At 44.1% G+C, this 288,358-nt stretch overlaps 2 protein-coding genes, 1 long non-coding RNA gene, 1 other non-coding gene and 1 pseudogene across 13 annotated transcripts; 2 read left to right on the top strand and 3 right to left on the bottom strand.

Moving 5' to 3' along the window:
* The first annotated feature begins 125,842 nt into the window (after positions 1 to 125,842).
* Positions 125,843 to 128,133, top strand: LOC112909304 (heterogeneous nuclear ribonucleoprotein A1-like; annotated as a pseudogene).
* Positions 128,134 to 156,205: 28,072 nt separating this feature from the next.
* Positions 156,206 to 197,025, bottom strand: OTULIN (OTU deubiquitinase with linear linkage specificity). 8 transcript variants are annotated; one of them, XM_072752743.1, is made up of 7 exons: positions 196,799 to 197,017; positions 189,137 to 189,213; positions 185,052 to 185,149; positions 181,096 to 181,239; positions 165,033 to 165,158; positions 161,945 to 162,214; positions 156,206 to 159,705 (listed from the first exon to the last, which is right to left on the bottom strand). In XM_072752743.1, exons 1-7 carry the CDS (start codon positions 196,948 to 196,950, stop codon positions 159,511 to 159,513), a joined length of 1,062 nt encoding a protein of 353 aa, XP_072608844.1. In that variant the 5' UTR covers positions 196,951 to 197,017; the 3' UTR covers positions 156,206 to 159,510. The 8 variants fall into 8 exon arrangements, with proteins under 8 accessions (XP_072608844.1, XP_072608845.1, XP_072608842.1 ...); XM_072752744.1 differs by having other exon boundaries at positions 185,052 to 185,146; XM_072752741.1 differs by lacking the exons at positions 156,206 to 159,705; positions 161,945 to 162,214; positions 165,033 to 165,158 and adding an exon at positions 167,784 to 169,833 and having other exon boundaries at positions 181,079 to 181,239; positions 196,799 to 197,025.
* A 158-nt stretch (positions 197,026 to 197,183) lies between these two features.
* LOC140598255 (uncharacterized) lies at positions 197,184 to 266,623 on the top strand. 2 transcript variants are annotated; one of them, XR_012000492.1, is made up of 4 exons: positions 197,186 to 197,748; positions 262,315 to 262,380; positions 263,901 to 264,691; positions 265,088 to 266,623. It is a non-coding gene; the product is annotated as an uncharacterized lncRNA (long non-coding RNA). The 2 variants fall into 2 exon arrangements; XR_012000491.1 differs by having other exon boundaries at positions 197,184 to 197,748; positions 262,315 to 264,691.
* Positions 233,571 to 233,674, bottom strand: LOC112909315 (U6 spliceosomal RNA). The gene has a single exon (XR_003233101.1). It is a non-coding gene; the product is annotated as a U6 spliceosomal RNA (small nuclear RNA).
* On the bottom strand, positions 239,699 to 270,788 carry OTULINL (OTU deubiquitinase with linear linkage specificity like). Of its 2 annotated transcripts, XM_072752736.1 has the most exons (9): positions 270,618 to 270,771; positions 270,017 to 270,222; positions 252,309 to 252,468; positions 252,188 to 252,219; positions 251,996 to 252,087; positions 251,087 to 251,236; positions 248,759 to 248,887; positions 247,588 to 247,857; positions 239,699 to 245,901 (listed from the first exon to the last, which is right to left on the bottom strand). In XM_072752736.1, exons 2-9 carry the CDS (start codon positions 270,039 to 270,041, stop codon positions 245,728 to 245,730), a joined length of 1,032 nt encoding a protein of 343 aa, XP_072608837.1. In that variant the 5' UTR covers positions 270,042 to 270,222; positions 270,618 to 270,771; the 3' UTR covers positions 239,699 to 245,727. The 2 variants fall into 2 exon arrangements, with proteins under 2 accessions (XP_072608837.1, XP_072608836.1); XM_072752735.1 differs by lacking the exon at positions 270,017 to 270,222 and having other exon boundaries at positions 270,618 to 270,788.
* Positions 270,789 to 288,358: the final 17,570 nt, after the last annotated feature.

Genomic DNA, 288,358 nt, shown 5'->3' with positions numbered 1-288,358 from the left:
TTCATCAATTACACTGTTGCTAGGTTCTAACTCCCATGTATGAGTGGGTAGCAGACATCGACCTCCCAGACACACACACTCCTGAGAGTTGAGCTTAAGGCGTGTATCTCCCACATCCTCTGAGCAGGTACACTTCGCTAACAGGCCTAGGCTCGATGCGTGACAGAAGTGTTTTGAGAGGTAAGCGGAATGTGCCGGCCCACAAGACTAGTGTCTCCAAGTTCAATCCAGCGATGTCTGAGTAATTCCTGTCAGACTGGTGCTACCTACTAAGTTCCAAACGTGAGAGGCTGGCTGAACCCCTTGTCCAAAGGCAAATTCCTTGTGAGATTTGAGTTCACAGTCAGTCATTCACGGTTCCACACTGCCTGCAGAATGAGTTTCGAACATCTTCACCAGGGACATTTGTGGTTGAGGCTTGTCAGACGCAAGTGGAAAAAGGCAGGCCTGGAGTGTGTCTCCAGGTGAAGTAGAGCGGTGTTCCTGCTGCCTCCTAACATAGAGTACTGCTACCTTCTCACGACCCTAGGAACACAGCTATTTGAACGCTGGCTTCCAATCTGCTTCCTTGTGAGAGCTGAGCTGAGGGGAGGACCCTCCTGCATCCTGACTGCCTGGAGACGTAGGTTCTAACATCCGTATGTTAGGTGCTGGAAGAAGTTGGTGTGAAAAACATGTGGAAGCGACAGGCCTGTCCTCACGTGTATTGAGTTGAATACATCGATTTTTAATGGTATTCTTCAGTTAGAGTGTCGCCAGGTGTAACTCCCATGTTTCAGTGGAAAGCAGACATCTGCCTGCCAGGGATACGCACGTCAGAGAGGTGAGCTTACGGCCTGTATGTCCCACATCCTGACTGCCTGTACGGTCCGCTTCCACAGCATTTCCTTCTACGCGTGGCAGTTGCGGAAGGAGAACCAAGCGTCTACCTTGTCAGTGTCGTGCCTAGGGGACAGCTGCCTCCAAGGCCTCCAGTGGATTGAGTTTGTTGCTTGTACCTCCCACATGCTGACCCCTTGAACGCTTCGCTTCCAAAGTACTTCATTCGATACGAGACGCAAGTTTGGTGAGAGGCAAGTGTCTCTTAGCTGAACCCAGTGACTTCTGAGGAATTCCTCCCTCAGATGGGAACTACATACTAACTTCCAATGCTGAGTACCACGTTGAATGCTGTCTCTCTGAGGAACTTCGTTCTGCGAGATGAGCTGAGCGGTCCTGCACTGCCTGCAGATGGAGTTACGAACATCCTCCCAAGACATGTTGTCAGAAGCTCATGGGACGCAAGGGGTAAGCTGCAGGCTTCAATGGTTGTGTCTCCAGGTGCAGTAGAGCGGTATTCACGGAACGACCTGACTCACAATGCTGCTACGTTCTCACGGCCATAAGAACGCAGCTAGTAGAAAGCTGGCTTCGATGCCTGCTTCCTTTTGAGAGCTGACCTGAGGGCAGGACCCCCTCGCATCCTGCCTGCCTGTAGATATAGCGGCTGACATCCTTATGTGAGGTGCTGGGAAAGGTTGTGAGAAAGGAAGATTGTGAAATCGGCTGGCCTCTACTCTCCTGTCCTGAGTTGAATGCAGCGATGTACGACGGCCTTCGTCAATTACAGTGTGGCTAGGTTCTAACTCCCATGTATGAGTGGGTAGCAGACATCGTCCTCCCAGACATACACACTCCTGAGCGTTGAGCTTATGGCCTGTACCTCCCACATCCTGTGTGCAGGTACACTTCGCTGCTAACAGGCCTAGGCTTGATGCGTGACAGAAGTGTTGTGAGAGGTAAGTGGAAGGTGCCGGCCCACAAGACTAGTGTGTCCAAGCTCAATCCAGCGATGTCCGAGTAATTCCTGTCAGACTGGTGCTACCTACTAAGTTCCAAACGTGAGAAGCTAGCTGATCGCCTTGTGCAAAGGCAACTTCCTTGTGAGATTTGAGCTCACACTCAGTCATTCACGGTTCCACACTGCCTGCAGAATGAGTTTCGAACATCTTCACCAGAGACATTTGTGGCTTGAGGCTTGTGAGACGCAAGTGGAATATGGCAGGCCTGGAGTGTGTCTCCAGGTGCAGTAGAGCGGTGTTCCTGCAGCCTCCTAACATAGAGAACTGCTACTTTCTCGCGGCCCTAAGAACGCAGCTACTTGAACGCTGGCTTCCAAGTATGCTTCGTTGTGAGAGCTGAGCTGAGGTGAGGACCCTCCTGCATCCTGACTGCCTGGAGACGTAGGTCCTAACATCCTTAGGTGCTGGAAGAAGTTGGTGTGAAAAGCATGTGTAAGCGACAGGCCTGTCCTCACGTGTTTGAGTTGGATACAGTGATATCTAACAGCCTTCTTCAATTAGAGTGTCGCCAGGTTGTAACTTCCATGTTTCAGTGGGAAGCAGACATCTGCCTGCCAGGGATACGCACATCTGAGAGGTGAGCTTATGGCCTGTATGTCCCACATCCTGACTGCCTGTACGGTCCGATTCCGCAGCATTTCCTTCTGTGGGTTAGGGTTAGGTTTCAGAATAGGGTTAAGGTTATTTTTAGCGTTAGGGTGGGGGTTGGGGTTGGGGTTGGAGATAGGGTTCCTTTAGGGTTAGGGATAGGGTTAGGGTTAGGGTTCGGGTTAGGGTTCGGTTTGGGTTTCAGGTTCGGGTTCGGGTTAGTGTTGGGTTTAGGGTTCGGGTTCGGATTAGGGTTAGGGTTAGGGTAGGGTTAGGGTTCGGTTAATGGTTCGGGTAGGGGTTGGGGTTGAGTTTGGGTTTGGGGTGAGGGTTAGGGTTAGGGTTAGGGTACGGATAAGGGTTATGGTCGGGTTAGGTTTAGGGTTGGGGTTGGGGTTGGGGTTAGGTTTCGAGTTAGGGTTAGGGTTAGGGTTATGGTTAGGTTTCGGGTTAGAATTATGTTCAGGTTAGGGTTCGGGTTTGGGTTAGGGTTCGGGTTAGAGTTAGGGTTCGGTTTAGTTTCGCTTTAGGGTTCGGGTTCCGGTTCAGGTTAGGGTTAGGATTAGTGATAGGGTTGCGGTTCGGGTTAGGGTTAGGGTTAGGGTTAGGGTTAGGATTAGGGTTAGGGTTAGGGATAGGGTTAGTTCGGGTTAGGGTTAGGATTAGGGTTAGGGTTAGGGTTCGGGTTCGGGTAGGGTTAGGCTTAGGGTTAGTTTTAGGGTTAGGTTTAGGGTTCGGGTTCGGGTTAGGGTTAGGGTTTGGGTTCGGGTTCGGGTTAGGGTTAGGGTTCGGGTCTTGTTAGGGTTAGGGTTAGGATTAGGGTTCGTGTTGGTGTTCAGTTTAGGGTTAGGTTTAGGGTTAGGGTTACGGTTCGGGTTCGGGTTAGGTTTAGTGTTAGGATTCAGGTTAGGGTTAGGTTTAGGGTTTGGGTTAGGGTTAGAGTTAGAGTTAGGTTTTGGCTTTGGTTAGGCTTAAGATTAGTGTTCGTGTTAGGGTTAGGGTTAGGTTTAGGGTTCGGCTTAGGGTTCGGGTTCGGGTAGGTTTAGGGTTAGGGTTCTGTTTAGGGTTCGTCTTAGGGTTCGGGTTAGGGTTTGGGTTAGGTTTCGTTTTAGGTCTCAGGTAAGGGTTCGGGTTCGGGTTAGTGTTTGGGTTAGACTTCCGGTTGGTTTTCGGGTTCGGGTTTGGGTTAGGGTTGGTGTTGGGGTTAGGTTTCGGTATAGGGTTAAGGTTAGGTTTAGGGTTAGGGTTAGGGTTCAGGTTAGGGTGGGGGTTGGGGTTGGGGTTGGGGTTAGGGTTAGGGTTAGGGTCAGGGTAAGGGTTAGTGTTAGATTTGGGGTTGGGGTTAGGGTTAGGGTTAGGTTTGGGGTTGGGGTTGGGGTTGGGGTTTGGATTGGGTTAGTGTTGGGTTTAGGGTTAGGGATAGGGTTAGGGTTCGGGTTAGGTTTCGGTTTAGGTTTAGGAGTGGGGTCAGGGTTAGTGTTCAGGTTAGGGTTAGGGTTCAGGTTCTTGTTAGGGTTAGGGTGAGCGTTCGGGTTAGGGTTTGGGTGAGGGTTCGGGATAAGGTTACCTTAGGGTTAGAGTTCGGGTTAGGGTTAGGGTTAGGGTTAGGGTCCGGTTAGTGTTCGGTTTAGGGTTAGGGTTAGGATTAGTGTTAGCGTTCGGTTTCGGGTTCGGGTTCGGGTTAGGTTTAGGGTTAGGGTTAGTGTTCGGGTAGGGTTAGGGTTAGGTTTAGGATTCTGGTTAGGGTAGGGTTGGTGTTAGGGTTAGGGTTAGGGTTCTTGTTCGGGTTAGGGATTAGCGTTACGGTTAGGGTTAGGGTTAGGATTTGGGTTAGGGTTAGGGTTAGGGGTTCGGGTTCGGGTTCGAGTTAGGTTTTGGGTTATGGTTAGGGTTAGGTTTAGGGTTCGGGTTAGGTTTAGGTTTAGGGTTCGGGTTAGAGTTAGGGTTAGGGTTCGGTTGAGAGTTAGGGTTGGTTTATGTTGATGGTTAGGGTAAGGGTTCAGGTGAGGGTTAGGGTTCGGGTTCCTGTTAGGGTTAGGGTTAGGGGTAGGGTTAGGGTTAGGGTAAGGTTAGGTTTTGGGTTAGTGTTCGGGTTAAGGTTAGGGTTAGGGTTAGGGTTAGCGTTAGGGTTGGGTTTAGGGTTCGGGTTGGGTTTCGGGTTCGGGTTCGGGTTAGGGTTAGTTTTGGATTTAGGGTTCGGGTTCGGTTTCGGGTTAGGGTTAGGGTTTGGGTTCGGTTTAGGGTTCGGGTTGGGTTTGGTGTTAGGGTTCTATTTAGGGTTTGGGTTGGGGTTGGGGTTTGGGTTGAGGTTGGGGTTAGGGTTTGGGTTAGGGTTAGGGTTAGGGTACGGGGTAGGGTCAGGGTCGGGGTAGGGTTAGGTTTGGTGTTGGGGTTGGGGTTGGGGTTTGGATTCAAGTTAGTGTTAGGTTTAGGGTTAGTGTTAGGGTTAGGGTTAGGGTTAGCGGTTCGGGTTCGGGTTAGGGTTCGGGTTCGGGGTAGGGTTAGAGTTAGGTATAGGTTTCGGGTTAGGGTTAGGGTTAGGTTTAGGGTTAGGTTTAGGGCTCGAGTTTTAGTTATGGTTCGGGTTCAGGGTAGGGTTAGGATTAGGGTTTGGGTTAGGGTTAGTGTTAGAGTTCGGTTTAGGGTTCGAGTTAGGTTTAGGGTTAGGGTTCGGTTTAGGGGTCGTGTTAGGGTTCGGGTTAGGTTATTGTTAAAGTTCGGGATAGTGTTAGGGTTATGTTTCGGGTTAGGGTTAGGGTTAGCATTAGGGTTAGGTTTGGGGTTGGGGTTAGTGTTGGGTTTAGGGATAGGGTTAACTTTGGGTTTGTGGTTAGGGTTAGGGTTAGGGTTAGGGTAAGGGTTAGTGTTTGGGTTAGGGTTCGGGTTCGGATTAGGGTTAGGGTTCGGGTTAGAGTTAGGGTTAGGACTAGGGTTCGGGTTCGTGTTTGGGTTAGGGTTAGGGTTAGGGTTCAGGTTAGGGTTCGGGTTAGGGTTAGTGTTGGGTTAGGGTTCGGGTTCGGATAAGGGTTAGGGTTAGGGGTAGGGTTAGGGTTCGGTTTATGGTTCGTGTTGGGGTTAGGGTTAGGATTGGGTTTGGGGTTAGGGTTAGGTTTAGGGTTAGGGTTAGGGTTAGGGTCGGGTTAGTGTTCGGATTAGGGTTAGGGATAGGGTTAAGGTTCCGGTTCGGGTTAGGGTTAGGGTTAGGTTTCGGATTAGGGTTAGGGTTAGGGTTCTGGTTAGGGTTAGCGTTCGGGTTAGGGTTAGTGTTAGTGTTCGGGTTAGGGTTAGGGGTTAGTGTCAGGGTTAGGTTTAGGGTTAGGTTGTGGGTTAGGGTTAGGTTTAGGGGTACGGGTTTGGGTTCGGCTTATGGTTTGATTTAGGGTTAGGGTTAGGGTTAGGATTACGGTTCGTGTTGGGGTTCAGTATAAGGTTAGGTTTAGGGTTAGGGTTAGGGTTCGGGTTAGGGTAAGGGTTCGGGTTCGGGTTAGGTTTAGGGTAGGATTCGGGTTAGGTTTAGGTTTAGGGTTAGGGTTAGGGTTAGGGTTCGGGTTATGGTTAGGGTTAGGATTAGTGTTCGTGTTAATGTAAGGGTTAGGGTTCAGCTAAGGGTTCGGGTTAGGGTTGGGGTTAGGGTTCGGTTTAGGGTTCGTGTTAGGGTACGGGTTAGGGTTTGGGTTAGGTTTCGTTTTAGGTCTCAGGTAAGGGTTAGGGTTCGGTTAGTATCGGGGTTAAGCTTCCGGTTGGGTTTCAGGTTCGGGTTCGGGTTAGGGTTGGTGTTGGGGATAGGTTTCGGATTAGGGTTAAGGTTAGGTTTAGGGTTAGGGTTAGGGTTCAGGTTAGGGTGGGAGTTGGGGTTGGGGTTGGGGTTTTGGTTAGGTTTAGGGTTAGGGTTAGGGTAAGGGTAGTGTTAGATTTGGTGTTCGGGTCAGGGTTAGGGTTAGGTTTGGGTTTGGGGGTTGGGGATAGGGTTAGTGTTCGGTTTGGGGTTAGGGATAGGGTTAGAGTTAGGGTTAGGTTTCGGTTTAGGGTTAGGTGTGGGGTCAGGGTTAGGGTTCGTTTTAGGGTTAGGGTTCTGGTTCGGGTTAGTGTTAGGGTTAGGGTTCGGGTTAGGCTGAGGGTTCGGGTTCAGGTTAGCTTAGGGTTAGAGTTTGGGTTAGGGATAGGGTTAGGGTTAGTGTCTGGTTAGTGTTCGGTTTAGGGTTGTGTTATGTTTAAGGTTAGGTTTCGGTTTCGGGTTCGGCTTCGGTTTAGGTTTAGGGTTAGGGTTCGGGTAGGGTTAGGGTTAGGTTTAGGATTCTGGTTAGGGGGATCCCTGGGTGGCGCAGTGGTTTAGCGCCTGCCTTTGGCCCAGGGCGTGATCCTGGAGACCCAGGATCGAATCCCATGTCGAGCTCCCTGCATGGAGCCTGCTTCTCCCTCTGCCTATGTCTCTGCCTCTCTCTCTCTCTCTCTCTCTGTGTGACTATCATGAATAAATAAAATCTTTAAAAAAAAAAAAAAGGATTCTGGTTAGGGTTAGGGTTTGTGTTAGGGTTAGGGTTAGGGTTCGTGTTAGGGTTAGGTATTAGCGTTAGGGTTAAGGTTAGTGTTAGGGTTTTGGTTAGTTTTAGGGTTAGGGTTAGGGTTAGGGTTAGGATTAGGGTTCGGGTTAGGTTTAGGCTTAGGGTTCGTGTTAGGGTTAGTGTTAGCGTAGGATTTTGGTTAGGTTTAGGGTTAGGGTTAAGGGTTCGGGGTCGAGTTTGATTTAGGGTTCGTGTTAGGGTTAGGGTTACGTTTAGGGTTCAGGTGAGGTTTAGGCTTAGGGTTCATGTTAGGGTTAGTGTTAGGGTTCAGTTTAGGGTTAGGGTTAGGTTTAGGTTGAGGGGTAGGTTTAGGGTTCGGTTTAGGATTAGGGTTCGGGTTCGTGTTAGGGTTAGGGTTAGGGGTAGGGTTGGATTTAGGGTAATGTTAGGTTTCATATTAGGGTTCCAGTTAAGGTTAAGGTTAGGGTTAGGGTTAGGGTTAGGGTTTGGGTTAGGTTGGATTTAGGGTTTGGGTTGGGTTTCGGGTTCGGGTTCGGGTTAGTTTTGGGTTTAGGGTTCGGGTTCGGGTTAGGGTTACGGTTCGGTTTAGTGTTCGGGTTGGGGATGGGGATAGGGTTTGGTTTAGGGTTCGGGTTGGGGTTGGGTTTGGGGTTTTGGTTAGGGTTTGGGTTAGGGTTAGGGTTAGCGTACGGGGTAGGGTTAGGGTTAGGTTTGGGGTTGGAGTTGGGGTTGGGTTTAGGGTTCGAGTTTGGGTTAGGTTTAGGGTTAGGGTTAGGGTTAGGGGTTCGGGTTCGGGTTAGGTTTCGGGTTAGGGTTAGGGTTAGAATTAGGAATGGGTTTAGGGTTAGGATTAGTGTTCGGGTTTGGTTAGGGTTAGGTTTAGGGTTCGGTTTTCGGTTAGGGTTCGGGTTTGGGGTAGGGTTAGGATTAGGGTTGGGGTTAGGTGTTGTGTTAGGGTTAGGGTTAGCGTTAGGGATAGGTTTCGGGTTATGGTTATGGTTACGGTTAAGGTTCGTTTTAGGGTTAGTGTTAGGTTTCGGTTTAGGGTTCGGGTTCGGGTTAGGGTTAGGGTTCGGGTTAGGGTTCGGGTTGGGGTGGAGTTAGGTTTTGGTTTAGGGTTTGGGTTGGGGTTGGGGTTGGTGTTGGGGTTAGGGTTTGGTTAGGGTTAGGGTTAGGGTTCGGAGTAGGGTTAGGGTTGGGGTAGGGTTAGGTTTGGGGTTGGTGTTGGAGTTGGGGTTAGGGTTCGAGTTAGGGTTAGGTTTAGGTTTAGGGTTAGGGGAGGGTTAACGGTTCGGGTTCGGGTTCGGGTTAGGGTTCGGGTTAAGGTTAGGGTTAGATTTAGGAATAGGTTTCGGGTTAGGGTTAGGGTTAGATTTAGGAATAGGTTTCGGGTTAGGGTTAGGTTTAGGGTTCGGGTTTTGGTTAGGGTTCGGGTTCGGGGTAGGGTTAGGATTACGGTTCGGGTTAGGGTTAGTGTTAGGGTTCGGTTTAGGGCTCGTGTTAGGGTTCGGGTTAAGGTTCGGGTTAGGGTTATTGTTCGGGTTCGGGATAGGGTTAGGGTTCGGGTTAGGGCTCGGGTTAGGGCTCGGGTAAGTGTTCGGGTTCGGTTTAGTGTTGGGGTTAGCTTTCGGGTTGGGGTTTGGATTCGGGTTACAGTTGGGTTAGGGTTAGGTTTGGGGTTGGGGTTGGGGTTGGGGTTAGGGTTAGTTTTAGGGTTGGGTTTGTGGTTAGGGTTAGGGTTAGGGTTAGTGTTAGGGTTAGGGTGAGGGTTCGGATTAGGGTTAGGGTTCGGGTTGGAGTTAGGGTTAGGATTAGGGTTCGGGTTCGGGTTCGGGTTTGGGTTACGGTTAGGCTTAGGGTTAGGGTTCGGGTTTCGTTTCAGGTTAGGGTAATTGTTAGGTTTTAGTTTAGGGTTAGGGTTAGGGTTAGGTTTTGGTTTAGGTTTAGGGTTAGGGTTCGGGTTCGGGTTAGGGTTAGTGTTAGGGTTCGGGTTAGGGTTAGGGTTAGGGTTCGGGTTATAGTTAGCGTTCGGGTTAAGGATAGGGTTAGGGGAGGGTTTGGGTTCGGGTTAGGTTTCGGGTTAGGGTTTGGTTTAGTGTTCCGGTTGGGGTTGGTGTTTGGGTTCGGGTTAGGTTTAGGGTTTGGGTTAGGGTCAGGTTCCTGTTAGGGTTAGGGTTTGGTTTAGGGTTAGGGTTAGTGTTCTGGTTCGGTTTAGGGTTAGTGTTGCTTTTGGGGTTGTGGTTGTGGTTGTGGTTTGGGTTAGGGTTAGGATTAGGGTTGGGGTTCGGCTTAGGGTTAGGGTTAGTGTTAGGGGTGGGGTTGGGGTTTTGGTTGGGGTTAGGGTTAGGGTTGAGTTTGGGGTTAGGGTTAGGGTTATGTTTAGTGTAGGGTTAGGGGTAGGTTTAGTGGTTAGGGTTCGGGTTAGTTTTAGGGTCAGGGTTAGGGTTAGGATTAGGGTTGGGTTCGGGTTTGGGTTTGGGTTTGGGTTTAGGGTTCGAATTAAGGTTAGGGTTCAGGTTAGGGTTCGGGTTCAGGTTAGGATTCGGGTTAGGGTTAGGGTTCAGGTTAGGGTTCGGGTTAGGTTTAGGGTTAGTGTTAGTGTTAGGGTTCGGGTTAGGTTGAGGGTTCGGGTCAGGTTAGCTTAGGGTTAGATTTCATGTTAGGGTTAGGGTTAGGGTTAGGGTTAGTTTTAGGTTTTGGTTTAGGGTTAGGGTTAGGGATAGGGTTAGGGTTAGGTTGAGGTAGGGTTAGGGTTCGGGTTCGTGTTAGGGTTAGGGTTGTGGGTAGTGTTCAGGTTAGCGTTAGGGTTAGGGATAGGTTAGGGTTAGGTTTCGGATTAGGGTTCGAGTTTGGTTTAGGGTTAGGGTTAGGGTTAGTGTTGGGGTTAGGGTTTGGGTTGGGTTTCGGGTTCGGGTTCGGGTTAGGGTTAGTGTTGGGTTTAGGGTTCAGGTTCGGATTAGGGTTAGGTTTAGGGTAGGATTAGGATTCGGTTTATGGTTCGGGTTGGTGTTGGGGTGGGGTTGGGGTTGGGGTTAAGTTTAAGGTTAGGGTTTTGGTACGGGTTAGTGTTAGGTTCGGGGTAGGTTTAGGGTTGGGGTTAGGGTTGGTGTTAGGGTTCGAGTTAGGGTTAGGGTTAGGGTTAGGTTTCGGGTTAGGATTATGTTCGGGTTAGGGTAGGGTTCGGTTTAGGGTTAGGGTTAGGGTTAGGGGTTAGGGTTAGGGTTAGGTTTTGGGTTAGGGTTAGGGGTTTGGGTTAGGGTTTTGGTTAGGGTTAGGTGTTAGGGTTAGGGTTAGGGTTTTGGTTAGGGTTAGGGTTCGGGTTAGGGTTAGTGTTAGGGTTCGGGTTAGGGTTAGGGTTAGGATTCGTGTTAGGGTTAGGGTTAGGGTTGGGTTGAGGGTTAGGCTTAGGGTTAGGGTTAGCGTTAGGGGTTAGGGCTAGGGTTAGGGTTGGGGGTTCAGGTTCGGGTTAGGGTTAGTGTTGGGATTAGGGTTCGGGTTCGGGTTAGGATTAGGGTTAGGGTTCGGTTTAGGGTTGGGGTTGGGGTTGGGGTTGGGGTTGGGTTTGGTGTTAGTCTTTGTGTTAGGGTTAGGGACGGGTTAGGGTTAGGGTTGGGGTAGGGTTAGGTTTGGGGTTGGCGTTGGGGTTGGGGTTAGGGTTCGAGTTAGGGTTAAGTTTAGGGTTAGGGTTAGGGATCGGGTTACGGTTAGGGTTAGGGTTCGGGTTCGGGTTAGGGTTAGGGTTCGTGTTAGGGTTAGGGTACGGTTTAGGGTTAGGGTACTGGTTAGGGTTCGGGTTAGGGTTAGGGTTTGGGGTAGGTTTAGGGTTAGGGTAAGTTTAGGTTTCAGGTTAGGGTTTGGGTTATGGTTAGGGATAGGGTTAGCGTTGGGTTTGTGGTTAGGGTTAAGGTTAGAGTTAGGGTTAAGGTTAGTGTTAGTGTTAGGGTTAGTGTTCGGATTAGGGTTAGGTTTCGGTTAGAGTTAGGGTTAGGATTAGGGTTCGGGTTCGGGTTTGTGTTAGGGTTACGATTCGGGTTAGGTTTCGGGTTCGGGTTCGTGTTAGGGTTAGGGTTAGGGTTAGGGTTTTCGGTAAGGGTTAGGGTTAGGTTTTGGTTTAGGGTAAGGGTTAGGGTTCGGGTTTGGGTTAGGGTTAGTGTTAGGGTTCGGGTTAAGGGTAGGGTTAGGGTTTGGGTTATAGTTAGGGTTAGGGTCATGGGTAGGGTTAGGCTTAGGGTTAGGGTTAGGGTTTGGGTTAGAGTTCGGTATTGGGTTCGGGTTAGGGTACGGTTTCAGTTTCGAGGAAGGGTTTGGGATAGGTTTCGGGTTTGGGTTCGGGTTTGGAATAGGATTATGGTTCGGGTTAGGGTTCGGGTTCAGGTTCGCGTTAGGTTTCGGGTTAGGGTTTGGTTCATGTTCGGGTTGGGGTTGGGGTTCGGTTTCGGGTTAGGTTTAGGGTTTGGTTTAGGGTTAGGGTTAGTGTTCTGGTTCGGTTTAGGGTTAGTGTTGCTGTTCGGTTGTGGTTGTGGTTGGGGTTTGGGTTAGGGTTAGGGTTATGGTTGGGGTTCGGCTTAGGGTTAGGGTTAGGGTTAGGGTTGGGTTTGGGGTTGGGGTTTGGGTTGGGGTTAGTGTTAGTGTTCGGTTTGGGGTTAGGGTTAGGGTTATGGTTAGGGTTCGGGTTAGTTTTAGGGTCAGGGTTAGGGTTAGTTTTAGGGTTTGGTTTGGTTGGGATAGGGTTGGGTTTAGGGTTCGGGTTCGGGTTAGGGTTCAGTTTAGGGTTCGGGTTCGGGTTAGGATTCGGGAAGGGTTAGGGTTAGGGTTCGGGTTAGGGTTCGGGTTAGGTTTAAGGTTAGCATTAGGGTTAGGGTTTGGGTTAGGTTGAGGGTTCGGGTTCAGGTTAGCTTAGGGGTAGAGTTCGGGTTATGGTTAGGTTTAGGTTTAGGGTTAGGGTTCGGGTTAGGGTTAGGGTTAGGGTTCGTGTTAGGGTTAGGGTTAGGTGTAGGGTTCGGGTTAGCGTTAGGGTTAGGGTTAGGGTAGGGTTAGGTTTCGGATTAGGGTTCGGGTTCGATTTAGGGTTAGGGTTAGGGTTAGGGTTGGGGTTAGGGTTCGGGTTGGGTTTCCTGTTCGGGTTTGGGTTAGGGTTAGTGTTGGATTTAGGGTTTGGGTTCGGATTAGGGTAAGGGTTAGGGTAGGGTTAGGGTTCGGTTTATGGTTCGGGTTGGGGTTGCGGTTGGGGTTGGGCTTAGGGTTAAGTTTAGGGTTAGGGTTAGGGTTTTGGTACGGGTTAAGGTTAGGTTCGGGGTAGGTTTAGGGTTGGGGTTTGGGTTGCTGTTGGTGTTGGGTTTAGGGTTCGAGTTAGGGTTAGGGTTAGGGTTAGGTTTAGGTTTCGGGTTAGGATTATGTTCGGGTTAGGGGTCGGGTTCGGTTTAGGGTTCGGGTTAGTGTTAGGCTTCGGGTTAGGGGTGGCTTTAGGGTTCGGGTTATGGTTCAGGTTAGGGTTAGGGTTAGGGATAGGGTTAGGGTTCATGTTAGGGTTAGGATTAGGGTTAGGGTTAGGGTTAGGGTTAGGATTCGGGTTCCAGTTAGGGTTAGGGCTAGGGTTCGGTTTAGGATTAGGGTTAGTGTTAGGGTTTGTGTTGGGGTTAGGCTTCCGGTTGGGTTTCAGGTTCGGGTTCGGGTTAGGGTTGGTGTTGGGGTTAGGTTTCGGAATAGGGTTAAGGTTAGGTTTAGGGTTAGGGTTAGGGTTCAGGGTAGGGTGGGGGTTGGGGTTGGGGTTGGGGTTGGGGTTAGGGTTAGGATTAGGTGTAGGGTAATGGTTAGTGTTAGATTTGGGGTTGGGGTTAGGGTTAGGTTTAGGTTTGGGGTTGGGGTTGGGTTTGGGGTTAGGAACAGGGTTAGGGTTGGGTTTGGGGTTAGGAGTGGGTTCAGGGTTAGGGTTCGGGTTAGGGTTACGGTTCGGGTATGGGTTAGGGTTAGGGTTAGGGTTCGGGTTAGGGTGAGGGTGAGGGTTCAGGTTAGCTTAGGGTTAGAGTTCGGGTTAGGGTTAGGGTTAGGTTTAGGTTCGGGTTAGTGTTCGGTTTAGGTTTAGGGCTAGGTTTAGGGTTAGGGTTCGGTTTCGGGTTCGGGTTAGGTTTAGGGTTAGGGTTAGGGTTAGGGTTAGGGTAAGGTTAGGTTTCGGGTTCGGGTTCGGGTTAAGGTTAGGGTTAGGGTTAGGTTTAGGCTTAGGGTTAGGGTTGGGTTTAGGGTTCGGGTTTGGTTGCGGGTTCAGGTTCGGGTTAAGGTTAGTGTTGGGTTTAGGGTTCGGGTTCGGGTTAGGATTAGGATTCGGGTTTGGTTTAGGGTTCGGGTTGGGGTTGGGGTTGGGGTGGTGTTAGGGTTTGTGTTAGGGTTAGGGTACGGGGTAGGGTTAGGGTCGGGGTAGGGTTAGGTTGGGGTTGGGTTTGGGGTTGGTGTTAGGGTTCGAGTTAGGGTTAGGTTTAGTGTTAGGGTTAGGGTTTGGGTTACGGTTAGGGTTAGGGTTAGGGTTCGGGTTACGCTTAGGTTTAGGGTTCGGGTTAGGGTTAGGGTTAGAGTTACGAATAGGTTTCGGGTTAGGGTTAGGGTTAGGTTTAGGGTTAGCTTTAGGGTTCGGGTTTCGGTTAGGGTTCGTGTTCGCGGTAGGGTTAGGATTGGGGTTCGGGTTAGGTTTCGGGTTAGGGTTAGGGTTAGCGTTAGTTTTAGGTTTCGGGTTATGGTTAGGGTTAGGGTTAAGGTTTGTGTTAGGTTTAGGGTTAGGGTTCTGATTAGGGTTCGGGTTCCGGTTAGGGTTAGGGTTTGGGTTCGGATTAGGGTTCGTGTTAGGCTTCAGGTTAAGGTTTGGGTTAGGGTTATTGTCAGGGTTCGGGATAGGGTTAGGTTTCGGGTTAGGGTTAGAGCTCGGGTAAGTGTTAGGGTTCGGTTTAGTGCTGGAGTTAGTTTTCTAGTTGGGGTTCGGTTTCGGTTTAGGGTTAGGTTTAGGGTAGGGTTAGGTTTCTGGTTGGGGTTGGGGTTTGGGTTAGGGATAGGTTTAGGGTTTGGTTTGTGGTTGGGGTTATGTTTAGGGTTAGGGTTCGGGTTAGTGTTAGGGTTAGGGTTTGGGTTCAGATTAGGGTTAGGGTTCGGGTTAGGTTGAGGGTTCGGGTGCAGGTTAGCTTAGGGTTAGAGTTCGGGTTAGGGTTAGGTTTAGGGTTTGGGTTAGGGTTAGTGTTAGGTTTCGGGTTAGGGTTAAGTTTAGGGTTCGGGTTATGTATAGGGTTAGGGTTAGGTTGAGGTTTAGGTTTAGGCTTCAGGTTAGGGTTAGGTTTCGGGTTCGTGTTTGGGTTTGGGTTGGGGTAGGGTTCGGGTTAGTGTTAGGGTTAGGGTTAGAATTGGGTTAGTTTTCAGATTAGGGTTCGTGTTCAGTTTATGGTTAGGGTTAGGGTTAGGATTGGGGTTAGGGTTTGGGTTGGGTTTCGGTTTCGGGTGCGGGTTAGGGTTAGTGTTGGGGTTAGGGTTAGGGTTAGGGTTAGGGTTAGGGTTCGTTTTAGGGTTAGGGTTAGGTTTCGGGTCGCGTTAGGTTTACGGTTAGGATTAGGGTTCATGTTGGGGTTCAGTTTAGGGTTAGGTTTAGGGTTAGGATTAGGGTTTGGGTTAGAGTTAGGGTTCAGGTTCGGGTTAGGTTTAGGGTTAGGATTTGGGTTAGGGTTAGGGGTAGGGTTAGGGGTAGGGTTAGGGTTAGAGTTAGGTTTCGGGTAAGGGTTAGGGTTTGGATTAGTGTTCGTGTTAGGGTTAGGGTTAGGGTTCGGCTTAGGGTTCGGGTTCAGGTTAGAGTTAGGGTTCGGTTTAGGGTTCGTGTTAGGGTTCGGGTTAGGGTTTGTGTTAAGTTTCGTCTCAGTAAGGGTTAGGGTTCAGGATAGTGTTGGGGTTAGGCTTCTGGATGGCTTCGGGTTCGGGTTCGTGTTAGGGTTGGTGTTGGGGTTAGGTTTTGGATTAGGGTTAAGGTTAGGTTGAGGGTTAGGGTTAGGGTTCAGGTTAGGGTGAGGGTTGGGTTTGGGGTGAGGTTGGGGTTAGGGTTAGGGTTAGGGTAAGGGTTAGTGTCAGATTTGGGGTGGGGTTAGGGTTAGGGGTAGGTTTGGGTTTGGGGTTGTGGTTGGGGTTGGGTATTGGTTTAGGGTTGAGTTTGGGGTTAGGGACAGGGTTAGCGTTAGGTTTCGGTTTAGGGTTAGGAGTGGGGTCAGGGTTAGGGCTTGGGTTAGGGTTCGGGTTCGGGTTCGGGTTAGGTTTAGGGTTAGGGTTCGTTTTAGGGTGAGGTTTCAGGTTCAGGTTAGCTTATTGTTAGAGTTCGGTTTATGATTAGGGTTAGGGTTCGGGTTAGGGTTAGGGTTAGTGTTACGTTTCGGTTAGAGTTAGGGTTCGGGTTAGGGTTAGCAGCCAGGTTAGGGTTAGAGTTCGTGTTAGGGTTAGGGTTCCGTTTAGGGTTAGGGTTAGGGTTGGGTTTGGGTTTGCGGATGGGTTTAGGTTTAGGTTTCGGTTTAGTGTTAGGGTTCCGTTTAGGGGTTCGGGTTCGGGTTAGGATTCGGGATAGGGTTAGGGTTAGGGTTCGTGTTAGGGTTCGGGGTAGGGTTAGGGTTAGTGTTAGCGTTCGGGTTAGGGTTAGGGTTAGGGTTCAGGTTAGGGTTTGGGTTCGGGATCGGGTTAGGGTTAGGGTTAGTATTAGGGTTCGCAGCTACTTTAACGCTGGCTTCCAAGTATGCTTCCTTGTGAGAGCTGAGCTGAGGGGAGGACCCTCCTGCATCCTGACTGCCTGGAGACGTAGGTCATAACATCCTTATGTTAGGTGCTGGAAAATGTTGGTGTGAAAAGCATGTGGAAGTGACAGGCCTGTCCTCACATGTATCTGAGTTGAACACAGCGATTTCTAATGGTCTTCAATTAGAGTGCCGCCAGGTGTAACTCCCATGTTTCAGTGGGAAGCAGACATCTGCGTGCCAGGGATACGCACGTCTGAGTGGGGAGCTTATCGCCTGTATGTCCCACACCCTGATTGCCTGTACGGTCCGCTTCCACAGCATTTCCTTCTATGCGTGGCAGTTGCTGAGGGAGAACCAAGCTTCTACCTTGTCAGTGTCGAGTCTCGTGGACAGCTGTCGTGAAGGCCTCCAGTGGATTCAGCTTGTTGCTTGTACATCCCACATGCTGACTTCCTGTACGCTTCACTTCCAAAGTACTTAATTCGATACGAGACGCAAGTTTGGTGAGAGGCAAGTGTCTCTTAGCTGAATCCAGTGACTTCTGAGGAATTCCTCCCTCCGATGGGAGCTACATACAAATTTCCAAAGCTGAGTACCACGCTGAATGCTGTCTCTCTGAGGTACTTCCTTTTGCGAGATGAACTGACCCGCAGTCCTGCACTGCCTGCAGATGGAGTTACGAACATCCTCCCAAGACATGTTTGCCAGAAGCTCATGGGACGCAAGGGGTAAGCTGCAGGCTTCAATGGTTGTGTCTCCAGGTGCAGTAGAGCGGTATTCACGGAATGACCTGACTCACAATGCTGCTACGTTCTCACGGCCATAAGAACGCAGCTAGTAGAAAGGTGGCTTCGACACCTGCTTCCTTTTGAGAGCTGAACTGAGGGCAGGACCCCTCGCATCCTGCCTGCCCGTAGATATAGCGGCTGACATCCTTATGTGAGGTGCTGGGAAAGGTTGTGAGAAAGGAAGATTGTGAAATCGGCTGGCCTCTATTCTCCTGTCCTGAGTTGAATGCAGCGATGCACCACGGCCTTCGTCAATTACAGTGTGGCTAGGTTCTCACTCCCATGTATTAGTGGGTAGCAGACATTGGCCGCCCAGACACACACACTCCTGAGAGTTGAGCTTACGGCCTGTATCTCCACACTTAGCTGCTAACAGGCCTAGGCTCGATGCATGACAGAAGTGTTGTGAGAGGAAAGCGGAAGGTGCCGGCCCGCAAGACTAGTGTCTCCAAGCTCAATCCAGTGATGTCTGAGTAATTCCTGTCAGACTGGTGCTACCTACTAAGTACCAAACGTGAGAAGCTGGCTGAACGCCTTGTCCAAAGACAACTTCCTTGTGAGATTTGAGCTCACACTCACTTCACGGTTCCACACTGCCTGCAGAATGAGTTTCGAACATCTTCACCAGGGACATTTGTGGCTTGAGGCTTGTGAGACGCAAGTGGAATAAGGCAGGTCTGGAGTGTATCTCCAGGTGCGGTAGAGCGGTGTCCCTGCAGCCTTCTAACATAGAGTACTGCTACCTTCTCGCGGCTCTAAGAAGGCAACTACTTGAACACTAGCTTCCAATCTGCTTCCTTGTGAGAGCTGAGCTGAGGGGAGGACCCTCCTGCATCCTGACTACCTAGAGACGTAGGTCCTAACATCCTTATGTTAGGTGCTGGAAAATGTTGGTGTGAAAAGCATGTGGAAGCGACTGGCCTGTCCTCACTTGTATTGAGTTGAATACATCGATTTTTAATGGTCTTCTTCAGGTAGAGTGTCGCCAGGATGTAACTCCCATGTTTCAGTGGGAAGCAGACATCTGCCTGCCAGGGATACGCACATCTGAGAGGTGGGCTTATGACCTGTATGTCCCACATCCTGACTGCCTGTACGGTCCGATTCCGCAGTATTTCCTTCTATGCGTGGCAGTTGCGGAGGGAGAACCAAGCTTCTACCTTGTCAGTGTTGAGCTTCGCGGACATCTGCCGCCAAGGCCTCCAGTGGATTGAGCTTGTTGCGTGTACATCCCACATGCTGACTTCCTGTACGCTTCACTTCCAAAGTACTTGATTCGATACGAGACGCAAGTTTGGTGAGAGGCAAGTGTCTCTTAGCTGAATCCTGTGACTTCTGAGGAATTCCTCCCTCAGATGGGAGCTCCATACTAACTTCCAAAGCTGAGTACCACGTTGAATGCCGTCTCTCTGAGGAACTTCCTTCTGCGAGATGAGCTGACCCGCGGTCCTGCACTGCCTGCAGATGGAGTTACGAACATCCTCCCAAGACATGTTTGCCAGAAGCTCATGGGACGCAAGGGGTAAGCTGCATGCTTCAGTGGTTGTGTCTCCAGGTGCAGTAGAGCGGTATTCACGGAACGACCTGACTCACAATGCTGCTACATTCTCACAGCCATAAGAACGCAGCTAGTAGTAAGCTGGCTTCGACGCCTGCTTCCTTTTGAGACCTGAACTGCGGGCAGAACACCCTCGCATCCTGCCTGCCCGTAGATTTGGCTGGTGACATCCTTATGTGAGGTGCTGGGGGAGGTTGTGAGAAAGGCAAGGTTGTGGACACGACTGTATTATGTTCACGTGTCCTGAGTTGAATGCAGCGATGCACCACGGCCTTCGTCAATTACAGTGTGGCTAGGTTCTCACTCCCATGTATGAGTGGGTAGCAGACATCGACCTCCCAGACATACACACTCCTGAGAGTTGAGCTTATGGCCTGTACCTCCCACATCCTGTGTGCAGGTACACTTCTCTGATCTCAATACAGACAATGCAAACGTCCTTGTTCAATGAGAGTGTAGCTAGGTCCTAGCTCCCATCAAAGTGTCTAGCAGACATCTGCCTGCAAAGCATACACACTTCTGAGAGTTGAGCTTATGGACTGTCCCTCCCACATCCTGCCTGCAGGTACACCGCTCTCCTATCAGGCCTAGCCCCGATGCGTGCCTGAAGTGTTGTGAGAGGTAAGCGGAAGGTGCTGGCCCACAAGACTAGTGTCTCCAAGCTCAATCCAGCAATGTCCGAGTAATTCCTGTCAGACTGGTGCTGGTGCTACCTACTAAGTTCCCAACGTGAGAAGCTGGCTGATCGCCTTGTCCAAAGGCAACTTCCTTGTGAGATTTGAGCTCACACTCAGTCCCTCACGATTCCACACTGCCTGCAGAATGAGTATTGAACATCTACACCAGAGAGATTTGTGGCTTGAGGCTTTTGAGACGCAAGTGGAATAAGGCAGGCCTGGAGTGTGTCTCCAGGTGCAGTAGAGCGGTGTTCCTGCAGCCTCGTAACATAGAGTACTGCTACCTTCTAGCGGCCCTAAGAACGCAGCTACTTGAACGCTGGCTTCCAAGTCTGCTTCCTTCTGAGCGCTGAGCTGAGGGGATGACCCTCCTGGATCCTGACTGCCTGGAGACGTAGGTCCTAACATCCTTATGTTAGGTGCTGGAAGAGGTTGGTGTGAAAAGCATGTGGAAGCGACAGGCCTGTCCTCACGTGTATCGAGTTGGATATAGCGATTTCTAATGGTCTTCTTCAGTTAGAGTGTCGCCAGGATGTAACTCCCATGTTTCAGTGGGAAGCAGACATCTGCCTGCCAGGGATACGCGCGTCTGAGAGGTGAGCTTATGGCCTGTGTGTCTGACATCCTGACTGCCTGTACGGTCCGATTCCGCAGGATTTCCTTCTATGGGTTAGGGTTAGGTTTCGGAATCGGGTTAAGGATAGGTTTAGGGTTAGGGTTCAGGTTAGGGTGGGGATTGGGGTTGGGGTTGGAGTTAGGGTTCCTTTAGGGTTAGGGTTAGGGATAGGGTTAGGGTTCGGGTTAGGGTTAGGATTATGGTTAGGGTTAGGGTCGGGTTAGTGTTCGGATTAGGGTTAGGGTTAGGGTTAGTGTTAGGGTTCGGGTTCGGGTTAGGTTTAGGGTTAGGGTTCGGATTAGGGTTAGGGTTAGGATTCTGGTTAGGGTTAGGGTTCGCGTCTTGTTAGGGTAGGATTAGGGTTCGTGTTGGGGTTCAGTTAAGGTTAGGTTTAGGGTTAGAGTTAGGGTTCGGGTTTGGGTTCAGGTTAGGTTTAGGGTTAGCATTCGGGTTAGGGTTAGGGTTAAGGTTAGGGTTAGGCTTAGTTTTCGGGTTATGGTTAGGGTTAGGATTAGTGTTCCTGTTACGCTTTGGGTTAGGGTTCGGCTTAGGGTTCGGGTTTGGGATAGGGTTAGGGTTAGGGTTCGGTTTAGGGTTCGTGTTAGGGTTTGGGTTAGGTTTCGTTTTAGGTCTCAGGTAAGGGTTAGGGTTCAGGTCAATGTTGGGGTTAGGCTTCCGGTTGGGTTTCGGGTTCACGTTAGGGTTAGGGTTGGTGCTGGGGTTAGGTTTCGGAATAGGGTTAAGGTTAGGTTTAGGGTTAGGGTTAGGGTTCAGGTTAGGGTCGGGGTTGGGGTTGGGGTTGGAGTTAGGGTTAGGGTTAGGGTAAGGGTTAGTGTTAGATTTGGTGTTGGGGTTAGGCTTAGGGTTAGGTTTGGGGTTGGGGTTGGGGATAGAGTTAGGTTTGGGTTTGGGGTTAGGGATAGGGTTTTTGGGTTAGGGTTAGGTTTCCGTTGAGGGTTACAAGTGGGGTCAGGGTTAGGGTTCGGGTTAGGGTTAGGGTTCGGGTTCGGGTTTCGGTTAGGTTTCGGGTTAGGGTTTGGTTTAGTGTTCGGGTTGGGGTTGGGGTTCGGGTTCGTGTTAGGTTTAGGGTTCGGGTTAGGGTCGGGTTCGGGTTAGGGTTAGGGTTTGGTTTAGGTTTAGGGTTAGTGTTCTCGTTCGGTTTAGGGTTAGTGTTGCTGTTGGGGTTGGGGTTTGGTAGGGGTTTGGGTTAGGGTTAGGGTTAGGGTTGGTGTTCGGCTTAGGGTTAGGGTTAGGGTTGGGTTTGGGGTTGGGGTTTGGGTTGGGGTTAGGGTTAGAGTTGGGTTTGGGGTTAGGTTTAGGTTTAGGGTTAGGTTTAGTGTTAAGGGTAGGTTTAGTGGTTCGTGTTTGGGTTAGTTTTAGGGTCAGGGTTTGGGTTAGGGTTAGGGTTGGGTTGGGGTTTGGGGTTGGGGTTGGGTTTAGGGTTCGGGTATGGGTTATGGTTCAGTTTAGGGTTCGGGTTGGTGTTAGGATTCGGGATAGGGTTAGGGTTAGGGTTCGGGTTAGGTTTAGGGTTAAAGTTAGTGTTAGTGTTAGGGTTCGGGTTAGGAGAGGGTTTGGGTTCAGGTTAGCTTAGGGTTAGAGTTCGGGTTAGGGTTAGGTTTAGGGTTCGGGTTAGAATTAGGGTTTTTGTTCGGTTTCGGGTTGGGGTAAGGGTTAGGGTTCGGGTTAGGGATAGGTTTAGGGTTAGGGTTAGGTTGAGATTTAGGGTTAGGGTTTGGGTTAGGATTATGGTTCGAGTTCGTGTTAGGGTTCGGGTTAGGCGTAGGGATCGGGTTAGCGTTAGGGTTAGGGTTAGGGTAGGGTTAGGTTTCGGATTAGGGTTCAGGTTAGATTTAGGTTTAGGGTTAGGTTTAGGGTTGGGGTTAGGGTTCGGTTTGGGTTGAGGGTTCGGGTTCAGGTTAGCTTAGGGTTAGAGTTTGGGTTAGGGTCAGGTTTCGGGTTTGGTTTAGGGTTAGGGTTAGTGTTACGTTTCAGGTTAGGGTTAGAGTTAGGGTTGGGTTAGGGATAGGGTTAGGGTTAGGTTGAGGTTTAGGGTTAGTGTTCTGGTTAGTGTTAGGGTTCGGGTTCGTTTAGGGTTAGGGTTAGGAGTAGGGTTTGGGTTAGCGTTAGGGTTAGTGTTAGGGTAGGGTTAGGTATCGGATTAGGGTTCGGGTTCGGTTTAGGGTTAGGATTAGGATTAGGGTTGCAGTTAGGTTTAGGGTTGGGGTTCGAGTTTGCTTTCGGGTTAGGGTTAGTGTTGGTTTTAGGGTTTGGGTTCGGATTAGGATTCGAGTTAGGGTTAGGGTTAGGGTTCGGGTTAGGGTTCGGGTTAGGTTTAGGGTTAGGGTTAGGGTTAGGGTTAGGGTTCCGGTTAGGTTGAGGGTTCGGGTTCAGGTTAGCTTAGGGTTAGAGTTCGGGTTAGGGTTAGGTTTAGGGTTCGGTTTAGGGTTAGGGTTAGTGTTAGGTTTCGGGTTAGGGTTAGGGTTAGGGTTCGGGTTAGCGATAGGGTTAGGGTTAGGTTGAGGTTAGGGTCAGCATTCAGGTTAGGGTGAGTGTTCGGGTTCGTGTTAGGGTTCGGGTTAGGGGTAGGGTTTGGGTTAATGTTAGGTTTAGTGTTAGGGTAGGGTTAGGTTTCGGATTAGGTTTCGGGTTCGGTTTAGGGTTAGGGTTCGGGTTAGAGTTGGGTTTAGGGTTCAGGTTGGGTTTCGGGTTCGGGTTCGGGTTAAGGTTAGTGTTGGGTTTAGGGTTCGGTCGGATTATGTTTCGGGTTACGGTAGGGTTAGGGTTTGGTTAATGGTTCGAGTTGGGGTTGGGGTTGGGCTTGGGCTTGGGTTTGGGGTTAGGGTTAGGGTTAGGGATAGGGTACGGTTTAGGGTTAGGGTCGGGTAGGTTTAGGGCTGGGGTTGCGGTTGGGTTTGGGTTTGGGGTTAGGGTTAGGGTTAGGGTTAGGGTTCGGTTTCTGGTTAGGATTATGTTCAGGTTAGGGTTCAGTTTAGGGTTTGCTTTAGGATTAGGGTTTCTGTTCAGTTTAGGGTTTGGGTTAGGGGTAGGGTTAGGGTTCGGTTTAGGGTTAGGATTAGGGTTATGGATAGGGTCAGGTTAGTGTTCAGATTAGATTTAGGGTTAGGGTTCGGGTTCCGATTAGGGTTATGGTTAGTGTTCTAGTTAGTGTTAGGATTCAGGTTAGGGTTAGTTTTAGGGTTCAAGTTAGCGTTAGGGTTAGGGTTCGTGTTGGGGTTCAGTTTAGGGTTAGGTTTAGGGTTAGGGTTAGGATTAGGGTTAGGGTTCGGGTTAGGGTTAGGGTTCGGGTTCTGGTTAGGTTTAGGGTTAGGATTCGGGTTAGGGTTAGGGTTAAGTTTAGGGTTAGGGTTAGGTTTCAGGTTATGGTTAGGGCTAGGATTAGTGTTACTGTTACGGTTTCAGTTAGGATTCGGCTTAGGGTTCGGGTTCGGGTTAGGGTTAGGGTTTGGTTCAGGGTTCGTGTTAGGTTTCGGGTTAGCATTTGGGTTTGGTTTCGTTTTGGGTCTCAGTAAGGGTTAGGGTTAGGGTTAGGGTTGGGGTACTGGTTAGGGTTGGGTCGGGGTAGGTTTAGGGGCAGGGTTGGGGTTGGGTTATGGTTGGGGTTGGCGTTAGGGTTCTAGTTAGGGTTAGGGTTAGGGTTAGGTTTCGGGTTAGGATTATGTTCGGGTTAGGGTTCGGGTTAGGTTCAGGGTTCGGGGTCAGGTTCGCTTTAGGGTTCGGGTTACGGTTCAGGTTAGGGTTAGGGTTAGGATTAGGGTTAGGGTTGGGGTTAGGGTTAGGGTTAGGGTTAGGGCTCGGATTAGGGTTAGGGTTAGGGTTCTGTTTAGGTTTAGTGTTTAGGTTTAGGGTTAGGGTTAGGTTGTGGGTTAGGGTTAGGGTTAGGGGTTCGGGTTCGGGTTCGGGTTCGCGGTAGTGTTTGGGTTAGGTTTAGGGTTAGGGTTAGTGTTCGTGTTAGGGTTAGGGTTAGGGTTCGGGTCGTGTTAGGGTTAGGGTTAGGATTAGGGTTCGTGTTGGGGTTCAGTTTAGGGTTAGGTTTAGGGTTAGGGTTAAGGTTCGGGTTCGGGTTAGGGTTAGGGTTAGGTTTAGGGTTCGGGTTAGGGTTAGGGTTAGGATAAGGGTTAGAGTTAGGTTTCGGGTTATGGTTATGGTTAGGATTAGTGTTCATGTTAAGGATAGGGTTAGGGTTTGGCTTAGGGTTCGGGATCAGGTTAGGGTTAGGGTTAGGGTTCGGTTTAGGGTTCATGTTAAGGTTTGCATTTGGGTTTGTGTTAGGTTTCGTTTTAGGTCTTCGTAAGAGTTATGGTTCAGGACAGTGTTGGGGTTAGGCTTCCAGTTGAGTTTCGGGTTCGGGTTCGGGTTAGGGTTTGTGTTGGGGTTAGGTTTCAGATTAGGGTTAAGGTTAGGTTGAGGGTTAGGGTTAGGTTTCAGGTTAGGGTGGGGGTTGGGTTTGGGGTTGAGGTTGGGGTAAGGGTTAGGGGTAGGGTAAGGGTTAGTGTTAGATTTGGGGTTGGGTTAGGGTTAGGGTTAGGTTTGGGGTTGTGGTTGTGGTTGGGGTTGGGTATAAGTTTAGGGTTGGGATTGGGGTTAGGGACAGGGTTAGGGTTAGGGTTTGGTTTCAGTTTAGGGTTAGGAATGGGGTCAGGGTTAGGGTTTGGGTTAGGGTTCGGGTTGGGGTTCAGATTAGGTTTAGGGTTAGGGTTCGCAGCTACTTTAACGCTGGCTTCCAAGTATGCTTCCTTGTGAGAGCTGAGCTGAGGGGAGGACCCTCCTGCATCCTGACTGCCTGGAGACGTAGGTCATAACATCCTTATGTTAGGTGTTGGAAGAGGTTGGTGTGAAAAGCATGTGGAAGCGACAGGCCTGTCCTCACGTGTATCTGAGTTGAACACAGCGATTTCTAATGGTCTTCAATTAGAATGTCGCCAGGTGTAACTCCCATGTTTCAGTGGGAAGCAAACATCTGCCTGCCAGGGATACGCACGTCTGAGAGGGGAGCTTATAACCTGTATGTCCCACATCCTGACTGCCTGTACGGTCTGCTTCCACAGCATTTCCTTCTATGCGTGGCAGTTGCGGAGTGAGAACCAAGTGTCTACCTTGTCAGTGTCTCGCCTAGCGGACAGCTGCCTCCAAGGCCTCCAGTGGATTAAGCTTGTTGCTTGTACATCCCACATCCTGACCCCTTGTTCACTTCGCTTCCAAAGTACTTCAATCGATACGAGACGCAAGTTTTGTGAGAGGCAGAGTCTTAGCTGAATCAAGCGACTTCTGAGGAATTCCTCCCTCAGATGGGAGCTACATCCTAACTTCAAAAGCTGAGTATTTGTGGCTTGAGGCTTGTGAGACGAAAGTGGAATAAGGCAGGCCTGGAGTGTGTCTCCAGGTTCAGTAGAGCGGTGTTCCTGCAGCCTTCTAACATAGAGTACTGCTAGCTTCTCGCGGCCCTAAGAACGCAGCTACTTTAACGCTGGCTTCCAAGTCTGCTTCCTTGTCAGAGCTGAGCTGAGGGGATGACCCTCCTGGATCCTGACTGCCTGGAGACGTAGGTCCTAACATCCTTATGTTAGGTGCTGGAAGAGGTTGGTGTGAAATGCATGTGGAAGCAACACGCCTCTTCTCACGGTTGTCTGTGTTGAATACAGCGATACCTAATGGCCTTCTTCAATTAGAGTGTCGCCATTTTGTAACTCCCATGTTTCAGTGGGAAGCAGACATCTACCCGCCAGGGATATGCACGTCTGAGAGGTGAACTTATGGCCTGTATGTCCCACATCCTGACTGCCTGTACGGTCTGCTTCCACAGCATTTCCTTCTATGCGTGGCAGTTGCGGAGTGAGAACCAAGCGTCTACCTTGTCAGGGTCGCGCCTAACGGACAGCTACCTCAAGGGCCTCCAGTGGATTGAGCTTATTGCTTGTACATCCCACATGCTGACTTCCTTGACGCTTCACTTCCAAACGACTACATTCGATACGAGACGCAAGTTTGGTGAGAGGCAAGTGTCTCTTAGCTGAATCCAGTGACTTCTGAGGAATTCCTCCCTCAGATGGGAGCTACATACAAACTTCCAAAGCTGAGTACCACGTTGAATGCTGTCTCTCTAAGGACTTCCTTCTGCGAGATGAGCTGACCCGTGGTCCTGCACTGCCTGCAGATGGAATTACGAACATCCTCCCAAGACATGTTTGTCAGAAGCTCATGGGACGCAAGGAGTAAGCTGCAGGCTTCAATGGTTGTGTCTCCAGGTGCAGTAGAGCGGTATTCACGGAACGACCTTACTCACAATGCTGCTACGTTCTCATGGCCATAAGAACGCAGCTAGTAGAAAGGTAGCTTCGACACCTGCTTCCTTTTGAGACCTGAACTGCGGGCAGGACCCCCTCGCATCCTGCCTGCCTGTAGATATAGCGGCTGACATCCTTATGTGAGGTGCTGGGAAAGGTTGTGAGAAAGGAAGATTGTGAAATCAGCTGGCCTCTACTCTCCTGTCCTGAGTTGAATGCAGCGATGTACGACGGCCTTCGTCAATTACAGTGTGGCTAGGTTCTCACTCCCATGTATGAGTGGGTAGCAGACATCGGCCGCCCAGACACACACACTCCTGAGAGTTGAGCTTATGGCCTGTACCTCCCACATTCTGTGTGCAGGTACACTTAGCTGTTAACAGGCCTAGGCTCGATGCATGACAGAAGTGTTGTGAGAGGTAAGCAGAAGGTGCCGGCCCACAAGACTAGTGTCTCCAAGCTCAATCCAGCGATGTGCGAGTAATTCCTGTCAGACTGGTGCTACCTACAAAGTTCCAAACGTGAGAAGCTGGCTGAACGCCTTGTCCAAAGGCAACTTCTTTGTGAGATTTGAGCTCACACTCAGTCCCTCACAGTTCCACACTGCCTGCAGAATGAGTATTGAACATCTTCACCAGAGACATTTGTGGCTTGAAGCTTTTGTGACGCAAGTGGAATGCGTCTAAACCTAAACCTAAACCTAACCCTAATCCTAAACCTTACCGTAACCATAACACTAACCCTAAACCTAACCCTAACACTAACCCTAACCCGTACCCTAACCCGTACCCTAACCCTAAACCTAAACCGTAAAATAACCCTAACCCTAACCCATACCCTAACCCTAACCCTAACCCTAACCCGTAACCTAACCCTAACCCGTGCCCTAACACTAACCCGTAACCTAACCCTAACCCGTCCCCTAAAACGTACCCTAAACCGTACCCAGCGCTAACCCTAACCGTAACCTAACACTAACCGTGACCCTAACCCTAACCCGTACACTCACCCTAACCCTAACCAGTACCTTAACCCTAACCTTATTCTTAACCCGTACTGTAACCCTAAACCTAACCTTAACCCGTACCCTTACCCTAACAGTAACCCTAACCCATACCCTAACCCTAAACCTAACCCGTACCCTGAACCTAACCCTAACCCCGTTGCTAACCTGTACCCTAACACTACCCCTAACACTCACCCTAACCCTAACCCGTACAGTATCCTTCAACCGTACCCTAACACTAACCCTTAATGTAACCCTAACCCGTACCCTAACCCTAACCCTATCCAGTACCCTAACCCTAACTTTAACCTTAACCAGTACCGTAACCCTGAACCTAACCTTAACCCGTACCCATACCATAACCGTAACCCTAACCCGTACCCTAACCCTAAACCTAACCCGTACCCTAAACCTAACCCTAACCCTAACCCTATTGCTAACCCGTACCCTAACACTAACCCTAACACTAACCCTAACCCATACCCTAACCCGTACCCTTCCTGTAACCCTACCCATACCCTACCCCTAAACCTAACCCTAAACCTAACCCTAACTTTAACCCTAACCCGTACCCAAATCCTAACCCTAACCCTATCCCTAACCCCTACCTTAACCCTAAACCTAACCCTAACCAGTACCCTAACCCTAACCCTAACCCGTTCCTAACCCTTACCCTAACCCTAACCCTAACCATTACCCAAACCCTAACCCTGACCCTAAACTGTACCCTAACCCTAACCCTAACACTAACCCGTTCCCTAAACCTAACCCTCAACTTAACCAGTATCCTAACCCTAACCCGCACCCTAACGCGTAACCTCACCCTAACCCTATACCATACCCTAACCCTAAACCTTACTCGTAACCTAACCCTAACCCTGATGCTAACCCATACCCTAACCCTAACCCTATCCTAACACTAAGCAGTACCCTAACCCTAACCCTAACCCTAACCAGTACCCTCACCCTAACCCTAACCCTAATCCTAACCCGTACCCTAATCCTAACCCTAACCCTAATCCATGCTCTAACCCTAAACCTATCCCTAACCAGTACCCTAAAACTAACCCTAACCCGTTCCCTAACCCTAACCCTAACCCTAACCCTATCCCGTCCCGTAACCCTAACCCTAACCCTTACCCGTTCCCGTACCCTAAGCCTAACCCATACCCTACCCCTTACCCTATCCCGTACCCTAACTCTAACCCTAACCCTAAACCGTACCCTAACCCTAAACATAACCTCTATCCTAACCCTATCCCAACCCTAAACCTAACCCTACACTGTACCCTAACCCTAACCCTACCCCTAACCACCACCCTAACACTAACCCTAACCCAAACCCTCACCCGTAACATAACACTAACCCTAACACTAACCAGTACCTTAACCCTAACCCGTACCCTAACCCGTACCCTAACCCGTAACCTAACCCGTACCCAGCCCTAATCCTAACCCGTAACCGAACCCTAACTTTAACCCTAACGTGAACCTTAACCCGCACACTCACCCTAACCCTAACCCATACCCTAACACTAACCCGTACGCTAACACTAACCATTACTCTAACCCTAAACCGTACCCTAACCCTAACCTTCAACAGTACCCTAACCCTAACCCTAACCTTAACCCTAACCAGTACCCTAACCCACACCCTAACCCTAACCCGTACCATTACCCTAAACCGAACCCTCACCCTAACCAAAACCCGTACCCTAAACCTAACCCTAACCCTAACCCTATGCCTAACCCTTACCCTAACCCTTACTCTACCACTAACCCTAACCCTAACCCTAACCCTTAACCTAAACGTATCCGTAACCCTAACCTGAAACCTAACCTGTTCCCTAACCCTATCCCTAAGCAAAACCAGTACCCTAATCCTAACCCTAAACCATAACCTAACCCTAACCCGTCCCCTAAACCTAAACTTAACACTAACCCATACCGTAACCCAAACCTAACCTAAACAGTACCCTAACCCTAACCCTACGCCTAACCCATACCCTAACCCTAACCCTAACCCTAACCCGTATCCTAACCCTAACCCTAACCCTAACCTGTACCCTAACCCTAACCCTAACAATAACCCTAACCAGGACCCTAACCCTAACCCTAAACTTAATCCTAACCCATACCCTAACCCTAACCCTTTCTCTAACACTAACCCGTACCCTACCCTACCCTAACCAGTATCCTAAACCTAACCCTAAACTTAACCCTAACCCGTACCATAACCTTAACCCTAACCCTAACCCTAACCCATATCCTAACCAAAACCTTAACCCGTAACCTAAACCGATCCCTAACCCTAACAGTAACCCTAACCTGTAGCCTAACCCCAACCTAACCCTAACCCTAACCCTAACCAGTACCCTAACCCAACCCTAAACCTAATTCTATCCCGTACCCTAACTCTAACCCTAACCCGTAACCTATCCCTAACCCTAACCCGTCCCGAACCCTAACCCTAACCCTAACCCAACCCTAACCCTAACAACCTTAACCCGTACCCTAACCCGTACCCTAAGAGTAACCCTTACCCATACCCTAACCCTAGCCCTAACCCTCACCCTAAACCTATCCTTAACCATAACACGTACCCTAAACCTAACCCTAACCCTGACCCTAAACCCTACTGTAACCCTAACCAATACCCTAACCCTAACCAGTACACTAACCCTAACACTAACCGTAACCCTAACTCTAACCTGTACCCTAACCCTAACCCTTACCAGTAACCTAAACCTTCCCTAAACCTAACATGTACCGTAACCCATACCCTAACCCTAACTCTAACCCGTAACCTAACAGGAACCGTAATCCTAACCCGCACCCTAAACCTAACCCTAAACCTAACCCTAACACGTACCCAAAACCTAACCATAACCAGTACCCTAACCCTAACCCGTACCCTAACCCTAACCAGTACCCTAACCCTAATCTTAACCCTTACCCGTACCCTAAACCTAACCCTAAGCCTAACCCTAACCTGTAACCTTACCCTAACCCTAATCCTAACCTGTACCCTAACCCTAACCCGTACCCTAACCCGTACCCTAAACCTATCGCTAACCCGTACCCTAACCCTAACCCGTACCCTAACCCTAACCCTTATTTTAACCCTAACCCGTACCCTAAACCTAACCCTAACCAGTACCCTAACACTAACCTGAACCCTAACCCGTACCCTAACCTAACCCTAAGCCTAACCCTAACCCGTAACCTTACCCTAACCCTAACCCTAACCTGTACCCTAACCCTAACCCTAACCCGTACCCTAAACCTAACCCAAACCCTAAGCCTATCGCTAACCCGTACCCTAACCTTAACCCTAACACTAACCCTAACCTGTACCTTAACCCGTACCCTAAGAGTAACCCTTACCTGTACCCTAACCCTAGCCCTAACCCTAACCTAAACCTAAACTTAACCCTAACCCGTAACCTAAAACTAACCCTAACCCTACCCCTAAACCCTACTGTAACCCTAACCAGCACCCTAACCCTAACCAGTACCCTAACCCTAACACTAACCGTAACCCTAAGCCGTACACTAACCCTAAACCTAACCCATACCCTAAAACGTACCCTAAACCTAACCCTAATCCTAACCCTAACCCTAAACTAAACCAGTACCCTAACCCTAACCCTAAACCTAACCCTAAACCGTACCCTACCCCTAACCCTAAGCCTAACCCTAACCAGTACCCTAACCGTAACCCTAACATTAATCCTAACCCGTACCCTAACACTAACCGTAACCCTAACCCGTATCCTAACCCTGACCCTAACCCTATCCAGTACCCTTACCCTAACCCTAACCCATACAGTAACATGTACCCTAACCCTAACCCTAACCCGTAACCTAGCGCTAACCCTAAACCGAACCCTAACCAGTACCGTAACCCGTTCCCTAACCCTAACCCTAACCCGTAACCTAAACCTAACCCTAACCCTAACCTGTACCCTAACCCTAACCCTAACCCGTACCCTAACCCTAACCCTAACCCTAAACCGTACCCTAACCCTAACCCGAACCATAACCCTAACCCCTAACCTAACCCTAACCCTAACACTAACCCGGTCCCTAACCCTATCCAGTACCCTAACCCGTACCCAGCCCTAACCCTAACCCATAACCTAACCCTAACCCTAAGACTAATCCTAACCCGTACACTCACCCTAACCCTAACCCGTACCCTAACCCTAACACTAAGTAGTACCCTAACCCTAACCCTAACATTACCCTAACCAGACCCTAACCCTAACCCTAACCCTAACCCGTACCCTAAACCTAACCCTTACTCTAACCTTAACCCGTAACCTAACCCTAACCCTTAATCTAACCCTAACCCGTACCCTAACCCTAAACCTAACCTGTACCCTAACCCTAACCCTAACATTAACCCTAACCAGACCCTAACCCTAACATTAACCCTAACCAGACCCTTACCCTAACGCTAACCCTAACCCTTACCCTAATCCTAACCCATAACCTAACACTAACCCTAACCCTAACCCTAACCGTACCCTTACACTAACCCTAAACCTAACCTGTACCCTAACCCTAACCCTAACCCGTACCCTAAACCTAATCCGTAACTTAACCCTAACGCTAACCCTAACCCTAATCAGTACCCTAACCCAACCCTAATCCTAACCCTAACCCGAACCCTAACCTGTATCCCTTCCCTTACACTAACACTAACCAGTACCCTCACACTAACCCTAAATCTAAACCTAACCTGTACCCTAACCCTAACCCTCACCGGTAACCCTAACCTTAACCTTAACCTATAACCTAACCTTTACCATAACACTAACCCTAACCCAAACCATAACCTTAACCCTATCCCTAACCTGGACCCTATCCCTAAACCGTACCCTAAACCTAACCCTAACTGTACCCTAAGCCATACACTAACCCCTACCCTAACCCGTACCCTAACCCGTACCCTAAACGTAACCCTAAACCTAACACTAAACCTAACCCGTACCTAACCCTAACCCTAAACCAAACCAGTACCCTAACCCTAACCCTAACCCTAACCCTAACCCTACATCGTCCCCTAACCCTAAACCTAACCCTAACCCTATCCCTAACACCTAACCTAACCCTAACGCTAAGCCGTACCCTATCCCTAACCCTAAACCAAACCCTAACCCGTACCATAACCCTAACACTAACCCTAACCAGTATCCTAACCCTCACCCTACCCCTAACCCTAACCCTAACCCGTTTCCAAACCTAACCCTAAACCTAAACCTACCTTAACCTGTACCCTAACCCTAACCCAAAGCCTAACCCTAACCAGAACACTTACCCTAACCCTAACTCTAATCCTGACCCGTACCCTAACCCTAACCCTAACCCTAACCCGTACACTAACCCTAACCCTAACCCTAACCAGTGCCCTAAACCTAACCCTAACACGTACTGTAACACTTAACCTAACCCTAAACCTAACCCGTAACCTAACCCTAAGCCTAACCCTAACCCTACACAGTACTGTAACCCGTACCTTAATCCTAACCATAACCCGTAACCAAACCCTAACCCTAACCCTTACCCGTACCCTAACCCTAACCCTAACTCTAACCCTAACATGTACCCTAACCCTTACCCGTACGCTAACCCTTACGCAGCCTTAACCCTAACCTGAAACCTAAACTTAACCCTATCCCTAACCCTAACCCTAATCCATAACTTAAACCTAACCCTAACCCTAACCTAAACCCTACCCGAACCCTACACCTAACCCTAACCAGTACCCTAACCCTAATCCTAACCCGTTCCCTAACCCTAACCATAACCCTAAACCTAACCCTTAACCTAACCCTAACCCTAACCCGTAACCTAACCCGTACCCTAACCCTAACCAGTACCCTAACCCTAACCCTAAACCTAACCAGTGCCCTAACCCTAACCCTAATCCTAAACCGTATCCTAACCCTAACCCTAAACCTAAACCTTACCTGTACACTAACCCTAAACCTAAACCTAACCAGTACCCTAACCTTAACCCTAATCCTAACCAGTACCCAACCCTAACCCTAATCCTAACCGGTACTCTAACCCTAACCAGTAACCTAACCCTAACCCTAACCCGTACCGTAACCCGTACCCTACTCCTAAACCTAGGTCGTCACCAAACCCTAACCCTAACCTGTACCGTAACCCGTACCCTAACCCTAAGTCTAACCCATAACTTACCCTACCCTAACTCTAACCTGTACCCTAACCCTAACCCTTACCCTACTGCTAACTCGTACCCTAACCCTAACCCTAACCAGTATCCTAACCCTAACACTAAACCTACCCCATACCCTAACCCGTACCCTAACCCTAACACGTACCCTAACCCTAACCCATCCCCTAACCCTAACCCTTACTCAAACCCGAAACCGTACCCTAACCCTAAACCTAAACTTAACCCTAACCCGTACCCTAACCCTTACCCTAACCCTAACCCGTACCCTAATCCTAACCCGTACCCGTACCCTAAACCTAACACTAACCCTAACCATATGCCTAACCCGTACCCTAACCCTAACTCTAACACTAACCCTAACCCTAACCTTAACCCGTACCCTAACCTGTAAACTAAACCTAACACTAACCCTAACCCTAAACCAACCCGTACCCTAAACCTAACCCTAAACCAAACGAGTACCCTAATCCTAACCCTAATCCTAACCCTAAACAGTACGCAAACCCAAACCCGTACCCTAACCCTAACCCTAATGCTAACCCATACCCTAACCCTAAACCTAACCCTAACCAGTGTCCAAACCCTAACCCTAACCCTAACCCGTATCCTAACCCTAACCCTAAACCTAACACTAACCCATATCCTAACCCTAACACTAAACCTCAACCTAAACCTAACCCTAACCAGTAGCCTAACCCTAACCCTAACCAGTACCCTAACCCTAACCTTAACCCTACTCCTAACCCGTACCCTAACCCTAACCGTAAAACTAATCCATACCCTAACCCTAACCCTAACCAGTACCCTAACCCTAACCTGAACCCTAACCCATACCCTTACACTAACCCTAACCCATTCCCTAACCCGTACCACAACCCTAACCCAACCCATTCCCTAACCCATAACTTAAACCTAATCCTAACCCATACCCTAACCCGTACCCTATCCCTAACACTAACCATAACCCGTATCCTAACCCGTACCCTAACCCTAACCGCAACCCTAACCCTAACACGTACCCACACCTAACTCTAACCCTAACCCTCACCCTAACTCTAACCCTAACCCTAACCTAAACCTAATCCTAACCATAACCCTCACCCTAACCCTAACCCTAACCCTAACTCTAACCCTAACCCTAACTCTAACTCTAACCCTAACCTTACCCTAACCCTAATCCTAACCTTAACCATAACACTAACCCATACCATAAACCTAAACCTAACCCTAACCCGAAACCTAACCCATAACCTAACCCTAATCCTAACCCAAACCAGTACCCTAACCCTAATCCTAACCCTAACTCTAAACCTAACCAGTAACCTAACTCTAACCCTAACCCTAAAGCGTACCCTAACCCTAACCGTAACCCTAAACTTCACCCTACCTGTATCCGTATCGTAACCCTAAACCTAACCTGTACCCGTACCTTAACACTAAACCTTACCCGTAACTTAACCCAAACCTTAACTCTACGCCTAACCCATACCATAACCCGTACCCTAACCCTAACACTAACCCAAACTAGTACCCTAACCCTAAACCTAACCCTATCCCTCACCCATACCCTAACCCGTAACCGAAACCTAACCAGTACCCTAACCCTAACCCGTACCCTAACCCTAACCATAACCCGTACACTAAACCTAACCCTAACACTAAACCTATTGCTAACCCGTACCCTACCCCTAACACTAACACTAACCCTAACCCGTACCCTAACCCGTTCCCTAACCATTACTTTACCCGTACCCTAACGCTATCCCTAACCCTAACCCTAACCCTAACCCTTACCGTAACGCTAACCCTAACCCTTACCCGTACCCTAACCCTAACCCTAATCCGTACGCTATCCATAAACCGTACCGTAACCCTAACCCTAACCCTAACCCTAACCCTAACCCTAAGCCGTACTGTAACCCTAACCCTAACCTTAACCCTAACCCGTACCCTAACCTTAACCCTAACACTTTCCCTAAACCTAACCTGAACCCTAACCCGTACCCTCACAAGTACCCTAACCTGTACCCTAACACGTACCATAAACTTAACCCTAATCCTAACACTTACCCTAATCCTAACCCTAACCATCACCCTAACCCTAATGCGTACCCTAACCCTACCCCTAACCCTAACCCGTGCCCTAACCCTAACCCTAACCCGTGCCCTAAGCCAAACATCAACGCTAACCCTAAACCATACCCTAACCCGTACCCTAAACCTAACACTAATCCTAACCCTAAACCTAACCCGTAACCTAACCCTAACCCTAAACCAAACCAGAACCCTAACCCTAACCCTAACCTTCAACCTAACCCGAACCTTAACCCTTACCCTAACACATACCAAAACCCTAAAGCTAATCTTAACCCTTTCCCTAATCCTAACCCTAATCCTCAACCTAACCCTAACCTGTACCCTAACCCTACCCCTAACCCTAACCCGTACCCTAAACCTAACACTAACCCTATCCCTAACCCGTAATCTACACCTCACCCTAACCCATACCCTAACCCTAACCCTAACCCTAACCCGTAATCTACCCCTAACCCTAACCCGTACCCTAACCCTAACCCTAACCCTAAACCTAACCCTAACCTGTACCCTAACCCTAACCCTAACCGTAACCCTAACCAGTACCCTAACATTAACCCTAATCCTATCCCGTACCCTAACTCTCACCCTAACCCTAACTCGTACCCTAACCCTAACCCTAACCCTAACCGGTAACTTAACCCTAACCCTAAACTTATCCAGTTCCCTAACCCTAACCCTAACCCGTACCGTAACCCGTACCTACCCCAACCCTAACCCATACCCTATCCATATCCCTAACCCTAAACTGTACCCTAAACCTAACCCGTACCCTACTCCTAACCTAACCCTAACCCGTAACCTAACCCTAACCCGAACTCTAACCCTAACCCGTACCATAACCCTAACCCTAACCCATAATCTAAACCTAACCCTAACCTTAACCCGTACCCTAAACCTAACCCTAACACTAACCCCTACACTTACCCTAACTATAAACCTAACCAGTACCCTAACACTAACCGTAAACCTAACCCTAACCCGTACCCTAACCCTAACCCTAACCGGTAACCTTACCGTAACCCTAGACCTAACCCATACCCTAACCGTAACCATAACCCGTACCCTAAGCCGAAACATAACCCTAACCCTAATCCTAAACCGAACCCTCACTGTAAAAGTAACCCGTACCGTAAACCTAACCCTTACCCTAACCCTAACCCTAACCTGTACCCTAACCCTAACCCTAACCCTAACCAGTACCCTAACTCAAACCCTAACCCTAATCATAACTCGTACCCTAACCCTAACCTTAACCCTAAACCTAACCCATATCCTAGCCCTAACCCTAACCCTAACCAGTACCCTAACCCTAACACTATCCCGTACCGTAACCCGTACCCTTACCCTAACCCTAACCCATAACCTAACCCTAACCCAAACACTAACTCGTACACTACACCTAACCCTAACCCTTACCCGTACCCTAACCCTAACCCGTACCCTAACCCTAACCCTAAACCTAACCCTAACCCATACCCTAACCCTAACCCGTACCCTAACCCTAACCCAAAACCTAACCCGTACCCTAACCCGTACGCTAAACCTAACCCGTAACCTAACCCTAACCCTAACACGCACCCTAACCCTAACCCGTACCCAAACCCTTACCCTAACACGTACCCTAACCGTAACACTAACCCTTAACCGAACCCTAACCCTAAACTTAACACTAACCCTAAACCTAAACCTTACCATAACCCTACCCCTACCCCTAAACCGTACCCTAATCCTAACCCTAACACTAGCTCTAACCCGTCCCCTAACCCTAAACCTAAGCCGTACCCTAACTCGTACCCTCACCCTAACCCTAAGCTGTACCCTTACCCGTAACCAAACCCTTACCCTAACACAAACCCTAACACTAACCGGTACCCTAACCCTAACCCTAACCTGTACCCTAACCCTAACCCTAACCTGTACACTAAACCTAACCCTATCCCTAACCCTATTGCTAACCCGTACCCTAACCTTAACCCTAACACTAACCCTAACCCTAATCCGTACCCTAACCCATAACCTAACCGTAACACTAACCCGTACCCTAAGGATAAACCTAACCCTAACCCGAACCCTAACCCGTACCCTAAACCCAACCTGAACCCTAACCCGTACCCTAAACCCAACCCTAATCCTATCCCTAACCCCTACCCTAACCCTAACCCTAACCTGAAACATTAACCTAACCCTAACCCTAACCATAACCCAACCCGTACCCTAACCGTAACGTGTACCCTTACCCTAAACCTACCCCTAATTCGTACCCTAACCCTAACCCTATCCCGTACCCTAAGCCATACACTAACCCTAACCCTAACCCCTACACTAACCCGTACCCTAAACCTAACCCTAAACCTAACCCTAACCCTAACCCGATCCCTTACCCTAACCCTAACCCTCACCCGTACCCTAACCTAACCCTAACCCGTACACTAAACCTAACCCTAACCCTACTGCGAACCCGTACCTTAACCCTAACCCTAACACTAACCCTAACCCGTACCCTAACCCATACCCTAACCGTAACCCTAACCTGTACCCTATTGCTAAACCTAACCCTAATCCTAACCCTAAGCTTAACCCTAACCCGTACCCTAATCCTAACCATAAACCTAACCCTAACCCCTACCCTAACCTTAAACCTAACCCTAACCCTAAGCAGTACCCTATCCCTAACCCTAACCCTAACTCAAACCCGTACCCTAACCCTAACCCTAACGCGTAACCTTACCCTAACCCTAACCCTAATCCGTACCCTAACCCTAACCCTAATCCGTAGCCTAAGCCGTACACTAACCCTAACCCTAACCCGTACCCTAACCCGTACCCTAAACCTAAACCTAAACCTAACTCGTACCCTAACCCTAACCCGTACCCTCACCGTAACCCTAATCCAAACCCTCAACTGTACCCTAACCCTAAACATAACCCTAACCAGTACCCTAACCCGAACACTAACCCTAACCCGAACCCTTACCCGTACCCTATAGCTAACACTAACCCGTACCCTAACCGTAACTGTAACCCTATACCTAAACCGTACCCTCACCCTAACACTTTGCCGTACCCTAACCCTAACCTGTACCCTAATCCTAACCCTTACACTAACCCTAACCCGTACCCTAAACCTAACCCTAACCAGTAACCTAAACCTAACCCTAACACTATCCCGTACCCTAACCCTAAACTGTAACCTAACCCTAAGTCTAAACCTAACCCTAACCCGTACCCTAACCCTAACCCGTACCATAACCCGTACCCTAACCCTAACCCAGCCCTAACCCTAACCTGTAACCTAACCCTAACCCTAACCCTAACCCTAACCACTACACTCACACTAACCATTAATCTAACCCTAACTCGTACCCTAACCCTACCCTAACCAGTACCCTAACCCTAACCCTAACCTTAACCCTAACCCGTACCGTAACCTAACCCTAACCATAACACTAACACTAACCCTGACCCTGACCCTAACCCGTACCCTTACCCTAACCATAACTCTAAACTGTACCCTAACCCTCACCCTACCCCGTACCCTAAACCTAAACCTAACCCTAAACCTATTGCTAACCCGTACAGTAACCCCAAAGCTAACACTAACCCTATCCTGTACCCTAACCCATAACCTAACTGTAACCCTACCCGTACCCTAACCCTAACCCTAAACCGTACCCTCACCCGTAACCTAACCCTAACCCTAAACTGTACGCTAACCCTAAACCTAACCCGTACCCAAACCCTAACCCTAACGCTAACCCGTACCCTCACCCTAACCCTATCCTGAACACTAACCCTAACCCGTCCCCAGCCCTAACCCTAACCTGTACCCTAACCCGTACCCTAAACCTAACCCTAACACTAACCCGTACCCTAACCCTAACCCTAACCCTAACCCTATCCTGTACCCTTACACTAACATTAACCCGTACCCTAACCCGAACCCTTACACGTACCTAACCCTAACCCTAACCCGTACCCGTACCCTAACACTAACCCTACCCTAACCTGTACCATAAGCCTAACCCTAACTCTAACCCTAACCAGTACCCTTACCCTAAACCTAACCCTATCCCGTACCCTAACCCTAACCCTCACCCTAAACCTAACGCGTACCCAAACCCTAACCCTAACCCTAACGAGTACCCTAAACCTAACCCTAACCCTAACCTTAACCCTACCCCATACCCTACCCTAACCCTAAGCCGTAACCTAACCCTAACCCTAACCCTCACCCGTACCTTAAACCTAACCCTAACCCGTAACCTAACCCTAACCCTCACCATAACCCATACACTAACCCTAACCCTAACACTAACCCTAAACCTAACCCCTACCCTAAACCGTACCCTAACCCTAACCGGTACCTTAACCCTCACATTAACCCGTAACCTAACCCTAACTCTAACCCGTACCCTAACCCTAACCCGAACCCTAACCCTAAACAGTACCCTAACCCTAAACCTAACCCTAACCCGTACCCTAAATCTAACCCTAACACTAACCCTATTCCTAACCCATACCCTAACCCTAAACCTAACCCTAACCCTAACCCTAACCCTAACCCTAACCCTAACCCGTACTCTAACCCTAACGCTAAACCTAATTCATAACCTAACCCTAATCCGTATCCTAACCCGTACCCTAACACGTACCCAGCCCTAACCCTACCCCGTAACCTAACCCTAACCCTAACCCCACTGCTAACCCGTACACTCACCCTAAACCCAAACCGTACCCTAACCCTAACCCGTACCCTAACCCTAACCCTTACTCTCACCCTACCCATACCCTGAACCTAACCCTAACCAGTACCCTAACCCTAACCCTAACCTTAACCCTAATCCGTAACCAAAACCTAACCCTAACCCAAACCCGACCCTTGCCCTAACCCTAACCCTAACCCATACTCTAACCCTAACCCTAACCCGTACACTAAACCTAAACATAACCCTAACCCCTTTCCTAATCTGTACCCTTATCCTAATCCTAACACTAACCCTAACCTGTACCCTAACCCGTCCCCTAACCGTAACCCTAAACAGTAACCTAACGCTAACCCTAACCCTAACAAAACCCTAACATTAACCCTAAACTGTACCCTAAACCTAACCCTAACGGTAACCCTAACCCCTACCCAAACCCTAACCCTAACCGTAACCAGTACGCTAACCCTAACCCTAACCTTAAACCTAACCATAACCTGTACCCTAACCCTAACCCTAACACGTAACCTTACCCTACACCTAAACCAAACCAGTATCCTAACCCTAAACCTAAACCTAACCCAAACCCGTACCCTAACCCTAACCCTAACTCTAACCCTAACCCTAACCCTAACCCGTAACCTAACCCCAACCCTAACCCGGACCCTAACGCTAACCCAAACCCTAACCCTAACCCGTCCCCTAACCCTAACCCTAAAACTAACCAGTACCCTAACCCAAACCATAACCCTAACCCGTACCCTATGAGTAACCCTTACCCACCCCCTAACCCTGCCTAAACCCTAACCCTAAACCTAACGTAACCCTAAACCGTACACTAAACCTAAACCTAACCCTAACCCTAAATCCTACTCTAAACCTAAACCTAAACATAACCAGTACCCTAACCCTAACCCTAACAATAACCCTTATCTAAGCCTAACCCTAACCCGTATGTTTACCCTAACCCTAACCCTCACCCGTACCCTACCCGAACCCTAACCCGTATCTGAAGCCATACACTAACCCTATCCCTAACCCTAACCATCAACCTAACCTTAACCCTAAACTGTACCCTAAACCTAACCCTAACCCTAAGCCTAAACCCTACTCTAACCATAACCCTAACCAGTACCCTAACCCTAAACCTAACCCTAACCCGTACCCTAACCCTAACCCGGACACTTATCCTAACTCTAACCCTAACCCTAACCAATACACTAACCCATACCCTAATCCTAACCATAATTCTAACCCTAAACCTAACCCGTACCCTAACCCTGACCCTAAACCAAACCAGTATCCTAACCCTAACCCTAACCCTAACCTTAAACCATACCCTAACCCTAAGCCTAACCCTAACCAGTACCCTAACCGTAACCCTAACCCTAATCCTAACCCGTAACTTAAACCTAACCCTAATCCTAACCTGTACCCTAACCCTTACCCTAACCATAACCCGTACCCTAACAATAACCCGAACCCTAACCCTAACCCTAACCCTAAACCTAACCGGTACCCTAACTCTAACCCTAACCCTAAACCGTACCCTAACCCTAAACCTAACCCTAAACCGTACCCTAACCCGAAACCTAACCCTAACCCTAATCCGTAACTTAACCCTAACCCTAAACCGTACCCTAACCCTAACCCTAACCCTTACACTAACCCGTACCCTAACCCTAACCCTAAACCAAACCAGTACCCTAACTCTAACCATAACCCTAAACCGTACCCTAACCCTAAACCTAACCCTAAACTGTACCCTAACCCGAAACCTAACCCTAATCCTAACCCTAACCCTAATCTGTAACTTAACCCTAACCCTAAACCGTACCCTAATACCCTAACCCTAACCCTAACCCTTACACTAACCCGTACCCTAACCCTAAATGTAACCCTAACCAGTACCCTAACCCTAACCCTAACCCTAACCTGTATGGGAACACATACCCTAACCCTAACTCTAACCCGTAACCTAGACCTAAACCTAACCCTAACCCTAAACCCTACTGTAACCCTAAACCTAACCTTAACGAATACCCTAAACCTAACCCTAACCCTAAACCATACCATTACCCTAACCCTAACCCTTACATGTACCCTACCCTAACCATAACCTGTACCCTAAGCCGTACACTAACCCAAACCCTAACCCGTACCCTAACCCCTAACCTACACCTAACCCTAATCCTAATCCTAAACCTAACCCGTACCCTAACCCTAACCCTAAACCAAACCAGTACCCTAACCCTAACCCTATACCATACTCTATCCCTAACCCTAACCCTAACCCGTAACCTAACCCTAAACCTAACCCTTACCCTTACCCTAACCCTAACCATAACCCTAACCCGTACCCTAACCCGTACACTAAACCTAACCAGTACCCTAACCCTAAACCTAACCGTAACCCGTAGCCTCAACCTAACCCTAAACTTAACCCTAACCTGTATCCTAACCCTAACCCTAAACTTAACCCTGAACTGTACACTAAACCTAACCCTAACCCTAACCAGTACCCTAACCCTAACCCAAACACTAACCCATAACCTAACACTACCCCTAACCCTAACCAGTACCCTTCCCCTAACCCTAACCCTAACCCGTACCCTCCCCTAACCCTAACCCGTACCCTAAGCCGTACACTAATCCTAAACCTAACCCATACACTAACCCGTATCCTAAACCTAACCCTAATCCTAACCCTAAACCTAACCCGTACCCTAACCCTAACCCTAAACCAAACCAGTACCCTTACCCTAACCCTAACCCTAACCCTAAACCGTACCCTAACCCTAACCCTAGCCAAACCCTAACCAGTACCCTAACCGTAACCCTAACCCTAAACCTTACCCTACCCCTAACCAGTACCCTTACCCTAACCCTAACCCTAACACAACGCCTAAACCGTACCCTAGCCCTAACCGGTAACCTAACCCTAACCCTAACCCTAAGCCGTACCCTAACCCTAACCCTAATCCTAACCCATAACCTAACCCTTACCGTAATGCTAACCGTAAGCCTTACCCGTACCCTAACACTAACTCTAACCCTAACCCATACCCGTACCCTAATCATAACCCTAAACCTCACCCTTACGCTAACCCGTGCCCTATCCCTAAACCGTACCCTAAACTTAACCCTAACACGTATCCCAAGCCTTACACTAAACCTAACCCTAACCCGTACCCTAACCCGTACCCTAAACCAAACCCTAACCCTAACTCTAAACCTAACCCGTACCTAACCCTAACCCTACACCAAACCAGTACCCTAACTCTAATCCTACCCTAAACCGTACCCTAACCCTAACCCTAACCCTAAACTTCACCCCAACCCAAAACCTAACCCTAACCCTAACACTAACACTAACCCTAACACTAACCCGTACCCTAACCATAACACTAACCCTAACCAGTACCTAACCCTACCCTCACCCTAACCCGTACCATAATCCTAACCCTAACCATAACCCGTATCCAAAACCTAACCCTAACCTTAAACCTAACCGTTAACTCTACCCTAACCCTAACGCAGAGCCTAACCCTTAACAGAGCCCTATCCCTAACCCTAACCCTAACCCTAATCCTAACCCGTTCCCCAACCCTAACCGTAATCCTAACCCTAACGCGTACCCTAAACTTAATCCTAACACTAACCATTACCGTAACCCGTACAGTAAAACGTACCCAAATTCTAAACCTAACCCGTTACCTAACCCTAACCCATACCCTAACCCTAACCCTAACACTAACCCTAACCCTAACCCGTACCCTAACCCTAACCCTAACCCGTACCCTAACCCTAACTCTAACCCGTACCCTAACCCTAACCCTAACACGTACCCTAACCCTAACCCTAACCCTAAACTTAACCCGTACCCTCACCCTAAACCTAAACCTAACACTAACCCTAACCCGTACCCTAACCCGTATGCTAACCGTATCCCTAACCCGTACCCTAATCCTAACCCTAACCCTAACCCTAACCCATACCAGTACCCTAAACCTAACACTAAACCTTACCCTACCCCTAACCCGTACCCTATACCTAACCGTAACCGTAACCCTAACCCTAATCCTAACCTGTTCCCCAACCCCAACCCTAATCCTAACCCTAACTCGTACTCTAAACTTAACCCTAACCCTAACCATTACCATAACCCGTACAGTAACACGTACCCTAATCCTAACCCTAACCCATTACCTAACCCTAACCCTAACCCTAACCCTAACCCTAACCTGTACTGTAACCCGTACCCTAACCCTAACCCTAACCCTAACCCGTAACTTAACCCTAACCCTAACCCTAACCCGTACCCTAACCCTAAACCTAACACTAACCCTAACCCTAACCCGTACCCTAAACTTAAACCTAACCGTAAACCTAACCCGTACCCTCACCCTAAACCTAAACCTAACACTAACCCTAACCCGTACCCTAACCCGTACCCTAACCATAACCCTAAACCGTACCCTAATCCTAACCCTAACCCTAATCCTAATCTGTACCAGTACCCTAAACCTAACACTAAATCTTACCCTACCCCTAACCCGTACCCTAACCCTAACCCTAAACCTAAAACTACGCCTAAACCGTAACCTAACCCTAACCGGTACCCTAACCCTAACCCTAACCCTAAGCCGTACCCTAACCCTAACCCTAACACTAACCCTAACCCTAACCAGTACCCTAACCCTAACCCTAACCCTAACCCTATCCCTAACCTGTACCGTAACCCGTACCCTAACCCTAACCCTAACCCGTAACCTAACCCTAACCCGTACCCTAACCCTAACCCTAACACTAACCCTAACCCTAACCAGTACCCTAACCCTAACCCTAACCCGTATCCTAACCCTAAACCTAACCGTAAACCTAACACTTACCCTCACCCTAAACCTAACCCTAACCCTAACCCTACCCTAACTCTAAACCTAACCCGTACCCTAACCCTCACCCTAACCCTAACCCTAACACTTACTCCTACATTACCCTAACCCTCACCCTAACCAGTACCTAAACCTAACCGTAACCGTAACCCTAGCCCTAACCCGAAACATAAACCTAACCCTAAACCGAGCCCTAACCCTAACCATAACCTGTAACCTAACCCTAACCCTAACAATAACCCGTAACCTAACCGTAACCCTAAACCTAACCCTAACACGTACCCTAACACTAACCCTAACCCTTACCCTAACCAGTACCCTAACCCTAAACCTAACCCTAACATTAACTCGTACCCTAACCCGAAACCTAACCCTAAGCCGAAAAATAAAGCTAACCATAAACCGAACACTAACCTGTACCCTAAACCCAACCCTAAACCGTACCAAAGCCCTAACCCTAACCCGTAACCTAAACCTGACACTAACCCATAGCCTAACCCTAACCCTAACACTATCTCTAACCCGTACCCTAACCCTAACCCTAACCTAACCAGTACCCTAACCCTAACCCGAACCCTAACCCGTATCCTAACCCTAACCCTAACCCAAACGCATATCCTAACCCTAACCCTAAACCTAAACATAACTCTAACCTGTACCCTAACTAGAAAACTAACCCTAACCCTAACCAGTACCCTAACCCTTACCTAACCCTAATACTAACCCTAATCCGTACCCTAACCCTAACACTAACCCTAACTAGTATCCTAAAACTACCCCTAACCCGTATCGTAACCTGTACCCTAAACCTAACCCTAACCCTAATCCATACCCTAAACCTAACCCTAACCCGTACCCTCACCCTTACCCTAAGCCATTCCCTAAACCTAACCCGAACCCTAACCCTAACCCTTACACTAACCCTAACACATACCCTAACCCTAAACCTAACCAGTACCCAAACCATATCCCTAACCCTAACCCGTACCCTAACCCTAACACTAACACTAACCCTAACCAGTAACCTAACCATAACCCATACCCTAAGCGTACCCTCAACCTAACACGTACCCTACCGTACCCTAACCTCTACCCAGCCCTAACCATAACCCATAACCTAATCCTAACCCTAACCCGTACACTAAACCAAACCCTAAACCATACCCTAACCCTAACCCGTGCCCTAACCCTAAACCTAACCCGTAACCTAACCCTAACCCTAAGATTAACCAGTACCTTAACCTGTGCCCTAACCCTAAACCTAACCCGTAACCTAACCCTAACCCTAAGTTTAACCGTACCGTAACCCGTACCCTAACCCTATCCCTAACATGTAACCTAACCCTAACCCTCACCCTAACCCGACCATAACCCTAACCCTAACCCTAACCCTCACCCTTAACTTAACCCTAACCCTCACCCTAACCCGTACGCTAACCCGTACCATAACCCTAACGCTAACCCTAACCTTAACCCTAACCCGTACCCTAAACCTAACCCTAGCCCTAACCCTAATCCTAACCCGTAAACTAACGCTAACCCTAACCGTACCCTAACCCTAACCCTAAACGTAACCCTAATCCGTACCCTAACACTGACCCTAACCAGTACCTAACCCTAACCCGTATCCTAACCCTAACCCTAACCCTAACCCTAACCCGTATCCTAAACCTAACCCTAAACTTAAACCTAACACTAAACTGTACCCTAACCCTAACCCTAACCTTAAACAGTGCCCTAACCAGAACCCTAACCCTAATACTAACCCATTCCCTAACCCTAACCCTAACCCTAATCCGTACCCTAATCCTAAACCTAAACCTAACCCGTACCCTAACCCTAACCCTAACCCGTACCGAAACCCGTTCCCTATGCCTAACCCTAAACCGTAACCTAAAACAAACCCTAACCCTAACCCTTACCCTAACCCTAACTCTAACCCTAAACCTAACCCGTACCCTCACCCTTTCCCTAATCTGTACACTAACCCTAACCCGTACCCTAACCCTAACCCTTACATTAACCCTAACACGTACCCTAACCCTAACCCTAACCTTACCCTAACCCTAACCCTAACCCCACCCGTACCCTAACACTAAACCTAAACCGGACCCTAACCCGTACCCTAACCCTAATCCGAAACTTAACCCTAACGCTAACCCTAACCCTAATCAGTACCCTAAACCGTATCCTAACCCATACCCTAACTCTAACACTAACCCATACCATAAACCTAACCCGAACGCTAACCCGTGCCGTAACCTCACCCCTAACCCTAACCCTATACCTAACCCTAACCTGTACCCGTACCCTAACCCTAACACTAAACCTAACCCTACCCCTAACCCGTACCCTAACCCTAAACCTCACCCTAAACAGTACCCTAACCCTAACCCTAACCCTAAACCTAACCCGTAAGCTAACCCTAACCCTATCCCGTACCCTAACCCTTACCCCAACCTATAACCTAACCCTAACCCTAATGCTAACCTGTACCGTAACCCTAAACCTAACCCTAACCCTAAACCTTACCCTAACCCTAAACCTAACCCTATCCAGTACCCTAACCCTAACACTAACTCTAACCCTAACTCGTACTCTAACCCTAAACCTTACCCTAACCCTAAACGTAAACCTAACCATTAGCGGAACACTAACCCGTACCCTAACCCTAACCCTAAACCCAACCCGAACCCGTACCCTAACCCTAACCCTTACACTAGCCCTAACCCGTAGCCTAACCCTAACCCTAACCCTAACCCGTACCCTAACCCTAACCCGTACCCTCACCCTACCCGTACCCTCACCCATACCCTAACCCGTACACTCACCCTAACCCGTACCCGTACCCTTACCCTAACCTGTGCCCTAACCCTAAACCTTAATCTAACCCCTACCCATACCATAACCCTAACCCTAACCAGTACCATGACCCTAACCCTAACCTTAACCCTAACCCGACCCTAACCCTAACCCTAAACCTAACCTGTAACCTTACACTAACCCTAACCTAACCCGTTCCCTAACCCTAAACCTAACCCGTACCCTAACCCTAATCCGTAACTTAACCTTAACTCTAACGCTAGCCCTAAACAGTACCCTAACCCGTACCCTAACACATACCCTAAGCCTAACCAAGCCCCGTACCATAACCCTAACCCTAACTCTAACCCGTACCGTACAATAACCCTAAGCCTAACACTAAACCTAACCCTAATCTGCAACCTAACCCTAACCCTAACTCTAACCCTAAACAGTACCATAACCCTAAACCTAACCCTAACCATAACCCGTACCCTAACCCTAACACTAAACGTAACCCTACCCCTAACCTGTACCCTAACCCTAACCCTCACCCTAACCCGTACCCTAACCCTAACCCTAAACCTAACCCGTTCCCTAACCCTAACCCTAACCCTAGCACGTACACTAACCCTAACCCTAACCTGTACCGTAACCCTAAACCTAAACCTAACCCTCTACAGTACCCTAACCCTAACGTTAAACCCAACCATAACCCGTACCCTACCCCTAACCCTAACCCTAACGCATACCCTAACTCTAACCGTAACCTTACCCTGTACCCTAACGCTAACCCTAATCCTAAACCTAACCCGTACAGTACTCTAACCCTAACGCGTAACCTAACCCTAACCCTAACCGGTAACCTAAACCGAACACAAACCCTAACCCTAACCCTAACCCTTACTATAACCCTAACCCTAACACTAACCCTAAACCCTACCCTAAACTAACCCTAACCCTAATCAGTACCCTAACCCTAAACCTAACCCGTACCCTAACCCAACCCCTAAACCTTAACAGTATCCAAAGTCTAACCCTAACCCTAAACCTAAACCTAACCCTAAACTCTACCCTAACCCTAATCCTAACCCTAACCATAACCAGTAACCTAACCCTAACCTTAACCCTAATCCCAACTCTAATCCGTATCCTAAACCTAACCCTAACCCTAACCAATACCCTAACCCTAACCCGTACCGTAACCTGTACCCTAACCCTAACCCTAACCCGTAACTTAAACCTATCCCTAACCTTTACCAGTACCGTAACCCACCCTAACCCTAAACCAAACCCGCAACCTAACCCTAACCCTAACCCGTACCCGTACACTAACCCTAATCCTAACCTTAACCCTCATCCTCACCTGTACCCTAACCCTAACCCTAACCCTAACCAGAGCCCTAACTCGTACCCTAACCCTAACCCTAAGCAGTACCCTTAACCTAACCCTAACCCTAAACCTAACCTGTAAATTCACCCTTACCCTAAGACGTACCCTAACCCTAACCCGTAACCAAACCCTAAACCTTACACTAACTCTAACCCGTACCCTAACAATAACCCTAACCAGTACCCTAACCATAACCATAACTCTATACCGTACCCTTACCCTAATGCTAACCCTAACCCTACGCCGTAACCTAACCCTAAACCTAACCCTATCCCTTACCCATACCCTAACCCTAACCCGTACCCTAACCCGTACTCTAACCCGTTCCCAGCCATAACCCTAACCCGTAACCTAACCCTTACCCTAACCCTACTGCTAACCCGTACACTCACCCTAACCCTAACGCGTACCCTAACCCAAACCTGTACAACAAACCTAATCCTTCCTCTAACCCTAAACCGTACCCTAACTTTAACCCTAACCCTAACCAGTACCCGAACCCTAACCCTAAACCTTACCCTAACCCTAAACCTAACTCGTACACTAACCCTCACCCTTAGCCGTACACTAAACCTAACCCTAACCCTATTGCTAACCCGTTCCCTACCCCTAACCCTAACACTAACCCTAACCCGTACCCTAACGCTAACACTAACCCTAACTCTAACCCTAACCTTAACCGTAACTCGTACCCTAAACTTCACGCTAACACTAACCCTAACTCCTACCCTAACCCTAACCCTAACCCTAACCCTAACCCTAACCAGTACCCTAACCCTAACCCGAACCCGAACCCGTAACCTAACCCTAACCCTAACGTGTATCCTTAGCCTTACCCTAAACCAAACCAGTACCCTAAACCCTAACCCTTACCCTAAATCGTACCCTAACCCTAACCCTAAACATATCCCGTAACCTAACCCTAATCCTAACCCGTACCTTAACACTAACCCTAACCCAAACCCATACCCTATCCCTAAGCCTAAACCTAACCAGTACCCTAACCCTAACCCTAACCCGTACCCTCACCCTAACCCTAACTCTAACCGTATGCTAACCCTAACCCTAAACTTAATCCTAACCCTAAACTGTACCCTAACCCTAACCCTAAACCTATCCCGTACCCTAACCCTAACCCTAACCCTAATCCTAACCCGTACCCTAAATCTAACCCTAACCCTTACCCGTACCCTACCCTTAACTCGAAACACTACCCTAAAACTAACCCTAACCTGTACTGTAACCCGTACTCTAACCCTAAACCTAACCATTAACCTAACCCTAACCCAAACCCTAACCAGTACCATAACCCGTACCCTACCCGTAACCCTAAACCGTAACCCTACCCTAACCCTAACCCGTACCCTAACCCGTACCCTAACCCTAACCCTAACTCTAACCCTCACCCGTACTCTAACCCTAACCCTATCCAGTACCCTAACCTTTACCCTAACCCGTACCCTAACCCTAACCCTAACCCTAACCCTAACCCGTACCCTAACACTAACCCTACCCTAACCTGTACACTAACCCTAACCGTACACCTAACCCTAACCAGTGCCCTAACCTTAACCCTAACCCTAACCCGTTCCCTAACCCTAACCCTAACCCTAACCCTAATGCGTACCCTAACCCTAACCCTACCAGTACCTTAACCCTAACCCTAAGCCTAACCCTAACCGTACCCTACCCTAACCCTAACCCGTAATCTAACCCTAACCCTAACTCTAACCATAACCCATACCCTAACCCTAACCGTAACCCACAACCTAAACCTAACCCTAACCCTAACCCGTACCCGAACCCTAACCCTAACACTAACCCTCACCCTAACTCGTACCCTCACCCATACCATAACCCTCACCCTAACCGGTAAAATAACCCTAACGCGAACCCGTACCCTAACTGTAAGTCTAACCCTAACCCTAACCCTAACCCTAACCCGTAACCTAACCCTAACCCTGACGCTAACCCATACCCTAACCCTAACCCTATCCAGAAACCTAAACCTAACCCGTACCCTAACCCTAACCCTAACACTAACCCTAACCCTAACTCATACTCTAAACCTAAAACTAAACCTAACCCTAAACCTAAATCTAACCATAACCGTAACACTAACCCTACCCCTAACCCTAACACTAAACCTAACCCTAACCCTTACCCTCAACCGTACCCTAACCCTAAACCTAAACGTAAAATACCCCTAACCCTAACCCATACCCTAATCCTCACCCTAACCCTAACCCGTATCCTAACCCTAACCAGTACCCTTACCCCAAACCTAACCCTAACATGTACCCTAAACCTAAGCCTAACCCTAACACGTACCCTAACAATAAACCGTAACCTAACCCTAACCCTAACATGAACCCGTACCCTAACTCTAACCCGTCCCCTAACACTTACCCTAACCCGTACCCAGCGCTAACCCTTAACCGTAACCTAACACTAACCCTAACCCATACACTCACCCTAACCCTAACCCGTACACAAACCCTAACCCGTACCCTAACCCTAACCCTTAATGTAACCCTAACCCGTACCCCAACCCGTACCCTAACCAGTACCCTAACCCTACCCCTAACCTTAACCTTAACCCGTACCGTAACCCTAACCCTAACCTTAACCCGTACCCTTACCCTAACTGTAACCCTAACCAGTACCCTAACCCTAAACCTAACCCGTACCCTAAACCTAACCCCAACCCTAACCGTATTGCTAACCCGTACCCTAACACTAACCCTAACACTAACCCTCACCCGTTCCCTAACCCGTACCCTATCTGTAACCCTACCCGTACCCTCACCCTTAACCTAACCCTAAACCTAACCCTAAACTTAACCCTAACACGTACCCTAATCCTAATCCTAAACCTAACCCTAACCCCTACCCTAACCCTAAACCTAACTCTAACCAGTACCCTAACCCTAACCCTATCTCTAAACCTAACCCGTATCCTCACCCTAACCCTTACCCGTACCCTTACCCTAACCCTAATACTAAGACGTACCCTAAACCAAACCCTAACCCGTACCCTAAGCCGTACACTAACCATAACCTAACCCGTGCCCTTACCCGTACCCTAAATCTAACCCTAACCCTATCCCTAAAACTAACCTGTACCCTAACCCTACCCTAAACCAAACCAGTACCCAAACCCGAACCCTAACCCTAACCCTAAACCGTACCCTAAACCTAAACATAACCCTAACCCTAACCCGTAACCTAACCCTTACCATGACCAGTACCCTAACCTTAACCCTACCCCTAATGCTAACCCCTACCCTAACCCGTTCCCTGACCCTAAACCTAACCCAAACCCTAACCATTACCCTAACCCTAACCCTAATCTGTACCCTAACCCTAACCCTAACCCATTCCTAACCCTAACCCTAACCCTAACCCTAACCATTACCCTAACCCTAAACCTAACCCTAACCCGTACCCTAACCCATACCCTGACCCTAACCCTAACCCTAACCCTAACCATTACCCTAACCCTAAACCTAACCCTAACCCTAATCTGTACCCTAACCTAACCCTAACCCTAACCAGTACCCTAAACCTAACCCTCAACTTAACCAGTACCCTAACCCTAACTCGCACCCTAACCCGTAACCTAACCCTAACCCTGACGCTAACCCATACCGAAACACTAACCCTAACCCTAACCCTAAGCAGTACCCTAACCCTCACCCTAACCCTAACCAGTACCCTCACACTAACCCTAACCCTAATCCTAACCCGTACCCTAACCCTAACCCTAATCGGTACCCTAACCCTAAACCGATCCCGAAACAGTACACTAAAACTAACCCTAAACCGTACCGTAACCCGTACCGTAACCCTTACCCTAAACCGTAACCTAATCCAAACACTAACCCGTAACCGTCCCTTAACCCTAACCCTAACCCAAACCGTTTCCTGTACCCTAACCCTTACCCTTACCCTCACTAGTACCCTAACCCTAAGCCTATCCTGAAACCGTACCCTAACCCGTACCCTAACCCTAACCCTAACCCTAACCAGTACCCTAACCCTATCCCTAAAGCTAAACATAACCCGTAACCTCACCCTTACCTGAAGCCGTACCCTTACCCTAAACCGTAACCTAACCCTAACCCTTACACTAACCTTAACCCGTACCCTAACCCTAACCCTAACCAGTACCCTAACCCTAACCCTAACCCTAACCCGTACCCTAACCCTAACCCTAAACCTAACCCGTACCCTAACCCTAACCCGTACCCTAACCTGTACCCTAACCCATACCCAGGCCTAACAATAACCCATAAACTAACCCTAACCCTAAACCTAACCCTCACTCGTTCATTCACCCTAACCCTAACCCGTACCCTAACCCTAACCCGTAACATAACCCTAACCCTTACTCTAACCTTAACCCATACCCTGATCTAACCCTAATCCTAACCAGTACACTAAACCTAACCCTAACCCGTACCGTAACCCGTACACTAACCCTAAACCTAACCCGTAACCTAACCCTAAATGTAACTCTAACCAGTACCCTAACCCTAACCATAACCCTAACCGGTACCCTAATCCTCACCCTAACCCTAACCCTAAACCTAACCCGTACCCTAAACCTAACCCTAAACCTAACCCATACCCTAACCCTAACCCGTACCCTAAACCTAAACCTAAACCTAACCCGTACACTAACCCTAAACTGTACCCTAACCCGTACCCTCCCGTGCCATAACACTAAACCTTACTCTAACCCTAACCTGTACCCTAAACCTAACCCTAAACCTAACCAGTACCCTTAACCTAACCCTACCCCATACCGTAACCTGTACCCTAATCCTAACCCTTACCCGTAACGTAACCCTAAACCTAAACCTATCCAATACCGTAACCCATACCCTAACCCTAACCTTAAACCGTAACCTAACCATAACCCTAACCCTATCCCGTACACTAACCCAAACCCTAACCCTCACCCATACCCTAACCCTAACCTTAATCCTAACCGTAACCTGTACCCTAACCTTAAACCCAATGCGTACCCTTACCCCAACCCTAACTCTATTCCGTACACTAACCCTAACCCTAACCCGTACCCTAAGACGTACACTAACCCTAACCCTAAAACGTACCCAAACCCTCACCCTTACCCTAATCCTAACCCTAAACCTAACCCTAACCCCTACCCTAACCATAACCCTAACCCTAACACTATCCCTAAACCTAACCCGTAACCTAACACTAACCCTAACCCGTACCCTAACCAGTACCCTAATGCTAACCCTAACCCTAATCCTAACCCTAACCATAAACCTAACCCTAACCCATATCCTAACCCTCACCCTATCCCTAACCCTAACCCTAACCCGTACCCTAACCCGTACCCTAACCCTAACCCTCCCTAATCCTAACCCATACCCTAACCCTATCCCTAACCCTAATCCGTACCCTAACCCTAACTCTAACCCTAACCAGTACCCTAAACCTAACCCTTACCCTTTCCGTAACCCGTACCCTAACCCAACCATAACCCATAACCTAACCTTAACCCTAACCCTAACCAGTACTGTAACCAGTGCCTTTACCCTAACCCTAACCGTCACCTTACCATAACCTTAAACCTAACCCGTTACCTAACCCTAAACCTAATTCTAACCCTATCCCGTACCGTACCCCGTACCCTATTCCTAACCCTAACCCGTTCCCTAACCCTAACCCTAACACTATCCAGTACCCTAACCCTAACCCTAACCCGTACCCGTACCCTAACCCTAACCCTAACCCTAACCCATATCATAACCCTAAACCTAACCCTAAACCTAACCCTAAAGTGTACCCTAATCCTAACCCTAACCCGTACCCGAACCCTATCCCTAAACCTCACCCTAACCAGGACCCTAATCCTAACCCTATACCTAACCCGTACCCTCACCCTAACCCTAACCCGTACCCTAACCCGTAACCTAAACCTAACCCTAAACTGTACCCTAACCCTAACCCTAACCCGTACTCTAACCCTAACCCTAACCCTTACCAGTACCCTAACCCTAACCCTAACCCTAAACCTAACCCGTACCCTCAGCCTTACCCTCAGCGGTACCTTAACCCTAACCCGTACCCTAACCCTAACCCTAACCCTAATCCGAATCCTAACCCTAACCCTAACCCTAAGCAGTACTCTAACCCTAACCCTAACCGGTAACCTAACCCAAACCTAACCCTAACGACTTCCGTAACCCATACCCTAACCCTAACCCTAAACCGTACCCTAAACCTAACCCTAACACTAACACTAACACTAACCTTAACCCTAACCCTAAACCTAACCCTAACCCTAACCAGTACCCTAGCCCTAAACTTAACCCGTACCCGTACCCTTACCCGTACCCTAAACCTTACCCTAACCAGTACCCTAACCCTAACCCTAACCCTAACCCTAAACCTAACCCTCACCCGTACCCTAACCCTAACCCGTACCCTAACCATAACCCTAACCCGGACCGTAACTCTAACTCTAACCCTAACCCTAACTTTAACTCTAACCCGCAAGCTAAACATAATGCTAACCCTAACCCTAACCCTAACCCTAACCAGTACCCTAACCCTAACCCTAACCCGTACCCTAAACCTAACCCTAACATGTACTCTTACGCTAACCCTAACCCACACCCGTACCCTAACCCTAACCCGTACCCTAAGCCGTACACTAACCCTAACCCGAAACCTAAACCATTCCCTAACCCTAACCCTAAACCAAACCAGTACCCTAACCATAACCATAACCCTAAACCGTACCCAACCATGAAACTAACCCTAATCCTAACCCTAGCCCGTAACCTAAACCTAACCCTAACCCGTACCCTAACCCTAACCCGTACCCTAACCCGTACCCTAACCCTAACCCTAACTAGTACTGTAAGCCTAATCCTCACCCTAACCCGTACCCTAATCCTAACCCTAACACAAAACCGTACCCTAACCCTAAACCTAACCCTAATCCGTACCCTAACCCATACCCTAACCCTAACCCTAACCCGTACTCTAACCCTAACCCTAACCCAATCCCGTACGCTAACCCTATCCTTAACCTGTACCCTTACCATAACCCTAAACCTTACCCTAACCCTAAACCTTACCCGTACCCTAAGCCATCCACTAACCCTAACACTAACCCTAAACCTAACCCGTACCCTAACCCAAACGCTAATCCAAAACAGTACCCTAACCCTAACGTTAACCCTAACCCTAGCTGTACCATAACCCTCACCCTCACCCTAACCCTAAACCGTAACCTAACCCTGACCCTAACCCGTACCCTAAACCTAACCCTAACCCTAAGCCTCACCCGTACCCTAACACTAACCCTAACCCTAACTCTAAACCTAACCGTACCCTCACACTTACCCTTAGCCGTACCCTAACCCTACCCCGTACCCTAACCCTAAAACTTACACTAGCCCTAACCCGTACCCTACCCTATCCCTATCCAGTACCCTAACCCTAACCCTAACCCTACCCGTACAGTAACCCTAAACCTAAACCTAACCCTAACCCATAACCTAACCCTAACTCTAACCCTAACCTGTACCCTAACCCTAACCCGTGCTGAAACCCTTACCCTAACCCATACCTAGCACTAACCCTACCCCGTAATATAACCCTAACCCTAACGCTACTCCTAACCCGTTCACTCACCCTAAACCTAACCCGTAACCTAACCCTATCCCTAACCAGTACCCTAATCCTAACCCTAAACTTAACCCTAACCCGTACCCTAACCCTTAACCTAACCGTAACCCGTACCCTAACCCTAACCCATACACTAAACCTAACCCTATCCCTAACCCTATTGCTAAACCGTACCTTAACCCTAACCCTAACACTAACCCTTACACGTACCCTAACCCGTAACCTAACCGTAACCCTAACCCATACCCTAATGCTAACCCTAACCCTAACCCTAACCCTCACCTTAACCCTAACCCATTCCCTAAACAAAACCATAACCCTAACCCTAACACCTAACCTTAAACTAAACCTAACCCTAACCAGTACCCTAACCCTAAACCAACCCTAACCCTCACCCGTACCCTAACCCTAACCCTAACCCTAACACTAAATCTAACCCGTACCCTCACCCCTACCCTAAGCCGTACCCGAACCCTAACCTGTACCCTAAAGCTAACCCTTACACTAACCCTAACCCGTACCCTAACCCTAACCCTAACCAGTACCCTAAACCTAACCCTAAACCTAACCCTAACCCGTACCCTAACTCTAAACCTAACCCTAACCCTAACCGGTAACTTAACATAACCATAACCCTAAAATGTACCCTAACCCTAACCGGTACCCTAAAATGTACCCTAACCCGTACCCAGCCCTAAACCTACCCCATAATCTAACCCTAACCCTAACCCTACTGCTAACACGTACACTCACCCTAAACGTAACCCATACCCTAACCCTAACCCGTTCCCTAACCCTAAACCTAACCTGTACACTAACCCTAACCCTAACCTTAACCCTACCCCGTACCTTAACCCTAAACCTAACCCTAACCCGTAGCCTTACCCTAACCCTAACCCTAACCCATACCCTACCCAAACCCTAACCCTAACCCGTACCCTAACACTCCTAACCCTAACCCTAAACTTAAACCTAACACTAACTCTACCCTAACACTAACACTAACCCTAACCCGTACCCGTACCCTAACCCTAACCCGTACCCTAACCCGTACCCTATCCCTAACACTAACGCATACCCTAAACCAAACCCTTACCAGTACCCTAACCCTAACCCTATCCCGTTCCCTAAACGTAACCCTGAGCCGTACCCTAACGCTAAACCTAATCCTAAACCTAACCCTAACATTTACCCTAACCCGTACCCTAAATGTAACCCTAACACTAATCCTAACCCCTACCCTAACGCTAACCCTTACCCTAACCAGTACCCTAACCGTAAAACTAACCCTAACACTAACCCGTACCCTAATACTAAACCTAACCAGTTCCGTAACCCTAACCCATACCTTAACCTGTACCCTAACCCTAACCCTAACCCATAACCTAACCCTAACGCTAAACCGTACCCTAACCCTAAGCCTAACCCTAACCCTAACCCTAACCCGTTTCCTAACCCTAACCCTAACCCTATACCTAAACATAACCTGTACCCTAACCCTAACCCTAACACTAACCCTAACCAGTCCCCTAACCGTAACCGTAAAGTTAATCCTATCCCGAACCCTAACCCTAAACTTAGCCCTAATCCGGACCCTAACCCTAACCCTAACCCTAACACATACCTTACCCTAACCCTAACCCGTAACCTAACCGTAACCCTAACCAGTAACCTAACCCATACCCTAACCCTAACCCCACCCTGAACGTAATCTAACCCTAAACCATACCCTAACCCTAACCCTAAACCGTAACCTAACCCTATACATAAACCTATCCCGTACCCTAACACTAACCCTAACACTAACCTAACCCCTACCGTAACCCTAACCCTAACCCTAACTAGTACCCTAACACTAACCCTAACCCTAACCCGTACGCTAACCCTAACCCTAAAACATACCCTAAGCCGTACAATAACGCTAAACCTAAGCCGTACACTACCCCGTTCCCTAAACCTTACCCTAACCCTAACTCTAAACCTAACCCGTACCCTAACCCTAACCCTAAACCAAACCAGTACCCTAACCCTAACCCTAACCCGTACGCTAACCCTAACCCTAAAACATACCCTAAGCCGTACAATAACGCTAAACCTAAGCCATACACTACCCCGTTCCCTAAACCTTACCCTAACCCTAACCTAATCCTAACCCTAACCAGTACCCTAACCCTAACCCTAACACTAACCCTAACCTGTACCCTAACCATAACCCTGACCCTAACCAGTACCCTAACCCTAACCCTAACTCATAACCTAACCCTAACCCTAAACCGTACCCTAACCCTATACCTATCCCTAACCCTAAACCTAACCTGTAACCTAACCCTAACGCTAAACCGTACCCTAACCCTAACCCTAACCCTTACCCAAACCCTAACCCTAACTCTAACCCTAAACCTAACCTTAACCCTAACCAAATTGTACCCTAAACCTAACCCTAAACCGTACCCTAACCCTTACACTAAACCTAACCCTAACCCTTACCCTAATCTGTACCCTAAACCTAACCCTAACCATAACCCTAAACCGTACCTTAACGTTAACCCTAACCCTAACCCATACCTAACCCTAAACTTTAACCTAACCCTTCCCTGTACCCTAACCCTAACACTAACCCTAACCAGTACCCTAAACCTAACCCTAACCCGTACCCTAACCCTAAACAGTACCCTAACCCTAACCCTATACTTAACACTATCCCGTAACCTAACCATAACCATGACCTAAACCTAACCCCTAACATTACCTTAAACCTACCCCTATTCGGATCCCTAACCCTAACCCTAACCCGTATCCTAAACCTACCCTAACCCTAACCATATTGCTAACCTGTACCCTATACCTAAACCTAACACTAACCCTAACCCATACCCTAACCCGTACCCTAACCGTAACCCTAACCCATACCCTAACACTAACCCTAACCTTACACCTAACCTCTAACCTCAACCTAACCCTAACCCTAACCCTAACCCCTAACCTAACTCAAACCCTAACCCTAACCTGTACCCTAAACCTAACCCTAACCCTAACCCTTACCCTAACCCGAACCCTAACCCTAACCCTTAAACTAACCCTTACCCTAACCCGTACACTAACCCTTACCCTAACCCTAACCCGTACCATAACCCAAACCTAACCCTAACCAGTACCCTAACCCTAACCCTAACCCGTACCCTAACCCTAACCATAACCCATATCCTAACCCTAACCCTAACCCGTACCCTAACCCTAAACCTAACCCTAACCCTAAAACTAAACAGTACCCTAACCATAACCCTAATCCTAACCCATACCCAACCCTAACCCTAAACATAACCAGTACCCTAACCCTAAACAGTACCGTAACCCGTACCCTAATCCTAACCCTAAGCCATAACCCAACACTAACCCTAAACCTTACCGTAACCCGTACCCTAACCCTAACTCTAACCCATACCCTGACCCATACCCTAACCCTAACCCTTACTTTAACACTTATCTGACCCTAACCCTAACCCTAACAAGTACCCTAACCCTAACCCTAACCTTAACCCTAACCCGTACCCTAACCCGTACCCTAACCCTAAACGTAACCTATAACCTTGCCCTAACCCGTACCCTAACCCGACCCTAACCCTAACCCTTCCAGTACCCTAAACCTAACCCTAACCCTATTGCTAACCCGTACCCTAACCCTAACCCTAACACTAACCCTAAAACGTACCCTAACACGTACCCTAACCGTAACCCTTACCAGTACCCTAACCCTAACCCTAACATTAACTCTAACCCATACCCTAAACCTAACCCTAAACCATACCCTAACCCGTACCCTAACCCGTACCCTAAACTTAACCCTAACCCTAACCCTAAACCTAAGCCGTACCCTAACCCTAACTCTAAACCAAACCAGTACCCTAACCCTAACCCTATACTAACCCTAAAACGTACCCTAACCCTAACCCGTACCCTAACCCTAACCCTAACCCGTATCCTAAGCCTAACCTTAAAACTAAACCTAACACTACACTGTACCCTAAACCTAACCCTCACCCTAACCCTAACCAGTACCATAACCCTAACCCTAACCTAACCTGTAACCTAACACTAACCCTAAACCCAGCCCGTACCCTAACCCAAACCCGTACCCTAACCCGAACCGAGACCTAACCTTAACCCGTAACCGAACCCTAACCCTAACCCGTACACTCACCCTAACCCTTACTCAAATGCTAAACCTTAATCCTTACCTTATCCCTAACCCGTACCCTCACCCGTACCCTAACCCTAACCCGTACCCTAACCCTAACCCTAACCCGTACCCTAAACCTAACCCTAACCCTAACCATATGCCTAAACTGTACCCTAACCCTAACTCTAACACTCACCGTAACCCTAACCCGTACTCTAAACCGAAACCTAAACCTAACACTAACTCTAACCCTAAACCAACCCGTACCCTAAACGTAACCCTAAACCAAACCAGTACACTAACCCTAACCCTAATCCTTACACTAAACCGTACGCTAACCCTAACCCGTACCCTAACCCTAACTCTAACCCTAACCCGTATCCTAACCCTAACCCTAAAACTAACACTAACCCATATCCTAGCACTAACCCTAACCCTAACCCTAACCAGTACCCTAACCCTAACCCATACCCTATCCGGTACCCTAACCCATACCCTAACCATAACCCTAAAACGTACCCTAACCCTAACACTAACCCTAAACTTAACCCATAACCTCACCTTTACTTGAAGCTGTAACCTAACCCTAATCCGTACCCTAACCCTAACCCTATCCCGTACTCTAAGCTGTACACTAACCCTAACCCTAACCCGTACCCTAACCCTTACCCTAAACCTAACCCGTACCCTAATCCTAACCCTAAACGAAACCAGTACCCTAAACCTAACCCTAACCCTAAACCGTAACCTAAACCTAACCCTAACCCTAACCCTAACCCTAACCCGTAACCTAACCCTAACCCCAACCCGTACCCTAACCCTAACCCTGACCCTACCCCGTACCCTAACCCTAACCCTAACACATACCCTACCCTAACCCGTTACCTAACCCTAACCCTAACCGGTAGCCTAACCCTAAACCTTACACTACCCTAACCCGTACCCTAACCCTAACCCTAACCCGTACCCTAACCCTAACACTAACCAATACCCTAACCCTAACCCTAACCCTAAACTTAAACCTAACCCGAACCCTAAACCATATCCTAACCCGTACCCTAACCCGTACCCTAAACCTAACACTAACTCTAACCCTATGCCTAACCCATACCCTAACCCTAACACTAACACTAACCCTAAACCTAACCAGTACCCTAACCCGTAACCTAAACCTAACACTAACCCTAATCCTAAACCGAACCCGTACACTAACCCTAACCCTAAACCAAACCAGTCCCCTAACCCTAACCCTAATCCTAACCCTTAAAAGTACCCTAACCCTAACCCGTACCGTAACCCTAACCCTAACTCTAACCCATACCCTAACCCTAAACCTAACCTTAACCCTAAACCTTAAACCTAACCATACCCTATACCTAACCCTAAACCTAACCCTAACCCATACCCAGCCCTAAACCTAACCTTAAAAGTACCCTAACCCTAACCCTAAACGTAACCCGTACCCTAACCCTAACCCTAACCCTAACCTGTACCCTAACCCTAACCCCAACCCTAAGCTTAACCAGTACCCTAACCCTAACCCTAACCCTAATCATAACCCGGACGTTAACCCTAACCCTAACCCTAATTCGTACCCTCACCCTAACCCTAACCCTAACCGGTACCCTAACCCTAACCCTAAACCTAACCCTAACCCATACCCTAACCATAACCCTAACCCGTTCCCTAACCCGTACACTAACCCTAAACCTAACCCGCTCCCTAACCCGTACCTTAAACCTACCATAACCCATACCCTAACCCGTACCCTAACACTAACCCTAAACATAACCTGTATCCTTACCCGTTCCGTAACCCTCACTGTAACCCTAACCCGTACCCTAAACCTAACAGGAACCATAACCCTAACCATAACCTGTACCCTAACCCTAACACTAACCCTAACCAGTACCCTAACCCTAACCATAACCCGTAACATAACCCTAACCGAACCCTAACCCTAACCCCTTCCAAACCCTAACCCTAACCCTAAACCTAACCCTAACCTGTATCCTAACCCTAATCCTAAGCCTAACCCAGACCAGTAACCTAACCGTAAACCTAACACTAATCCTAACCTGTACCCTAACCCTAACCCTAAACCTAACCCGTAATATTACCTTAACCCTAACCCTAACCAGTACCCAAAACCTAACCCTAACCCGTACAGTAACACGTACCCTAACCCTAACCCTAACCTGTAACCTAACCCTAACTCTAACCCTAACCCTAACCTGGAACATAACCCGTACCCTAACTCTAAACCTAACCCGTAACCTAACCCTAACCCTAACCCTAACTCGTACCCTAACCCTCACCCTAACACGAACCTTAAACCTTACCCTAACCCTAAACCTAACCCGTATCCTCACCCTCACCCTAAGCCGTACACTAACCCTAACCCGTACCCTCACCCTAACCCTAACCCGTACCCTATCCCTAACCTGTACCCTAATCCTCACCCTTACTCTAACCCTAACCCGACCCTAACCCTTTCCCTAACCAGTGCCGTATCCGAAACCCTAACCCTAATCCTAAACTGTACCCTAACCCTACCCTAACCCTAACCCGTAACTTAACCCAAATCCTATCCCTAAACAGTACCCTAACTCTAACCTAACACTAACCCTTACCCCTACCAAACCCTAACCCTAACCCGTACCCTTACCCTAAGCCTTTCCGTATCCCGTACCCTAATCCTAACCCTAACCCATACTCTAAACCGTACAATAACCTTAACCCTAACCCCTACCCTAACCCGTACCCAAACCCAACACTAACCCTAACCCTAAACATAACCCTTACCCTAATCCTAACCCTAAACCAAACCAGTACCCTAAGCCTAACCCTAACCGTAACCTAAACCTAACTCTTACCCTAACCCGTACCCAAAACCTAACCCTAACCCTAACCCATACCTAACACTAATCCTAACCCACACCCTAAACCTAACCCTAAACCTAACGCTAACCCTAACCCGTAACCTAAACCTAACGCTAAACCTAACCAGTACCCTAACCCTAACCCTAACCCGTACCCTAACCCTAACCCTAACCCGTACCCTTACCAAACCCTAACCCTAACCCGTACCCTAACCCTAACCAATACCCTGAGCCGTACACTAACCCTAAACCTAAGCCGTACCCTAATCCATAACCTAACCCTAACCCTAACCCTAACCCTAACCGTAACCCTGACCCTAAACCTAACCAGTACCCTAACCCTAACCCTAATCCTAACCCTCATCCGTACCGTAACCCTAACCCTAACCCTAACCCTAACCCTAACCCTAACACGTACCGTAACCAATACCCTAACCCTAAACCTAACCCGTAACCTAACCCTAACCATAACCTTAACCAGTACCGTAACCCATACGCTAAACCTAACCCTAACCCGTAACCTCACCCTAACCCTAACCCGTACCCTAATCCTAACTCTAACCCTTAACCCTCAGCCTCACCCGTACCCTAACCTTAACCATAAACTTGTTAAAGTACCCAACCCTAAACCTAACCCGTACCCTAACCCGTATCCTTACCCTAAACCTAACCCGTACCTTAACCCTAACCCTAACACTAAACCTAACCCGTACCCTCACCTTTACCCTGAGTGTACCCTACACCTAACCCGTACCCAAACCCTAAACAATGCACTAACTCTAAACCGTACCCTAACCCTAAACCTAACCAGTACCCTAACCCTAACCGTAACCCTAACCCTAACCCGTAACCTAACCCTAACCCTAACCCATACCCTAACCCTAACCCGTACCCTAACCTGTACCCTAACGCTAACCCTAAACCTAACCTGTACCCTACCCTTACCGTAACCCTAACCCGTATCCTAACCCTTACCCTAACCCTAAACCAAACCAGTACCCTAACCCTAACCCGTACCCTAACCCTAACCCGTACCCTAACCCTAAACCTAACCCTAAACCGTAACCTAACCCTAACCCTAACCATAATCCTAACCCTAACCCGTACCTAACCCTAACCCTAACCCGTACCCTAACCCTAACCCTAACCCTAACCCGTACACTGACCCTAACCCTAACCTTAAACCTTACCATTTCCCAAACCCTAACCCTAACCCGTAACCTAACCCTAAACCTGAACCTAACCCGTATCCTAACCCTAACCCTAAATCTAAACCTAACCCTAAACTGTACCCTAACCCTAACCCTAACCCGTACCCTAACCCTTACCCTCACCCTAACCGGTACCCTAACCCTAACCCGTACCCTAACCCTAACCCTAAACCTAACCCATACACTCAACCTAACCCTAACCCTAACCCTATTGCTAACCAGAACCCTAACCCTAACCCTAACACTAACCCTAAACCGTACCCTAACACATACCCTAACGCTAACCCTTACACGTACCTAACCCTAACCCTAGCCCGTACCCTAACACTCACCCTACCCGAACCTGTACCCTAACACTTACCCTAACCCTAACCAGTACCCTAACCCTAACCCTAAACCTAACCCATCCTTAAACCTAACCTTAACCCTAACCAGTACCCTAACCCTAACCTGATCCGTACCCTAACCCTAACCCTAATCCTAATGCTTATCCTAACCCTAACCCTAACCCTAACCCTAACCTGAACACTAACAATAACCCTAACCCTAACCCTCAACCGTACCCTAACCCTAACCGAACACTAACCAGTACCCTAAATCTAACCCTAACCCTAACCGTACCCAAACCTGTACCCTATCCCTAACCCTAACCTGTACCGTAACCCTATCCCTAAGCCTTACCCTACCCCTAACACTAACCCGTACCCTAACCCTAACCCTTACACTAAACCTAACCTGTACCCTAATCCTAACCCTAATCAGTATGCTAACCCTAAACCTAACCCTAACCCTAACCCTTAATCTAACCCTAACCCGTACCCTAAACCTAACCCTGACCCGTACCCAATCCCTAAACCTAACCCGTACCCTAAACCTAAACCTAACCCTAAACCTATTGCTAAACCGTACCCTAACCCGTACCCTTACCCGTACCCTAACCAATACCCTAAATGTAACCCTATCCCGTAACCTAACCCTAAACCTAACGCTAACCCTAACCCTAACCTTAACCCTAACCCGCTCCCTAAATCTAACCCTATACCTAACCCTAACCCTAACCCCTACTCTAACCCTAACCCTAACAATAACCAGTACCCTAACCCTAAACCTAAACCTAACTCTTACCCGTAGCCAAACCCTAACCCTATCCTGTACCCTAACCCTAACCCGTACCCAGCCCTAACCCTAACCCTAAACCATACCCTAACCTGGACCCTAACCCTAACCCTAACCCTAACCCTAACCCTAACCCTAACCCAAACCCTAACCCTAAGCCTAAACCTAACCCTAACCATAAGCCGTACACTAACCCTAACCCTAACCCTAACCCTAACCCTAACCCTAAACATAACCAAACCCGTACCCTAACACTAACCCTAAACCAAACCAGTACACTAACCCTATACTTAACCCTATCCCTAACCCTAAACCGTACCATAAACCTAACCCTAACCCTAACCCATAACCTAAACCTAACCCTAACCCTAAGCCGTACACTAACCCTAACACTAACCCTAACCCTAACCCTAAACATAACCGAACCCATACCCTAACACTAACCCTAAACCAAACCAGTACACTAACCCTATACATAACCCTATCCCTAACCCTAAACCGTACCATAAACCTAACCCTAACCCTAACCCATAACCTAAACCTAACCCTAAACCATACTCTAACCCTAACCCTAACACTAACCCTAACCCGTACCATAACCCTAACCCTAACCTTAACCAGTACCCTAATCCTAACCCTAACCCTAACACAAACCCGTACCCTAACCCTAACCCTAACGCGTATCCTAACCCTAACCCTAACCCTAACCCTAACCCTAATCCTAACCAGGACCCTAACCCTAACCCTAACCCTAATCCTAACCCTAATCTATACCGTCACCCTAACACTAACCCTTACCAGTACGCGAACCCTAACCCTAACCAGTAGCGTAACCCGTACCCTAACCCTAACCCTAACGCGTATCCTAACCCTAATCCTAACCCTAAACCTAACCCTAACCTGTACCCTAACCCTAATCCTAACCAGTACCCTAACCGTAACCCTAACCCTAATCCTAACCCTAATCCGTACAATCACCCTAACACTAACCCTTACCAGTACCCTAACCCTAACACTAACCCATACCGTAACCCATACCCTAACCATATCCCTAACCCGTAACCTATCCCTAAACATAACCCTAACCCGAACTCTAACCCTAACACGAACCCTCACCCGTAACTTAACCCTAACCCTTACCCTAACCCTAACCCATACCCTAACCCGTGCCCTAACCCGTACCCTAAACCGTACCCTAAACCTAACCCTAACCCTCGCACTCACCCTTTCCCTAAGCCGTACCATAACGCTAAACCGTACCCTAACCCTAACCCTTACACTAACCCTAAACCATACCCTAACCCTAACACTAACAAGTACCCTAACCATAACCCTACCCGTACCCTAACCCTAACCCCTACCCTAACCCTAACCAGTACCCTAACCCGTACCCTAACCCTAACCCTAACCTTAACGCGTAACCTTCCCCTAAACCTAAACCAAACCAGTACCATAACCCTAACCCTAAACCGTACCCTAAACCTAACCATTACCCTAAACCTAACCCATACACTAACCCTAACCGTAACCAGTACCCTAACCCTAACCCGTACCTTAACCCGTATCCTATCCCTAAACCTAACCCTAACCCGTATCGTAACCCTAACCCTAACCCTAAACCTAACCTGCACCCTAATCCTAACCCTAACCTTAACCAGTACCCTAACCGTAATCCTAACCCTAATTCTAACCCGTACCCTAACCGTAACCCTAACCCTAATCCGTACACTAACCCTAACCCTCACCCTAACCAGTACCCTAACCCTACCTCTAACCCTGACCCGTACCAAAACCCGTACCCTAACCCTAACTCTAAACCGTAACCTAAAACAAACCCTAAACCTAACCCGTTCCCTAACCCTAACCCTAAACCTAACCCGTATCCTAACCCTTACCCTAAGCCGTACCCTAACCCTAACACGTACCCTAACCCTTACACTAACCCTCACCCGTATCCTAACCCTAACCCTAACCAATACCCTAACCCTAACCCTAACCCTAACCCTAACCCTCACCCTAACCCTAACCCTAATCCTAACCCGTACCCTAACCGTAACCGTAACCCTAATCCGTACACTAACCCTCACCCTCACCCTAACCAGTACCCTAACCCTACTCCTAACCCTAACCCGTACCGAAACCCATACCCTAACCCTAACTCTGAACCATAACCTAAAACAAACCCTAAACCTAACCTGTTCCCTAACCCTAACCCTAAACCTAACCCGTACCCTAACCCTTACCCTAAGCCGTACCCTAACCCTAACCCGTACCCTAACCCTAACCCTTACACTAACCCTCAACCATACCCTAACCCTAACCCTAACCAATACCCTAACCCTAACCCTAACCCTAACCCGTACCGTAACCTTAACCCTAACCCTCACCCTAACCTTAACCCTAACCTTAACCCTAACCCATACCCTAACCCTAACCATAACCCGTACCCAGCCCTAACCCTAACCCAAAAGCTAACCCTAAGCCTCACACTACCCCTAAACAGTACACTCACCCTAACCATGACCTGTACCCTAACCCTAACACGTACCCTAACCCTAACCCTTACTCTAACCCTTACCCATACCCTAACCCTAACCCTAACCAGTACCCTAATCCTAACCCTAACCTTAACCCTAACCCGTACCCTAACCCTAACCCTAACCCTAACCCATACCCTTACCCTAACCCTCACCCTACACGTAACCTAACTCTAACCCTAACCCGTACACTAAACCTAACCCTAGCCCTAACTCTATGCTAACCCGTACCCTAACCCTAACCCTAGCACTAACCCTAACCCGTACCCCAACCGTAACCCTACCCATACCCTAACGCTAACCCTGCCCTTCACCCTAACCCTAAACTTAACCCTAACCCGTACCCTAACCCATACCCTAATGCGTACCCTTACCCTAAACGTAAAGCAAACCAGTACCTAACCCTAACCCTAACCCTAACCCTAAACCGTACCCTAACCCTAACCATAACACTAACCCTAACCTGTACCCTAACCCGTAACCTAACCCTAACCCTAACGCTTACCCTACCCTAAACATAAACCAAACCAGTACCTAACCTAACCCTAACCCTAAACCTAACACATACCCTCACCCTTAACCTAAGCTGTACCCTAACCGTAACCTGTACCCTAACCCTCACCCTTCCACTAACCCTAACCCGTACACTAACCCTAATCCTAACCAGTCCCCTAACCCTAACCCTAACCCGTACCTAAACACTAACCCTAACCCTAACCCTAACCTGTAACCTTACACTAAAACTAACCCTAACCCTTTCCCAGCCCTAACCCTAACCCATACCCTAACCCTAACCCTAACCCTACCCGTACCCTAACCCTAACACTAACCTGTAAACTGAACCTAACCCAAACCCTAACCCGTACCCCAACCCTGTCCCTACACCTAACACTGACCCATACCCTAACCGTAACGCGGACCCTCACCAGTGCCCTAAACCTCACCCTAACCCTAACCCTAACCAATACCCTATCCCTATGCCTCACCCTTACCTGTACCCTAAACCTAACCTGTACCCTAACCCTAAACCTATCCCTAACCCTAACCCTAACCCTAACCCTAACATGTACCCTAAACCTAACCCTAACCCTTACCAGTACCCTAACCCTACCTAACCCTAACCCTAACCCGTACCCTAATCCTAACCCTAACCCTAACCCTAACCCGTACCCTAATCCTAACCCTAACACTAACCCTAACCTGTACCAGTACCCAAACCCTAACACTAAACCTTACCCTAACTCTAACACTAACCCGTACCCCAACCCTAACCCTAAACCTAACACTACACCTAACCCGTACCCTAACCCAAACCCTAACCCTAAACCTAACCTGTACCGTAACCCTAACACTAAGCCTAACCCTAAACCTAAACCTAACCCTAACCTGTACCCTAACCCTAGCCCTAACTCTAACCCTAACAAGTACCCTAATGTTAACCTAACCCTAACAATAACCCGTATCCTAACCCTAACACTAAACCTAATCCTACCCCTAACCCATACCCTAACCTTCACCCTAACCAGTACCCTAACCCTAACCCTAACCTGTACCCTAAACCTAACCGTAACACTAACCCTAACCCTAACTCGTACTCTGACCCTAAACCTAACCCTAACCCTAAAACTAAACCTAACCATAACCCGAACACTAACCCGTACCCTAACCCTAACCTTAAACCTAACCCGAACCCGTACCCTAACCCGTACCCGTACCCAGCCCTAAACCTAACCCTAACCCGGGCCCTAAACCGTACCCTAAACCTAACACTAACCCGTAATTTAACCCTAACCCTAACCCTAGCCCGTAACTTAACACTAACCCTAACATGTACCCTAACACTAAACATAACCCGTACCCTAACCCGTACCCTAACACTAACCCTAACCTGTACCCTAACCCTAAACCTAACCCTCTCCTGTACCCTCACCCTAAACCTAACCCTAACCCCTACCCTAACCTGTACCCTCACCAACCCAAACCCTAACCCTAACGTGTACCCTAACCCTAACCCTAATCCTAATGAGTATCCTAACCCTAACCCTTACCCTAACCTGAACCCTACCCTTACCCTAACCTGTAACCTAACCCTATCCCTAACCCTAACCCGTATCCTAACCCTAACCCATACCCTAACCCTAACCCTAACACTAACCCTAATCCCTACCCTAACAATAAACCTAATCCTAAGCAGTACCCTAACCCTACCGCTAAACCAAACCAGTACCCTAAACCTTACCCTTACCTAAGCCGTACCATAAACCTAACCCTAAACCTACCCCATACCCTCACCCTTAACCTAAGCTGCACCCTAACCCTAACCTGTACCCTAACCCTAACCCTTCCACTAACCCTAACCCGTACCCTAACCCTAATCCTAACCAGTACCCTAACCCTAACCCTAACCCGTACCCTTACACTAAAACTAACCCTAACCCGTTCCCAGCCTTAACCCTAACCCGTACCCTAACCCTAACCCTAACCCTACCCGTACCCTAACCCTAACACTAACCTGTATCCTAAACCAAACACTAATCCTAACCAGTACCCTAACACTAACCCTAACTCTCACCCTAACCCGTACCCTAAACCTAACCCTAACCAGTACCCTAAACCTAACCCTAAGCCTAACCCGTACCCTAACCCTAACCCGAACCTGTAAACTAAACCTAACGCAAACCCTAACCCATACCCCAACCCTGACCCTAAACCTAACATTGACCCATACCCTAACCCTAACGCTGACCCTCACCAGTACCCTAAACCTCACCCTAACCCTAACCCTAACCAATACCCTATCCCTATCCCTCACCCTTAACTGAACCCTAAACCTAACCCGTACCCTAACCCTAAACCTATCCCTAACCCTAACCCTAACCCTAACCCAAACCCTAACATGTACCCTAAAACTAACCCTAACCCATACCAGTACCCTAACCCTAACCCTAACCCTAAAACTATGCCTAACCCGTACCCTAACCCAAACCCTAACCCTAAACCTAACCCATACCATAACCCTAACCCTAAGCCTAATCCTAAACCTAAACCTAACCCTAACCCTAACCCTAACCCTAACCCTAACCCTAACCCTAACCTGTACCCTAACCCTATCCCTAACTCTAACCCTAACCAGTACCCTAACCCTAAACCTAACCCTAACACTAACCCGTATCCTAAACCTAACACTAAACCTAATCCTACCCCTAACCCATACCCTAACCTTCACCCTAACCTGTAACCTAACCCTAACCCTAACCCGTACCCTAACCCTAAACGTAACACTAACCCCAACCCTAACTCGTACTCTGACCCTAAACCTAACCTTAACCCTAAAACTAAACCTAACCAAACCCGAACGCTAACCCGTACCCAAACCCTAACCCTAAACCTAACCCTAACCCGTACCCTAACCCTAACACTAACCCTAATCCCTACCCTAACAATAAACCTAATCCTAAGCAGTACCCTAACCCTACTGCTAAACCAAACCAGTACCCTAACCGTTACCCTTACCTAAGCCGTACCATAAACCTAACCCTAAACCTAAACCTAACCCGTAACCTAACCCTAACCCTAACCCGTACCCTCAACCTAAGCCTAACCCTAACCCTAACCTGTACCCTAACCCTAACCCTAACCCATACCCTAAGACTAACCCTAACCCTTACCAGTATCCTAACAATAACCCTAACCCTAATCCTAACCCTAACCTGTACCCTAACCCTATCCCTAACTCTAACCCTAACCAGTACCCTAACCCTAAACCTAACCCTAACACTAACCCGTATCCTAACCCTAACACTAAACCTAATCCTACCCCTAACCCGTACCCTAACCTTCACCCTAACCAGTAACCTAACCCTAACCCTAACCCGTACCCTAACCCTAAACGTAACACTAACCCCAACCCTAACTCGTACTCTGACCCTAAACCTAACCCTAACCCTAAAACTAAACCTAACCAAACCCGAACGCTAACCCGTACCCAAACCCTAACCCTAAACCTAACCCTAACCCGTACCTTAACCCTAACCCTAACACTAACCCTAATCCCTACCCTAACAATAAACCTAATCCTAAGCAGTACCCTAACCTTACCGCGAAACCAAACCAGTACCCTAACCATTACCCTTACCTAAGCCGTACCATAAACCTAACCCTAAACCTAAACCTAACCTGTAACCTAACCCTAACCCTAACCCGTACCCTCAACCTAACCCTAACCCTAACCCTAACCTGTACCCTAACCCTAACCCGTACCCTAACACTAACCCTAACCCTAACCAGTATCCTAACACTAACCCTAACCCTAATCCTAACCCTAACCTCTACCCTAACCCTAATGCTAATCTAAACCTAACCAGTACCCTAACCTTTACCCTAACCCGTACCGTAACCCATACCCTAACCCTAACCCTAACACGTAACCTAACCATAACTTTAACCAGTACCGTAACCCTTACCCTAACCCATAACCTAACCCTAACCCTAAACCTAAATCGTACCCTAACCCTAACCGTAACCCTAACCCTCACCCTCACCCGTGCCCTAAACCTAACCTAAATCGTAACCCTAACCCGTAACCTAACCCTAAGCCTAACCCGTACCCTAACACTAACCCGTACCCTAACCCATACCCTAACCCGTACCCAGCGCTAACCCTAACACATAACCTAACCCTAACCCTAAACCTACCGCTAACCCGCATACTCACCCTAACTCTTACCAGTACCCTAACCCTAACCCGTACCCTAAACCTAACCCTTACTTAACGCTTAACCATACCCTCACCCTAACCCTAAACAGTACCCTAACCCTAACCCTAACCTTAACCGTAACCCGTGCCCTAACCCTAACCCTAACCCGTACCCTTACCTTAACCCTAACGCTAACTCGTACACTAACCCTAACCCTAACCCGTACACTAAACCGAACCCTAAACCTAACCCTATTGCTAACCCGTACCCTAAACCTAACGCTAACACTAACCCTAACCCGTACTCTAATCCTAACTCTAACCCTAATCCTAACCCGTACCGTAACCCTAACCCTAATCCTAACCCTATCCTGTACCCTAACGCTAACCCTAACCATAACCCTAACTAGTACTCTAATCCTAACCCTAACCCTAACCCGAACCCGTACCATAACCCTAAAACTAACGCGTACCCTTACCCTAACTCTAAACCAAACCAGTACCCTAACCCTAACCCTAACCCTAACCGGTACCCTAACCCGATACCTAACCAGTAGCGTAACCCTAACCCTAACCCTAACCCATACCCTCAGCCTAACCCTAACTCTAACCTTAATCATAACCCGTACCCTAACCTTAACCCTAAACCTAACCTTGAACCCTAACGCTAACCCTAACCCGAACCCTAACCCGTACCCTAACCCTAACCATAATCAGTACCCTACCCTATCCCTAATGCTAACCAGTACCCTAAACCTAACCCTAACCCGTACCATAACCCGAACCCTAACCCTAAACCTAAACCGTAACCTAACCCTAACCCTAACCCTAACCAGTACCGTAACCCTAACCCTAACCCGTACCCTAACCGGTACCCTAACCTTAACCCTAAACCTAAACCGTATCCTAAAATAAACCCTAAACCTCACCCTCACCCGTACCCTAACCCTAACCAAACCCGAACACTAACCCTAACACTAAACCTAACACGTACCATAACCCTATCCCGTACCCTAACCCATACCCTACTGCATACCCAGCCCTAACCCTAACCCGTAACCTACCCTAACCCTAACCCTACCCCTAACCCGTACACTCACCCTAACGCTAACCCGTACCCTAACCCTAACCCCAACTCTAACCCTAACCCTTACTCTAAACCTAACCAGTACCCTAACCCTAACCCTAACCCTAACCCTAACCCTAACCTTAACCCTAACCATACCCTAACCATAACCCTAACCCTAACCCTAACCCTAAACCGTACCCTTACCCTAAACCTAACCCTAACCCGTACCCTTACCCTAACCCTAACCAGTACACTAAACCTACCCCTAACCCTATTGCTAACCCATTCCCTAACCCTAACTCTAACACCAAACCTAACCCGTACCATACCCGTACCATAACCATAACCCTAACCCGTACCCTAACACTAAACCTAACCCTAATCCTATCCCTAACCTTAACCTTAAACCGTACCCTAAACCTAACCCTAACCCTGACCCCTACCCTAAATCTAACCCTCACCCTAACCAGTACCCTAAACCTAAGCCTAACCCTAACCCGAACACTAACCCTAACCCTTGCTCTAACTCTAACCCTAACGCGTACCCTTACCCTATCCCTAACCCTAATCCGTACCCTAACCCTAACCCTATCCCGTACCCTAAGTCGTACACTAAACCTAACCCTAACCCGTACCCTAACCCGTTCCCTAAACTAACCCTAAACTTAACCCGTACCCTATCCCTAACCCTATAAGAAATCAGTACGCTAACACTTACCCTCACCCTAACCCTAAACTGTTTCTTAACCCTAACCCTAACCCTAACCCTAACACAATCCCTAAACCTAACCCGAACCATAACCCTAACACTAACCCTAAATAGTACCCTAACCCTAAACCTAACCCGTACCCTAACCCTAACCCTAACCCTAACCCTCACCCGTAACCTCACCCTAACCCTAACCCTAAGCCCTACCCTAACCCTAACCTGTACCCTAACCCGTACCCTAACCCATACCCAGCCCTAACCCTAACCCGTAACCTATCCCTAACCCTAACCCTACTACTAAACCGTACACTCACCCTAACCCTAACCCGTACACTAACCCTAAGCCGTACACTAACCCTAACCCTAACCAATACCCTAACCCTAAACCTAACCTTAACCCTAACCCGAACCTTAACCCTAGCCCTAACCCTAACCCGTACCCTTATCCTAACCTTATTCCTAACCTGTACCCTTACCCTAAACCTAACCCGTACACTAAACCTAACCATAACCTTAACCCTATTGCTAACCCGTACTCTAACCCTAACCCGAACACTAACCCTAACCCATACCCTAACCCGTACCCTAAACCTAACCCTAACCCTAACCCTAACACCTACCCTAACCCTAACCCTAACCCTAACCCTAAACAGTTCCCTCACCCTAAACCTAAACCTAACCCTAACCCGTACCCTAACCCTAATCCTAACGCGTACCCTTACCCTAACCCTTAACCAAACCAGTACCCTAACCCTAACCCTAAACCTAACCTGTACCCTAACCCTAACCCTAAACCTAACCCGTAAACTATCCTTAACACTAACCCGTCCCTAACCCTAACCCTACCCTAACCCTACCCCTACCCCTACCCCTACCCCTACCCGTAACCCTAACCCGTACCCTAACCTCTACCCTAACCCTAACCAGTACCCTAATGCTAACCCTAACCCTAACCCATACCCAAACCCTAAACCTAAACCTAACCCGTATCCTAACCCTAAACCTAACCCTAACCCTAACCCTAACCCTCACCCGTAACCTCACCCTAACCCTAACCAAAGCCCTACCCTAACCCTAACCTGTACCCTAACCCGTACCCTAACCCATACCCAGCCCTAACCCTAACCCGTAACCTATCCCTAACCCTGACCTTACTGCTAAACCGTACACTCACCCTAACCCTAACCCGTACACTAACCTAACCCGTATTCTAACCCTAAACCGTACACTAACCCTAACCCTAACCAATACCTTAACCCTAAACCTAACCTTAACCCTAACCCGTACCTTAACCCTTACCCTAACCCATACCCTTATCCTAACCCTATGCCTAACCTGTACCCTTACCCTAAACCTAACCCGTACACTAAACCTAACCATAACCTTAACCCTATTGCTAACCCGTACCCTAACCCTAACCCGAACACTAACCCTAACCGGTACCCTAACCCGTACCCTAAACCTAACCCTAACCCTAACCCTAACACCTACCCTAACCCTAACCCTAACCCTAAACTGTTCCCTCACCCTAAACCTAAACCTAACCCTAACCCGTACCCTTACCCTAACACTAAACGAAACGAGTACCCTAACCCTAACCCTAAACAGTACCCTAACCCTAACCCAAAACCTAACCTGTAACCTATCCTTAACCCTAACCCGTCCCTAACCCTAACCCTAACCCTAACCTTACCCCTAACCCTAAGCCTAACCCATACCCTAACCTGTACCCTAACCCTAACCAGTACCCTAATGCTAACCCTAACCCTAACCCATACCCTAACCCTAAACCTAACCCTAACCCGTATCCTAACCATAAACCTAACCCTAACCCTAACCCTAACCTGTACCGTAACGCTAACCCTAACCCTAACACTAATCCTAACCCATAACCTAACCCTAAACCTAACCCTAATCCGTACCCTAAACCTAACCCTAACCAGTACCCTAAACCTAACCCTAACCCATACCGTAAACCGTACCCTAACCCTAACCCTAACCCTAAACCTAACCCGTACCCTCACCTAACCCTAAGCCGTACCCTAACCCTAACCCTAACCCGTACCCTAAACCTAACACTTACTAACCCTAACCTGGACCCTAACCCTAACCCTAACCCTAACCAGTACCCTAACCCTAACCCTAAACCTAACCCGTATCCTAACCCTAACCCTAACACTAACCCATACCCTAACCCTAACCTGTACTCTCACCCGTACCCTAACCCGTACCCAGCCCTAACCCTAACCCATAACCTAACCGTAACCCTAACACTAACCCTAACCCGTACACTCAGCCTAACCGTAACCCGTACCCTAACCCTAACCCTTAATCTAACCCTTACCCGTACCCTAACCCTAACCCTAACCAGTACCCTGACCCTAACCCTAACCTTAACCCTAACCCGACACTAACCCTAACACTAACCCTAACCCGTACCCTTACCCTAACCCTAAACCTAACCTGTACCCTAACCCTAACCCTAACCCGTACCCTAACCCTAATCCGTAATAACTTAACCCTAACGCTAACCCTAACCCTAATCAGTACCCTAACCCTAACCCGTACCCTCAACCTAACCCTAACCCGAAACCTAACCTGTATCCTAACCCTTACACTAACCCTAACCAGTACCCTAACACTAACCCTAAATCTAAACCTAACCTGTAACCTAAACCTAACCCTAACCCGTATCCTAACCATAACCCTAAACTATAACCTAACCTTTACCATAACGCTAACCCTAACCCTAACCCGAACCCTAAACCTAACCCTAACCCGTAGCCAACCCTAAACCGTACCCTAAACCTAACCTAAACCGTACCCTAAGTGGTACACTAAACCTAACCCTAACTCGTACCCTTAGCCGTACCCTAAACCTAACCCTAACACTAAACCTAACACATACCTAACCCTTACCCTATACCAAACCAGTACCCTAACCCTAACCCTAAACCTCACTCTAACCATACAACGTACCCTAACCCTAACCCGTAACCTAACCCTAACGCTAACCCGTACCCAAAACTTAACCCTAAACCTAACCCTTACACGTACCCTAACCCTAACACTAACACTAACCAGTACCCTAACCCTAACCCTAACCCTAACCCTAACCTGTATCCAAACACTAACCCTAAACCTAAACCTAACCTGTACCCTAACCCTAACCCTAAGCCTAACCCTAACCAGAACCCTACCCTATCCCTAACCCTAATCCTAATCCTTGCCCATACCCTAACCCTAACACTAAACCTAACCGGTACCCTAACCCTAACCCTAACCCTAACCAGTACCCTAACCCTAACCCTAACACGTACAGTAACACTTAACCTAACCCTAACCCGTAACCTAACCCTAAGCCTAACCCTAACCCTGCAGTGTACCGTATCCCGTACCCTAACCCTAACCCTAACCCGTAACCAAACCCTAACCCTAAACCTAATCAGTACCCTAACCCTAACCCTATCCTTAAAACTACCCGGTACCCTAACCCGTTCCGCAACCCTAAACTGTACACTAAACCTAACCCCAAACCGTACCCTAAGCCGTACACTAAACCTAACCCTAACCCATACCCTAACCCGTACCCTAAACCTAACCCTAACACTAAACCTAACCCGTACCTAACCCTAAACCTAAACCAATCCAGTACCCTAACCCTAACCCTAACCCATACACTCACCCTAACCCTAACGTGTACCCTAAACCTAACTTATACCCTAACCCTTACCCTAACTCTAAACCTAACCCGTACCCTAGCCCTAACCCTAACGAGTACCCTAACCCAAAATAACCTTAATCCTAACCCGTACCCTAACCCTAACCCTAACCTTCATCCTAACCCGTACTCTTACCCTAACCCCTACCCTAACCCGTAACCTAACCTTAACCCTAACCCGTACCCTAAACCTAACCCTAACCCTAACCCTATTGCTAACCCATACCCTAAACCTAACCCTAACCCGTACCCTAACCCGTACCCTAACAGTAACCCTAACCCGTACCCTAACTCTAACGCGTACCCTAACCCTAAACCTAACCCTAACCCTAACCCGTAACCTAACCCTAACCCTAACCCTACCCGCAACCTAACCCTAACACTAACCTGTAACCTAATCCTAACCCTAACCCGTACCCTAACCCTAACCCTAAACCTAACCCTAACCCTAACCACTACCCTAACCCTAAACCTAATCCTAACCTGCTCCCTAACCCTAATCCTAACCCTAACCCGAAACCTAACCCTAAACCTACCTGTAAACTAAACCTAACCCTAACCGTAACCCGTACCCTAAACCTAACCCTAAACCTAACCATAACCCATACCCTAACCCTATCCCTAACCCATAACCTAACCCTAACCCTAACCCGTACCCTAAACCTAACCTGTACCCTAACCCGTACCCTAACCTGACACCTGCCCTATCCCTAAGCCGTAAACGAACCCTAACCCTAACCCTAAGCCTAACCCGTACACTCACCCTAACTCTAACCCATTCACGAACCCTAACCCCCACCGTAACCCTAACCCTAACTTTTACTCTAACCCTAAACCGTACACTAACCCTAATCCTTACCAGTACCCTAACCCTAACACTAAGCTTAAACCTAACCCGTACCCTATCCCTAACCTTAACCCTAACCCTAACCTGTACCCTTACCCTAACCCTAACCCTAACCCGTACACTAACCCTAACCCTAACCCGAACCCTAAACTTAACCATAAACCCCACCGGAGTCCTAACCGGTACCCTAACCCAAATTCTAAACCTAACCCTAACCCTAACCCATACCCTAACTCTAACCCTTACTCTAAACCTAAACCGTACTCTAACCCTAACCCTAACCATTACCCTAACCAAACCATAACCTTAACCCTAACCCGTAACCTAACCCTAAACCTAACCATCACACTAACCCGTACCCTTACACTAACCCTAAACCTAAACCGTACTCTAACCCTAACCCTGACCCGTACATTTAACATAACACTAACCCGAACCCTATTGCTAACCCGTACTCTAACCCTAACCCTAACACTAACCCTAACCCATACCCTAAATTGTACCCTAACCATAACCCTAACCTGTACCCTAACGCTAAACCTAACCCTAACCCTAACCTTAACCCTAACCCGTACCCTAACCCTAACCCTAACCCCTACCCTAACCCTAACCCTAACCAGTACCCTAACCCTAACCCTAACCCATACCCTAAGCCGTACACTAACCCTAACCCTAACCCTAACCCTAATCCGTACCGTAAACCTAACCCTAAAACTATCCCTAACCCTAACCCTAACCCTAACCCTAAACCAAACCAGTACCTAATCCTAACCCTAACCCTAAACCGTACACTAACCCTAACCCTAACCCTAACCCGTAACCTAACCCTAACCCTAACCCGTGCCCTAACCATAACCCTAACCCGTACCCTAAACCTAACCCTAACAGACCAGTACCTAATCCTAACCCTAACCCTAACCCTAAACCATACCCTAACCCGTACCCTAACCCGTACCCTAACCCTAACCCGTAACCTAACCCTAACCCTAACCTGTAACCTAAACCTAACCCGTACCCTAACCCTAACCCTAACCTTGACCTGTACACTAACCCTAAACCTAAATCTAATCAGTACCCTAGCCCTAACCCTAACCCTAACCCTAACCCGCATCCAAACCCTAACCCTAACCCTAAACCTAACCCTAACCTGTACCCTAACCCTACACTAAGCCTAACCCTAACCAGAACCCTAACCCTAACCATAACCCTAATCCAAACCAGTAACCTAACCCTTACCCTAAACCGTAACCTAACCCTAACACTAACCCTAACCCTAGACTGTAACATAACCCGTACCCTACCCTAAACTTAACCCGTAACCTTACCCTAACCCTAACCCTAACCTTAACCCTAACCCGTACCCTAAACCTAACCTGAACCCTAACCCTAACCCCAACCCACACCCTAACCCTAACCCTCACCAGTACCCTAAACCTAACCCTAAACCTAACCTGTACCCTAACCCTAAACCTAACCCGTACCCTTACCCTTACTCTAACCGACAACCGTACCCTAACCCTAACCTGTACCCTAAGCTTTACACTAACCCTAACCCTAACCCATACCCTAACCTGTACACTAACCCTAACCCTAACCCGTACCCTAACTCGTACACTAACCCTAACCCGTACCCGTACCCTAACCCGTACCCTAAACCCAACCCTAACCCTAACCCTAAACCTAACCCGTACCCTAACCCTAACGCTAAACCAAACCAGGACCCTAACCCTAACCCTAACCCTAAACCTTACCCTAAACCAAACCCTAACCCTAACTTGTAACCTAACCCTAACCCAACCCGTTCCTGAACCGTAACCCTAAACCTAACCCTAACCTTAAGCTGTACCCTAACCCTACCCTAACCAGTACCCTAACCCTAACCCTATCCCGTAACCTTACCCTAACCCTAACCCTAACCCTAAAATGTATCCTAACCCTAACCCTAACCCTAACCCAAACCTAACCAGTAGCCTAACCCTAATCCTTACCCTAAGCACTACCCTAACACTAACACTAATCCTAACCCGTACCCTAAACCTAACCCTAACCCTAACCGGTACCCTAACCCTAATCAGTGCCCTAACCCTAACCCTAAACTGTACCGTAACTCTTACCCTAACCCTAACCCTAAGGCGTAAAATAACCCTAACCCTACCAGTACTGTAAGCCGTACCCTAACACTAACTCTAAGCCGTAACCTTACCCTAACTCTAACCCTAACCTGTACCCTATACATAACCCTAACCCTAACCCTAACCTGTACGCTAACCCTAATCCTAACCCTAAGCAGTACCCTAACCCTAACCCAATCTTAACCCTAACCCATACCCTAAACCTAACCCTAAACCTAATACTAATCCGTAACCTTACCCTAAACCGTACCCTAACCCTAACCCTAACCCTAACCTGTAACCTTACACTAACCCTAACCCGTACCCTAACCCATACCCTAACCGTAACCCTAACCCGTACTCTAAAGCTAACCCTAAACCTAACCCTAACCCTGTATCCTAATGCTAACCCTACCCCTAACCCTAACCTTAACCCTAACCCGTACCCTAAACCTTACCCTAACCCTAACCCCTACACTAAACCTAACCAGTACCCTAACCCTATCCCTAAACCTTACCCGTACGCTAACCCTAACCCTAACGCATACCCTTACCCTAAACCTAAACCAAACCAGTACCCTAACCCTAACACTAACCCTAACCCTAACCCTAACCCTAAACCGTACCCTAACCCTAACCCCTAACCCTAACCCTAACCCTAACCCATAACCTAACACTAACCCTAAACCGTACTTAACCCTAACCCAAACCCTAACCCTAACCCTAAGCCTAACCCTATCCAGTATCCTAACCCTAACCCTAAACCTATCCCTAACCCGTACCCTAACCCTAACCTTAAACCTAACTATTATCCTAACCTTAACCCTAACCCTAAACCTAATCCGTACACTAACCCTAACCCGAACACTAATCCGTACCCTAACCCTAACCCCAGCCCTAACCAGTACCCTAAACCTAACCCTAACCCATACCGTAACCCGTACCCTAAACCTAACCCAAACCCGTAACCGAACCCTAACCAGTACCGTAACCCGTACCCTTACCCTAACACGAACCTTAACCCGTACCCTAACCCTCACCCTACCGCTAAACCTCACTAGTACCCTAACCCTAAACCTAACCCTAACCCTAACTGTACCCGTACCCTAACCCGTACCCTAACCCTAAACCTAACCTGTACCCTAACCCTAACCCTTACCCTACTGCTATCCCGTACCCTCACCATTACCCGAAGCCGTATCCAAACTGTTACCCATACCCTAACCCTAACCCTAACCAGTACCTTACCCTAACACTTACCCTAACCCGAACCCTAACCCTAACCCTAAACCTAACCCTAACCCATACCCTAACCCTAACACTAAACCTAACCCATACCCGAACCCTAATCCGTACCCTAAACCGTAATCTAACCTGTACCCAGCCCTAACCCTAGCCCGTAACCTTATCCTAACCGTAACCCTACTGCTAACCCGTACACTCACCCTAAACCTAACCCGTACCCTAACCCTAACCCTAACCCTAACCCTAACCAGTATCCTAAACCTAACCCTAACCTAAACCTAACCCTAACCGTAATCCTAACCCTAATTCGTACCCTAACCCTAACCCTAAACCTAACCAGGACTCTAACCCTAACCCTAAGGCAACCCGTACCCTAACCTGTACCCAGCCCTAACCCTAACCCATAACCTATCCCTAAACTTAACCCTACTGCTACACATACACTCACCCTAAACCTAACCGGTACTCTAAACCTAACCCATACCCTTACCCTAACCCTTACTCTAACCCTAACCCATACCCTAACCCTGACTCTAACCCTAAACCCTACCCGTACCCTAACACTAACCCTAAACCGTAAGCTAACCCATACCCTACCCTCAACCGTAACTGAACCCTAACACTAACCCTAACACTAAACCTAATCCGTACCCTAAACCCTCCCCTAACCCGAACCCTAACCCTAACCCTAACCCATACCCTAACCCGTACCCTTAACCTAACACTAACTCTAAAACGAACCGTAACCCGTACCCTAACCCTAACCCTAATCCGTACACTAACCCATACCCTAACCCGTACTGTAACCTGTACCCTAACCCTAACTCTAACCCATACACTAACCCGTACCCTAAACGTACCCTAACCCGTACCCTAACCCGTACCCTAACCCTAAGCCGTACCCTAACCCTAAGCCGTACCCTAATCCTAACCCTAACCCGTACCCTAACCCTTACCCTAATGCTACCCCTAACCCTTAACGGTACCCTAAACCTAACCCTAAACCTAACACTAACCCTAACCCATAACCTAACACTAAACCTAACACTAACCCAAACCCTAACCCGTAACCCATCCCTAAACCGTACGCTAACACTAACCCTAACCCTATCCCTACGCCGTACCCTAACCCTAACCCTAACCCATACCATAACACTAACCCAACCCTATACCTTTCCCTAACACAAACCCTAAACCCTACCATACACTAACCAGTACCCTAAACCATACCCTAACCCGTACCATAAACCTAACCCTAAACCTAACCCATACCCTAACCCTAACCCGTACAATCCCTAGCCCTTACTCTAACCCTAACCCGTACCCTATCCTTAACCCTAACCAGTACCCTAACCCTAGCCTAACCTTATCCCTAACCCGTACCCTAACCCTAACCTAATCCTAACCCTAACCCGACCATTACCCTAACCCTAACACTAACCGAACCCGTACCCTAAACCTAACCCTAACCCGTACACTAAACCTAAACCTAACCCTAACCCTATTGCTAAACCGTACCCTAACCCTTAACCTAACACTTACCCTAACCGGTACCCTAATCCGTACCCTAACCGTAACCCTAACCCGTACCCTAACGCTAACCCTAACACTAACCGTAACCTTATCCCTAACCCGTACACTAAACCTAACCCTAAACCTAACCCTAACCCCGACCCTAACCCTAACACTAACCCTACCAGTACCCTAACCCTAACCCTAACCCGGACCCTAACCCTAACCCATACCCTAACCCTAACCCTAATGCGTACCCTAACCCTAACCCTAAACCAAACCAGTACCATAAGCCTAACCCTAACCCTAACCTGTACCCTAACCCTAACCCTAACGCGTACCCTAACCCTAACCCTAAACCAAACCAGTACCATAAGCCTAACCCTAACCCTAACCCTAAACCTAACCCTAACCCTAAACCTAACCCTAACCTGTAACCTAACCCTAACCCTAACCCTAACCCTAACCCTAACACGTACCTAACCCTAACCCTAACCCTTACCCTAACCCATATCCTAAACCTAACCCTAAACCTATCCAGTACCCTTAACCTAACCCTAACTCTAACCCGTACTCTAACCCTAACCCTAACCCTAACCCGTATCCTAACCCTAACCCTATCCTAAAACCTAACCCTAACCTGTACCCTAACCCTAACACTAACACTAACCAGTACCCTAACCCTAACCCGAACCCTAATCCTAACCCGTACCCAAAACTTAACCGAACCCTATTCCGTACCCTAACCCTAAACCTATTCCTTTTTTTTTTTTAAGATACCAATATTTATTTATTTATTTATTTTTTAATTTTTTTTTTAATTTTTATTTATTTATGATAGTCAAAGACAGAGAGAGAGAGGCAGAGACACAGGCAGAGGGAGAAGCAGGCTCCATGCACCGGGAGCCCGATGTGGGACTCGATCCCGGGTCTCCAGGATCGCGCCCTGGGCCAAAGGCAGGCGCCAAACTGCTGCGCCACCCAGGGATCCCCCTAAACCTATTCCTAACCAGTACCCTAAAACTAACCCTAACCCGTACTGTAACCCGTGCCCTAACCCGTACCGCAACCCTAACCCTAACTCTAAACCTAACCCGTACCTTAATCCTAACCCGTACCCTAACCTGTACCCTAACCCTAACCCTAACACGTACCTAACCCTAACCCTAACCCTAACCCATTTCCTAACACTAACCCTACCCTAACCTGTACCCTAACCCTAACCCTAACTCTAACCAGTACCATAAACCTAACCCTAACCCTAACCCTGACCCTAACCCTAACCCTGACCCTAACCCTAACCCTAACCCTTACCCTAACCCTAACCCATAACCTTAACCTAACCCTAACAGTATCCTTACCCTAACCCTACCCCGTACCCTAAACCTAACCTTCACCCTAACCCGTACCCTAACCCTAACCCGAACCCTAACCCTAACCCTTACTCTAACCCTAACCCGTACCCTAACCCTAACCAGTACACTAACCCTAACCTTAACCCTATCCCGTAACCTAACCCTAAACCTAACCCTAACCCTAACCCGTACCCTTACCCTAACCCAAACCCTAAGCTGTACCCTAATCCTAACAGTAACCCTAACCCGTACAATAAACCTAACCCTAGCCCTAACCCTATTGCTTACCCGTACCGTAACCCTAACCCTAACACTAACCCTAACCCGTCCCTAACCCATACCCTAAACATAACCCTAACCCATACCCTAACGATAAACCTAACCCTAACCCTAACCTGAACCTTAAGCCTAACACGAACCCTAAACCTAAAGCTAACCCTAACCCTAACCCCTACCCTAATCCTAACCCTAACCCTCACACTAACCCTAACCCGTACACTAACCTGTACCCTAACCCTAATGCGTACCCTAACCCTAACCCTCACCTTAACCAGTACCTTAACCCTAACCCTAACCAGTACCCTAACCCTAAACCGTAACCTAATGCATAAACTCACCCTAACCCTAAACCGTACCCTAACCCTAAACCTAACTTGTAACCTAACCCTAACCCTGACGCTAACCCTTACCCTAACCCTAACCCAATCCCAAACCCTAACCGTTACCTGTACCCTAACCCTAACCCTAAGCCTAACCCTAACCTGTAGCCTAACACTAACCCTACCCTAACCTGCACCCTAACCCTAACCCAACCCCTAACCCTAACCAGTACCCTAACCCTACCCTAACCCTAACCCATACCCTAACCCTACCCCTAACGCGTACCCTAAACCTAACCCTAACCTTAACCAGTACCTTAACCCTAACCCTAACCCTAACCCTAACCCGTGCCCTACCCTAACCCTAACCCATAACCTAACCCTAACACTAACCCTAACCCTAAACCTAAACCTAACCATAACCCGAACACTAACCCGTACCCTAACCCTAACGCTAAACCTTACCATATCCCGTACCCAAACCCTAACCTGTACCCAGCCCTAACCCTAACCCTAACCTGTACCTTAACCCGAATCCTAACCCTAACCCTAACCTTAACCCGTACCCTAACCCTAACCCTAACTCGTACCCTAACCCTAACACGTACCTAACCCTAACCCTAACCCGTACCCTAACACTAACCCTACCCTATCCTGTACCCTATCCCTAACCCTAACCCTAACCGTAACCAGTACCCTAACCCTAACCCTCACCTTAACCCTAACCCGTTGGGATCCCTGGGTGGCGCAGCGGTTTGGCGCCTGCCTTTGGCCCAGGGCGCGATCCTGGAGACCCGGGATCGAATCCCACGTCAGGCTCCCGGTGCATGGAGCCTGCTTCTCCCTCTGCCTGTGTCTCTGCCTCTCTCTCTCTCTGTGTGTGTGACTATCATAAATAAATAAAAAAATTTAAAAAAAATTCTTAACCCTAACCCGTGCCCTACCACATACCTTAACCTTAAACCTAACCCGTACCCTAAACCTAATCTAACCCTAACCCGTACACTAAACCTAACCCTAACCCTAACCCTAAGCCATACAAACCCTAACTCTAACGTGTAACCTAAAACTTACCGTAACGCTAACCCTAACCCTTACCCGTACCCTAACCAGTACCCTAACCAGTACCCTAACGCATACCTTAACCCATACCATAAACCTAATCCTAATCCTAACCCCTACCCTAATCCTAACCCTAAACCTCACCCTAACTCTAACCGGTACACTAACCCTAGCCTTAACCCTGAACCTAACCCATACCCTTACCCTAAAACTAAACCAAACCAGTACCCTAACCCCAATCCTATTCCTAACCCTACACCGTATCCTAAACCTAACCCTAACTCTAACCCTAACCCGTAGCCTAACACTAACCCTACCCTAACCTGTACCCTAACCCTAACCCAACCCTTAACCCTAACCAGTACCCTAACCCTACCCTAACCCTAACACGTACCCTAACCCTAACCCTAACGCGTACCCTAAACCTAACCCTAACCTTAACCAGTACCTTAACCCTAACCCTAACCCTAACCCGTGCCCTACCCTAACCCTAACCCGTAACCTAACCCTAACCCTAACCCATAACCAGACCCTAACACTAACCCTAACCGTAAACCTAAACCTAACCATAACCCGAACACTAACCCGTACCCTAACCCTAACGCTAAACCTTACCATATCCCATACCCAAACCCTAACCCGTACCCAGCCCTAACCCTAACCCTAACCTGTACCTTAACCCGTATCCTAACCCTAACCCTAACCTTAACCCGTACCCTAACCCTAATCCTAACTCGTACCCTAACCCTAACACGTACCTAACCCTAACCCTAACCCGTACCCTAACACTAACCCTACCCTAACATGTACCCTAACCCTAACCCAAACCCTTACCCTAACCAGTACCCTAACCCTACCCTAACCCTAACCCTAACGGGTACCCTAAACCTAACCCTAACCTTAACCAGTACCTTAACCCTAACCCTAACCCTAACCCTAACCGTGCCCTATCCTAACCCTAACCCGTAACCTAACCCTAACCCTAACCCATAACCTAACCCTAACACTAACCCTAACCCTACACCTAAACCTAACCATAACCCGAACACTAACCTGTACCCTAACCCTAACGCTAAACCTTACCATATCCCGTATCCAAACCCTAACCCGTACCCAGCCCTAACCCTAACCCTAACCTGTACCTTAACCCATATCCTAACTCTAACCCTAATCTGAACCCGTACCCTAACCCTAACCCTAACTTGTACCCTAACCCTAACACGTACTTAACCCTAACCCTAACCCTAACCTGTACCCTAACACTAACCCTACCCTATTCTGTACCCTATCCCTAACCCTAACCCTAACCAGTACCCTAACCCTAACCCTCACCTTAACCCTAACCCGTGCCCTACCACATACCTTAACCTTAAACCTAACCCGTACCCTAAACCTAATCTAACCCTAACCCGTACACTAAACCTAACCCTAACCCTAACCCTAAGCCATACAAACCCTAACCCTAACGTGAACCCTAAAACTTACAGTAACGCTAACCCTAACCCTTACCCGTACCCTAACCAGTACCCTAACTAGTACCCTAACGCATACCTTAACCCGTACCATAAACCTAATCCTAATCCTAACCCCTACCCTAATCCTAACCCTAAACCTCACCCTAACCCTAACCCTAACCTTAACCCTAACCCGTACCCTAACCCTAACCCTAACCCCTACGCTAACACTAACCCTAATCCTAACCCGTACCCTAACCCTAACCCTAACCCTAACCTAACCCTAACCCGTACGCTAACCCTAACCCTAACCCGTACCCTAACCCTAACCCTTACCCTAAACCTAACCATAACCCTAACCCTATTGCTAACCCGTACCCTAACCCTAACCGTACTCTTAACCCTAAGCCGTACCTTAAACCTAACCCTAACCCTAACCCTAACCCCTACACTAAACCTAACACTAACCCTAAACAGTACCAGAACCCTAACCTGTACCCTATACCTAACCCTAACCCTTACACTTACTCTAACCCTAACCCTAACCTGTACCCTACCCTAATCCTAACCCGTATCTTAAGACGTACACTAACCCTAACCCTAACCTTTTCCCTAACCCGTCCCCTAACCCTAACCCTAACATTAACCCTAAACCTAACCCGTACCCTAACCCTAACGCTAAACCAAACCAGTACCCTAACCCTAACACTAACCCGTACCATAACCCTAAATGTAATGCTAAATCTAACTCTAACCCATAAATTAACCCTAACTCTAACCCGTACCCTAACACTAACCCTAACCCGTACCCTAACCCTAAACCTAACCTTAACCCGTATCCTAACCCTAACCCTAATCTTAACCCTAACCTGTACCCTAACAATAACAAGTACCCTAACCCTAAACCTCACCCTAACCCGTAACCTAACCCTAACCCGTACCGTAACCCGTACCCTAACCCTAACCCGTACCCTAACCCGTACCCAACCCTAACCCTAACCCGTAACCAAACCCTAACCCTAACCCTAACCCTAACCCTAACCCGTACACTCACACTATCCCTAACCCGTACCCTAACACCTACCCGTCCCCTAACCGTTACAATTACTCTATCCCTAAACTGTACGCAAATCCGACCCCTAACCAGTACCCTAACCCTAACCCTAAACTTAACCTTAACCCGTAACCTAACCCTAACCCAACCCCCTACCCTAAAACTAACCCTAACCCTAAATCTATCCTTAACCCTAACCCGTACCTTAAACCTAACCCTAACCCTAACCCTAAACCCTACTCTAACCCTAACCCTAACCTTAACCAGTACCCTACCATAACCCTAACCCTAACCCGTATCCTATCCATAACCCTAACCCGTACCTTTATCCTAACCCTAACCCTAACCTATACCCTACCCAAACCCTAACCCGTACCCTAAGACTTACACTAACCCTAACCCTATCCCATACCCTAACCAGTACCCTAAACCTAACCATAATCCTAACCCTAAACCTAACACGTACACTAACCCTAACCCTAAACCAAACCAGTACCCTAACACCAACCCAAACCCTAACCTTAAACCTTACCCTAACCCTAACCCTAAGCCTAACCCTAACCAGTACCCTAACCGTAACTCTAACCCTAATCCTAACCCGTACCCTAACCCTAACCCTAACCCTAACACGTACCCTAACACTGACCCTAACCCTCTCGTGTACCCTAAAGCTAACCCTAACTCGTACAGTAACACGTACCCTAACGCTAACCCTATCCCGTAACCTAGCCCTAACCCTCACCCTAACCCTAATCTGTACCGTAACCCGTTCCCTAACCCTAACCCTAACCCGGATTGTAACCTCACCCTATTCCTAAACCTATGCTTACCCCTTACCCTAAATCTAACCCGTACCCTAACAATAACCCGACCCCTAACCCTAACCCTAACCCTAAACCTAACCCGTACACTAACCCTAACCCTAAACCAGACCAGTTCCCTAAACCTAAACCATACCCTAACCCTAAACCTAACCCTAATCTGAGCCCTAACCCTAACCCATAACTTAACCCTAAACCTATCCCGTACCCTAACCCTAACCCTAACCCTAACCCTAACCCTAACCGTACCCTTACCCTAAACCTAACCCTAATCAGTACCCTAACCCTAACCCTAACCCTAACCCTAACCCTAACCCGTAACCTAACCCTAAACCTAACCCTAACTCTAACCCTAACCGTACCCTTACCCTAAACCTAACCCTAACCAGTACCCTAACCCTAACCCTAAACCTAACCTGTACCCTAAAACTAACCCTAACCCTAACCAGTACCCTCACCCTAATCCTAACCCGAACCATAAACCGTACCCTAACCCTAACCCTAACCCCTAACCTAAACCTAACCCTAACCCCTAACCTAAACCTAACCCTAACCCTAACCTTTACCGTAACCCGTACCCTAACCCTAACTCTAACCCGTAACCTAACCCGTACCATAACCCTTACCCGTACCCTAACCCTAACCCTAAATCTATACCTAATGCGTACCCTAACCCTAAACCTAACCAGTACCCTAACCCTAATCCTACCCCTAACCCGTACCATAACCCTAACCCGTACCCTAACCCTAACCCTAACCAGTACCCTAACCCTAACCTTAACCCTATCCCGTACCCTAAACCTAACCCTAAGCCTAACCCTAACCCGTAACCTTCCCTAACCCTAACCCTAACCTGTACCCTAACCCTAAACCTAACACTAACCCTAACCCTATCGCTAACCCGTACCCTAACCCTAACCCTAACACTAACCCTTATCCGTACCCTAACCCGTACCCTAAGAGTAACCCTTACTCGTACCCTAACCCTAGGCCTAACCCTAACCCTAAAACTAACCTTAACCCTAACACGTACCCTAAACCTAACCCTAACCCTAACCCTAAACCCTACTGTACCCCTAAACAGTACCCTAACCCTAACCAGTACCCTTACCCTAACCCTAACCCTAACCCGTACTCTACCCGAATCCTAACCCGTTCCCTAAGCCGTACACTAACCCAAACCCTAACCAGTACTCTAACCCGTACCCTAAACCTAAACCTAATCCTAACCCTAACCCTAACCAGTACCCTAACCCTAACCCTAACTTATACAGTAACACGTTACCTAACCCTAACCCGTACCTAACCCGAACCCTAACGCTAACCCTACACTGTACCGTAACCCGTACCCTATCGCTAAATCTAACCCTAACCCTAACCCTTACCCGTACCCTAACCTTAACCCTATCCCTAACCCTAACCTAATCCGTTATCCAAACCTAACCCTGACCCTAACCCATACCCTAAACCTAACCCTAACCCTAATGCTAACCCCTACCCTAACCCTAACCCTAAACCATAACCTCACCCTAACCGTAACCCTAACCCGTAACCTAACCCTAACCCCTATCCTAACCCGTACCCGAACCCGTAGCCCGCCCTAACCCTAACCCTAATCCTAACCCTAACCCTAAACCGTACACTCACCCTAAACCTAACCCGTACCCTAACCCTAACCTTAACACTAACCCTAACCCTTACTCTAACCCTAAACCGTACCCTAACCCTAACCCTAACCAGTACCCTAACCGAACCCTAACCTTAACCCTAACCCGTACCCTAACCCTAACCGTAACCCTAACCCTAACCCATACCCTAACAGTAACCCTAACCCGTAAACTTACCCTAAACGTAACCCTAACCCGTACCCTAAACCTAACCCTAACCCTTACCTAAGCCGTACACTAACCCTAAACCTAACCCGTACCCTAACCCGTACTCTAAACCTAACCCTAACCCTAAACCTAAACCGTACCCTAACCCTAACCCTAAACCAAACCAGTACCCTAACCGTAACCCTAACCCTAACCCTAAACCGTACCCTCACCCTAACCCTAACCCTATACCTAATCCTACTCCTATCCCTAACCCTAACACGTAACCTAACCCTAACCCTAACCCTAAACAGTACCCAAAGCCTAACCTAAACCTAACCCTAACCCGTACCCTAAACCTAACCATCACCCTGAACCTAACCCGTACACTAAACCTAACCCTTACACTAACCCTATTGCTAACCCGTATCCTAACCCTAAACCTAACACTAACCCTAACCCGTACCCTAACCGTAACCCTAACCCGTACCCTAACGCTAACCCTAACCCTAACCCTAACCCTAACCTTAACCCTAACCCGTTCCCTAAACCTAACCCTTACCCTAACCCTAACCCTAACCCCTATCCTAAACCTAACCCTAACCCTAACCTTAACCCAAAACCTAACCCGTACACTAACCCTGACCCTAATTCGTACCCTTACACTAACCCTAATCCTAATCTGTACCCTAACCCTAACCCAAACCCGTACCCTAAGCCGAACACTAACCCTAACCCTAACCTGTACCCTAATCCGTACTCTAAATCTAACCCTAAACCTAACCCTAAACCTAACCCGTACCCTAACCCTAACACGAAAACAAACCAATACCCTAACATTAAGTCTAACCCTAACCCTGAACCGTACCCTACCCACCCCGAACCCTAACCCATAACCTAACCCTAACCTTAACCCGTACCCTAACACTAACCCTAACCCGTACCCTAATAAGCCTAACACTAACCATTACCCTAACCCTAACCCTCAACCTAAGTCGTACCCTAACCCTAAACCTAACCTTAACCCGTATCCTAACCGTAACCCTAAACCTAACACTAAACTGTACCCTAACACTAACCCTCACCTGTACCGTAACCCGTACCCTAACCCTAACTCTAACCCATAACCTAAGCCTCACCCTAACCCTAACCCGTAACCTAACCCTAACCCTAACCCTAACCCGTATCCTAATCCTAACCTTAACCCTAAACCTAAACCTAAGCTGTACCCTAACCCTAACCCTAACCCTAACCAGTACCCTAACCCTAAACCTAACCAGTACCCTAAAACTAACCCTAACCCTAACCAGTACCCTAACCCTAATCCTAACCCGTACTGTAACCCATACCCTAACCCTAACCCTAACCCGTAACCTAAACCTAACCCTAACCCTAACCTGTACCGTAACCCGTACCCTAACCCTAACTCTAACACGTAACCTGACAGGAACCGTAATCCTAACCCGTACCCTAAACCAAACCCTAACCCTAACCCTAACCCCTACCCAAACCCTAACCCTAACCAGTACCCTAACGTAACCCTACCCCTAACCCTTACCCTAACCCTAACCCGCACCCTAACGCTAACCCTTATTTTAACCCTATCCCGTACCCTAACGCTAACCCTAACCCGTACCCTACCCTAATCCTAACCCGTACCCTACGCCGTACACTAAACGTAACCCTAACCCGTACCCTAACCCGTACCCTAAACCTAACCCTAACATTAACCCTAAACCTAACCCGTATCCTAACCCTACCCCTAAACCAACCAGTACCCTAAGCCTAACCCTAACCCTAACCCTATCCCGTACCCTAACCCTAACCCTAAACCTAACCCTAACCCGTAACTTAACCCTGACCTTAACCCGTACCCTAAACCTAAACCTATCCCTAACCAGAACCCTAACCCGTACCCTAACCCTAACAGTACGCCTAACCCGTACCCTAACCCTTACCCTAAGCCTAACCGGTACCCTAAACCTAACCCCAACCCTAAACCTTTCCCTAAACCTAACCCTTAACCTAACCCTAACCCTAAACTGTACCTTAACCCTCACCCTCACCCGTACCCTAAACCTAACTGTAACCCTAAACCTACGCCTAACCCATACCCTAACCCTAAACCTAACCCTAACCCGTAACCTAACCATAATCAGTACCCTAAACCTAACCCGTACCCTAACCCTAACCATAACCCTAACGCCAACCCATACCCTAACCCTAACCCTAAACCAAAACCTAACCGTACCCTAACCCTAATCCGTGACATAACCCTAACCTAACCCTAACCCTAACCCGTACCATAACCCTAAACCTAACTCTAACCCGTACCGTAACTCTAACCCTAACCCCAACCCTAAACCTAACCCTAACCTGTTCCCTAACCCTAACCTAAACCTAACCCTAACCCGTACCCTAACCCTAACACTAAACCTAACCCTAACCTTAACCCATACCCTAACCCTAACCCTCACCCTAACGAGTACCCTAACTCTAACCCTAACCTGTACCCTAACCCAAACCCTAACCCTAATCCGTAACCTAACCCTAACCCTAACCCGTACGCTAACCCTAATTCTAACCCGTAACCTAACATTAACCCTAACGCTAACCCGTACCGTACCCCTAACCATAACCCTAACCCTAACCCGTACCCTACCCCTAAACCTAACCCTAACCAGTACCCTAACCCTAACACTAACCCTAAAACTAACTCGTACTCCAACACTAAGCCTAACCCTATCCCTAAACCAAAACCTAACCATAACCCTAACCCTAACCTGTACCCTAACCCTAAACCTAACCCTAACCCTCTCCAGTACCCTCACCATAACCCTAACCCTAAAACCAACCCTTACCCGTACCCTAACCCTAACCCTAACGCATACCCTAACCCTAACCCTAACTCGTATCCTAACCTAACCCTAACCCTAACCCTAAACCTAACCAGTACCCTCCCTAACCCTAACCCTAACCCATAGCCTAAAACTATCCCTAACCCTAACCAGTATTCTAACCCTAACCCTAAACCTAAACCTAACCCTAACCTCTACCCTAACCCTAACCCTAACCCTACCCAGTACCCTAAACCTAACCCTAACCCTAATCCTAACACTAATCCGTACCCTAACCCTAACACTAACCAGTACCCTAAACCGTATCCTAACCCGTACCGTGACCCGTACCCTAACCCTAACCCTAACCCGTACACTAACCAGTACCCTGACCCGTACCCTAACCCGTACCCTAACCCTAAGCCATACCCTAACCCTAACCCGTACCCTAACCCTTACCCTAACGCTACCCCAACCCTTACCCGTACCCTAACCCTAACACTAACACTAACACTAACACTAACCCAAAACCGTACCATAACCCTAAACCTAACACTAACCCAAACCCTAACCCGTAACCCATCCCTAAATCGTACCCTAACCCTAACCCTAACCCTAAGCCGTAATCTAACCCTAACCCTAACCCTAACCCGTACCCTAACCCTAATCCCAACAATACCCTTTCACTAAGAACAACCCTAAAACCTAAACCGTACCCTAACCAATACCCTAAACTATACCCTAACCCGTACTATAAACCTACCCCTATACCTAACCCGTACCCTAATCCTAACCCGTACCGTAACCCGTACCCTAAACCTAACCCTAACCCTATCCCTAAAACTAACCCTCACCCTAACCCTACCCTAAACCAGACCACTATCCTAACCCGAACCCTATTCCTAACCCTAAACCGTACCCTAAACCTAACCCTTACCCTAACCCGTAACCTAACCCTAACCATAACCCTAACCCGTACCCTAACGCGTACCCTGACCCTAACCCTAACCCTACCCGTAACCTAACCCTAACCATAACCAGTACCCTAACCCTAACCCTAACCCGTACCCTAACGCGTACCCTGACCCTAACCCTAACCCTAAACCTAACCATTACCCTAACCCTAACCCTAACCCTTACCTGTACCCTAACCGTAACCCTAACCCTAACCCTAACCCTAACCCGTATACTAAACCTAACCCTAAACCTAACTCGTACCCTCACCCTAACCTGTACCCTAAACCGTACCTTAACCAATTCCCAGGCCTAACATTACCCGTAACCTAACCCTAACCCTAACCCTAACCCTCACTCGTACATTCACCCGAACCCTAAACCGTACCCTAACCCTAACCGGTAACCTAACCCTAACCCTTACTCTAATCCTAACCCATACCCTGACCCTAACCCTAAACCTAACCAGTACACTAAACCTAACCCTAACCCATACCGTAACCCGTACACTAACCCTAACCATAACCCCTAACCTAACCCTAAACCTAACTCTAACCAGAACCCTATCCCTATCCCTAACCCTAACCCGTACCCTAATCCTCACCCTAACCCTAACCCTAACCCGTACCCTAAACCTAACCCTAAACCTAACCCGTACACTAACCCTAACCCGTACCCTAACCCGTACCCTAACCCGTAACCTAACCTTAAACCTTAGTCTAACCCTAACCCGTACCCAAAACCTAACCCTAAACCTAACCAGTACCCTAAACCTAACCCTATCCCCTAACGTAACCCGTACCCTAACCCTAACCCTAACCCGTAACCTAACCCAAAACCTAAACCTAGCCAATACCGTAACTCATACCCTAACCCTAACCCTAAACCGTAACCTAACCCTAATCCTAACCCTATCCTGACCCTAACCCTAACCCTAACCCTCAGCGGTACCCTAACCCTAACCCTTACCCTAACCCTAACCAGTACCCTAACCTTAAACCCAACGCATACCCTTACCCCAACCCTAACCCTATTCCGTACGCTAACCCTAACCCTAACTCGTACCCTAAGCCGTACACTAAACCTAACCCTAACCCGTACCCAAACGCTCACCCTCACCCTAATCCTAAACCTAACCCTAACCCTAACCCCTATGCTAACCATAAACCTATCCCTAACCCTAACCCTAAACCTAACCCGAAACCTAACTCTAACCCGTACCCTATCCAGTACCCTAATGCTAACCCTAACCCTAACCCTAAACCTAAACCTAACCCTAACCCTAACCCTAACCCGTATCCTAACCCTAACCCTATCCCTAAACCTAAACCTAATCTGTACCCTAACGCTAACCCTAACCCTAACCCTAACCAGTACCCTTTCCCTAACCCTTACCCTAATCCTAAGCCATAACCTAACCCTATCCCTAACCCTAATCCGTACATTAACCCTAACTCTATCCCTAACCAGTACCCTAAACCTAACCCTTACCCGTTCCTAACCCGTACCCTAACCCAACCCTAACACCTAACGTAACCCTAACCCTAACCCTAACCAGTACCGTAACCAGTACCCTAACCCTAACCCTAAACCTATCCCGTAAACCTACCCTAACCCTAAGCTTAACCAAAACCCGTACTCTAACCCTGACCCTAACACTAACCAGTACCCTAACCCTAACCCGTACCCTAACCCTAACCCTAAACCTAACCCGTATCCTAACCCTAACACTAACCCTATCCCGTACCCTCCCTCGTACCCTAACCCATACCCAGCCCTAACCCTGACCGGTAACCTAACTGTAACCATAACCCTACCTCTAACCCGTACACTCACCCTAACTCTAACCTGTACCCTAACCCTAACCCGTACCCTAACCCTAACCCTTACTCTAACCCTAACCCGTACCCTAAGCTTAACCCTAACAGTACTGTAAACCTAACCCTAAACTTAACCCTAACCCTGACCCTAACCCTAACCCTAACCCTAATTCTAACCCGTACCCTTCCCCTAACACTAACCCTAAACCTAACCCGTACCCTAACACTAACACTAACCCGTACACTAAACCTAACCCTAACCCTAACCCTATTGCTAACCCGTACCCTAACCCTAACCCTAACAATAACCCTAGCCCGTACCCTAACCTCCAAACTAAACGTAACCCTTACCTGTACCCCAACGCTAACCCTACCCCTAACCCTACCACTAACCTTAACCCTAACCCGTACCCTAACCCTAACTGTAACCCTAACCCCTACCCTAACCCTAACCAGTACCCTAACCCTAACCCGTACCGTAACCCTAACCCTAACACGTACCATTACCCTAAATCTAAACCAAACCAGTACCCTAACCCTAACCCTAACCCTAAACCTAAACCATACCCTAACCCTAACCCTAACCCTAACCCTAACCCTAAACCGTAACCTAACCCGAAACCTAACCCATACCCTAACTCTAACGCTAACCCGTACCCTAACCCGTACCCTAACCCTAACCCTAACCGGTACCCTAAACCTAACCCGTACCCTAAGCCGTACCCTAACCCTAACCCTAAATTTAACCCATATCCTAACACTAACCCTAACACTAAACCTAACCCTAGCCTGTACCCTAACCCTAACCCTAACCCTAACCCTAACCAGTCCCCTAACCGTAACCCTAACCCTAATCCTAACCTGTACCCTAACCCTAACCCTAATCCGTATCCTAACCCTAACCCTAACCAGTACCCTAACCGTAACCCTAACCCGTAACCTAACCCAAACCTAACCCTAACGACTTCCGTAACCCTTACCCTAACCCTAACCCTAAACCGTACCCTAACCCTAACCCTAAACCTAAACCCAACCCGTATCCTCAGCCTTACCGTAAGCCGTAGCCTAACCCTAACCCGTACCCTAACCCTAACCCTAAACAGTACCCTTCCCTAAACATAACCCTAACCCGTACCCTAACCCTAACCCTAACCATAACCCTAACCCGTCCCCTAACCCTAACCAGTACCCTTCCATAAACCTAACCCTAACCCTAAACCTAACCCGAACTCTAACCCTAACCCTAACCCATAAACCAATCCTAACCATAGCCCTAAACCTATTGGTAATCTGAATCCTAACCCTAACCCGTACCCTAACCCGTACCCTAACCCTAAACCTAACCCTCACCCTAACCCGTACACTAAACCTAAACCTAAACCTAACCCGTACCCTAATCCTAACCCGTACCCTAACCCGTACCTAGTCCTAACCCTAACCAGTAACCTAACCCTAACCCTAACCCTATCCCTAACCTGTACACTCACCCTAAACCTAACCCTAACCTTAACCCTAACCCTTACTCGTACCCTAAACCTAACCCTAAACCGTAACCTCACCCTAACCCTAATCCTAACCCGTACCCAAACCCTACCCTAACACGTACCTAAACCTAACCCTAACCCTAACCCGTACCCTAACACTAAACCTACCCTAACCTGTACCCTCACCCTAACCCTAAGCCTTACCCTAACTCGTACCCTAACCCTAACCCTAACCCGTACCCTAATCCTAACACATACCCTAACCCTAACCCTAACGCGTCCCCTAAACCTAACCCTAACCCTAACCAGTACAATAACACTAACCCTAAACCTATCCTTAAACCGTACCCTAACCCTAACACTAACCCGTACCCTTACCCTAACCCTAACCCTAACCCATACCCTTACACCAACCCATACCCTAAGCCGTACACTAACTCTAAACCTTAGCCGTACCCTAACCCGTACAATAACAGAACCCTAACCCTAACCCTAAACCTAACCCTTACCCTAACCCTATCCCTAAACCAAACCAGTACCCTAACCCTAACCGTAACCCATGACCTAACCCTAAACCTGATGCTAACCCATACCCTAACCCTAACCCTAAGCAGTACCCTAACCCTAACCCTAACCCTAACCAGTACCCTCAACCTAACCCTAACCCTAATCCTAATCCTAACCCTAACCCTAATCATAACCCGTACACTAACCCTAAACCTAACCCTAATCCGTACCCTAAACCTAACCCTAACCCTAACCACTCCCCTAAATCTAACCCTAACCCGTACCGTAACCTGTACGCTAACCCTAAGCCTAACCCTTAACCTAACCCTAAACCTAACCCGAAACCTAACCGTAACCCTTACCCATACCCTAACGCTAACCCTAACCCTAACCCTAACCTTAACCCTAACCCGTACCCTTACCCTTACCCGAACCCTCACCCGTAACCTAACCCTAACCCTAACCCTAACCAGTACCCTAAACCTAACCCTAACCCGTACCCTAAACCATACCCTAACCCTAATCCTAACCAGTACCCTCACGCTAAACCTAACCCTAAATCTAACCCATACCCTCACCCTTACCCTAAGCCGTACCAAAACCCTAACCCGTACCCTAACAATAACCCTTACACTAACCCTAATCCTAACGATTACCCGAAAAATAATCATCACCCTAACCCGTACCCTAAGCCTAACCCTAACCCTAACACTAACCTGTTCCCTAACCTTAACCCTAAACCTAACCGTACCCTAACCCCTACCCGTATACAAATCCAATAGAAAATACTCGAAACGAATCGAAAATACTAGAATGGAATAGAAAATCCTGAAATCGAATCGAAAATACTCGAATCAAATAAAAAAACTTGATTCGAATCGAAAATACTTGAATGGAATAGAAAAACCTCAAATCCATTCCAAAATACTCGAATCGAATCGAAAATACCCAAATCCAATAGAAAATACTCGAAACGAATCGAAAATACTCGAATCAAATCAAAAATCCTCAAATCGAATCGAAAATACTCAAATCCATTCCAAAATACTCGAGTCGAATAGAAAGTACCTGAAATCAATAGAATCGAATTGGAAATAATTGAATCGAATCGAAAATACTCGAAACGAATCGAACATACGCGAATGGAATAGAAAAACCTCAAATCGAATTGAAAATACTCGAATCAAATCAAAAGAACTTGATTCGAATCGAAAATAGTCAAATGGAATAGAAAATCCTCAAATCGAATAAAAAATACTCGAATCCATTCCAAAATACTCGAATCGAATCGAAAATACTCGAATCAAATAAAAAAAACTTGATTCGAATCGAAAATACTCGAATGGAATAGAAAATCCTCGAATCCGTTCCAAAATACTCGAATCGAATCGAAAATACTCGAATGGAATAGAAAATCCTCAAATCGAATCGAAAATACTTGATCAAATCAAAAAAACTTGATTCGAATCGAAAATACTCGAATGGAATAGAAAATCCTCAAATCCATTCCAAAATACTCGAATCGAATCGAAAATACCCAAATCCAATAGAAAATACTCGAAACAAATCGAAAATACTCGAATGGAATAGAAAATTCTCAAATCGAATCGAAAATACTCGAATCAAATCAAAAAAACTTGATTCGAATCGAAAATACTCGAATGGAATAGAAAATCCTCAAATCCATTCCAAAATACTCGAATCGAATCAAAAATACCCAAATCCAATAGAAAATACTCGAAACGAATAAAAAATACTCGAATGGAATAGGAAAACCTCAAATCGAATCGAAAATACTCGAATCAAATAAAAAAAACTTGATTCGAATTGAAAATACTCGAATGGAATAGAAAATCCTCAAATCCATTCCTAAATACTAGAATCGAATCGAAAATACTCGAATCGAATAGAAAATACTCGAAATGAATCGAAAATACTCGAATCAAATCAAAAATCCTCAAATCGAATCGAAAATACTCGAATCCATTCCAAAATATTCGAATCGAATAGAAAGTACCTGAAATCATAGAATCGAATTGAAAATACTTGAATCGAATTGAAAATACTCGAATCAAATAAAAAAAACTTGATTCGAATCGAAAATACTCGAATGGAATAGAAAATCCTCAAATCGAATCGAAATTACTCGAATCCATTCCAAAATACTCGAATCGAATCGAAAAAAACCTAAATCCAATAGAAAACACTCGAAAGGAATCTAAAATACTCGAATGGAATAGAAAATCCTCAAATCGAATCGAAAATACTCGAATCCATTCCAAAATACTCGAATCGAATCGAAAATACCCAAATCCAATAGAAAATACTTGAAATGAATCGAAAATACTCGAATCAAATCAAAAAAACTTGATAAGAATCGAAAATACTCGAATGGAATAGAAAATCCTCAAATCCATTCCAAAATACTAGAATCAAATCGAAAATATTCCAATCGAATAGAAAATCCTGAAATCAAATAGAAAATAATCTAATCAAGTAAAAAAACCTTGATTCGAATTGAAAATACTTGAACGGAATAGAAAATCCTCAAATCGAATCGAAAATACACGACTGGAATAGAAAATCCTCAAATTCATTCCAAAATATTCGAATCGAATCGAAAATACTCGAATCGAATAGAAAATCCTCAAATCAAATAGAAAATAATCGAATCAAATAAAAAAAACTTGATTCGAATCGAAAATACACGAATTGAATAGAAAATCCTCAAATCCATTCCAAAATACTCGAATCAAATCGAAAAAAACCCAAATCCAATAGAAAATACTCGAAACAAATGGAAAATACTCGAATGGAATAGAAAATCCTCATTGAATCGAAAATACTCGAATCCATTCCAAAATACTCGAATCGAATCGAAAATACCCAAATCCAATAGAAAATACTCGAAACGAATCTAAAATACTCGAATGGAATAGGAAAACCTCAAATCGAATCGAAAATACTCGAATCAAATCAAAACTTGATTCGAATCGAAAATACTCGAATGGAATAAAAATTCCTCAAATCGAAACGAAAATACTCGAATCAAATCAAAAAAACTTGATTCGAATCGAAAATACTCGAATGGAATAGAAAATCCTCAAATCCATTCCAAAATACTCGAATCGAATCGAAAATACCCAAATCCAATAGAAAATACTCGAATCAAATCAAAAATCCTCAAATCGAATCGAAAATACTCAAATCCATTCCAAAATACTCGAATCGAATAGAAAGTACCTGAAATCAATAGAATCGAATTGGAAATAATTGAATCGAATCGAAAATACTCGAAACAAATCGAAAATACGCGAATGGAAGAGATAAACCTCAAATCGAATCGAAAATACTCGAATCAAATCAAAAGAACTTGATTCAAATCGAAAATACTCAAATGGAATAGAAAATCCTCAAATCGAATCGAAAATACTCGAATCAAATAAAAAAAAACTTGATTCGAATCGAAAATACTCGAATGGAATAGAAAATCCTCAAATCCATTCCAAAACACTCAAATCGAATCGAAAATACCCAAATCCAATAGAAAATACTCGAAACGAATCAAAAATACTCGAATGGAATAGGAAAACCTCAAATCGAATCGAAAATACTCGAATCAAATCGAAAATACTCGAATCGAATCGAAAATAATCGAAAATACTCAAATCGAATCGAAAATGCTCAAATCACATCGAATTGAATATAATGGAATCGAATCGAAGATACTCGAATCGAATCAAATCAAAAATACTCAAATCAAATCGACAATACTCGATTCGAATCAAGAGTAATCGAATCGAATTGAAAATGTTCGAATCAAATCGAAAATACTCTAATCAAATCGAAAATACTCGAATCGAATCGAAAATGCTCAAATCGAATCGAAAAAACTCAAATCGAATCGAAAATACTCGAATCGAATCGAAAATAATCAAGTAGAAAAAAATCAAGTCGAAATGAAAATAATCGAATCAAATCAAATCGAATCCAAAATACTCGAATCGAAATGAAAATACTCTAATCGAATCGAAAATACTAGAATCGAATAGAAAATAATCGAATTGAATAGAAAATAATGGAATCGAATCGACTCGAATGGAACATACTCGAATCAAATAAAAAATACTCGAATCGAATCAAGAATAATAGAATTGACTCGAAAATGCTCGAATCAAATCAAAAATAGTCGAATCAAATCAAAAATACTTGAATCGAAAATGCTCGAATCGAATCGAAAATACACGAATCATATCAAAAATAATCGAATCGAATCGAAAATACTCGAATCGAAAATACTCGAATTGAAACGAAAATACTCGAATTGAATCGACAAGACTAGAATCAAATGGAGAATAATCTAATCTAATCGCAAATCCTTGAATCGAATCGCAAATACTCGAATCGAATCAAAAATAAACGAATCTAATCGAATCGAAAAGAAAACAATCGAAAATACTCGAATCAAATTGAAAAACTTGAATAGAATTGAAACTACACAAATCGAATGGAAAATAATCGAATCGAATCGAAGATAATCAAGTCGATAAGGAAATACTTGAATCGAATCGAAAATGCTCGAATCAAATAAAAAATGATCGAGTCCAATCGAAAATAATTGAACAAATCAAAACAAATCAAAAATAATCTAATCGAATCGAAAATAATCGAATCGAATTGAAAATACTGAAAATCGAATTGAAAATGCTTGAATCAAATCGAAAATACACGATTGAATTGAATCAAATCTAAAATAATCGAAACTGGGATCCCTGGGTGGCGCAGCAGTTTAGCGCCTGCCTTTGGCCCAGGGCACGATCCTGGAGACCCAGGATCGAATCCCACATCAGGCTCCCAGTGCATGGAGCCTGCTTCTCCCTCTGCCTGTGTCTCTGCCTCTCTCTCTCTCTCTCTCTGTGCGACTATCATAAATAAAAAAAAACGTTAAAATAATCGAAACTAATCGAATCAAAAATACTCGAATTGAAAAAAAATAATCGGGATCCCTGGGTGGTGCAGCGGTTTGGCGCCTTCCTTTGGCCCAGGGCGTGATCCTGGAGACCCGGGATCGAGTCCTATGTCGGGCTCCCGGTGCATGGAGCCTGTTTCTCCCTCTGCCTGTGTCTCTGCCTCTCTCTCTCTCTCTCTCTGTGTGACTATCATAAATAAATAAAAATTAAAAAAAAATAATCGAATCCAATCATTAATGAACAAATCGAATGGTTTCGAATTGAAAATAATTGAATCGAATCCAAAATATTCGAATTGAATTGAATAAAAAATAATCGAATAAAATCGAAAATACACGATCAAATTGAATCAAATCGAAAACACTTGAATCAAATCGAGAATAACCGAATCGAATCTAAAATGCTCGAATTGATCGAAAATACTCGAATCGTATCAAAAAATCGAATCAACTCGAATCGAATCGAATTGTTAATACTCGAATCAAACGGAATTAATTCAAAAATAATCGAATCGAATTGAAAATACTCGAATCGAACCTAAAATACTCGAATCGAATCGTAAATCATCGCATCGAATGGAATCGAATCGAAAATATTCGAATCGAATAGAATCGATTAGAAAATACTCGAATAAAGTGGAAAATACTCGAATCAAATAGAGAATAATCGAATCGAATAGAAAATGCTCGAATCGAATCGAAAATACTAGAATCGAATCAAAAATACTTGAATCAACTCGAATCAAATCGAAAATACTCGAATCGAATCGAAAATATTCAAAACAAATCGAAAATATTTGAATCGAATCGAAAAAACACGAATCGAATCCAAAATACTCGAATCGAATCGACAATATTCTAATCGAATCGAGAATAATTGAATCGAATCGAAAATACTCGAATCGAATGGAAAATGGTAGAATAGAATCGAAAATACTCGAATCGAATCGAATCGAATCGAAAATAATCGAATCGAATCAAATTGAATCAAAAATATTAGAATCGAATCAAAAGTACTCAAATCGAACCGAAAATACACAAATCGAATCGAAAATAATCGAATAGAAAAAAATCAAGTCGAATTGAAAATAATCGAATCGAATCAAATCGAATGGAAAATACTTGAATTGAATTGAAAATGCTCAAATCGAATCGAAAATACTCGAATCGTATCGAAAATAATCCAATCTACTCGAATCAAATAGAAAACACTCGAATTGAATAGAAAATAATCGAATCAAAACAAAAATACTCAAATCGAAAATACTCGAATCGAAACAAAAATAATTGAATCAAATCAAAAATACTCGAATCGAATCGAAAATACTCTAATCGAATCGAAAATGGTAGAATAGAATTGAAAATAATCGAATCAAATCGAATATAATAGAATCTAATCGAATCAAAGATACTCGTATCAAATCGAATCAAAAATACTCAAATCAAATCGACAATACTCGATTCGAATCAAGAATAATCGAATCGAATCGAAAATGCTCGAATCAAATTGAAAATATTCTAATCGAATCGAAAATACTCGAATCGAATCGGGAATACTCGAATCGAATCAAAAATGCTCAAATCGAATCGAAAATACTCGAATCGTATCGAAAATAATCGAATCTACTCGAATCGAATTGAAAATACTCGAATCAAATCAAAAATAATCGAAACAAAACGAAAATATCGGATCGAAAATACTCGAATCGAAAATACTCGAATCGAATCGAAAATACTCGAATCAAATCGAAAAGAATCGCATCGAATTGAATTGAATCAAACATACTGGAATTGAATCTAAAATACTCAAATCGAAATGAAAATACACAAATCGAATTGAAAATACTTGAATTGAATTGAAAATTCTCAAATCGAATCGTAAATAATCTAATCGAATGGAAAATAATCTAATCAAATCGAAAACAATCAAGTCAAATTTAAAATAAAGGAATCTAATCGAAAATACTCGAATCGAATCGAAAATACTCGAATCAAATCGAGAATAATCGAATCAAATCGAAAATACTTGAATCGAATCGAAAATAATTGAAACGAATCGAAAATAATCGAGTCGAATTGAAAATGATCGAATCGAATTGAAAGTACTCGAATCGAATCGAAAATATTCGAATCGAGTCGAAAATAATCGAATCAAATAGAAAATAATCGAATGGAATCGAAAAAATCGAATTGAATCGAAAATACTATTATCGAATCGAAAAAATCAAATCAAATGGAAAATTCTCGAATCGAATCGAAAATACTTGAATCGAATCGAAAATATTCTAATCAAATCAAAAGTACTCGAATCGAATATACTCGAATTGAATCGACAATACTAGAATCGAATGGAGAATAATCAAATCGAATCGAAAATCTTCGAATCAAATCGAAAATACTCGAATCAAATCGAAAATAAACGAACCGAATCGAATCAAAAAGAAAATAATTGAAAATACTCGAATCGAATCGAAAAAACTTGAATTGAATTGAAACTAAACGAATCAAATGGAAATTTATCAAATTGAATCGAAAATAATCAGGTCGAATAGAAAATACTCGAATTAAATAAAAAATACGCGAATCGAATCGAAAATAATCGAATCGAATCGAAAATAATCGAGTCGAATAGAATATAATCGATTCGAATCGAATCGAAAATACTTGAATCGAATCGAAAATACTCTAATCAAATCGAAAATACATGAATCATATCGAAAATAATCGAATCGATTCGAATCGAATCGAAAATACTCAAATTGAAAATACTCAAATCGAAATGAAAATACTCGAATCAAATAAAAAATACTCGAAACAAATTGAAAGAATCGAATCGAATCAAATTGAACATACTCAAATCGAATCGAAAATACTCGAATCGAATCGAAAATACACGAATCGTATCGAAAATAATCGAATCAATTCAAATCAAATCGAAAGTACTCAAATCGAATCAAAAATACTCGAATCGAATCAACAATACTAGAATCGAATGGAGAATAATCGAATCAAATTGAAAATCCTCGAATCGAATCGCAAATACTCAAATCAAATTGAAAATAAACGAATCGAATCGAATCGAAAAGAAAATAATTGAAAATACTCGAATCGAATTGAAATAACACGAATCGAATGGAAAATAATCAAATCGAATCGAAAATAATCAGGTCAAATAGAAAATACTCGAATCGAATCGAAAATGCTCGAATCAAATAAAAAATGATCGAGTCGAATCGAAAATAATCGAATCAAATCAAAATGAATCGAAAATAATCAAATCAAATCGAATCAAAAATACTCGAATTGAATCGAAAATACTTGAATCCCATCGAAAATGGTCGAATAGAATCGAAAATACTAGAATCGAATCGAATTGAATCGAATTAAATCGACCAAAAAGAATTGAATCGAATCGATTCGAATTGAATCGATTAGAAAAGAATTGCTTCGAATCGAATACAATAGAATTGAATGGAAAAGAATCGAATCGAATCGAATCAAATAGAAAAAATTGAATCGAATCGAACAGAAAAGAATTGAATCAAATCGAATAGAAAAGAATCGAATCAAATTGAAGACAAAAGAATCGTATCAAATCGAATAGAAAAGAATCGAATCGAATAGATAGGAAAGAATCGAATTGAATAGAAGAATAGGAATGAATTGAATCAAATTGAATAGAATAGAAAAGAAACGAATCGAATTGAATCAAGTCAAAAAGAATAGTATCGAATCGAATCGAATCAAATAGAAAAGAATCAAATCAAAACGAATCGAATAGGATAGAATAGAAAAGAATCAAATCAAATTGACTCGAATAGAAAAGAATCGAATTGAATCGAATAGAATAGAATAGAAAAGAATTGAATCGAAATAAATCAAATCAAATCAACTCGAATAGAATAAAATAGAAAAGAATTGAATCGTATAGAATCGAATAGAGTAGAAAACAATCGAAATGAATCGAATAAAATAGAATAGAAAAGAATCGAATCGAATCGAATGGAATAGAAAAGAATTAAATCAAATTGAATTGAATCGAATCGAATAGAAAAAATTGAATTGAATTGAATCAAATAGAAAAGAATCTAATCGAATAGAAAAGAATCTAATCGAAATGAATCGAATAGAAAAGAATCGAATAGAATTCAAAAAAATCGAATCGAATCGAATAGAAAAGATTCGAACTGAATCGAATCAAATCAAATGGAATAGAAAAGAATAGAATTGAATCGAATTGAATTGAATCGATTAGAACAGAAAAGAGTCGAATCAAATAGCAAAGAATGGAATCGAATCGAAATGAATAGAAGAGAAAAGAATCGAAACGATTCGAATTGAATCGAATCGAATCGAATAGAAAAGAATCGAATCGAATCGAATACAAAAGAATCAAATAGAATCGAACCGACTATAAAAGACTCGAATCGAATAGAATAGAAAAGGATTGAATCGAATCGAATAGAAAAGATTCGAACTGAAGCGAATTGAATCGAATGGAATAGAAGGAAAAAAATCTAATCAAATTGAATTGCATCGATTAGAATAGAAAAGAGTTGAATCAAATAGCAAAGAATGGAATAGAATCGAAATGAATAGAAGAGAAAAGAATTGAAACGATTCGAATTGAATTGAATCGAACCGAACAGAAAAGAATCGAATCGAATCGAATCGAATGGAATAGAAAAGAATCAAATCGAATCGAAAGGAATAGAAAAGAATCGAAACAAATCGAATAGAAAAGAATAGAATAGAATAGAACTGAAAAGAATCAAAATGAATCACATTGAATTGAATCGAATAGAATAGAAAAGAATCGAATCGAATCGAATCAAATTGACTAGAAAGGAATCAAATCGAATCGAACCAAATCAAATGAGGAAGAATCGAATCGAATTCAATAGAATACAATAGAAAAGACGGGAATAGAATCGAATAGAAAAGAATCGAATCGAATTGAATTGAGTCGAATCGAATAGAAAAGAATCGAATTGAATCGAATTAATAGAATAGAAAACAATCAAAAAAAAGAAAACAATCAAATTGTACGATTTGAATCGAATCGAATGAATAGAAAATAATCAAATCAAATAGAATAGCAAAGAATCAAATCGCATCGAATCGAATAGAAAAGAATCTTTTTTAATCGAATCGAATAGAAAAGAATCAAATCGAATCGAATAGAAAAGAATCAAATCGAATAGAAAAGAACAGAATCGAATAGAAGAATAAGAAAGAATCGAATCAAATAGAATAGAATAGAAAAGAATCGAATTGAATTGAATCAAGTCGAACAGAAAAGAATCGAATCGAATAGAATAGAAAAGAATCGAATCGAATTGAATCGAATAGAAAAGAATCGAATCGAATAGGATAGAATAGAAAAGAATTGAATCGAATCGAATAGAAAAGAATCGAATCGAATAGAATAGAATAGAATAAAAAAGAATAGAATAGAATAGAAAAGAATTGAATCGAAATAAATCAAATAGAATAGAATAGAATAGACTCTAATCGAATCGAATAGAATCAAATAGAAGAGAATCGAATCGTATAGAATCGAATAGAGTAGAAAACAATCGAATCGAATTGAATCAAATAGAATAGAAAAGAATCGAATCTAATTGAATCGAATCGAACAGAAAAGAATCGAATCGAATCGATTTGAATTGAATAGAAAAGAATCGAGTCGAATCGAATAGAATAGAAAAGAATTGAATCGAATCGAATTGAATAAAATTGAAAAGGAAAGAATTGAATCGAATAGAATAGAATAGAAAATAATCGAACCAAATCGAATTGAAATGAATCTAATAGAATAGAAAAGAATCAAATTGAATCGAATCGAATAGAATAGAAAAGATTCGAATCGAATCGAATAGAAAAGAAATGAATCGAGAAGAGTAGAATAGAATAGAAAAGAATCGAAATGAATTGAATCGAATCGAATAGAGAAGAATCTAATAGAATAGAATAGAAAACATTAGAATTGATTCGAATCAAATTGAATGCAATAGAAAAGAATCCAATCGAATAGAGTAGAATAGAATAGCAAAGATTCGAAACGAATCAAATAGAATAGAATAGAATAGAAAAGAATTGAATGTAATTGAATCAAATCAAATCGAATAGAAAAGAATCGAATCGAATAGAAACGAGTCGAATCGAATAGAAAAGAATCGAATAAAATCGAATAGAATAAAAAATAATTGAATCGAATCGAATTGAATCGAATCGAATCGAATAGAAAAAATTGAATCGAATCGAATCAAATAGGAAAGAATCTAATCGAATAGAAAAGAATCTAATTGAAACGAATCGAATAGAAAAGAATCGAATAGAATACAAAAGAATCGAATCGAATTGAACCGAATATAAAAGAATCGAATCGAATAGAGTAGAATAGAATAGAAAAGAATCAAATCGAATAGAATAGATTCGAACTGAGTTGAATCAAATTGAATTGAATAGAAAAGAATAGAATTGAATCGAATTGAATTGAATCGATTAGAAAAGAATCGATTCGAATCGAATAGAATACAAAAGAATCAAATCGAATCGAATCAAATATAAAAGAATCGAATAGAATAGAAAAGGATCGGATCGAATCAAATCGAATAGAAAAGATTCAAACTGAAGCGTATCGAATCGAATGGAATAGAAAAGAATAGAATCGAATCAAATTGAAACGAATCGATTAGAATAGAAAAGAATCGAATCGAATCGAATAGCAAAGAATGGAATTGAATCGAAAAGAATAGAAAAGAATCAAAACGAATCGAATTCAATCAAATCGAATCGAACAGAAAAGAATCAAATCGAATCAAATGGAATAGAAAAGAATCAAATCGAATCGAAAGGAATAGGAAAGAATTGAATCAAATCGAATAGAATAGAATAGAACTGAAAAGAATCTAAATCAATCACATTGAATCGAATCGAATAGAATAGAAAAGAATCAAATATAATCGAATTGAACTGAATAAAAAAGAATCAAATCGAATCGAAAAGAATAGAATAGAAAAGACTGGAATCGAATAGAATAGAATAGAATAGAATAGAATAGCAAAGAATCAAATCGAATCAAATCGAATTGAATTGACTAGAAAGGAATCGAATCGAATTGAATTGAATCAAATGAGGAAGAATCGAATACAATACAATACAATACAATACAGTACAATACAATAGAAAAGACAGGAATCGAATCGAATCGAATAGAAAAGAATCGAATCGAATCAAATCGAATTAATAGAATAGAAAAGAATCGAATCCTATCGATTTGAATCGAATCGAATAGCAAAGAATCGCATTGAATCGAATAGAAAAGAATCAAAACGAACCGAATCGAATCGAATAGAAAAGAATCTAATCAAATCGATTGAATAGAAAAGACTTGAATCAAATCGAATAGAATAAAATAGAAAAGAATAGAATAGAATAGAATAGAAAACAATTGAATCGAATCGAATCGAATCAATAGAATAGAAAAGAATCGAATTGAATTGAATCGAATTGAATCAAATAGAAAAGAATTGAATTGAGTCGATTCGATTCGAATCAATTAGAAAAGAATCGAATCGAATAGAATAGGATGGAAAAGAATCAAATCGAATTGAATAGAATAGAAAAGAATCGAATCGAATCGAATCTAATAGAATAGAAAAGAATCAAATGGAATCGAACAGAAAAGAATCGAATCGAATCGAATAGAAAAGAATCGAATCGAATCGAATTGAATAGAAAAGAATCGAATCGAATAGAAGAATAGGAAAGAATCGAATCGAATCGTTTCGAATAGAATAGAATAGAATAGAATAGAAAAGAATCGAATCGAATTGAATTGAGTCGAATAGAAAAGAATCGAATCGAATCAAATCGAATAGGAAAGAATCGAATAGGATAGAATAGAAAAGAATCAAATCGAATCAAATTGGATAGGATAGAATAGAAAAGAATCAAATTGAATCGAATAGAAAAGAAAAGAATTGAATTGAATTGAATTGAATTGAATAGAAAAGAATCGAATCGAAATAAATCAAATAGAATAGAATAGAAAAGACTCAAATGGAATCGAATAGAATAAAATAGAAAAGAATCAAATTGAATCGAATAGAGTAGAAAACAATCGAATTGAATCGAATCAAACAGAATAGAAAAGAATCAAATCGAATTGAATCAAATTGAATCGAATAGAAAAGAATTGAATAGAATCGAATAGAATAAAATAGAAAAGAATCGAATCGAATCAAATAGAAAAGAATCGAATCGAATTGAATCGAGTCGAATCAAATAGAAAAGAATCGAATTGAATAGAATAGAAAAGAATTGAATCGAATCGAATCAAATTGAATCGAATCGAATCGAAAAGAAAAGAATCAAATCGAATAGAAAATAATCTAATCGTAATGAGTCGAATAGAAAAGAATTGAATCGAATAGAATACAAAAGAATTGAATCAAATCGAACCAAATAGAAAAGAATCGAATCAAATAGAGTAGAATAGAATAGAAAAGAATCTAATCGAATCGAATAGAAAAGATTCAAACTGAATCGAATCGAATCAAATGGAATAGAAAAGAATAAAATTGAATTGAATTGAATTGAATAGAAAAGAATTGAATCGAATAGAAAAGAATCGAATCGAATCGAATTGATTCAACTAGAAGAGAAAAGAATTGAAATGAATCGAATTGAATCAAATTGAATAGAAAAAAATCGAATCAAATCAAATGGAATAGAAAAGAATCGAATCGAAAGGAATAGAAAAGAATCGAATCAAATCGAATAGAAAAGAATCGAATAAAATAGAATAGAATTGAAAAGAATCGAAATGAATCACATTGAATTGAATCGAATAGAATAGAAAAGAATCAAATGGAAAAGAATAGAATAGAAGAATAGAATAGAATAGAAGAATAGAATAGAATAGAATAGAATAGAATAGAATAGAATAGAATAGAATAGAAAGACTGGAATCGAATCGAATAGAATAGAATAGAATAGCAAAGAATCAAATCAAATCAAATTGAATCGAATAGAAAAGAATTGAATCAAATCTAATTGAATAGAAAAGAATTGAATTGAATCAACTCGACTAGAAAAGAATAGATCAAATTGAATCGAATCATATGGAAAAGAATCGAATTGAATTGAATACAATAGAATACAATAGAAAAGACGGGAATCAAATTGAATCGAATCGAATTAATAGAATAGAAAAGAATCAAATCATATCAATTTAATCGAATCGAATAGAAAATAGTTGAATCGAATCGAATAGCAAAGAATTGAATCGCATCGAATCGAATCGAAAAGAATCAAATCGAATAGAATAGAATAGATACGAATAGAAAAGAATCGAATCGCACCCAAAAGAATATGCACCCAAAAGCATAAGATACCTAGGAATAAACCTAACCAAAGAGGTAAAGGATCTATACCCTAAAAACTACAGAACACTTCTGAAAGAAATTGAGGAAGGCACAAAAGATGGAAAAATATTCCATGCTCATGAATTGGCAGAATTAATATTGTGAAAATGCCAATGTTACCCAAGGCAATGTACATGTTTAATGCAAAATACCATGTAATTTCTTCAGAGAGTTAGAACAAATTATTTTAAGATTTGTGTGGAATCAGAAAAGACTCTGAATAGCCAGGGGAATTTTAAAAAAGAAAACCATGGCTGGGGGCCTCACAATACCAGATTTCAGGTTGTACTACAAAGCTGGGGTCATCAAGACTGTGTGGTACTGGCACAAAAACAGACACATAGATCAATGGAACAGAATAGAGAATCCATAAGTGACACCTCAACTTGATGGTCAACTAATATTCGATAAAGGAGGAAAGACTATCCACTGGAAGAAAGACAGTCTCTTCAATAAATCATGCTGGGAAAATTGGACATCCACATGCAGAAGAATGAAACTAGACCACTGTCTTACACCAGACACAAAAATAAACTCAAAATGGATGAAAGACCTAAATGTGAGACAAGATTCCATCAAAATCCTAGAGGAGAGCACAGGCAACACCCTTTTTGAACTCGGCCACAGTAACTTCTTGCAAGATACATCCACGAAGGCAAAAGAAACAAAAGCAAAAATGAACTATTGGGACTTCATCCAGATAAGAAGCTTTTGCACAGCAAAGGATACAGTCAACAAAACTAAAAGACAACCTACAGAGTGGGAGAAGATATTTGCAAATGACCTATCAGATAAAGGGCTAGTTTCCAAGATCTGTAAAGAACTTATTAAACTCAACACCAAAGAAACAATCCAATCATGAAATGGGCAAAAGACATGAACAGAAATCTCACAGAGGAAGACATAGACATGGCCAACATGCACATGAGAAAATGCTCCGCATCACTTGCCATCAGGAAAATACAAATCCAAACCACAATGAGATACCACCTCACACCAATGAGAATGGGGAACATTAACAAGGCAGGAAACAACAAATGTTGGAGAGGATGCAGAGAAAAGGGAACCCTCCTGCACTGTTGGTAGGAATGTGAAATGGTGCAGCCACTCTGGAAAACTGTGTGGAGGTTCCTCAAAGAGTTAAAAATAGACCTGCCCTACGACCCAGCAATTGCACTGTTGGGGATTTACTCCAAAGATACAGATGCAATGAAACGCCGAGACACCTGCACCCTGATGTTTCTAGCAGCAATGTCCACAATAGCCAAACTGTGGAAAAAGTCTCAGTGTCCATCGAAAGATGAATGGATAAAGAAGATGTGGTTTATGTATACAATGGAATATTCCTCAGCCATTAGAAACGACAAATACCCACCATTTGCTTCAACATGGATGGAACTGGAGGGTATTATGCTGAGTGAAATGAGTCAATCGGAGAAGGACAAACAGTGTATGTTCTCATTCATTTGGGGAATATAAATAATAGTGAAAGGGAATAAAAGGGAAGGGAGAAGAAATGTGTGGGAAATATCAGAGAGGGAGACAGAACGTAAAGACTCCTAACTCTGGGCAACGAACTAGGGGTGGTGGAAGGGGAGAAGGTGAATGGGTTATGGGCACTCAGAGGGGCACTTGATGGGATGACCACTGGGTGTATTCTGTTTGTTGGCAAATTGAACACCAAAAAAAATTTTATTATTAAAAAACACTCCATCTGCAGGCAGTGTGGAACTGGGAGGGACCGCATGTGAGCTCAACTTGCAGAAGGATGTTCCCCAGAGAGACCGCTTTCAACTACATTCTCAGGTATGGAAGTTAGTATGTAGCTCCAATCTACGGGAGGAAGGAATTCCTCAGAAGTCGCTGGACTGAGCTAAGAGACACTTGCCTCTCACAAAACTTGTGTTCTGCATCGAACGAAATCCTGTGGAAGTGAACCATACGGGCAGTCAGGATGTGGGAGCTACTGGCCAAAAAGTCAACTCTCAGAAGTGTGTATACCTTGGAGGCTGATGTCCGCTAGAAACTCATTTACAAGGGTTAGAACCTAGCACCACTCTAATTGAACAAAGCCATTGGCAATCGTTGCATTGAACGCAGATACACGTGAATACAGGCCTGACACTTCCACATGCTTTTCACACAACCTCTTCCAGCATGTTACATAAGGATGTTAGCAGCTATGTCTACAAACAGGATGCGGGAGGGTCCTGCCCTGAGCTCAGCACTCACGAGGAAGCATGCCTAGAAGCCAGCTTTCATCTGGCTGTGTTCGTATTGTAGTGAGAAGAGAGCGGCAATCTAAGTAGGGGGTTCCATGAATACCGCACTACTGCACCTGGAGACACACCTTCCAAGCCTGCAATTTTCCACTTGCATCGCACAAGCTTCTGACAAACATCTCTAGTGAGGATGTTCGAAACTTCATCTGCAAGCAGTGTGGAACTGTGAGGGACTGTGTGTGAGCTCACCTCTCAGAAGGAAGTTCCCTTGGAAACTGCGTTCCACTCGCTTCTCATGTATGGAAGTTAGTATGTAGCGCCAATTATGAGAGGAATTCCTCAGAAATCGCTGGATTGAGCTTAGAGACAGTAGTCTTGTGGGTCTTCACCTTCCACTCACCTCACACTACTTCTGTCATGCATCGAACCTAGGCCTCTTAGGAGCGAAGACATGCATTCAGGATGTGGCAGGTACAGGCTATAAGCTCAACTCTCAGAAGTGTGTTTGCCTTGGGGGCAGATGTCTGCTCGCCACTCATTTATGGGAGTTAGAACCTAGCTACACTCTAATTGAACAAGGCTGTTGGAAATCCTTGTATTGGACTCAGATACACGTGAGTATAGGCCTGACACTTCTACATGCTTTTCACACAACCTCTTCCAGCCCCTCACTTAAGGATGATAGGAGATACGTCTACAGGCAGTCAGGATGCAGGATGGTCCTGCCCTGAGCTCAGATCTCACCAGGAAGCATCCCTAGAAGCCAGCTTTCAACTAGCTGCTTTCTTTGACTGTGGTGTCCTTCTAACCTAACATACACTTGGTCACTCCAGTCCCCAACTGGGCCTCAGCTGGCCCTGGTGCCTCTGGTACTTAGCTTGGCCTTACCTGGACTGGGTGACTGTTCCCACCTGGGCCTCAACTGGTCTTATGACATTTGTCCCCACCTGGGCCTCACCCAGACCAGGTGACTCTGTTCCACCTGAGCCTTACCTGGACCTGGTAACTCTGGTCCTCACCTGCACCTCACCTGGACCTGGTGACTCTTGTACCCACCTGGGCATCATCAGGATATGGTTACTCTGTTTCCCAAGTGAGACTCTGGAACATTTAACTTTGGTCCTCACCTGGGCCTCACCTGGACCTGGTGACTCTGGTTCCCACATGAGCCTCACCTGGACCTGGTGTCTCTGCTGTTCTTCTAGCCTCACCTGTACCTGGTGACTCCAGTCCCCCCCACCCCGGGCCTCACCTGGATTTGGTGATTCTGGTCCTCAGCTTGGTTTCACCTGGACCTGGTGACTGTGGTCCCCACCTTGGCCTCACCTGGACCTGCTGACTCTGGTTCCCACCTGGGCCTCACCTGTACCTGGTGATCTGGTTCTCACATGGACCACACCTACACCTGGTGACCACGTTGTCCTTCTAGACTCACCTTTCACTGGTAACTCTGGTCTCCACCTGGGCCTCACCTGGGCCTGGTGAATCTGGTCCCCACTTGGTCCTCAAGTGGACCTGGTGACTCTGGTCCTGAGGTGGGCATCATTGGGACATGGTTATTCTGTTCCCCATCTGGGACTCACCTCGACCTGGTGATTCTGGTCTGCACCTGAGACTCACCTGGATCTGGTGACTGTGGTCCCCATCTGGGCCTCACTTGGACCTGGTGACTCTGATACTCATCTGGGCCTCACCTGGCCCTGTTGACTCTGGTCCTCAACTGGGCATAATTGGGACCTGGTTACTGTGTTCCACAACTGGGCCTCACCTGAACCAGGTGACTCTGGTCCTCCTCTGGGTCTTACCCTGACCTGGTGATTGTAAACCCCACTTTGACCTGATTTGGACCTGCTGACTCTGGTTGCCACCTGTGCCTCACCTCGAACTGTTGACTCTGGTTCCTTCAAGGGCCTCCCCTGTACCTGGTGATTCTGGTCCCCACCTGGGCCTCACCTGGATGTGGTGACTGTTGTCACCACCTGGGACTCACCTGGACCTGGTTACTGTGTTCCACATCTGGGCCTCACATAGACCTGGTGACCATGGTCCCCAGCTGGCCTCACACGGACCTGTTGCCTCTGGTCCCCATCTGGGCCTCATCTGGACCTGGTAACTCTGGTCCTCACCTGGGCCTCATCTGGACCTGGTGACTCTGGTCCCCACCTGGGCCTCACCTGGATCTGGTGACTCTGGTCCCCACGTGGACCTCTCCTGGACCTGGTGACTCTCTTTCCAACATGGACCTCATCTGGATCTGGTGACTCTGGTCCTCAGTTTGGCCTCACCTGGACCTGGTGACTCTTGTCCCCACTTTGACCTAACTCAGACCTGGTGAATCTCGTCCCCACCTAGGCCTCACCCAGACCTGGTGACTCTTGTCCCCAGCTATGCCTCAACTCAACCTGATGAATCTGGTCCTCATGTGGGCCTCACATGGACCTGGGACTCAGCTGGATATAGTGGCTCTGGTTCCCACATGAGGCTCACCTGATACTGGTGACTGTGGTCTCCTTCTATGCCTCATTGGGATCTGGTGATTCTGATCCCCATCTGGGCCTCCCATGGCCCTAGTGACTCCGGTCCTCACCTAGGCATCATTGGGATCTGGATACTCTATTCCACACCTGGGCCTCACTTTGACCAGGGACCTCTGGTCCCACTATGGGCCTCACCTTTAACTGGTGACTCTGGTCCCCACCTGGGCTTCACTTAGACCTGGTGATCTGGTCCTTACCTGGTCCTCACCCGGACCTGGTGACTCTGGTCATCACCTGGGTCTCACCTGGGCTTGGTGAATCTTGTCCCCACCTGGGCCTCACCTGGATCTGGTGGCTCTCGTTCCCATATGGGGCTCTCCTGGACCTGGTTCCTGTGGTCTCTTTCTTGGCCTCACCTGGAACTCGTGACTCTGATCCATATTTGGGCCTCACCTGGACCTGGTGACTCTGGTCTCCCTCTGGACCTCACCCTGACCTGGTGACTGTGGTCCCACCTGGGCCTCACCTGGATCAGGGGACTGGTTCCCACATGGACCTCACCTGGACCTGGTGAATCTGGTCCTCACATGGGCAACATGGGACCTGGTTACTCAGTTCCACATCGGGGCCTCACCTGGACCTAGTGACTCTAGTCCCCCTCTGGGCCTCACCCTGACGTGGTGACTCTGGTCCCCACCTGGATGTCAACTGGACCGGGTGACTCTGGTCCCCCTCTGGGCCTCACCCGGAGCTGGGGACTCTAGGCCTCACCTGGGCCTCAACTGGACCTGGTGAATCTACTCCTCACTTGGGCCTCGTCTGGACCTTGTGACTCTGGTCCCACCTGAGCATCATTGGGACGTGGTTACTCTGTTCCCCACCTGGGACTCACCTGGACCTGATAACTTTGATCCACACTTTGCCTCACCTCACCTGGCCCTGATGACTGGGCCCCACCTGAGCCTCAATCTGGACCTGGTGACTGTGGTCCCCACCTGGGTCTCACCTGGTCCTGGTGAGGACCAGGACCAGTTACAGGTGAGGCCCAAGTGGGCCCAGTCACCTGGACCTGGTGACTCTCGTTCCCACATGAACCACACCTGGACCTGGTGACTGTGGTGTCCTTTTAGCCTCACATTTACCTGGTGACTCTGGTCTCCACCAGGGCCTCACCTGGATCTGGTGACTCTGGCCTGCAGGTTGGCCTCACCTGGACCTGCTGAGTGTGGTTGCCACCTGGGCCTCACCCGTACCTGGAGACTCAGGTCCCCACGTGGGCCTCACTTGGCCCTGGTGAATTTGGTCCTTACCTGGTCCTCACCCAGACCTGGTGACTCTGGTCACCACCTGGGCCTTGCCTGGACCTGGTGAATCCGGTCCCCATCTGGGCCTCACCCAGTCCTGGTGACTTTGGTCTCCACCTGGGCCTCACCTGGACCTGATTGCTGTGGACTCCTTCTTGGCATCACCTGGAACTGGTGACTCTGATCCTATCTGGGCCTCACCCAGACCTGGTGACTCTGGTCCTCACCTGGGCATCATTGGGACCTGGTTACTCTGTTCCACACCTGAGCCTCACCTGGACATGATGACTCTGGAACCCCTCTGGGCCTCACCCTGACCTGGTGACTCTGGTCCCCATCTGGATGTCACCTGGACCAGGTGATTCTGGTACCCCTCTGGGCCTCAACCAGACCTGGTGACTCTGGTCCTCAACTGGGCCTCACCTGGACCTAGTGAATATGCTCCCCACCTGGGCCTCATCTGGACCTGATGACTCTGGTCCCTACCTGGGCATCATCGGGACATGGTTACTCTATTCCCCACTGGGACTCACCTGGACCTCGTAACTCTGGTCCTCACTTTGACCTCTTCTGTACCTGGTGACTCTGGCCCCACCTGGGCCTCACCTGGAACTGGTGACTGTGGTTCCCACTGGGACCTCACCTGGACCTCATGTCTCTGGTCCCCACCTGGGCCTCACCTGGACCTGGTGTCTCTGGTACCCACCTGGGTAGCATCAGGACATGGTTACACTGTTCCCTAACAGGGACCCACCTGGATCTGTTAACTCTGGTCTTTACCTGGGCCACACCTGGACATGGTGACACTGGTTCCCACCTGGGTCTCACCTGGACCTGGTGAATCTGGGCCCACTTGGGGATCACCTGTAACTGGTGACTCTTGTTCCCACATGGACCTCATGTGGACCTGGTGGCTGTAGTGTTTCTAGCTTCTCATGTACCTGGTAACTCTTGGTTGCCACCTGGTGAGTGTAGTTGCCACCTGTGCCTCACCTGGACCTGGTGATTCTGGTCCCAACCAGAGCCTCACCCATACCTGGTGACTTAGGTCCCCACGTGGGCCTCACTTGGACCTGGTGAATCTGGTCCTTACCTGGTCCTCACCCGGACCTGGTGACTCTGGTCACTATCTGTGCCTCACCTGGCCCCGGTGACTCTGGTCCCCACCTGGACCTGGTGACTGTGGTCCCCACCTGGGACTCATCCGGACCTGGTGAATCTGTTTCCCACCTGGGCTCACCTAGACCTGGTGACTCTGGTCCCCACATGGGCCTCACCTGGATCTGGTGGCTCTAGTTCCCACATCAGGTTCACCTGGACATGGTGACTGTGGTCTCCTTCTTGGCCTCACCTGAACAAGGTGACTCTGATCACCATCTGGGCCACACCTTGAATTGGTCACTCTGGTCCTCACCTGGGTGTTATTGGGACCTGGTTAATCTCACCTCATCTGGAACAGGGGATTCTGGTCCACTTCTGGGCCACTCCTTGACCTGGTGACTCTGGTCCCCTCCTGGGCCTCACCTGGACCGGGTGACTCTGGTTTGCACAGGGACCTCACCTGGAGCTGTTACCTATGGTGTCCTTCTGGACTCACCTGGACATGGTGACTCTAGTCCCCATCTGGGCCTCACCTGGCCCTGGTGACACTGGTCCTCAGCTTGGCCTCACCTGGACCTGCTGAGTGTGGTTGCCACCTGGGTCTCACCCGGACCTGGGGCCTCTGGTCCCCACTGGGGCCTCACCCAGACCTGGTCAATCTGGTCCTTACCTGTTCCTTACCCAGACCTGGTGACTCTGGTCACCACTTGGGCCTCACCTGGTCTTGGTGAATCTGGTCCCCACCTGGGCTTCACCTGGACCTGGTGACTGTGGTACCCACCTAGGCCTCAAATGGACCTGGTGGCTCTGGTTCCCACATGGGGCTCACCTGGACTTGGGTCCTGTGGTCTCCTTCTACACCTCACCTGGACCTGGTGACTCTGATCCTCATCTGGGCCTCACCTGTACTTGGTGACTCTGGTCCCCTCTTGTGCCTCAGCTGGACCTGTTGACTCTGGTCCTCAGTTTTGGCTCACCTGGACCTGGAGACTGTGTCCCCACCTGGGCCTCACCCAGACCTTGTGACTTTGGTCCCCACCTGGGCCTTACCTGGAGTTGGTGAATCTGGTCCCCACCTGGGATTCACCTGGACCTGGTGAATCTGGTTGCCACCTCGGCCTCACCTGAACCTGGTGCCTCTGGGCTCCACCTGGGCCTCAACCTGGACCTGGTCTTTTTGGTCCCCACCTGAGCCTCATCTGGTCCTAGTGGCTCTGGGTCCCATATGGGGCTCACCTGTACCTGGTGACTGTGGTCCACACGTGTTCCTCATCCAGACCTGGTGACTGGTATGTGAGGAGTCTGCTCCAGATTCCCCCTCTCCCTCCACCCCTCCCCACTGCACCCTCTCTCAAGTAAATCTTCTGAAAATTCACATCAAGACATGTGAGCATCTTTATCCCCTCTTCAGAGGTGCCTTCATATGTGTAATGACCATTTTAATGCCTTTCATGGACCCACTGTGGGTCCCATCAGAAACCCCTTTTCTTTGATATTATTGAAGTACAGTCAACACACAATATTACAGTAGTTTCAGGGCTACGACTTAGTGATTTGACAATTCTGTGCATACTCAGGTCTTCCCACGAGAAGTGTCATCACCATCTGTCCCCATACAAAGTTGTCACAATAGTACTGACTCTATTTTTTTTTAATTTATTTATGATAGTCACACAGAGAGAGAGAGAGAGGCAGAGACATAGGCAGAGGGAGAAGCAGGCTCCATGCACCGGGAGTCCGATGTGGGATTCGATCCCGGGTCTCCAGGATCACGCCCTGGGCCAAAGGCAGGCGCCAAACCGCTGCACCACCCAGGGATCCCAGTACTGACTCTATTGCCTAGGCTGCACTTTCTAAATATCTGTGACTTATTTATTTGAGAACCAGATGCTTATAGCTCTTAATGTTCTTTTTTTTTTAATGTTTATTTATTTATGATAGTCACACAGGGAAAGAGAGAAGCAGGCTCCATGCACTGGGAGCCCGACGTGGGATTTGATCCCAGGTCTCCAGGATCACACCCTGGGCCAAAGGCAGGTGCCAAACCACTGCGCCACCCAGGGATCCCGCTCTTAATATTCTTCATCTATTTTGCCCATCTCCCACCAGTGTCCCCTATAGATATCAGTCACCATGATCCATCACAGTAACAAGAGAAAGGACATGGGGCAGCCCGGGGGTGCTCAGCAGTTTAGCGCCTGTCTTTGGCCCAGGGCATGATCCTGGATTCCTAGGATTGAGTACCACATCGGGTTCCCTACATGGAGCCTGCTTCTCCCTCTGTCTCTGACTGTGTCTCTGCCTCTCTCTCTCTCTCTATCTCTCTGTTTCTCTCTCTCTCTCGGTCGCTCGCTCTTGCTCTCTGTCTCTCATGGGTAAATAAATAAAATCTTAAAAACAAAAACAAGAGAAAGTACAAAGGCATACGATCCTCTCAAGAGTTGCAGAAAAAGCATTTGACAAAATACAACATAAAAAGCATAGCGGGTTTTTTAATTTTTAATTTTTTTGGCATAGTGGGTTTTGAGGAAATGTATATCAACAGAATAAAGGCCATGTAGGAAGGCCCGCAGCTGACATCATCCTCAAGGGTGAAAACTTGAAATCGTCTCCCCGAAGAGCAGGAACAAGCCAAGGAAGTCCCCTCTCAGCACTAGAAGTCCTATCGTAGTCAACAGACAGGAAACAGAAAAGGTTCCACACCTGTAAGGGGGACGTCAAACTGTCCCTATTTGCTGAAGATGTGGCATTAGAAACAGGAAACCCGAGAGACTCCACCAAAAACTGTTAAAACTAATGAGTGAATTCAGTAAAGTTGTGGGACACAAAATGAACAGAGATCAGTAGCCTTGCTTTGTTCTGACAATGAGCACTCAGAAAGGAAATTAAGGACATGACTCCCTTATCAGGAGCATCCAAAAGAACAAAATAATTAGACTGAACCAAGGGAGTGCAAGACTTGTACACTGAAAATTACAAGACTTTGGGAGGACATCCTGGGCTCGTGGGGTCGGAGCCTTCATCTTGTTAAAATGTACACAGTTCCGGGGATCCCTGGGTGGTGCAGCGGTTTGGCGCCTGCCTTTGGCCCAGGGCGCGATCCTGGAGACCCCGGATCGAATCCCACATCAGGCTCCCGGTGCATGGAGCCTGCTTCTCCCTCCGCCTTATCATAAATAAATAAAAAATTAAAAAAAAATGTACACAGTTCCAGAAGCCACCCGCAGTTCCAATGTCATTCCTATCAAAATCATGGTGGCCGATTTTAGAAATAGAAAAAGCTCCTGTAACATTCGTCCGCCCCCACAAATGACCCTGGACAGCAAATCAGTATAGGAGAAGCACGACAGGAGGGGGAGGGGCAAGATGGCGGCAGAGTAGGGTCCCCAAGTCACCTGTCCTCAACAAATTACCTAGAAAACCATCCAATCATCCTGAAAATCTACAAATTCGGCCCGAGATTTAAAGAGAGACCAGCTGGAACGCTCCAGTGAGAAGAGTTCGCGCCTTTATCAAGGTAGGAAGACGGGGAAAAAGAAATAAAGAAACAAAAGGCCTCCAAGGGGGAGGGGCCCCGCGAGGAGCCGGGCTGAGGCCGGGGCGAGTGTCCCCAGGACAGGAGAGCCCCGCCCGGAGGAGCAGGAGCTGCACCAACCTTCCCCGCGGAAAGGGGCCCGCAGGGAGGTGGAGCAGGACCCAGGAGGGCGGGGATGCCCTCGGGCTCCCGGGGACACTAACAGAGGAACTGCGCCCCGGGAGATGCGCCCCGAGCTCCCTAAGGGCTGCAGCGCTCGGCGGGACCCGGAGCAGCTCGGAGGGGCTCGGGCGGCGGCTCCGCGGAGGGGGCTGCGCGGCTCCGGGAGCAGCTCGGCGGCGGCGGCGGCTCGGGCGGAGGAAGAAGCTCCGCGGAGGGGGCGGCGCGGCTCCGGGAACAGCTCGGAGGGGCTCGGGAGGCGGCTCCGCGAAGGGGGATACGGGGCGGGAGCCCGAATCCAACAGCGCAAGCTCTGGAGCACAGGGCGCCGGGACACAGCCCAGGATCCGGCCTCCCCCAGGGACAGGCAGAGGCCGGGAGGGCCGAGGACAGCGAGGACGCTCCTGCCTGGAACTGAGCAGATCAGCGGCCCGCCCCGGAGCCCCCAGGCCCTGCAGATGGAGAGCCCCGGAGCTACTGCGGGAGCTGACTCCAGGGTCCCAGAGCTGCCTCCGCCACTGTGGCTTCCTCCCGGGGCCTCACGGGGTGAACAACCCCCACTGAGCCCTGCACCAGGCAGGGGCAGAGCAGCTCCCCCAAGTGCTAACACCTGAGAATCAGCACAGCAGGCCCCTCCCCCAGAAGACCAGCGACACGGACCAGTTCCAAGGGAAGTCAAGGGACTTAAAGTAGGGGTGGTGGAAGGGGAGGAGGGCAGGTGGTGGGGCTGAATGGGTGATCGGCACTGAGGGGGGCACTGACAGGATGAGCACTGGGTGTAATTCTGTATGTTGGGAAATTGAACACCAATAAAAAATAAATTTATTATTAAAAATAAATAAATAAATAAATAATTCACTGAATTGAACTTGGAGACACAAGGGTCCTGGGCCTGAAACTTTCACTTCCTTCTCACACAACTGATATTAGGCATTGAACATAAGGATGTTGGAAGCTAAGTCAACAGAAAATAGGCTGCGGGAGGGACATCCCATTAGCTCAACTCTCAGAAGTAGGTATGCCTTGAATCCAGCTGACGCCTAGACTGGATATTATGGGAGTTAGAGGTTAACTCCATACTCCAGTTGTTGTTTCCATTCAAAAGCTGTATTGCACTCAGAATGACAAACCTTCCAGGCTTCCAGCTTGCCACTTGTCTCTCAACCTTCTCCTGAAATACATCAAAAGAGGATTTTGATACTAAACCCCAGCTTTCTGCCCCTGGACACCGCCGAGTAAGCATCGTTAAAGTCTCCCCTCCCACCACTGTCATGTCTAAGTCAGAGTCTCCCAAAGAGCCCGAGCAGCTGCGGAAGCTCTTCATCGGAGGTTTGAGCTTCGAAACAACTGATGAGAGTCTGAGGAGCCATTTTGAGCATGGGGGACGCTTACGGACTGTGTGGTAATGAGAGACCCCAACACCAAGCGCTCCAGAGGCTTTGTGTTCATCACGTATGCCAGCGTGGCGGAGGTGGACGTGGCCATGAACGCTTGGCCGCACAAGGTGGATGGAAGAGTTGTGGAACCAAAGAGGGCTGTCTCCTGAGAAGACTCTCAAAGACCTGGTGCCCACTTAACTGTGAAAAAGATTTTTGTTGGTGACATTAAAGAAGACACTGAAGAACATCATCTAAGAGATTATTTTGAACAGTATGGGAAAATTGAAGTGATTGAGATCATGACTGACCAAGGCAGTGGCAAAAAGAGGGGTTTTGCTTTTGTGACCTTTGACGACCACGACTCTGCAGACAAGATTGTCATTCAAAAATACCCTACTGTGAATGGCCACAACTGTGAAGTAAGGAAAGCCCTATCGAAGCAAGAGATGGCTAGTGCTTCGTCCAGCCAAAGAGGCCAAAGTGGTTCTGGAAACTTTGGTGGTGGTTGTGGAGGTGGTTTTGGTGGGAATGACAACTTTGGTCATGGAGGGAACTTCAGTGGTCGAGGTGGCTTCGGTGGCAGTCGAGGTGGTGGTGGATACAGTGGCAGTGGGGATGGCTATAACAGATTTGGTAATGACGGAAGCAACTTTGGAGGTGGTGGAAGCTATAACGATTTTGGCAATTACAACAATCAATCCTCAAATTTTGGACCCATGAAAGGAGGAAATTTTGGAGGCAGAAGCTCTGGCCCCTATGGTGGTAGAGGCCAATACTTTTCCAAACCACAAAACCAAGGTGGCTATGGCAGTTCCAGCAGCAGCAGCAGCTATGGCAGTGGCAGAAGGTTTTAAATGCTGCCAGGAAACAAAGCTTAGCAGGAGAGGAGAGCCAGAGAAGTGACAGGGAGCTACAGGTTACAACAGATTTGTGAACTCAGCCAAGCACAGTGGTGGCAGGGCCTACCTGCTACAAAGAAGACATGTTTTAGACAATACTCATGTGTATGGGCAAAAAACTTGAGGACTGTATTTGTGACTAATTGTATAACAGGTTATTTTAGTTTCTGTTCTGTGGAAAGTCTAAAGCATTCCAACAAAGGGTTTTAATGTAGATTTTTTTTTTTGCACCCATGCTGTTGATTGCTAAATGTAATAGTCTGATCATGACGCTGAATAAATGTGTCTTTTTTTAAATGTGCTGTGTAAAGTTAGTCTACTCTGAAGCCATCTTGGTAAACTACCCCAACAGTGTGAAGTTAGAATTCCTTCAGGGTGATGCCAGGTTCCATTCGAAATTTATTTGCAACCTGCTTGGGCACAGAAGCCATTGTCTCCATAAACCTTGGTGTGGTTGAACTGACAGTTAATGTGTTGTGACCTGGAGTTCACCGTTAAAAGGGTCACCCAAGCAAAGTCCTGGAGTTTATTTGGTTATTATGATTGTTGGCACATCCTATGCAATATATCTAAATTGAATTATGGTATCAGATAAAATTATAGATGGGATTAAAGCTTGTGTATCGTCCATTATCATGTTTAGTCAATAAGCGATTTAATATTCTCTTGAAAAAAAAAAAAAAAAGAAACTAAACCCCAGGAACCTAGGAACTGTGAGGGACAGCACCTGTGCACAACTCTAAGAAGTAAGTATGCCTTGAAGCCAGCTTTCAACTAGCCTCTCATTTATGGGAATTAGAACCTAACTCCATTCTAATTGATGAAGTTACTGGGAAATCGCTGTATTGTGTTTTGATACAAAAGACTTCGGGGTTTGCAAATTCGACTTGCCTCTCACACTTCTGTCAGGCATTGAACAACAGGATGTTAAAAGTTAGGTCTACTGGCAATTAGGATGCAGAAGGTACAGGCCACAAGCTCAACTCTTAGAGGTAAGTACGCCTTGAAGCCAGCTTCCAAATAGACTAGCTTCTCTGGGATTTAGTGGCTAACTCCACTCTACTGTAGGATTTTCCTTGGTATAAGTTGTATTGATCTCAGATACAAGCCTTACAGGTCAGCAGCTTCCCACTTGCCTCTCTTGCTGCTTCTGACAACCATATAAAATGTGGATCTGCAGGCAGTGTGTATCTGTGAGGGACAGCACCTGGGCTCAACTGTCAGAAGTAAGTATGCCTTGAAACCAGATTTCAGCTAGCCTCTCATTTATGGTAGTTAGAACCTAACTCCATTCTGATTGGTGGAGTTACTAGGAAATTGCTGTATTCTATTCAGATACAAAAGACTTCAGGGCCTGCAAATTTATTTGCCTCTCACAACTTCTGTCAGGCATTGAAAAAAACGATGTTAGAAGCTAAGTCTGCAGGCAATGAAGATGTGAAAGGGATAGGCCATAAGCTCAACTCTCAGAAGTAAGTATGCCTTAAGCCAGCTTTCAAGTAGTCTCTCTCCTATAAGAATTACTAAGCAGCTCTTCTCTAGGTGAGAGGTTTCAATGGAAAGCACTGTATTGAAGTAGGAAAAACAAGCCTTCATTTTCTACAATTTGCCAAGTGCTTCTCACACAACTTCTGGCAAGCAAGTAACATAACGGAATTTGAAGCTAAGTACACATGAAGTGTGGAACCGAGAGGGATGGGTGCTTTGCTCAACACTCAGAAATAAGTATGTCTTGAATCCAGCTTTCAACTAGCTTCCTTAAAAATGGAGATAGAGCCTAGCAACATTCTAGGTTAGGAGGTTCCATGCAAAGTGCTCCACTGTATGCAGAGACACAAGCCATCCAGGCCTGCAACTTGCTGCTTGCCTCTCACGCAACTTATGAAAATCATCTATAATGAGGATGTTGGACACTAAATACACAGGTAGGGTGGAACTGCGAGGGATAGCACGTGTGCTCAAGTCTCAGAAGTAAGTAGGCCTTCAAGCCAGCTTACAATTAGACTAGCTCCTGTGGCAGTTAGTGGCTGACTTTATTGTGGGGTAAGATTTACCGAGGCAAAAGTTATATTGAACTTGGAGACACAAGCCTTCCATGCCTGTAGATTGCCACTTCCCTCACATGCAACTACAAGCAACTATAATGAGGAAGTTAAAAACTAAATCCATAGGCAGTGTGGAATTGCAAGGGACAGCACATGTGCTCAACTGTCAGAAGGAAGTATTCCTTGAAGCAGGTTTTCCAATAGACTCTCATTCCTGGCAGTTAGAATCCAGCTCCATACTAAGTGAGGATGTTCCTAGGGAATCGCTATATTGAACATGGAGACACCAGATATCTGGTCCTGAAACTTTTACTTGCCTCTCAGACAGCTTCTGTCAGGCATTGAATATTAAGGAGTTAGAAGCTAAGTGTACAGGCAATCAGGATGCAGGAGATACCGGTAATAAGCTCAACTCTCAGCAGTCAGTACACTTCGAAGCCAGCTAGACACGCTCCTATGGGAGTTAGTGGCTAACTTCATTTTGTGGTAGGATTTACCTAGGCAAAAGCTGTATTGAACTCAGAGACACAAGCCTTCCAGGCCTGTTGCTTGTCATCTGAGTCTCATGCTGCTTCTGACAAGCATCTAAAATGAGGATGTGGAAACTAAATTATGAGGCAGTGTGGAAATGTTAGGGACATGACCTGTGCTCAATTCTCAGAAGTAAGTATGACTTGAAGCCAGATTTCAGCTAGCCTCTCATTGATGGAAGTTAGGTTCTAGCTCCAATTAAATTGTGCATGTTACTAGGAAATTGTTGTATTAAACTCAGATACACAAGTCTTCTAGGCCTGCAACTTCCACATGCTTCTCACACATCTGCTAGCTTCTAACATAAGCTAACATAGCTTCTAACATAAGGATGTTAGTAGCCAGGTCTACATGCAGTCAGAATGCGGGAGGGTCCTGCCATTAGCTCAACTCTCAGAAGTACGCATTGAAACCAGCTTTCAAGTAACCTCTCTCCTATAAGAATTACCAAGCATCTCTTCTCTAGGTGAGAAATTTCTATGGAAAGCCCTGTATTAAAGTAGGGAAAAAAAAAAAGCCTTCGCTTTCTACAACTTGCCACTTGCCTCTCACACAACTTCTGACAGACATGTAACATAAGGGAGTTTGAAGCTAAGTACACATGCAGTGTGGAATCACCATGAGGAATAGGCACTTTGCTCAACACTTAGAAATAATTACGACTTGAAGCCAGCTTTCAGCTATCTTCCTTCAAATAGAGTTAGACCCTAGCACCATTCTAGGTGAGACAGTTCCATGCAAAGTGCTGTTCTGTACTCAGAGACACAAGCATTCCAGGCCAGCAGCTTGCCACTTGCATCTCACACAGCTTCTGACGACTCTAAAATGAGGATGTTAGAAACTAAATTCACAGGCAGTGTAGAACTGAGAGGGACAGCACCTATGCTCAAATCTCAGAAGTAACTATGCTTTGAAGTCACCTTTCAAGTAGCCTCTCATTGATGGGAGTTAGAATCTAGCTCCATTCTAGGTGAGGATGTTCCAAGGAAATCACTATATTGAACATGGTGACACAGGCATCTGGGCCTGCAACGTTCACTTGTCTCTCATACAACTTCTGTCAGGCATTGAACATAAGGACGTTAGAAGCTAAGTGTACAGGCAATCAGGATGTGGGAGGTACAAGCCATAATCCGAACTCTCAGAAGTGTTTATGCCTTGAAGCCAGCTTGCAAATAGATTCACTACTATGGGAGTTAGTGGCTAACTTCATTGTGCGGTAGGATTTACCAAGGCAAAACTGTATTGAACTCAGAGACACAAGCTTTCCATGCCTCCAGTTTACCATTTGCCTCACATGAAGCTTCTGAGAAGCATCTAACACGAGGTTGTTAGAAACTAAATCCACAGCAGTGTGGAACTGCAAGGCACAACATGTGTGCTAAACCCTCTGAAGTAAATATATCTTGTAGCCAGCATACTTGTTTTTTTTTTTAAAATAATTTGTAGGTTTTTTAAAATTTTTATTTATTTATGATAGTCACACACACAGAGAGAGAGAGAGAGAGGCAGAGACATAGGCAGAGGGAGAAGCAGGCTCCATGCACCGGGAGCCCGACGTGGGATTCAATCCCGGGTCTCCAGGATCACGCCCTGGGCCAAAGGCAGGTGCTAAACTGCTGCGCCACCCAGGGATCCCTAGCCAGCATACTTGTATACTTGCTCCTTTGGGAAATACAATCAAACACCACTCTACTGTAGGAATTTCAATTGCAAAACGTATATTGAACTCGGAGACACAAGCCATCTTTGCCCCAGCTTGTCACTTGACTCACACACAGCTTCTGACAAGCATCTAACATGAAGATCTTAGAAACTAAATCCATAGGCAGTGTGGAACTCCGAGGGACAGCACGTGTGCTTGACACTTAGAAGTAAGTATGCCTTCAAACCAGTTTTCAATTGGCCTCTCATTTATGGCAGTTAGAATCTAGCTCCGGGGCAGCCCGAGTGGCTCAGTGGTTTGGTGCCGCCTTCAGCCCAGGCGTGATCCTGTAGACTCAGGATCGAATCCCACATCAGGCTCCCTGTATGGGGCCTGCTTCTCCCTCTGCCTGTGTCTCTGTCTCTCTCTCTCTCTCTCTCTGTCTCTCATGAGTAAATAAATAAAAATCTAAAAAAAAAAAGAATCTAGCTCTGTTCTAGGTGAGGTTGTTCCTAGGAAATCACTTTATTGAACATGGAGAAATCAGACATCTGGGCCTACAACGTATATTTGCCTCGCACACAACTTCTGTCAGGCATCAAACTTAAGGATGTTAGAAGCTAAGTGTACAGGCAATCATGATGGGGAGATACGGGTTTTAAGCAGAACTCTCACAAGTAAGTGTGCCATGAATCCAGGTTACAGTTCGATTCCTATAATGGGAGTAAGTGGCTCACTTCCTTGCGTGATAGGATTTACCAAGGCAAAAGCTGTATAAAACTTGGAGACACAAGCCTTCTATGCCTGCAGCTTGTCACTTGCCTCACATGCAGCTTCTGACAAGCATCTAACATGAGGATGTTAAAAACTAAATTCACAAGCAGTGGGGAACTGTGAGGGAAGCAACGTGTTCTCAGCTCTCAGAAATAAGGGTGCCTTGAAGCCAGTTTCTAACTAAGCTCTCATTTATGGCAGTTAGAATCTATCTCCATTCTAAGAGAGGAAATTCCTAGGAAATTGTTGTATTGAACATGGAGACACCAGACATCTGGGCTGCAAGATTCACTTGCCTCTCACACAACTTTTGTCTGGCATTGAACATGATGATGTTAGAAGCTAAGTGTACAGGCAATCAGGATGCAGGAGGTACAGGCCATAAGCCAAACTCTCAGAAGTAAGTATGCCTTGAGGCCAGCTTACAACTTGACTAGCTCCTATGGGAGTTGGTGGCTAACTCTGCTCTACTGTAGGATTTCCTGCAAAAGTTGTATTGATCTTGGAGACACCATCCTTTCAGGCCAGAAGCTTCCACTTGCCTCTCTCACTGCTTCTGAGAAGCATGTAAAATGTGGATGTTGGAAAATAAATCCTCAGGCAGTGTGGATCTATGAGGGACAGCACCTGGGCTTAGCACTTAGTAGTAAGTATGCCTTGAAGCCAGCTTTCAGCTAGCCTCTCATTGATTGGAGTTAGAATCTAGCTCCATTCTAGGTGAGGATGTTCCTAGGAAATCGCTGTATTGAACATGGAGACACCAGACATCTGGGCCTTCAACATTCACTTGCCTCTCACACAGCTTCTGCCAGGCATCGAACATAAGGATGTTAGAGCTAAGTGTACAGGCAATCAGGATGGGGGAGGTAGAGGTCATTAGCTCAACTCAGAAGTAAGTATGTCTTGCAGCCAGTTTACAACTAGATTCGCTCCTATGAGAGTTAGTGGCTAACTTCATTGTGCAGTAGGATTTACCTAGACAAAAGTGCACTGAACTCGGAGACACAAGCCATCCATGTCAGCAGCTTGCCAAGTGCCTCACAGGCAGCTTCTGACAAGCATCTAACATGGGGATATTAGATACTAAATCCGCAGGCAGTGTGGAACTGCAAGGGACAGCACATGTGCTCAACTCTCAGAAGTAAGTATGCCTTGAAGCCAGTTTTCAACTAGTCTATCATTAATGGCAGTTAGAATCTAGTTCCATTCTGAGTGAGGATGTTCCTAGGAAATCGCTGTATTGAATATGGAGACACCAGACATCTGGGTCTGAAAGCTTCGCTTGCCTCTCACACAGCTTTTGTCAGGCATCGAACATAAGAAAGTTAGAAGCTAAGTGTACAGGCAATCAGGATGGGGGAGGTAGAGGTCATTAGCTAAACCTTCAGAAGTAAGTATGTCTTGCAGCCAGCTAACAACTAGACTCACTCCTATGGGAGTTAGTGGCTAATTACATTGTGTGGTAGGATTTACACAGGCAAAACCTATATTGAACTCAGAGACACAAGCCTTCCAGGCCTGCAGCTTACCATTTGCCTCACATGCTGCTTCAGTCAAGCATCTAAAATGATGATATTGGAAAGTAAATCTTCAGGTAATTGGATATGTGAGAGACAGCACCTAGGCTCAACTCTCAGAAGGTAAGTGTGCCTTAAAGCCAGATTTCAGCTAGCCTCTCATTTATGGCAGTTAGAATGTAGCTTCATTCTAATTGAGCATGTTAGTATGAAATCCCTGTATTGATTCGGATACACCAGACATCTGGACCTGCAACTTCCATATGTTTTTCACACAACTTCTTCCAGCATCTAACATAAGGATGTTGGAAGCTAAGTTAACAGGCAGTCAGGATGTGGGAGGGTCCTGCAATAAGCTTGAATCTCAGAAGTAGTATGTCTTGGAGCCAGCTTCAATGAGCGTCATTCTGATTGCAGTTAGAAGTTAGCACTTTCTAAGTGGGTAGGTTCCATTAAAGCGCTGTACTGCACTCGGAGACACAAGCCTTCCAAGCCTGCAATTTGCCGCTTAGCTCTCTTGCAGCTTCTGACAATCATCTAAGATAGGATGTCAGAAAATATATCGATAGGCAGTGTGAAAGTGCCAAGAACAGCACCTGTGTTCAACTCTCTGAAATAAGTATTCTTATAGCCAGCTCACGAGTATACTTGCTCCTTTGGGAGTTATAAGCAAACACCATTCTACTGTAGGAATTTCCATTATGAAATGTGTATTGAAATCAGAGACACAAGCCTTCCATGTCTACAGCTTGCCACTTGCCTTACATGCAGCATGAGGATGTTAGAAGCTGAATCAACAGGCAGTATGGAACTGTGAGGGATAGCACGAGTTCTCAACTCTCAGAAGTAAGTATGCCTTGAAGCCAGTTTTCATCTAGCCTCTCATTTATGGCAGTTAGAATTTTGCTCCATTCTAGGGAGGATGTTCCTAGGAAGTCGCTGTAATGAAGATGGAGACACCAGACATCTGAGCCTGAAACTATCACTTGCCTCTCACACAACTTCTGTCAGTCATCGAACAGAAGGATGTTAGAAGCTTGCTGTACAGGCAATCAGGATGGGGAGATACAGCTCAAATCTCAAAACTAAGTATGCCTTGAAGCCAGCTTACAACTAGACCCCATCGCATTGAAGTTGGAGGCTAACTACATTGTGCGGTAGGATTTACCGAGGCAAAAGCTGTATTGAACTCGGAGACAAAAGCTTTCCATGCCTGTAGCTTGCCACTTGCCACACATGCAGCCTCTGACAAGCATCTAATTGAGGATGTTGGGAACTAAATCCCTAAGCAGAGTGGAACTGCAAGGGATAGCACGTTTGCTCAACTCTCAGATTTAAGTATGCCTTGAAGCCAGTTTTCATTCAGCTTCTCATTTATGGAAGTTAGAAGCTAGCTTCATTCTAATTGAGCATGTCACTAGGAAATCACTATATTGAACTCGGATACACAAGACTTCTGGATTGCAACTTCCACATGCTTCACACAACTTCTGCCAGCTTCTAACATAAGGATGTTAGAAGTTAAATCTACAGGCATTCAGGATGCGGGACGGTCCTGCGATGAGCTGAACTCTCAGAAGTATGCCAGGTTTCAAGTAACCTCTCTCTTATAAGAATTAACAATTATTTGGGGAATATAAAAAATAGTGAAAGGGAATAAAGGGGAAAGGAGAAAAAATGAGTGGGAAATATCAGAAAGGGAGACAGAACATGAGAGACTCCCAACTCTGGGAAACGAACTAGGGGTGGTAGAAAGGGACGTGGGTGGGGGGTGGGGGTGACTGGGTGACGGGCACTGAGGGGGGCACTTGAAGGGATGAGCCCTGGGTGTTATTCTATATGTTGGCAAATTGAACACCAATAAAAAATAAATTTATAAAAAGAAAGAAAGAAAGATGAATCAATAAAGAAGATGTGGTATATGTATACAATGGGATATTACTCAGCCATTAGAAATGACAAATACCCACCATTTGTTTTGACGTGGATGGACCTGGAGGATATTATGCTGAGTGAAATAAGTCAATGGGAGAAGGACAACATTATATGGTCTCATTCATTTGGGGAATATAAAAATTAGTGAAAGGGAATAAAGGGGAAAGGAGAGAAAATGAGTGGGAAATATCAGTGAGGGTGACAAAACATGAGAGACACCTAACTCTGGGAAATGAACAAGGAGTAGTGGAAGGGGAAGTGGGCGGGGGGTTGGGTTGACTGGTTGATGGGCACTGAGGGAGGCACTTGGTGGGATGAGCACTGGGTGTTATGCTATATGTTGGCAAATTGAACTCTAATAAAAAAAATTTTTTAATGTAGTCTGTATACTACATCCATGTGAATAAAGAGATAAGGATATATTAATGAAGCTTTTCTTAACAGGCCACAGATAAAATTTCTGTTTTCTGAGTGTTTCATAATTTATAAGATAGCAAAGCAGAACTTGGAAAGAATTCTTCCGAGCATTACAATTTTAGAAATGTGGAAAGAAAATGCATGCCATGGTAGTAATTTCAGCTTGGTAAATTAGTAGTAATTTTCTTAAGTTAATGCTGACATTCGTTTTAGAAACATTACATATTTTATCATATACTTCCTAAAATTGCACAAGGACATTTCTGTATTTATGAATGCATGTTTTTAAAATATAACTTATACAAAAAATAGCTTGAAAATATGTGGGAGAATCTGTATGCTACATGTGATACATATTTAACCTGTGAACTAGACATAAATTCTGCTGTAAGGTTTTAAGTTCTCTTATATTTTCATTACCTTTCCAACTACAAAAGTCCTCTTTTATTCATTTTGTACATTTCCTAATGGGTTATTTTCTTTTTACACTTTCAGGATAAAATTTCATTTTTCCAATGTTTTATTATGTTTTTATCATTCATAAATTTTGACCATTGTCTTTCTGTTACTCGCTGTGTCTTCAGAAAGTGTTTGAATTTTCCTTGATCTATGGTCTTCTTCTTAGTTACCATATTTGTTTCATTACATACTCCCATTCATTCAGATTGGGTGATTTCCATAAGATTAGTTAGAAGAGGTTTATTTACCCTCCTTTCTGCGTGGGTTTGATCCATACCCGATTCTCAGATCAGTAACTGAAAGCCAGGTTGAGTTATGCAAGTCTTCGGAAATGTCTGCATTGTTTGTCTAAATTCCATCTACTGCAGGTATGTGGCTCTTAGATCATTTTATTCTCTCTCCAGCATTTGAAAAATTTCATCAACAAGAGAACCTAATTATTCAGGGTAAATTTCTAGTAACACCTTTCTTCCTCCTCTGTTCCTGCAAATAAAGTTTTAATGTATGGGCATTGCATTTCTAAAATTGAGTGGAAATATGTCAATGATTTGTCACTATGGTAAGTGAAAAAATGCCCTTACCTGTGGATGTGTATACCTGAATCCTCAAAGCCTTTGAATATGTTGCCTTGCATGGTTTAGGAAACTTTGTGGATGGGATTAAGCATATGGACCTTAAGAATGTGAGATTATTCTGAATTATCCATGTGGACTCCACGTAATCACTAATTCCTTAAAAGTAGAAAATATTTTGGGGCTAGAGAAATATGACACGAGAAGGAAACAAATTGCCTTTGCTGGTGTTGAAGATGGAGGAAGAGGCCCTTTACACAACAAATACAGCAAATCGTAAGAGGCTGGATACAGTTGACAGCTGAAAATGACACAGGGACCCAGTGCTATAGCTTCAAAAACTGAATTCCACCAGCAATCCAAAGAAGCAGGAAATTGGTCCTGCTTTTAAGCTTCCAGAAAAGGAATATAGACTTAAAATCTTTATTTTAGATCAGTGAGATTTCTACTAGACATCAGACTTGAAGAAGTCTAAGAATACATTTGTGTTGTATGATTTTGTGCTTTGTTACAGCAAAAATAGAAAACTAATACAGTATCCTCAACCTTCCTGTCTCCTCCTCCTACCTTCTTGTTAATTTGTTTTTTGGGAGCAAATTACTATGAATACAGAGAAAGAAAGAGACAGAGAGACTATTACACCCCATATTACCTCCCAAGAAATACACACACATGAATGTGAAATAAATAAAGTTAGTTTTATAAGTATAAACTCTGAACAAGCAAGGGCCAAGGGACATGCTAGGTGGTTAGCAAAAAATGGAGATCATCCTATCAGTGTTGTGTCTTAGGGGAAAAACTCATATCTTATAAGTTTCCCAGAGGATTACACTTGTAAAGAGCCGTATTGGGTCTTACTTCCTAGTCAAAACTCTAAGTTTAAAACAAGCCATTAGACATTACTGCATTCCTCTTTGTATTCAAGAAAAATACATTCAGTCCTTCAAGGTAGTGATATTAATTAATTTAGTATAGAATTGGTAAGATTAAAAACTAAATACTGAACTTAAATTCGAGGCAAAGAATTGGTTATACACTGTTTTCAGTGAGATAATATTGAACAGCTTCTCTCTTTTAATAGTTATTGACCAATACAGAGGTTTTGTAATTAAGCATCACTTGAGTAGTTTCAACATTTGGTTCTATCTAATACCTAAATATTCTTGGGATCCCTGGGTGGCGCAGTGGTTTAGCGCCTCCTTTGCCTCAGGGCGTGATCCTGGAGACCCAGGATCGAATCCCACGTCGGGCTCCCGGTGCATGGAGCCTGCTTCTCCCTCTGCCCATGTCTCTGCCTCTCTCTCTCTCTCTGTGTGACTATCATAAATAAATAAAAATTTGAAAAAAAAAATTCTTAATACCTAAATATTCTTGTATTAATAATTCTTTTATATTACATATGTTTAACCTTACATTTAATTTTCTTTATTTTATGGTGAGATGGTGTTAGTGGGAATAGTGGAGGCCAGAACTCCAAAAATCTGCTCTTCCATAAATGCTATGAGAACATGGCAAAAACTGTCAAAGATTGACATTTTCAGAACTCTTGAAATTAACCAAATGTTTGCAACAATCTCAAAAGTGTTTATTCAATAAAAACCATTCACTCTTGTTAAAAACAGTGAACTTTGTAGTACTTAAACATGTTTCATTTCCTTTCCCCTCTCCACAAATCTGGAATAATTTGAAAACCAATAGCTTCACAATCATGGTGACCAACTGTGGCCTAGCAGTCTCTGGAGGGAATAGAAGGAATATGGAGCTCACTAGAAGTATTCTTCTGAGAGAATTGTGATTATTTGACTTTTCTGACAGTTGCTTGGAAATTTATCCTGAGTCAGACTTTACTTAGTACAAATAGCCTTTCTTGCCTGTCTGACCATTGAAGGTATGACAGAACATGCACACCGAATTATTTAGAAAATCTGGGAGAACTATCAGTTCCAGGCATTTAAGTTAATATCTGTACAATCATATGCTGACCAATAAGCTGAGAAGAGACTCAGCTTATTTTCCACATGCAAATAAGTAGGTAAATACATACATACACACACACATACATACATATATACACAATCTTTACAGAATTAGTTTAGAAAAGTCACTAAAATCTAAAAACAGAAAGCAGCAGAGCAACCAGTATCATGACCAAAAAACCCTAAGGAGAGAAAAAGAATCTGATTTTCAGAGCTGCTAAATTATATTAATTAAAGTGTCCAGTTTTCAACAAAAACCTATGAAACATGCAATACAACATGAAAGTGTGGATCATACATGAGCAAAACAAAACCAAACAAAACCCGTAAATGGAAACTGTCTATATAAAGGAGTACAGATGTTAGACTTACTAAAAAAAAAAAAAAAAAAAAAAAAAAAAAAAAAAAAAGACTTTAAATTGAATATCTTAAATGTGTTAAAGGAAATAAAGGAAACACTATGTACCCATTTTCTAGGGATGCCAGTAACAAAATACCACCACTTGGGTTGCATGAAGAATGTACATTTATTTTTTAATTTTATTTAAATTCAATTAATTAACACATAAATTATTATTTGTTTCAGAGGTAGAGATGAGTTAGTCATCAGTCTTATATAATACCCCATCATGTGCCCTCCTTAATGCCCATCACCCAGTTACTCCATCCCTCTACTGCTGCCCCTCCAGCAAACCTCAGTTTGTTTCCTATGAATAAGGGTCTCTTATGGTTTGTCTCCTCTGATTTCATCTTATTTTTTTTCTTCTCTTCCCCTATGATCCTCTGTTTTGTTTCTTAAATTCCACATATGAGTGAGGTCATATGATAATTGTCTTTATCTGATTGATTGATTTCCCTTAGCATAATATCCCGTAGTTCCATCCACGTTGTTACAAATGTCAATATTTCATTTTTTTGAAGACTGAGTAGCCTTCAAACTGTATTATCTATACTGTATATTCTTTATCCAACCATCTGTCAATGGACATCTGGGCTCTTACCATAGTTTGGCTATTATTAACATTGCTGTTATATAAACATTGGGGTGTAGGTGCCTTTCAGATCACTAAGTCCATATCTTTGGGGAAAATCTCCAGTAGCGCAACTACTGGGTGGTGGGGTAGCTCTATTTTCAACTTTCTGAGGAACTTCCATACTATTTTCCAGAGTGGCTGCACCAGCTTGGATTCCCACCAACAGGATAAGAAGGCTCTCCTTTCCCCAACATCTGTCATTTTCTGACTTGTTAATTTTAGCCATTCTGACTGTTATGAGGTGGTATCTCATTGTGGTTTTGAATTGTATTTTCCTGATGCTAAGTGATGTGGAGCATTTTTTCATGTGTCTGTTGGCCATTTACAACATAAATTTATTTTCTCGCAGTCTGAAGGCTGAATTTCCAAGTACCAGTAGGGTTGGCTTCAGATGATACCTTTCTCCTCAGCTTGAAGACAGCACTTTCTTATCATGTCCTTACCTGGCCTTTCTCTGGAGAGAGTTAGGGGAAGGGGAATGGGAAGGGGAAGGTGGCCTCTGGTATTTCTCACTTTTTTATAAGGGTATCAATCCTATCACTTTAGGATCCCATCCTTATGATGTCATTTGACCTTAACCTCCTCCTTAAAGGTCCTGTCTCCAAATAAAATCACATTGGGAGTTAGGGTTTCAACATATAAATTTTGAGATAAAATATTTCAGTGTATAACATTATATGTAGTGAACTAAAAGAACATGTGAGGATAACATCTCACTGAATCGACTATATTTTATTAATATAAATTATGAGACCAAAATTAAAATTCAAGGCTTGAAAATGATAGTGATTGATGAAAACCTCACTGGAATTAATATAAGGGCAAATCTGAGCTCACAAGAGAAAAAAATACTGAATTTTAAAAGAGGTCAGTTTTGAGGTCATCCAACCTGAAAAGCGGGAAAAAAAGTGATGAAAAATAAACGAACCCTAGAAACCTGTAGGAAACTATCAAGCACACCAACATCCACATAAGGAATCATAGGAGGAGAAGAGAGAGGCATAGATTTAGTATTTTAAAAAGTGGCCTAAAATTTACCAAATTTGATGATCAACATTAATCTACAGAGCCAAGAATTTCAATAACACCAATTTTGATAAGCACAAAGAAATTCATACCTCAGCATATCAAAATAAATCTGTTGACATATAAAGGAAAAAAGATTAAAAACAACCAGAGAGATGATTTATCATATTTGTTCTGAATTGAATTGTGTGTGCCCAAATCAAATTCTTCTGTTGAAGCCCTAATTCTTACTATGACTGATTTTAGAAATAAGTCCTTTAAGAAGGTAATTCAGGTTAAATGAGGTATAAGGGTAGAACTCTAACATAAGAGGACTGATGTCATTGTAATCAGAGGAAGAGACACTGGAATTCATAATTACAGAAGAAAGATCAGTGAGAACCAAAGGAGAATGCCTCCAAATGCAAGTGAGGGAGAAGAACTTCAGGAGAAATCCATCCTGCTGACACCTCAATCTTGAACTCTTAGCTTCCAGAATTATGAAAAATCTTTCTGTTCTCTCAGCCACATGATCTGTGGTATTTTGCTACAGCAGCCCTAATAAGATAACAGGACATAGAATTCTTAATATGACAAACAGCTGAATTTTCATCAGAAACCATGGATGTCAGAAATCGGTGAGGATACCTCAACAAAGGAGGTATAAAGATGGTAAATAAGCATATGAAGACATGCTCAATGCCACTGGCCATTGGGGAGTAGTAAATTAAGTATGAGATAACATTATATTCTGTTAGAATAGCTGATTTTATTTAAAAAACAAAAACTTGACAACGTCAAATGCTGGTGAGGATGTAGAGAAGGAAGACTTTTCTTTGCTGGCAGAAATTGAAAACACTACAGCAAATTTGGAAGGCCACTTGACAGTTCCTTATGAAGCTAAGTATAGGCTTACCAGATGCTCCAGCAATCACTTTGATGGATATCTATCCTACACATTGGAAAACTTATGCTCATACAAAAATCTGCATGCAAATTCTGATAGAAGTTTTTTTCATGATCTCCAAAACTAGAAGAAATTACACTGTCTTTCATAAGTGAACAAGTAAAAATATGGTGGTAAATCCATACAATGATATCCTATTGAACAATAAAAAGAACTAGCTGCCAAGCCATGTAAAAACATGTATGAATGAATCTTAAATTCTTATGGCTACATCATGAAGGCCAATATAAAAAGGCCATATGTGGCCTGAGGCTTGTAGATGATCTTCTTCAAAAGGTTAAACTATAGAGATTGTAAAATAGTTCAGTGGTTATCTGGAGTTTGCATGTTATGGGAAAAATGTTAACCAGAGAAAGGATGAGGGACATTTTATGGTTATAAAACTGTCCCGTGTGATAGTTTAGTGGTAGCACATGACTCTTGACAATACATTTGACATAGAGGTTTATAGCACAAAGTGTTCACATATCAATATATATGTATATTTAAATATATTTATAAATATGTTATATATGTAGGAGGTTAAGGATTATAGGATGCAATGCAGAATATATACTGTAAATGAACAATAAAGTAAAAGAACAGCATATTATGAGATGAGGGGTGTCAATTTTCTCACTGTTGGATGGGGAAGTTATAGATCAACAAGAAAAGAAAAAGGCAGGATTAGATTACCAAATTAGGATTATAGGTGGAGACATTAGTATAAAGTTGTTTAGCTTACTATTGACACATATGGTTACATATAGAAATATTTGCAGATATGTGCATATACACAGGTCAGTATACCCACGTGTCCTTGCTCTGTCAGCTGAGAGGACCTATAAGCAACAATAATACCTCAGTAGCAACAGACATATCTAGTTCCTAAACGTTGGTTCTAATACTATTCTCTGATCAAAAGAACATAGACTCCTTAATAAAATGGTGGAGGCTAGTATTAAACCGGAAACATAGATGAGCCTTGAAGTATTTTGTGGTGTCAAAAAGTAAACACACACACACACACACACACACACACACACACACACGCACACGCACACGCACACACACCCAGTATGTCAACAAGAACCAACACGAAGTATTTTCAGTGGTCCAAACTGGAACAATTTGAGTAACAAAGATGTATCATCAGATTATAACTCAAAGTATAAAATATTTATAAGTCTACAGTGATATAAATAAATGATTAAATATGTAAATAAGACAAAGAGATGGACAAATCTTAAGGGTAGAATAATACCAAATATGCAGGTTCTCTGTAGGTGACATGGAGATTTTGTAACTCTGCTCAGTCCTTAATTGTGAACTGTGCATAGTGATTTCTTTTATAATTTGTGGCAGTATCCAAAAGTACATTATAGTGCCATGATTAAGTGTGACATACACAATATATAAAACAGAAACCTAATAAAAATGTGTTCCAGGACTCTACTAGCACAAGTTATACTGATTCACTGTTTTTGTTTAATATCAACTTATTGCTTTCAGCCATTGTACACGGGGGGACATTCCAATAACCTAAAATTGGTAGGAATTCTTTATTTTTAGAGAAGAAAAGAGGTACTCTACCAGAAGATAGAGTACCATTTACCGAGAACACTTTAAACTAGAATGAAGATGGAGCAAAGATTGAAAATCTACAATATGTTTCATTAAAAGAAGAACAACTTTTCATTACAATGAGCAACTTCCAAGAATATTTGTATTATCTTCTATGGTAAAATGACAAGCACAGTCTTCAAAATAATCCCTAAGGCACAGTGAGAAAAGGAACATGAAAGTAAAATTAAATAACCTGCTAATTTGGTATTGCTTTTATAAATGGCTTTATAGTCTTTACTTTTAATTAAAATACCAGGCTATGTACAGCTCAGAGCTAATCTCAAATTCTCTTTTTTAAATGTTAAAGTACAGAATATGCTTATTCCCCACAGTCGTTTTAATGACAAACACTTATGATTTCCTGCCATCAGGGTGAAGCAGCATTCTATTCTTGCCAGCATACTGTGAATTATTTGTGTTTTCTGCAGGCTCAGGGCAAAGAAAAGGGTTTCATAAAAGCGCTTAATAAAGTTTTAGGTACACGAATACAGCATGGCTTGAAAGGCCAGAAAACATGAGCTAAGACACATGTGTGGTATTGAGTCTTTCTCCTATGTCTTCAAGCATGGTACAAATAGACACCATTCCACTCCAAGTCACTTCTATAAGTTTCTGGCAAATGTTTGAATAGAAAGTAAAAGGTATATATGTGAATACTGGGTAACAGATTTGAAAAAGTTCATCCAATCTATATGTTGTCTTTGAAAAAAAAATTTTTATTTATTTGAGAGGGAGCGAGCATGAGCAAGGGGAGGGGCAAAGGGAGAAGAAGTAAACTCCCAGCTGGGCAAGGGGCCTGATATGGAGCTTTACCCCAGGCCCCCCTACCCCCTCTGAACTCAGTCCCAGGACCCAGGGACCATGACCTGAGCTGAAGGCAGACATTTAACTGACTGAACCACCCAGGCGCTCTTCCATTGTGTACATCTTTTAAAACATACATCCCTGAAGGGTGCCCAATTAGCTCAGTTGGTTAAACACCTGCCTTTGGCTCAGGTCCAGATTCTGGGGTGCTGGGATGGAGCCTGGCAGGGAGGGGCAAGGGAATCAAGCTCTCTGTTGGGCGGGGAGCCTGCTTCCTCTCCCCACTGCTCATGCTTTCTCTTTCCCTCGCTCTCTCTCTCTCTCAAATACATAAATAACATATTTAAAATATACACCCCTGAGAAGTTTAGGACAGCACAGGATATTCTAGGCAAAATTCACATGGGGAGGGATGGATTTTTCAATAATACCTAACATTCTAATCATATTAGAATAATTGATTCCTGATAATTTTCAGCCACAGAAATTTCATCATAGAATGATTTGCTAATTAGCTAATTGCTAGATATCTAATGTGCCAAACAGTGGGCCAGACATTGAGACTACAAATGAGAGTAATGGTGTATTTAAGATACCATATTACAAACATATTGCTTACTTTAAAGAATTTATTTATTTTAGAAAGACAGAGAGAGAGAGAGAGAGAGAGAGAGCAGAGGGAGGGGCAGAGGCTGAAGGAGAGAGAGAATCCAAGCCGACCCCTCACTGAGCAGGGCTCGATCTCACAACCCTGAGATCATGACCTAAGCTGAAATCAAGACTTGGGGCCTAACCAACTGAACCCCCATGCCAACTCTTAAGTATACTTTAAAAACCAAATAATTATGTAGTGAGAAAAATAGTTAAATTTCATCCTTTTTTCTTCCCATAAACAAGTAAAATATCATATGCTTCCCATAGGGTACATGGCTTCCACATGAACTAGTTTTTCAGAGAAATGGCTAGCCATTTCTTAGCCTGACAGCACCTTACTTTAGTCTCTTTCACAATTTGGGAAATGCAATGTACAGTCTATTCTTAACTTTTAATCAAAGTAAAATAGGTTTGTTTGCATTTTTATTTATAAATGAAAGGGTTTTTAAAAAATTCTTTAATTTTAATTTGGAATAATGTTTGAAACAATGAAGAAACACAAAATTTAAATAACAGATCCAATCTAGTCAGTGCAGCATGCTGTGTTAAGCATTTTTATATGATTCTCAACATCTTTCTGAAGTATTTTTTTTGAAGTATTATATTTAAGGCTAAATGGCTAGTAATTGGTTAATCCAGAAGTGAAATCAGAGCATTGCTCTCATTTAGGGGAAAAAAAAAAAACAGCAAAAAAATGATTTCTACAAATCTGGAAATTTTACTTTTGCTACAAAGTAGAGTCTCTTGGAAAGATATTTTTTATAAATATTCAAAACTAAATCAGTGACTTATCTGAAAGATGTAAGAGGAGAGTATTTGGAATATTTACTTATTTATTTGTAATTTTAATTTTTTAAAAGATTTTATTTATTTATTCATTCATGAGAGACAACTGAGAGAGAAGCAGAGGGAGAAGCAGGGCCCCTGCCAGGAGCCTGATGCAGGACTCGATCCCCAAACCTGGATCGTGACCTGAGCTGAAGGCAGATGCTCAACCACTAAGCCACCCAGGTGCCCTGTAATTTTAATTTTTTAAAAAGATTTTATTTATTTATTTATTTGAGAGACAGAGAGAGAGCACAAGTGAGGAGGGTGGCAGAGAGAGAGATTGGGAGGGAGAAGAAGACTCCTCACTGAGCAGGGAACCCAATGTGGGCTTCAGTTCCAGGACCCCAGGATCAAGAGCTGAGCTGAAGGCAGATACTTAACAGACTGAACCACCCAGATGTTCCTGGAATATTTATTGATTGTTATTGTTCCTGAACAACTATTTAAAAGGATATAGCTGAAACTAAGAAAGCATTGTTGCTATTTTAGACTTAAGATCTTAGGGTGTTAGATACAATTACAGAATGAAAATGGATTTTTTTAACCATCCGATTTAGGGCATGATGGCAAAAGAAAAAGTTCAGTGGAGCTAGGGATTTAGAGTGAAAACACCTTACCTCTTACCCTCATGGGAAACACTCTGGAATTTGAATGCAAGGTGTCACATTATAGTTCTAGAATCTACATTTTTCTTTTTTTTTTTTTTTTTATAAGTATCTTTTTTAATTTTTTTTTTTAATTTTTATTTATTTATGATAGTCACAGAGAGAGAGACAGAGGCAGAGACACAGGCAAAGGGAGAAGCAGGCTCCATGCACCGGGAGCCTGATGTGGGATTCGATCCCAGGTCTCCAGGATCGCGCCCTGGGCCAAAGGCAAGCGCCAAACCACTGCGCCACCCAGGGATCCCCTAGAATCTACATTTTTCTAGCCTCAAATGGTTTGGCATCTTGAGGGTTACTATTGCCTGTGTAGATTATGTTGCCGCTGTGTCTCAAAACTGCTAATGTATTATTAAAGAATACATTATACATTAGAATATACATTATACATTATACATTAGAATGTCACGGCTATAAGGTTTAGTAGACAGAAGACTGAAACTAGACCATTCTAAAACAGGAGACACAAAGATTATGTTGCCGCTGTGTCTCAAAACTGCTAATGTATTATTAAAGAATACATTATACATTAGAATATACATTATACATTAGAATTAAAGAATGTCACGGCTATAAGGTTTAGTAGACAGAAGACTGAAACTAGACCATTCTAAAACAGGAGACACAAAGATAAACTCAAAATGGACGAAAGATCTAAATGTGAGAAAAAATTCCATCAAAATCCTAGAGGAGAACACAGGCAACACCCTTTTTGAACTAGGCAACAGCAACATCTTGCAAGGTACATCCATGAAGGCAAGAGAAAGAAACAAAAGCAAAAATGAACTATTGGGACTTCATCAAGATAAGAAGCTTTTGCACAGCAAAAGAAACAGTCAACAAAACTAAAAGACAACCTACAGAATGGGAGAAGGTATTTGCAAATGACCTATCAGATAAAGGGCTAGTATCCAAGATCTAGAAAGAACTTGTGAAACTCAACAGCAGAGAAACAAACAATCCAATCATGAAATGGGCAAAACACATGAACAGAAAACTCACAGAGGAAGACAGAGACATGGCCAACAAGCACATGAATCAATGCATCACTGGCCATCAGGGAAATACAAATCCAAACCACAATGAGATACCACCTCACACCAGTGAGAATGGGGAACATTAACAAGGCAGGAAACCACAAATGTTGGAGAGGATATGGAGAAAGGGGGACCCTCTTGCACTGTTGGTGCGAATGTGAACTGGTGCAGCCACTCTGGAAAACTGTGTGGAGGTTCCTCAAAGAGTTAAAAATAGACCTGCCCTACGACCCAGCAATTGCACTGTTGGGGATTTACCCCACAGATTCAGATGCAATGAAACGCCGGGACACCTGCACCCCGATGTTTCTAGCAGCAATGTCCACAATAGCCAAACTGTGGAAGGAGCCTTGGTGTCCATCGAAAGATGAATGGATAAAGAAGATGTGGTCTATGTATACAATGGAATATTACTCAGCCATTAGAAATGATAAATACCTACCATTTGCTTCGACCTGGATGGAACTGGAGGGTATTATGCTGAGTGAAGTAAGTCAATCGGAGAAGGACAAACATTATAGGGTCTCATTCATTTGGGGAATATAAAAAATAGTGAAAGGGAATAAAGGGGAAAGGAGAAATAATAAGTGGGAAATATCAGAAAAGGAGACAGAACATGAAAGACTCCTAACTCTGGGAAACGAATTGGAGGTGACGGAAGAGGAGTGGGCGGGGGGTGGGGGTGACTGGGTGATGGGTACTGAGGTGGGCACTTGACAGATGAGGTCTGGGTGTTATTCTATATGCTGACAAATTGAACACCAATAAAAAATAAATTTATTTTTAAAAATAATAAAAAATAAAAGGCAGAGAGAAAAAAAGAAAGCGAGGTGGGCAGGGGGTGGCGGTGACTGGGTGATGGGCACTGAGGGGGGGCAGTTGATGGGATGAGCACTGGGTGTTATTCTATATGTTGGCAAATTGAACACCAATTAAAAAAAAAAACTAATGAGAATGAAGATACAACTGTTCAAAATCTTTGGGATACAGCAAAGCAGTCCTGAGGGGGAAATACATCACAGTACAAGCATCCATCCAAAAACGGGAAAGAACTCAAATACAAAAACTAATGTTACACATAAAGGAGCTGGAGAAAAAACAGCAAATAGATCCTATACCCAGCAGAAGAAGAGAATTAATAAAGATTCAAGCAGAAATCAATGAAATAGATATCAGAAGAACTGTGGAACAGATTAACAGAACCAGGAGTTGGTTCTTTGAAAGAATTAATAAGATAGATAAACCATTAGCCAGCCTTTATTAAAAAGAAGAGAGAAAAGAGTCTAATAAAATCATGAATGATAAAGGAGAGATCACCACCAATACCAAGGAAATACAAACGATTTTAAAAAAACATATTATGAGCAGCTATACGCCACTAAATTAGGCAATCTAGAAGAAATGGACGCATTCCTGGAAAACCATAAACTACCAAAACTGAAACACCAAGAAATAGAAAACCTGAACAGGCCAATAAGCAGGGAGGAAATTGAAGCAGTCAAAAACACTTCCCAAGACACAAAAGCCCAGGGCCAGATGGCTTCCCAGGGGAATTCTATCAAACGTTTAAAGAAGAAATCATACCTATCCTACTAAAGCTGTTTGGAAAGATAGAAAGAGATGGAGTACTTCCAAATTCGTTCTATGAGGCCAACACATCACCTTAATTCCAAAACCAGACAAAGACCCACCAAAAAGGTGAATTACAGACCAATATCCCTGATGAACATGGATGCAAAAATTCTCAACAAGATACTAGCCAATAGGATCCAACAACACATTAAGAAAAGTATTCACCATGACCAAGTAGGATTTATCCCCGGGACACAAGGCTGGTTCAACACTCGTAAAACCATCAATGTGATTCATCATATCAGCAAGAGAAAAACCAAGAACCATATGATCCTCTCATTAGATGCAGAGAAAGCATTTGACAAAATACAGCATCCATTCCTGATCAAAACACTTCAGAGTGTTGGGATAGAGGGAACTTTCCTCGACATCTTAAAAGCCACCTACGAAAAGCCCACAGCAAATATCATTCTCAATGGGGAAGCACTGGGAGCATTTCCCCTAAGATCAGGAACAGACAGGGATGTCCACTCTCACCACTGCTATTCAACATAGTACTGGAGTCCTAGCCTTAGCAATCAGACAACAAAAAGACATTAAAGGCATTCAAATTGGCAAAGAAGAATTCAAACTCTCCCTCTTCACCGATGACATGATACTCTACATAGAAAACCCAAAAGCCTCCACCCCAAGATTGCTAGAACTCATACAGCAATTTGGCAGCATGGCAGGATACAAAACCAATGCCCAGAAATCAGTGGCATTTCTATACACTCACAATGAGACTGAAGAAAGAGAAATTAAGGAGTCAATCCCATTTACAATTGCACCCAAAAGCATAAGATACCTAGGAATAAACCTAACCAAAGAGGTAAAGGATCTTATACCCTAAAAACTATAGAACGCTTCTGAAAGAAATTGAGCAAGACACAAAGGGATGGAAAAATCTTCCATGCTCATGGATTGGGAGAATTAATATTGTGAAAACATCAATGCTACCCAGGGTAATGTACACATTCAATGCAGTCCCTATCAAAATACCATGGACTTTCTTCAGAGAGTTGGAACAAATCATCTTAAGGTTTGTGTGGAATCAGAAAAGACCCCGAATAGCCATGGCAATATTAAAAAAGAAAACCACAGCTGGTAGCATCACAATGCCAGATTTCAGGTTGTACTACAAAGCTGTGGTCATCAAGACAGCGTGGTACTGGCACAAAAACAGACACATAGATCAATGGAACAGATTAGACAACCCAGAAATGGGCCCTCAACTCTATTGTCAACTAATATTCAACAAAGCAGGAAAGACTATCCACTGGAAAAAGGACAGGCCTTCAATAAATGGTGCTGGGAAAGTTGGACATCCACATGCAGAGGAATGAAACTAGACCATTCTCTTACACCAGACACAAAGACAAACTCAAAATGGATGAAAGATCTAAATGTGAGACAAGATTCCATCAAAATCCTAGAGGAGAACACAGGCAAAGGCCTTTTTGAACTTGGCCACAGTAACTTCTTGCAAGATACATCCATGAAGGAGAGGGAAACAAAAGAAAAAATGAATTATTGGGATTTCATCAAGATAAAAAGCTTCTGCACAGCAAAAGAAACAGTCAAGAAAACTAAAAGACAACTTACAGAATGGTAGAAGATATTTGCAAATGATCTATCAGATAAACGACTAGCTTCCAAGATCTATAAAGAACTTATTAAACTTAACAACAAAGAAACAAATAGTCCAATCATGAAATGGGCAAAAGACATGAACAGGAATCTCACAGAGGAAGACATACACATGGCCAGAAGCACATGAGAAAATGCTCCGCATCAGTAGCCATCAAGGAAATACAAATCAAAACCACAATGAGATACCACCTCACACCAGTGAGAATGGGGAACATAACAAGACAGGAAACCAGAAGTTTTGGAGAGGATGTGGAGAAAGGGGAACCCTCTTGCACTGTTGGTGGGAATGTGAACTGGTACAACCACTCTGGAAATATGTGTGGAGGTTCCTCAAAGCGTTTAAAAGATCTGCCCTATGCCCCAGCAACTGCACTACTGGGGATTTACCCCAAAGATACCAATGCAGTGAGAGACCAGGACACCTGCATCCCGATGTTCACAGCAGCCATGTCCACAGTAGCCAAACTGTGGAGGGAGCCTCAGTGTCCACTGACAATTGAATGGATAAAGAACATGTGGTCTATATATACAATGGAATATTACTCAGCCTTCTAAAGGATGAATACCCACCATGTGCTCTAATGGATGGAACTGGAGGGTATTATGCTGAGTGAAGTAAGTCAATCTGAGAAGGACAAACATTATATGGTCTCATTCATTTGGGGAATATAAAAAATAGTGAAAGGGAATTAAGGGGAAAGGAGAGAAAATGAGTGGGAAATATCAGAAAGGGAGACAGAACATGAGAGACTCCTAACTCTGTGAAACAAACTAGGGGTGGTGGAAGTGGAGGTGGGCGGGCGGTGGGGGTGACTGGGTGACGGGCACTGAGGGCGGCACTTGATGGGATGAGCACTGGGTGTTATTCTGTAGTTTGGCAAATTGAACACCAATAAAAAATAAATTTATATACTAAAAAAAAAAGAGAATGACAAACATATGGTTTCACTCATATGGGGAATATAAGAAATAGAGAAAGGGATTATAGGGGAAAAGAAGGGAAATGAGTAGGAAAAATTAGCGACTATGACAAAACATGAGAGACTCCTAACTCTGGGAAATGAAGAAGGGGCAGTGGAAGGGGAGGTAGGTGGGGGGATGGGGTGACTGGGTGATGCGTACTGGGGGGGGGGGCACTTGACGGGATGAGCACTGGGTGTCATAGTATGTGTTGGCAAATTGAACTTCAATAATAAAAATATTTTTTAAAAAACCACTAGGTGTGGTGCCCAAAGGAAATTCACTGTGCTTAACTCTCAGAAATGAGCATTCTTTGAATGCAGCTTTCAACTAGCCTTCCACATAAGGGAGTTAGAATCTTTCTCAACAGTAGGTGTGGAACTGCAAGGGACAGACCATATATTTAACTGTGAGAAACAAGTTTTCCCTTGAATGCAGCTTTCAACCAGCCTCCCTCATATGTGAGTTAGAACCTATCTCAAGAGAATGTGTGGAAGTGCATGGGATACCCTATATATTTTGAACTGAGATGCAAGTGTTCCTTGAATGCAGATTTCAAGCAGCCTCCATCATATGTGAGTTAGAACCTATGTCAACAGTATGTGTGGAAGCTCATTGGCAATGCACTGAACTGTGAGAAACAAGCATTCCTTGAATGCAACATTCAATTAGCCTGCCACGTAAGGGAGTTAGAACCTATCTCAGCCGTAGTAGTGGAGATACAAATGAATATGCAGTATACTTAAGTCTGAGACACAAGCTCTCCTTGAATGCAGCTTTCAACTGCCTTCTCACCTAAGGGAGGTAGACCTTATCTCAACAGAAGATGTGAAAATTCAATGGAAATGTGAAATTCCTCGCTCTGTGCAACAAGTGCTGCTTGAACATGAGAAAATGCTCTGCATCACTTGCCATCAGGGAAATACAAATCAAAACCACAATGAGATACCACCTCACACTAGTGAGAATGGGGAACATTAACAAGGCAGGAAACCACAAATGTTGGAGAGGATGGGGAGAAAAGGGAACCCTCTTACACTGTTGGTGGGAATGTGAACTGGTGCAGCCACTCTGGAAAACTGTGTGGAGGTTCCTCAAAGAGTTAAAAATAGATCTGCCCTACGACCCAGCAATTGCACTGTTGGGGATTTACCCCAAAGATTCAGATGCAATGAAACGCCAGGACACCTGCACCCCGATGTTTCTAGCAGGAATGTCCACAATAGCCAAACTGTGGAAGGAGCCTCGGTGTCCATCGAAAGATGAATGGATAAAGATGTGGTCTATGTATACAATGGAATATTACTCAGCCATTGGAAACGACAAATACCCACCATTTGCTTCAACGTGGATGAAACTGGAGGGTATTATGCTGAGTGAAGTAAGTCAATCGGAGAAGGACAAACATTATAGGGTCTCATTCATTTGGGGGAATATAAATAATAGTGAAAGGGAATATAAGGGAAGGGAGAAGAAATGTGTGGGAAATATCAGAAAGGGAGACAGAACATAAAGACTCCTAACTCTGGGAAATGAACTAGGGGTGGTGGAAAGGGAGGAAGGCGGGGGGTGGGGGCGAGTGGGTGATGGGCACTGAGGGGGACACTTGACGGGATGAGCACTGGGTGTTATTCTGTATGTAGGTAAAGTGAACACCAATAAAAAAGTAATTTATTAAGAAGTAAAAAAAAAAAAAAAAAACAAGTGCTGCTTGAATGCAGGTTTCTACTAGCCTCTCACTTTAGGGTGCTGGGCTCTATCTACACAGTACATGTGGAGGTGCAATGGAAATGAGATATACTTAACTCTGAGAAATAAGTGGTGCTTGATTGCGGGTTTCAACTAGCTCTTCACATTCGGGTGTTAGGTCCTCTCTACATAGTACATGTGGAGGTGTACTGGAAATCAATATACTAAACTCTGAGAAACAAGCGGTGTTGAATCCACCTTTCAAGTCACTTCACACATAAGTGGGTGAGAACCTATCTGAAAAGTTGGTATGGGGGTGCAATCTAAATGCGATATATTGTACTCTAAGATGCAAGCGTTCTTTGAATGCATCTTTCACCTAGCATTTCACATAAGGCCTAGAACCTATCTCAACAGTAGGTGTAAAGGTGCAAGGGATATGCCATATATTTAAATGTGAGAAACAAGCTTTCCTTGAATGCAGCAGTCAACTAGCTTCCCACATAAGGAGTTACAACCTACCTCAACAGAATTATTGGAGGCCCAGTGGAAATGTAATATAGTTAATACTCAGAAACAACCATTCCTTGAATGCAACTTACAAATAGACTGTCACACAATGGAGTTAGAACCTGTCTCAACAGAAAGTGTGGAGGCCCAATGGAAATGCAATGTACTTAAGTATGAGAAACAAGCATTGTTGATGGCAGCCTTCCAATAGTCTCTGATTTAAGGAAGTTAGAACATCTCTCAAAAGTATGTATGGACGCACACTGGAAATGCACTGTACTTCACTGTGAGAAACAAGCATTCCTTGATTTCAGCTTTCAACAAGCCTCTCAAATAAGGGAGTTAAAACCTACCTCAAAAGTAGGTTGTGAGGTGCAATGGATATGCTTATACCTCACTCTGAGAAACAAGGTATTCCTGAATGCACTTTTCAACTAGCCTTTCACACAAGGCAGTTAGAACATCACTCAAAGTAGGTATGGAGGCACATAGGATATGCATTGTACTTTGCTGTGAGAGACAAGCTTTGGGGAATGTAGCTTTCAACAAACCTGTCACATAAGTGAGGTAGAACCTATCTCAACAGAATGTGTGGAGGCACAGTGGAAATGCGATATACTTAGAACTGAGACACAAGTGTTCCTTGATGCACCTTTCAACTAGCATCTCACAGAAGGGCCTAGAACCTACCTCAACAATAGTTATGGAGGTGCAAGGACATGCTCTGTACTTAACTGTAAGAAATCAGCTTTCCTTGAATGCAGAGCTTTCAACGAGCTTCCCACATAAGAGTTAGAACATCTCTGAAAAGTACGTAGGGAGGCTCATTGGAAATGTGACTGTCCTGATGAATGGAAAAAGATGTGGTCTATATATACAATGGAATGTATCAGCCATCAGAAAGAATGAATATCCACTATTTGCTTTGACATGGTTGAAACTGGAGGGTATTATGCAGAGTGAAGTAAGTCAACTGGAGAAGGACAATTATCAATGTTTTCACTCATACAGGGAATATAAGAAATAATGAAAGGGATTATGCACTGTACTTAACTGTGAAAAACAAGCATTCCTTGAATGCAGCTTTCAACTAGCCTCTCACATAGGCCGTTAGAACCTATCTCAAAAGTCAGTGTGGAGTTGCAATGGAAATGCAATATACTTAACTCTGTGAAACAGATTTTTACCCACTTATAACACAGGCCAGGAGGTCTGTCTGGCATCTGTTTTGTCTTTTTGTTGTTGTTGTTGAAGTAGGCTTCACACCTAGCACTGAGCCCAAGGTAGGCATCAACCTGGGTCTAGATCAAGAGTCTGACACTTTACCACCTGAGCCCCCCCACCCCCCGCCCCATGAGCCATGTTGTTTTAAATGACATTTTTACTCTCAAATCAGTTCCTTCTTCCATTCACTTCTTCAGTTCCTTCGGCCATTTTTGTAAGTTACTTGATACTGTGCCCTACCTTCTGCTGAACATGGGGATTCTATGCCTTTCACACACATTTCAGATGCGCTTCATACACACAGAGAACCTCCTTTTCATTGTGTTCTAAGTAGTCACAGGCTTTTTTTTTTTTCTTTTTTTTTTTTTAGTCACAGGCTTTTTAAATACATACATATATATATATATATATATATATATATATATATATATATATATTTTATTGGAGCTCGATTTGCCTACATATAGTGTAATACCTAGTGCTCATCCCGTCAAATGCCCCCCTCAGTGCCCATCACCCAGTCACCCAATCCCCCTGCCCACCTCCCCTTCCACTACCCCTCATTCGTTTCCCAGAGTTAGGAGTCTCTCATGGTTTGTCAAAGACATTTATTTCTATGTATGCCTATAAGTAAGACTCCTTAGAGGTTTACATTTCTGAAAATACTTTGGGTCTTCCAAGTGGGAGTACTTCCAAAGTAATGCTTACTAAGAGAGAAAAAGAAAATAATCAAATGTTATTTTAACACCAAAAAGAAGAGACAGCTGGGAAGTCTATTTGAGTCTGATGCATATGCAGCACTAGTATGAGAGTTAGAGCAGCAAAGGCAGGAGACAGAGCACCTAAAGGCCATTCTCAGGGAGACCTTCAGGAAGCAGACCATGGATACAGAGGTGAGACAGCACCTTGGTGCGAGGGGTAGAGCAGGAGGGAAAACACAGCCTCTTAAATAAAAAAGCACATAAAAATCCACAAAGGATGTTTCCTCTGACAGAGGTGTTAAGACTCATGCGGACTGAAGTTTTTACTTGGTAACCCTACACCCAGAAGGAACTAAATAATGAAAGGATACAAAGACAATGTCTGAAAACTTAGCATCATACCTTACTTAACTCAATAACAAACATCTAATACAAGTGTCAATGGCTCTACCAGGAAAGTAGAGTCAATCCTCTTCAGTGCATCGAAGACATTTTAGGATATGCCATATTCTAAAGACAAGGAACTGCAAACACTTAGATCAAATCCCACTTAGGTTAGGATCACAAGTGAGAAACAACATCCTGGCCTCTAGTCGCCCACTGTGATCATCACTGGTCCCAACGTGAGTGCCAGAAGGAGCTAAGCAAGTGAGGGGAGGAGGCAGGAGAGGTCCTGAAGAAGCAGTGTTCATTCCAGGGATTCCAGGGAACTCCGCATAGGGAAAGTCGTTCAGATTTAAATGTGCCTTAAATAAGCACAAAGGCATAAGTCATGCCTGCTTAGGATAGAGATCATCTTTCTGCCAAGATTATAGAGTCCAAAAATCTCTGAGCTCTGGCAATAAGCTCTGGGAATTAAAGTAAACACACTGTAGTTACCACTGCTTTCTCTTCTTCTAGAACCTTATATCACTTCAGAGACCCCTTCTCTAAATAGATATCCTGCATCCACTTCAGTCTCAATGCAATTTCTATTCTGGTGCTGCCACCCGACCAGCCCATGACCAGGAATGATTCATAGAATCAAGATTCTAGGCAACTGACGTTGCATGTCTCAACAAAGAAACGTTATTCTTTAAAGTCGGCCAATCTTTTCTATTTCCCGAAGTCCTGTTTCTTTGAAAGCTTTGCCTCTCCGATGCTGTGATCCCACTAAGCCTGAGTGACAGTCTGAGAGCAGAGTCTAAGAAAGCCTGGGGTCAGAAAGCCACTTAAACGCATACTTTCAAACTTCTATCATTGTGGTGGTAAAGGCCACAATTTCTGCACACTCGAACAATACCACAGGCAGGAACAAGAAAAAAGTATGCATGTAAACAATTAAGTTGCCCAGAAGTCCAGTTCAAGTTCACAAAGATCAGAACATTTTCAAAATGCAAAGACAGATGGTCATGACTATTCTTCAATTCAATAATAGGTATGGACCATCAAACTCAGTGTACACCCTGGAGGACAGAGACTCCCATGCCTTGTGCTGAAACGTTTTAAGTGTGCTTTGGAAAATGCATAAGAATAAACAGTAAGCATTTCCTATTATTGTACAGTTGCAAATACTAAAATGAAGCCTCAAAGCCAATAAGAAGTCATTATTATTAATTTGGCTTCTCAGTACCTCCTTATTCGAAGCACCATTACATTTCACAGTGAAAAACAAAGCCTCTTCAACACATTCACACACGTTCGGAGCAGAACTTGATTCAAACACTCTGAAGAATAAACACCTCCCAAAATGTGGTGAATATTACTGATGAGGTAATGGGAAAATACTAATGTAACAGTCTGCATAGTTTTGTGTGTCCTCTGAATTTTCTCAAAAAAAAATTTTATTTTTAAGTATAAAGCAAAACTTACATTTTCAAAAAAAGGTTTGCCACTCCCCAAAAACATTTAATAGCTTATTAACCATACTATTGAGCCAAGTAGAGGTTTTAATTATTATAAAATAAAGCTTGGGTCCCTCAGGGTGTACTACCTTCACAAATGTTGATACAGCACTAGAGTGCTGTCTGGTCCCTGAAAACAATGGACACAGCCCACACCCCCTGTGGATAACTCAGCCCTAACCACGTGCAACCAGACCTCTGGGCAGCAATCATTCACCACCAGGAACACCCCCCTCCCTCAGACTGCCTGAACCAAATCACAGGCAGATGCCACTCAGCCACACTTGCGTACTTAGGTTTAGTACATGTTTCTGCTTCATCTTACTGATGAAAAATCTCAGACACTTTGCTGTGTTACTCATCCTCTGGCAGGAACATGAATTTGGCAGTGGAAGCACCCTCAAAACCATCCCATGAAAAGGGCACAGGAAGACTGAGATCCAGCTCACCACCTCCTGAACTCAGAGCAGTGCCTTAAGTCACCCAGCCTTGGCTTCCTCCTCTAAAAGACCAGGTGGATCTCAGCACTGTTCTGACTATAAAGCGGGCACGTCTATGAAATGGAAAATCACTAGGAGCCCAATGCTATAACTCAACTACGAGCAGTGCTCACCTGGCTGACAGTGCACCACCTGCAGGAAGCACCAGGGACTCAGGCACCTGTCACATTCTCAGTCAGGAATTCCGGTGCCATCACATGCCTCCTGTAGCTTTCTCTAGCCTTCAAATAACTCCTTTTTGGACCCAGTTTTTAATTTTCTATGAGACAATCTGCTTAGAATAACTTTAATTAACAGGTAAATCCACACCATCACTCAACAAGACTGTCAGAGGATGTTATGAGTGTGCCATTAACAGACTGCATCCCAGAGTTATGCCACGTAAGCTGAATTGCATAGGAAGGGCACTGAAGAGACCCATTACCACCAAAACAAAAAACTCTATCTTAATAAAAAACTGAGAGCCAGTTTACAATTAAAGAGAATTTGATTTTAAGATATAAAGAACAGATTCCTCTCCAAAATAAGTCTCCTCTGATACAAAAGATTTGCTTTATGGAGAAGATGTACCTTGTACCTTCCAAAAGAAGTGCTCTGAAGGCCCCCACTGAAAGTTATTGCATTAAAGATGAGGGAAAACACTTGGTTAACTCTTATTATCAAAAGTTGTCTTCAGAACAGCCCAGTCCAGCTTGGCTCATAGGGCCCAAGAGTTCCCATGGGTCATTGTAAGAGACCTGGAGTCCCAAGGCCTGAGCCAAGGAGTTGGCTGTGCACCTTGGCCACGTTGCCAGGCTGTCCAGGCACACATCTCACAGACTCGTCTCCTCGCACACTCTCACAGGGATGTTGTAGTGCCGATCATCTTCAGCAATCAACGTCACCACAGGCCAGTCCATGGGCGGATCAGTGGGGTAGACCGTGATGAATTCTTCAGTGCTGTACTTGGACAGCCGGTACACCTGAATGGTATGGCGCACAGCATACGCAAGAAGGAACATTTCAACCTGGGGAAAAGAGCAAACAGGTATGCAGAGGTGCTCCAGGCAGGGCACAGCACAGCTATGCTGCAACCTCTCTTTCACCTCATGGGCCCAGTCCCCAGACTTTTCTAGTGGCTGCTACAAATAAGCAGATCATCCAAAATATACTGTCTGATAAGGGACTTGTATCCAGAATACATAAAGAACTTTTATAACGATTTTTAAAAAAATGACCAGTTTAAAAATTGGGCAAAGGATCTAAATACAACAGACATTAATCCAAAAAAGATATGCAAATGGACAATAAGCACATGAAAAGTCATCAGAGGAACACAAGCCAAAACTACAATGAGATTCCCCTTCAGACCCACCAGAACAGCAGTTATAATCAAACAGATAATAAATGAAGCATAACTACTTAACAGGCACCAAGTTTTATTTTGGGGTGATGAAAATATTTTGGAACTTAGTAAATGTACTAAGAACCAATGAGTCATATACTTTAAAATGGTTAATTTTATGTTATGTGAACTTCAATTAAAGAAAAAAAGAAGTACATTACAGGTATATACCCACGAGAAATGAAAACATGTGCCCACACAAAAAAACCTGTACATAAATGTTCATAATAGAATTACTCACAATAGCTAAAAAAGCAGAAAGACCCCAAATGTCCATCAACCAATGATTGAATGTGGTATGTCTATATGATGGAATATTGTTTGTGACATGTCTTACAATATGAATGAGTCTTGAAAACACTATGCTGAGTGAAAGATGCGAGTCATAAAAGACCACATATTATATGATTCCACTTCTAGGAAATGCCCAAAATAGGCAAATCTACCGAAACAGAAAAGCAGACTAGTGGCTGCCTGGGGCTAGGGGAGGGGAAATTAGTACTAACGAGTACAGGGTATCCTTTAGTGGTGATAAAATAGTCTAAAATTAGACTACAGTGATGACCACAAAACTCTATAAACACCCTAAAAACCACTAAATTGCACACTTCAAAAGGATAAACTTTATGGCATGTAAATTGTATCTCAATACAGTTGTTATGTTTTCAAAAATGGACTCACCATTACAGTACACTTTGTGAGGACTCCAAAAGAACTAACTTCGGTCTAATATGCAAACCATGCTGCAGCATGCTTTGTACTGAAGGGAGGTGCTGAGGTTCGGGAGGCGTAAGGAACCTACATTCTGAGTTCAGGTTAAGCAGTCACTTTCAATTCTGCCTGGCCCAGCAGTGACCATCAGCCTTGGCCCTTTGCTACACACCAGGAAAAGGCAAGGAGGAGAGTCAGCTGCCTAAGTACAAAGGTGGCACTTTGGATGGATAACCTTAAATGCTACTTTAGTAGCTGGCTATTCCACTAAAAAAAGACTTTATAAACTTTTTAAGATAATATAATGAGGACACTAAAGATAGACAATTGTGTGGTAAGTCATGGGACAGTACTGCATTGGGTCTCTACGTAGAACTCTAAACTTAGCATATCTGTAAAAGATCCAAGAGCAGGCTGGTCTCTACTGGGTAAGGTGACCCTATTTCTATTTTTAAAGGACGCTATCTAATATGCCTACGGCTGCCAAGATTAAATAATAAAACTCTTTGCTTCATCTATTTGTAAACTGCCAGGCACAAGGGTACTGATCCCATCCAGTATCCCACAAAAGCAAGGCCAGGCTGAAATTAATCTGGTGGTTACAAAACAGCCCCATAATTCTTTTGCACTCCTCACTTGAAAAGCTGGATGGAATGCTTTTCAATGTTCTCCATTGAGTTTGGGATGGATTTAGTGACTTGTTCTTAATAAATAGACTGGTGTAAACAACAGTGTATAACAGTGTATAACTTCCAAGACGAGATCATCAAACACACTGTGGCTTCCTCCTTGCTCTATTCTTGGATCACTTCATATGTTGAGAGAAGTCAGCCATCATGTCCCAAGACCACTCAAGCAACACTATGGAAGGGCCCACATGTCAAGAAACTAAAACCCTCCTTCTAAGTACCGATCAGGCCTCTGCCAACAACCAGGTAGTTGCACCATGTGGGAAGTGGACCCTCCAGCCCAGTTGGGCCCACAGATAACTGTAGCCCTGAACAACACAGGACTGCAGCCATCCTTGAGACCCTAAGCAGAACCACACAACTAAGCTGCTCCAGAATTTTTGGCCTACAGAAGCTGTGAAATAATGTTTGATGATTAAAGCTGCTGTTTTGGAATAATACAAATCCAAAAGCACAACTCACCTGTTCAAGGCCTCCAGTGTGTCCCACCTGGTTTAGATGGTTCCTCAGCAGCTGTCCAGGATCATTCGATGTGTCCCGAGCAAACAGAAGCACAGAGAAAAATGGTACTTCCTTTCCGTTCTCTTTATCATCATATAGTTCAATGGCTCTGTTTAGCATTAGAAATTTTACAGCTTCGTAGAGGCTATATTCTTCTTCCTCATTCATGAACAGTTCATCACAAGCTACCTGCCTTGCTTCAGCAGTTCGCATCTCTGCCAAGCCTGCCCACTACAACAAGAAAGTTACATAACAATGAAATGTTTGCTCTAAAACCTGGTATACTTCCATACTATGAACACAAAATTATTTTCAAAAATAGGAGGCCATGGGTCACATGCCAATCCTCACAACATTCAAGTTTCTAGCTCAAACAATGGTACACTCTACAGACCACACAATTCCCTTATTTCCCATTAATTTAAAACAAAAGTACAATGCACTGAGAAGTAGTGATACCATGGAATGGTATGGAATGGAATGTTCAAGTCCCCTAACCTCCTAGACAATGAAACTGAACCAGTCACTCAGAAATACTTAATGGAGGAGCAAATATGGTGTGTATGTGTGAAACTGTGAGGGGTAGCTAAAATTATACCTTCCCTTCAGGGGCTAATGGGAGCACTTACCACCCAGAAACACCAAGCCAACTTGCAAAAATGAAGATGGGCAAGGAAGATTGTGAGGTCGCTTGAATGTTACTTTACTAAACCCACCCCTCTAACTTCCTTAAAATACACATGGAGTTTCAAATGAATACATCTACTCAGGAAATTTTTACTGACTTCCAATTAAGAATAAAGCAGAGCACTAGGTATTCAACTAACATGGACAAACTCTCTAAGTGAATGAGAAAACTCTAAAATATATGCGCTTTTTAGTTAAAGTGAATGAGGACAAGAGATTCCAAAGTGAACTAGTCCTTATGAATAAACCAGTAACAACTGTTGCTTTCAAAAACCATTAAAATTCTAAATTCAATAGTAAATTTTAATGGTAATGACTGTACCAAAGGATTCTCTTCAATATGTACTTGAAGCATCTCTTATTTTCCAGAAGTAGACCTAGCTGACAATCAAGAGCATGGCTCTAGAGTCAGGAGAGTCAGGATGGAATGAAAGCCTTGCTACCAAGCAGGTGGTGACTTTTTGCTGGGCATTAAAGGACTTCCAGATTTTAGTTTCCTCATCTTTAAAATGGGGATAACAGGGATCCCTGGGTGGCGCAGCGGTTTGGCGCCTGCCTTTGGCCCAGGGCGCGATCCTGGAGACCCGGGATCGAATCCCACATCGGGCTCCCGGTGCATGGAGCCTGCTTCTCCCTCTGCCTGTGTCTCTGCCTCTCTCTCTCTCTCTGTGACTATCATAAATAAATAAAAATTAAAAAAAAAATTTAAAAAATAAAAAATAAAAAAAAATAAAATGGGGATAACAGGAACAACACCTTGGTAGTTATGAGAATTAAACTACACATGAAACATTTAGGACATAGCCTGGCACACAGAAAGTACTAGTAATGCTGGCTCAGATTATTAAGGAATAATTTTAATGTTATTATAAATTGGAAACACTTAAACATTCATCAAAATGAGGATCTGGTTACAGTATACACACTTAATACAGCAAAAATTGCAATTTTACAATACCTTAAAAAGGATGAAAAGGAAATTGTCACCAGTGGCTGAGCTGAAGAGCCTTCCCATTCACTCATGTAGCCAGAGTCCTACTCTCAGCCCTCACCTAACCTAGATCCTGGGGTCCCTGGCCCCCACAAACCTTGTGCTCCACGCCAAGTGACAACAAGAACAGAATCTCTATTTCCTTCTCTTGTCACAATCTCTCAATCCCTAAACTTCCTTTGACAGTGTACTTTTGATGAAACACTTCTTACATTTGTAAATAAAAAGTAGGTTCCAGGAGGTCAAGGCCTTCAGTTCATTCACTAAACAATGTATTTACCAAATGCCTATTATGTGTCAGGCTTGGTGCTGGATACTGGGTGAAAAGGAATGAGCAAGACAGACTCTCGTAGAGCTGAAAGTCTAACTGGCTGGTAGATCATACTGGAGGAAACAGAGCAACACCAGGGGAAAGTGCTAAAGGACTCCTGAAAGCCATCTGACACCTCCTTACCAGCCTCCCCTGACATCTACAAAGCCTGGAGCAATCAGCAGGCCCTGAACTCAGGGTTCCTGGTGAGAACTTCAAACTCTTCCAAGGCAAGCAACCTAGTGGTCTATGTGGGGCAGTATCTAGGCAGGACCTCCAAAACCCATGGAATACTCCAGAAAGGTATACATTATAATAACCAAATCACTGGGAATCAGCCAACCAAGTTCTCCCTATGATTGTTTCAGAGAAACCCTCATGACAGTCTTCAAAAGAAAAGTTACTGGGGTGCCTGAGTGGCACACTCGGTTAAGCATCTGACTCTTGGTTTCAGCTCCAGTCACGAATCTCAGGATCATGAGATAGGGCCTACCCATTTTGGGCTCTATGCTCAATGAGGGAGTCTGCTTGGGATTCATTCATTCTCTCTCTCTCTCTCTCTCTCTCCCCCCCCCCCACCCCCTACACTTCTCACTCTCGTGCACGCTTTCTTCTCTCTCCCAAATAAATAAATAAATCTTCAAAAAAAAAGATAAGTTACTAAATCTACTCACTGGACAATAATTCAGATGAAAACAAGTCTAATAGGGACAGTTTTTAGAAACTTAAAACACAAACATAATTGCAAAGAACTTAATAAATACACATCCATATCATTGCTACTACTCTAGGAAATAGAAACTACAGATTATCCCTGAAACTTGTCAATATGACATGGAACGAAGATCACGTTTAAGGTTTCCTTTTAAGAAAGATAAACATTTCAGTGAACATAATAAATGATGTTGCTATTTTTCCACTTTACCAAAGACTTAACAGGAAGAGTTTGTGTTCATTTAAATTAAATTGTCTAAATACCAGCCATAGGCATGTGGTCTGCTGGGGCAATCAGGAGAGAGTGTTTTACACTTATCATAGGAAAAACACTACAGATTCCAAACCTTCTTCCTTAGTAATGTGAGAGAGTCCTTTATTTTATCAACCAGGTCCTCGTTCTTCCCCTTAAATTTCAGTCCAAGTTTCCACTGCTTAATCCAGTTGTATTTGCTTATGAGTTTTTCTGGTAACTGGATTATCAAGAAAGAGAGAGAAAGAGGTGTCAACATTTCAAGAAATCCATCACAGGATCCTGTAGAAACCACAAAGCCTACAATACAAAACCTACCTTTGTTTCCAGAATTGATTCCCGCACATTTGTCCACTGGAGGGAAATGGATGGTGGTTCTGGCTGAGATACAAAGGCACAATCTACCTTGCTCAGCAATGACCACACCCAGAAAATTCTACAGCACTTCGTGAGGGGACCTCAAGGCAGTGTTCACACCGTGTCTTCACAAACCACCTAGGTAGCTCCTGGATCACTGACAGCCTCCCTGCCACTCCCTAATGCCCAACCCGGAAAGGCACTTTGGCCATGCAAGATGGTCCAGGATAAAGTAAAAACCTGACTCTTTCCTGATGAGAAAAATAAAGCCTAATTTCCAATATTACCACATATCCTCAAAAGCTTTAATATTCACAAAAACAATGTGTATCTAGTTTAACTTCCTAATCAATGTTGTAAGATAAAAAAAATCAAAAAGCAATGGAGAAGCAGCAGCAGAGGTCAACAGCTACAGTGGCCCAGCTCATTAAAGAGGTGACAGCTGCTGAGCTACACTTTGCCAGTTCCTTTTATTCCTGGAATGTGTTTTATTTTGTTTTCCCCTAATCATCCACAGACTCTGGAGTCTGCAAGGCAAGCTGGAACACAACATGATGGATGACAGCATGGGAATTCCAACACTCCCGACAGTCTTGGATGTGTCAGGAGAAAATTCTTCATTAGGCCAGGCTCACACATGTCACTTCACTGCTATAAAAACCAGAAAGGAAAAGAAAGTCCACCAAGTCAAAAGATATTAAAGAATTAGTTCCCACAGCATCCTATGTTGAACTCAAGCTTGTTTAACAGTCATAAATAGTTTTAAATGAGGCCACATGTTCATTTCCCTGGGAATCTAAGACTCTAAAGACCCTTTCAATCACACATGGTGATTCCAGTTTTACCTTCTCAAACTACAACCATCATATGAAACAGGTGGTTTCATTTCTGCAAAAAACAAACCACACAGGGATGTAAAATCCTCCTCAGGTGAATTACCACGAGGACCATGATCCACAATCACGCACTAAGCAGAGGAGGAGCTGTGTTCTCCCCATCTTATTGCGACGACCCCACCAAGGGCGGCCTAGCTCCATGCCCACTGCTCAGCATTTTGGCAACATGTGGGTAGTTTGGCTACAAACTTTCAATTCAGGTTCTCACATTGTTCACCAGAACCTAAAATACCCTCAAGTGACAATCAGCTGAAATCACAGCTGGACACAAGGAAGTACACAACACAGGAAACACGGGAACTTAAGCTACAGGGTAGAGAGAAGCCTGGAAGACCATCTGAGCCTCCCGCGACATGGTGCACATCCCTGGGCAGCAGTCACAATACAAACTCGGTCCCTCGGAAGACCCCGAAGTCTAACTACAAACGGGCAAACCTTTAGATAAAAGCCCGTTTCCTCATTCCTTCTATGTGCTGGGCAAACCGGGGCTAGCATAATGACCTAGCTCAGGTTTGCAGGCCTCTCAGGAGACGTGCAGATCCTGGAAAAAGTGCAAAAAATGAGGTGTAAAGAAGCAACAAGGAGGAAAGATGAATTCATGTGAAATGATTTCTTCAGAAGAAAAAATAGATCTAACTTTAAACCCAATTGTTTTTCCAGAGTGGCTGCACCAGTTCACATTCCCGCCAACAGTGTAAGAGGGTTCCCTTTTCTCCGCATCCTCTCCAACATTTGTGGTTTCCTGTCTTGTTAATTTTCCCTATTCTCACTGCTGTGAGGTGGTATCTCATTCTGGTTTTGATTTGTATTTCCCTGATGGCAAGTGATGCAGAGCATTTTCTCATGTGCATGTTGGCCATGTCCATGTCTTCCTCTATGAGATTTCTGTTCATGTCTTTTGCCCATTTCATGATTGGATTGTTTGTTTCTTTGGTGTGGAGTTTAATAAGTTCTTTATAGATTTTGGAAACTAGCCCTTTATCTGATATGTCATTTGCAAATATCTTCTCCCATTCTGTAGGTTGTCTTTTAGTTTTGTTGACTGTATCCTTTGCTGTGCAAAAGCTTCTTATCTTGATGATGTCCCAATAGTTCATTTTTGCTTTTGTTTCTTTTGCCTTGGTGGACGTATCTTGCAAGAAGTTACTGTGGCTAAGTTCAAAAAGGGTGTTGCCTGTGTTCTCCTCTAGGATTTTGATGGAATCTTGTCTCACATTTAGATCTTTCATCCATTTTGAGTTTATCTTTGTGTATGGTGCAAGGGAGTGGTCTAGTTTCATTCTTCTGCATGTGGATGTCCAATTTTCCCAAACCATTTATTGAAGAGACTGTCTTTCTTCCAGTGGATAGTCTTTCCTCCTTTATCAAATATTAGTTGACCATAAAGTTGAGGGTCCACTTCTGGGTTCTCTATTCTGTTCCATTGATCTCTGTGTCTGTTTTTGTGCCAGTACCACACTGTCTTGATGACCACAGCTTTGTAGTACAAACTGAAATCTGGCATTGTGATGCCCCCAGCTATGGTTTTCTTTTTTAAAATTCCCCTAGCTATTTGGGGTCTTTTCCGATTCCACACAAATCTTAAAATAATTTGTTCTAACTCTCTGAAGAAAGTCCATGGTATTTTGATAGGGATCACATTAAACGTGTAAATTGCCCTGGGTAACATTGACATTTTCAGAATATTAATTCTGCCAATCCATGAGCATGGAAGATTTTTCCAACTCTGTGTCTTCCTCAATATCTTTCAGAAGTGTTCTGTAGTTTTTAGGGTATAGATCCTTTACCTCTTTGGTTAGGTTTATTCCTAGGTATCTTATGCTTTTGGGTGCAATTGTAAATGGGATTGACTCCTTAATTTCTCTTTCTTCAGTCTCATTGTGAGTGTATAGAAATGCCACTGATTTCTGGGCATTGATTTTGTATCCTGCCACGCTGCCAAATTGCTGTATGAGTTCTAGCAATCTTGGAGTGGAGGCTTTCGGGTTTTCTATGTAGAGTATCATGTCATCGGTGAAGAGGGAGAGTTTGACTTCTTCTTTGCCAATTTGAATGTCTTTTTGTTGTCTGATTGCTGAGGCGAAGACTTCCAGTACTATGTTGAATAGCAGTGGTGAGAGTGGACATCCCTGTCTTGTTCCTGATCTTAGGGGAAATGCTCCCAGTGCTTCCCCACTGAGAATGATATTTGCTGTGGGCTTTTCATAGATGGCTTTTAAGATGTTGAGGAAAGTTCCCTCTATCCCAACACTCTGAAGGGTTTTGATCAGGAATGGATGCTGTATTTTGTCAAATGCTTTCTCTGCATCTAATGAGAGGATCATATGGTTCTTGGTTTTTCTCTTGCTGATATGATGAATCACATTGATTGTTTTACGAGTGTTGAACCAGCCTTGTGTCCCGGGGATAAATCCTACTTGGTCATGGTGAATACTTTTCTTAATGTGTTGTTGGATCCTATTGGCTAGTATCTTGTTGAGAATTTTTGCATCCATGTTCATCAGAGATATTGGTCTGTAATTCTCCTTTATGGTGGGGTCTTTGTCTGGTTTTGGAATTAAGGTGATGCTGGCCTCATAGAACGAATTTGGAAGTACTCCATCTCTTTCTATGTTTCCAAACAGCTTTAGTAGAATAGGTATGGTTTCTTCTTTAAACATTTGATAGAATTCCCCTGGGAAGCCATCTGGCCCTGGATTCTTGTGTCTTGGGAGGTTTCTGATGACTGCTTCAATTTCCTCCCTGCTTTTTGGCCTGTTCAGGTTTTCTATTTCTTCCTGTTCCAGTTTTGGTAGTTTGTGGCTTTCCAGGAATGCGTCCATTTCTTCTAGATTTCCTAATTTATTGGCGTATGGCTGCTCATAATATGTTTTTAAAATCGTTTGTATTTCCTTGGTGTTGGTAGTGATCTCTCCTTTCTCATTCATGATTTTATTAATTTGAGTCTTCTCTCTCTTCTTTTTAATAAGGCTGGCTAATGGTTTATGTATCTTATTAATTCTTTCAAAGAACCAACTCCTGGTTCTGTTGATCTGTTCCACAGTTCTTCTGGTCTCGATTTCATTGAGTTCTGCTTGAATCTTAATTAACTCTCTTCTTCTGCTGGGTGTAGCATCTATTTGCTGTTTTTTCCCTAGCTCCTTTATGTGTAACGTTAGCTTTTGTATTTGAGTTCTTTCCAGTTTTTGAATGGATGCTTGTATTGTAATGTATTTCCCCCTCAGGGCTGCTTTTGCTGCATCCCAAAGATTTTGAATGGTTGTATCTTCATTCTCATTAGTTTCCATGAATCTTTTTAATTCTTCCTTAATTTCCTGGTTGACCCTTTCATCTTTTAGCAGGATGGTCCTTAACCTCCACGTGTTTGAGGTCCTTCCAAACTTCTTGTTGTGATTTAGTTCTAATTTCAAGGCATTATGGTCTGAGAATATGCAGGGGACGATCCCAATCTTTTGGTATCGGTTCAGACCCGATCTGTGACCCAGTATGTGGTCTATTCTGGAGAAAGTTCCATGTGCACTTGAGAAGAATGTGTATTCAGCTGAGTTTGGATGTAAAGTTATGTAGATATCTGTGAAATCCATCTGGTCCAGTGTATCATTTAATGCTCTCGTTTCCTTGGAGATGTTGTGCTCAGAAGACCTATCGAGGGTAGAAAGAGCTAGATTGAAGTCACCAAGTATAAGTGTATTATTATCTAAGTATTTCTTCACTTTGGTTATTAATTGATATATTTGCAGCTCGCACCTTCGGGGCATATATATTGAGGATTGTTAAGTCCTCTTGTTGGATAGATCCTTTGAGTATGATATAGTGTCCCTCTTCATCTCTCACTACAGTCTTCGGGGTAAATTTTAGTTTATCAGATATAAGGATGGCTACCCCTGCTTTCTTTTGAGGACCATTTGAATGGTAAATGGTTCTCCAACCTTTTATTTTCAGGTTGTAGGTGTCCTTCTGTCTAAAATGAATCTGTTGTAGACAGCAAATATATGGGTCCTGCTTTTTTTATCCAAGTGTGAAACCCTGTGCCTTTTGATGGGGTCATTAAGCCTGCTCACGTTCAGAGTTACTATTGAAAGATATGAGTTTAGGGTCATCATGATATCTATTCAGTCCTCGTTTTTGTGGATTGCTCCACTGAACTTCTTCTTAAAGGGGAATTTTAAGAGTCCCCCTTAAAATTTCTTGCAGAGCTGGTTTGGAGGTCACATATTCTTTCAGTTCCTGCCTGTCTTGGAAACTCTTTACCTCTCCTTCCATTCTGAATGAGAGCCTTGCTGGATAAAGTATTCTTGGTTGCATGTTCTTCTCCTTTAGGACCCTGAATATATCCTGCCAGCCCTTTCTGGCCTGCCAGGTCTCTGCGGAGAGGTCTGCTGTTACCCTAATACTCCTCCCCATAAAAGTCTGGGATTTCTTGTCTCTTGCTGCTTTAAGGATCTTCTCCTTATCTTTGGAATTTGCAAGCTTCAATATTAAATGTCGAGGTGTTGAACGGTTTTTATTGATTTGGGGGGGGGGAATCTATCTCCTGGATCTGAATGCCTGTTTCCCTTCCCAGATTAGGAAAGTTTTTTGCTAGGATTTGTTCAAATACATATTCTGAACCTCTGTCCCTTTCGGCGCCCTCGGGAACCCCAATTAAACGTAGGTTTTTCTTCCTCAGGCTGTCATTTATTTCCCTTAATCTATCCTCATGGTCTTTTGTCTCTTTTTTCCTCATTTTCCCTCTTTCCTATCAACTTGTCTTCTATGTCACTCACTTGTTCTTCCACCTCGTTAACCCTTGTCGTTAGGACTTCTAGTTTGGATTGCATCTCATTCAACTGATTTTTAATTTCTGCCTGATTAGATCTAAATTCTGCAGTCATGAAGTCTCTTGAGTCCTTTATGCTTTTTTATAGAGCCACCAGTAGCTTTATAATAGTGCTTCTGAATTGGCTTTCTGACATTGAATTGTAATCAAATTTTGTAACTGTGTGGGTGAGAGGACTGTTTCTGATTCTTTCTTTTGAGGCGAGGTTTTCCTTCTAGTCATTTTGCTCAGTGCAGAGTGGCCAAAAACAAGTTGTATTGGGAAAAGGAGAAAAAGAGAGGAGAGAAAGAAGGAAAGAAAAGAGAAAAAGAAAAAAGAAAAAAGGAAAATAAAAAGAAAAAAAAGAGAAGAAAAAGAAAAAGAGAAAGAGAAAGAAAAAGAAAGAAAGGAAAAAAAGGATGCGGGAAGGAAACAAATCAAAAAGCAAAAAAAAAAAAAAAAGAAAAGAAAAGAAAAGAAAAGAAAAGAAAGAAAAGAAAAAACCACGGGGGAGTATCTTCTGATTCTGTATACTTTAAGTCCCTTGACTTCCCCTGGAACTTGTCCGTCTAGCTGGTCTTCTGGGGGAGGGGCCTGTTTTGCGATTTTCAGGTGTTAGCACTTGGGGGAGCTGCTCTGCCCCCTGCCTGGTGCAGGACTCAGTGGGGGTTGTGTACCCCGTGAGGCCCCAGGAGGAACAACCACAGTGGCAGTGGCCAGCTCTGGAGGCCTGGATTCAGCTCCCGCAGTAACTACAGAGCTCTCCGTCTGCAGGGCCTGGATGCTCCGGTGGGGGGCTGCTGATCTGCTCAGTTTGGGGCAGGAGCGTCCTTGCTGTCCTGGGCCCTCCTAGCCTTTGCCTGTCTGGGTGGAGGTCGGATCCTGAGCTGTGTCCCTGCGCCCTGTGCTCGTGGGCCTGCGCTGTTGGATTCGCACTCCTGGCCGTGCAGCCCTCTCTGTGGAGCCGCTGCTCGACTCCCTCCGAGCTGCTCCGGGGTCAAGCTGTGGGCACGCTGCAGCCCTTTAGGGAGCTCGGCGCAGTCTCCCGGGAGCGAGCGCAGTTGTCTGTTACTGTCCCAGGGAGCCTGAGGGCATCCCTGCCCTCCTGGGGTCTTGCTCTAACTCCCTGCGAGCCCCTTTCTGTCCGGGAAGATTGGTGCAGCTCCTCCTTCTCCGGGAAGGTGCTTTCCTGTCCTGCAGGCACTCACCCCAGCCTTAGCCCGGCTCCTCGTGGGGCCCCTCCCCCTTGGAGGCCTTTTGTTTCTTTATTTCTTTTTTCCCCCCCGTCTTCCTACCTTGATAGAAGTGTGAACTCTTCTCACTGTAGCATTCCAGCTGTTCTCTCTTTAAATCTCAGGCCGAATTCCTACATTTTCAGGATGATTTGAAGGTTATCTAGGTAATTTGGTGGGGGACAGGTGACCCTACTCTTCCGCCATATTGCCCCTCCCTCTCCACGAAGTAACAAGATTTAAACAAGAAACCATGATTGGAAGTACTTCGAAATAAGGTAGGTAATTAGCTTAGATGGAATTTCACTTGAGCCCGTACTGTAAAAGTACCTGTTTTTTTCTAGCAAGTGTCTAAAGTTCTTGACATCACCACCATGACTAAAAGGATTGTGGGATAACAAACATGAGTTCCCACAAATAACTCATAAAAAAGAGCTTCCACATTCTGTCACAGGTCCCACCTGTTCACAGACAGTCTAAAACTTAGTGAACTTGGAAACCAAAGGATCTCTGCCTGAAAGACACCTCGAAGAGGCCAAGGAGCTGCTCCCAAGTTTAAGAACAGTTGGACCAAGCCAGGGTCAGGGTCAGATGATCGACTCCAGTCAAATACAAAGACTGGGATCTGGAGACAGGGAACCCAAACAGGGCAGGACGAGAGGGGCAGCAGGGCAAAGCTCAACCTCCCAGGGTGAAAATGAGGCAAGGCTTGAGGAGATGAGTGTGGGCACAAACGGGTCTCTCCCAGCGAGCTCAGTTAAGGGGAAGGTCTCTCAGCCTCGCTCTCCTCTTTCCCTTTAATGTTCTGAAACCAACTATGTTCTGAGAAAGAGGGAAAGTGGCAAAATGCTACAGAGAACATATTTCAACCTGCAAACAGAAGCAGATCAGCCAGTTGAAGGGTGCCTGTCCCTTGGTGACAAAATACGGCTTCTCAGGGCTTGCCCAATATCTCGATGAGGTCAGAGATGCTCAGCAGTGCACGGCTTATAGGCCACAGGCTGACACTGGTTCTGAGTCTCAGCACAAGCTTAGGTGTCCTGGCACCTCTTTGACCCTGAACTGTGTGGGTTAGCCAAGAGCCCACACAGTTCAGGAGGCCCTAAAAATGCAAAACTACATTCCCTTCACAGCTTACCTGCTGACAGCTGCTTCTTTGTGTCTCCAGGAGTGGTCAGTGCTCCCACAATTCTAAAAGCCCCATGGACACACAATAACCACAGTTCCTTGGCCGTGAACCAACCCAGACTGTCACAGTCACCGGGCACAGGGTGTGGTCGGAAGAGGCCCCAGGCATTTCAGAAAGATCAAGCATCAGGGTAAATGGAGACAGATCCAACACTGGCTCTGCTCCAAGTGTTTACAATGGCATGCCTATGCCACCTTTAACACAAAAAAATTTAGACTAAGCTCTAATGGCAAGCAGGATTTTACTTAATATAACAGGATACACCTTATTCTGATATATCAGGAAGATGAGTAAGAAAGGACTTTCATATTACAATTACTGTATGACTGTCTTGTTCTGTAGCAATAAAGTATCACTTGATGTGTTTGTCTTGAGCAAGTATGTTACCAAATAGGTATTTTATAGTAAACAAGTTACTAACTAGAATAAATACCAGTAGTACTCGGAGACAGAGAGACCCCACTCTCGAGGAGAGTTGGTCCCATACCGCTCCAGCATCAGGCACACTGCCAGCCTCTGTAAATCACTCCATCCCTCCACCTGCACACCTGGTTCTGCCCCAATGTCTTCCAGTCACACTGTGCCACCACTTGCTCATTTGAAAGACTCTTGTCAGAGTGGACTTTCTGAGGGAAGACCAGTGGAAGGACCAACTGAGAACAGGAGTGGAATGACCTGCACTGGTTGTGTTCTTTGAGGACAGGTGAAATGCCATATAGCTCATCTCTAGCTTGGCTTTGTCCAGGCAAATACCCCAGCTCCTTTAACAGTTCCTGGACAACATGAATCATCTTCGTCACACTCCAATCTGTACCAAGGATACAGGCACAAGGCGACAACCCTCAAGACGGGATCTAAGCAGCTCAGTTCAATATGGGACTGTCACTGCCTGTGGTGTAGGAGGGTTCAAGACAACGCTTCACTCCCACTGCCAATCACATATCATGTGGGCTCTGACTGAGCTTGCAATCAATTAATCCTGATGATCTTTAGAAGCTGCCAATTAATCCTGATGACCTTTGGAAGCTGCCAATCAATTAATCCTGACAAATTGTGGAAGCTGCCATAAAGGTAGAACTCCCACAGCGTGCACTCTTGGGTTTTCTTAGTGTTTGTGTTTTTTTATTTGGGGGGGGGGAGGGGTTAAAATATTTTTAAATTATTTTTTTATTGGAGTGGAATTTGCTAACATATAGCATATCACCCACCTCATCCCATCAAGTGCCCCCCCTCAGTGCCCATCACCCAGTCACCCCCACCCCCCACCCACCTCCCCTTCCACTATTCCTTGTTCGTTTCCTAGAGTTAGGTGTCTCTCATGTTCTGTCTCCCTCTTTGATATTTCCCACTCATTTTCTCTCCTTTCCCCATTATTCCCTTTCACTAATTTTTATATTCCCCAAAGGAATAAGACCATATAATGTCTGTCCTTCTCTGATTGACTTATTTCACTCAGCATAATACCCTCCAGTTCCATCCACATCGAAGCAAATGGTGGGTATTTGTCGTTTCTAATGGCTGAGTAATATTCCATTGTATACATAAACCACAGCTTCTTTATCCATTCATCTTTCGATCGACACCGAGGCTCCTTCCACAGTTTGACTATTGTGGACACTGCTGCTATAAACACTGGGGTGCAGGTGTCTTGGTCTTTCACTGCATCTGTATCTCTGGGGTAAATCCCCAGCAGTGCAATTGCTGGGTCGTAGGGCAGATCTATTTTTAACTCTTTGAGGAACCTCCACACAGTTTTCCAGAGTGGCTGCACCAGTTCACATTCCCGCCAACAGTGCAAGAGGGTTCCCCTTTCTCCACATCCTCTCCAACATTTGTAGTTTCCTGCCTTGTTAATGCTCCCTATTCTCACTGGTGTGAGGTGGTTATCTCATTGTGGTTTTGATTTGTATTTCCCTGATGGCACGTGATGCGGAGCATTTTCTCATGTGCATGTTGGCCATGTCTATGTCTTCCCCTGTGAGATTTCTGTTCATGTCTTTTGCCCATTTCATGACTGGATTGTTTGTTTCTTTGCTATTGAGTTTAGTAAGTTCTTTATAGATCGTGGATACTAGCCCTTTATTTGAATGTCATTTGCAAATATCTTCTCCCATTCTGTAGGTTGTCTTTTAGTTTTGTTGACTGTTTATTGGGCTGTTCAGAAGATTTTTATCTTGATGAAGTCCCAATAGTTCATTTTTGCTTTTGTTTCTTTTGCCTTCGTAGACGTATCTTGCAAGAAGTTGCTGTGGCCAAGTTCAAAAAGGGTGTTGCTTCGTTCTCCTCTAGGATTTTGATGGAATCTTGTCTCACATTTAGATCTTTCATCCATTTTTAGTTTATCTTTGTGTATGGTGTAAGACAATGGTCTACTGTCACTCTTCTGCATGTAGATGTCCAATTTTCCCAGCACCATTATTTGAAGAGACTGTCTTTCATCCAGTGGATAGTCTTTCCTGCTTTGTCGAATATTAGTTGACCATGGAGTTGAAGGTTCATTTCTGGATTCTCTATTCTGTTCCATTGAGCTATGTGTCTGTTTTTGTGCCAGTACCATGCTGTCTTGATGATCACAGCTTTGTGGTACAACCTGAAATCCCACATTGTGACACCCCCCCCAAGCTCTTTTTCAATATTCCCCTGGCTATTTGGGGTCTTTTCTGATTCCACACAAATCTTAAGATGATTTGTTCCAACTCTGGAAAAAGTCCATGGTATTTTGACAGGGATTGCACTGAATGTGTACATTGCCCTGGGTAACATTGACGTTTTCACAATATTAATTCTTCCAATCCATGAGCATGGAATATTTTTCCACCTCTTTGTGCCTTTCTCAATTTCTTTCAGAAGTGTTCTGTAGTTTTTAGGGTAGAAATCCTTTATCTTATTGGTTAGGTTTATTCTTAGGTAACTTATGCTCTTGGGTGCAATTGTAAATGGGATTGACCCCTTCATTTCTTTTTCTTCAGTCTCATTGTTAAGTGTATAGAAATGCCGCTGATTTCTGGGCATTGATTTTGAATCCACAAAATCCATTCTCATTAGTTTCCATGAATCTGCCACACTGTTGAATTGCTTTCTGAGTTCTAGCAATCGTGGGGCGGAGAATTTTGGGTTTTCTAAGTAGTATCATGTCATCTGCAAAGAGGGAGAGTTTGAATTCTTCTTTGCCAATTTGAATGCCTTTTATTTCTTTTTGTTGCCTGATTGCTGAGGCGAGGACTTCCAGTACTATGTTGAATAGCAGTGGTGAGAGTGGACATCCCTGTCTTGTTCCTGATCTTAGGGGAAAGGCTCCCAGTGTTTCCCCATTGAGAATATTTGCTGTGGGCTTTTCACAGATGGCTTTTAAGATGCTAAGGAATGTTCCCTCTCTCCCTACACTCTGAAGAGTTTGGATCAGGAATGGATGCTGTATTTTGTCAAATGGTTTCTCTGCACCTATTGAGTGGGTCATTTGGTTCTTGTTTCTTCTCTTGTTGATATGATAAATCACATTGATTGCTTTATGAGTGTGAACCAGCCTTGCAACCCAGGGATAAATCCCACTTGGTCATGGCGAATAATCTTCTTAATGTATTTTTGGGTCCTATTGGCTAGAATCTTGTTGAGAATTTTTGCCTCTGTGTTCATCATGGATATTGGTCAATAATTCTCCTTTTTGGTGGGGTCTTTGTCTGGTTTTGGAATCAAAGTGATGCTGGCCTCATAAAACGAGTTTGGAAGTATTCCATCCCTTTCTATCTTTTGAAACAGCTTTAGTAAAATAGGTATTGTCTCCTCTTTAAACCTTTGATAGAATTCCCCTGGGAAGCCATCTGGCCCTGGACTTTTGTGTCTTGGAAGGTTTTTGATGACTGCTTCAATTTCCTCCCTGGTTATCATCCTGTTCAGGTTTTCGATTTCTTCCTGTTCCAGTTTTGGTAGTTTGTGGCTTTCCAGGTACGCGTCCATTTCTTCTAGATTGCCTAATTTATTGGCGTATAGCTGTTCATAATACTTTTTTAAAATCGTTTGCATTTCCTTGGTATTGGTGGTGATCTCTCCTGTTTCTTTCATGATTTTATTAACTAGAGTCTTTTCTCTTTTGTTTTTAATAAGGCTGGCTAGGAGTTTACCTATATTATTAATTCTTTCAAAGAACCAACTCCTGGTTTTGCTGATCTGTTGTTCCACAGTTCTTCTGGTCTATTTCATTGAGTTCTGGTCGAATCCTTATTAACTCTCTTCTTCTGCTGGGTGTAGGTTTTACTTGCTGTATTTTATCCAATTCCTTTACGTGGGAGGTTAGCTTGTGTATTTGAGTTTTTCCAGTTTTCTGAGGGATGCTTGTATTGCGATGTATTTCCCTCTCAGGAAAGCTTTTGCTGTATCCCATAGTATTTGAACAGTTGTATCTTCATTCTCATTAGTTTCCATGAATCTTTTTAATTCTTCTCTAATTTCCTGGTTGACCCTTTCATCTTTTAGCAGAATGGTCCTTAACCTCCACGTGTTTGAATTTCTTCCAAATTTCTTCGTGTGATTGAGTTCTAGTTTCAAAGCATTATGGTCTGAAAATATGCAGGGTACAATCCCAATCTTTTGGTATTGGTTAAGACCTAATTTGTGACCCAGTATGTGGTCTATTCTGGAGAATGTGCACTGGAGAAGAATGTGTATTCAGTTGCATTTGGATGTAAAGTTCTGTAAATATCTGTGAAATCCATCTGTTCCAGTGTATCATTTAAAGGTCTTGTTTATTTGGAGATGTTGTGCTTATTATCTGTCATTTACAGAAAGTGCCGTGTTGAAGTCTCCCAGTATAAGTGTATTATTATCTAAGTATGTCTTAACTTTGTTATTAATTGATTGATATACTTGGCAGCTCCCACATTAGGGGCATAAATTTTCATGATTGTTAGGTCCTCTTGTTGGATAGATCCTTTAAGTGTGATATAGTGTCCCTCTTCATCTCTTACAACAATCTTTGGGATAAACTTTTAATTTATCTGATATGAGGATGGCTAACTCTGCTTTCTTTTGAGGATCATTTGAATGGTAAATGGGTCTCCAACCTTTCATTTCCAGGCTGTAGGTGTCCTTGGGTCTAAAATGAGTCTCTTGTAGACAGCAAATAGATGGGTCTCGCTTTTTTATCCAGTCTGAAACCCTGTGTCTTTTGATGGGATCATTAAGCCCATTCACATTCAGAGTTACTACTCAAAGATATTAATTTAGTGTCATCATACCTATTCAGTCTCTGTTTTTGTGGATTGTTTCCTTGGACTTCCTGTTTCTTTTACAGTCCCCCTTAATATTTCTTGAAGAGCTGAGTTTGTTTGTTGGTCACATATTCTTTCAGTTTCTTCCTATCTTGGAAGCTCTTTATCTTTCCTTGTATTCTGATAAGAGCCTTGCTTGATAGAGTATTCTTAGCTGCATGTTCTTCTCATTTAGGATCCTGAATATATCCTGCCAACCCTTACTAACTGCCAGGTCTCTGTGGAGAGGTCTGCTATTAATCTGATATTTCTCCCCATATAAGTTAGGGATCTCTTGTCTCTTGCTGCTTTAAGGATCTTCTCTTTATCTTTGGAATTTGCAAGTTTCACTATTAAATGTCAGGGTGTTGAACGGTTTTTATTAATTTTAGGGGGGGACCTCTCTATCTCCTGGATCTGAATGCCTGTCCCCCCCCCACCCCCCAAGTTAGGGAAGTTCTCAGCTATGATTTGTTCAAATACACTTTCTGGACCTCTGTGCCTTTCGGCGCCCTCTGGAACTCCAATTAAACATAGATTGTTCCTTCTGAAGCTGTCATTTATTTCCCTTAGCCTTTCCTCTTGGTCTTTTAATTTTTTCTCTTTTTTTCTCAGCTTCCTTCCTTGCCATTAACTTGTTTTCTATGTCACTCCCTCATTCTTCTACCTCACTAACCCTCGTCGTTAGGACCTCCAGTTTGGGGCAGCCCCAGTGGTGCAGCGGTTTAGCGCAGCCTGCAGCCAGGGGCATGATCCTGGAGACCCGGGATCGAGTCCCAACGTCAGGCTCCCAGATTGGAGCCTGCTTCTCCCTCTGTCTGTGTCTTTGCCTCGCTCTCTCTGTGTGTCTCAATAAATAAATAAAATCTTAAAAAAAAAAAAAAAAAAAGGACCTCAAGTTTGGATTGCATCTCACTGAATTTTTTATTTCAGCCTGATTAGATCTCATTTCTGCAGTCATGAAATCTCTTGATTCCTTTATGCTCTTTTCCAGAGCCACCAGTAGCTTTGTAGTTGTGCTTCTGAATTGGCTTTCTAACATCAAATTATAATCCAAATTTTTAACTATGTGGGAGAGAGTACTGTTTCTGATTCTTTCTTTTGTGGTGAGTTCTTTCTAGTCATTTTGCTCAGTGCAGAGTGGCTAAAAAGAAGTTGTACTTGTTAGAAGCATGAACTCTTCTCTCTAGCATTCCAGCTGATCGCTCTTTAAATCTCAGGCCGAGGGGAATCCCTGGATGGCTCAGCAGTTTGGTGCCTGCCTTCAGCCCAGGGCGTGATCCTGGAGACCTGGGGTCGAGTCCACGTCAGGCTCCTTGCATGGAGCCTGCTTCTCCCTCTGCCTGTGTCTCTGCATCCCTCTCTCTCTCTCTGTGTGTGTCTTATGAATAAATAAAATCTTTAAAAATCAATCAATCAATCAATCAATCTCAGGCCGAATTCATAGGTTTTCAGGATGATTTGAAAGTTATCTAGGTAAGTTGGTGGGGACAGGTCACTTGGGGACCCTACTCTTCAGCTATCTTGCCCGGCCCCGTTTGTGTTCTTTTGGCTTTTTTTTTTTTTAATTTTTATTTATTTATGATAGGCACACAGTGAGAGAGAGAGAGAGGCAGAGACACAGCCAGAGGGAGAAGCAGGCTCCATGCACCGGGAGCCCGACGTGGGATTCGATCCCGGATCTCCAGGATCGCGCACTGGGCCAAAGGCAGGCGCTAAACCGCTGCGCCACCCAGGGATCCCTTTTGGCTTCTTTTTAAGCACAAGGCTTCCAATTTTCTTCCAATTAATATCTTATTATTATCAGTTCTGCCCAATCATTCCTGCCCACCAAACTCTTTTTGAGATATTCTATCATCCAACGTATCATGTGACCTCATCTGATATAGGTCATAGATATAAGTCACACTGGCATGACATTCTAGCTTTGTCACTACCACACTGAAGATCTAAAACAAACAAGGCTAGGCACAGACACATCCCCTGACCCTCATCTCCCAGGGTGACATGAACCTCCTACTACAGCAATCCTCTTAACAAAATGCAGAAGGTGCCCAGTTCTTGAATTTGAGCTAAAACCACAGGGTGTGCATTCTAAAACCCTGACAGGTTTTCATATGGTACAACACACAGCCCACTTACTACAGACCCCAACACTGAGGTCAAAATGCTAGTAAGTACCTTTTACAAACTATAAACACCAGCTCTCTAATTCAGCTGAACTGAATGTTCAAATAAATTTTTCTACTTTTCTCTTCTGGGAAATAGCAATTATTCTTGGTCACTCTATTATGCAACACCATCCTGCCACACAAAACTGAACGAACCCACATGCTGATGTCACGCTGACAGTACTGGCACACAGTGCAGGCTGTAAAGAGAGCTCCTTCCCACAAAAACAACTGGAAACATTGTGGACTCAAACCTGCAGCAGCAGCGTACCAGCGTGAGCTCGGGGTCCTGCAGCCAGGAGGGCAGCGCTGCCGGCTGGCTCATCGCCTGGAACAGTGTGGCCCTCAGCGCACAGTAATTATCTCCACGGACTCGCCTTATGGAGGTGAACTTCTGAGACACCTCCTCATAGCCCTGGGTAAAAGCATCAGAGAAATCAAAATGGTCATTACTGACTCCAGACAGTAGGGAAAGTTTTATTCCTATGGGAAAAAAAGGTGCCCCTGATCACTGAAAGAAAGAAAATAAGGCTGGCTGAGTCCTTCATATAAGCTGGTCTAATCCCTTCCTTTATTAATCAAAAGAAATAAACAAATATTAATACTATATAAAACATTAGCATATGTAACAGATGCAACATTATAAACACATAAATGAGGGGCCGCCCAGGTGGCTCAGCAGTTTAGCGCAGCCTTTAGCCCAGGGCGTGGTCCTGGGGACCCAGGATCGAGTCCCACATCAGGCTCCCTGCATGGGGCCTGCTTCTCCCTCTCCCTGTGTCTCTGCATCTGCCTCTCTCTCTGTGTGTCTCTCTCTCCCTGTCTCTCTCTCTGTCTCTCATGAATAAATAAGTAAAATATTTTTTTAAAAAAACCATAAATGATAAACCAAATAACATGAAAACACTAGCCACCCCCCAGGGTGAGAGTTAGCTGTCCTGTTCTAAACAACTGTTGTTTAACACTCACTAATAACCAACATTCTGAGGGGGTTAATCTGTGTTGAAAGTGACCCAAACTCTAATGAAGAGATAGGAAAGAACAGAGAGGTGTACTAAGTTTATACCTCCGTATTTAAAAATAAAATAAAAATCCCAAGTTTTCACAGTATATTATAAAAAAAAAAAGTCTACATGCTAGGAGACATCTGGATAAATCTATCAGATTCTTTAAAAAGTGGATTTAAGTGTCATTCTTACTTGGCCTGGAAGTGAAATGAGGAAATGAAAATGTTCAGTGACATACATGCTGTCACCCAGAAACAGCCATCCAAATGGAGCATTTGGAAGCATACTCCAAAAACAGCCACCATATAATGGTCCACAGGTACCTAGACAAGCTGATTTCTCCAGCAGAATGATGCTTGAGCATCAGAATCAACTTTGCTGCCTCCTGCACCTCACTAGCTTCCTTCCATGGGGCCTACTGCTCCTTTCGCTCATCCGTGCCAGTCCCTTGAATCTCTGCTTCCTTCCCTGCACTTTAACAAAGGAAGGAGCCTCGCCCTGATCATGGGGTGGGGCACCATGCAGACTCTGCTCCAGCACTGGACCCTTGTTATTAGTTGTTTTCAAGGCTCAAGTCATAGGATGATGTTCTCAGTGGGTGTGAGCAGTGTTTTCATTCAGTGCTCCAATCGCTTCAACATACTGAGGACTGGTCAAGCACCATTTCCCTTCAGCAGACTCCCAGTTACCCTGTATACTCGCCACGGCTGACTCAACCGTAACTGCATCTTTTCAAATGCATAAATTACTCATGTTATTTCAGAGATCAATCAAGCTTCTAAAATTAAATTTGGGTTTATATACACTTACTTTCAAAAGAATATCCAAAACAAAAATAAACCATAAGACCAATAAGGACAAAAAGAGAACTAAGATCCAAACTGTCATTGGGCCCCTGAGATGCTCTCCTTACTGCCACAGGTCCCAAGTGACACTTGTCTAACTGATGTGCCTTTTTTTATGTGGTCACTAAAAGAGTCCAACTACATGGTCAAATTTTTCATTCAAACTAAAATCAAAGAGAAAGGGTTTTATTTTTTTTTTTTTATTTTTGAGAAAGGGTTTTAGCAGGAGTTCCAAAATATGGAATATTTGGATAATTTAATAGATACTTTCGAGTTAGGGATCTTGAGGTGTCAACTGTTAAAACGGATCATTTAAAGAGTCTGAGGTTGTAAGATAAGATTGCAAGTCAGGGAAACCATTTCTAGGGAAGGTGAGAAAACATATGTTAGGTAACCGGCCTCCTGGTTATCGAGTCTGGTACAGGGCTGGAATCTGAAGAACCTGTAAGTGGCCAATATACACATTCAGCATCTGGCTTCACAAATGTCAGCATTCATAGTCCCAGGCATTTCATGATCAACCTCTCTACCAAGTGCCTGAGACACAAAGAGATTGGCAGGGAGCAAAGCTAAGACTGGCTCTCAGAGCTTTAAGGAGCAGCTACAATCTGAGGAAGGTCAGCCCATTTCAGGGCAGGTGTGAGAGCTGAAATGTGTGTTAAAGAGGCATAATGTTTTCTATAAAAATGAGCTTGGAGGAAAAGAACAGATATATACAGATGTTTAAAAATGTTAAACCCTACTCCTAACTCTGGGAGATGGGCTGGGGGTGGTGGAGGGGGAGGTGGGTGGGGGGGTGGGGATGGCTGGGTGGCGGGCACTGGGGGGGGATGGCACTTGATGGGATGAGCACTGGGTGTTATTCTATATGTTGGCAAATTGAACAACATCAATAAAAAATAAATTTATATAAAAATAAATAAATAATAAATAAATAAAAATGTTAAACCCTGAACAATACAGATCTAAACAACAGAACAGATATTCCTATCAAATAGGACAGGTCAGTATCTCTAATATAGCAAGTATGTTCAAATTCGTAACATAAATAATCCCAAGAGAAAAATGAGCAAAGGATAAACCCAGAGGTTACAGAAGGTGATGGAAGTTTTAGGTTGAAACTGCCATTTTGTAGCTCAGAAATGGTCAAAGGGTAGCAATTTCACATCATTCAACCCACTAAGGAATGCTGGGTACAGGAGACATTCGAGGGAAGAACCAACAGGGTTCTTATGCTTGACCAGTGTGCAATGGGTATGGGCCAGGGGTCTGACTTGGACAATGACCCAGCCCAGTCACAGCAGGACCATATGTCATGGGAATCCCCAATGTCCCACAGGCTTGGACACTCCATAAGGGTCGTCAATCTATGTGATGGGACCCGGAGGGGCAGCTCCAGGGACACCCTAACAAAGGGAGTAGTTTCCCTGCACAGGGAGCGTGGGAGAGCCTAGACCCCTCGGACAGGAGGGCAGACCAAACCGAGAGAGACCTCGGTTTGGCATCTGCTAGTCCCATCCCTAAAGCTTTTACCACACAAGGCCAGAAGGGCATTCCCAAATGACCCCAAGAGGACAACCAACGATTGGCCCAACTCTGAATAGCACAGCATCATTTAGATGCATTTTTCAAAGAAACTAATGCTGGCCCTACATTAATACTGTGACTCAAAACCAGTCCCTTACATTTGAAGTCTGTCTTCTCATCTCTAAAATTCGACCACCGATATTTATGTAGTCTAGGAACAGTTGTAACTACGTCTAAAAATATAAAAGGACATATTATATGTATATATTTTATTTTTTATTGGTGTTCAACTTGCCAACATATAGAATAACACCCAGTACTCATCCCATCAAGTGCCCCCCTTAGTGCCCGTCACCCAGTCACCCCCACCCCCCGCCCACCTCCCTTTCTACCACCCCTTGTTCATTTCCCAGAGTTAGGAGTTTCTCATGTTCTGTCTCGCTTTCTGATATTTCCCACTCATTTTTTCTCCTTTCCCCTTTATTCCCTTTCACTATTTTTTATACTCCTCAAATGAATGAGACCTTATAATGTTTGAAAGACATATTATATAATTACTTATGACAGACTATTGGAAAGACTTGAGGGGATCCCTGGGTGGCTCAGAGATTTAGTGTCTGCCTTCAGTCCAGGGCGTGATCCTGGAGTCCCAGGATTGAGTCCCATATCGGGCTCCCTGTGAGGAGTCTGCTTCTCCCTTTGCCTGTATCTCCACCTCTCTCGCTCGCTCGCTCTCTCTCGTTCTTGCTCTTGCTCTCTCTCTTTCTCTCTGTCTCTCATGAATAAATAAATAAAATCTTTAAAATAAAAGGAAACACTTGAAACCTTCTTGTATCTAGGGATCATACCTTTTTCATACATGTGGCTTTTTGTGTATTGCCCCTCCATTCTTTTTTGCAGTAGTCCATGATGTCCATTTCAGGAGCCACACTTAATCTAGCTTCTGCTGAAGAATCAGAAAGGAAGGTGGGTGGATAATGAAAGAAAGCATAATCAAAATAACAGCACTGCTTTACTCAGGTTAATTTTTCTATAACTTCATTCCAAAAAGATCCAGAACCCCACCACTACCTACAATCATACCCTCGCTCCTAGATAACCCAGAGATCTACCAGCCAGAGTGATGCATTTAAAACTGAAGTCAGACAATTATCATCACTCCTGGGTTCTGAGAGCTCCAGAACCTCCCACTGGAGTGGAATCAATGTCCTTACTTCCTACAAGGGCCCCTGTCCTGGCCTCAGCTCTCCAAACTTGGACTGCTCTGGCCGGATCAGCAGCCTCCCTGTACTTCCACGCACTGTGGGGCTCCAGCACTCCCTACAGGTCTCTGCTCAAATGTCACCCAACACTCATATGTCACGATGTCACACACACACCTTCACTCTATTCCCCTTTTACTGTTTTGTTTTTCTTCTAGGCACTCATCAACACCTGACATATTTCTTTTTCTGCATTTCTCCCTAAACCCCCACTCATGAATACAGTAAAACATAAGTTCCTTGAGCCCAAGGACTTATTTTGTGTCGGAGCTGTGTCCTTAGCACTTGGAACTTCACTGACATAAGGTGTCCAAAAATATTAATCAAACTAATTGTGCAACAGAGCTATGAAAAAATACATCTAATGGTTTTTAATTAGTTTTATATAACCATTATACAAAGAGATAACACCTACCATAACAGAAATTATATGTCTTTATTTATTTATTTATACTCTGCCCTCATCCCAAAAGGCTATCAACTATTGATAGGAAGCCAGAAACTAATGAAGCTCTCAATGTTAGCTGAGCTACAGACCTCACATTGGATTCTAGTAATACATTAAAAATATAATTTCCAATCAGACAAATTATATAATAAAAAAATGGGCTTTAGATTTTCCTTGTTTAACATATGGGCTCTGGGGTCTGATTTTGTGGTAAACATGTACGCATGCACATGGGTATGTGTGTTTTAGGAAGATAACTCTCAGGCAAATCTTGACTTCCTTTTTTAAATTATTAAAGAAGTAAATGTTAGCAAGGAAATTAAGACATAAACACAGAAGTACCTTATAATGTATTTACTCCTGAGGAAAGATGTAAACTAAAAACACATTCAGCTTGATTCAACAGGTATTTACTGAATGTCTGCTATATGGCAGGCATTGAGCTAGAAACTGAGCTTACTGAGCCAGTTTACAGATGACTAAAGAAAAGACTACAAGTGCTGACAAGCCAGGGTGTGACGGATGCAGGGATGAGGCAGCACAAAGTCTTTGCAGCTTACAGACAACTCTATGGCCTAAGTTAGGACTGGCTTTACAAGTGTAACACACCACTGAAAGAGTAATACCCAGAGACCACAAATACCAATGCTGCACAGCCAATGCTAAATAGAGACCCATCAGTGTTTTAATTCAAGAAACATTTTTTGAACATGTACTTAGTGGAGGGAAGAGCTCCTTGTACCTGCCTTCTCACTCACTTCCCCACAAAGTAGAAGGAATGGCAAACATCTGGAGTTGAGGACACTAATAAGGCCCTGTTTTCCCACCAGGCAATGTGAGGAGCCTCAACAGACAACACACTTCCAGCTCAGGAAGGCCCTCCACAAAGTGGAGCCTCCCTGCTCTCCTGGCCGCAATCCTCACTGCAGTCCCCAGTCCTGCCCACACCAAGATAAGCCCAGCCTGTGAGCCCGGCTGGCAGGTCCACTGCCCCCAAACTGAGAGGACACAGCAGGGGACCTCACCGGGTCAGTCAAGAGGCCAAGCCACAGGCCACAGCCCTGTGCTGAGAGGCCTCGGGGGACAGTGAGGGCGGGGAAGTGGAGGACCCACACAGCTGCCAGCACCAAAATGTTACCTGAAGTTCCATCCTGCTGCTGTTGTTGGGGAGGAGGGCTCCAGCAGCCAATGCATGCCCTCCTTTAGGACAGGAGGTGGGGGCACAGGACAAGGCTAGCCCTGACCTCAAGCTGCTTAGGGTCACCACAGTTCTTTTCTTTGTTGAAATACAAACTACACAGACTCTGTTACTGCTTCTTACTGCTTCCAAGAAAGAACACTACTAATGTCAAAAAACCAAAACCAAAACAAAACAAAGGAGAAGCTGAAAACCCGAGTGGTAAACAGGAGCTCAAATAACCAACAGGTCTGGTCCTTAAGCACCATATGGTAATAAAGATCTGAAGAAACTGCCGAGTGGAACAGAGGCTATAAGATAAAAGTCTATGAAGGGGCATGTCATGAAGGGCTTTGGATGGCTGAGGGAGGCAAGCAAAATTTCCTTCCAGTTCTGGAAGAGTAAGTAGAGAGAATAAGAAAAGGACAATATTCCAGAAAATAATGGCTGAGAATTCTCCCAAACTAATGAAAATTAGGCATCCAGGGATCCAAAAGGAAGACTTCAAGCAGTAGGTTTTTAAAAGTCCACACTTAGCAGACATCAGAAAGAAAGTGCAGGATACCAAAGACAAAGACAGAAAAAACTGACATTATCCATCCACCAAGGATTAGTCTGACTGCAGTACTGTCAACAACCTCATCTGCAAAAGGATTAAACAACTACTCATCTGGAGTTCTTAAAAAAGAGGTTGAGATACATTTTCAAGCAAACAGAGCTTTCCAATGACAGACCCTTACAAAGACCTTCCAAAAAGCCTCATTTCAGGAAGGCCAATGAACCTAGAAGGACTGATATGCAAAGAGTATACAGGGACCCACTTTAACCTCGGACAAAAGCTGGAAATGACACAGCTCCCTGAAAAGCTAAAACACTTGCATAGAGAGAGCTGCCCCTGCAGACAGGGGAAACCCACGGCAGAGCACCTGCAGAGCCACAGGAAAGCAGGAGGTCCCCACAAATGCAGCAGCGACCTGGGATGATGGAAGAAGCACTTTCTCCTGAGGAATACGACTAACAAGGACTCCACGCCCGAAGTGAATGGTGTCCAATGGCAGCAGCAGAAACAGAGCATCCTCTCAAGTGTCATGGAGGACCAGAACAGATGGCGCAGGGACACACCTGACTGAACAATTACAGAGACGCTCATCTCTACCACAGTAAAAATTCCCACCAGTTCCTTGTGAGGACAACTCAAGAAAGACCTGGAAATGATCAAAAACCCCACTGTGTGTCATTTGTTCCTAATTACACACATGGCAATATTTTTCTTAACCATAAACTAAACACAAACTAGTTCTCAAAACCAACCAGCAGAACATGTACATGCAAAGGTAATGAGAGGAAATGCCACCTGGGAATCACTAGTGGCATATCCCGCAAGTGCAACATCCCCACTTGGCTCCTGCACAAGCTAGTAGGGAAGTTCTTCTCTGAAGACAGCCCTGCTGGCCATTCCCCACAGCAGAGGACGCCAGGGGTCGGGCCTCACCCCAGCAGCAACAGCCCATAGGTATGAAGGTCTGGGAAGGATGAACGAGAAGAGCAGGCATAACTGAGAAGAAACATGGACAAAAGGTCATGAAACAATGAGACAATTCCTGCTACTGATCCCATGATCATCCTTTAAGTCAATCAAGTGCACATGGCCATTTTCATGCAAGGACATATGGAGCCAACTTCTTGAGAAGTCCTCCCATTTGAAATGAAAAGTGCATTTCAAATCCAAACTCTCCCTCTAAGAATACAAAGGAAATCACAAACTGAGAGAGGGTGGTGTCAAGGGTACACAAATGCGCACATGTGCAAAAATGACATGAACATAAAGGATGCAGAGAGAATATCTGCATTAAAATTTTAAAACCTCAGGAAACAGTATTCCTCAAACATACTCAGCAAAATGAATGATAGATGCAGCTAAGGCCATATACATAAGAATGCTTCCTAGGAAGCACATCTCAGCATTTTATGAAAATGGATATATTCACTTACCGCATTTTCTACTATAAATAGTAAGAACTCACAAATAAACAATTCCAAACATACCTGATAACTCTCTTTCATGTGTAAGTAATTCTTTCTCCTTTTCTATTTCATCCGCGTCACGATACATATCCTCCTCACTGAAATCACACCAAATTAAGACATTTCAAAAATTGGTTGCACTGACATTTTCCCTCCTGTTACATTATGCACGTGTTTAAAAAATTTATTAGACACTAAAAGTCTAACTTTCTCATGTTACATGATGATGATCTGATAAAATATGAATCTTAAATCTTGGATGTTCATATTTCTATCATTCCACTTCAGGGTTTCTTAATTTCAATTAGATACTTAAACATCACTTTAGTGGCTACATAGCTCTGAGGTCATTTTAACTGTAACATTTATTGATATGGGCCCTCAACTATATTCATAAGCATCTTAGCATGTATCTTATCATTGAAGCCATGTCATGATCCTATCAAGTTCCATGAATGAAGAGAATACTAATAAAAGTATTTACACAGGAATGCAGGCCAATTGTATTATGTCACAAGCACATTTTACAATCACTAATTTAAAAACAAGGATAGGAGAACAGCAATTATTACAAGCTCAACAAAACTAAAAAACAAAACAAAACAAAAAAAAACCTTCCAAGGCTCCTTCTGCTCCCTGACCCCCACATTCAAGCAGCCAGTCACATGAAAAATTAGAGAGGTTGACAATCTATGAAAGACTCCTAACTCTGGGAAATGAACAAGGGGTGGTGGAAGGGGAGGTGGGTGGGGGGATGCGGTGAGTGGGTGACAGGCACTGAGGGGGGCACTTGACGAGATGAACATTGGATGTTATACTATATGTAGGCAAATTGAACTATAATACAAAACAAATATATCCCTACTGTCCCACATACCTGAAGTGCTGCCACTCTGACCAACTTATGTAATAGGTTTCTAAAATATCTAGTCTCATTTAGCAAGTGAACAATAACCTACTATGTACTAGAAAGGGGAAAAAAAACCCATTGGGTGCTAGACAAGGATTGAAAAAGGGTATTTCCTTTAACCCCTCAAGATAAGCCACAATTTGATAATGATGAGAAACCGAAATATCAACTCTATCTTTGCTAAAACCACAAGACATGTGAAAGCCCAAACAGCTTCAAGGGAGATGAAGAAACAGTAAATGACAGAGGACAGGGAAGCTTCCATGCCTCCATGCCAGCAAAGGAACATCTGCTGGATGGTAAGACAGTAAACCTGCAGAACCCTCAGAAGCACTTAGGAACTGGAAGTGTCAAGTACTTTTCAGGGTACAGGAGGCACCCAGAGCGGAAAACAAGGAAACTGGCTGATGTACACATAAAGTGTAATCAGACCCTCAAGTCCCTAGGTTTCCTCCCCATGACAGCACATCCCCAATCTTCACACAAGACAGAGGCTCCAGGCATGATGACACGCAGGAAGGAGTTAGTTAATAACAAATAAGGACCTGAGTGAAGGACCTGAGATACTCCTGTCCCCAATTCCCTCAGCACCCCAGCTCCTAGTACATGGCCCAGCATAGCAGGGGGAAAGAAAGAAGGGATGAGCAGGAGCAAGAGACAGATGAAGAAGGGATAGTGAGAGAAGCAGATGAAGTGGAGAATCTAACATACCCACCTTCCCCATCTCACTGAAACCCTGTAATGGCTCCCAAATAAGCAGGGAAGTCTGTATGTAGACCTAGCCTGTATTCCACAATTCCTCTACACATACCCACACTTCAGTCCAAATACTTGACCAACACTAGCCTACGCTTTTACATCTGTGCTTGGCTCAATCCATTCCCTTTGCTAGAATGGCTCACTGCCTAACATAGTAGGACACATGTGATATGGGTGATCCCGCTGTAGAGTGCCATGGTTAGAGTGAGGACCCGAAAGTTACAAGGTCTCATTAGCCCTGTGTGTGTGTGACTATGGAGATAAAGCAACTATACCTTTTGGTGCTTAAATTTAACCACTTAAACTTAACCACTGTAAAAAGGACAGTAAGAGAACTCATCTCTAAAGATTGTTGTGAAAATGGACACATGTAAAATACCAGCTCTCCAAAAAGTTCTTCTTATTCTCATACTACACCACTGGTGTGGAACACTAATAAACAATTCACCCACTGGTCATTTATTGTTCCTTTTTTTCTCTCTAAATGAAAGTAATGTGTATGGGCCTACTTTTTTTTATTTTTTTAAAGATTTATTTATTTATTTATTTATTTATTTATTTATTTATTTATTTATTTATTTATTTATTCATGACAGACAGAGAGAGAAGCAGAGACACAGGCAGAGGGAAAAGCAGGCTCCATGCTGGGAGCCTGACGCGGGACTCAATCCCGGGTCTCCAGGATTGCGCCCTGAGCCAAAGGCAGGCGCCAAACCACTGGGCCACCCAGGGATCCCCGGGCCTACTTTTAAAAATAGTGTGGGGCTGAAGGGACATATTAGGAAAAGATACTTTCCATGTTCTCCCCCCCCCCCTGTGAGATTCCAAGTAAAGGGTATGGTGTCACCCAGGGAGCCTACAACTAGAGGTAAAAGCAAACAGAAACCAGATTCACAGGGACTATACATCAAAAGCCTAAAATAAAAAGTGACTAAATGTGTTAGTTCTTTTAATAATTTCATTATATCTTTTGGCCTCCGTTCTAATCTTATCAAATAGGAGAGAAATTCTGATCCTGTAAAATAAGCATTTAAGTGAACCACTTTCTTGACGTCATCAGAAGCATGTCTTTGGGCAAGCCACTTTCCTAATCTTGGCCTTGGTTTTTCTCATCTTCAAAGTGAGAAGAGCAGATAAGATCTGTACAATCTACACGGTTCCTCTTCCAGGGCTTAAGTTCTAACGAACTATGAACCTATGCATTGTTAAAAATTGTGCTTCAAGAGAATTCTGTGGCTATGCTGCAGGCACATGTGGCTCCACTTTTGTCCTCTTCCTTTTAATTTGCAAAATAACCCAAGTGCAATTGCAACACCAGTGCCCAGAGGAAGTTCTCTAAACAAACATCTCTTAGTACAGCTACACATACAAATTTCCACAAAGGGTAATAGGAATAGAACGAAAAGAAATCAACATGAGAACTAAATGTGAAAGGAAGACAGAGTAGAAAGGAAGATTATTGGAAATAAAAAAGCACTTATTCAAGATATACAAATGCAGTAAAGTATAAATGGGTGAATGGGAGGCCAGAGTACATTCAAATTACTTAAACCACAACCAGATTTCATTCAGATCCTGTGCATAAATGTTTGCTAACTTCCCTGGCCACAAAGGACAAGTATCCAAGGACGTTTGCTGACTTTACAAGGCCACAAGGAAACCGTATAATATGGCCTTTAAAGGCCACTTTTAAAATGATACTAAAGCTGTAATTCCTTGGAGAGAGAATAAATTTTAAGCAATAAGTTCAATTAGTATGGTCAGAAAAGATATTTAATAGCCAAAGTGAAATAAGTCATCCAACATAAGGGCAATCAACTAAAGAGATAGAGATGTGTAAGGACAAGAAAAATAAAAATATTATTTAATAGTTCACTCAATAATCTTTTGCTTTAAACTTTTTAAATATCAAAATATTAAAGCTGAAAATAGCAACAAAATATTTACATATTTATATTTTGTATTTATATAATTTATGCTTATCGTACATTATATTTAAACTAGAGGTTTGAATTTTTGTTATGAGAAGGGAAGGTAGTGAAATAATGAAAAGAAAAAGGATATCACATTGTAAGATAAAATCGTTATGACTGGTTTCAGAAATTTGGTAAACTTTTGTGTTTACATGTCAAGTTGGGGTGGGGAGTGTCTACCATTTGACACCGAAGAGGCCACTGAAGCTCAAACTCTCAAATGATCACCATGGCCAAAGGTTTCCTTCTAGAAAACATAAAAGATAGGTAGAAAAGTAAAACGAAGTCTTAAATGTGACTTGATATCTTGGGGACCACTGCATGTGAGTCATGGTCAATAACACAAGTGAGTTAAATTTTAAAACCAAAATCCTAGTAAGTTCTACTTTAAAAAAAAAGTCTTTTTTTAAAGGAATTTGCTTATTCATAAGAGATACAGAGAGAGAGAGGCACAGACATAGGCAGAAAGAGGGACTTGACCCCAGGATCCCAGGACCATGACCAGAGCCAAAGGCAGAGGCCCAACCACTGAGCCACCCTGGTGCCCCTACTTAGAAAATTAAAATTCTCAGTTTAGTATATTGTTATTTTAAAGAATGTATTTTCTTTTTAAAAAAAATTTTATTTATTTATTTGACAGAGACAGAGAGCGCGCGCACCCACACATGTGCACACAAGCAGGGGGAGGGGCAGAGGGAGAGGAAGCAGACTCCCTGCTAAGCAGGGAGCTTGATGTAGGCTAGAACCAAGGACCCCGGGATCATGACTTGAGCCACCCTGGCGCCCCTAAAATGTGTATTTTCAAGCTCCCATTCTCTTAAGCTAGAGATGAAATATCTTATTCTTAACATCGAAGCAATATACATGATTGAGTCAACTACATGATTTTGCATACCAAATTATAACCTTTCTTGATCTGTTCAAAGACCTGCATAAGAATAAATGTTTAAAAATTTAATTTAAAAATGGTTACCACATACAAACAAAATTATACTGTTGCCAGGAACAAAAGCTATCAACTAAAGTCATAGAGCTCAGTGAAGCAAGGCGTTTCTGTAAAGCCAATTTTTCAAGTTCTGATAAAAGTAAACATGTAATATGAAAAAAGCCAATTCTAATGTATATGAAAAACTAACAAGACAGCATTGCAATCACTCACCATTTTGAACATTTGCATTAAGTTCCCCTTAGTTGTCTAAAAAAGCTAAGCTGAGTATGGCTTTATTCAGCTTTCTAAACTTGAACGCTGCAGTTCACGCTTAACTTAGCCTATCCTAGAAGACCAATGGCCCAGGCAGTGTTGGTTAAGACAGTGTCAACCGCTGTGATACCAATGTACCTTCCCACAAATACACAGGAAAAGCAAAGACCACTCAACCCAGCCTTTCTCCACCACTTAGCAGTTTTAGAGATAGGTGAACAACACATCAAATGCAGGAAAGTACTGACACCCAAGCCAACATTCCACCTCCCTTCTGCAAGTGGACTTTCCATGACTGGCTCATGCTACTCCACGTGACTTCCAGAGGTGTCTGGGGACAACCCAGATATCCTCAACAATGAGGTTTGAAACAGTCTTTACTTCCAGGTGGGAGAAGGGATAGGAGGGAGTACCTGTTACCTCATCAAACATAGTCCCACAGGAGCTAAGAAGTGAGGTAAGTGGGACAACACATTCACACAACAACATATTTAGCAACATTCAAGAACAATGGTTTAATGACTTATTCACAGCCCTTTTGAAGATCCAAAGCTTTCATTAGAACCTTGGCCCAGAAAAACAAATATACATAAAATTTTACCTTCAATTTCAGAGGGGTTCACAAACATGTTCCCCACCACACACTGCCAGCCTATGGACCCCAGATTCAAACCATGTCCCGTCATTAGGCAGACAAAGATGGGCCTTGCCATAATCTTGCTTCTCAATTCCCTAAGCATGTCTAGCCTGGCCACCAACCATGTCCCAGGACCATCTTTGTCCTTAAGGATGGTAGTTTACTTTAGCTAAGGGCAAGAAGTAGACACAGTCTCAGCCTCAAATGCGGGGTGGGGGTGGGGGTACAGAGTGGTGAGCAGAGGAAAGAGCACAGAAGACATGCTCACAGGAAGAGTGAGGCAGCTTCAAGGAAGTCAACTGAATCTGGTGTGACCTAAGACTTCTTCAAATCAGACCGTTAAGTCATCTGTAAGCCATCCTTAGGGCTTGTCCAGGGGATGCCAGCCAACAACAGCTCTCAAATGAGCTAGAGGAGGAAAGGGGAAGGTCATTATAAATCATGCTCCTCTGCCTGGTTTTGCTGAGAGAGCCAGAAAAAGATGGAGGTAGGTTCCCACCGAGGCATCAGGAAACTTGGCCCTGAAACCTACTCCCTGTCTCCCTGGCCAAGAAGCACTTCTGTTACCTGCAACTCAGTTTCCTAATGTGTAAAATGGCAAACCTAGGCTGGGTGGTTTTGTTTTGTTTTTTTGATTCCTTTCAGACTAAGTCTGTAAATCTATTGACAGCAGTAAGAAGTATGCCTCAAAACCTTTTCATCAGCAAAGAGCCCTCCTTCCCACTGTGGCCTAATTCCCCAGGTTCTGACTCTGGAAACCACATACAACAGAAAAACTTGCCAAATAACTATGCATACTTTTAGGAACACGGTTCTGGATTCAAAGTTTCTCCATCTCGAAGAGGCATGAGAATGCTAAGGTGCAGCTTCTGAGGGGCACGGTCTCTAATTGGGGTGTCATAGCTCCGACCACCAGGGCAAGAGCAAGGCTGCAACAGTTAGAAACCAGGATGGGCTGTGGAGGGGCAGAAGCAGAAGACACTCCTTCTCTCTCCCTGCAGCCCAGCCTGCTCTACTCTCTGCAGAGTCAGAGGTGCTTCTCTAACCCTGAAGAGAGAGACCACATTAGCTCACACATGGGCCTACATGGTGGTTTCAATTAAAAAGTAAAATGATACTACTTAAAACTTAGGATATTTCATTAAAAAGTCAGGATACCCGGATGCTTTGAATACAGAAAATCCAGGAAGCAAAGGGTAGAACCTAGTGGCCTCTGACCCCAACAGTGATGGACACAGCTCTCCAGAAACCCATGGTCCACACCTGGCCTCACTCACTCAGGTCACCTGCATAGCTCCTGGGGTTTGAGACTGCCTTTGCCAAATCTTTCCCAGTAGCCATAGACACATTGCAAGTGGATAATAATACCATCCCAAGAGGGTTTGGGTGCTCAATAAATGAGAAAGTCAATGCCCATGGTAAAGAACCATACACATGAAAGTTATTATAATACAGTAGCTGCATGGGCCTGCCAAAGATTGCTTTATAGGAAATGCCAAAAAAAAAAAAAAAAAAGTCACATTTGAACGCACCTAATAATTCAACTTGCCAGCCAATAAGCTACCTGTCAAAATAGTTATCTGAGTGCTTTCATCAATTTTGGAATTCAAAGGCATTTATATGTGCCTAGAACCTGAATGTGTAGGAAAAGTCTCTACACTTCAAGTCTATATTCGGCTTCCACCTCACTCCCACACCCTTGCTAAAATCATCAACGCTTCCGATTTATGCTGCCTTCTTTACAATTCACCAAACAGTTGATCTAACCAGCACTGCCCTCCGTATTTAAAAATCAAGGGGGAGGGGGGCAGCTGGTTAAGCCGTTAATGGGCAGGGAGCGCTGGGTCAGACTCCGTCCAAAGTCTGTCCCACAGGCAGGAGCTCATCCAGCAGCCACGGGCCTTCCGGGAGCTGTTTTCCCTCGGCTCCGACCGAAGCACCCTCCCTTTCCTCCCCCAGCAAGTCGGAGGGAAGATGCACTGGGCGTCAGTTGACAGTACGCTTTCCGGCTCGTTTCCCAAGTTCCCGGCGCTCTGCCGCTAGAGCCTCGCAGAAAGGAGAACAGAGGCCGCTGGGGGCCAGGCCTGGGAGACGGCGGGCTCGGAGCGCAAACGGCCGAGCGCGCCTCTCCGTCGCCGCCCACCCGCCCGGGCCCCAGGGAGCGACGGGCTGTCCGCCCGCCCCGCCGCACCCCCCGACTCACTGCTCCGCCGGGCACCGCACCGCGGCCCGGGGCTGCCCGCCGGCCGCCGCCTTCCCGCCCTCCCGCGGCGCGGCTCCCGCTTCCCGCGCCGACTTCTCGGCGCAGCCCGCGCCCGGCCACGCTCCGGGCTGGGGCATGGCGCCCCGACTCATGCGGCCGCCTCCGAACGACCCGGAGCCCCACCCGTCCGGGCGCCCGGCCGCAGCCGCCACCCCCGCCGCCGCCACTCCCAGCCCGCCGGCTGCCGAGGCTGCGCAGAGCACTTCCGCACGCGTCACAGCCGCCCGCCCCGCGGCCTCCGACCCGCGGGGAGGGGGCGTGGCCTCCGGCACCCGGCGGGGAGGGGGCGTGGCCTCCGGCACCCGGCGGCCGCGGAGCCCTTCCGCGCGGCGTCGGCTCCCGCGGCTGCGCAGGCGCAGCCCCGGACGACTAGGGCCGCCGGCCTGGGGCGAGCACTGCGCATGCTCAACACGGCGGACCCCCGCCGGAGTTCCTCGGGCGCCGGTACCGCCGGACGTGGCGGCCGGGCCGAGGCGTGACGGGCAGGCCCCGCGCGGGCGGAGGGACGCGTCCTTGGGGACGGGGAGGCGAGGAAGGCCGGCTCGCTGTGTGCTCGGGCGCCGCATTCTTCCCAGTGAAGTTCGATGTTGGAGAATATGAGCAAAGGGGAAACGTCGGGAGAAGGCGAAGTGTCTCGCCCCGGGGAGAGAGCAGAGACCCCTCCGCCGAGCAGCGGCCGGCGCGGGGCGGGGCCGGCGAGCGCAGGACCGCGGTCGGAGGGAGGCGGCCCGCGGCGGGCACCTCGGCGAGGAGCCGGGACTCTGCCGAGGACGCTGCTGCAAGACGGGCGCCGCGGACCCGACCGGGAAAGGCTTCCTGAGGCCGGGGAGGCAGCTCGTGCTCGGTCCTCGCTGAGACATCGGAACCCGGCGACTAGTTTGCTTGTTTACGTAGGTACCACGAAGTCTTATCTTTCGACTTTTTATTTTTTCGATGTTTTATTTGAATTCGATTTGCCGACAGATGGTCCAACACCCAGTGCTCACCCCGTCGCGCACCCCTCAGTGCCCCCGCCGCCTCCCCTTCCACAACCCTTTGTTTCCCAGGCTCAGGAGTCTCTCTTGATTTGCCTTCCTCTCTGATTTTTCCCCACTCAGTTCCCCTCCTTTCCCTTATAGTCTCTTTCATTATTTCTTACACTCTGCTTATGAATGAAACCATATGTTTGTCCTTCTCCTGCTGACTTACTTGACTCAGCATAATACCCTCCAGTTGCAAACCCGTGGAAGCAAATGGTGGGTGTGCATCCTTCCTCATGGCTGAGGAATATCCCATGGTGTATGTAGACCACGTGATCTTTAACCATATTCATCTGTCGATGGACAGCAGGCTCCTTCCACAGTTTGGCCACCGTGGACATTGCTGCTGTGAACATTGGGGTGCAGGTGCCCCTTGTGGGGGAGGGAGGTGGTGACTATTTTAAAAGACCACTTTGTTATAGAAAAGGTTGGAAAGGGATGAGGCTGGAAGTCCAGTTTTGGGGAGACTGGAGAGTAGTGGGCATCAAAGGGAGAAACTGAATGGAAAAGAAAGACTATTTCCTCCTCCAAGAATATTGGAGGAAAGTAGTCAAAAGGCACAAACTTCCAGTTACAAGATTAATTATTTATCTAAATAATTAGTAGGGATGTAATGTACGACATGATGACTATGTCTAATGCTGCTATATGGTACCTAAGAAAGCTTTTAGGAGTAGATCCCAGGAATCCCTTGGTGGCCCAGCAGTTCAGCGCCTTCAGCCCAAGGCCTGATCCTGGAGCCCTGGGATGGAGTCTCACATCGGGCTCCCTGCATGGAGCCTGCTTCTCCCTCTGCCTGTGCCCCTGCCTCTGTGTGTGTGTGTCTCTCATGAATAAATAAATAAAATCTTTAAAGCAAACAAAAAAAGAATAGATCTCAGCAATTCTAATAACAAGGAGAATTTTTCTTGTATCTCTCTGATAGTTGTTAACTAAGCCAATTACAGTAGTCATTTCACAATATATGTAAACCAAGCATCTTGCTATACACCTTAAATTCATACAGTGATGTGTACCAGTTTTTTCTCAATAAAACTGGAAAAAATGATAAAAAATACTCGTATTTTGAGGAAAGAACCATGGGATAGATTTTTTCCTTTAATTCGAAAAAGTAATAAATGCATGTGCTAAAAATATTCAGAGCATACAAAAGAATATAGGAGTTATATTTCCAATGGCTATTAAGGAAGTGGGATTATAGTGGGTTGAATAATGTCTCCCAAAATTCATGTCCACTTGGAACCTCAGTGAGACCTATTTGGAAATTGGGACTTTGTAGTTGTAATCAGTTAAGATGAGGTCACAATGGGTTAGACTGGGCCAGAAATCCAATGACTAGTATCCTTAGGAAAGGATGCTGAAATACATAGTGACAGGAAGTATGGACATGTGAAGATAAAGGCAGAGATTGGAGTGTTGTGAGTATATATGGAGAAATGCTGGCAGCCACTAGTAGCTAGGACAAGGCAAGGAAAGATAATTCCAAAGAGCCTTCAGAAGAAGCATGGCCCTGCTGATAACTTGATCTCAGGCATCTATCCTCCAGAACTATGAGAAAATACATCTTTAATTTTTTAAGCCCTCAGTTTGTGGTACTGTGCTGTAGCAGTCCTAGGAAACTAACAGATGAAGACTTATAAAATTCTGTCAGGCTGAATGTATTAATAAGGGCCCACCAAGCAGATATTCTAGATACAACATGTTACCTCCAGGGATTAGAAAGCTAACAACTTGTTTGAATGGTTACTGAATATGTCTTTTTCTATTATGCATGTGAATCTGGGAAAATAATCATAAGATGGGTTTAGAGACCCACTGGGCCCACTATAAGAAGGACCTCAGTGAAATCCTATTGATCACTTGACTTCCATCCACCCCAAAGTGCTTACACTAAATGAAATGCCAGAACTGCCTAGGATACTATTGAGGAAGGTATCCCAAGCCTTGGAGGTAAGTGGGGTTGACATGTTAGAATGAATTTATCATGTAAGACTTGCTCACCCACCCCTGGAGTGTCCAAAGGACACTACCCTTCACCATGACTATGAGAAGTAAATATACGAGGGAAGCCCCAGCATCTTTGAAGATATGCAATTGCTCTTCTCTGTAGTCAGATACATCTTACAGTGGAAACTACCACCATCAAACTCAGATTCCTAAATGCAGTGGGGATAAGGGAATCTAGGAATGCAGGAACCAAGAGGTGGCACTTAATTGTCAAAAACTAGATAGGTGTGGTTACTGTAATGGACAGCTGAACCAAAACAGTAATCAGAATTGTCTGACTTGCAGAGACCTATGACATTGGCCATTTGATCATAGTGTCCCTAGGGAAAAAAAGAAATGGACAATCTACTAAATACATACTTGGTATGAGCAGAAGAGTTCTAGGTCTAGCAAACAGAAGTCCTAACTTGCACCACCAGAACAGAGTGTCACATCCCCTCCACTATTTTTCATACTTGAGCCAGGTTATACCCTCAGAACTCTTTGAAAGAAGGAGAGACCAAGTCCTTTTGGGGAAGGACCTTGTTCCACTGCCAAAAATGTATATTACTAATTTGTTCCCAGCCTTCCCCAAAGGGTCCTATGGCCATCTATCAGGGTGATTGCTCACTGGGGAAAAGGAAATAATCAGACTTTTGAGAGATTAGTAGACAATGGGTCTACTTTGACACTGATTCATAGAAACCCAGAACATCATTGTATCTACCAATCAGAGTGTAGCGGCTTATGATTAATGGAGTTTTAGCTCCGGTTCATCTCACATTATGCCCAGTGGGTCTCTGAACACATCCTATGGTCACTTCCCCAGTTCCAGAATGTGTAATTAAAATAGACTTGCTCAGCAACAAGCAGAATCCTCACATTGTTCCCCTGAGTTGTAAAGTGAAGGTTGTTATGGTAGAAAAGGTCAAATGGGAACCACTATAACTGTTTCTGCCTAAAAAATGTAAACCAAAAGCAATACCACATTCTTGGAGGGATTGCAAAGATTAGTACTACCATCAGGGACTTGAGAATTAGAGATGTGATAGCCACTACATCCCTTTCAAGAATTTGTCTATTTGACATGTACAGAAAATAGATGGCTCTTGGAGAATGACAGTGGATTTTCATAAATTGAATTCTGTGGTGATTCTAGTTGAACTGCTATTCCAGATGTGGTTTCATTGCTTGGGCAAATCAGCCTGTTTCCTAGTACTTGGTATGTAGCCATTGACCTGGCAAATGCTTTTTCTCCTCTACACCTGTTGAAAGTCTACCAGAAGGGATTAACTTTCAACTGACAAGGCCAGTGATTCACTTTCACTGTCTTACCACAGGATACATCAACTCTTCAGCCCTATGTCATGATTTAATCTACAAAGACCTTTCCCTTCCTCAGAAAATCATACTGGCCCATTACATTGAAGATGATAGTACTGATTAGTCCTGGTAGGCAGGAAGTAGCGATTACTGTACACATATTGGTAAGATATTTGCACATTAGAGAATGGAAAATAAATCCTCCAGGATTCAATGGCCTTCTTCCATGGTGAAATTACCAGGGATCCAGTGGTACGGGGAATATCAAAATAGCACTTCTAAGGGGAAGAATAAGTCATTACTAAAGGAAGAGGAAGGAGAAGTTGGCCACAGGTCCAGTCTATTGTACAAGTTGCTCTGCCATTTGGGTCATAAGATCCAGTAGGTCAATGGAGCTTGAAGTGGAAGTGGCAGATAGAGATGCTACTTGTAGTCTTTAGCAAGCATTTTTAAGTGAATCACAAGGCAAACCTTAGGATTTGGGACTAAAGCCCTGCTATCCTTCGTGGAAATTACTCTCCTTTTGAGAAACGCCTCTTGGACTGCTACTGGACCTTACTAGATAAAGAATGCCTATCCGTGAGTCACAAGTTACCATGTGACCTGAGCTCAGCAATAAATCATGTCAGTGGATTGTAACCTTGATAGATATGATCTGATGAAAATGGCTCTGCACTCATGTGATCTTCCAAAATCCCATAACCCCAGTCTAATCATGAGAAAAACATTGGACAAATTACAAATTCCATGAGAGGGGCATCCTACAAAATACTTGACTAGTATTTTTCAAAACTGTCAAGGTGATCAAAAACAAGAAAAATCTGAGAAACTATCACAGTCAAGAGGAGCCTAAGGAGATAGACTGACAACTAGGTGTAATGTGTCCTGGATGGGATCCTGGAACAAAACAACAAAACAGAATCCTCCTTCCTTAAAAGAAGTGGAGTATACTATCACCTTTGTTAATAATAATGTATTGGGGCATCAGGGTGTCTCATCAGTTAAGCATCCAACTCTTGGTTTCTGCTCAGGTCATGATCTCAGGGTCCTGGGATTGAGCCCTGCATCAGGCTCTGCACTTAGCCTGCTTGAAACTCTTTCTCTCTCCTTCTTCCTCTCACCATTTTTGTGCACACACACTCTCTCTATAAAATAAATATTCCAAAAAAATCAATGTAGCAATATTGGTTCATTAACTGTAGTAAATGTACCATACTAATGTAAGATGTTATCAGCAGGGAAAATTGGGTGCAGGGTATATAGAAACTCTGTACTCTCTTCTCCATTTTTCTGTAAATATGAACTATTCAAAAAAATAAAGCCTATTATACAGAAAAAATCAAATCACATCACAAACTGTTAAACAAAGACTTTCCAAAATAATGAAGAGTATCTAGTCACATTGTTCTTATTTTGCACTTCAATAGAAAATTTTCAATGTTAACGTTTCATCTTTAACCTTTTTAAACTTCCTATTGTGTATCTTTTATCATAAACATAATAAACAGAGGAACACGCACATTTTTAATATATATGTGCACATTGGAGATACACTGAATTTTTTCTGACATCACAGAACTAAATTATTAGAGGGCAAGTATGTTAGACTTAATTCAAAAATTAGAGTTTCTTAAGTCAAAAATTAGAGGAAATTGTAAAAAGTAAACCTATGAACTGTGATATAATTACAACTAGTCTAGTCTTATGTCAAGATGAATAAATAATAACAAAAATCTATAAGCCTATACAGTGACATTGCTAGAACAAACCCAGTTAGTTTCTGGCTTCCCCTTTGATTCATTCCTAATTTGATAACTAAAAATTATATGGTGTTGGGGATCCCTGGGTGGCTCAGTGGTTTGGCACCTGCCTTCGGCCCAGGGTGTGATTCTGGAGTCCCGGGATCGAGTCCCACGTCAGTCTCCCTGCATGGAGACTGCTTCTCCCTCTGCCTGTGTCTCTGTCTCTCATGAATAAATAAATAAATTAATTAATGTAATAAAAAATTATATGATGACATTATAATCTGTAAGTCCTTACACTTGGTAACTTACATTTTTTAATCACCTTGAATTGATGTAATTACCTCTTCAGCTGCCTTGCCTAAAATAGTTAATTCGTGAAAGACTCCAAGTTCCTTTACTTTGAAAACACCAGCCCTTATTTGTAATAACTTCCCAAGGAACAGGGCCAAACCATTAGAGTGGTTTTTTTTCTTAGTTTGATTAATTCTCTGAAAGGAACTTAATTGGATGCATATCCCCCCATTCAATACCACAAACTTACATTTTACAGCAAAGTCAAATTTTGCTCCCATTTTTACTCTATGGAATTTCCCAATGTCACAGCAATAAAAAAAATAGATTTCAAGTATTCTGTACATCAATTTCAAAAGTATTAACAGGAAAGGTACTTTTTAGTTTATTCTAGTATCATAGGTTATATACTTCTCAAGCTTGAAAGGAAATATTGTTAGTTTTGCTTAAAAATTAACTACTCTAGGAATAGCCAAATTTTGACAGGTCTTTTTCCAGCCCACTCCCGGATTGTGGGATGCTCATCACTTTAAACAGGATTTGGCAGGGGGAGATACCTACTGTGGCTTGGCAGTTCTGAAACTAGAAGAAATAACTTTCAATAGAAAAAAATAGGGGAAATAGTTCATTAGAAAAAAATCTCTTTCAGCAGTATTAATTTACCTGGAAAGCCCCAAAACTGTCCCCAAGAGTTTTCCTGGGAGAAGTATGGGTCATAATGAAATTTATCATGAAAATAAGACTTTCTTTTTTTTTTCGATTTGATAAATTTATTTTTTATTGGTGTTCAATTTGTCAACATACAGAATAACACCCAGTGCTCATCCCGTCAAGTGCCCACCTCAGTGCCCGTCACCCAGTCACCCCCACCCCCCGCCTACCTCCCTTTCTGCCACCCTTAGTTCGTTTCCCAGAGTTAGGAGTCGCTCATGTTCTGTCTCCCTTCCTGATATTACCTACCCATTTTTTCTCCCTTCCCTTCTATTCCCTTTCACTATTATTTAGAGTCCCCAAATGAATGAGACCATATAATGTCTGTCCTTCTCCGATTGACTTATTTCACTCAGCATAATACCCTCCAGCTCCATCCACGTCGAAGCAAATGGTGGGTATTTGTCGTTTCTAATGGCTGAGTAATATTCCATTGTATACATAAACCACATCTTCTTTATCCATTCATCTTTCGATGGACACCAAGGCTCCTTCCACAGTTTGGCTATTGTGGCCATTGCTGCTATAAACATCGGGGTGCAGGTGTCCCGGCGTTTCATTGCATCTGAGTCTTTGGGGTAAATCCCCAACAGTGCAATTTCTGAGTCGTAGGGCAGGTCTATTTTTAACTCTTTGAAGAACCTCCACACAGTTTTCCAGAGTGGCTGCACCAGTTCACATTCCCACCAACAGTGCAAGAGGGTTCCCTTTTCTCCCCATCCTCTCCAACATTTGTGGTTTCCTGCCTTGTTAATTTTCCCCATTCTCACTGGTGTGAGTGGGATCTCATTGTGGTTTGGATTTGTATTTCCCTGATGGCCACTGATGCGGAGCATTTTCCCATGTGCCTCTTGGCCATGTCTATGTCTTCCTCTGTGAGATTTCTGTTCATGTCTTTTGTCCATTTCATGATTGGATTGTTTGTTTCTTTGCTGTTGAGTTAGTAAGTTCTTTATAGATTTTGGAAACTAGCCCTTTATCTGATACGTCATTTGCAAATATCTTCTCCCATTGTGTAGGTTGTCTTTTAGTTTTGTTGACTGTATCCTTTGCTGTGCAAAAGCTTCTTATCTTGATGAAGTCCCAATAGTTCATTTTTGCTTTTGTTTCTTTTGCCTTCGTGGACGTATCTTGCAAGAAGTTACTGTGGCCAAGTTCAAAAAGGGTGTTGCCTGTGTTCTCCTCTAGGATTTTGATGGAATCTTGTGTCACATTTAGATCTTTCATCCATTTTGAGTTTATCTTTGTGTATGGTGAAAGAGAGTGGTCCAGTTTCATTCTTCTGCATGTGGATGTCCAATTTTCCCAGCACCATTTATTGAAGAGACTTTTTCCAGGGGATAGTCTTTCCTCCTTTGTCGAATATTAGTTGACCATAACGTTGAGGGTCCACTTCTGGATTCTCTATTCTGTTCCATTGATCTATCATACATAAGGAGATGACAGAATGATGTTATTCAAAGACTTGGGATTCTGAAAATGTTAAAATACTCATTGGCCTCCAGGTAAATAGAATTTCATACTAAATAAATCATCCAGATAGATAATAATAATTTATTTACAGAGCTTCTGAAATGGAATATCATACTCTTACATACCTCAACATCTGCTATGGACTGAAATATACCCCCCCACACACAAATTCATATGTTGAAGCCCTAACTGCCAAAGTGACTATATTTGTGTTACAGCTTAAACATTTGTGCCCCCCATCCATATGGTTGAAATACCATATGGTATTAGGAGGCAGTTCTTTGGGAGGTAATTAAGATTAATTAAATGAGGTCAGGAGACTGGAGCTTTCCTGAATGAGATTAGTACCTGTTTTAAGGGGACGGGCTCTCATGACTGAATAATAGACTCTTCAGTAATCCAGATGGTTTCTAAGTCTTTTTTGTGGTTGTCGTTTGTTTGTTTTTTAGTTTGTTTTATTGGAGTTCGATTTGGCAACATATAACACCCAGTGGTCATCCTGTCAGGTGCCCCCCTCAGTGCCCAGTCACCCCATCTCCCCACCCACCTCCCCTTCCACCATCCCTCATTCGTTTCCCAGAGTTAGGTGTCTCTCATGTTCTGTCTCCCTCACTGATATTTCCCACTCATTTTCTCTCCTTTCCCCTTTATTCCGTTTCACTATTTTTTACATTCCCCAAATGTATGAGACCATATAATGTTTGTCCTTCTCTGATTGTAAGTCTTTGTTTTGAATAGATTTGAAGAATAAAAAGTAAAATATTTTTTTAAATAAAACAAATCTTTGAAAATAAGATATTCCATTTCCATGCTCATGGAATATTTAACAACAACAACAAAAAATGTCTATGCTACCCAGAGCAATCTACACATTCAATCCAATCTCTATAAAAATACCATCAACATTTTCAAAGGGCTGGAACAAATAAACCTAAAATTTGTATGGAACCAGAAAAGACCCCAAATAGCCAGAGGAATGTTGAAGAGAAAACCAAAGCTGGGGGCATCACAATCCCAGACTTCAAGCTATACTACAAAACTGTGATCATCAAGACAGTGTGGTACCGGCACAAAAACAGACACATAGATCAGTGGAACAGAATAGAGAACCCAGAAATGGACACTGAACTCTCTAGTCAACTAATCTTTGACAAAGCAGAAAAGAAAATATCCAATGGATAAAAAGACAGTCTTCTTATTTATTTATTTATTTATTTATTTATTTATTTATTTATTTATTTAATTTTTTATTGGTGTTCAATTTGCCAACATATAGAATAACACCCAGTGCTCATCCCATCAAGTGCCCCTCTCAGTGCCCATCACCCAGTCACCCCCCCCCCACCTCCCTTTCAACCACCCCTTGTTGGTTTCCCAGAGTTGGGAGAACAAATGGTGTTAGGAAATTTGGACAGCCACATGCAGAAAAATGAAACTGGACCATTTTCTTATACTATACACAAAAATAAACTCCAAATGGATGAAAGACCTAAATGTGAGACAGAAATCCATCAAAATCCTAGAGGACAACACAGGCAGCAACCTCTCTGACCCCAGCCATAGTAACTTCTTGCTAGACATGTCTCCAAAGGCAAGGAAAACAAAAGCAAAAATGAACTATTGGGACTTCATCAAGACAAAAACCTTTTGCACAGCAAAGGAAATGGTCAACAAAACCAAAAGGCAACCTACAGAATGGGAGAAGATACTTCCAAATGTCTCATCAGATAAAGGGCTAGTATCCAAAAATCTATAAAGAATTTATCAAACTCAACACCCAAAAAACAATCCAATCAAGTCAAGAAATGGGCAGAAGACATGAACAGGCATTTCTCTAAAGAAGGCAGACAAATGGCCAACAGACATATGAAAAATGCTCAACAGGGGATCCCTGGGTGGCGCAGTGGTTCAGCTCCTGCCTTTGGCCCAGGGCGCAATCCTGGAGACCCGGGATTGAATCCCACGTCGGACTCCCAGTGCATGGAGCCTGCTTCTCCCTCTGGCTGTGTCTCTGCCTCTCTCTCTCTCTGTGTGTGACTATCATAAATAAGTAAATAAATAAATAAATAAATAGCACAATGGATACCATCTCACACCAGTCAGAATGGCTAAAATTAACAAGTTAGGAAATGAGAGATGTTGGCAAGGATGTGGAGAACCCAAAGGGGTTCCCTTTTGCACTGTTGGTGGGAATGCAAGCTGGTGCTGTCACTCTGGAAAACAGTATGGAGGGTCCTCAAAAAATTAAAAACAGAGCTACCTTATGACTCAGCAAATGCAATACTAAGGTATTTACCCAAAGAATACAAACATAGTGATCAGAAGGAGGGTCTGCACCCCATCACTTATAGCAGCAATGACCACAATAGCCAAAATATGGAAAGAGTCCAGATGTCCTGATGGACAGTGATGAATGGTTACAGAATACGTGGTATATGTATACAACGGAATGTTACTCAGCCATAAAATTAATGAAATCTTTCCACTTACAACAATGTAAATGGAACTAGAGAGTACTATGCTAAGCAAAATAAGTAAATCAGAGAAAAACAATTGTCATATGATTTTGCTCAGTGGTTTAGCATCTGCCTTTGGCTCAGGTTGTGATCCCAGGGTCCTGGGATCGAGTCCCACATCAGGCTCTCCATAGGGAGCCTGCTTCTCCCTTTACCTATGTCTCTGCCTCTCTGCGTGTCTCTCATGAATAAATAAATAAAATCTTGAAAAAAACAAAAAGAAACAAAATAGGATTATAGGGGAAGGGAGGGAAAAATAAAATTAAATTAAATCAGAGACAGAGACAAACCATAAGAGACTTAAATTGAGGGTTGCTTGAGGGGAGGTGGTTGGGGTGATTGGGGAATTGGGTGATGGACATTAAAGAGGGCACTTGAGGGATCCCTGGGTGGCGCAGCGGTTTGGCGCCTGCCTTTGGCCCAGAGCGCAATCCTGGAGACCCGGGATCGAATCCCACATCGAGCTCCCGGTGCATGGAGCCTGCTTCTCCCTCTGCCTGTGTCTCTGCCTCTCTCTCTCTCTCTGTGTGACTATCATAAATAAATAAAAAAGAATTAAAAAAAAATAATTATAAGTATAGTTAAAACTCTCAAGTAATTTTTTTAATTTTAAGATTTAAAAAATCTTAAAAGATTTTATTCATTCGTGAGAGACACAGAGAGAGAGAGAAAGGCAGAGACACAGGCAGAGGGAGAAGCAAGCTCCATGCAGGGAGCCTGATGTGGGACTCAATCCCAGGACTCCAGGATCACGCCCTGAGGGGAAGGCAGACACTTAACCTCTGAGCCACCCAGGTGTCCCTCAAGTAATTTTAAATAATAAAAGGCTTTCAAACATAAAAATATGCTGCGTTAAAGTTCTGGGAAAGGAGAATGGAAATGAGATTCTAGTAGGAAAAGGGAATGATGTAAAATCACAGTATTTTTTTAATAAATGAGAGTGAATTTCTAATAAATATATTACTTAGATTCCATTGCAAACTTGAGTTATGTGATGATCTTATTATAAAATATCAGTAATCAGGGACACCTGGGTGGCTCAGTGGTTGAGCATCTGCCTTTGGTCCAGGGCGTGATCCTGGAGTCCCGGGATTGAGTCCCAAGTCAGGCTCCCTGCGTGGAGCCTGTTTCTCTCTCTGCCTGTGTCTCTGCCTCTCTCTCTCTGTGTCTCTCATGAATAAATAAATAAAGTCTTTTTAAAAAATAAATAAAATAAAATATCAGTAATAATTTATAATACAGTGGAAATTATATCCTTTAAAACTAAATTTCTAATGGGAAATTTTAAATGTCAATTTTCAAATGTGGAAATGGTTTCAGACTTTTTCCAAAACTCTTTTACAGGGGTAGGTGGGCAAAAATATTCAGATGGCTGCCTTAGATGGCAACTAGTCAGAACCCCTTCATTTAATATATGTGGCAACCGAGGACCAGAAGTTCTTGTCTTGAACCAGAACCCAAGGCCACATTCATCACTGGCTCCATCTCCCATGCAGAGAAGGCCCATGGGGTTCTGTGAGAAAGTCACGTTTCTCAGTGATGAGGGACCTCAAAGCAAGAGGTCATCCTTCTGAAATGTATTTGTCTCAGAAGTACATCTGCAGTACCCTGTCAGTGCTAGTCCCACCCATTGTCAGGATCCCTTTAAAGCAATTACTTACTAGTATGAGCTAGTCATACATCTATCCTAGCAACTTGGATCGTGTTTTATCTAATTACTGATTTCCCTAACCAAGCTTGAAGCACCTTGAGGGAAGTAGGTATTGTCTTACTTAGCTTGGGCTGGGCTCCCTTAAAAACTAACAAACGGAAAAAATAAATAAATAAAAAAAATAAAAACTAACAAACGGGGGCGCCTGGATGGCTCAGTTTCAGCTCAGGTCATGATCTGAGGGTTGTGAGATTGAGCCCTGTGTTGGACTTCGCAAGGTCATAATTTCTGTGTTGTGGAATGAAGTAGTTCACTGAACTGGTCTAGTCCTCAGGGTAATTAAGAAACCAGGTTAAGAAATCTACCTGGTAGGGAGAGAGAAATATTAGGTGTTTTATTTTTTTTTATTTTTATTTTTTTTTAAGTAGTATCTTTTTGTCACGTACTCAGATTTTTTTTTTAATTTTTTTTTTTATTTATTTATGATAGTCAAAGAGAGAGAGAGAGAGAGAGGCAGAGACACAGGCAGAGGGAGAAGCAGGCTCCATGCACTGGGAGCCCGATGTGGGATTCGATCCCGGGTCTCCAGGATCGCGCCCTGGGCCAAAGGCAGGCGCCAAACCGCTGCGCCACCCAGGGATCCCCTATTAGGTGTTTTAATAGCTATTTTCTTGCAAAATTAATTAATTACTTGCAGTTTCCTTAAATAAATTATTTTTCAGAATATTTATAGCCTCGGGACACATGGCTGGCTCAATCAGTAGAGCATGCATATGACTTTTAATTTCCGGGAGGTGAGGTAAGCCCCACATAGGGGATGGGCATGCTTAAAAATATGTATGTGTGTATTTATAGTCAAAGCTTTGTGGGTAAGTCCATTCACGGACAGTAGGTGGCACTATAAGAACCACTGTTGGACCAGTTCCTGACCATCCAACAGTTGGTCCCTGCCATTTATTTACAGCCTGAACACTTTTAGCAAAGAATTGGATGGAAAAAAAAAAACATAGAGAAATGTGCTTCGCTTTCTAGGTAGAGTCTATACGTTTTCTTTCTAAGGGATTGAACTCCTACCATAACTAGTATGTAGAGAAACAAGGTTCTCACAGAAAACTACAGCTAGCATGGATCAGGTCAGGATACAATCTGAATCCCAGTGCTGATGCTTAACAGCTGGTTTTCGGGGAGAAAGTCTATTTCCTGCCCTGTGTGCCTCCCATGGGACTGCTAGGAGGACCATATGAGAATGGCCACGCTCTACAATTAAAAACCAAAGTTCTTTCTGGGGAGGCTCCTGCCTTGCATCAGCTCTGGGTCTTTCCTCCTCTGACCCCTTGCAGATTCTTCATCAACTCCAAGATCACTCTCAAACATTTATGAAGGACTTCAACGTCAGATACCTTCATTTCAACATTCCCTTGGAAAAACGACTAAAACTCACAACTCAGAGTGGCCGCCCCACCGATGGTGGCCAACTTCTCTTCGGCAACTTTGTCCAATGGCTACACCCTAGACCTTGTCATCATCTGGAAGTAAAGCCCATTAGACTTGTCAACCTCACACTCCACTCTCTGGCAGAAGTCACCCCTTGCTCATTAATGTCACTGGGACTTCCAGCTCCTTCATTCCCCTCCTCCTCTCCTGTTGATCAGTTTCCCTTTCTCTATCCACAGAACCCCTTTCTCCTCTTGCCTCTGTGTTTGCAGTGAGAAGCTACTCACTCATCAACTCCTACAACTGCCCCCCCACCACTCCTCCGGGTCCCCCACCTGGACCATTGTGGCTCTTCCAGGCAATGCAGAGCACCTAGGGGAGTGAGCACAGACAAAGAATTAAATTACTACTGACAAAGAGCTGTGTAGCTCTGAGCACATTATTAATCCCTCTGAGCACCAGACTTGGGTATATTAAAGGAATGAGAACATCTATTCATAGAATTAAGAGAGGTAACAGGTGAAACAAGATTTTTTTTGAAATATATTTTCATGCTTTTATCTTTAGCACTTTTTATATCTGTGCTCTTTCCCTGCATCCAGAGGTACCTACCCAGAGGGCATGTGGATGAACGGGTGGACCAGGATTATTAGAGTGCAAATGGTTGCACAGTGTAGTTTACTTCTAAAATAGGTAACTGAGATGCAAAATCAAAAGCCCCAAGAAAGTGGGACTTAGAGATTATGCCAAAACATAGCTTGAAAAGACAATAGGAAAGAGCTGGGTGTACCTGCACCTTATTCACCCACCATCCATGAAGAGGAGCCTGAGCAGGTCCAGCCCTCAGAGAAAATGGGTGAGGACAGGAGAGGAGCTGGGTTTGTTGCTTTTCAAGAGCCCAACACTCACCCAAGCGGAAAACCATGAAAGCTATCTGGGGCTGGGGACCTGGAAGGAAAATCCATAGAGTAGATTAAGTCCTTTAAGTCCTTAACTCAGCTCTGCAAAACCATTATTACCCACATTAAAACATCACCACAAGAGTATTATCGGCCCGTTTCACAGAACAGGAAAGTAAACAACAGAGTCAAGATTCTAACCCAGGTCAGCTAGCCTCAAAGCCCATGCCCTCAACCATCATACCACATGGCCTTTCAAAACACATCAGTTCCCTACACTCACCCAATCCCTAGTCTGCTAAATGTCAGGTCTAAGAAGCCCTGTCAGAAAAGTACTGTGGGTTTCATGCTATTACTAGTTAACATCTAAACTCAGCTGAGCCTCAGTTCTGTTCTGCCACTTGTTTGTTCTCAGTCCACTTCCTTCCCCAAATCCTGCAGTGGCCCCTAAGCACCCCTTTCCTCCCCGCACCTTCCCCATGTTTAGCAGTGAGCTGGCCTGTGACTCACAGAGAAAACCAGCGTCATTCAAGAAAGACTCCATGATGGGCAGCCCAGGTGGCTCAGCGGTTTAGTGCCGCCTTCAGCCCAGGGTGTGATCCTGGAGACCCAGGATCGAGTCCCACCTCAGGCTCCTTGCAGGGAGCCTGCTTCTCTCTCTGCCTGTCTCTGCCTCTCTCTCTGTGTCTTTCATGAATAAATAAATAAAATCTTTTAAAAAAAAGAAAGACTCTCCAGGCGCCTGGGTGGCACAGTCAATTGAGCATCTGACTCTTGATCTGCTCAAGTCTGATCTCAAGGGTCGTGAGATCGAGACCTGTGTTGGGCTCCATGCTCAGTGGGGAGTCTGGTTGGATTCTTTCTTCCCCTGTCCCCTCCCCAATCTCTCTCAAATTAAAAAAAAAAAAAAAAAAAAAAAAGACACACTCAGCTTCTCTCCTTCCCTCGACTAAATTAACCATCAACTTCACCTTCTCATCCTCCTTTCCAGCCAATTTCTGAGGCAGATGTGTCTGTCTCACACCATTCCCTCCCTTGTCCTTGCAACTCCTCCAGGATTTCCACTGAGGGTCTCTTTCCAATGCCTCCAACCTCTTCTCTCTGCCAGTTCTTTCTCTCAGCCTATGAACAAAGTAGGGTCTTTCCTTCCCTTCATGTCTTCCCATCTTTAATGTGACATCAGGAACTTCCAAATCCAGGCCTGCAACTCCAAGAAGTGATGAAATTTCACTAATTCATGAAGAAAAAAGAGAGAATGAGAAACAAGGATAAAAAGGATTTTCTCAGTAAATTGAAGTAATTAAATTTAAGCAATTTTCTTTTATTCTGACATTTTAGCCTTTTTTTTTTTTTTTGGTGTTCAATTATTCTTTGTGTGGTGCTTTTTTTTTTTTTTTAAAGATTTTATTTATTTATTCATGATAGTCACACACAGAGAGAGAGGCAGAGACACAGGCAGAAGGAGAAGCAGGCTCCATGCAGGGAGCCCGACGTGGGATTCGATCCCGGGTCTCCAGGATTGCACCCTGGGCCAAAGGCAGGCGCCAAACTGCTGCACCACCTGGCGCAGGGTGTGCCACAGGGATCCCTGTGTGGTGCCTTTTATTTATTTTTAAGATTTTATTTATTTATTCATAAAGATACAGAGAGAGAGAGAAACAGAGACATAGGCAGAGGAAGAAGCAGGCTCTATGCAGGAAGCTGGATGCAGACCTCGATTCTAGGACCCTGGAATCATAACCTAAGCCAAAGGCAGACGCTCAACCACTGAGCCACTCAGGTTCCTGCTACGATGTCTTTTAAAAGTGTGAAGACTGCATGCTCAAGAAAAAAAAAATCCTCCTTAATATTTCTTGCAGAGCTGGTTTAGTAGTCACATATCTTCCAGTTTCTGCCTTTATCTCTCCTATTCTGATGAGAGCCTTGCTTGATAGAGTATTCTTGGCTGCATGTTCTTCTCATTTAGGATCCTGAATATATCCTGCCAGCCCTTTCTGGCCTGCCAGGTCTCTGTGGAGAGGTTTGCTGTTAATCTAATACGTCTCCCCATATAAATTAGGGATCTCTTGTCTCTTGCTGTTTTAAGGATCTTCTCTTTATCTTTGGAATTTGCAAGTTTCACTACTAAATGTTGGGGTGTTGAATGGTTTTTATTGATTTTAGGGGGGGACCTCTCTATCTCCTGGATCTGAATGCCTGCTTCCCTCCTCAAGTTAGGGAAGTTCTCAGCTATGATTAGTTCAAATACACTTTCTGGCCCTTTGTCCTTCTCAGCGTTTTCTGGAACCCCAATTAAATGCAGATTCTTCCTTCTGAGGCTGTCATTTATTTCCCTTAACCTTTCCTCTTGGTCTTTTTTTTTTTTTTTAATTTCCTTCTCCCTCATTTGATTTTTTAAAAAAGATTTATTTATTTATTCATTTATTCACACACACAGAGAGAGAGAGAGAGAGAGGCAGAGACACAGGCAGAGGGAGAAGCAGGCTCCATGCAGGGAGCCTGAGGTGGAACTCAATTCCTGGTCTCCAGGATCACACTCTTGGCTGAAGGTGGCACTAAACCCCTGAGCCCCCCGGGCTGCCCTCCTCTTGGTCTTTTAATTGTTCTTTCTCTTTTTTCCTCAGCTTTCTTCCTTGCCATCAACTTGTCTTGTATGTCACTCACTCGCTCTTCTACCTCATTAACCCTCATTATTAGGACCTCCAGTTTGGATTGCATCTCATTTAATTGATTTTTAATTTCAGCCTGATTAGATCTCAATTCTTCAGTAACAATGTCTCTAGAGTCCTTTATGCTTTTATCCAGAGCCACCAGTAGCTTTGTAATTTTGCTTCTGAATTGGCTTTCTGACATTGAATTGTAATTCATATTCTGTAACTGTGCGGCAGAGAGTACTGTTTCTAATTCTTTCTTTTGGAGAACTTTCCATCTGAACACGACTGAATACACATTCTTCTCAAGTGCACGTGGAACTTTTTCCAGAATAGACCGCATACTAGGTCACAAATCAGGTCTCAACAGATACCAAAAGATTGGAATTGTCCCCTGTATATTTTCAGACCACAATACTTTGAAACTAGAACTCAAAAACAAGAAGAAATTGGGAAGACACTCAAACACATGGAGGTTAAAGGGCATCCTACTAAAAAAAGATGAATGTGTCAACCAAGAAATTAGAGAAGAATTAAAAGGATTCATGGAAACTAATGAGAATGAAGATACAACCGTTCAAAATCTTTGGGATACCGCAAAAGCAGTCCTAAGAGGGAAATACATCGCAATACAAGCATCTCTCCAAAAGTTGGAAAAAACTCAAATACACTAGCTAAAGGAACTGGAGAAAGAAAAGCAAGTAAAACCTACACCAAGCAGAAGAAGAGATTTAATAAAGATTAGAGCAGAACTCAATGAAATAGAGAACAGAAGAACTGCAGAACAGATCAACAAAACCAGGAGTTGGTTCTTTGAAAGAATTAATAAGATAGATAAAGCCCTAGCCAGCCTTATTAAAAACAAAAGAAAAAAGACTCAAATTAATAAAATCATCAATGAAAGAGGAGAGATCACAACCAATACCAAGGAAATACAAACGATTTTTAAAAACATATTTTGAGCAGCTATATGCCAACAAATTAGGCAATTTAGAAGAAATAGATGCATTTCTGGAAAACCACAAATTACTAAAATGGGAACAGGAAGAAATAGAAAACCTGAATAGGTCATAACCAGTGAGGAAATTGAAGCAGTCATCAAAAACCTCCCAAGACACAAAAGTCCAGGGCCAGATGGCTTCCCAGAGGAATTCTATGAAACCTTTAAAGAAGAAATAATACCTATTCTACTAAAGCTGTTCCATAGGAGAGAAAGGGATGGAATACTTCCAAACTCGTTTTATGAGGCCAGCATCACTTTGATTCCAAAACCAGGCAAAGACCCCACCAAAAAGGAGAATTATAGACCAATATCCCTGATGAACACAGATGCAAAAATTCTCAACAAGATACTAGCCAATAGGATCCAACAGTACATTAAGAAGATTATTCACCATGACCAAGTGGGATTTATCCCTGGGATGCAAGTCTGGTTCAACACTCGTAAAGCAATCGATGTGATAGATCATATCAACAAGAGAAAACACAAGAAACATATGATCCTCTCAATAGATGCAGAGAGAGCCTTTTTTTTAAAAAGATTTTATTTATTTATGCATGAGAGACAGAGAGAGAGAGGCAGAGACACAGGCAGAGGGAGAAGCAGGCTCCCTGCAGGGAGCCTGACTCAGGACTCCATCCTGGGTCTCCAGGATCACACCCTGGGCTAAAGGCGGCGCTAAACTGCTGAGCCACCCAGGCTGCCCCAGAGAAAGCATTTGACAAAATACAGCATCCATTCCTGATCCAAACTCTTCAGAGTGTAGGGAGAGAGGGAACATTCCTCAGCATCTTAAAAGCCATCTACAAAAAGCCCACAGCAAATATCATTCTCAATGGGGAAACACTGGGAGCCTTTCCCCTAAGATCAGGAACAAAACAGGGATGTCCACTCTCACCACTGCTATTCAACATTCAACTTCTAGGCTAGAAGTCCTAGCCTCAACAATCAGGCAACAAAAAGAAATAAAAGGCATTTAATTGGCAAAGAAGAATTCAAACTCTCCCTCTTCCCAGATGACATGATACTGTACATAGAAAACCCAAAAGCCTCCACCCCAAGATTGCTAGAACTCATACAGTAATTCGGCAGTGCGGCAGGATACAAAATCAATGCCCAGAAGCCAGTGGAATTTCTATACACTAACAATAAGACTGAAGATTGAGAAATTAAGGAGTCAATCCCATTTACAATTGCACTCAATACCATAAGATACCTAGGAATAAACCAAACCAACGAGGTAAAGGATGTATACCCTAAAAACTACAGAACACTTCTGAAAGAAATTGAGGAAGACACAAAGAGATGGAAAAATATTCCGTGCTCATAGATTGGAAGAATTAATATTGGGGAAGATGTCAATGCTACCCAGGGCAATGTACACATTCAATGCAATCCCTATCAAAATACCATCGACTTTCTTCAGAGAGTTGGAACAAATCATCTTAAGATTTGTGTGGAATCAGAAAAGACCCCAAATAGCCAGGGGAATACTGAAAAAGAAAACCAGAGCCGGGGGCGTCACAATGTGGGATTTCAAATTGTACTACAAAGCTGTGATCATCAAGACAGTGTGGTACTGGCACAAAAACAGACACATAGATCAATGGAACAGAATAGAGAATCCAGAAATGAGCCTTCAACTCCATGGTCAACTAATATTCGACAAAGCAGGAAAGACTATCCACTGGAAAAAAGACAGTCTCTTCAATAAATGGTGCTGGGAAAATTGGACATCCATGTGCAGAAGCATGAAACTAGACCATTCTCTTACAGCAGACACAAAGATAAACTCAAAATGGATGAAAGATCTAAATGTGAGACAAGAATCCATCAAAATCCTAGAGAAGAATACAGGGAACACCCTTTTTAACTTGGCCACAGCAACTTCTTGCAAGATACATCTATGAAGGCAAGGGAAACAAAAGCAAAAATGAATTATTGGGACTTCATCAAGACAAAAAGCTTCTGCACAGCCCAAGAAACAGGCAACAAAATTAAAAGACAACCTACAGAATGGGAGAAGATATTTGCAAATGACATTCAAATAAAGGGCTAGTATCCACGATCTATAAAGAGCTTATTAAACTCAACACCAAGGAAACAAACAATCCAATCATGAAATGGGCAAAAGATTTGGACAAAAATCTCATGGAGGAAGACACAGACATGGCCAACAAGCACATGATAAAATGCTCTGCATCACTTGCCATCAGGGAAATACAAATCAAAACCACAATGAGATACCACCTCACACCAGTGAGAATGGTGAAAATTAACAAGATAGGAAACCACAAGTGTTGGAGAGGATGTGGAGAAAGGGGAACCCTCCTGCACTGTTGGTGGGAATGCGAACTGGTGCAGCCACTCTGGAAAACTGTGGAGGTTCCTCAAAGAGTTAAAAATAGACCTGCCCTACGACCCAACAATTGCACTGCTGGGGATTTACCCCAAAGATACAGATGCAGTGAAAGACCAAGACACCTGCACCCCAATGTTTATAGCAGCAATGTCCGCAATAGCCAAACTGTAGAAGGAGCCTCGGTGTCCATCGAAAGATGAATGGATAAAGAAAATGTGGCCTATATATACAATGGGATAGTACTCAGCCATCAGAAAGGATGAATACCCACCATTTGCTTCGACGGGTTTGGAACTGGAGGGTATTATGCTGAGTGAAGTAAATCAATCAATCAGAGAAGGACAGTCATCATATGATTTTACTCATATGAGGAATATAAGAAGTAATGAAAGAAATTATAGGGGAAAGGAGGGGAACTGAGTGGGAAAAATTAGAGGGAGACAAACCATCAGAGACTCCTATCTCTGGGAAACAAACAAGGGGTAGTGGAAGGGGAGGTGGGCTGGGGGATAGGGTAACTGGGTGATGGGCACTGAGGGGGGCACTTGATGGGATGAGCACTGGGTATTATTCTATATGTTGGCAAATTGAACTCCAATTAAAATATATATATAAAGAATAATTTAAAAAAGGGAAAAATCCCATTTGCTGTTTTGAGATATTGAGCCTGGGTGGGGGGGAGGGGGAGAGGAGTCATTCTTACTTATTATGTATCCCAGTTGTACTCAAACTTTTTATCTTTGAACATCTCTATAGTCTTTACACTCTTAAAGACAATCAAGAACGTCATTTCAGGGGTACAATATAATGATCCACACTTGTATACCTTACTCAGTGCTCGAGATGAGTGTTCTAATCTCCTTTATCTGTTTCTCCCCTCCCCCATCTGCCTCCCCTGTGCAACCACCAGTTTGTTTTCTGTGTTCTTGACACTCTGGCGTCTAGGACCTTGCATGCCCAGGCTAGCTAATCTCTAGAGATAACAAGCTACTCCCCTGTGAGCTCACCTTTCACATGCAAACTAAGCAATCCAAAATCTATACCATGCCCCCACCTTTATCAGGCTTTCACAGGGTTCTTACATTTGGACTAATATTCCCTTGTCCTAATCCCCCCAGGGCCAGATACTGGACCACACAGGATGGTCCCTCCACCCCTAGAGGTTACTGAATTTATTCAAACTAACCAATCCTACACCTGTTTACCCTGACTCACCTGTTCCAAAGGAACACAGTAAAGGCTCTCACCTATGCTTTCCCCTCTCTCCTGCCTCCTGACTCTGGTGCTTCTCCTGTGGCCTCATATGCCAAGGCATGCCTCCCACTCTTGGGAACAAACCATCCCTTCAATGACAGTCATCTTCTGATTAATGGCCTGACTATACCCAAATGATGATTAAACCTACATTTAAAAAGAAGACCTCAAAAAAAATAAATAAATAAATAAATAATTAAAAATAAAAAAATATAAATAAATAAAAAGAGGACCTCAATGAGCTTTTGGTTATGTAGCTTCTATATACTGATATTTATTGTTTTAGATATTAAAATTGATAGATTTTGAAAATATGTACTATTCTTTTGAAAAATAAATGTATTACACATTAGCATAACATCTTAATGAAGAATAACTCTATTTTCAATAAAATATGATGAGAAGAGTAACATTGTTTTAATGTCTGCAAATCTCTTTAATGTCTGGCTTAATAGAATGGAACTTCTGGTTTCAAACAGCTACAATACCATACTCTGGAAAACTTTATAATACACCAATGAGGAATTGAGAACGAAAAAGGCAAAAGACATTTTGGTACTTAAAAACTGATCTTGAAATTGGTTTTGACCTCATGGACCCATTGAAAGGGTCCCCAGGCCACATTTTGAGAATGCTAATCTAAATGATCTTCATTAATACAGACAAGTGTTTGAGCTTCTGAAATTTGCACATTAAAGGGGTATTTACTGATTAAAAGTTTAAAGTAAAATTGTCCTCTACCTTGATTATGGTCATGGTCTTTTTTTTTATACTTTTTTTTAAAGATTTTATTTATTTATTCATGAGACACACACACACACAGAGAGAGAGAGAGAGGCAGAGACACAGGCAGAGGGAGAAGCAGGCTCCATGCAGGGAACCCGATGTAGGACTGGATCCTGGGACTCCAGGATCACACCCTGTGCTGAAGACAGGTGCTAAACCGCTGAGTCACCCAGGCTGCCCTTTTATATGTTTTTTTAAAGAAGATTTAGGATTTAGTTATTTATTTTAGAGAGAGAGTGTAAGCACAAGTGGGGGCAGGGCAGAAGCAGAGAATCTTCAAGCAGACTCCCTGCTGAGTGTGGAGCCTAACACAGAGGTTCGATCTCATGACCCTGAGCCAAAACCAAGAATTGCATGCTTAACCAACTGAGCCACCCAGCCACCCCTTTTATGGTTATAGTCTTTTCTTTTTTTTTCTTTTAAATATTTAGTTTTAGTTAGTTAGTTGAGAGAGAGTACAGGGGGGAGGGGCAGAAGGAGAGGGAGAGACTTAAGCAGACTCCATGCTGAGCCTGGTGCCTGTCCTGAACCTTGATCTCAGACCCTGTGATCACAACCTGAGCCAAAACTAAGAGTCAGGTGCTTAACTGATTGAGCCACCCAGGCACCCATATGGTCACAGTCTTAATGTAGGTCTTCAAGAAAGCAGAACCTTATACTTGGTTTAGGAATTGTATTAGTCTGCTAGGCTGCCATAGCAAAATACCACAGGCTGGGTAGCTCAAACAATAGAAATTTATTTTCTCACAATGAGACTAAAATCCAATATCAAGGCACTGTCAGGGTTGATTTCTGGTGATATAGCATGTTAGACATCAAGCCTAGGCCTTCAAGTCAGACTTCAGCCATCCTGACCCATGCAACAAAAGTGCTGGATGGAGCACAGTCTAGAAGGTGAGCAGTGCCTTCAGTGGGAAGGAGGCAGTTGAGGCAATCAGAGGATATCTGATAGAGTAATCATTTGACATTTGTAAAGGGTTCAGAACTACTTTTGCTCTAAGTATAGACATGACTATCCTAAAGTGACATTTCCTGAAAGGAGCATAACACACAGAGGTCACTGGGAAAGTATATTTTGATAGTCATATAAACAATAATCCCATGGTATTTGAAATTTAATGAAAATATTTAATAACTGAACACTATAACCCATCTAATTTGTACCTCAGCAGATGAGTCTTAACTTTAAATAGCCTTAGCCTATAATAAATGTTTGATATTCACTGTATCCAACTCCCAGTGAGATTTAATACACTGTGTGATTGTGATTTGCTTTAAAGCCAGTGGAGTGAATTATACTGTAGTTTATTTTTCTAATGAAACATGTGAAGCCTATCAAATCACTGTGAGAAGCATGAGAGCTCAAGATGCATACATAACGGCAGTCAAATTGAGAGTTATCTTATCACATCCAGGTAATTGTTAACTGAAAGTGACATTGGGAAATACCTTGAGAAGGGAGTAGGCATGGGTTATGCTTACTACCAAACCATTATGCCCTTGTTATTTTAAAGAGCAAAACCATGTGAGGTCTAGTTGACACTGGATAACAAGGAATGTCATGGCTGCCTGCTAAAGTATCTTAAATATTGAACCATGGAACATCTTTATTTCCATGAAATCTTTGAGTTTTCAAGTTACTTATTCCTATTGGTATTCATTGTTAGTTTCAAGGTTTATCACATGATTCGCCATGGACGTATGTGTATGTATTTTACATGTAGGGAGTAGTTATTTCACGTGGTTTATGGAAAAGCAGACACAGTCAGCAAACAATATTAAAACTCTCCAAAGGACTGAAAACATACATATATTGTCACCTCTGAAATAAACTAGAGTTAATCCCAGAATAGACAGGGATAGCTGGGCAGCTGTGTATTAGGCATGGCCACAGGAACAGCATTCCCAATGGCCTTAACAGCTGTCAAGCATTATCTTCAAATCCTGTGTAGTGAGGTAGATGTTCTGGTGGCCAGAAGTCACACAAAACTCTGAGATCCACACCAAATATATCATATCTCCTTAATTAGAAATTCGTTATTTTACTGATACCTAAGCACCCATGACTTCCAAATGTCAATCTCCAGCCCCATCTTCTCTACTAAACTCTAGACCATATATATTCACTGTGACAACTCAAAATATTCATGTTTTAAACTGAATCTATTGCAAACTTACCTTTGTTTCTATATTTCCTATCTTAGTCGATATTGAAGTCCACTTATTAAGTTAGCCACTTCATTCATCCCATGTCACATCTTTCAGGGTAGGCACTAGGAATACAACAGTTAATACAGTGATTTTCCTTTCCTTGTGAATCTTATATTGTACTAGTGAAATGAGCAATAACTAATACTTTTGTGTGTGGGGATGTGTGGGTGTGTGTTAGTGGCAAGTTCTATGGAGGGGGGAAAGCAGAGTAAAGTAGACATGAGTTATAAGATATACCATTTTACATAGGTTATCAGAAAAGGCCTCATTATATTAAATTCCTCTCTTCTTGCCTCCTATCTTCAGTCAGTCCTCTCACCTGTCTCCCTGTCTCTCTCTCCTCCATCTCATTCCATTTGCCATGCTTCTATCCAAGTCATTCTTTTTTCTTTCCTTCTTTCTTTTTTTAAGATTTTATTTATTTATTCATGAGACACACACACAGAGGCAGAGACATGGGCAGAGAGAGAAGCAGGTTCCATGCAGGGAGCATCATGCAGGACTCAATCCCAGGACTCCAGGATCACGTCCTGGGCTGAAGGCAGTGCTCAACCGCTGAGCTACCCTGGCATCCCTCTTTTTTCTTTAAGATTTTATTTATTTTTTTAAAAATTTTTTAAAGATTTTATTAAAAAAAAAAAAAAGATTTTATTTTTAAGTAATCTCTACACCCAATGTGGGGCTTGAACCCACAACCCCAGAATCAAGAGTCACATGGTCTACTGACTGAGCCAGCCAGGTGCCTCCCCAAGTCTTTCTTTTAAATTTGAATAACTGTTCCCCATTGATTATTATTAATGTAACATTCTAGGTTCTTCACAGTTTGGTCCTCCCTACTTTTTAAACTATAACTTCTACCACTCTCCAGTTGCCTGTGAGAATTAATTTCTCTATCGCTATTTGTTCTAAATGTAGATAAGTATAAAACAGCTTTATCAATATTTGTTTTCCATTAGTCTCTCCATTATCATGTGATCTCCTTGGATAAAGACTGTCCCAGTTCATGGCACACAGCAAGTAAGAAGTAAATATTTGCTTGATTCATATGAAAATTTAAAAACTATTTTTCTTGAAATTTAATTTTCTCTTTGTTCATTTAATGGAAGTTAGCTCTGGCAGCATTTCAGAGTGTCTAATTGTTACTTGGTTATCCAGTGCTTTACAATTGTTGCTCTTGGAGACATCCCAGCAGAGTGACATTATCTAGACCACCAGGTGATAAGAAAATTGTTCCCTAGGTCTCATAATAATTTCCAGTAAATCTTTCCCTAGGTCTCATAATAATTTCCAGTAAATCTTTCCCAAAATTTGGTCTCATAATAATTTCCAGTAAATCTTTCCCAAAATTTGGTTTTGTGAACTTTATCAGCTCTGCGTCTGCTCTGAAATTTTTGACAAATGAGAGAGTGGAGGTTGACAAAGCCCATGCTTCTGGAAAGCTCTCATCTCTCTGATACTATGTACAAGGGTAGTGACCCAAGTGGTGACTTGGCTGAGGCAACTCTTCAGTCAGGGCTTTTGTTGTTGACTATGAATTCCCCATAACCCATAGTGGACAGTGATAAAAAAAAACAAACAAACAAAACAAAAAAGCCAATGCAAAACAAAAAGCTCTTGCTGTACTGCAATTCTGGTGACACCACTAGATAAAGGTTCAAAGCCAATTTTACTTAACCATTCATGCAGCATCCTCAAAAGATGTAAAATTAAAGCAGTGGTTCATTGTCTTCTAGAGATCACAGTGACATCAAAAAAGAACTCGGGGTGTGTGGGGGGGGGATGTGCCTGGCTGGCTCAGAACGTGGAGCCTGCAAGTCTAGATCTTGAGGTTGTAAGTTCAAGCCCCACATTGGGTGTAGAGATTACTTAAAAAAAATTAAATCCTAAAAACAGAACTCAGGTCTTCTGACTTCCGCTATGTTTTTATTTTAAAAAGCAAATCTACACAAGAATTATTTGGATAAAATATAAATGACCCTAACTTTTATGACTTTGAGATACTAGGGTGAAAACTATATAAATTAAGTGGGAATTTCAGATATTTGTATACAAAACTACTATATCAGTCTTATTTCTGTCCAAAAAAATGAGCATTTAAAATAAATATTAATAAATATAATTACCCTGTGAACCCTTAACTTTAATGTTAGAATGATGCTTCAATTAGTTGATAGCAACTATTGATTTTAGCAGAAGGAAGAATCTCTTTTTTTTTTTTTTTTTTTTTTTGGAAGAATCTCTTAATTTAAGCCCATGGTGGAGAGCTGCCAATAGAGGGGAGATATGTTTTTGGCTCAGAGCTATGAGGGTTAGATGTTTTTTCAATTTAATGTAGGTGTTGGATAAATGCTGCATTTAGAACCTTTCAAGGGAATAAAATTGACCTCAGTTAACTTACTAGATTATTTTTCTTATTTTACTTTCCACAAGGTAGGAAAAAACTCTTGCAGAAGGTAATATTTTCCAATTAAAAAATAATTTAATCTCTCTCTGATTGTGTAAAAGAAATGTATTTCCTTGCCAAAGAATTTGAAAATAAGAGCTTAATACTTGTTAGGGTAGAAAACAGTTATATGTTTCCATTTACTTTTTTTTCTTGGCAACATTTTCAAGCAGAGTGTGTATTATTAAGAGGAGAGTAGGCTCAGTATAATGAGAAAAGTACAGCATTTGAAGCACGCCTCGTCTCCTGCGGGGAACATATGTCATATATTCTGCATCATCCAGTTTTACAAACAAGTCTTTTACCAGAGAACCACTAAAAACATTCTTTCATATGATAGTTCCCAACAACTGTATTGTAAATGAGTTCCCTCCTTCATAATGTGCCACTAAGAGCACATTCTTACTACATTCTATTAACAAACACTTGTAGAATTGCTGAGGAAAGGTTTGGGAAGAACCACAGAGAGGGATCACTGTGTTTAAAATAGTCCTTTACAACATCAAGAAAGTGATAAGGCAATCCATAGAGTGAGAGAAAATATTTGCAAATGATATATTTGATAAAGGATTCATACCCAGAACGTGTAAAGAACTCTTTCACTTACACAATAAAAAAATCACCCAAGTTTTTAAAAATGGGCAAAAGATTTGGATAGACATTTTTCCAAAGAGGATAACAAATGACCAGTAAGTACATAAAGAGATATTCAACATCATTAGTCACTAGGGAAATATGAGAACAAGTAAAAAACCACAATGAGATACAATTTCACACCTATTATGATGACTAAAATCAAGAAAGACAACAACAAATGTTTGCAAGGATGTGAAGAAATTGGAATCTTCACACACACATAGCTGGTGGGAATGTAAAATAGTGCATTTGCTTTGAAAAAGCATCTGGTAGTTCCTCAAGATATTGAAAAGATCATATAACCCAGCAATTCACTCCTAGGTACATATGTAAGAGAACTGAAACCATGTTCACACAAAAAAAACTTGGAAGTGTATGTTCATAGCAGCACAGTTAAAAAGTAGAAACAATTTAAACGTTTGTTGAGAAATAGATGAATAAAATGTAGTATATCCATACAATGGATTATTGTCAATATAAAGTAACAAAATGCTGATACATATTTAAAAATAGATAATCCTTGAAAACATGGTATTACATGAAAGAAGCTAGTCACGAGAAGATTCATTGTATAATTCCTTTTATATGAAAAGTCTGGAATAGGCAAATCTATAGAGAGAGGAAGTAGATTCCTGGTTGCCAGAGGCTGAGAGGATGAATTTCCTTTTGTGGTAATAAAATGTTCTAACATTAGATAGTGAGGATAATTTTACAACTTTGTGAATATACTAGGATACGCTGAATTGTACACTTTAAAATGTAAATTTAATGTGTACATAACTCAACAAGGTTGTAACCCAAGTAATAGTCTTTAAAACGTTCAAAATGGGCATCCTGGGTGGCTCAGAGGTTTAGAGCCACCTTCAGCCCAGGCTGTGATCCTAGAGACCAGGGATCGAGTCCCACGTTGGGCTCCCTGCATGTAGCCTGCTTCTCCCTCTGCCTATGTCTCTGCTTCTCTCTGTGTGTGTCTCTCATGAATAAATAAATAATAAAATCTTTAAAAAAAAATAAAATGTTCAAAATTGGAAATCGTTTATAAATATAATTTTTATTCATAGTATTGTCATTGGTAATAGGAGCCCAGAAAAAAATATGTACAAAAATTGGTGAAGGTCATTCTTTGACCTATTTGCTTTAATGTAGGTTCAGCACCAGGGACAGCTCCCCTGCATTGGCTAAACTGTCAAAGGTACCATTCAAAAGGCTACCCAGATCCCACAGAAGTTTTCTAAGTGACAATTTCTCCTGTGCTTTTCTTCTTTTTAACACTGTCATATATTATGGCAGACAGGATTGCGTTTATATATACATTTCATGAGCATTCAACCAGGAAACAAAAGATATCCTACACTACTACTTCATTAGTCCAGTTAGCAAAATATATTGATTGATTGTGACGTGCTGGTTCTCAGTCAGCATGAGCTCTTAGGTAAGTCACTTGCCTCTATTAACTTCATTTCCTTATCCAAAACTTGTCAATAATTACACATGTGATAAGTTAAGCCAAAATTGTGGAATACAGCTTGTATTCATGAAAGACATTTTTATTACTGAATTCTTTAACAAGTCATCTCATCATGCTATAAAGCAATTTATTTTCTTTGGGAGCACATAGTCTCCCATGACATTAGAAGCCCAGACTACTGCCATGAATATACCAGGCTATTCTGTCAACAGCCTTCGTGGCAAGAACTATCTTATTAAGCATGTTTCAGATGGGCACAAATTTCTAAGATATAACCTTGGACCTGGCCTGGAAATGGGCCCATTTCTAAGGATGAGGTGTAGATGAAGAGTTATGCATCTAATTCTCTACCTTTCTAAATTTAATCCAAAGATGAACCTCAACACATCGTTGCAGATGGATATCCACTACACATATTTCTTTCTTTCTTTTTTTTTTTTTTTTTGTACCCAGCGAATCCTTTATTCAAAGACAAGAACAAGAGAAACTTATTTTCAAACACAGTTGATTCAGTTAGATCCTTAGTGGCAGATGTCCCTCGAGGTTAAGCAGAAAAGGGCTTCTTCTCAGCCGCAGGCCCCCCCAGCCAGGACGGAGGCAGCCAGAGGAGGGGCTCAGACCCACAGTCTGGGTGGAGCTGTGGAGAGGATCCTGGCGACACCCCCCGGTGTCATCCCTCGCTCCGCCCACGCGCTGTCCTTGGAAGCTGGCTCCCACTCTGCTGTTAGGTTTCTCCTTCGGCCCTGGGGCCTAGGAGGCCAATGAAGTGCTCCATTCTGTGCGACCAGCTCGCAGGAGGACTGGGTGGCTGCCAGGGGGTGAACCAAACGTCAGCTGGCCTTACAGGGTGAGAGACAATCTGTTCTAGCTGTACTTGGACGCCAAAAAGAGCTGTTCTATAGCATACCGGGCCCTCAAGGAGCTGGGGAAAGCCCGCTGAGTGCCAGTTTACTACAGGGTCGGGACTGTGCCACTTATCTATCAGTAGGCACAAGAGCAATCATTTTCTTAGCATGAAGGATAAGATTTTCTGAAGAACACAGCCTTAGATGAAAAAATGCAGGGAAGAGACATATGTATAGAAAACTCTGGTAGAACATGAGTCAAAATTCATAGCTTCTGGGTTTGGGTACTAACCTAAGGGGATATTAATTCCTTAGTCTATTTATTTATTTTTTTAAATTAATTTTTATTGGTGTTCAATTTACCAACATACAGAAAAACACCCAGTGCTCATCCCGTCAAGTGTCCACCTCAGTGCCCGTCACCCATTCCCCTCCAACACCCGCCCTCCTCCCCTTCCACCACCCCTAGTTCGTTTCCCCGAGTTAGGAGTCTTTATGTTCTGTCTCCCTTCCTGATATTTCCCAACATTTCTTTTCCCTTCCTTTATATTCCCTTTCACTATTATTCATATTCCCCAAATGAATGAGAACATACACTGTTTGTCCTTCTCCGATTGACTTATTTCACTCCGCATAATACCCTCCAGTTCCATCCACGTTGAAGCAAATGGTGGGTATTTGTCGTTTCTAATTGCTGAGTAATATTCCATTGTATACATAAACCACATCTTCTTTATCCATTCATCTTTCGATGGACACCGAGGCTCCTTCCACAGTTTGGCTATTGTGGCCATTGCTGCTAGAAACATCGGGGTGCAGGTGTCCTGACGTTTCATTGCATCTGAATCTTTGGGGTAAATCCCCAACAGTGCAATTGCTGGGTCGTAGGGCAGGTCTATTTTTAACTCTTTGAGGAACCTCCACACAGTTTTCCAGAGTGGCTGCACCAGTTCACATTCCCACCAACAGTGTAAGAGGGTTCCCTTTTCTCCCCATCCTCTCCAACATTTGTTGTTTCCTGCCTTGTTAATTTTCCCCATTCTCATTGGTGTGAGGTGGTATCTCATTGTGGTTTTGATTTGTATTTCCCTGATGGCAAGTGATGCAGAGCATTTTCTCATGTGCATGTGGGCATGTCCATGTCTTCCTCTGTGAGATTTCTCTTCATGTCTTTTGCCCATTTCATGATTGGGTTGTTTGTTTCTTTGGTGTTGAGTTTAATAAGTTCTTTATAGATTTTGAAAACTAGCCCTTTATCTGATATGTCATTTGCAAATATCTTCTCCCATTCTGTAGGTTGCCTTTGAGTTTTGTTGACTGTATCCTTTGCTGTGCAAAAGCTTCTTATCTTGATGAAGTCCCAATAGTTCATTTTTGCTTTTGTTTCTTTTGCCTTTGTGGATGTATCTTGCAAGAAGTTACTGTGGCCGAGTTCAAAGAGGGTGTTGCCTGTGTTCTCTTCTATGATTTTGATGGACTCTTGTCTCACATTTAGATCTCTCATCCATTTTGAGTTTATCTTTGTACTACACATATTTCTATATGATCAATCCTGTCATAACAGAATTTATCTGTAGGGTGAACATGAATTTGAGCCCCATATAAAACTGTTATAAAGGAATTTTGTAAGTTTTAGTATTTCCAAATAAGAAATTATATGGAAAATTTCCACAAATGTTTGAACAGCAAAATTGTGTCAGACCATATAAACTCATGCTTTCGTCTGTATGATTACAGTGGAGTAGGTCGATGACATGCTCTACAAAAAAATCTAACTAAATGCATATGGTTCCATTTCACTGTTTCTCATTCTCACTCAAAGATTCAATTTTAGTTGCCATTTACCAATCTTACTCATATTTAGATATCAAAATAACAAGCACAGGAATTTAACTCTGTCAAATTCCATGAAGTCATAAGCTTCCCTTAAAAAGAAAAAAAATTTTTCAGAGATTTTATTTATTTTTTTAAGAGGAGAGAGAGCATGAGAGAAAGCACAGGAGAAGGGACAGAGGGAGAAGCAGACGTCCCACTGAGCAGGGGGCCCAACACAGGGCTCAATCCCAGGACCCTGGGATCATGAACTGAGCTGAAGGCAGATGCTTAACCCATTGAGCCACCCAGACACCCCTATTATTATCCCCAAAGGGAACAGAGTGGAAGGCAGCCATTTGATCTCTCAATGTCCACTATTTCCTCTGTTCTGCCTTAAGTAAACATGTTGTGTAAGAGGTCAGAGTCCATTTCCATAGGAGCCCTGGGGTTCATTAACACAAAGTTGTAAATGACACTTCTCTTACTGAGGAAAGAAAGTGCATCAATCTGAGTAGGCACCAACAGGAGCCCCTAACACTCTAAAAAGTTGGGAGCTGGATCTTGAGTCCAAATGGTTCAAAAAGTAAAAGCTTCCCATTTCTATTCCATAAGGATTCTTTAATCCTTTCCTATTCCTTCAGTGATTATTGCTTTCTTCAGCTATAAGAAAGATAGCTGTTCCTCTTTTGTGTGCACAGCATCTCAACAGTCTGCTACTTTTCCTTAACAACTTCCCCAACTTGCCTGTCTGTCCTTTGCTATTAGTTCTCTAGTCATCCAATCTGTTCTCTGTTCATTTCCCGCCCCTCCCCATTTCCTGCTCTTGGTTTATTAGTTATATGTCTACATTTTAGTTTTTAGTGGTTGTACTAATGTTTATATCTCCTTAGCTTACCAAGTCTACTTAAATATTTGAATGTTATGTACTAACCTTAAGCAGTATACTTCCATTTCCCCCTACTATCCTTTGTGCTATTGTCATACATTTTGCTTCTGTGTAAACTATGAAACCCATGACATGTGGGGTGCTGTTTTTTTTTTTTTTTTGCTTTACGTAGTTGAATTTTTTAAATGAAAACAAAATACTTTCATATTTATCATATTTACCATTTCTTTTGTTCTTCATTCCCTGTGTAGATCCATGTTTTTATCTGGCTTTGTTTTCCACCTAAAGAATTTCCTTTAATATTATTTCATTGATATTCAATTACAAAGTCTCTCAGTTTCTATGTGTCTTTAGAAGCCTTTATTTCACCTTAAGTTGAACATTTTATTTCATTTTATTTTAAAGTTTTATTTATTTAAATAATCTCTACATCTCATGTGGAACTTACATGATCAAGAGTTACATGCTCTTCTGACTGAGCCAGCCATGTACCCCTTGTTGAACATTTTTTTTCAAGATTTTATTTATTTATTCATGAGAAACACAGAAAGAGAAGCAGAGACACAGGCAGAGGGAGGAGAAGCAGGTTACACGCAAGGAGCTGTGGGACTCAATCCCAGGAATACAGGATCACTCCCTGAGCCAACAGCAGATGCTCAACCACTGAGCCACCCAGGCATCCCAGTTGAACATCTTAAAGGAGATTTTTGCTGGATGTATAACCCCATGTTGACCATATTTTATTTTTTAATTCTGCAATTTAAAGATGCCATACCATTGTCTCCTGACTTGCATCATTTCTGAGAAGAAATCTGCTCTCACTCTTATCTTTGTTCTTCTGTCCATCAAGTGCCTTTTTTCTCTGGCTGATTTTAAGATTTTCTCCATGTCACTGTTATTCAGCAATTTAATTATAATGTGCTTTGATGTGATTTTCTGTGTATTTATCCTCCTTGGGACTCATTAATGTTTATAGATAGATATGTGGGTTCATAGTTTTTTACTAAATTTGGAATTTTTTCATTGTTTCTTCTGATATTTTCCTGTCTCCCTCTTCTCCCTTCTCACTAAATCAGTTTTCTGGGATTCCAATTATACATACAATTAACCACTTGATATTATCCCCAGGTCACTGAAGCCTTATTTATTTTCTTCCATCTTTTTTTCTATATTTCAGGTTGAACTGTTTGTATTGCTACATCTTCAAGTTTCCTGGTCTTTTCTTTTTCTATGACTCAGTCCCATCCAGTGTATTATTTTTTTTTCCATTTCAGCCATTTAAATTTTTATCTCTAGAAATTCCATTTGGTTCTTTTTATATCTTCATTCTCTCTCCATTCTATTTATATTAAAGATTCTTAAATATATTGAGTCTTTTTCTAATAGATATTTCAAAGTTTTGTGTACTAATTCCACCATCTCTGTCATTGTTGAATCTTTTTCTATTCGCTATTTACTCTTTTTTTTTTCCTCTTGGGTTATGGGGTCACCTTTTCCTGATTCTTAGTATGTCTAAGAGTTTTTATTGGACACTGAGTATTGAGTTATTAGGTTATTGAGTATCTGAACTTTGCTATCTTTCTTTAAAGAGCATTAGCTTTGTTCTGGAAGAAGTTAAGCTACTGGAAGATCAGATGGGTTTGATCTTTTCATGGCTTTTAGAAAACTGTTTAAGAATAGGTCCGCAGCAGCTTCTATTTTGAGCTAGTTTAGCCCTACTACTAAGGTATGACCCTCTGGGTTTCTTAAATAGTCAATTTGGAAGGTGATTCTCTTGAAAGTATAATGTTGGATGATCTCTAGCTTGACCTTGGGAAGAGATTCACAAAATTCTCTCTCTGCTATAGTAAAGTTTGAGACCAAAGAGTTTGGGGGAGGGAACAGGGACTGTGAGGTTGGCCGCAGGTGCATTGAAGGACAAAACATATAGCTGGATGCTGTGAAACAGAATGCTCTTGTAAAATAAATAAATAAATAAATAAATAAATAAATAAATAAATAAAAATAAAAAAGTGGCTATCAGTCATTAATCACAAGGTCAGTAATTCAGTGTGAAAATTGATTCTCTCTGTATACAAGAATTTAATGGCTTTCTGGCCTGCCACATATATGATGCTGAACTTCCTGGTCTCTTTGTATACAATGGTACTAAAGGTGTGTTACTATAACTGTGCATCTCCTTAGGACCATCAATTTACAAATAGGAATATGGAGACAGTAATACAACTTTGAAGGGGTTGTCCTTCATCATGTGTCTTTGCTAACATTCCTAAACTTTATAAGCCTCTTGAAATGGTTTTAGGCAGAGAGATTCTTTTCCAGTTATATTTGAAAAATGTATTTTGCTTCATTCATTTGCAAATGCCTTTAGTTACAGCTTTTTATCACTGTCTCTCATTCAACATAAAAACTGATGTTGAAAGCCTTGGGCAGCCCTGATGGCTCAGCGGTTTAGCACTGTTATTGGCCCAGAACGTGATCCTGGAGACCAGGGATCAAGTCCCATGTCAGTCCCCTGCATGGAGCTTACTTCTCCCTCTGCCTCTCTCTCTCTCTGTGTGTGTGTGTGTGTATCTCATGAATTAAAAAAAAAAAAAAAAAAAAAGCCTCATGATCTGGAGGAAGTTTAGGAGTAAAGAAGATGGTTTGGGACCATTTGAAACTATTTCACCATATTTATTTATTTACTTATATTTCCTAAGGTGAAGTAAGGAACTCTGGGTAAACCAGTAAGTTTGGGTACAGTACCAGTACCGGTAATAACATCCATTTTATATAGCACTTTTCTTCCCACATGGATATTCAATTTGGTGCCTGAGGTCATTGGAATAAAGTTTTAACTCTGACTTTTTATATTGTGATTTTATTAGCATTGTTCAGCATATTTACATATTTCATTAGGTCTTAATGATCATTAACTTGTAATAAATATTTTCTCTTCTCTATATTTATTTTAGCTTTTTTTTTTTAAGAAGAGTTTATTTATTCATTCATGAGAGACACACAGAGAGAGGCAGAGACACAGGCAGAGGGAGAAGCAGGCTCCCTGCAGGGAGCCCAGTGTGGGACTCAATCATGGCACCATGGGATCACACCCTAAGCCAAAGCAGACGCTCAACCGCTGAGCCATCCAGACATCTCCATTTATTTTAGCTTTTATTATTGAAGTATAGTTGACATACAATGTTATATTAGTTTCATGTATACAACATAGTGATTCAATTCTACACATCACCCAGTATTCACCACAGTAAGTATAGTTACCATCAGTCACCATACAACATTATTACAATATAATTAAATATATAAAAATATGGAATATGTCAGGAATTTGCACATCATCCTCATGCAGAGGCCACTCTAATCCTCTCTGTTTTGTTCCAATTTTAATATATGTGCTTATAGAAGCACATGCTCTTTTTAAGCCAAAATAGCTCTTGGTTTAGTTTGGCTGTATTATTTTTTTTGTTGTTTTAATAAATTAATTTTTTATTGGTGTTCAATATACCAACATACAGAATAACACCCAGTGCTCATCCCGTCAAGTGTCCCCCTCAGTGCCCATCACCCATTCACCCCCACCCCCCACCCACCCGTTCACCCCCACCCCCCGAACTCCTCCCCTTCCACCACCCCTAGTTCATTTCCCAGAGTTAGCAGTCTTTATGTTCTGTCTCTCTTTCTGATATTTCCCACACATTTCTTTTCCCTTCCCTTGTATTCCCTTTCACTAGTATTTATATTCCCCAAATGAATGAAAACATACACTGTCCTTCTCCGATTGACTTACTTCACTCAGCATAATACCCTCCAGTTCCATCCACGTTGAAGCAAATGGTGGGTATTTGTTGTTTCTAATGGCTGAGTAATATTCCATTGTATACATAAACCACATCTTCTTTATCCATTCATCTTTCGATGGACACTGAGGCTCCTTCCACAGTTTGGCTAATGTGGACATTGCTGCTAGAAACATCGGGGTGCAGGTGTCCCGGCATTTCATTGCATCTGAATCTTTGGGGTAAATCCCCAACAGTGCAATTGCTGGGTCGTAGGGCAGGTCTATTTTTAACTCTTTGAGGAACCTCCACACAGTTTTCCATAGTGGCGTCAGCAGTTCACATTCCCGCCAACAGTGTAAGAGGGTTCCCTTTTCTCCCCATCCTCTCCAACATTTGTTGTTTCCTGCCTTGTTAATATTCCCCATTCTCACTGGTGTGAGGTGGTATCTCATTGTGGTTTTGATTTGTATTTCCCTGATGGCAAGTGATGCGAGCATTTTCTCATGTGCATGTTGGCCATGTCCATGTCTTCCTCTGTGAGATTTCTGTTCATGTCTTTTGCCCATTTCATGATTGGATTGTTTGTTTCTTTGCTGTTGAGTTTAATATAAGTTCTTTATATATTTTGGAAACTAGCCCTTTATCTGATATGTCATTTGCAAATATCTTCTCCCATTCTGTAGGTTGTCTTTTAGTTTTGTTGACTGTATCCTTTGCTGTGCAAAAGCTTCTTATCTTGATGAAGTCCCAATAGTTCATTTTTGCTTTTGTTTCTTTTGCCTTCGTGGATGTATCTTGCAAGAAGTTACTGTGGCCAAGTTCAAAAAGGGTGTTGCCTGTGTTCTCTTCTAGGATTTTGAGGGAATCTTGTCTCACATTTAGATCTCTCATCCATTTTGAGTTTATCTTTGTGTGTGGTGAAAGAGAGTGGTCCAGTTTCATTCTTCTGCATGTGGATGTCCAATTTTCCCAGCACCGTCTATTAAGAGAACAAATTAAGGAAGTCATCATGGAACCTGGAGAAAGTAGACAATGCCAAATACAAACTTTGCAACAAGAAGTTTAAGTATTAAGCCCGAATGCTTTACAGAGCTAACCCCCTGCAAGCTAAAAGGGTTGCTGAAAATGCACCCAGGATAGGTTTAGAGGATCCATAATCCACTTCAAGTCAAAACACTGCAGGAAAGCTCACAGGACTTTGGCCTACATTTATTTATTTGTTTGAGAGAGAGACACAGAGATAAAGGGAGAGAGTGAGCAGGAGGAGGGGCAGAGGGAGAGGCAGAGAATCTCAAGCAGACTCTACGCTGAGCACAGAGCCCCACCCAGGGCTGAATCAGAGGACCAGAGATCATGACCTGAGCCAAAACCAAATCAGGAGGCCCAACTGACTGAGCCACTCAGGTGCCCCTGGTCTGCACTTTGAAAATACCACATGTATCTTCTCAGCTATTTAAATAATTCAACAGCAACAAATCTGCACACAAGGTTAATTACTCTGAGCACCTGCAACTTTTTCCTCTTTTTACCTTCCACTTTGACTACTGAGAAAATGACCTCAGGTGGGCAACCCTGTGTGATGGTTACCCTGCCCTTTTGGTGCCCTTGGGGATTTGTGCTTCGCTCCAGTGAATTCATTAACATTTTTATCAGTGATGATGCTCACTGATAAGATTACTAACCTCAATTACATGGTGATCTGAACTAGATTCTTCTTCCATCGCTGTAAGGTCACTCATGTGAGTTGTAAAAATCTCCACGTATGATAGATGTGGTTCAAGGCACACCGTGCTCATACCCACTTCCCAGAAATTTTGAATCTGTGCTGTAAGGCCAGACACTTTGGCCTTACACCCTAGCCACAGATGATTGGATAGAGTATGACATTTGGTTGCAAGGCCATGGGTGGGCCCTTCCTTACTGTAGAAATTTAGCCTGTGGCTCCTCTTTCGCCCACCATATAGGAGTCCTGCGAAGACCAAGCAGATGGTCGTCTTTGGGACTTCAAAGACCGTCAGGAACCAAGGTATAATGGGTGTATCTGGTTAACACAGTCTGGTGGAAAAGCCTGTTACTTAAGCGCCTCCCATCTCACTTGCCACTGAGAGTGTTGTCCTCTGTATTGGTAATAAGTTTCTAGGACTTCATTTTTCTGATTTCAGTTGTGCACCTTGGGTGTGTCCTTCTGCTTCTGACTTTGATAAAGATCTGAGATACACTCAAGTGTTTTTGCCATGGGTTTGCAAGTTCAGGCTGCCCATGCCCTTGCTTCTTCTAGCTACACCAGCCTGACCCCACATTGTTGTCTCCAACCTGGGACCTGCTTGGCATAGTCCAGGCCCAGGTCAGGCCTCGTCCACAGGCACAGAACGTAGCACAAGTGTTCTATTCATTTTTAGAAATCCATGACCCTACTTAATAACATTCTTTCACAAGCCATAATTTATTTAAAAATCTGTTTCTGGGGACACCTGGGTGGCTCAGTGGTTGAGTGGCTGCCTTTGTTTGGCTCAGGGTGTTTCCCGGGGTCCTGGGATTGAGTCCTGCTCCCTGCGTGGAGCCTGCTTCTCCCTCTGCCTGTGTCTCTGCCTCTCTCTGTGTGTGTCACTCATGAATAAATAAATAAAATCTTTAAAAAAAAAAAAGTAAATAAAAAATAAAAATCTGTTTCTGGGTGAAGTCAGTATCCTTGATTAATTTTAACCTCATTAGAGCTACAATGTTAGCAAAACTTGGTTTGATCTCTAATGTCTACTGTGGCCATTCCATAGGTCATACTGACTTGATGAGTATGTGGAAGTATCATTAACTTCAGAAAGCTTATCCTCCTAGATGTCTAAAAACTTACTCCTAACTCTGGGAAACGAACTAGGGGTGGTAGAAAGGGAGGTGGGTGGGGGGTGGGGGTGACTGGGTGACTGCCCCCGCACTTTTTTTGTGTTAAGCCACCGCATGTGTGGTATTTGTTACAGCAGCAAAGGGAAACTCATACATTGGCTCTCCCACCCCCCTCATGTGGGAGCGATTCCAGCTAGAACTCTGCACCCTGAGAATCTTCCAGAAGTGTCTCTTTGGGTCAGAGCAAAATTGTTCTGAATTCTGTTCCTGGTGTGTAGAAAAACAGGCTTCAGATAATCCCATTCTGCTTCCTGTGAAGGGCTCCTAGTGGCTCTGCTGCTCTGATCAGGGTCACTTTTTGGCCACCCAGCATCCTTGTATGCTCCGCTCCTTTCCTAATTCATGAAGCTTGAAGAAAGGCAGAGACCCCATCCCATTATAGACACTTCCCAATGCCAGAAGCCCCTGCCTTCCCAGCCTCCCTTGCAGCCAGGGGGACAGACATTTGATGAGTTCTGTCACCTGGATGGCTCAGTCGTTTAAACATCCAACTCTTAACTTCGACTCAGGTCATGATCTCAGGATCCTGGGATCAAGCCCCACATCAGGCTCCATTCTCAGCATGGGATCTGCTTCTCTGCCTCTCTCTCTCTCTCTCTCTCTCTCTCTCATAAATAAATCTTTGGCCCAGGGCGCGATCCCGGAGTCCTGGGATCGAGTCCCGCGTCGGGCTCCCTGCATGGAGCCCGCCTCTCCCTCCGCCTGCGTCTCTGCCTCTCTCTCTCCCTATCATGAACAAACAAATCCCACTTGATGGGATGAGCACTGAGTGTTATTCTATATGTTGGCAAATTAAACACCAATAAAAAATAAATTTATAAAATAAATAAATACATAAAATAAAATAAAATAAAATAAAATAAAATAAAATAAAATAAAATAAAATAAAAACTTGTTCTCTTTAAATTCTGGATCAAAGGTATTTCAGGGAAGATACCCACACTATTAGGTTCTTTGCTTCTTTAAGTATTAACAGCTGTGCTTGGTTCTCATCACCTTGCAATTTGGAATTCATCTGATATTTGTCTGAACACTGTTCTCCTCAGAATGATACAGGACCCACCTCCCTTACCACAGGAACTTGAAATCCAGCACAGAAATAAAGTGTAATGTGTTGTGCCCAAGATTAAGAATCCGAGAAACCACCAAGGAGCTGACACCGATGCAAGCGCACGAGGGTTTATTAGCAAGCTCGAGCTTGGGTCCAAGTATACCCGACACAGCGGAGCAGGGATTTGGACCCCAAAGTGGGTTACAGCTGGGTTTTTTATAAGCTGGTCTAGGGGATTTTCAGAAGGGCTGGAGCAATTCCTCAAGTTCTGTTTACATTTTGATGGGCTTTTCAGGGCATTGAGCTCTGTTCTCATTCTAATATGGGACTTTCTACCACGGGTGTGGGCTCTGTTGTCTTTCTGATATGGGATTACGTGCCGAGGACATTGAGGACATTCTGCAGTTTTTCCTATAAAGTTCAGCTCTTATTCACAGGGGCCTAAGATGGCTGTACTTGTGCTAATGCTAAACTTGAGGTGGAATGGCCTTGATTTTTCTCAGCCTCCACATAATGAAGATTTTTGTTAGCACAAAGAACCAAAATCAAAATGAGTTTCTTGCTACTTTCTGCTAAGAGACTATAGAAACCTGTGAAAGCCTGGAGGGGAGATCCCAGCTGCATTCACCTCCTCAGTCAGGTGCCCCGAGCGAGGCACACATTGCATGACTATATACTGTGTCTTGACTGGATCGGTAACAGCAGTATCCCCACAAAACAACAATAACAAAAACGCATTGCCCTAAATCTGGGCAAAATCCCAAACTCCCAGATAAATTGCATCAGAATCTATTGATTCTGGCCTGAAACTCCTATTTCAGTGCTGTTAAAGTGGGCTCTCCAGACCACCATCACATCATGAACCCTTTGTTGCCAGTCTGCTAACATATACAGAAATTGAGAAAAAAATGTTTAGAAACTTTTATAGGAACTTGATCTTGGTGTAACATTTTTTTAAAAGCTTTTATTTGGGATCCCTGGGTGGCGCAGCGGTTTGGCGCCTGCCTTTGACCCAGGGCGCGATCCTGGAGACCTGGGATCGAATCCCACGTCAGGCTCCCGGTGCATGGAGCCTGTTTCTCCCTCTGCCTGTGTCTCTGCGTCTCTCTCTCTCTCTCTGTGACTATCATAAATAAATAAAAATTAAAAAAAATAAAAAATAAAAGCTTTTATTTATTCATGAGAGACAGAGAGAGGCAGAGACACAGGCAGAGGGAGAAGCAGGTTCCTCACGGGGGGCCCGATGTGGGATTCAATCCCAGGCCCCAGGGGTCACATCCTGAGCCGAAGGCAGAAGCTCAGCCCCTGAGCCACCCAGGTGCCCCTTGTTGTATTTTTATTGTATTTTATGAAAGTGCCAATCTGCAAAGCATTAGGAAGTTTAAAAACTTGTCCCTCACCATGAATAGTTTTAAGAGTACTGCTCTGCCACAATTTTCAAAGGGAAAAAGCCACTTTCCTTCTTGCTCTAAAAAGAGAATCATGCAGTGTTTCCTTTTCTTGTACAGTATATAGATTATCTTTACATTCCCCTGTACTTGTCAAGACCTACAGAAGGGACAGCCAAAAATGCAACTGCTAAATATAACTGGTCTCACAAGCAGATTCAAGTGTCCATTATTACCTTGTGAAATATAAACCAAGTGGAAACATTAATTTCTTATTTACCTATTGCTGGCTGACGCATTAAATGTAGATCACACATTCACTGGGGCTGTTTTTCTTTTAATCTATCCGGCATGTTAAATTACAGCCAAAGGTCACCTCTGATAAGAGAGATACATTTATCTCCTATTTACCTACAATGATATGAATATTTTATAACAAATATCACTTTCACCATCCATTAGCTCATCTCTATTCCTTTGTTATTGAAAGGAGTCATAAATGTGTCTACTTGGAATCACATACTGAAAGTTCTAGAACATTCAAGCAACTTTTCAGGTCTTTGCTCCAGCTGTTGGTCAGTTTACACCAGCTGCTTCTCTTCACCAGGCCCTGAGGTCCTTTCCCTGAAGCTCAGTCCAACAGAGAAGCCAGCACCCAAAGGAAATTCGTGCACGTGCTGCCAGCTATGTGAAGCAGTTCCCAAGTTGTTTCCCAGATTTTGTCCTTAGGGATGGCAGTGATAACAAGAAATAGGGCCAGGAAAGTCTCAGGCTTTGCTGTTTGTCCTGATAAATTTGTTTATCTATGGTTAGATGCAACAGAGTAAAGCTATACCATGTCCATGAAGCATTTTAGCATTGCTGGCTTGACCCTCATTCCACCTTTTTAAACTTGAGGATGAACAAAAGTGTAAAATGCTACAGTCATACATAACATACATTTTAAAACTAGACATGGTCATACATGATCATACATTTTAAAACTAGGATTTTAACCGCCGACCTCCTCTGTTTGGTTCCATCTAAATATTCCATGTGAGGCTTTATAAGTTAGGAACAACAACAAAATTCTTTATTTACAAATAAGCTATTTCAATGGAAAAAAATGTTTCTGTACTTAGCAATGCTTCTCAGAACACATTCCTGGTTTAAATAAGCTGCCTATGCAGATGGGTTTTACAGCCCATCCAGACTAAGCTGGAAATACTTTTTTTTTAATTTTAGGAAATCCTCTTGACTAAGCTTTCCAAGAATCATCGCAAAAAAGTGACGCTGATGGAAGCAAAATGACTGAAAGAACAACCCATGATCTGATGACAATGGCTGTGTGCACCAATAGATCAGTTGTGTATGGAAAGTTGGGTTGGTTTATTTATTATTATTAGTCTATCTATTTATTTATGAGAAATTTAGCAATTTCTTAAAAAAAAAAAAAGAAATTTAGCAATTTCTATGCCTAATGTAGGGTTTTGAATTCACAACCCTGAGATTGAGAGTCACATGCTCTCCCTACTGAGCCTGCCCGGGACACTTCCCCGCCCCCCTGGAAAGCTGGTTTTTAAACAGAGAACAATATTTCTCCAGAGACACCAGCCAAGAATAAACTTTAAATCCCACATGTTGCTTATGCACCAGAACTGGCTTTGTACCACACATGTTCCAACAGAGCTCTTGATTCTGCACACAGTCTATGGCCTTCAAGGGCAGACACACTGCACACACCTCTGGCTGTTCTGCAGAGAACTGGGGCTGTCAGCTATGAGAATGAGTGGTTTTCCATTACTTACAAACCATGTTGATATTAAACATAAACGTAATCCAGATAAACTTTCATTTTCTCAGGTTACAGGATAGGAAGGGATTAAAACAAAAGTGAATTAATGAAAGACCCACCTATTTTGAACAAATAACATAAAAGTGATTGCACAATTTGGAACCACTTAATTTTGTCTGACAGTAAAACGATCTTTGTGATGAAAATAGGACTTGAAGGAAACAATGTCTATAGAGAAAAGTGGACCTAAATACGGTCAATACTAAGGTAATGAAACAATAGTAAACCCAATGACAAGTCACCTAATAGACTGTTACAGTCTTAGATCCATGAAAATATAGATTGTTATTTTCATGTTTTACCCAATAACTAGTCTTAAGCAGTATGAAGCACATTCTTGTGAAAATAGACCAACTGAGAAAAAAAAAAAAAAAAAAAAAAAAAAAAAAAGAAAATAGACCAACTGAGGAACTTGCTGACATTAATTCTAAATTAGTCATTTCTGTATTCATATTTGTAAAGGCTTTCACATATCAGCTTAGTTATCAATTCAAAAATGTATCTTCTTTAATGTGGAATTTCCAATATTTCCAGAGTACCCAGAAGTTAGACTTTTTTCCTCAAGATTAGCTTGGACAGAATTAAAATGTTCTTTCTTGGGGATCCCTGGGTGGTGCAGCGGTTTGGCGCCTGCCTTTGGCCCAGGGCGCAATCCTGGAGACCCAGGATCAAATCCCATGTTGGGCTCCTGGTGCATGGAGCCTGCTTCTCCCTCTGCCTATGTCTCTGCCTCTCTCTCTCTCTGTGACTATCATAAATAAATTAAAAAAAAATAAAAAAATGTTCTTTGATCTCACTAAAATATGAGAAAGTCATCTGATACAGAACAATAATTATTTTCATGCAGAATTCATTTGCAAGGAAATCCTTGTAAAATCAACATGAATGCCCCCTGATTCCAGTGGCTCTTTCCTTCTGGTTCAAGACTGGGAAGGCCCACATCCAAGACTTTCGAGTCACCACGATGGTCCTGAATCAAAGGATAGTATTCCTAGGATGAAACCAAATGCTACCTGTGATCATTTTTTTACTTTGGAGATGAAGGAGGACAGGATCCGCCTGACCCATCAGGTCACCTAAACCCCCCTTACATTTGACTTCTGCATGTAAGCCTGGAGAAAATACTGAGATGAGAAGGCCATGATATAAAGACTGGAGAAGTAAAAAAAAGTCGATGTGCCAGGCAGGGGGAATTAAATTTGGCCCTTTATAAAAAGGTCCGTCTTGAAGATAAAAAAATTTCTGAGGATGGATCATGGTGATGGTAGCACAAGAGTGTGGATGTCCTTAATGTCACTGAACTGTACCTTTTGCCACAATAAGAAAGTCAGTCTCATACTGGTATTCATACAACCCCTCGGTATGGACACATGCAGCCAAAATTTAAGAGAGAAATATATTCTGAAATCAGAAGGAGACAAGGGTGCCTGGGTGGTTCAGTTGGTTAAGCCTCCAACTCTTGATCTTAGCTTGGGTCTTGATCTCAGGATTGTGGGTTTGAGCCCTGCATTGGGCTTAAATAAAATTTTTTAAAAATCAGAAAGGAACAAGGACATATGTTTGCATTTTTGCTATAATTTTCTCATCATTTAAAACATGTAAGGTTAGGAAAACATTAACTGTTGGCGCCACACAGGAAATTCACCTCCAAATTACTGTTGGCATTTAAGCGGTATTGAATGTATATACACTTCCTTTTAATTATTCATTACACAGCGAATTAAAAACAAAACAAGACTAAAAACACCCAGTACCTCCTCCCTTAAGATCTTGTTTTGATACCTTCCCAAAATATAGTGACTATTTAAAGGTCTTTATTCTTTTACTTTCCTTGTAGCAAAATGTCTCCACCCTGCCGTGCCCCCTAACACACAGTTTAGGATAAAGATAATTGGTTAATATGTCACAGAGTTACAGGCTGCCAATCCCTAGAGAAAAGTTCTTCCTTTCAATCCTGGACCTATGTGAAAACCATTACATTGGGTAAGAAGATACAAGGTGAGTGGTAATGTACAAATGCCAAGTAGTGCCTGGAGAGCTCAACTGGGGTCATAAGTCTAGAAGAGACATTCCATGAATATCACTGCTGTGGTCTGTCATCGTGTCTGTTTGTGAACAAAGGGTGGAGTTCATTTTTTCTTGGTCCCAGTAATAGATCATGGGGATAACTTTCAACAGGGCCAGTTGAATGACAGGAGTTATGCAGAATCATAGATGCTTCCAAGCAGGAATGCACTATAAACATCAATTAAGAACTCTTATTTAAAAGACAAAAAACACAAAACCTCTTGTTTTGTGTGTTTAACAAGGTTGTGTTCAAAGGCGCTTGGTCTGAGCTGATTGCTTTCTGACTCTTCAACCAGAAAACGAAATGACAGCAAGCACAGCACAATGTACTACTGGACATCTGGCTTAAGTACTATGCACAAGTGATTATTCTCAGTACAAAAGAATCGGGATGTTATTTTCTTTTTTTAAAGAATTTATTTATCTGGGAGAGAGAGAGAGAGAGAGAGAACAAGCAGGGGAGTGAGTGGCAGGCAGAAGGAGAGGGAGAAGCAGGCTCAGGGAACCCAATGTGGGACTCGATCCCAGGGTCCCAGGATCATGACCTGAGCTGAAAGCAGACGTATCACCACTTAACCACCACCCAGGTTCCCCTGGATGTTATTTTCATAGACCATAGTATTTAACATCCCTTAATTTATTTATACTGTAGTGGAAACAGTATGAAAATGGGAGAAAACATTAGCATCAAAAGTGTTAGTAAGTCACTCTTAGAACGGATTTGTACATTTGAAGTAGTATATCATTGGCCAAGATCCTTTAAAAGTTGTTTTGTATTTATTGAAACTCACAACAGACTAGCAAAGTACCTTCAAAATAAAGATTAACAAAATTAACTAGAAAAGTATTTCCAAAATAAAGATGACCAAAAATTATTAGCTTGAGTATATTAGTTGTCAATTGTTGCTCTTACACATTATCAGAAAATTTGTGACTTAAACAACACAAATATATTATCTTACAGTTCTGTAGGTGAGAGATCTGACATGGGTTCCACTGGGCTAAAATCAAGGTGTTGGCAGGGCCACGTTTCTTTCTGGAGGAGGCTCTAGGGAAGATTCTTCTCTTGCCCCTTCTGGCTTTCAGAGGCAACCCCCATTCCTTAGGTCATGGCTCCTTCTTCCATCTTCAAAGCCAAATGTTGTATCTCTCTCTGTTCTGTATTTCACATTTCCTTTGACTCTGACATTCTTCCAATTCCCTCTTCCCAGGACCCTTGGGATTATGCTGAGCCCACTTGAAGAACCCAAAATAACCTATTTCCAGGTCAGATTAGTACCTTAATTCCACCTGCACCCTTATTCTTCTTTGCCCAACATATTCACGGATTCGGAAGATTAGGACATTGACATGGTGGGGTATGGGGGCGGCATGATTCCACCTACCACACATTAAATACATGTCAATACACATTAAATACACCACAGTTTGTTTGTTTGTTTGTTTGTTTATTTATTTATATGATAGTTATTTATTTATTTATTTATTTATTTATTTATTTATTTATTTATATGATAGTCACACACAGAGAGAGAGAGAGAGAGGCAGAGACACAGGCAGAGGGAGAAGCAGGCTCCATGCACCGGGAGCCCGACGTGGGATTCGATCCCGGGTCTCCAGAATCGCGCCTTGGCCAAAGGCAGGCGCTAAACCACTGCACCACCCAGGGATCCCACACCACAGTTTAATGCTTTGTAATAGTTCTATAACTGTCATCATTAAGTTACCTTAATCTACAGAATTAATCATTTTTATCCGTATAAAACAGAGTGGACTGGCCAGATGCAACAGTAACAAAAAAATGTAAAGCAATATAAAACAAATTGTACAACATTACAAAGTAGTGATTATGTGTATGTATTCATATATGTATCATTAAACTATACAATGTATACACATGTGCATATGCCTGTACACACACACACACACACACACACACACACACACGATTTTTACAGTTAATCAAGTGGTTCTATAAAATCAATACACCATAATGATTCCGGGGAGGGTAATGCTTCTGAAACAATGCCATGCTTATGAAGATCCAAAATCAAAGATGAGGCTCCTAATGAGAATGTCAAGGTTAGAGACAAATTCTTTCCTGGTTAGTCCTTTTCCTCTTTTTCTCTCAAATTATTTCCTGTACATTGTTGTACTGCCCAAATTTACCATTCTTGTGCCCTTAAAGGCCTGCCGCGTGTGAAATGACCAGCCCATATGAACAAAGTAAAACCATCAACTGGCAAATATATCAGTGAGGCTGGTTTGGAGGAAATCACTGGAAAACACTGGAACACCTCTAGGTCCAGTGCACCTGCCATTCCAGAGAAGAAGGTCCTCATCCTTTCAATGGCCGCAACGCTAGCTTTAGTTTTCCAGCTGGACTTTACTTGAAAGTGTAACCACTGTCATTGGTGAGAGCTGGTGCCTAGCCCACACCAGACTTAAAAGACAGGAATGTGATAGTGGTGGTCATTTTCCGTCAGCAGGGAGATCTCTGGCCACTCCCTGGGCGCCAAGTCTGGGTAGCAGACCTCGAAGTCTCTGGAGTTAAACTTGAACAGCCTGAACACTTTTATCTTTATTTCAAGGGAGTGTCCAAGAATAAACATATCAATCTGGAGAAGAGATAAAAAGAAGTCACAAACACACACTTCCAAATCCCTGGCCCCACCAGAGGAGGGAGTGTGTTCTGCAGCTTATGGAGCATGTGTTTATTTATAGACCTACACATGAACCACTGAGCGGCCACAATCAGGAACAAATGCTCACTATGTGAAAGGCAGGGTAAGGGAGAGGAACATCTTTGTAGACTAGCCTGAAAATATTACAAGAAAAAGCTGTTTGGAAAAACAAACAAACAACGAATAAAAAATAAAGGAGTGCTTGCAATAATAAAAATCACACTGCTTTCCAACTAGTTTTTTAATCAACTTTTATAAAAATTATTGTGCATTGCCAAAGAGAGCAAAGCAAAACAAAATCTCTTATCTATGGGGATAAAAAAAGTATTATCTGGATCTGAAAAAATTTTTTTAAGATTTTATTCATTTATTTGAGAGAGAGAGAGCATGTGCACAAGCAGAGGGAGGAGCAGAGGGAGAAGCAGACTCCATGCTGAGCGCAGAGCCACACAGGGCTCAATTTCACAACCCTCAAATCATGACCTGAGCTGAAATCAAGAGTCAGATACACTGAGCCACCCAGGTGCCCCTGGTTTTAAAATTCTTCAATAATTTATTTTAATGATTTTATTTATTTATTCATGAGAAACACAGAGAAAGACAGAGACACAGGCAGAGGGAGAAGCAGGCTCCCCACAGGAGCCTGATGTAGGACTCGATCCCAGGACCCCGGGATCACGACCTGAGCCAAAGGGAGATGCTCGACTGCTGAGCCACCCAGGTGCACCTCAATAATTTTTAAATAAGAGTTAATTTATTGTTTTTAGTAATCTCTACACCCAATGTGTAGCTTGAACTCATGACCCAAAGGTCAAGATTGCACACTCTTCCAATTGAGCCAGCCACACACCCCTAAAAATTTTCAATAATTTCATTTAGGGGTGCCTGGGTGCCTCAGTTGGTGAAGTGTCTGCCTTAGGCTCAGGTCATGATCCCGGGGTCCTGGGGTGGAGCCCCGCTGCTAAGCAGGGAGCCTACTTCTCTGTCTCCCTCTGCTGTTCCCCTGCTCCTGTTCTCTCGCTCTGTTAAATAAATAAATAAATAAATAATCTTTAAAAAAATACTTTCTATTTATCTGCAATAAGTAACCAAATGCTTTCCCAAACTTCATGTCATTTTCTAACTGGACTTTCTTTTGGTTAAACTCTGTTGCGGGAGAACCTGCCACCATCTAAGCAGCACAATAAAGGTTAGAAAGGGTTCCGGCACTGGTGCTCCCTGGTTGCGTGGCTGGAAGACATACAGCAAACAGCATGGAGCAGTGAAATCTATTCTTTTCCTCCTTTAATAAGGAGCAATAGTATCAACCTACTACCTTTAAAAAAAAAAAAAGATTTATTTGACAGAGAGAGAGAGAGAGTACAAGCAGGGGGAGTTGGCAGAGGGAGAAGCAGACTCCCCACTGGGCAGGAACCCGATGTGGGGCTCAATCTCAGGACCCTGGGATCATACCCTGAGTCAAAGGCAGATGCCTAACTGACCAAGCTACCCAGGCGCCCCCTCCCACTACCTTTTTGCAGTGGGTTTTATCATCACTGAAAGTAAACTCTAAGTGCCTGTGTTCAAGTACTGCCAGTATCGTCCTGAATCAAACACACAGGATTCTTCAGCCCCAATTACCTGCTCTAGTCCACATGTGTCGCCCACAGAATTCAGATGGTTTATCATGAAGCTTAAAGGGTCAGAGGATGTTTCCCGGGAAAACAGGAGTTGAAAAAGACTGGGAATGACTTTGTTAGTCTTCATTTGTTCATAAACTTCAGTGACTTGATATAGCATGATAAACTTTAAAGCTTCATACAGTTTATATTCCAGAAGAGGATCAGAAAAAAGGATGTTGCACATATTTCCTCTCTTGTGATAATCTTTAATTCCATTAAATTCAGTCCACTAAAAATAGATATAAAAGTGAAATTTACAGGGTAAAGGTGAATTCCTACACCCATGGCACAATTCTTAAAGTACTTATAAAAATAAACCAAAGATTAATATAGGGGAACTTTTTAACTTTTCATTTTATATCTTTTTCACCTTGATTTTTTTAATTCACAAGTATATATTACCTTTACAATAACAAACTAGTTTAAATATTTTTTTCAAAAAAGCACCACCAAGTAGGTAAAATATCAAGCAAGTTAGTTTCCTAAGACAGCTTAACATAGTTTGGTTACACAGAAGATATTCCAGAGACAATAGTACTAACTAGTATTCTTTACCACTCACCGGGTGCCAAGCAGAGATTAAAGCACTCCACATGTATTAACTCACTGAATCCTCACATAACCGTGCAGAGGACATGCCATTCATATATCAGTTTTACAGATCAGGAAACTACAGCACAGAAATGTTATGGTATTTACCAGGGTGGATTTATTTCAACAATTCAAAATCTGTGTTGATTAAAAGGCAGGACAAATTTAGTTCAAATCACAGCAAATGTGCTGTGCCCAAGCTATTCATAGGTCACACTCTAGAAGTGCATTTCTGAGTGCCCTCTCTGGACCCTGCACCCCATCTTTCAGAGGGAAATAGGTGAATGACTGTTAAGCTTTCCTGGCCAGCCCACAAAGCCCTCCTTAATTCATAACCGGTCTAATCATCATGTACGACATTGCTCATTCATTATTTGGAAGGTGAAAAGAACAGGAAAGCCAATCGTAAGTTCCTAGAAGAGGTGCTCCTGGCCACATGTCTCCTTATGTGGCATCGAGTGACATGCCTACCAGAGAAGAGTCGCTATATCTGTGGTGTGTGCTTTCATTCCTAGTCTTTTCTTCTCCCAAATGCTCACCTGTGTTTTCAATAAATCCACGCATTTACGCAATTTTCCAAACACATTGGAACCTGTATACTTCTCAGGACCAAAACTGTATTGCTGGATCCAATTACAACCTTGTGAAAAGAGCAGTTTTTCAGGAAGCTTGAAAAGGAAGTAGATTCCAACCATGATTAGTACCTCAATATTTGTGACACACGATTTAGAACACGTCACAGGGCATGATTTTATCTCACTTAGCAGTCTCCATTTAAAAACACTATAACAACAGTTGAATAAAAATATATAATTCCTTCTTTCAGATCTGTGGATTAAGTAATTTGGGTTGTATTCTTAATTTACAGTTTTACAACTGGTAAAAACCCACATAAAGATTATGTCTATGGGGGATCCCTGGGTGGCGCACCGGTTTAGCGCCTGCCTTTGGCCCAGGGCGCGATCCTGGAGACCCGGGATCGAATCCCACATCGGGCTCCCAGTGCATGGAGCCTGCCTATGTCTCTGCCTCTCTCTCTCTCTCTCTCTCTCTCTCTGTGTGTGTGACTATCATAAATAAATAAAAATTAAAAAAAAAAAAGATTATGTCTATGGAAACCATCTTTCTGCATAAAACCCTTCCCAAAATGCCTAGGTATATACCTTTAGAAATTATTTTTACCCAGACCATACTAGAATACCTTCACATACCAGGGAGCATGTGGATTTTAGAATGAGGGGGTCCCAACCTCACTCTGTCACTCACTAGCTGAGAGACAGCTCAACCAGGGCAGATTATTTACCCTCTTAGCCTCATCCTCCACCATAAATCAAGAATAAGACTACCCACTTTACAGGACTCTTTTTGGGATTAAATAAGAGTACATAAGTACATATGTACATTTCAGAGTACATAGGACTCTGATCCAGTGAAGGGATCTAATTCATTTTCCTGCCCAGTTGAGCTTGGGGAGCGCAAAGACTTGGTCATATTCTCTATCCTCAGCAACTAGCAGCAGACCTAGCACACCATGCACAAGCACTTGCTAGATAAAATGAAGCTAATAAAAAACAAATATAATTTAAAAAATGGTAAGGAAATAGAGCACATATAGCTACATATATATATATATAGTTTATATTTCTTTGTTCCTCTATCCTTAAATGTACATCCTAGATTAAACATCCTACATTCAAAATAAAAATTCATGTTGTTCATCAAGAACATTCTACCTTAGGGGGAAAAAAAGAATATACTGCCTTACACTGTTAAAATGAAAAGAAAAAAAAAAGAAGGCACAGACTGGGAGAACATATTGGCAAATAACATATCTGATAAATCATTGTACCCAGAATATATAAAGAACTTCCCGAGTTCAGTCAATAATAAAGTAAAAAGTAGAAATAATTTTTAAAAATGAATAGAAAACTTAAAAAATAAAAATTGACACAAGACTTGAACAGATACTTCTCTAAGAAGATAATATAGATGGCAAATAAGCACACGGAAAGACAGTCATCCTTCCATACTAGGGAAATGCCAACTAAAAGCACAGTGATACCAATGTACATAGTGGCTAAAAAAAAAATCCCAAATTAATCCTGGTTAGAATGTGGAACAACTGGAACTCTTACACATTCCTGGTGAAAATGCAAATTGGCAGAGCCACACTGGAAAATGGAACTTAGACCACATACCACATGACCCAAGAATCACTCCCAGGCATTTGTCCAAAAGGACAAAATCCTGTATAGGAATATTTATAAGAGCTTTGTTCATAGTCGTCAAAAACTGGAAATAATCCAGATGTCCTTCAAGTGACGAATGGATAAACTGTGTCGTACTCATGTCAAGAATACCAGTCAACAATAAAAAGGAATGAACTACAAATTCACCGATCACAGATGAATGACAATGCATTTTGCTAAGTGAAAGAAGTCCGATTCAAAAGGCTCCCTGCTGGATAGTTCCAGTTAAAGGATATTCTGGAAAAGGCAAAACTACTACAGGGACATAAGACCAATCAATGGTAGCCCCAGGCAAGGGGTGAGAAGGGTTGATTATAAAGGAATAAGGGGGAATGTCTGGAGCGCTCTATGTGTTTGTTGAAACTGAATAATATGCATAGAGTAAAAAAGTGAATTTTAGTAGACCACCTTGCTTATGGACAACAGATGCCCTTCTTGAGAAAAGATGGCATTAAAAACCAACGAGACCAAGTATGATGGCCTCTCTGAGATGGACAGGGTATGGCCTTTGAAGTGTCCTTCAGTCTCAGGACACAGAGCTGCCCATGGAAGACCTGCCATGCGCACCGCAGTCCCTGTCAGTATGACATTCCTCCACGCTCCCGTGTGCGGATGTACCTTCACGATGTCCTTCTCTTTCATCCAGGATGGAAAGGAGAGGCCTTGGCTGAATATCTGAAACAGCACTGACCTCAGAGCAGCATAATTATCTCTCTTTACTTGCCGGACACATTTAATGTGATGCCGCCAAAACAGCTCCTCACAAGCCTGTCCGCACAAAAGAAAAAGTTGGTTTTCGACTCCTCTGGATAAGAGAATAAACAAAATGAATTCATCATATTGTCAGTGAGGCATTACTCCCAAATAAAGTGGGCAACAGAAATGAAAACAATTCTAAATTATGAATATAGACCACATATCATTTTAAAGTGACTTTTGTGTGGACTAAGTCCACATCCTGCTCTTTCTGTTGATAAACTCCTGGAAGCCCAGGGCCAGGAAATGTCATTCTGGGGAGATGATGGCTACAACTTGACCACAGTGGAAAACAAAAAAAAACCATATACCTTAAGAACATGCTAAAAAGTACCTGAAACTTTCTTGCTGCTGACAAGGTTAGAGCACACTGCTGGGAATATTTACCAAGACTGGTCCAACAGGCAATTCAAAAAATCCTCAAAATCTTTTACAACCAGGTGCCTAATCCCTCCAAGGACAGAAGTCTCCCCTGCATGTGGAGATGGGCCATAGGCCTGGCAGGGGAAGCTGAAAAGAGTGCCACCCTCAGATTTCCTGAAATTACAGCCTAAATATTTCATGTCCTCATCCACGTCCTCAAAGGCTCTAGTTGACAGCCTGAAGCCACTGTGTGGCAGCTGCTTGGCTCTATCATTAGAGCCACAATTGTTTCTTGTGTAACATCTGGTGCTAGTTGATCTTTGGGCTTCATAAAGCAAAATGGAACGTTTGTTTCCTGACCTTACACACATATTCTGCATCGTCCATGACCTAGACCTACAGACACACCTTCCGCATCATCTTGGCACGTGGCGTCTCTCCTTTCCACTCTCTCACACAGTAACTCAGTAGGTCGACCTCCGCCTCCACGCTGAGGTTCCCTGGACCAAATCAAATATATAAGGTAGTTAATCTTCCCTTTCCTCACCTTTCTCGAACCCTCTCTGCACTTTAGAAATAGGAAAACATGAAAATATTTACTTTTGAATTTTCTCTGCAGATATCCAATCCACCTAAAAGATAAAGGGAACAACGGTATCAAAAATCTACTTTGAACAGCAAGGGCTTATTTGTTAAATGGGAAGATGATATGACTACCCACCATTTCAGCCAGTGCCCTAAATCATAGTGCATCCTCCTGAAGTAGCAGAGGGCAGGCACCAGAAATGAAGCTGCCAGCATCACTGACCCCTTTGCTATTCTCCACACGGTCCCTAAAGCTTGGCTGGTGACTAGCATCCAGGAGTAAACTTGGTCACTTCCTACAAAAAAAAATTAATAATTTTTTAAAAAAAGGCACATCACAATTACACAAGTCTGTTTTGTTTAAACGGGAAAAAATATATTGGCTAATTTTACCTGCAAAATGTCTACCATTTATTACATAAAGGTTTTTTTTTTTAATAAAGATTTTATCTATTTATTCATGAGAGACACTGAGAGAGAGGCAGAGACATAGGCAGAGGGAAAAGCAGGCTCCCCGCAGGGAGCCCAATGTAGGGACTTGATCTCAGGACTCCTGGATCATAACCTGAGCCGAAGGCAGGCACTCAACCACTGAGCCACCCAGGTGTCCCGATTATATAAACAATTTTTAAAGCATTCAAAAATTCAACCTGAAAAGTAAAACAATACCTGGTTCTCCTATAATCAGTGTTCTACGTAGGAATATCTTTGTTCCACAGAATTTACAGAAATAACCATAAAGAATATCGATTTCAGAATCCTTCGAACCAAAACCTGCCTCTCCTACTGCCCTGGCTGCGTGACTGCAGGAAACCTAACTTCTCTAACTCCGAATTGTCTTGGCTGCACTATTGGGGAAAATACTGACTCACCGGGGCAAAATGGAATGAAATTATTTAAGAACCAACACAGTGTGTCTGTGCACTGTGCTGCATTACCTGTTGAATCCAAGAATGGTTCCAGGAATTCTGCTGGACACCAGGGGACCTCCGTGATACCATGACCATATGGTTCTGCCCACTTGTATATTCTTAAATCATTATGAAACATAACAGATGGCATCATCTTCACACATAATGTGTGACTCAAATGGTGGGCTGGACATCATTTTCAGGAAGTGGACCCCTTAGAACAGCAGTGAAGTGGGGACAGATGTGCGGCTTATGATATACGCTTCCATTCCTGATTTGACCAGACAGAATGAATGAGCCTGGAGAGGTCAACTGTGTACTTACAATATTTTACCATGTGCAGCTGATTCCCAATTGTATTATGCTTGAGCATGTACAATGCTGAAATATAAATGAGGAACACAACTTTTGAACAGTGGCCAAACCTCCCAGGTTCATTGTGAAATAGTTCCCTCCCTGGCACAAGGTTTAGTAAAATTCCAGTAATTAACTATAGTAAAAGTCTCAGCAATTCAGGATCTACAATTTTAGTTTTTTTTTTTTTAAAGTGAGTTCCACACCTAATATGGCATTTGAACTCATGACCCTGAGATCACATGTTCGACCGACTGAGCCAGCCAGGTGCCCCAATTTTAGCATTTTTGATCATATAGATATTTGATATACATTTAAACTCTCACAAGGAAAGAATTTACCAGCAAATTAAGAAATAAAGTCACCAAAACAGAAATAAAGTTACTAGTAAATAAGAAGAGACATACTTAAACTACTTAAAAGGACATTTTCAAAAACAGGTACTATCTGTCTAGAATAATTCATTAGCTGTTCATTATATATTTACTACTGCCTAGATATTTAGTGCAACTTTTTGAGTTGTTTTAAAATGTAAAGCTATACTGCCTTTACATCTGTAATTTAGATTTGTATTAGTTCAGAGTGATTTTCTGACTGTAAAAATTCTGACAGATGCAAATACTATTAGTAAAGCCTTAAACTCAGGAAGAACTAGAATTTTGTCTAGGTGATACATAACTTCTTTTAATGTATTTATAAACATTTTCTAGAAAAGTAGAATATTATACATGATTTTACAGTTTATCTCTTCAAAGTAGACATCTTTTCACATCACTATATATAGATCTACATTTTTCTTTTTAAAGAATGCATAATATTTCTTTCTTTTTAATGATTTTATTTATTCGTGAGAGACACACAGAGAGAGGCAGAGACACAGGCAGAGGGAGAAGCAGGCTCCCCACGGGGATCCCGATGCGGGACTTGATCCTGGGACCCTGGGGGGTCATGCCCTGAGCTGGAGGCAGAGGCTCAACCACTGAGCCCACCAGGCGTCCCAAGAATGCATAGTATTTCAGTATAAAGACAGACCATCATATATGGTTTATTTTCCATTTTTCACTCTTACAAACATTGCCGAGACAGACATTATCCTCCAACGGTCCTTGTGGACTCACAGTAGCTTTTAGGATAATTTCAAGAAGAGAAGTCTCTGGGTCAAGGTGTGTGTACATTTTTAGTTTTGACAAGATATGGCCAAAGTGCCTTCCAAACCAAACCGTCAGTTAACACCCTCATCACATGTGTGAGTGCCTGCACTTCCCTCAACCCCAGTCCTGTTGTGATTTCACTCTGCTGTCTGCATTTCTGTAGGAACACATTCACATTGCTTCTTCTTCTAGGAAGAGCCTTCTAGAGCATCTGCCTCCCACTACTGGTGCTCATCTTTGTGCAGACTTGGAGGGCTTGAAGTCACTGAGGCGGGGTCTGGCTGCTGCCTCCTCCACAGGGCATGCTGCTCTCGTTTGTCACAGACTCTAACCAACCGCTGGCATCCTCTGAGTTACTGTCAGGGCCCTTGGGGCACTTGATTTGAGAGCCCCTAAACTGGAGCCTTCTCCTGAGCTTGAGCCTCTCTGGTAGCTGCCCAGGGCCTCCACGGGATCCAATACAGATTATAGCTCTTCTGACTCCTACACACACATACACACACACACACACCATACTTCCCTGGCCTCCTGCCCTCATCCTGAAACTACACCCCCCTCCAACCCAAGACAGCGAGATATAATCAACTTAACAGAAAAAAAACAAAAACAAAAACACGTGAGGGCTCAGTAAGCCTTTCCCATACAAACCTAGAATACAAGCTTGAGTTCCTGGCGTCCCTCTACCTAACTGGCACAGTTTTTGGCCAAGTGACTTAAACCAAGAAGGGCCAGGGAGCATAATCATGGGGGCTGGTGTGGGTGCCAGGGAGCAGGTGGGGCGGGAACCCTGAAGTCCCATGTGAGTGGCTGCAGCTTATAGGCAATACTGATGTGTTCATACAATGTATGACAATATTATGAGGGGCAGGGCTTCCTCATCTAAGGAGGGGAAGGGCAATGTTTTAGTAGGAGAATATATGGCTTCACAGGTAATTAAAATAGCTATAGTCTGAGTTTTGCTATATGCCAGAGCCATCTTATGTGCTTTGCAAGAATTCCCGCCCCATTCCTAAAGATGCTGCCCCACCCTGTTCCCCTCCCAGCCCTGCTCATGCCCCAGGGGCTTCACCTCCCTAAGCTTCCATGTCAGCCTGGGGGTGGAAACAGGTGCAACAGGGCCTGGCCCCCAGGGAGTCCTGCATGCCGCTAGCCCTTGCTGTCCTTCCTGCAGCGTGAGGCGGGGGTGGAGCACCGTGGCCTCTGGAGCTGTTGGGAGCATCCGTGTAAATGCTTCGGAGGCATGCTGAGGGCCACAGGGCAGACCCCGAGTCCCCAGTCCATGCTCATCATTTGACTGTGATTACTCCAACCACCCTTATTTTGCAGATGAGGAAGCTGCAAGGGAGAGAGAAAGACTGAATACATAAGCCATAAAGCTGGGATTCAAAGGCAGGGCAGCGTGGCCATCCCTGGGCCATCCAGCCGCTGGCTGACACATCACCATCCATCTTCAAAGTAGCTTTGCTATAGCAAGTGGAATTGAGACCCTCTAAAATGATCATGAAAAGCCACATCCTCCCGTCCCCCACGTGTGTCAGTCAGTAACTGGATTACAACTCCCAAGCCACAGCCATGGACAAGAGCACCGCAAATGAGGTGCCTCTCGAATACTGTTGCCATTACAACTTGGATGACCTCAAGAGGCAAATCTCACTTCCCCAAATACAGTGGAGGGGGAAAAGTTGCTCATGTCAGGCCCTTCACTAGGGTGCCCCCACCCAGCAGCCAGCAGGGAGAGTTCAGCAGGGATATCCCAACCCCCAGCCTCCCCTCCCCTGCTCCAGGGGACCTGGGCTTGGGCAATACTTACCCTGACAGCCTAGAAAGAGACCTACCCCCCACCCCCACCCCAGGAATGGGTCGTTGAACATAGTCCAAAGAGGGCTGAGGGCTAGACACGAAACGCAGGAGGGGGCAGGTTCTGGCAATGAAGCATCTCTGGGAAGTGAGACCTCAAGGAGGGCAGAGAGCAGAGGCTCCGTCGCAATCATGGCTTTGGTCCTCTTTCACGGTCATCAAGAGACACAGAAGGAAATGTTGTTTTAGTACTTTTGGAATGGACCACTTGGGTGGTGGCTGAAAAGAGGCCACCGTGCCCTTTGGTCCTATTGGAAAGTGCACTAACTGGGTCTCCCGGGCCACCTGGGTCAGCAGGACCACGTGGGGGAGACCCAGCGCACACAGCCAGCCACGATACCCCAAGGAATGTCACCAGGGCCTCCCGCAGTCAACACAGCGGCTGTGGGACAACAAGGCCTCCCCTGCCACCACTCAGCCTACATGTGGCAGGTGAGACCATGTCTAGAACCAAAAACAAAACATAACAGAGAGCCACCTTTCTGTGGTAAAATTCTACTTAGAATTTTTCCATTCCCTAAAATGTACCAGAGCTGAAATAATTCAAATATTCAAACAGGAAACCAAAAAGAAAAAAAACCCTGAAAATAAAACCAAAAGACACTGAAGGGCCGGAAACTGATTTGATGGCAGTTCGGGGGGGGGGGGGGGGGGGGGGGGGGGGCTGGGGGGGGTTGGGGGGAGTGGCGGGGGCTCCTGAGGGAAACTCTGCAGGGGCTCCCTGGCCCCCAAAACTCCTGGTGGTGTCCCCGGCCCAGACAGCCCATACTTTCCCACCTCCGCTCCTCCCAATCTGCTCATGGGACAGCGGCCCCGGCCCCTTCTCCCCACACAGAGCATCAGGCTGCTGACGCTCCTGAAGCCCATCGGGGTGAGCCAGGGGGCCAGGGCGGGGAGCTGGGCCTGGCCCCAGACCCGGAAAGGCGACTGAATCCAGATGTCCAAGAGCAGCAGGACGGAAGAAACACACACATTAACATCATCTTGTTAAAGAACTTTAAGACAAAAGATACGGATTTAATGTACTGACCACAACCGCTCTCCCCGCTACTTCAACGCCCTGGTCTGGCCCACTGGCAGGAGCTGGGACACTCCTCAACAGGCGGATTTGGAAGCCGAGGGGCGGGTGGGAAGGCCCCCGCACCGCACACTCCCCAGGACAAGAGGATCCAAGGGCCAGCGGCGGCTGTGACAAAGTGAGGCACGCGGGCATTTCACGGGTGTTGGTAAGCTTTTCATACTTTTCAGAGCTGAGTGCAGGAACACTGCCCCCTTTTGAAACCGTGAACGTGGCTTTCAGGTTTTCCTCATCAAGGGCAGGAAGTGCTGCAGGGAGGGAGGTGCCCAAATCTTACAGGGGGCACAGGAGAGCCTCTGGGAAGGCCTCCCTTGCACCCGCCGGGCCCTCCTCACTGATACTTCTTCCCCCACGCTGGCCTGACAGGCAGTGAACTGACAAGACAAATGCTCTGTCCTCAAAGAGCTCATGCTCCAGTGGAACGATGCCCTCCTGTCAGCAATGGCTGCTGGTTGGCTCGGGCATAGCCTGCACTCCCTGGGGTCAGCACACCCTGGCTTCGGGGGTCTCTCTGCAGGGACGCGGACTAACACAAGGCCCGGGGCGCCTGGGTGGCTCACTAGGTTAAGCATCTCCTCCAGCCCAGGGCATGATCCCGGGGTGCTGGGATCGAATCCCACATTGGGCTCCCTGCATGGAGGCTGCTGCTCCCTCTGCCTCTGTCTCTGCCTCTTCCTGTGTGTCTCTCATGAATAAATAAGTAAAATCTTAAAAAAATAAAAATAATAAAAAATAAATGAATAAAATCTTAAAAAACAAAAAAGTAAAACAGAAGGTCCTCTGAGCTGGATGCCCACGTAGCAGACAGACTTCCATCTCCCTGGAGGTCACCTCTCACAGGTCAGTTCTGAGAACCCAGAGGCTCAAGAACAAAGCAAAGTAATATACATTAGCCTAAACTAAACAAAACACTGGTATGCAACCAGAATGATAAACATGTAGAACAAATCCCGTGAGGCCAGCAAGGTTTCTAAGTCATGGGGAGCATCCAGGAGAGTACTAGAGAATTTTTAAAAGTCTGCACAGCAGTGTGAAGGACTGAATTTAAATGGCCTTGGTTCCTGAAAATTCATAGGTTAGCTGTGTGTTTTTATACCACTTATGGAGGAAATATTCTGGGAAAAAGTCCTTTTAACCAATCTTTGAACTGTAAGATTCAAAGTCTTTTGCATTTCAGTTCTCAATTAACAAATGACAGCCTTCCACTTAGTAAAGTACTATAAGCAAAAAGTGCAAGATCAGTATCCCTGAGGAAGAGAGCCACCAACCCAAGCCACCAAGGGTTTTTATCTTGAAAGTCATGACCAGTAAGACATCCAGCTGTAGCCCTGTTGTGCAACCCACTTGGGCTGCTAGCACAGCCCCACGGGACCCAGCATATGGTACGCAAGGCTCCTGTTCAATGGACTGTCCGGGAGGACGGCAGGAAACTGCTCCTTGCCAAATGCTGACAGGAGTGTGCATGTGTGCACACATGCGTGTACGTGTGTAATAATGTCATAGCTCAGAGGTTTTGTTTTGTTTTGTTTTTCCACTGGGGATAAGTTGAGGGGTGTAACTGCAACCCTTCACTTTAAAAGATAAGTTTAACTTTCTAATCGTGTGTAGGGGATTTTGAAACCTTCGAACTCTAAAAACACAACAGCTGCAGGTGGGATAGGGGTTGGAAGGTGTTCTCTGGGGAACCCCAGGACTCCAGACCACCTTATCCACCAACTTGGGAAATGAGCTCAACTGCCATATTCCAGCTGCAGGACCTCAGACAAGTCACTTAGCTTCAAGGATCCAAAACATCTCCCCACCTGAGAAGACCATCAGTGATAACAGAGGGTCAGAATGACATTAAACACAAGCCATGGATGGGTACCGCCGAGGCCTTCTACAAATGGGACGCGCCGCCTGAGCCTGTGCTACAACCTCCCCTCCACCTCTGGGGGTGGGGATGCCCTCCCATTGGTGGCAGACCATTTCCTTTTCTGGAACAGTTCTCTTTATTGACCAAAGTCTATCACTATTCTAGGAATATAGATTAAGCTCCTCCTGTGGGCTGGGCACTGGGCCAAGAGCTGATGATACAATTGTGAACACGAGACTGGCCTGTCCTCCTGGGTCTGGGGTGCCACCAAGACAAAGCTCCAAAGAAACACGGTTCCCCAGCAGAGGCAACATAGGTACCTGACCTAGCAGGGCCTGAGGCCTGAGGCAGAGTGGAGACCCCAGGCCGCACTGGGGGGTTCACAAGGAGGAACAAGGGTAGAGCAGCAGGGCCTTAAGATCCTGTTGGAGAAGCTGATATATGACATGAAGATCCAGGAAAGCTCCTGAGCAAGAGGCTGCTGTGGTCAGATCTGTAACCACAGCCGGGAAGGTTATCGCTTGGAGTCACAAGGAACACACCGCATTGCTCTTCTACATGACAACCTCAAGTCTTTCACAGAATCCCAGGAGGTTGTGGGGGAAGGACCTGGAGTTACCTTTGTTCTCCAGGGGCTGAGTTCAACAGTCCCGCACAGAGCGAAATACACCCCCAGGTGTTCCCTCTGCCCTCCACCCACCCCCGCCCGGTGCTCCCTCTGCTCTCCACCTTCTCCTGATGCTCCCTCTGCACTCCACCACCCCACCCGATGCTCCCTCTACACTCCACCCTCTCCTGGTGCTCCCTCTGCACTCCACTCCCTCTCGGTACTCCCTCTGCCTTCCACCCCCTCCCGGTGCTCCCTCTGCACTCCACTCCCACCCAGTGCTCCCTCTGCAATCCAGCCAAGCTTCAGGTTAGTTAGACATACTTATGACTGTGTCCTCCCACTGGCCTGAAAAGACCTCTCAGGGGAAAGCTGAATCTTAATTCACTGTGTACCTGGTCATGTGATGGGCTGTCGCCTCACACTCTTCACGTCTGAAGTGAAGACGCTGGAGCCCAGAGAATGTGAGTAGAAGTCTGAACTTGAACGACATGTTCTAACTGAAGGTCAGTGCCCTCTGAATTAACCTCAAACCTGCCTTCCTGGAGCAATTCTCTTCCAAGAATTCAAAACAATCAACAAGCCTGGACATAAGGCAGGATCATTTGCACTGTGCCTGCTTCTGCTCTACGTTAAACATCCTCAACTAGTCCTCATACGACACAGTCTGGGGTGTGTGGTGGGGGTCTCTTCATCATCCAGGTCACTCCCCTCTGAACCCATTCCACACTTACAGTGAGGCCACAAGACAGAACACAACGTCCTGAGTGTGACCTACCCAGGAGACAACATAAAACTCTGACCATTCCTTCATTCTAGCTCAGGGGTGAGAAAGTTTTCTGTATAGGGTCAAAGAGTATTTAAGAGTAAAGCTTGCCAGGCATCTGGTCTCTGTCCCAAGTACTCAAATGAGCCCTGACAATTAGAGTAACTATTAGACAGTAAACAGCAGGGCTGTGTTCCAAGAAAACTTATTTACAAACACTGAAGTCCAAATTTCATATAAGTTTCACATGTTAGGAAATTGAATTTTTGGTTTTTTTCCAACCATTAAAAAATGTCAAAACCATTCCTAGGTCACAGGCCATCAAAAAACTGAGTGGCACCAGATTCGGTCCAGGGACAGTGCTTTGCCAAACCCTGTTCTAGATGATTCACTCAAAGGATACATATGCAGCCTAAGACTATATTAGTTAGTACTGTACAGCCCAGAAAGAAAAAGCCATCAGCTCACAATTAGGCTGCCATTAACTTAAAGCCCTTTAGACCTGTTGCTGGAGGAAGTCTCCCTAACCTCTGAAGGGAGAGACAGGGATGGGCACCTTCATCCCACCCTTCTCAGATTTCCAGCAGGAAGGCTTTCCTGGAGACTTAGCTCTGGCCCTGGGCCTAGCCCTCTCTCACTTGACTCCTCCCCGAGGGAAAGCGCCTGGTCTGAGGGTAGGTTTGGGGAACCCCTTCAGGTTGGCCCCTCCTCCTTTGCTGGCAGAGAGGTGCCCTTGGGCCTGACCTTTAGGAGTGAGCTGAGCTCAGGGCATTGCTCAGCAACCCCATCTGGCCACACAAGTAGGACGTGTGGGTTTTATTATTGAGTTGACATTTTAAAAGTCTCTGACTATGGGGCGCCTGGGTGGTGCCGTCGGTTGAGTATCCAACTCTGGATTTCAGCTCCGGTCACCATCTCAGGATTGTGAGATGGAGCCCTGCATGGGGCTCTGTGCTGGGTGTAGTGTCTGCTGGAGATTCTCTCCCTCTCCCTCTGCCCCTCCTGCTCATGTTCTCTCTCGCTCTCTTTCTTTCAAATAAATAAATAAATAAAGTCTCTGACTCCTGTGGCTACCTTTCAGTTCATTCTGAACATGGGAAGGGAAGCAAGGGGTCACCATGCATTCAGGCTCTGTGCTTTCCACCTAGGAGTTGACTGAAGTCCCTGCTAACCTTCGTGTTCCTGGACCTGGTTCACTGCCTCAAACTGCCAGGGTTTGGTGGCACACTCTTAAGTCTTAGACCTTTAAAGATTAAGCCTGTCTTTAACCTCTAATGCAAATCACTTACAAAATGTGACTGAGAAAGAACAAAGAGTACACTCAGATGAACCGGTTCTTCATTTGCCCTGGGGTGATTTTTCCATTAATCAGACCCATTTGGGCTCTGTCGCTAATGGTTATCTTTCTAATTGGCTTCCCTTCCCCAAACCTTTTTCCACCCTGTAGCCAGTAATGTTTTTTGTTGGGTTTTGTTGCTTTTTTGCATTCAATGGGTATGTCATCTCCTATTTAAAAATATTTCTGGCTTTTCTTATTATTATTTCTGGTTTTCTTACCTGTAGGAAAGACATGAATCCCAGCAGCCAGTGAAGTGAGCTGGAAAGGCCTCTAAACAAGGTGTGAGAGAGGTAATGGTACATCATTAACTGTCTCTCCAACCTAGCCAGAAGCCACAGGGAGCCGGTTCTTCTGGAACCAGGAACCAGACACATCATACAACCCACAAGCCCTAGGAACCAACTAACTGGGAAGTCGAGATGGGCCCACCCCTGATGGCACCAAGCGAAGCGTCTGTATCCTTCTGAGCCTTCCTCCTCTCTCCGTTCACCAACCCAAGCACCTTTCCGTGGTCTTTCAGGTCTCCCCAGGAAAAGAAACCAGTGGCATCAAAACAAACTCCTCAAACACTGCAGACACTATACTGGAGGTCTCAGGGCCAGCAATATCACTACCACCCAGGCCTCTTAGAAATATAGATCCCCGGGCCATGGAAGCAGCATCTGTGTTCTGCAAGATCCCCAGCGATCCGCTCGCATCCCCACACCTGAGGGCCACCAGGATGGAGCCCTTGCCCTGGGTCCACCTGCACATTTTCTGATTTCCTGGGCTGGGGTTCCATCTTTTGTTAAGTTCCCAGGTGACTGCAATGTACTGGCAGCACTGAGAAATGCCACCATGGAGTACGGGCTTCCTCGATCCTGGGCTGTTGTGCTATCTCAAATAATATACTATCACATGCCCAATGAATTTTCTAAAATTCCTCTTAGAACAAATCATGCCAGGCAGTCTCACTGGTCATGCGATCCAACCACAAAGAGTGTGGCCGTTGTTTGTACCAACAGGAGGGGCGACTTTGACTAGCCAGTTGTGGCTGAGAGCAATGCCCGTCTAAACAGGGATTTGGCTGAAATTAATATTTAAGGAACCCAAGTATTCCTGCAGCCTCCAGCAAGGGTGACCAATAAATCCTGGCCTGCCTGGGACTCTCGCAGTTTTAGCACTCAAAGTTCCATGTCCCAGGACAATCTCGTGTCAGGCAAGTCGATGGCGGTCACCCTCCTTGCAGGGCCCCATGAGGCCTGACGCTGATTCTTTCCCCTTCTCTCCCAGCTGCCTCTTGCTCAAGAGGACTGGCCGGCAGTTCCTCCCTGAACACTGCTCCTGCCTCCTGCCTCCCTTCGCCTGTGCTCTTTCTTCTGCCTGCAACACCCTCCACCCTACTCATTCTCCAGCTGTCAGCTCCTATGTCACTTCCTGGGGCAAAGCCTCTGACCCATTCCCACCCCAGGGCTTGCTCAAGCCCCTGTTACTCGTTACTCCCTCAGTACACAGAGTCCCTTCCCCTTGAGGCACTTAGCACGGTTTACACAACTGTGCCTGTGTTTGATCAGGGTCTGTCTGCCTCCCTATTTAGGTAAACGTCTTAAGGACTGGGATTGTGTCTGTTTTCTCTGCTTTCTTAGTGCCTAGGCACGGGATAGATGGTTAATAAATATTTGTTGAAGAAGTAAAATGAATCCATGGGGTTCCATGGCAGACACTGGCAGCTTCCCTCATATCCGTTCTCTCTCATTCCATAGAAATGGACTCCTGACTTGTAGCTGGATACATGGCTAACTTGAATAAAGGCTATGTTCTATCCCCCCAGGTCCTGGGTGTCGCTGTGTGAGTGAATTCTAAGAAGCATTATATACAATCTCCAGAAGTTCTGTTAAGAGAGATGTATTCCCTGTCCTTCTTCCTCCCTCCTAGCTAGAATGTAAGTGTGGCAACTGATGTTTGACAGACAGACTGGACCATGAAGGAGCTACTCATGGAAGCCATACACAGTGGAGATGAAGTGGGAAGAGTCCATCCCAGCCCCAGAGAGCCACCTCTGAGCTCTGACAATGAGGGAAATAAACTTGATTCACTTATTTGGGGTTGCTCTGTTATTCCATCATACGTAATCTTAACAGCCTCTATCCTGGTGCTCCCTTCTAACTTGGGATATGTATGTCAGAGACAGGGAGCAGACCAGTGTTTTCTCTTCCCTTACACTCATGTAAATACAAAGGAGGAAATGAGAATGCGAAGTGGTCGCCCTAGTGGGATGGCTTCAAGGTAGAGAAATGTGCCAGCACCAGGGAATCAGGAACCCACAGTCTGGTCCTAGAGAGCTGAGCGACTCTGTACCTCAGCTTCCTATGAACAAACATAAGGAGACCAGGCCCCTTTATCCACCAAAGGCCTCTTTATGTTAATTTGTTTCAGAGTTGTGTTGGAGGGGGAGTCACACTGAGGCACAAGGCACAGGATTTTAAGTAGTTGTGAAACAACTGAAGTTCAACTACACTTAAAACATTACCCAAAACTTGCACCACAGGAAAGATGCTCTGAACACATACAGAAGTTACATGAGACCATCATGAATGCCAGCAACTACTCCAATCCTCCAAAGTAAGTACATGCCTGAGTCTACAGATCTATCCCAGCAGGGCTTTCCTGGAGGAGACCAGTTTCTAAAATCAGCAAGAATTTTTTTTTTTTTTTTTTTTAATTTAGGAGGAGCCTGGGAAGGAGGGAGAAGGAGAATTGTAACTTTGGAGGTTACAGGCTCCACATTTTAAACAAATCAATCGATGAGGCATAAATAGGAGAATACATTGGAATATTAAAACATGAAGAACAAGATAGCACCAGTCACCAAGCACTGGCTGTACAAGTCCCATATCATAACAGTCATTGAGCTTAACAAAAGTGAATTTAGTACATATTTAAAAACCAAAGACACTGTGGATAAAATTGATCTCATAAACTCTCTTTCGGTTCAAATGATTTTTCTCTCTACTTCAGATTGCAGGGGAAGGAATTGATCTGCCCAAGTCTTAATACCAATTCAGGCGCTAAACCGAGGGACCCAGCGTTTATAATTCCACTGGCTACAACTGCTTTTCAAGGTAAGTGGACAACTTCATCCTTAGCTACAAACTGAACTCCAAGTTCATTTTTAAAATGCCAAGTAACATGCCAAAGAGCTGAACCATCTGCTGGCATCAGTACCATCCTGCCCTTTATATCTAGATGGTGAGTGATTCTATGCAGCCAACGCCAGACGCCAGTGCTGGCTTCCCACCTCTTCCATTTCCCTTTCCTGTCAGCTGACCTGCTTCCTCCAAGGCATTTCAATCTGTCCTAATGACCTGGGACACATGACTTGGAGACACAAAGCCCTCAGTTTTCCTGTCACTGTAGACCTCGCGGGAAAGGTGAGGTCTTCCCGTCACAAGTCCACAAATATGCCCACGATGTACCACGCAAGAAGGAATTTATTCACTTCTCCTGAATTTGGGGGACTGAAGGCTCTGGCAACTCTCTGCCCTGGGAGAGACACAAGCTGTTCAAAGACCACTACCTGAAGAGCTCCCACCCCGAGCAACCCCGCCCACCACAATCCATGAGGCCTGCACCCCCTGCGGCTGGCTGTCCCCAGCCTCGAGAGAGCAGGGAGCTGGACTGGACGGGAACACGAGAGGCCAGTATGCCTCTCTTTCTCTCTCTCTCTCTCTTTTATAAAAGGCTTTTATTTATTTATTTGAGAGAAAGAGTGAGAGGAGAAAGCACAAGCAATGGAGTAGGGGTGAGGAAGAGAGACAAGCAGACTCCCCACTGAGCAGGGAGCCCAATGCAGGGGGGTGGGGGCTTGATCCCAGCACCCCAGGGTCACGACCTGAGCCAAAAGCAGAGGCTCAACCACTGAGCCACCCAGGCGCCCCTGCTTCTCTTTTTTCCATGGTTAACCCTTGATGTTGAATGAGATCCCACTTCTCTAAATTGAAGGGGAGGGAGTCTCATGAGAAACTAACTTCCAACTACATTACTTTTCCCTCTGCTAGAAGACTAACCCTAATGTTCATAAAAGCCAATTACAGAGCAAGCAGAGAGAGAGCTAATACAGTATTTTAAATCACTATATAGCTACCATCCAACAATCCCACAGACTCAAAGTCATTGATACATGGTTGAGTCAACAACAAAACCTATGAAATTCTTAATTCAGAGATTCATGGCATGGCATTTTATGTGCGAGAGTTTCTGAGATTTTTGTTTATTACTTGAGAATCCCAGCAATGGAACTAACAGACAATAGTCCTTAGTCTCCTGGAAATGCACATAAGCATTTTATCATCCTCTTATTTTAAACATGATGCCACCTGCCTCTTCTGGCTCCAATTAAATGAGAAAGTCATAAAATGGGGTATGACCAGAACAAAAGATTACTGGCAAAACCAGTGCATAAACAAAGTTTTCTCTGTTGATTCACTGTGAAATAACATTTACTTGTCTTCCACTAAGTTAATTACAAATCAATAAATGTGTATGAAACCTCCATTCTGAGAGCAGGTTTTTTTTAGATAACTGAACATTTACCAGGGGATTCCAGTGGACAAGAGGCAAAGGTCAAATACTCAGGTGCTATCACTCACTCACTCCTCTCCAGAAGACACAGGGGCTTTCATAGCTACAAAAAAGCAACCACGTATATTGGAAATTTTGGCTCAATCCTGATGATTTTTTCATAATCTCACTTCTTCTGTACCCCAGACCTGTGAGTTATGTGGAGCGACACTAGGGTATTAAAATGATAACCCAACTTTAACTGAGAAGAGCTGAAACGGAGGGAGGGAACCAGGAGACTAGAGTGCTCTCAATTATAACCCTGAACCGTGTTTCAGGAGACAAAAGAGGTGGATGGTGAAGAGTCAGTTTTAGGTGGAGCCATGCTGCAGAGTTTGAATCCTGGCCACCACTTACTGGCTTGAAACTTTGAGCAAAATCCATAACCACTCGGAGCATCAGAGTGGTGGTTGTAAAGATGACAGACTCTCCATGGGCAGTCTCCGTGGCCAACACCACGAGAAGAACCCAAATGCCCACTGTTTCCGTGGCAAGGACAACAGTGGTGCTACAGGCCCAGGAGACAGCACCCGCCCGCTCCAGGAAGCCAGGTGAAAGGTCATTTTCGAGTTCATAACTATGTCAATCAAGGATTTCTACTTGGCCAAAGCACCTGGTACCAACATTTACATTTCATTTGGCATCGAATCTATCTCACAGAAACGTAAAAGTATCAAAGTGGGCCAAACAGGCTGGCAAAAAATACCAGCTATGGACCACTTGGTTTTAAACATTGTGTTGTGCTTTAATTGGAGCGTTTGGGTTTTGCTTGTTTTTGTTCCTAAGCTCTCAAACTATCTTTTAAAGCTGGAAAATAGGGATCCCTGGGTGGCGCAGCGGTTTGGTGCCTGCCTTTGGCCCAGGGCGCGATCCTGGACCCGGGATCGAATCCCACGTCGGGCTCCCGGTGCATGGAGCCTGCTTCTCCCTCTGCCTGTGTCTCTGTCTCTCTCTCTCTCTGTGACTATCATAAATAAAAAAAAATAGTAATAAAAATAAAAAATAAATAAAAAAATAAAGCTGGAAAATACTTCTCTTTAAGGTTACAACCAATACACAAAGAACCTCAGCTACTCACTCCTGTCCTCTTTGGGATGCATTGACCACTGCCAGCACCCCTCTCACCCATTGATCAGTTCCTTGAGGGCAGAGTCTCTGAAGGCACTGGTTCTAGAATGAGATCACAACTCATAGCACCCCTTTGCAGTCTGTGTTGAGGAGGAAATGTATGAGTCCCCACAATCCCCATCACTTTTCTTGCCATGGACCAGCTGCCTGGTTCTTAGCTGTCCTTGCCCACTCTCCCTTTAAACACAGAAGTGCTCACCAGGTAAAGTCACCTGTCTACCCATACCAAGTGTGGTACCTAGGATTGCCAAAGGGAATGGGGCAAAGACTGCATTGGGTGGACCAGAAACATCTGCTTTGTACATAAAGTCACCCTTGAACAGCTTTGGAATAATGTATTCCATAATATTGAGGAACACATCTTTTAATTAGTAAAAAAGTCTACACGGAAAGTGGGAAATCTTGTACAAGTTGTATGTGACTTGTTATCAACAAAATAGAGATAAAAATAACAATGAACTCATGATGAGTGCTTACTGTGGGCCAGGTATAGTTCTAAGCCCTTTCTATGGAATAGACAACAGAAAATTTAAAAAATACCAGCCACGGCAACCCTGGTGGCGCAGCAGTTTGATGCCGCCTGCAGCCTGGGGTGTGATCCTGGAGACCTGGGATTGAGTCCCACATCGGGCTCCCTGCATGGAGCCTGCTTCTCTCTCTGCCTGTGTCTCTGCCTCTCTCTCTGCGCCTATGAATAAATAAATAAAATCTTTAATAAATAATAAAAAAATAAAAATAAAAAATACTGGCCATTACCATTATTTCTAAACTTTCTGTTTAGCATTAGGCTCTTTTCCAAACCAAACTTTACTCAGACCAGAGGGATCCCTGGGTGGCTCAGCAGTTTAGCGCCTGCCTTCAGCACAGGGCATGATCCTGGAGTCCCGGGATCAAGTCCCACATCGGGCTCCCTGCATGGAGCCTGCTTCTCCCTCTGTCTCTGTCTCTCTCATGAATGAATAAAAAAAAACAAAAAAAAAAAAACAACTTTACTCAGAACGGTATGTAAAACAAGGAAGGCAAGGGGGTAAAAAAAAAAAAAAAAAAAAAGCAAAAGCAGAGATGCTTTATATGTAGCAGGAGGGAGGGGATGTGGCTGATGGGTCCCCCAGTCCACACTGGGCATTCCTGCCACCCCAGGCTAGCCCCTAGGGATAGCTACCCTGGCATCCTGGAGTTCCCCAGGGCATGGCTACAAACTTGCAGTCTTTTTGGTGAAGAAGCACAGCAGTCTGAACTAATCATAACAGTTAATGACTTGGAGGCTTGGCCAGAGGCAAAACAGACCAGGAAAAATATGGGGCACACATGCCCTCCTCAAATGCCCGACTGCCAAAGGTATGTTGGGGATTTTGAGCTGCTCCTCTGGTGGGTGAGTCTTCCCGCTTCCTCTTTCTTCCCCAGTCTTGGGGCCTTGGGGCGTTGCACCAAAGATCCTGGGTGCCACTTCCCTAATATTGCAATTCTGGCAGTCTTTCCCCTAATACTGTGCACAGATGTTTAGGTCATGATTCTCAATATCCAAACACTTAAAAAGAGTAGAAATGGCTACCAGAAAATTCTTTCCATCCCTACCTGTTCTGTGGGCTGCTGTCCATTTGGTTTTTATTGTCAAGTGTGACTTGTTAGCACTTGCTATTTCCTCAGAAGTGAATCTTGCTTAGTCTCTCTTATCAAAAGAGGCATGGGTAAAAATAATTTGCTCCCACCCTAGTTTTGGCAAATGCTTTAAAACCTTTTCCCCCGAAACACTACCTGTAAAGAAGGGAAACTATGCTAAGTCCTCAGAGGTTACAGGTTATGTTTTGGAGAAAAAAACAAAACAAAAACCAAAGTTTTCCATAACGTGATCCTTGAATCACATGTTTCCACTGCTGCACACCAAGTGTGGTCCCCATAGGCTGGAGCCGAGGAAAGAATGGTCTCTGGGCTCACCCGTGTTGGCACACTTTGACTTAATGCATTGGAAAGAAAAATTCCTGGCCATTACATTAAGCCCAGAGTAGGCACCCTTCTGCCTCCCAACCACTCTCTGCTGCTGAGCCCCACCTCCACCTCCAGGTGGCTTTCCCTCCCCAAATAAGGCCAGGAGAGGAAAGAAAATCACATCATAGAAAGTTCAAATGAATACACCCAGAGGAAATATTTAGCTAAGCCTATCATAATTCAAGGTGCAGAAAGGTCGAAAAATGAGTTCACCTTCCCAAGTTTTGAGGTCGATCATAGCATTCGAGGCTGGGGGCACCGTACGGATCAGATCTCCCACGGTCCCTGTCCACGAGGCCCGTGGCCGTGGCTTCTAGGCGCACAGCGCTGGGCAGGATGAGGTCTAGCCCCCGCGTCCTGACTCCCAGGGCCGCCCAGTCTCCACCACGCCCAGCAGCGCAGGTGTGGATCGGAAGCTCCTGCTGGGGCCGAGAACCCCGGTCAACAAGCAGCCCGGGCACCTGCGACTTCCCATCAACGCCGCAGGACCCTGAGCCCCACCCGCAGGACGCGGGGACGGCCCGACACCGAGCAGCCGCTGCGTTCCCGGCCCGGAAGCGGCGGCTGCGCCCCCCTCGGCGCCCTCGAGCGCCGCCTGCGCCGCCGCTCCGCCCCCTGCCGACCCGCCGGCCCCACCGGCGCCCCAGCCCGAGCCGTTCGGCCCGACGGCACAGCTCCCGTTCGGCTGCGTGCGGCCCCGCCCTCGGCCGCGGCCCCAACCCGCACACCCCAAGCCGCGGGCCGCGCCGACCGCCGGGCGGAGGACAGCGCGCCCCGCCCGCCCCGCCCGCCCCGCCGCCGGCCCGGGGCCCACCTCGCGCTCGCGCCCGCGCCCCCGCCCGCGCCCGCGCCCGCGGGGGGCTTCTCCGCGCCGCCATGCAGGCCGCGCGCTGCGGACGGGCGCGGAGCTTCCCGCGTCGGTCAGTCGGACACCGCGGCCGCCCGCCGGCGCCAGGAACCGCTTCCCCACGGCTGGAGGCTCGGGAGGCGGGGAGCGGACGCCACGGACCGCGCGCCCGCCCCGGAGACCGCCGACTGACGCGCCGGGCAGCCAATGGGAGGCCGCGGCGGGGAGGGGCGTGGCCGGGGTGGGCGGGGCCTCGCGGGGCGGGGCCGGGTGGGCGGGGCCTCGCGGGGCGGGGCCGGGTGGGCGGGGCCTCGCGGGGCGCGGTCGGGGTCCGCAGGCTTCGGCGCGCTCTGCGGGGCGAGGGGAGGGCTGCTGGGCTCCACGCCCGCTGCTCGGGGGACCGGCTGGGACTCCCCCCGACGCTGCCCGTCAGCTCCCTGGCACTCCACGTCGGAAGTCCATGGAGTGGGAAGCAATAAACCTGGCGGGCGGGATGACCGGGGAGAAGGACCCGTCTCCGTGGCGCGGGTGCAGAAGGATTCCTTCTGCAGGATTCCCCCGGCCAGGGACAGTACGCCGCTGGTGGATCCGGACCGGGACCGTGGGAAGAAAGACTGTATCTAGATGTACCTGCCGGCCCAGGGCCTCCTTCTTCCAGGAGACTGGACAAGTTCTTTGATCTTGATTTCTCCCTGGGTCAACAGAACGGGGTTATACTTAGAAGTCATAGTTTACTTCAGGAGCTGGAATCTTTGCATTATTGACAAAATTAATCCCCTGATAAAATTGTTGATCAAAAGGAAAAAATAAACAGCCCAACAATAAAAAGGCGCTGACAACAAGGTTCTTTTGCCCCTGATTTTCTATTCAGAAGAAAAAGGAAGAAAATGAAAGTCCTGGTGAACATTTCCTTCTTCTCCACCATATACTATTCCAGACTTGCATGCAACATGCTTGGACACCGTATAAAACAAATTCCAGACTAAAGAGGAATATGGAAAACACTGGAAATTTAGGTGGCCCCGGTATAGTTAGGGCAGTATCAAAGAATGGAATCACCTCTTTTTATGAATCTCGGAGCACAGGATCACAGGTCTTTGGCAACTCGGTAAAATTCCAAGAGCAACAGCAATTAATTTAATGCTAGGCATTTACTGACAGCTGACATCAGGCCAGGCACTTTGAGAATTCCTTTATGTATTACATTACATGTTATTTCACTTAATCCTCACACCTGCCTATGATGTAGGTAGGCACTGTCACTATCTAAGGTTTATAGGGAAAGTAAGGCTCAGTAAATGCTAATGCAGAAGTTGAAATAAGATCTGACTCTCCATCACCCCACCACTCTGCAACAATCCATGATTCACAAAATAAAAATGCTCCTAAACTCTGCTGCATGTTTAGAAAAAAATCCCTTTTATCCAAATCAAATTTGAATACAAGCGGGTAGTTTTCTGCAGCCATAAACCATGACTTGCATGTAGTGAGTCATGTTGCTCATGCAAAGTAAATGGCATAAAATTGCTGTGCCTAATTAAACCTAAACAAGGTTATAAGCAATGATGAGTAAAATTGCCTATTCTAGAAGCTGAACATTTCTTGTGGTATAATAAAATGTACTGAAGTCCTTTAACCGCAAAACAAATTAGCCAGTACCTTGCACTCCTCCAACAAGATAATATTTATGAACACAGCTGTTTGGACTCAGCCTAAAATCCTTTCAAATAATTCATGGTCAGGATTTTGTGGTTTGCTGTAATGTTCATTGTTACTCCAAAAGCTGAGAGGGTGGCCTCTTAAAATAGTACTGTACTTATAGACGTAGACCTTGAAGCCAAACTGCCTGGCCTGGCTGCATACTAGCCACATGCCTCAGTTTCCTTCCTTAAGTATCAAATGGAGCTTCTATGAGTACCTTCCCCATGGGGTTGTTATGGGGATGAAGTGATTAAATATGTCCAAAACCCTTAGAGTAATGCTTGGCACATTGTAAACACTATATAAATATTAGCCAAACAAAGGATGTGACTACACATAGAGTTTTGGGCTTTCTGGTCTACCTATGTGTAATTTACTGCATATATTAACAAAGCAAACCAAAAACTCCCCACAAATATAAAAGCGTAACTCCCCATTCTTCCCCTTTCCTCATCTCCAGCCCCTAACAACCATCACTCTACATTCTTTGACTACTTTCTGAATTTGTTTTTGTTTTTTTTTTAATTTTTATTTATTTATGATAGTCACACAGAGAGAGAGAGAGAGAGAGAGAGAGAGAGAGAGAGGCAGAGACACAGGCAGAGGAAGAAGCAGGCTCCATGCACCGGGAGCCTGATGTGGGATTCGATCCCGGGTCTCCAGGATCGCGCCCTGGGCCAAAGGCAGGCGCCAAACCGCTGCGCCACCCAGGGATCCCTACTTTCTGAATTTGACTACACTAGCTACCTCATGTAAGTGGAATCATAGAGTATTTTTCATTTAGTATAATACTATCTTTATGATTCATCCATGTTGTAGCACGACAGAATTTTCTTCTTTTCAAGGCTGAATTATATTCCATTTTGTGTGTATATATCTCTGTATATATGTGTTTATGTGTATAGAGATATACACACATATACATATCTCACACTTTGTTTTTCCATTCGTTCATCAATGGACACTTGGGTTGCCCCATATTTTGGCTATTGTAAATAATGCTGCTATGAACATAGGTGTCCAAATAACTATTTCTGAGTTTTTACTTTCAATTGTTTTTGTGCATAAACCTAGAAGTAGAATTGATGGATTATATGGTAACTCTGTGTTTAACTTTTTGAAGAACAGTCACATTATTTTTCATAGCAGAAAACACTCCCACCAACAGTGCATAGGATTCTAATTTCTCCATATCTTTGCCAACACGTCGTTTTCTATTTTTTTTAATAACAGCCATCCTAATGACTATGAGGTGATTAGGGATGTTGAGTATCTTTTTATGTGCTTGTTAGACATTTGTATATCTTCTTTGGAGAAATGTCATTTAAGTTCCTTGACTATTCATTGTCGTTGCAAACCTTATGCCATCATTGTTGATTATCCACAAACATTAAAATCTGAGAAACCCTTATCTCTTTCTACTTCCCTTTTGCATTGTATCTGAGCATATGCTGCTTCTTATTTACATAAAATCCCTGAATTACTATAAACATTTTTATTTCAAAATTAATAGGGTCAGTTTTCTTAACAGAGGAACTATGCAGAGGTTAGTAGGTGGTGGTGATAAAGATGATGATGATGATGATGATGATGGCAGATCTTAATTGAGCACTCATGAAGTGCTCTGTTCAGTGTTTTTTATATATTAATTAATTCAACCCCTTATTTGAGATATATACTATTATTATTCCCATTGTACATACAGAGGAACTGAGTCACAGAGGGTTTAAAGTATCTAGCACTAAATCATTCAGCTAGTAAATGGCATTTGGCCTGGCATTTGAACCCAGCTTCCAGGGCCATATGGAAAGTATCCACTAAAAATAAAATCACTTCTCTGGAACTCGGTGATTTTCTGAAAGCCATATCTGATCTCCTTCCTGAATGAGCTGAGCCTCAGAGAACCACAGTCTATCCTGGGACATGCTGCACCAGGTGAGTTGCTCCATGTCCGCCATCACAGCATGAAAGTGAGTAAATGCTGTGAGGACAGACACTAGTGTGAGCCAAGGTCCAAGCTGTCTTTCATTGCATGAACCATGCTGAGAAATCCAGAGGGTCAAGGCAGGAATGGGAAGCCAAGGTATGACGCTTAACCAGGCAGAGAAGCCAAGAGAGTCCTGGAGGAAGGTGCCAACATGCAGGAGCAGAAGCAGAACTAAAGAGCCCTGAAGCTGTCCAGAGGGCACTGGCAGTGATCCTGTCATTCCCCCACTGGGGCCTTTAAGCTGTCCAAGCTGCGGCCTCCTCCTGTTAGTTTGCAAACTGACCCCCCACACAGAAGGCAAAGAGAGAACAAGGAGAGAGAAGGAAAGAAGAGAGAATGAAGTGCTGCTCCAGCTTGGTAGGTGGCACTTTTAATAGGGCAAGGGAACTCACTTGTGAGGTTTGGGCAGCTACAGGATAATTAGATCTCCACACCCACCTGCCAAATCTTAAAAAATTTATAAAGAAGCCTTAATTGGATTTAGTCATGAACATGGCCAGATGACATCAACAACACCTTCCTCTCTCCAGTCTATGTCTTTGGAACAGCTCCCACTGTGGGACTGGTAGGTAGAAGGCATATTCCTAGGACTGGGGGTGGAAGGTGGGGGTTAGGGGCCTCCTCTTGCCCAGGTCAACCAGCAGTTATATTCTATTGATGACCTCCTCCAACAAATGATAAATTCAAAATGTGTCCTTTGGTCTGGGATTTTGTCCTCTGTGAAAATAATATCAATCAACTAAATTACAACACTACCCCTATCGGTCATTTACACCTTAGTATTAAGCCTTGGATCTTTCTAAGAGTAAATATTGATAAGCAGAGTACCAAGAGAGCCTAAAAGCTGGCTAACGGAATAAAGGAGGTTCAGCTGAGAGCTGTAAAGGGAACTGAAAGACAAGAGAGTGGTGTGCGTGGAAAAGAACTTCACGATTTTGTGTAGGTCCAGACCAGAACTTAGCATTTCCTTTTTTTTTTATTTTTAGCGAATTAGATGGCTTCGCTCTTCCCCAAATATCTGGCACCTGTCCTGTTGCAGTCTCTATGGAGCCATGTTTGCCTTTTACCTAGGTAGTTGTACTACCTGGGTGGGCTTTCCCTCTTCCTCCCCCTGGCTGACTGGAGTGGTCTTTCCCAGCCCCGTTCAAGCCCGCTCTGCTAAGGGAAGCAATTCCAGACCACCCACAAAGAGTTAGCAACCCGGCTCCACCCTCCCGTGCATTCCTGCTGTTCCCACAGCACCCAGTGTGCTGGAAGCTACTTGTCAGAGTCCTCATCTCCCTCCATGCTTGGCTGTGAGTTTCCAAGGCCAGTGATGTTGATCCATGTCCTCTGAGTCTTCTGCTCAATGTCTGGTGGCCACTGAATAAGTGCTTGCAGAATACAGCATACTGAAATCATGCCTATCTTCAAGGGCTCACCATCCAGTCGCCACTTCATCACCAGGCTCACAGAGTCTGCAGATACATTCCTTCTCTTTCTCTACAAATAGGCTCTGAGAGCTCAGATGTCTTTGTTGATGAATCGCTTTCTGAAAATGAGTGGGAAATATCAGAGAGGGAGACAGGAGAGACTCCTAACTCTGGGAAACGAACAAGGAGTGGTGGAAAGGGAGGTGGGGGGGGGGGGTGACTGGGTGATGGGCACTGAGGGGGGCACTTGATGGGATGAGCACTGGGTGTTATGCTATATGTTGGCAAATTGAACTCCAATAAAAAAAAAAAAAAGAGTTTGCCTTCTGATGATGGCACTTCCTCCTTCATACCTTCTATGCTTTTTAAGATTGCAGGGACAACAGGAGCCTTGCCACATGAAAATACAAGTGAAAAAAAATTCTCTATATAATTTGAAGATTAAGCAAAAATATATGGAGAGCCACAATCTCTTATATGGAGAGCCACAATCTCTCAGAGTTTTTGGATACCTCACTGGGCTTACAGCTCTGATTAACCAACAAAGCATATTATTTTTTTATATTTAGTTAAAGAGGAACAAACAAACTGTAGCCTTTGTGGCTTCTCTACTCCAACCCTATCCCCATTTTTAGAAGTAAATCAAGGAGTAATGAAGAGAATCAGACTGTTCTTTTGTTTTGACTCATTTATTTTTTCAGGATACCTGGGCAGACCACTTAGTTAACTGTGTTTCTAGCTTCAAATTTTGCTTCAGGGGTGACATCTAAGAAAGAACAGCTGGTGGAAGAGAGTAAATCTTAGAACCATCAAGATCAGGCTCCTCAGCATTGATTACTTGAACGATAATGGGAAATCACTTATCCTTTCTGCATCTCAGGTTTTTTTTTTTTTTACTCTAAAAGGAATAGAATGTACTGGATGATTTCTCAGACTCCATCTAATCCTATAATTATGATTCTGAGATGAGCATTTCCTCCAACAGTTTGGTTTAAAAACCTGTGGTGTGGGGTGCCAGGGTGGCTCAGTCAGTTGGGTGTCTGCTTTCTGCTCAGGTCATGTTCCCAGGGATCATGATCCCAGAGTCATGGGATCAAGCTGCACATCAGGCTCCCTGCTGGGTGGGGATCCCTCTTCTCCCTCTTCCTCTGCCTGCTGCTCCCCCTGCTTGTGCTCTGTCAAAAGGGTAAATAAAATCTTTAAAATATATACATACATACATACATAAAACGTGTGGTGCATCTAAATGATTATATATCAGGCAGCAAAGAAAACTCATGGTGTCAAAAATATTGAATGACACTAGAAAGGCTTATTTGTTTCTTTTGGGCAAAGAAATGCTCTTTCCTCCTGGAGGGAATTGCTGTTTTGTGGATTAGAATTACAATGGGAACTCCTGCAGCCTTTATGTCACTATGAGGAAAGAGCCCTCCTGATACTGAGAAGAATAGGGAGGAAGTAGAAATAAGAGATGGAGCTAGTACATTAAACTCTGCATTAAGACATACCCAAAGCAGTAATACTCCTGTGAGCCAAGAAACTCCCCTTCCTCCCCCTCACCCAACGTTTTTAGTTTAACCCTATTTAAGATAAGTTTCCCATCAGTTGCAAGTGAAATAATACTAAGATAGTGTACGAAGCCAAGTTTTGTAGAAAAAATACTTACAGAAAAATATTGGAATAAACCCCAAAATACTAATAGTTGTTATCATGAGTAATAAGATTAATGACTATTTTTATTTTCTTTTATATCCTTTTCAGTATTTTCTAAATTTTCCAAAATTATATATTACTGGTATAATTGTTAAATGGTATTTTAACACATGATCCCCTGAGAAACTGAGGAGATTTCTCTGTCATAAAGAATCTTGTTTCTTGTTTTGACCCTTTTTTCTGAGGTTGAGGTTTGATACATTATTGATGTCTCTTTTTTTAAAAAAAAGATTTTATTTATTCATGAGAGACAGAGAGAGAGACAGAGACAGAGACAGAGACACAGGATGAGGGAGAAGCAGGCTCCTCACAGGGAGCCCGATGTGAGACTCGATCCCGGATCTCAAGATCACGCCCTGGGCTGAAGGCAGGCGCTCAACCACTGAGCCACCAGGCATCCCTGATGTTTCTTATGTAATAGGTCATTGCTCAGGCCCTCAATTCCGTAACAGGTTGGGCAAACTTTCTGTAAAGGGCCAAATAGTAAATATTTGAGGCTTTGTGAGCTACAGACTCTTCATGGCAACCACTCAACTCTGCCATTGTGTCATGGGGGCAGCCCCAGACAACTCATAAGTGAACCAGCATGGCTGTGTTCCAATAAAACTTTATTTAGGAACACTGAAACTCACATGTTATATAATGTTCACAGGTCACAAAATACGACGCTGCTTTTTATTACTTTTCAACTTTTTTTTTGAGAGAGAAAGAGAGCAAGCATGGGCACATGTGAGCAAGGGCATGGGGGAGGGCAGAGCAAGAAGGAGAGAGAATCTCAAGCAGACGTCCTGCTGAGGGTGGAACCCCACACAGGGCTCCAATTCACAACCCTAAGATCATGACCTGAGCCAGAATCAAGAGTTGGAGGCTTAACCCACTGAGCTACTCAGGAACCCCACTTTCAACCATTTATAAATGTAAGAACCACTCTCAACTCACAGACCTTACAAGGGCATGTGCCAGGCCACATCTGGTCTGTGGGATGTAGCTTGCTGACTCCCTGCTCTATAATATTGGTATTTCTGTCATCTCACGACTTTTGCTGCAATTTGAGTTTCTGTGACCTTCCGGATTGTGTTTCCATTAGAAATGATAACCTGCAATGTCTGGCATAGTTTTTCAGTAAGCCTCATCGGTTTGGGAGTTGATAATGATGTCTGTGTCTCAGTGGCCATTTATGTTCTTCCCTTTTACTGAGATGCTTAGCGGAGTCTTCTTGCTTTCTCATCCTATGCTAGGGGCAGCACTCCCTCTCCTCTGCTCATGAAAGCAGCCATGTGGCAGTTTTGGAGTTGTCAAGCCCTATTTTGGAATCTGAGCTTGAAGCTGACAGAACTTTAAAGGATCCTTTTGCTGCCAGATTGGCTTTCTACTCCACAAAAATCCCTAAGTTTATGTCAAAAATATTAAGTAATGACCAGCCAATGGCAATTTAAATTTTTAAAAGAATATTCCACTTTGTGAACATTTGTTAAGTTTCATTTTAAGAAGGAAAGGAAAAGTAAAGGGGTTTATGTTGATTGCTATCTTGGTGTGTCAGTTAAGAATATTTCCAGTGATGACTAACAAGACACTTAAATTACAGTAGATAAAATGAGTAAGAGTGTCAGGTCACAGGAAGTCCAGAGGCAGGCATTGTTGTGTTGGTTCCGATTCTCAATGCTATGACTCTTGTGGTCCTTCTAACATGAAAGGTATTGAAGCTCTGAGCATTGTTCAAATTCAGGGAAAGAGGAAGGGGAAGAGGCAGCACCAGCTAGGTGTATCCTTCCCAGAGGCCCCCAGCAGACAACTGCTTAAGTGACATTGTATAAAATGTTGTCAAGCAACCACTCTGACTTCTGGGGAAGCTGGAAAAGTATGATTTAGCTTGTCCAGTTTCTATACTATGGTAGGCTGTGGGGTGAGGGGGAAGACAGCATAAGAGATGGCAGTTAGGAAGAGCATAACAGGGGATCCCTGGGTGGCGCAGTGGTTTGGCGCTTGCCTTTGGCCCAGGGCGCGATCCTGGAGACCCGGGATCGAATCCCACATCAGGCGCCTGGTGCATGGAGCCTGCTTCTCCCTCTGCCTATGTCTCTGCCTCTCTCTCTCTCTGTGTGTGTCTATCATAAATAAATAAAAATTAAAAAAAAAAAAAAGGAAGAGCATAACATATATGTTATGTTGACATGTGTTAAGATGGCATAATATATATACGGTGCTGAAAATAATTCCCAGTGGCAGGCAAAGCTATTTCACCCTACACCAGTGGCACAGGCCACTCAAGGAAGCATGGTCTTCAAGTGTCCCATGCACTGTTCTCCCCTGCACCTAGCACAGTCCAATCACTCAACGAGTATTAGCAGAATGAATGAATGGAGAAGCCAATGATAAGAGCTCTTGGAAACTCATCGTTGGTTTAATCTACCCTCTTTTGGACAACACACCAACAAAGAATCCTTCCATTCACTCATGCCCTGCAATCTTCAGCCATGGTTCAAAGCTGCGCCATATGACAGAAGGCCCTTACGCACAGCTCTGCCAGCTGTCTCTGCCCACAATTCAAACCCTGATGAAAGTCTACCTGTTCATGGACAAAATGGGAGGAGCGCACAGCTTCTACCCTCTTGCCTGGTTCAAAATGGAACTTATTTACGGCTACGTAAAAAAGTCCCAGAAATCATGGGACGTATTAAGATAATGAACATAAGGGTGGCGGCGAGGCGGCACAGAGGTGGCACTGCAAACCTTTATTCAACTCTTCTTCCTATGTTCCAGACACTGTGCTGGGGATTTTACATGATTATTCACACTTCACTGATGAGTGAGAGGAAGCTCGCACAATTAAGTGCAAGCCTTTTGAGAAACATCAAAAAATGAGATTTTAAAAAAAGAAAAAATTAGATTACCAAAAGCCAAAAACTGGTAGACAGTGGTTAACACTTCTACTCTAAAGTCACCAAAAGAATTAAAAAAGAATGACACAGAAAATCAAAGCAGAAATACCAGTAGGCAAAAAGTTGCTTCACACTTTTGGAGGAGAGAAGCTGGCTGGAGAAGGGATAACTGAACAGAGAAAGGTTCCTCCTAAATGCCTGCTATAGAGAAAACCAACAAGAATAGCTAATAATAATCTTATTAGTGTGTATCAACTGGTTATTATATTTCTGTCACTTCCTAATTCTTTATGTGTATTATTTCATTTAATCATCACCAAAACCTCACAAAGTGGGTGAGATTATTATTCTACTTTTTTTTTTTTTTTTTTTTTTTAATGATAGTCATACAGAGAGAAAGAGAGAGAGGCAGAGACACAGGCAGAGGGAGAAGCAGGCTCCATGCACCGGAAGCCTGACGTGGGATTCGATCCCGGGTCTCCAGGATCGCGCCCTGGGCCAAAGGCAGGCGCCAAACCGCTGCGCCACCCAGGGATCCCTATTATTCTACTTTTACAGATGAGGAAACTAAGTCACAGAGCTATAACAAGATGCTTTGGAATTGGAACAATCAGGGACACCTGGGTGGCTCAGCAGTTGAGCATCTGCCTTCGGCTCAGGGCGTGATCCCAGGGTCCTGGGATCTAGTCCTACATTGGGCTCCCTGCATGGAGCCTGCTTCTCCCTCTGCCTATATCTCTGCCTCTCTCTCTCTCTCTCTCTCTCTCTCTCTCTGTCATGAATAGATAAATAAAATCTTAAAAAAAAAAAAGAAATGTGTGAAATTGGAACAATCAAGAGAAATAAGAAAGAATTATCAGAAATTAGAAATGTGATAATCCATATAAAATACTCAACGAAGCCTGGCCCGTAGTAAACATCTAATGAATGATTATTTTGGACCATTTACTTTCTGGTTCTACTTTGCTTTTCCACTATTGTTTTGTGATCTATACCTAGTTCATGCCAGAACACCATTTTATAATATAAGCTCTTATTAGATAGAAGGTGAGATTTCAGAACCTTGGATTATATCACAAACTCTAATCTGGATCCCTCGTTTGAAGGGATGGACACTGAAGTGAAGAGAGGCAAATCAATTTTCCTTAGGTCATACAAACACTTAGTAGGTATATCCAGAAATGGAGCTCTGGTCCTCTGGCTCCCAAGTTGATGGTCCTCCATCTGTTTTTAATTGGTTCAGCATTACAGTGGACACTGGGGCAGGTAGGCTGAGCTCCTTCTTTCAGGAATGCCCACCTGTTTTAATTTTTTTTTTTTATTTATTTATGATAGTCACAGAGAGAGAGAGAGAGAGAGAGAGAGAGAGAGAGAGAGGCAGAGACACAGGCAGAGAGAGAAGCAGGCTCCATGCACCGGGAGCCCGATGTGGGATTCGATCCCAGGTCTCCAGGATTGCGCCCTGGGCCAAAGACAGGCGCCAAACCGCTGCACCACCCAGGGATCCCCTGCCCACCTGTTTTAAACAGGACACCCATCGCAAGGCCATTAGAGCACTGTCATCTCTTCTGCTCAAGAAGGGGCCAGTGACCAACACAAAGCCGACTGAAGCTTTCCCTAGGTTTGGAATATGGACATTAGAACAAAGAAGACACTTTTCACTAGGGCTAGTATACAAAAGGGGAAAAATTTTTTTCCTTCACTCAAGTTCTCTGGCTGGGGTCCTGTAAATTAGGCAAAAGGCACATTTACATGAGAGAAACAAACATATTTGTTCACATATGCATTGCAAACACACATGGGAGCACCCAGTGATGAGTAACCCAAGGAGGTGGGAGAATTTAGGCTCATATACCATCTGAGGGTAAACAAAGGGGAAGGAGCTTGGGACTTCTGGGCAAAGGAGGCAGTTATGGAAAGGTGACCAGGAAAAGTATGGCCAAAAAATGTGGTTTAATAAGGTTTGTTATTCAGATTTAAGTTGGCACCTTCTTCACTGTAAGAGTTGTTACGATCCACCTCCTCCTGGTACAGGAGAGGGCTACATCTTGACAAATAGAAATTTCCTTTATAAATGTAAATTTCCTTTACAAAAGGATAAGTTGTACCCTGTTTTTAGAGCTTTTCCTGTAGCTGCTGACTCTCAATGATCTCTAACTCAAAATAATCCATATGCCAAAGAGGCATATTTTGGGGTGGCATATTCTGGTACCTTCATTTGTTAGGATCTGTGACAAGGGTGGACTTATATAACCAGCTTTCTGTATGAAGTGTAACATCAGGCCAACCCAGGTCATGGAAAGAGAGACATAGAGCTTTGATAACACCAAGGGAGGTCCCCAGATGACAGCTGTCCAGTCGGTGTCCAGTTTAGTGGTAACAGGAAGCCAGAGATCCCAGAAGAGAGGGCTTCAGGGAGAGAAAAGGGATTGGTTATATATAAACACATCTGAGCATTTGGAAAATAATACAGTGGGCACCTGGTAGAGCTGATAGCACACTTGGAAAAAAATGACATGTGATACCTAGTCAAGTGAACAAGCAAGTGAACAAAGTAAGGCAAAGAACTCCAGGAGGAACAAATAGATGTACGAGAAGGGAAACATCTATCACATCACACTTTTTGGCTCAGCAGTGAACAGTAGTGACACAATCATAAAAAGGTTGAAAAAATTGTGACATACCATATTGGTGTGATGGGAGGAGATAAAAATGTGGGAAGGAGTAATAAACAGAAATTTTCATCTGTTGTCACAGGAAGTTAAGAGAAAATGTCCAAAATGATTAACAGCAGAAAAGGCATATTATTTAGAAATGTAGGAAATATGGAGCAGTAGGATAGCAGTTGAAATTTTAGAGCAAGAAGTTTGGGAGTTTTGCTGTTGTTACAAACCTTTAAAAATGATGTGATCTTTAAAACCATACATACTAGGGACACCTGGAGGGCTCAGCGGTTGAGCATCTGCCTTGGTTCAGGGTGTGATCCTGGGATCCCGGGATTGAGTCCCACGTCGGGCTCCCTGCGTGGAGCCTGCTTCTCCCTCTGCCTGTGTCTCTGCCTCTCTCTTTCTCTCTCTCTGTGCCTCTCATGAATAAAATCTATAATAAATAAATAAATAAATCCATACATATTTACTATTAATATACATAGTAAATGGCATAGTACAATATATACATAGTGAATACATACATAGTGTTAAAAAGAATCATAGACCCAAAATGGAGTCACTTGTGTTAGGCCATGTTATGAAACTGGGGCTTAATACCTAATTACAGTTTCAACCTCCCCCAGAAATAGTTTTCACTGGTCAGCCAGGAATTTTCTGGCCAGCACCAATAAGCTAACCTGTCACATGGGCCCTTTCTATCCCCCAAAGGAAGATGAGGTAATCCATATAATAAGACCCTTTGTCCCCAAAGGAAGGTGACCTCACCCAAAATAATCCTTTTTCTGTTTATGACTTCCTTGTTCTGACTTTTCCTTTCTGCAGCTCTCTGGGGTTCCCTGTTACCTGCTAGATAAGATGCTGCCTGATTCACAGCATGAACATAAAATCATTAGATCTTCAAATTTACTTAGTTAAATTTATTTTTTTAACAATAGAAAAAACGTATATGTATATACAACCATATGTACTACTATTTTATATATGTAGGGAATATGTAAATTTCGGGGGCACCTGGCTGGCTCAGTTGGTAGAGCACTTGACTCTTGATCTCAGGGTCATGAGTTCAAGCCCCATGCTGGGTGTTGAGTGGAGCCTATTTAAAACAACAACAACAACAACAACAACAACAACAACAGGGACGTCTGGAGGGTTCAACAGTTGAGCAACAGTCTTGGCTCAGGGCATGATCCTGGGGTCCGGGGTCAAGTCTCACAATGGGCTCATACGAAGAGCCTGCTTCTCCCTCTGCCTATGTCTCTGCCTCTCTCTCTGTGTCTCTCATGAATAAATAAGTAAAAAAAAATTCTTTAAAGAAAAAACAAACCCATATATATGTTATTTGTGTGTGTGCATATATATATATATGCATCTCAAAAATTATGTATTTTGGAAAAATAAAACATAACCAGTTGTCCCTAAGATACCAGAAGTGTTGTATCTGGACCTTCAAAATAAATCAGTTATCTTATTGCATTAAAAGGAGTAGCACATAAACACAAGAAACAAAGTATGTATGCCTCCTTCAAACACAAGTCTCCGTGAATACAGAGAAAGTCCATGCTATGGCAGGAAGAAAAGCAAGAAAAAAGAGTTTTTATTAAAAGCAGTCTCTCTGCAACAGTACAATGCAAGAGGAGGTCTTTACCATGATAGTGAGGCTAATGGGGAGGCAGGCCATGAGCTGGCAAGACCCAGGTTCTGGCCCCAAGCCCTTTAGCACATCATGTTCAAGGGTAGGGCTGAGATCTCAGTACATAAAATTTTAAGCATCTTAAAAATAATAGCCATGAATATGTGTGCATGAATTTGTGCCAGAGAAAAATAAAGAGTTTCCATTTTTCAGGAACTTGATATTCTCAGGCCTTCTTTTCTTGCTGCATGCAGTCTTGGGACTGACTCCCTAACACATTCTCTCTGATCTTTGTCCTCCAAAGTCTTGCCGATAATGCATGGGATAATTGTCATGCTATCAATTCTGCCAGAAGGCCAAGAGAATATTCTTTTTTTTTTAATTTTTTTTAATTTTTATTTATTATTTATGATAGTCACACAGAGAGAGAGAGAGGCAGAGACACAGGCAGAGGGAGAAGCAGGCTCCATGCAGGGAGCCTGACGTGGGACTCGATCCCGGGTCTCCAGGATCGCGCCCTGGGCCAAAGGCAGGCGCCAAACCGCTGCGCCACACAGAGATCCCCAAAGAGAATATTCTTGAGTTGGGTGAACCACCAGAGAGGATTGCTGCTTGCCTTGCTGCCCAGGCTGAACTTCAGAACCATGAGGGGGATAATTTGGGAACCCTCTGGTCTAGATCACCATCTCTAACCACACAGGAGGAGCTCTATGCCCAGGAGACCATATGAAGAGGACAAAAAGACCTGAACAAGAAATGAGGACCCATAGCATGCATTATTGCCTGTACTCTAATATGTAAGTGAGGACCTCATGGTTGTGGGTGAGAGAATCCCAATCAGAACTCACGTGTGTTAAAAAGGGAATTTATTCCATCAACGAGGAAGCCCGCCCGAGGGATAGCTCTGGATCCAAGCATAACTAATTCCCAACATTTGGAAAATCATGTGTCATTATTCTCTGTCTCTGTCTCTCCACATCTGGCCTCATGTGGTCTTTAGCACACACAGTCTCCAAAGAAGGGTCTTTTTTTCCCAGCAGCCATGAAAATCCTAGGGAATGGGTTGTGGGTCCACAGGAGACCCCCCCCCACACCCACCCACTTACGCACACACACTCTCCTGAGACAATCACTGCATGCATCACTGCATGGGGCGATCCTGGATCCCCAGCGCAGGGGAGGGATGGTGGGGGCTGTGGATATATCAGCCTCACCAGGTTGGAGATTCAATAGTTCCCAGCTGGATAGGCCCACCTGTTTACCAAAGAAGGAGCAAGGAATCATGGACAGGCAAAAACTACAAAAATATATGTTCCTAAAATATATCTATATAACTTAAGCTTAATGATGACTTAACCATAATTACACACTGAGCAGAGTGTCATGCTTGTATTAAGTAATTATCACTGCTTACCGGGGAGTCTGAAATCCGTTGCCAGGAACAAGCCTCTATCCTGAGCTCTTCACATTTTCCCCTTTTGTCATTCTAATCCTGCAGGCTTTGCTAGCGCCTGGTTCATTCTCCCAAAAGCATAATCCAGGCCATTCACTGAGCTCTCTACTACTAATGCTGAGGCCTGATATTTCTCGGTCCCTCTGCCTGCAGTTGCTTAAAGTACCTAGTGGAGTTTCATTAACTGCATTCCCCTAGGTCTTGCTCTATTCTCCTGAGCAGATGCTGGGATACGGGAAAGTTGGCTTTTCTTCAAAGATTTTATTTTTATTTATTCATTTATTTTTGGGTTTGAAGTCGCTGCTTTTCTTCTAAGGCAAGTCAATCTTGTGATTTCTCCTTTTTGTTCTTGGATCCATTATGGCAGATTTCCAGTGATGGCCGCAGAGGGCCTCCGCTCCCAGGGCCATTCCTCAATGCCACCTCACCACCCTCTGCCGAAGGTCCGGGGGTCTTAGCTCTCTTCTTGAATCTGAGTGGCTTGTGACTTTGTTGACAACACAGTGCTGTGGAAGTGACGCTGTATGACTTGCTAGACTGTCAAAAAAGGTGATGTGGCTTGCCTCTTTCTCTGGAATATTTGTGCCTGGATAGCTGAGCCACCCTGTATGCGGTATGAGCAGCTGTGCTCCACGCCAGGAGGAAGTCCTGGCACATGCAGAGGCTGCCCTGTGAGCATTCTGGTCCGTAGGTCTCAGGTCTGTGCTGCTCCCAGCCTGTGCCACGTGTCACAATGAATGTGCCTGGAGATGATGTCAACCCCAACTGTCAAGCTACCTCCACCTGTGAACCTTTTCGACTGAGGCCTCCATACATCTTGGAGGGGAGAAAGATCCCTGCTGTGCTCTTTCTAAATTCCTGCCTCACGAAATCCATGCACATAATGAAATGGTGGAGCGTTCAAATCACCCAGTTTGGGGGAAGTATGTTAGGCAGGAGTGGTAATTGTACCACCAGACAAACCCTCTAAGGGCAGACTAAGAACTTAATAGCACCCCAGAATTGTTCCATGGCTCTGCCACATCCCAAAGGAATCCTTCTGGAGAAGGGACATGGATTGGGAGTGTGTGGGACACCGCGTCTCGGGGCTCTGAACGTCATCTCATTCTACATGCAAAGAAACAGGCAGTGACCCTTGAAGCTAAGTCCAGAAGAACTAGTTAAAGGTGTGCTGCCAACACTGACAGCCTTAAAAAAAGACAAACTTTGAGATGTGAATCACTTTTTATAAAAATGATGAATATAAACAATATAGGTGAGAGTGTGTGTGTCTTTTGCAGTGTAGTAGTCCAGACGACAATAGTCCTTTCTTTAGGGCGCATAGGGTAGCCTAGTGATCTAAATAAGATGTCAGCCCAGGTGGGCTGGAATAGTGTCAAGTAGAAGCAGGTGCATTTCACTAAAGCCTTCATCAAAGGACAACTAGAAAGCTCATGAAGCACCTATGTCCATGCTTCCATTTCAATATGTTCAAGAGCCACTTTTAGGTAACCCTTTAGGCCTGAAGCTGCCTGGGCCAGAGTCACAAGTTTGCTCTTTACGCAGGCTGTTCGAGTTCCCGGGGCCCAAGGTGAGCAATAAAACTCATGCACCACAGGTTGACTGTCTCTGAAATGAGTGTATCAGCTCATGAAACAGGATGATCAGGAAGGCCTTGATGCACGGGAACCACATTAGCTTCATTGATAGGTCCCGAGACCCTGTTTTCACCCTGGACTCTCTCTGCCACTGGGGCAAACCACTTAGCCTTCCTGAGTCCCAAGGTCTCATCTGGAACAGAGGGATCCCTGTAACACTGGTCTTGCTAGTGTGTTAGGATGGAGTGAGGTGCTGCATGTAAGGGATTGAAAGGTGCCCTGGCGCATGGCAAGCATTCAGTGATGTGGCTATAATCCCAGGAGGTGATGTGCCGACCGTATGGCCGAGATACCCATGTCCTCATACCAATTGCGGGAACGTCATGGAAAAGAGAGGTAGGATCCATAGCATTTGGGTATCATTAGTAGCTAGGTAGCTAGTAGCTAGGAGAACTTGGACACTTACCCTCTTTATTGCCTCGGTTTCTAACTCTGCAAAATGGGGATGACAGCAGTATCTACCCATGGTGTTGTTGGGGGTTAGCTTAAGGAAAGCCTGAAGCCCACGCCAGGCGTGTAACCATCACCCAGTCAGTGTTAGCTGTTTTTACTATGACCAGTCTGATGTTTTACATTTTGAAGATTTTCCTGACTCTTCATAGTTCAGATTTTGCTGTTCAATCTAAA

This window comes from Vulpes vulpes, chromosome 3, assembly GCF_048418805.1.
Source record: "Vulpes vulpes isolate BD-2025 chromosome 3, VulVul3, whole genome shotgun sequence".
In the NCBI taxonomy this organism is placed as follows: Eukaryota; Metazoa; Chordata; class Mammalia; order Carnivora; family Canidae; genus Vulpes; species Vulpes vulpes.
The sequence above is the reverse complement of the archived record's forward strand: the minus strand, read 5'-3'. Positions and strand labels throughout refer to the sequence as shown.

What these genes read in the sequence shown, in the direction of transcription:
- OTULIN (XM_072752741.1), bottom strand. Translation starts at nt 196,950, where the DNA reads ATGAGTCGGGGCGCCATGCCCCAGCCCGGAGCGTGGCCGGGCGCGGGC. An exon ending in AAGCCACATGTATGAAAAAG is followed by an intron (nt 181,240 to 185,051) that starts GTATGATCCCTA and finishes GCTTTTACCCAG; the next exon opens with GGCTATGAGGAGGTGTCTCA. An exon ending in CTGGTACGCTGCTGCTGCAG is followed by an intron (nt 169,834 to 181,078) that starts GTTTGAGTCCAC and finishes TACCCTCGATAG; the next exon opens with GTCTTCTGAGCACAACATCT.
- OTULINL (XM_072752735.1), bottom strand. Translation starts at nt 270,681, where the DNA reads ATGGCGGCGCGGAGAAGCCCCCCGCGGGCGCGGGCGCGGGCGGGGGCG. An exon ending in GTGCCAAGATGATGCGGAAG is followed by an intron (nt 251,237 to 251,995) that starts GTGTGTCTGTAG and finishes TTGTGCGGACAG; the next exon opens with GCTTGTGAGGAGCTGTTTTG. An exon ending in TGGATTTATTGAAAACACAG is followed by an intron (nt 247,858 to 248,758) that starts GTGAGCATTTGG and finishes ATCTATTTTTAG; the next exon opens with TGGACTGAATTTAATGGAAT.